This window comes from Emys orbicularis, chromosome 2, assembly GCF_028017835.1.
Source record: "Emys orbicularis isolate rEmyOrb1 chromosome 2, rEmyOrb1.hap1, whole genome shotgun sequence".
Taxonomy (NCBI): domain Eukaryota; kingdom Metazoa; phylum Chordata; order Testudines; family Emydidae; genus Emys; species Emys orbicularis.
Genome location: NC_088684.1, coordinates 190,049,470 through 190,337,827, shown reverse-complemented (window position 1 = coordinate 190,337,827; position 288,358 = coordinate 190,049,470). Strand labels below are relative to the sequence as shown.

The following is a 288,358-nucleotide window of genomic DNA, read 5'->3' as shown; positions in this document are numbered from 1 at the left end:
TTTAGGGGTCTAAATATGAATTTTGGTGTCTAAATTTGGGCACTAAGGGCTAGATTCACAAAAGATCTTAGGTGCCTAGATCCCAGAATCAGGCCCCTCTGGGTTTCACAAAGCCAACAATCAGCTGCCCCCCAGATCCTGTAGGCACAGTACAAGTTCCATAGGCATCTAGGTTTCTGCTTCTGTGCAGGCGTACTGCCGCCCTGCACCAGGCTGCTGTATGCCTGAGCCCCACAACAATGCACGAACTAGGGGAAGACAGCCATTCCTCTGCCTAGCTAACCTGCGGGGCCCAGTCCAGTAAGTATGCTCAGAGCTCGCCTACCACATTGGGTACTTGAAAGTTAGGTGTGGTGATGTGCAGCATCACCATGCCTCAGTTTCTTTGTGAATCTAGCTCTTAACTGGAACAAAAATTGGCTTCAGTGTCTGTGCCTCCATTTCTCCATCTGTAAAATGGGGATATTGATATTTACCTAGCCCACAGGGGCACTGTAAATTTTTATGTCAGCATTAACATAGTTAACATTGGTAAAGCATTTTGAAGCTATGAAATGTTGTATGCCGTAAAGCCACAACAAGCACTCCCCTAGTACCCAAGCACTTCGCAATCATCAACAGATTTTATCCTTGAAACACTCCTCTGAAGTAAGGAAATACTATTATCCCCATTTTACAGATTGGGAACTGAGGCCAGGGTAGATTAAGTGACTTGTAAAATGTCTCACAAGTTGACCGTAGCTGAGCTAGAAATTGAACTCATGCTTCTTGAGTCCCAGTCCAGTGCCCTGTCTATTACTTCTTATACCCAGGACCGGCTCCAGGCACCAGCCGAGCAAGCTCGTGCTTGGGGCGGCAGATTCTATGGGGCAGCATTCCGCCCAATCCTAGGGCGGCACGGCCGCTTTTTTTTATTTTTTGTTTGTTTGCTGATCCGGCCACCCTGTAGCCAGCGGCAGCGCAGAGGAGGGGAGCACCCAGCTGGGAGCGGGCTGCACGCTCCGTCTGCCCCAGCCGGTGCCAGGTCTGTAGCAAGCCCGGCAGGGCAGTCCGCGTCCTTCCCTCCCCGCCGACCGGAGCAGCGCGGAGCCCTCCCGGCAGGCGGCGCAGCGGTTGGGGCCGCATGGTGAGCACCCTGCTGAAGCCCTGGCCGCCCCCCTTCTCTCTCTCCCCCCGATCCCTCCCCCCTGCTAGCCGGGGCACGTCTGCAGCGCAGGGAGTTTTTTTTTTTTTGCTTTCCTGTTCTGGTCGCCCCGATTTTTTTTTTTTTTTTGGCTTGGGGTGGCAAAAAAGCCAGAGCCGGCCCTGCTCATACCAAACCAGACTTCTACTGAAGTTGATCATTCTACTCACATGCTTAATGTTAAGCAGATGCTTAAGTGCTCTGCTGGATGGGGGTGCTAACTACAAACCTGAGAATAGATTGCAGCACTTTGCAACATGTGATTTCCCTCTGAGTGAAGTGCAAACCTTTTGGTTTTGGCTGTTCTATGTCACAGCTGAATAACTATCTTGTTGATAGACTCATATTTTACTCAGAGACATGCCACAAGTAAACAGAATGCTGCAACCCCCCACTGCAAGCTGCTGCAGCAGGTACTGGTCTAGTATACAATATTGCCAGACTGTATGCCATTCTTGACTGCAACCCTACTAAAGAGACTCAGTGAAATGGAAGCAGATACTATGTACCTCTTATTGCGTTTCCTGCTCATACACATGTGGAGGAGCTATTTGGACAGTGCACTTCAAGCCAAGATTGTTTATTTCTCCTACAATGCTTATCTCAGTCAGTTACTATTCTTGTACATGTTGTGTCTGGTAAAGAAAGAGCTAGAAGGCTTGCCCTGGGTAGCTGGGACAATGCACATGGAGGCAGTGCTTAATTTGTAATGAAAGAGGTGCCGGGGCTCAAGCAATTATTAATTTTAAATTTTAAACTTGTTATGACTTTGAATGTGTGGTATTATTGGATGTGACCGTATTATTGTCATTACCAATGTATTATATTATTAAGGAACATTGTTAATAGAAATCAACAAATTATATTTTTGATATGGACGGAACACATGTAACCAAACTTAAAAAAAAAAAAATAATAAGATTTTTCCTTACCCTAATCCTGCAGTGCTTGAGAGAGCTGGTACCAGATATAACCTTGTGCTTTACTTCTCCAGAAAAGTCCATTAAATAGCCATATTTGCCTGGCTATGCTCCTGTTTTCTCTCCTTGCTTCTTGTGTCATCGGCTCCTTTGCATCCTCTGCATCATCCGGGCACCCAGCTCTGAAGGCTGCGCAGAAGTAAGGGTGGCATGCTATGGCGCATTGCCACCCTTACTTCTGTGCTGCTGCTGGTGGCGGTGCTGCCTTCAGACCTGAGCACCTGGAGAGCGGTGGCTGCTGGCTGGGCACCCAGCTCTAAAGGCAGCACCGCCGCCAGCAGCACAGAAGTAAGGATGGCATGGTATGGTAACAAGACCCATGGGATCCCAGTCCTGCTGCAGGGCTCTACTACCCCTACTTCCCCCCCCCCGCATCTTTTCCATACCCCCCCGCCCCGGGTTTTGCATGGTGGGTGGCTGCCTCACTTGCCCCACCCTGGTTATGGCCCTCATGGATACAACCGTGTTGAGAATTTTAAGAAAAACACGTTTCAGAGCAAAAAATAGAGATTTTTTTTTTTAAACTTTCATAACTGATGCAGGAAGCCTTGAGGTGCCGGGGCTATGAACTGCCAAGCCTAGAGGTGCTCAGCCCTGGCAAGCCCTGGCACAAATTAAGCACAGCTGAATAGTAATATTGAGGGTAGCTAGAAGTGAATGAACCCTCAATTACACAAATAGGCTGTTAAAAGCTTTGTCAACATACCAAATCCTAAGAGTTTGGGATTCTATAGAAATATCCTTACTTAATCCCTTCCACTGGCCCTAGGATCCCCCAAACCATCTCTTAGTTGTCTTTTGAGGATCTATTGGCCTGACTCTTTCCTGCCCTTGCCAATACCCTGCTCTCCCACTCCTTCAGTTTCACTGGGCATTTGCTTCCCTCATTCTCTACTTACCCCTCTCCCATTTCGAAGTCCCACAAGAGTTTTGAGGGGAAAGAAATCATCCTGACCCTCTACCAGCTTCTACTGCACCAAGGCAGCCCCTGGCACATTGTTACCGGAGAAGAAACACTAGCTTATCTCACTATAGTATCCCTAGTGCAGAGCTGCACCTAAGTGCTTCCCTGCTTCTGCAGCCCTATACCTCCCCCTCTACCTCTCCACAGGGGCCTGCAACCCATCTGATTGTGGATATGGGTTTGCACATTGCACCTTCTTCAGGGAAGGTACAGAAGGCATGCTTCCCTGCACACTGGGGAACTGCAGGAGGTTTGAACCTTTGTTCTGTGGATTTACAAGTGGATCCCTGTGTCTTCATACATGAAATCCACATTCAGATAGACAGAAAGCCACTCAAGCCTGATCTTCAGCTACTGCAAATCAGCACAGCTCTGTTGACTTTACTGGAGCTATATCGGTGTACACAAGCTGAGGATCTGGGCCCTTATGTTTTGGATTGCTTTTGGAAAGAGTATTATACACCCAGTGCACCAGGAGTTGTACCAGATATAAAGGGAAAACAAGTGTGTAAATAAAAACAAAAAAAGCCCCTCCTCACTTAGCTTTCATTTTATACAGTGCATATACTTATAGCAAATGCTTTTGTGAAACAGAAACTCTCACTAAAGAAACAGCTTTTGAAAGATTACCTTAGGGTTTTTTTTTTTAAACAAAATAGGGTGCATAGCTTAAAAATTCTCCAACCACTTTTACCTCTCTCTCTCTCTTTTTTTTGTTAGAGTGTATGTGCATTTCTTTTCAAAGTGAGCTAATAAACCTAAGAAAACTGATGATACTGGTGCTTGGACAGCCATCAGAGGAAAGGAATAAAGGTATTAGTGCAGGAAGAGAATTGAAACACTTCCAGAACTCCATTAACAGAATGAGAAAGTGGTTTCAGAGAAGATGAGCTTCTATATTAGGAAAGCTTTACTTATTTCCTCTGAGATTCTGCCAGTCTCAAGAGGAGGGAGGGGATGGGGAAGAGGCAGCAAGATGGACATGAATAGGTGGATGATGTAGGGAAGAAAGGTTTGATTCTTCATTATATGGAGAAAACTGTTGAAATTACATAGTCTATTCTTGAGTTAGATGGGGCTTGATCCTGTGCCACTGAGTTTTGCCTTTGACTTCAGGACTGGGACCATGAGTCATCAGTGATGTAGAGGGATTTAAACAAGAAGAGGAAATGGCACATAACACAAACCTAATACACACACAGTAAGACAAAGGTGCAACCACATAAACCGAGCTGTGAAGCAGGAGTGAAAATGCATGAGTCCTGCAACCAGTTTGAGGAAGAACATCAACAGAACAGTAAAAAGTCAGTGGGGCTATGTTCCCTCAGTAACTGTGCCTCTGTAGCAAGAACAGATAGAAATGAACATTAAAGGGACAGCACCAAATTAAAAATATAGATTTCTGTTGGTAAAATATATTGTCACAAACATCTACATTTACTGTGATTGAAAAAGTTTAGGGGAAAATCTCTACTTTTTCCAGTTTACTGTGTGCATTTGACAGCTCTTTTGTGTCTTGCAACTTGTAAGAGAAAAGCATTTTGAAAGATAAGAAAATATGATTGCAAGGCCACAAAAAATATCAAGGAGACTCAGGGGCTGGGTGGTACCTAAAACTACTTTAAATTCATAAAAAAAATTATATTTCAACTTGGTGTCGTTTGAAGATAGATAGATAGATATTCAAGTGTCTTTACACAAAAGCAAGAGGCATGGGGAAGAAACAAGAACAAAGTGAATTAATACTGTAATAAACCAGAGGGACTATGATTTTCTGGATAATCAAAAGAAGGTGATGTAATTAACACCTCTGCAACATGAGAACCAATATTTACAGTCAACCTGATTCTCAACTGCCCTGTACCTTGAGTACCCTGAGTATTAAGGAGGCAGGCACAGAGAGAGGCTATTCTGATTCAGTAGGATTCTACCCCCAGTTTGCACCAGTCTAAATAACTGTGTGAAGTAAAAGGCAGTGAGAATTAGGCCTAAGGTTTATATAGAAAGGAAAGGAGAGAAAAGAGATAACATGTGGAGGGTGGTAGTTCTGTGTATGTATGCATAATGAAATACCTAAGAAGGAAAAACATAATCGAGAGTATATTGCAGGTGGTCGCTGATGCCATCCAATCACTAGGATGGAGAGATTCTCAGCAGGTAGCTCCTTTGTTGATGTAGCTCCTATACACCAGCTAAGTATCTGGTCCTAGATCTCTGGGAGCAGCAACCTCAGACAATCCTGATGAGGATCAATGGAGGAGGTGGATCTGTACCGACAGTGACCTCATCTGAGAGTTTCACATATAATACAATAAAAACAACTCTCTGAAATAAATAAACAAAAATTAAGACACAGGGAGAAGGTAATAAATATGGGTCTAACTGTGTTCATACTGAAAATAAGTCAGGAGAGATGGAATGACATGGGCATTAAGGGCAGCTAGTTCTAGGGCCCAGCTCAGCAAAAGCGTGATGGTGCATCAGCCACATCCCTTAAGGGAAGTTCTGCCCTAAACACAGTACAAGTTTACCAGTTCTGCTTCAGGGCAGATGTCCGAGGAATGCATTTGATATCATCTAGAATAAAGAGTCCAGTAGCTTCTTCATGTACCATCTCAGTTATTCATCTCCTGGGGAGGGGAGGGGGGGTCATAAATATCTGGTATGATGTGGTCCTCGTCTTTTTTTATTCTGAATCCTCACATGATGACTTCTTAGATCTTCTAACTCAAACAGCTTTAATGTTTCCAGCCCTCAGCAAACTCACCTCAGAATCAAAGGTCTCATTCTCCTCCCCCTCCTCCCCGCCCAACCCTCAGCTTGACAGCTTAGCTCCTAAACAACTGGAGAGCTAAGAGTTCCAACTTTCCCAGGACTATTTATAGTTTATTATAAGCTTTCTGTGAAGAAACTATGTAGCACAACATAGAAGTGATACTCCCCTAGGCATGGGGAACAGCTGTTGGACCCTACACTTGACATTTTAGTCATTATCTTTTGTTTATAGTCCAGTTTGGTCCTGAAATTCCATCAGGAAGAGGCTATCAAGGTAGTGTGTCAGCTTTTAGATGCTTCTTCCCAGAGTTTCCCCCTCCTATATGGTTTGGGAAGACCCTTTCTTCAGGGGCCTATTTCATTTGTATCCACCAGGAAAGCCTTCCCCTTCCTTTCTCTGCAATCGTAACCCTGTCTTAAGCTGACTGACCTTTGTTTTCAAGCATCATTCACAAGCATGTTCTTTTGATATTCAATAAAAATCATTTTCTCCTCACCCTTCCTCTAACTAGAAGAGAGTGCAAATCACGGGCCTTTCGGACTGTGCAGCAGGAGAAAGATGCCTCCAAAAGTCTCTAGTTCCAAGAAGAGATAATCACAGATTGTTTCCTTCAACAGAGTTCTACTTACTTCTTTATTTTTCACCTTGACTTGATTCATATCCAGTAGGAATTTATGTGCTGACAGAATGACTCAGCAGAAAAGAAAAACAGCCACAGAGAAGCAGTCTTTTCTTTCCGGGATAACAAGAAAGTAAATTAAGCGAACATAAGAAGAAAAAGAAACAAAAACTCCCCGTATGGGAGGTTTAACACAGTCCTGTGACCACAGGTCTAGAAGCCCAGCATCCTGTAAGCATTCTCTCCCCCAACAGTCAATGTATAGCTCTTTGGAGCACCTGGGAAAGAGGAAGAGGGAAAGTTAACCCATTATTCGCTGGGAACCAGGTGGTGGTGCCCTTTCCCCACCCCAATCACATGATGTTACACAAATGGGTTGTCAAAAGAATCCTTTGCTTTATTTAAAAATGTATTGCTTCCTTGTATCTTTGTGCATTATGGACCCAAACCTGCTCTCATTAAAATGCATGAGACAGCGTATGGCAGCTTGGCCCTTATGTAGTTTACATAAACAAACCTAAAGGCTCCCTTATGTCCAAGCAGTACAGTTTGAGCCAATTGCTGACTTCATTTCATCTAGACTGTCTTCTGCTGGATAGAGAGCAACACGAGAGATTCTCTTCATTAATTTATTTGAGTAGCTTAAAATGATACGGTGCAGAGAGCTCATGGAAAGTGAAAATGTAGTCGTCTTGTTGGTGAACTCTGTCTTACCACATAAGCAAGATTATGATGAACAACAGAAAGTTGAATACTGTCCAATTTATTTCAAAGCCTCCATTTTGCAAGTCTGCATGTGTATTCTGCATTGTCAATTAGGAGAAGTAAAAATTAATTATCCTTTTTATTAGCTGTGCAAAGCTATTAAGACACTACTGACCAGATCCTGGGCCGCAGCAGGCTGATGAGCGTGTGATACAAAGGTGGCTTTAAAGCCCATCCTCCTTCCTACACTAGTCTATTGCTACAAAGCTGCTTTAAACTGTGCTGGCTATCCCCAGCCCCAAAGGGATTGCTTTGCAGAGATTGCCAGGGCACAGGGAAGTGTTATTTACTCCTTCTAAAAACACAAGAACTTGGGGTCACCAAATGAAATTAATAGGCAGCAGGTTTAAAACAAACAAAAGGAAGTATTTCTTCACACAACGCACAGTCAACCTGTGGAACTCTTTGCCAGAGGACGTTGTAAAGGCCAAGACTATAACAGGGTTCAAAAAAGAACTAGATAAATTCATGGAGGATAGGTCCATCAATGGCTATTAGCCAGGATGGGCAGGGATGGTGTCCCTAGCCTCTGTTTGCCAGAAGCTGGGAATGGGCAACAGGGGATGGACCACTTGATTACCTGTTCTGTTCATTCTCTCTAAGCACGTGGCATTGGCCACTGTCAGAAGACAGGATACTGGGCTAGATGGACCTTTGGTCTGACCCAGTATGGCCGTTCTTTCTGCATTATACGGTGTATATATAGAAGCCAGTTCATCCCTGCTGTAACTCCATTGATTTCAGTAGAGTATTTGGCCCATGTAGCTGAATCTGGACATTCTTAACTCCCATTAGGCCACTGCATTGGAGCCTGCACAGTCATTCCCAGCTGTGCACAGGGAATGCAACGTGGGATTAAAGTACTACCAACTCAGAACTGTTCACTCATTTTCCACGGGTGATAGCATCTTACCCCCACTTTGCATACGTCTAAATGACTACACAAGGAGGAGTGCAGTGGACAAGCAGACCCATTGACTTCAAAGGGAGAGGCGCTCCTTATATACCATGGAAAAGTGGGAGTAATTTATTTTCATGTTAGCAGTTAAAGAAAGGTGGCTAGTAAATTCTTTTGATGACTCACACCACTAATCAGAAAATTAAAAGAAAAATAGTCTTTCCAGTGTCATTTCTTCATCTTTTTGTTTGATTTTGAGAGATGAAAATATAAAAAGATGCTGTTTGCAATAACTCACTTCAAATTATGAATTTCCAGTAATTTCTTCTCTTTGAAGATGTTGCATACAACAAACAGGTATACAATCCAATCCTGGAAGCCTTTATGAAACTAAATGCACCAGAGTACTTTCATTGTATTCAATAGGGTTAGTCATGGACTGTTCTTATGTTCACATGCTTAAATGCTTTGAAGGATCAGTATCATAGCCATGGACAGGGGCAGCCCCAGGCACCAGTGCAGCAAGCGCGTGCCTGAGGCGGCAAGCCACGGGGGGCAGCCTGCCGGTTGCCGTGAGGGCGGCAGTCAGGCAGCCTTCGGCGGCATGCCTGCGGGAGGTCCACCGGTCCCGCGCTTTCGGCGGCGGGGACGCTGAAGGCGCGGCACCGGCGGACTTCCCGCAGGCATGCCGCCGAATCTCCGTGACCAGCAGACTGCCCGCAGGTGTGCCGCTGAAAGCTGCCTGACTGCCATGCTTGGGGCGGCAAAAACCGTAGATCCGCCCCTGGCCATGGGGCTTTCATTCACTAGAAGATTGTGTTGTGTTTGAACATAACGATGAAAAGTCCAGTTAGCTGATGCTGACCGTGTTTGGCTGGTGAGTGTAGAACAGGACAAAAAACAAAAAAACAAAAACAAAAACAAAAAAAACCACATTTAGTGTTGTGATAGCTAATTTGGAATAAATCTGGGTCTCACCATTGGGTGGGTAATTGGGAATGGATATTTTGAGGTTAAAAAGGAAACCACATAAAACACACCAATGAGAATCAAATGAACTTAAGTCTGATATCACAAACCCTTTCTTGAAACTAGCCCTGGAAGGTTCTGAAGGAGAGGTGTGATGCATAGGAAGAGGAAAGGCATTCCAGGCATAAAGGCAGCATAAAAAAAGGCAGAAATGCATGAGTTGGAGAGTGGGAGCAACAAGAAGAGTAAGGCAAGGGTAGACAATATGGCATAAAATGGGAAGCAGGGAGAAACAAAGGCAGAGATGTGGGTAGTGACAGAGTTGTGCAGAACCTCAAAGTCAAGACAAGGTATTTGACCTGCGTGGAGTGGGAGCCAGTGACAAGAGTCGAGGGTGGAGTAGTGACATTCTAATTAGAACATATTGAATAGACCAAAAAGAGGTGAGAACCATGGAGCTGAAGAGGGGGAGATAACTTAGTCCAGGGCCGGCTTTGGCTTTTTTGCCGCCCTAGGCCACCGGCCACTCCCCCACCCCATTGCGGCAGGGGAGGGCGCCGAGCCCGGCCGCGGGCCCGCAGTCCCCGACCGGCCGGAGCGCCGGGGGGAGGGTGGCAAGCCCGGCCAGGGCCCTGCTCTCCCCGGCCGCCGGAGCGCCGCGGGGAGGACGGCGAGCCCAGTCGCGGCCCCGCTCTCGGGCTGGAGCGCCCCGCCGCGCCGCCCCCGTCCAGGCGCCGCCCCAAGCACACGCTTGGTGGGTTGGTGCCTGGAGCCAGCCCTGACTTAGTCCAAAAAGGAGAAAAACCATGGCATGAAACTAAATTTTGGAGAGGATGCAGAGCTAGTGGCCAGACTCCTCTACACAAAAGAATGCATCAAATGCAAAGGCCATCAGGTAGCTCTGTTGCGGCTCTGCAGCTTGGAAGGAGTACCCCAATACAAAGAACATTTTCTCAAGCTTGACATAGGATTTGGTCCTGGTGTATTGACCTTCTGGAATCTCTTCGTTTTCTCTTTCGTCAGCCAGGCCTTTACCTCAGGCACTGCAAGAAAGGGATTATTGTGAAAAGTGATCATCATCACTGCCTGACATCACTGTGGATGCCATCTTCTCCAAGGTATCCAAAGATAGCTTCTCAGCATCTTTATTGAAAGGGGCAACTGGGGGATAGAAAAGTGAAGTGTGCACTGAAAAAACAAAATGGGTTTCCTTGCCATTAAAGCAGGGGTGGGCAAACTTTTTGGCCCAAGGGCCACAACTGGAAATAGAAATTGTATGGCGGGCCATGAATGCTCAGAAAATTGGGGTTGGGGTGTGGGAGGGAGTGAGAGCTCTGGTTGGGGGTGCAGGCTCTGGGGTGGGGCTGGGGATGAGGTGTTTGGGGTGCAGAAGGGTCCTCCAAGCTGGGATCAAGGAGTTCAGAGGGCAGGAGGGGGATAAGGGCTGGGGGTTGGGGCACGGGGAGAGACTCAGGGGTGCAGGCTCCGGCTGGCGCTTACCTCAAGTGGCTCCCAGAAGCAGCGTCCATGTCCCCACTCTGGCTCCTACGTGGGAGCCACGGCCAGGCAGCTCTGTGCACTGCCCCGTCTGCAGGTGCTGCCCCGCAGCTCCCAGCCAATGGGAGCTGAGGGGCGGTGCTTAGGATGGAGGTGGTGTACAGAGTGGAGCCCCCTGGCTGCCCCTACACGTAGAAGCCAGAGCGGGGCCATGCCGCTGCTTCCAGAAGCAGTGTGGAGAGGCCCCCGACCCTGCTCCCCAGCTGGAGCGGTGGAGTGGGGCCATGCCGCTGCTTCTGGGAGCCACGTGGAGTGGCCCCCGACCCTGCTCCCTGGTTGGCGTGCCGGAGCAAAGCAAGCCCCAGACCCTGCTCCCCAACGGGAGCTTGAGGGTTGGCTTAAAATGGCTGGTGGGACGGATCTGGCCCGCGGGCTGTAGTTTGCCCACCCCTGCATTAAAGGATATGTTCATCCTCCTCTTCCCTGCAATTCATATGCCCAATCTAGAAACAAACTACTGCTACATGCACCAACAGCAGTAAAGAATCACAGGACTGGAAGGGACCTCGAGAGGTCATCTAGTCCAGTCCCCTCCACTCATGGTAGGAGGACTAAGTATTATTGGCAGAACTAATGTATTAAAGAATATTCACAATAAAAATAAAGAAAGAAAATGAGCTACTTTAAAAAGGTCAAAACAGCCACTTACAAAGATGAATTAGTTGCAGTTGCAGTTGTGAGGAGCTTCCAAGTCCATTCAAAAGGAGAAAGAAATACTCCACTCCCTTGCCTCTTGGGGAGCCGTTACACAGGTACAGGCGATTCATGCCAAGGGAGTTTTGGGGAATCACTTCCCAAGCGATGGTCAGAACTTTTAGCTAATCTAATCCAATTTGCCATGAACCAGATGCACTATATCCACAAAGTGAAGGTCTGTTGACTAGGTATCTTTAGAGAAATATACTAGGAAAACACACAGATTAATGTAATGAGCATGCATGCCCTAATACTGCTCCTTACTAAGAAAAGGGATTTTGCTATTGACTTCCATGTGAGCAAAAGCAGGTCTACAATTAGGGCTGCAGCATTTATACATGCTATAGATATTCTGATCCTAATCAAATACTAACAAAAATGACTTGCAATGTTATTGATCTCTAAATGCTTTCCCAGTTGTTAATACTGAATGAGAGTATTCAGTATGTTGAGTCTAGTTCTTCACTCTCACACACCAGGCTAAGTCAGGAGTCAAGTCAAGTGTAAAACCCATGTTATCTGAGTGGAAAATCAAGCCCGCAATATTTTACTTCTACTTTGCTTTACTCTAAATGAGAAACTAAAGCAAACATTTTAGCTACCCAAGAGAGGAGTTGTGAAATATCTACCATATTTTAATATGTAATCACACACTGTTTTCATAAATAGGATTTGAAATAATTATAAATACGTCATTTTAACTATGACTCATCCTTAGGTTGTCTCCCTAAGTAGACTGCACATTTAATAATTAATGCCTTATACTTTAGCATCACTTATCACATTAGATATTATCCCACGTTCAGTCCATTCACTAGGAGCAAAATATATTGCCACTACACAGCAAAAACCAGACTACAGCCAGAATGGTATCCATATGAGAATATGATCATGAATTCCCTTGTCACACAATCCATGCAATGCCACCCAGTCATTTTTGCATCAAACTCATAACTTCTTTTTGAGCAATAACATATCTTATGGAAAGACGTCCAGTCTCAATGTAAAGACTGCAAGTGGTACAGAATCCACCACTTCCCTAGAGAAGTTGTTCCAATGGTTAGTTACCCACATGGTTACTAATTTGTGCCTATTTCTAGTCTGACTGTGTCCAGCTTCAGCTTCCTGCCAGGGATCGTGTTATACCTTTTCCCCCCCTACTGGATGAAAGAGATGTCTACAGTCAGAAATGTCTTCCCCAGGTATAGGCCATGATCAAATCACCTCTTAACCTTCTCTTGGATAAACTAAATAGATTGAATTCCTTCATTCTTTCACTAGAAGATGTTTTCCAAACTCTGAATCGTTCTTGTTGCTCTTTTATGAACCATTTCCAGTGTCGTTTTTGAAATGTGGACACCAGAATTGGATACAGTATTCTAGTAATAATCTCACTAATACATTTTACAGAGGTAATGCCACCTTCCCACTCTTACTTGGTATTCCCCTGCTTATGCATCCAACAATTGCTTTTGCTCTCTTAGCGCCTAGTGTAATCAGGGCCGGTGCAAGGAAGTTTCGTGCCCTAGGCAAAACTTCCACCTTGTGCCCCGCCCCCCAGCCCTGCGGCAGCTCCCCGCCCCCCCTCCACCCTGAGGCACCCCCCCTGCGGCAGCCCCCTCCCTCTGCCCTGAGGTGCCCCCCCCGCGCAGCAGCTCCTCACCCCAGCTCACCTCTGCTCCGCCTCCTCCCCGAGCACGCCGCCCCCGCTCTAATTCTCCTCCCCTCCCAGGCTTGCGGCGCCAAACAGCTGATTGGCGCCGCAAGCCTGGGAAGCGGGAGAAGTGGAGCAGCAACAGTGTGCTTGGGGAGGGGGTGTAGCAGAGGTGAGCTGGGGTGGGGAGCCCTGCAGCAGCTCCCCCCCCGCCCTGAGGCACCCCCGCGGCAGCTCCCTACCCCCCCGGCCCGGGGAGTCATGCGGCAGCTCCCCACCCCAGCTCACCTCTGCTCCGCCTCCTCCCCGAGCACGCCGCCCCCGCTCTAATTCTCCTCCCCTCCCAGGCTTGCGGCGCTAAACAGCTGATTGGCGCTGCAAGCCTGGGAGGCGGGAGAAGTGGAGCGGTGACCGCGCACTCGGGGAGGGGGCCTAGGAATGCTGTAAAAAAAATTAGGGGCACTGCTTTTTGGCGCCCCCAAATCTTGGCGCCCTAGGCAACCGCCCAGTTTGCCTAAATGGTAGCACCGTCCCTGAGTGTAATGCTGTAACTCACATTAAAGGTTTATCTACTGTACTATTATCCCATAGTCCTTTTCAGTGTCACTGAATTCCAAGATACTCCCATCTTGTAAGTATGATCTACATTCTTTGTTCCCAGAGCTAGGATTGCATTTGCCTGTGTTAAAATGCATGCTACTCAAATGAGCCCACCTTACCAAATGAGGAGGCTGAGATAGCAGCCAGTGGCAGAAGCAGAGATAGTCCTGAATCTTTACACTGCATATCTGAAGCATGGGTAATAAGGCACTCCAGGAATGATAGACACTATATGCAATCTGTTTGCAGTATCCATGGCACACTTCTGGGACAGCAATAGAGGCAGGTGAATTGTGGAAGAAAAGCAAGGCAGAGGTGAGCCAGCAAAGCTAAACTTTGTCAGGACCAAAAGCCATGGTGGCAGGTCTGGACTTTATGGAGCCTTCATCTCTGTGTGCAGTCTAGACTCTCACAGAGGTGAAGATGCTGCCATCACTCAGCACAGCCAGGCTTTCTGCTGGATGACCTAGCTGACAAATTACCACCAGCTGCACAGCACAGTTTGTAGACTCTTTGCTAACAATTTCTGATTTTGTTTCTTTCACACATCAGAAAGGACCTGCTGACTTCTGGATAGCACTAATACAGAAAGGAGTAAGTACAACACATTCGGCACACTTGAGAATCTGCCTGAAGCTAGCATGCCATACAGCACTGGAATCAGAACACAATATTCTCTGTGCAAGTAAATTGCCACTTATTGCCCACCTGAATTTCCAAAATATCCATAGATTTTTAGATGCAAAAGTCAACATGTTTTGTGAACACTTCCACGGTGAACTTGTAATGAATGTATTCACCTTTCTGACTACAGGGAGTAAGAAAACAACATAATGTGGGCCTGAATGGCTACAGTGAGATGTATAGGACACACTTAATAAGTACTGTACAACACGGAATACACATGCTCTTCATAGGTAGCCTCTCCTCTCATTCACAGTCATTTCTTCTACCAGAAGAGAGTGAAAATCCCTGACTGACCAGAGATCATCTATTGAAATGGACCTGGAATACTCATACTGGAAATCTCTACCATGATATTTTAAACATCCATCCATTTGGAAGAATGACCTGAAAATCAAGAACAGTACCTTCAGAGCGTTCAAGTTGGTATTAGCATTACTATTTGCCTCAGCACACACTATGCTGTTCAGTCACAAATACTGGAGACTCCCAGGACAACCAAGTTATGTTTTCAGTACACAATGGTCATCTTTAAAAGCTTTTTATTTGCTTAATTATTATTTATTATTATTATTATAGCGCCTTCAAGCCCCAGTCACAATCCAGGACTCCACTGTGCTAGGCACTGTACAAACACAACAAAAAGACAGTCCCTGCCCCAAAGAGCTTAATACAAGACACAACAGATGGATACACACAGACTGATGAAGGACTACAAAGAGACACTAATGGTTAGCACAATAGCCAGTGATTTCAGCATTACTTCAATATTTACGTTATTGCCTAGAAATTCCCTATATTAAGAATAGGGAAGACAGGACATATTACAAATACTAAAGTGACATTATCTAGTTATCTAAGACAAAATTAGAATGTATTTAGGGGAATCACTCTATGCTATGAATTAAAATCTATTTTTAATTACAGATTTTGAAATTATTGTTAAGAACTAAAACATCAAAGCGAATATAAAAAAAACATTTAAAAATAAATACCCATTAAAGTCACATTTTATATTGAGGATATGTTTATGAATAGTTTATATAGGGTTAATGGATGTTAAAAGCAAGTTACAGACATGAGTAATGTGTGTTATAGGTGGTTATAAGCACTTCAATAGAATATATACCATGGATATAAGCAAGATATTGACTTGGACTCTAACAATTGATTAAACATTAATTAAAAACATGTATATATCATATATTAACCATTCAGAAACTATAAATGCACCCTTAATATTGTTTTGCATGCCTTATAGATGTTCATAATTTAAAAAGGAAGACAAGTATGAATATGAATATCTTTTAGATGAAAAAATGCCTTTTACCTTTGAAATATTTACTTTTACACCTTTGTGCTGACTACAAGTTCTCTATGTACTTGTTCAAGCACCTGAACTCATCCACTGAAATCCAAGGTAGAATTACAAGGATATGTGAATACATTATTTCCTTTCCCCCCTTCGCTGCAGTAACATGTCTAAGCAAGAGTGGCACTATACCTACAAAATAAGAATACCACCAAATGGACACACACCCAGACTGTAGGGATAAGTCTATAGCTCATAAGTTTTCATATTTGATTTAGAGGACTGTCCAGGGCTACTGCACTAGTCTAGTTCCAGTGGTCCTATTCATTTCTATTATTCTCTAGCCCAAACTAAAATTATTATAATTCAGATTTTTATAATTTTCAACACAAATGTAAGCAATAAAACAAAACAAAAAACCTATCACCTTATATCCCCATCCCCCCCACACAATTAATTCTGATGCTTCTCCCACCCAACCCTCCAACTGATTGCAGGGCCCAACAGCTTTTAGGTGATTTGCCTGGCAGGCCATCCTGCTAACCTCCCAGGCCCAGCTCCTTTCTCTTCTCCCATAACCCTTCCAATGACCCCTCTACTAAATCATGGTGGGGGGGGGGCAGATCTTCACCCTCCTAATGAGGAGATGATGGTTATCATAATCAATCATCATCAGAGTTTTTTTTTAAACCACTACCACCCCCCCATACACCCCTGCCTGGGGAGCAAGAAGAGTAGGGAGTTATTGCAGAGCCAGCAGAGAGCAGCTGCTCCCAACAGGCTTTGAGGACAGGGGCTGAATGCTGCAGGCGCACACCAGCCCTGTGCTCGCAGGAGTGAGGATGGGAGGAAGAGCAGAGGGTTGTTCCTGCCAAATGGGTTGAGGGACCAGGTTGTCACTTGGCACACACAGCACCTCTGATTGGCTGCTGTTCCCCAGGAGCGAGGGAGATTGGGGAAAGGCAGTCAATTAGCTGGGGATTTCCCCACAGACTAGGTGGTTTCCCCACAAACCTGCAGGAAGGTCTGAAATCCCTTTGTCTACAGGAAACCCAGTAGGGTTATTTTTGTTTACTTATATTTTATGTATTTATTTTAAAACTAAGGGGCACGCAGAAAGCAAAAGAGAGGGGAAGTATAAAAATCACAAAGATAGAGGGAGTTCAGTTCTGACACTTAAAGTACCAAAACCTCCATTGTCCACCTGTAGACAGGTGCCATCGCAGGGAACCCCCTGTTGACCTGGGAGGCACTGCAGGCACCCGGCCTCAGTTTCCGTTCAAGTCCTAAAAATAATTTACATGGACCTACTGTCTTAAAAACAATATTCCCCCTCTCTTAGGGACTAGTTTGTTATATATCACTCAGCTCCCCAAAAGACTCCTTTCTACTCACCCCTCAGGTTTAGGTTCAAAGTCCTTGTCAGGACTATGGATTCAAGTCCTGGCCTCCCCAGCCCATAGCTCACTTCTCAAATTTAAGATCTCACAGTCCTCTTTCTTGGGGCAGTGTTTCCAGCTGATCTCTCCTTCGAAGCACTTCCCCCGACTGGGCTTGGAATCTTTTTTATTTTTTTGATTCCCCTGCCCACTCATCTATTCCATCTCTTAATCTTCCTCAGGTGGGTCTGATAATGCCAAACAACAGTCTGTGCTGGCTGGGAGAGCGAGAGAGCATTGCCCAGTGTACTCTACAAGGCTCCTGGTCCCAGGCCCTTAAAGGAACAGCAGTCTGGGATGGCCCCATACCTTCCCTCTCCCAGACATTGACTGCTCCCCCAGACCCTATTCCTCTCTCCCATTGAGTGCTTCAGTTATTTTCTGGCCTTCATTTGCTTCCTTGGACACACGGAAGAGGGTAACTGGCCTCTCACAGTACCCACTCTGGTCCCATTGCACCAATAACCAAGAATTTACATTATAAACATGTCTAGATACACTATATTTCAGCAATGATGATTCTGTGTGACAGATTCACTAAATAGGTACAGGAAACTACATTACAGTATTTCTTTCAGCACACTGTATGAATTCAGTCCTCCTGCTTGCTGAACTAATCTCAGTTTTGTGTTGGTGCTATGCATATACATCAAATGTATTGGAAGGGAAACCCAGTAGGGCTGGCTAATCGGCTGTTTGTTAACCCAGCCCTACTCTAATGTGTTAGGGCAGAGGGCATCCACTGGTGGGAGGCATCCACCAAATGCTAGGATGCACTACACTTTGCACAAGAAAGGCAGCACAAAAGAATAGTACCCTTATATAAACGCAGCTTTTTCTAGTCTTTTTTAAATAGGTTTGCATTCCACATTTCAATTTGTCCTTCTATGTATAGAGAGGTCACAGGACTGCAATGCATCTCCTCCACAGACCATGGACTGTCTAGAATAGTTGCTGCAGGCCCTCTATTCAACCTGTGTGAGGGCTTTGGGCCACTTAAGTATATGTCCAGTACCTTCACACCCAAACAGGCCAAAATCCAGCTTTGTTTGATCCTCTTCTAGATTTAGCAGTTGTGCAGGCTACGCTTTTGTCATGGCCAGTGCTTCTACTAGAGCCAAGCTAATGAAATATAAAGAAAAAGTTGGCCATTCCTCTCACCATGCACCATCCTTCCATTTGTTTGTTATTTTTCTGGATGGAATCCACATTCTTGTTCCGGAGACAGTCATTCATGGGTTACCTTGCTGTAACTCAGCTCAGCTAACAGGGGCAACAGAAGCCTGTGACAGCTGCTTGACTAGAGATCATGAAAATCAGAAATGTCCCTGTTTTCAAGGCCTGTCTCAGTTTCTAAACTGTTCAAGATGTACTTTTTTCAAAATTATAAGACAGATATTGCTACCTTTTAATTTACAAATGTCTTTAACTCCACTATTCCTTCCACTGTTTCTCTTTGTCTCTCTCTCTTCCCCTCCCTTCCCTCCCCCCAGTACACAAAATCACTCCATCCTCATTAAATCATGCCTCAAAGATGGCAGAATTTGACTGAGAATTTCTGATAATTTGTTTTTATATCTTTGGCTATTTAGTCTTCAAAACTCCTTCTCAGCTTTTTTGTGTACTTACACTTTTATGTACCATAATCTGTAGCTCTTTCTGTTGCCTTTGACAGAGAGTTGTCCATCAACAGTATTCCTTAATAAGTTTACCTGTATTTTGTGCCCCTCTTGTACCAAATGTTTACAAATCTATATATATTCTGCAATACGTTGAGTATCTAAATATCTGAGAGAACTCAGTGTCTGTAGATCAGACAGAAGAAAGTATGTGTGATTTTGTCTGAGTAAAGAGGGAGTCGTGGAGGCAAGTAGCAGTTCTGAGTGAAAATTTTATTAGAGTTAACTCTTAGGCTAAAATGTTAACATTGTTTAAATACATTTTAAAATAATCCATGACCTTTCAAATGATATTCCAGGCTCCAGTAAAAGAAACTCCAACGCACGTGACAAGCAGTGACATGCCAAAACAGTTGCAAGAGAAAAATGTGTGTCCAGTGTACCATTCGTTTGGTATGTCAGGATGAATGTATTTCCTGCCAGAAATGCCATCCATGCACATTGGTATCCAAAGTGTGGCAAACAAAATTCTCTAATACACATGTGAAAATGAAAGCAAAAGCATGTACAAGAAGAACTCTTCACATGCATACATGCACAGAGAGTGAGAGAGCATATATAATAATTTTTGCTATAGATTGTGAGATTTACAGCTTTGCAACGCCTTCCAAACCCTCTTTGGAAAAAAAATCACAATGTTTTTTCCATCAGACCAGTTCACCTTGGTTTCCAGGCCAAAAAAAAAAAAAAAAAACAAGTAGGGAAAAATGGTTGAACCTCACTGTAAACTTGTAGGCAAGTGATGAGTTTCTCCATGTACATGTATGTTTGTGATGGTTTGTCGGTGTGCCAGAACCTACAGCAGGGCTAGGGACTATTCAGATGAGCCTGAGCCACAAAGTGCAGATCCATTCATATGGTAAGGACGTATGTGTTTCAAACACAGACAGGATGGAGTATGCTTTGTATATGTTAAATATATACGTGTGTGAGTATGTGTAGAAGTTATAATATATAAAATCAGCCATTTCATATTAGTTCATATAAAAGTTAACATATCCTACCCAAGTCCAACACATACCACATGTGATTCTTATGTAGGGTCAGACTTTGCTTCTCTTGCTCATGCTGAGTAGTATCATACTCAGAATTCCCCACTGAAATCGGCGGGCTACACACAAAGTAAGTATTACATCACATAAATAAAGGTGGCAAAAATTGGCTCGTTGCATTCACATAAGGGCTAATTTGTGACTAAGGGCAGGTCCACACTGGGGCGGGGGATCGATCTAGGAAACGCAACTTCAGCTACGAGAATAGCGTAGCTGAAGTCGACGTTTCCTAGATCGAACTAAATTTACTTACTGCGGGTCCACGCGGCGCAGGCAGGCTCCCCCGTCGACAGCGCTTCCTCCTCTCGGCAAGCAGGAGTTCCGCAGTCGACGGGGGAGCGCTTCTGGGATCGATCTATCGCGTCCAGATGAGACGCGATAAATCGATCCCAGAAGATCGATCTCTACCCGCCGAATTGGGCGGGTAGTGTGGACCTACCCTTAGACTACAAACCCCTACAGGGGAGTAGAAATCACCCTTCTACATTCCAGCTGGTGCAGCTAAACCCAAATAGGACTGGCATAATTTGCTGCTGGCCTAGGCCAACAGCAAATTACTTCCTACCCATGAGAAGACAGTAGTAGGTGAGGAACTGGGATTCAGGCATTCTCTGGTTGCTCCTGCACTAATGCAAATTATGTTAGCTTCACTCCTCAGGGCTGGGCCTAAACACACAACCTAACATATAAAACTATGGGGCCTATTTCTATCACCCTGTAATTCAGTAATACCTTCTTGCATGAGTGAGGTACTACTCAATGTAAGGGTGGCAAATCTGGGCCATACATTTATGTTTCATGAGGGATCACCCTGAAGTACAAGGGTGTTTAGATCCAAAGTTTGGGTTAAGGCCCAGCACTAATGGTCATATTGGAAGGGGAGAGGACTATTAAGGAGGCAAGGCAGAATCCTTTGAGAGCCTGAAGCAGATAATTATCAGCAGTGTGTGCTACTGACTCCTTCATATCACTCCCTCTTTTACCTCAGAGCCAATGTAATATTTCTTGCTCATGCAGACCAAGAAAAATTAAATGGGGAAACTTAGTTTGAAAGGGAAGTCATTGTTTACTTCACTTCCGCAGCACTCTCAGTTTTCATACTGAGTGACAGCTTAAGACTGCTTTGGTTTCCGTATGATAATTATTTTTGAAAGATTACCTGCTCTTTTGGTTTGGTTTCAGTAGGAGTGAAGTAGCCATTTTATCTTGTTTATACATACACAAATACATGGGCATTCTCCCATCCACCTGTAGAAAGATGACATTTATCCATTAAAAGAAGTGCTAACATAAAAATCTTCCATAACAGAAAATATAGGCAGATATTGGGAACACAAATTGTAATAAGCTTTTAAGTTAATATTGTACACAGATTAGTGCTCCATAAGAGTATTACGTGTGTGTAATATCTTCGTTTTCAAGTGGATTTTTTATGTATGTTTGGACTAGTCCACCTTTACAAGAATTTTTTTTTTGGCTAAAAGGAAAAAAAAAAGCAGTTAAGAAATATTGCTGAAATCCTTATTTCTGCATTGATTTTGCTGAATGACTTTCTGGGAGTCCTTTAAAGTGGAATATTTTAAGAGATTAATAGGAGGAAGTGCCGTGCTCCTAAATCTGTCTCTCCTTCACCCTCCCCCACTCCTTTTTTTTAAGACACAATTTGATAGGCAATTATTTGTATTAGCTTCCTGTGTAACAGAATTGCATACTAAGCATTACAAACTGACCACCTCATTAATTATGCTAAAAGACACAGCTGGTTCCCACTAGCTGATGAAATAAAGCACAATAGCGTACTAGCCTATGACTCTGCCTGCCAGAGTCAAAGAAAGACAGAAAAAAAGTTTGACCTCTACTCTAGTTCAAAGTTTTTTACACACACACACACACACACACACACACACACACACACACACACACACACACACACACACACACACAATCAGGAGAGTTTTCCCTTGTAAAACTACAACATTAGTATATGATACCATGAGGCAAAAATTATAGCTTGAGCAGTAGTGACAACTTTAGTTAAGGTTGCTAAGGTCCTTTCAAAAGACTTCTTTTCTATTATTGATGGAATTCAGGCAGAGAACCTACTTTTATCTGTGATATGCTCTGCCTTTAAAAAGAACTTCACCACAGCTGACAATAAGTATTTCTTCAATAACTAACAGCTATGCATTCAAACAAAACAAAAAAGGACATCTACAATGGCAAAATCTGGTGATACTCAATAATGTTACAAAGTTTTTAAAATTAGGGATAGATTCTGCCACTCCTACTTACTTTCAGTAGTACCTTACTCCTCAAGTAGTCCCTTTAATTTCAGTGGGACTTCTTATAGAGTAAGATACTTCTCCACATTAGTAAGGACTATAATTAGTTATACATTACAACCCCATTGGAAGGAGGTCATTATTATCCACGTTTTACAGATGAGGAAACTGAGGCTCAGAGGTCTTATGAGTTACCTAAATTCATGGCAAATAGGAAATAGAACTCAGGAGTTCTGCCTTTCAGTCTCTTGCCCTAATTACTGAACACCTCACCTCTGTAGAACTATTCTTCAAAAAGTGTTTTAACCTCCTGTGAAAAGTAGGAATGAGTTTCTCTCTCTTTTTAAACATCAATGAAAGAAGAGACCCTTGTTTCCCTCACTTTTGCATAGAAGCATCCTATCTCTCAGAGGCAAATCATTTGATATTTTAGGGCTTGATTTTTGTCAGCTTCACTCATGCAGCTAGTTCAGCCTTCCATGGGATTTCTCCCAGAGCAAGGTACTACTCAAACTAAGTAAAGATAGCACAATTGGGCTTTTACACATTATTAATGACCTTTTAAAGAATTCTAAAACACAGCAATATCCTGCTATCTAGAACATCCACATGAAGAAAACCATACATCAGAATAGAACATGTGAATATAAATGATACTAGAGTTCTTTAAGTGAAAGAAGAACATTTCTGGACCTGGCTTTTAAATGTCTCTAAGATTAAGAGGACAGTTTTCCTTTTTGGCCTTCTGCCATTCTGTTAGCAATGTCTCAGTGAGCAGTGTTTATATTTCACATTGTTAAGGATAATCCTGAAGACATATACAATATACCATGCCTACAGCTGGATCACTGGGAAAATGGAGGAGGATGAAAGTGTAGAGGAGGCTGAGGTCCAGCACTTTTATTTCAAGCTTTTCTTTCCCCTTCAGCCAAGTTAATCAGCAAAGTCATAAATTAAAGGTTTATTCCTAGACATCACATGACTTACTCAGAAATCATCATATTCACAAGTTTCTTATTTACTGGTTCCACATATATTGGAAAAAAATGCTCAAGGAATTGTTTGCTGTATCAGTACTTAGTCACCATTTGTGGGCTTTCCAGATAAGTATTGTAATATGGTCTGCTTTCTTATCATTTATTATCTGAAGTTAGACACAACTGAACTAGATTATTGCTGCTATATTTTATTTGTTTACATTTTTCAGCAAGGAAGCCACAGAGCAGTTGCATAAAACTCAACTCCCTGTACTTCCTTCTTTCTTCCAAACCATACAAACCCCCACTGGGTCAAAGATTAAATACGTTTATTTTGATATGTTTATTCAAGAATTTGGGCAGTAAATGTGATACTGATCATGTGGAAAAAGACAATTCCTTCCTTTCATTCCCCATTGCAGTATAATACAACACTGGTATGTGCTCTTTATTAATTTCCTAAATGACTTTGGTAAACTGAGACAGTGGTTCATTTTATTAATATAACTTTGTTTATGGGGGAAAAAATGAAGTCCCTAGAGAGGCTGGTATGCTCTGGCAGATAGACACTTCATAGCCTCCCATTCTCTTTTAAGGTTAAGTTCAGCAATACATACACTCACAAACAGGGTCTATATAATTTTACCAGCGTAGCTGTCCTCAAAGTGTGTTGTAAAATAATATTTTTGTACCAAAAATTAGATGAAGTTCTGCCCTTCTTTAGTTTGCGACTCATTCATGGACCCTTTCATGATTTCTGCAAATCCATTCATTATTAGGAAGAATTTCCTAAATAGCATGGGTGAATATTTTTCTGCCTATATGTACTTGCAAATTGTTACTGTGATTATTCACTATTTTTGGAGTGATTGCTCATGTGATATTTCTGATCCCTGATGAGATGATTGAAATAGTGCAACATGAGAACAATGAATAACAGCAAGTAGTATACGTTTATTAAAAATTGTGAAATTTTGGATTTTCACAAGCATTTTTGTAAATACCCAACAGTCATCTGAATACACCAAAATGAAAAACACTGACTCCAGAAATAACAGTGAATTAAAGTCAAGTCACTAATTCACAAATCAAGTCTTCATTATTCAGCCAACTCTTGTTATAGCATCAATTGCCTTTAACCACCTCTCCTGCATTCTGCCCACTGATGCAACTTCTTATAACAGATCAAACCTCTGATCAGCTTTGAACAGCTGCCATAGTTTAAAAATAAAATAAAACAAAACCAAACCACAAATACTGCCCAGAAAATATTTCCTTCTTACCCCTGAATTGTGGAATTCCTGGTTTCCAACCAGTCATACTGGTCTGAGTCCCAGGACAAGCAACATTCAGTCATGGACCAGAGACAATTATGAGCTCCAATATAACACGATCCACCAGGGCCATAAATGAGAACTATATACTTTCAGAAAGCCAGGAATCCCTCTCCTAACAGCCTAGGGAATTTGTTTCTAGTCCTGGTAAATTAGAGATAGCAGACTATGCATGGAAAAGCTACTTCTGGAAAGTCTGTACAGTTGGACTCATGGCACTAAAGCAGCATAACTTCATTACAGGTAGAGTGAACTGAAAAATAATACTAATATTAATAAAAAGCCCTGAAATATTACTAATACTGGTATTTTTCTTCTGTGAAATATTTGCTTTGTAGAGAATACATGATGATGTGGAAAGATAGATAGGTTTTATTGACATTTGCTTGAGATAACCTGCATAACTCACTCATGGTTTTGCTAATGATGATAATGTGGCCATCTCAAAGTCATGCTAGTAAAACTTTTACTCCACAACAGCTTGTGTCATCTATGGGCCAAATCCTCATCCCACTGAAAAGAATCAAATTTTATCTAATGAGTTGAAAGGGACGAGGATATGTCCCTTTGCCCCACAGCTACTGGAAAGCATCGAAAACCCTGAAAATTGTTTTTCAGTGGCTTCTGGGGTTTCAAGCCCAGACCAGATAAGTTTTGATTTGGGGCCCGCTCACTTACTCAACGATGGCCCTAGGTATATACAGGGTTTTCATATATACAATTCTGTATAAAAGCAGACAGGCTTGAATAAAATAAGGATCAGCCTGAATCTTAGCCCAAAACTCAAAGGGAAAAACAACATTTACTCATTTGTTTAAGATAAACACATATTCTCTGCAGTTCTTCAGTTCAGTAAGGGCAGGAAGCAGAAGTACTGAAACACCCTGGGCAAAGGCTATTCTTGTAAATTTCCTACTTTTGCTGAAACTGGGAAGGACTCAAAACCTCACAAGAAAGCCTGGACTCTTGAGACTTCCAGTCTGAGTCTGAGACTTCTGGAGACTTAGCCACAATGAACAAAAACACCAAGGGCCAAATTCAGAGCCAGGCTGGGAAATCTACAAGAACAGCCTTTATCATGGTATTTCTACTGCTTCCTGTCCTGACTGAAATCAGGAAGTGTAGAGAATGTGTTTCTTTAAACAAGGTTTTCTCAACCACATAAAGGTTCTGGTTTTGTGTGCTTTGAGTCTAAAGGTCAAGATCCAGGCAGCAAAGTTAATGGGATTGTGTGGGATGTAAGTTAGTGATGGAATTTGACCCATTGTTCCTCTAATGTCTCTAGTACTGTGATTTAGCCAAGAGGCCTCAGGTCCCTTTCCATTTCTCCTGCAGACTGAAACAAGTTGCTTAAACTCTTTATGCCTCAATTTTTTCACCTCTTAAAATGGAATAATAACCCTTTCCTACTTTACTGGGATTGTTGACAAGTGCCTTGAGATCATCTGGCATAAAGCACCATAAAGGTGATGAGTATTATTCTAATATTCTGTCACTGAAGAACATGGTAATATGTTGTATTTCAGCTGTGCCAAAAGGAAGGACTGTACTGACAAAATCAAATTGCCATGTGATTTTCTTATAATGTTCAATTCTGCATACACTCGATCACTCTATTAACATCAAGTTGAACTGTAATAAGATGTACCAGAACATTAGTATAATAAAACTATTACAGCTCATTTCTATGTCACTGATGTTAATATTTAATGGACAGTGAGACAGGTGCCCCATTTTATGAGGCAATAATATGTTTCCTGACTGGATAAACTATGAATGCTGAAGGGCTGAACAGTTTGTCCCTAGAAGGGAACCAGATTATTGCTGAGGGAAATGGGACATCTATTGTAATGTCCAATGTTGTCCTGATTTAGAAAAAGGCAAAACCTCTTATTTCTCCCATGCTGCCTGCCACTATTGCTGTGTTTAGCTGTTAGCTTCTGTGCTGTGTTGGTTCAGAAACCAACCAGGGAGACTTCAGTTCCTTACCAGTGGAGCAATGCGTGGCTTACAGAACTGGAGGAGAAAGGGAAACGTTTTTTATGGTAGTTCGCATTTCTTAAAATCAGACTTAAACCACAGACTGGGGGAGTGACGATAGAGTGGAGATGGTTTATTTTTGTTAATTAAAAAGAGATAGTTGGACTCTAAAGGGCAGATTCTCAGCTGGTAGCCATGGCCTGACAATAAGGCTATGTCTACACTACACAGCTTTTAGCGACACGGCTGTGTTGCTACAGCCGTGTCGCTAAAAGACGCGCAGTGTAGCTGTGGTTTATTGGCTCTCCTGCTGACAAAAAACTTCCACCCCAATGAGTGGCGTTACCATTGTCAGCAGGAGAGCACTCCTGCCAACAAAGAGTTGTTCACACCGGCACTTATCGTCGGCAAAACTTTTGTTTTTTGGGGTGTGTCTGTTTTTTTAATACCTCTGAAAGACAAAGGTTTTGTCATTCAGTTACCAGAGTAGACATAGCCTCAGTCAATAGAGCCCATACTCCAGTGCTGGGATATGACTCGCAGAGGACAGCCTGACCACATGAAGGAGACTCAAAGGCTGCCACAGCATGAACTGCAAAAACACCAAGATGATCCTGTGATGTAGAACCGAACCTGACCTGACTTCCATTAGCAGGGTCCCTTTTATCCTCTAGCCATGGAATTTACACCTTCAGAATCTCAGCATTCATTAAAAAACAAACAAACAAACAAACAAACAAACAAACAAACAAACAAACAAACAAACAGGAGAGCCCCTACGGTTGCAGAGAATACACTCTGGTCACTTTTTTAAGGTTACCTCTGCAGAGTTGTGGGCATGAGTCTGCAGAGAGCCTGACACAACAGCGCTAACAGCTGTGAATTCCTGCTCCAAGTATCTCAGTCAAGGACCCATGCACCCAATGATTCTGCAGCAGTGGAACCTGACATTTTTACGACATTCTACAGAATTCAACGTTTTGATGCAGCTAGATGCTTCAAATTTAGTTCTTGTGTTGTCACTTGCTCTCCAGCTTTCCCAACAAGGGAGAGCTAATTAGAGTACAGTGCATGCTTCCTGGACTATTCCAGGACTATTCCAGGAAGCCAGGCAAAAGTAGGGGCTTAGGGAAGCCAGAGCTGGAGTCCTGCCTGCAGGCAGGGAGAGAGGTGAAGTATAAGCCAGGTAACTATGATGGAGGGGGATGGGAATGAAGGCTATTTACTTAGATTTCGATTTCTCTGAGGCAAAGGGTTGTCTTTTTGTTCTCTGTTTGTACAGTACCTAGCACAGTGGCATTCCTTGAAGTTACTGCAATACAAATAAGAAAATAATATTTCCTGGGAAAACAATATATTAATGTCACCACAGATTTTAGAGGTTGTTGCCATGGAATTTGTTCCAATTTTGCCATGGGATACACAGGGCCTTCTCCATGATGTAGGTAGCAGCCAAGAAGTGCTCTACACTCTAGGAACACATCAGTAAGTGAAAGGAAAAGGGCAACCACTCCGTCCTGTGGCCAAGCCCTCTCTTGCCCATTACATTCTGACACTGGAGCCTGGGCTCCATAGAATTACTGCCAGGCTGTGAGGACATATTTATGAATGCACCAATGTAAGCAGGTTGAGTTCAGGGTTCTCCAGCCTTTTCAGTGAGAACCCAGATCAGTAGCCAAACCCCAACAGGTTTACCTGGCTCTACTTAAAATGGAGATTATGGAAAGAAAGGGACTAGCTAGGCAACTGTGACTGAGAGAGTCACATTACCGGGGGGTGATGTGGTTCAGCACAGATGGGTCCTTTTATTGAGAAATAATAATACCATAGCAGTTCTGCTGGAATTTTCATTCATAGCATAATTACCTTATTATTTAAAGGGACCTCTGTGGGTGGTCCCAGCAGGAAACAAGGCAACCGGGTCTAAGTGCCTCTGTGGGTGGTCCAAACAGGAGGCGGGATAGCCAGGTCTTCAGATTCAAGCTTCCATCTCTGGGGGAAGAAGGTTTTGTGGGTGAAGAAGCAGAGAGAAACATTGCTGAATGGTGGGGAAACAGGAGACGTGGGGGAGAGGCAGGACAAATAGAAAGTAGATTGAGAAAATGAAAATAAGGATGAAGTCATAACTGTAGATCCTTCCCAAAGTTCAGGGGTGGTCGGACCCAGGATTTCTACATTATGCCTTTCATCCAAACAGTAATGAGTTATGCATAACTGAAATAAAGCATAACTTTTTAACAGTAAGGGTAATTATATTTTGGAGCAACTTAACAAGGGATTTTTTAAAAATCAAGGTTGTTTCTAAAAGATGTGCTCTAGTTCAAACAGGAATCAATTCCGGGAAGTCCTCGACCTGTGTTATACAAGAGGTCAGAGATGATCACAATGGTTGTTATTGGCTTTATAATCTCTGAATCTAGAAGCATCACAATCCCCTGAGGTGCAGTAGCCAGGTACAATTACACCATTTACTAATGAGTAAACTGAGGCACAGAAAGGTTGCACAACAAGTCGTTGGCAGCACCAGAAATAAAACAAAAGGGTGCTCTGGTCTCCTAAAGGGTTACCATGACCTGGGGTGGATCTGAAAGTGAGCTCACAGTCTTTATAAAATATTCCATATGGCCAGTGTGACAAAGCCTCTAACAACCAAATTCATACCACTTGCATTCTTGTGGCACAGGTGGTCCAGGCAAAAAAGTTGGCATATGAAAGGCAAATGTCTGATACCTTAAAACCAGGCTGTCTGGTGGGGCCCTTTAGCCATGGGAGGCAACTTACCTGTGAAAAGAAAAACTCTAAATTAAACGCTCTCGAGATGGGAGAAAATGGTTTAGAGTACTGAGCAGCAGCAGTAATTTTATGGAGCTCTGGAGAGACAAGTGGAAACTGCATATACACTCCTGAGAACCAACTGGATGGCATGGTATCCCATTAAGGGGGGAAATGGCTGCCAGCCCACAGACTTGTCAGACCTTGCCAACTGGGGACCTAGATCATGGTGTAAGGTGACATGCTGGATCTTAGCTCTTTTTCAGCTTGCACTTAAAGGGTGGGAGTAGTTATCGGTTTTAAGGAGTAGCTAGTGCAGCCTACATATTGTCCTGCCAGGGACTCTTGCAAATGGTGGGAGGGCTGTTTAACCCTAGACCACAAGTTCACCTGCCTCAAGCCTTGGCCAATAGGATTCCCGGTAGCCAGCGTCTGGTTGTTTCCTCAGAGTCATGGAGAATAACCTAAAAGATGAATCTCTAGCTGAAAATTCAGACTTGTGAAACAAAGGTCTAACAAAACTTTGCAAGTTGCTACTCTCGATGTGTCATCTTTAAACAGGTAAAAGCATAGAATTGGCCAAGATGATGGTCCAAAGAAACATCAATATACTGTGCATGCAGGAGTCCAGTTATTCAGGAACTGTAACCCAAGAACTGGGTGTGGGCTGTATGTGGCATTATATAGGTTGTAGTGGAAGGAGAAATGGTGTAGGAGTGGTGGTTTGTGAAAACTTTGTAAAACTATTTGGGAAATCATCAGGATGAATGACAGTTTAATAGCGTCCATATACAAATGAAGGCATGTGAGTTATTTGTGGTATTGGTATATGCCTCACAACAAGGCTGCTCTGAGGAAGAGATTAGGCAGAGCCTGCAGAACCTAGTAGATATGGCCGGACTTGATGAATTACTGCTAATTCAGGCTCAAGTGGATCAGGCATTGAGCGGATACTGGGATGGTATCTAATGGGATCTCAGAACTTAAAGGGTGCTGCACTGCTTGACATGTATTTAAGCAATCAGTGGACAATTGCTAACACTTTGTTTAAGAAAAGAGAAAATCATCTTTACATATACTGAAGCAAGCACGCAAATAGATGTCTTGCTAATGCCGGTGAACCAGAGGGAATAGTTAATTATTATAAGGTTATCCCAAGCAAAATGGCCACACCCCAACACAAACCATGGTTTTGACTAGCAAATGGACCCAGCATGAGATTTGCTCCAACAAGACATGCATCAGAATGGGGAGACTGCGCAGCACAACTACAAACTAGTTTAAGGAGCTGGTCGCAAGATTTGAGCCAAGAGAGACGCAAATTGTAACAGCAGAAAAGGAGTGGTGTTTCTTCAAAAATGTATTGACCCAAGAAGCTGAGATGCTATGTGAACATGCTAAGCAGGGTAGAATGGTGTTGTAACACAGAGGTGCAGAAAGCAATGAGAAAGGAGAGAAGACTGAAAGGTGATGGAAAATAACCCTTCAGAAGAAGCAGTTGTTGCCTGTAGAGCTTCCAAGAGAGCAGCAAAGCAAGCAGTCCGAAAAGCAAGAAACCTAGCTTCTGACAAGCTGTGTAAAAGAGTTGAACCAGTGCCCTCACCTTGGCAGAAAGAAAATATATGTGATTGCATGGACAAGAAACAAAAAGAAGATACAGTGAACACACCATTCAGAAAGGATGCAGGAGGCAGACTGCTTGTGAAAGGAGACAGTACATAACTGATAGCAAGAATACTATGAGAGGCTGCTTAATGAGGAGAACCCTTTATATGTTCTTTACACTACTATCATGTGAACCAATAATTATGGATGTTGCTGACCTGTCAGAGGCAGACGTCAAAGCTGCACTGCTAAAGGAGGTACTTGGAAAAGCAATAGGTCCAGACGAAGACATGAAAGAAAGGATCGAAGCCTTGGGAGAGGCCGGTATACATTGGTTCATTCATGTAGTTTGGAAAGAGAAGAAAAGCCCAAGAAAATAGAAAAAGTCTATACTGGTACTGATACACAAAACAAAAAGGTGACAAACAACTGTTCAAAGTACGGAGGAATTAAGCTGCTGTCTCACTGCATGAAACTCTTAGAGAGACTCATAGATAGTTGTATTTGTTGAATAGTGAAATCCATTTTAGAAAAATTGCAGTTTGGTTTTAGAAAAGGAGAAGGGACACCAGATGGTACGTTCATCACTAGATGGTGGAAAAAAAATGTTGGAGGGGAATGTTAAGCATGTTTGGGTTTTCCTTGAATTGGAAAAACATTCAGAGTGCCTAAGCAAGTGCTGGTGTCTCTGCTTCGATTCTGCGGGGTACCAGAGAACCTTGTCCCAGTGGTGATGGTCTTGTTTGAACAGTTCTATGACAAAAGTTTGGGCGGCTATCAGTGTAATGGAGGGTTTTGAGTCGAAGGTTAGGCTCTACCAGGGCACGTTACTATTTATTATTGTGATGGACTTCATTAATAAGCAAATACAAATGGAAGGTAGTACAAAGTTGATCTATGCAGATAACATTACACTAATCGCTAATAGCAAGGCAGATTTGGTCTAGGTAATCAATGCCTGGAACAGAGAACTAACAAAAGTATGGCCTCAACATGAGTAAAGAAAAGACTGAGGAAAATGACTATACAAGGTACAGGGCAATGGAGAATCAATGCCACAGCCTCTTCATGCATAAAAAAAGTTGGGCACGTATTCTCAAGTTACTTAAAATTCCTGTTTGTAAATTGGCAATGAATTTAAGTGTGTCCCTCATGAGCATCAGTTCTATTTAATGGTATTTTATGCCACTTTGAAATGGAAAATGGATTTTAGTTTCTAGGGAAGTTTTTACTGGCTCCAGTTATACTGCTTAGATGATGTGGTTAGATGATGAATAGTAACTATGGGATGTCAGGCAGCAGAACACAGTTATGTCATGCTGAAGATAGGAGTGCCCTAGATCAGTGGTTCTCAAGCAGGGGTCTGTGGCCCCCTGGGGGGCCATGAGCAGGTTTCAGGGGGGCCGCCAAGCAGAGCCAGCATTACACTCACTGGGGCCCAGGGCAGAAAGCCAAAGCCGCACCGCACGGGGCTGAAGCTTGGGGCCCTGAGCCCCGCCACCTGGGGTTGAAGCTGAAGCCTGAGCAGGGGGCTCCTGTGGCATGGGGCCCCAGACAATTGCCCTGCTTGCTGCCCCCTAATGCCGGTCCTGGCTTTTATATGCAGAAAACCAGTTGTTGTGGCACAGATGGGCCGTGGAGTTTTTATAGCATGTTGGGGGAGGGGTCTCAGAAAGAAAAAGGTTGAGAACTCCTGCCCTAGATCAGAATTTTTAGATTTCAGACAGTTTATAAACTGTCTAGTCATTCCTTTGATTTAAATCTTTATCACCACATTTCAAACACATCCTTTTTGTGAGCAGCTGGTCACAGAATATGTCAGCAATTTATAACCCAACCTCCCCCAGCCCCCCCTCTCTCTTTGCTTTATATTGAGGTGTAACTTGCGGTAGCCTGGGTAATTTAATTCTCATCCAACAGTGAAGCTCCAAAAAGGTGAAGTCTGGTTCCAGTCCATTAAGTTTAAATGGGCTACCACCTTATTTACTTACTTACTTTTGGGCTGCTGTACAAAAGCATCTCTTAAATTCCATGTCTTCATTTCATTTTCAGTTCTGTCTCGCTTGTGAAGAGTGCTATTTTCCACCTAAGTGCAGACTGAAAAAAAAAAGAAAGAAAAAAAAAAGAAAAAGGAAACCCCCACAGAATTACAGTACTAAAGAAAGGAGAATGCTCTCAGTGCAAAATCATTTTGTAATTAAATTGTTTCTCTTTGATAAAAGGTGTCTGTGCTGTTCTTGCAGGATACATTAGTTTTATATGCTGGATTATGGAGATGTTTGTGCAGATTTTCTTTATGTTGCAGAATTGATGAAAGAGTATTTAAATACAGCAACTGTTAGCAGACATTCCCCTTTTATTAGGTGCATCTGAAAGCCTTTCAGACCATGGCAGACTGCACTTCCCTACACTATTAGTTATTACCAGCAGTGTAGCCAAATGCTTATCATATATAACTAAAGGACCTGACTCCATAAGGTGCTGAGTGCCCTCAATCCCCAACAGAATCCCATGGAGTGGATTACACTCAGCACCTTTCAGGATCAGGCTCTTAGGTAGGTTGAATATTTAACTATGAACAGCAGTAAATTTTTAATCTGGAATTCAAGTGAGCTTTAAGATAGGAATCAGTTCTTATCACATGCAAAGTTTGCGCCTTGTCCCACTGAAATCAGTCTCCACAGGCCTCTGATTTTCCATAGCCACAAAGGCTAGTGGCAATTCTCAGCTTTGCATCCTTCTCTTCAGCTGTCATGGACACACCAATAAGCATTTTATATCGTCCGACTCTGCCCAGGTACAATAGGACTTTTAGAATGGTATTGGGGTATGGCATAAGGAGCATAAGCACCATGGTACTGTGGGAACTCAATGCTCAGTCAAATGCAGAATCTGAGTTCAGATCCTGAGCTTGGTTTCTAAGCCAACAAGCAGCCCCTGGAAGGGAGGGAAGCTGCTCATGTTGATCTTTAGGGACTCCCCCGGGCTGACATAAAGAGCAACATTAGTAGGTTCCAGAGGATATCACATCCAGCCGTCCTCTTTTGGAGAGAAGGTCACAATGACATGGAGTATTGGATGGGGAAGTGATGATGTGCCCTCCTGATGTGCCCTCATTCAACTAAAGGAGGTTCAAAGCCATCACCCTTCCTACCTGCCCCAGTTCCTGTTTTGCTCCTTTTCTGTGCTGCTCGCCTTAGCTCTGATGTAGCATGGTTCATTCTCTGAAGCATCTGGAGCTGGTGCTTCAGAGATCAGGATGCTAAGGGCTTTTCACACTGCTGCTGCTGCCAGCATGAGAAAAGGGGAGCAGCTTTGCAAGGAAACAATACAGGAACCCAGAGGTGGTGGGAGGAAAGGAGACCCATCATGTAGTGTCTGTGGTGTAGAGGTACATACATTTGTACATATGTGTGTGTTTATTTGGGATTGATTTTGTCAAGCCCACTGTAGCTACACAAAGGGAATGTGAAAGGAGCCTTCTTTCACCCTGAGGCCAGGCACAATCATAGTCCTCGTGTTTTCCCGCTGATGGCAGCAGCAATTGTATTTGGCAGCCTGGTTGGGGATACATGTTGCATCTTACCAAACTTCAGCCTTACAATAAATCCTGGTGAAGATGGACTAGCGGGCAGAGTGCAGGCGAGGTGATCAATGGTGCATGATAAATTCAGTTTGTCACGTGATTCTGCAGTTTAATTTACCAATTTGTATTTCGATACACACACACAAAATGGGCCAGATCCTCAGATGATGTAATTCAGCATAGCTCTATTGAAGCCTCTAGCTGAGGATCTGGCTCCATGTGTTTTGGCGGTAACTCAGTGTTATTTTTTTCAAGTCTGACTCAGTTCTATTGTCTCATCAATGTCACAACAACTCACAAGTTATTAAAAATTCATGGCATTCTCTTCCCTTCTACAGCATTTCTTAATATTCCAAGTGCTTTGAATTCTCCACAGATGGCCTTTAAGACAGTTGCAGCCAAGGGTGTAGCACAGGGTATACAGGCTATGGCTGTGTTTTATTTTTGGAGGCAGGACTATGCCCACATTTTAGCAGCTGTGAATGCTGGCATATGCTGGGGAAGAAAAGGTTTACATTGCATAGATTCCAATAGACTGCTTTAGAACAACTGATTTTGAAGCAGTTGGGCTGATAAACCACCATGATTGATCCCCGATGAAGGGTGCTGTTTGAAGACTATTGTCAAATCTTCTGTTTTAGCTTCAGGAAAACTGATTCTTAAAACCCTCAAACTCTTCTTCTCCTGGTCCTTCTCTGTCATGCTCCCAGTCCCTGACAGGCAAAGGACAATGCCACATTTTACAGATGCATTCTTATTGCTTATTTTTGGCAGGGTTATAGCAGCTTTTTGCTAAAAGTTTGAGAACTTCTGCAGCGCGGATAGTGCTGTCAAGCCCACTTTTAATGCAAGAGCTTGGATAATCAGAGAGGTACAGTGTAACAGGCTAGGGTGCTGATGGAGAGATGATTTATGGTTTGTTTTCATTAAGGTCAATGTCCCTAGTCCACTGCTAAACAATGGATGATTAATTTCTGTCACTTTTTGGAATGTCAATTGGCCTGTAAAACATTTTTGCCAACGTCAGTGACCCAACCAGAGATCTGATGCAGTAATTAGTAATCAAATTAGTAATCAAAACCCTGATCATCTTATTTAATGACTGCAGTCATGACAGCTACAGCAAGAGAGCTCACCCTTTGTAGGCATTAGTTTCTTAATGACGTAATACACCTCATACTTTAAAGTATCCTTGCATTTGTAATAAATTAAACACAATTCAATAAATTAAACATTGTTCAGAGTGACATGCTGCAAGTGTGGAGGGACACTCAGCCCATGTCAGAAACAGAAGTTGTAAATCCCAAGGCTATATGTAAAGCTATGCTTTTGATTACTCTTGCCTGTAGTGCTGTGTGAGAGTTATTGTAAGACCTCCTAATAACCTGTCCTAATCTGACCTGCAAAGCATCATCTCAGGCCAATGTGGTTTGGATTCTTCTCATTATTCAAGCTCTCTCCATTGTACAATTGGCAATAGATTCATGTCCTGAAATCACAGCCCACAACAAATCGAGGTGGGACAGTGCATCTCCAAGAAATGCAAGTAAGTCAATTGCTGCAACACCATTTTTGTAGAACACTGATGTAACTGATAACTGGCAGCATTACAGTGTGCTGCATGTAACTCATTCTGTGACATCAGAGAATTCCTCTTTTGAGACAGAAAAAAGGAATCTACAATTCACTATTTTTTTTTCTAATACAGATCCTGATTCTCTCTTCCACCATGGTCCCTTTATTCCATGCCCAGTGGTGTAAATGGGGCAGAATTGGCCCCCAGCGAATACATCTGTGATCAGTGGGTTCCCTGGCTAGGGTAAAGCTAACAGAACAGCTCCATGCTGGCCCCCACCTGGCCCCTGATATAGAGGGGCATGTCAGGAGTGGTGTGGGTCATGGTCAGAGAGCTCCTGCAATCCAGCTCTTCTCAGTTGGCAAATAGCTTTTTGAGAGGCAGTATAGCCAGAGTGCAAATTAGAGTAGCCTCAACTCCTCCCTAATTTATGCTGAAGGCCCCAGCACAGCCAAGAATTTGAGAGGAGTAAAGGTAACGTAATGCCACTTTCGTCTCTGCACCCACACAGTTCCCTTGATGAGCACAGCAGTGAAGAAACAGGGAAATGGGGCCATAATGTAGTAGCATCTCAGCCTTCTTTACACATACTACTGGCTACAAGGAATGGTGTAGTGCTCGCCAGCCATTTCAGCCTGCTACAGAAATTCCGACTCGAAGGGTCAGACAGGCTCCAGGTGAATCCAGTTATCCTGCCTGACTGTTATGAAGGTGCTTGCCTGAAGAGATTAATCATACTTTGTTGCATGAAGGTTGCAACAATAGTGCTCAACTGGATCTCTGAATGAAGCCACCTTCACCCCCGGTCCCTGTGAAGTATGCCCTGAGCTCCATCAATTGAAGCCTTCTTGTTCATTGCAGCTGCCACTCTTGGACTCACAGAAGATGTCTCTGAGACAGACAGAGAATGGCATATTTGGGAATTTGAAAATGGACCCATAACTAATGGGGCCTTGTTAGCTGGCCCTGCTTTTCAAGTGGGCTATTGCATGTTGCATCAGCTGCAGTGAAACAACATGAGACTTTTCTGGTCAGCCCCAGATATGTTGCATAATACTAGTCAAGCTTGGAAGTGATGACAGTGGACAGTTTCCTGGTACCTATAGATGGAAGAAGGCTTTTTGAGTCACTCCCATTCTAGTGGAGTCTAGGAGCAGCAGCAATGTTTGACAGTTGGGTGGCAGCTAGCTTCACTTGACAATGCATTTATAGTTCATGCTATATTTTCAATGCACTTTTCTCTGCTAATCAGAATTACCACTATTTTGCTCAAATTGAGCCAAAGCCAGTTGTTTTAAAGAGCTATGTCCCTGGGACCTCTGCCTTGCAGCAGGGTGGTGGGGTAGGGGCTTCTGACCAGTGGGGAAGGGCATCTTGGGGCTTCAGCCCTGTGGGGTGTACCTGCAGCCCTGAGCCCTGATAGGTGCCTCCTGTTGGGCTGAAGTCCCAAGCCCCGGCAGGTGTGCCCCGGTCTCGAACTTCTGAAGATTGTCGTATGCGGCTCGGAGGGTCAGTAAGTTTGGCCACCCCGTCATATAGATTTGAAAAGGAAGGGTCAGACTCTACCAGTGAAGGCCTTCAAAGGGGATGAAGAGCACCCTTTGGAAAGACTGCATCCAGTTTAACAGAACTCCATCTACCCTCACCACGTGGGTAAATCAGCTTCCTTGGTTCACAGTGCCAATAGTCTAACAGTATTTGTATGGGCATTTCACCTTTGTGAAAGCCAGAAGATTGTCCTTCAGTGCAACCAGAACATTCTCTGTGCCTGGTCTGGACCCTGGCTGGAAGGGATTCAGGAAGAAGTCAGATGCTGTAGGAGATTCCAGTAACCTTCTACATGGAAGAGACCTTTGAGAAAAGAATGTCATGGGTGAGATCACTGATGTTGAATGGGTGTTTTTTGTTCTGTTTTTGAGCACAGACTAGACCATAGCATGTTTAAAGGCTATTTGTAGCTTGTCCTATTCAAGCCACAAGGGCATAGCTCCTACAGTGTGGGTTTGTTTGCATGTGTGTGTGTGTGTGTGATGTATTATATCACATCTATCTAGATTGTAAACTCTTTGAGGAAGAGCTGTCTTTATCTTTGTGTCTTGGGCAGCACTCAGCACATCGTCAGAAATAAGCATATAAATAAATTATGTATATGTTTATACTTACGGGTGTACAAATGTCTAATTCTAATACTGGACTGAACATTGAATAACTGAAAATGGGTTGATGCCAAAATCCAAGCTAGAAGATAAGTAATGGATAAAACACTAAATAATTCAGCCACATTAATTATATCTTATGATTTTGTGCTAGTAATATAAAATACTTACATTCATCTTTGTTACCCCTCAGAACATAAATTATATTACTTTTCCTATTATAATTTGGTTAATAACTTGCTATAGTCATAACACGTTGTTTAAAGAAGGACAGTAGATGTTTTATCAAAAATAAATGGTACAAGTGCGGCAGGTTTTACGTATACCCTTATTCATAATTAAATGTTATCATTCCCATATTCTATAAATATATTTGGGCAGTTAAATGAATTCCACAGAGAACAACTTTAAAATATATAAAATGACTGTTTGTTTCTAAAAATTAAAGTGAACGGGGGGCCACTTAGGGATCTGGGGCAAAGTCAGTACTTGGTCCTGCTAGTGAAGGCAGGGGGCTGGACTCGATGACCTTTCGGGGTCCCTTGCAGCTCTATGAGATAGGTATAGGTATACATGGGAAAGGTTAAAGTCTGAACACATTTTTTCTCCATACTGTTGAGGATTAAGATAAGTAAACTTGCATTATGATCGTATTGCCCTCTTTTTAAGGCAAGTTTGCTGATACTGACAAAATGTTAATTTTTAAAATACAGATTACAACAACAAACAAGGAGTCAAACAGTTTCCTGACAGTTGATAGACACCTTGGGCCAGATCCTCAGCTAGTGTAAATCAGTGTGAATCAATGGAGCTACACTGGATTTACACAAACTGAGGATCAAGGCCCTTAATCATGCTCTGTTCATCCTGCCTGAATTCTCTCCTGAGCAGAAGCATGGGTGAGGGATTTCTGATGCTGGAGGAGGTATGGAAGGAGAATACCTGCTTTTAGCTATTTATCTTCAAAGAAACATATAAAAAACTATGTGGACAAAGCCAAACATCAGCATATTTGCCAAAACGTGGCTGGATACTGTGGAAGAATACTCACCACCCTTTGTGATTGGCTATGGCATAGCGGGCTTTTGTCTTCTAGCACCGCCTCCCAATGGTTGCTCCAATCCTGCAGTGGGATCTGCCTTTTTTTGTGACCTGGCCGGAGGGCCATGTCATACTTTAGTCCCACCCCTCCTGGGGTAACAGAAAGTCCAATAAATAACAGTCCAATGCCCTTACAAAAGGTCTTCGGCCTTGACTCTGGTCTCTGTTCTCCCAACACTGTTTTTTCAGGGCTCTCAGTCATCTTTGTCCCCTTTGCAGGGGCTGGTAGGGGAACCAAGGCTCTCACAATACTGTGGGTTCCAGTCCAGGGATTCTATAATCAGCAGCCAAGATCTACTCCATCAGACGCCTTTCTGCTGGCTCCCTAGACTTCTTCGTACCATGACCTATCGTTTGGGCTTTCCCACTGCCTAAGTTCACCCTTCTTTCAAGGCCAGGACTTGCAAAGCCCCAGTAAATCTCAAACCAAAAGCATAATTTAACCCTACTTCTGCTCTCTTTGCAGTTGACCTTTCATCAATCTTGTTTCCTCATCTGAAGACCTCCCAGGGTTCTTTCCTTAGAAGTCCAGTTCCCACCTTATTATCAAGGCTCACCAGTGGTGGCTGCTCCATGTCTTTCCTGGGCTCCAGCCAGACTTCTCTACTGAGTAGAGGATCCCAGGACCAACTATCCCCTTGGGCCTCCTCCTTGATCTGCCTGGTCTCTCTATTCTCTAGTTCCAGAGAGTGATTGCAGCATTTCTCCCTGCAGGCCCTTTTTGCTCCAGACTTTTCTTTATAGTCATCACTTAGCTCCTTCCCCAACTGGGCTCATGTACCCTATCACAATACCTATTTTGGCATAGTTCATGAATATTTTAGGTACTTATGTCTATATCTAGAAGACATTTAACCAAATAGAGCAGCATTTTCTGAGTCAAGGATAGCTAAATTTGGCCAAGGGAAAGTTTTGATTATTGGATAGTGCACATGTAACCCACACAGCTCCTGGGTGTGGTGTTCTGTCCCATCTAGTGGCACCAAGACCACTTAAAGAGAGTTAATGAGTCTGCTCTACAGCCTTAGCTATATGGCTTTTAGCTCATGCACTCAGGGCCGGCTCCAGGTTTTCTGCCGCCCCAAGTGGCGGGGGAAAAAAAAAGAAAAAGAAAAAAGAAATGCAAAAAAAAAAAAAAAAGCCGATTGACGGCACTTTGGCGACAGCTCAATCGCTCCGCTCCATTCTTCGGCGGCAGTTCGGTGGCGGGTCCTTCACTCCCTCTCTTCCTCTTTGGCGGAAGCTCAAAGAGGAAGAGAGGGACTGAGGACCCGCCGCTGAATTTCCGCCGAACACCCGGACGTGCCGCCCCTTTGTATTGGCCGCCCCAAGCACCTGCTTCCTTAGCTGGTGCCTGGAGCCGGCCCTGCATGCACTAAGCTCCAGAGGCCCCAGGTTCAATCCTGCCCACCGACGACCGAGGTCTATCGGTGTTACACACATATTTAAAGTCACATTTACTGTATATGCTGATGAATGACTAGATTGTACTACACAGCCTAAACAGTCTATCCCTACATTATTAGAAATCATTGGTGTAATCAAAGGTAAATACAAGTAAGTTTGCCCACTTCTCATTGAAGAATATAGAGGTTAGGTTAGGTTAGTTTACCTACTTTTCTTTTTTACCACTATGTCACCATTAAAATCATAGAATAATTTAATTCATGATTAGGACACATACTCACATTTGAGGTTTTACTTTGCAGGAAAGCCACACAATACCCACTTGAATTAACTCTAAAAGAATTTAAATCTTTTGCAATTAAAGTTCCCTAAAACTGGAAACAAATCCCAATATTAAACATTAGTCCTCCAGTCCAGACAATTAGGGTTGATTTAGATAGGTGTATAAACCAGCATGAGGGGTATGGTAACCAGGAGGAAAGCTAACTATTTCTTCCCTGTTTATTGTGCCTACCTCAAGTGTATTCACACAAACTAAACTAAACTTTCCAATCAAGTACAGAGAATGTCCCCCTATTTGGCTCAGTCAAAAAAAAAAAAAAAAAGTACAATTATAGTCTCAAAGATTTTTAAGTATAAGAGTTAGGAGGCCTCAAACTCCGTCTATATAGAGGTACATTTTGGGGCCTTGCTAATGTAATATCTATCTGGTTGACTAATGGGACATACTGGGTCCAGAGAGAACAGCATACACATGACACATTAAGGGTCCAATGTTGCAAGACACTGAGCATCTCCTGCAAGGTACTGATCCTGTAGGAAGTATCAATGAAGTCAATGGGAATAGAGTGTCCTCAGCTCCTCTCAGGAGGCACTTAGGGCTAGATCCTGCAAATGGATGCATTCAGACCGATCCCTGAAGCCTGGTCTACTTCAGTGCAGGATGTGTCCACATGCAATAAATGTCATTATTGGGGGCTTTAGAGAGTAAATCTACTATTCTCTAGCTTTGAACTGTTGCTTTCCAGAATAAGAACTGACCCCAGAGTGACTATAGCAACCTGTCTGTATCACTGCATTTGGAGAAAACTCAGCCTTCCCGTATTGTATATATAGGGTAGGCATAAAGTACAGGCCTACAGAGATTTAAAACTATTACAAATTTAAGTTTACTGAAAAGATTAAACGCACAGTGACATCATGTCCTCTGCAGAACTTGAAATAATGTAAATAACTCCCAAACATGCAGGCCTTTTACTATGATAGGGCAATAGGAATTTGGGGGGTTAAAAAAACAAAACTTTAGAAAAACAAAACAAAACAGAGGAACAGGTCCATAAAGTTACTATTGTCAGTGGGCCCTCTCGAGAGAGAGAGGTGTGTGTGTGTGTGTGTGTGTGTGTACACACTGTAACAAATCTGTGACCATCTAGGAACTTCATAGTTATCATTCGGCAGAACAGCATGGCCACTCAAATCTTTATGGTGACAGTGAGGACCTAAAGATCGCCTTTAACTATTACCAGCATAGGGTCTATGACACAGAGATGAGCAATTTGATTCTACACAAGTAGAGGGCAGTGGTACACATACACACCAGCCTGTTCATTACAATATCTATCATCCTCATATCTAACTTGCAAAACCTCAGCCTCCCCTTCCCCCCCCCAAAATTTGAGTGTGAAATTTCCCAGTGGGCAAACAATATACAATCTCTATTGTCAGAGAAGTAATGGAACAATTCCTGAAAGTGTGAATTTATGTTATGTTGTGTTTAGCCCATTTTCCATACTGTTTCTCATTCTTGGAACAGCTCCCTTCTTTATGATCCAAACAACCTCCCTGGTTCCATTTAAATTGCTCCTTGAAACCCATTTCTGTGAAGCCTCCAGCAATAAATGACTGGGTATGACAAAAACAGTGTTCGCAAACAACCATTTCAGTTCAGGACAGGCTTTTTGTTCACACAAATGTCTGGTCTTCATACCAGACAGGACATTCAGCCAGGCATTAACGTGCAAACGAGAATTCGTTATTCGCTTTTTATGCATTGCTATTCGTTATTCTTCTCTTTTAAAAGTTTCAGCCATCCAGTCTCTGCAACAAGGGAACAGAAACAAGATCATGTCATTTGGCTGAGCAAATCACATGCCACAAATGAAGAATAGCAAATTGTCAAAGTGAAAAGCTTGCTAACAAGCTAGAGGATGAAATCAGGATCAGTTTCCAGACAAGCTAGGGATACATTTTGGATAATTGATTTGCAATGAATAATTCAACAAGCAACAGAAAGTTTTGTTTAAATTGTGCCTATTTTGAGCCTGAATGGTCTCTGGATGGTGTGTGGTATTATGTGACTTGTCTTCCTATGTTAGATTGTATGGTCCATTTGGCAAGGACTTCCTCTTTGCAGTGTACAGGTTGTCATCAGTGCTATACTAATAAATAATTACTATGTATCAACAATTAAAAAAGGGCAATGGAGAAAAAGGAACTGATCCAGAGAAACCTACAAAATTCAGTTCTGTTGTTGGAGAGGAGAGCTTTCTGTACTCCATCCCCCCACAGCACACACCAGGCTCCACTTTGGTTACCCAAAATCTGCTAAAGAGAGAGGGAGTTGGGAACCTCTATAAAGGAAACAGCCAGTAAAACCACAGCCCCAAGCTTTTATTCTCATCTTGAATGAATTTCTGGAATTCCTTCCACAGAAAAATAGCAGTGGATTTATGGACTTTATTTAGCAGGCCAAATTAAACAGCCTTGGGATGGATGCCCAGTTGTCTGTGTGAGAGCAGAGTCTCATTGTCAAGTACCATAAATTCTATCTGTGATCCTCTGAAGTTGTGTAGATTTGATCCATTACATCATTTACCACCACAATCACATTGTACCTTTGGTCTCAAGGATCTATTTTTCTTCCGCTTTCTTGATATCTTGAGTCACCGAATGAAGGTTGGATCATGCTGACCTAACTATCCTGTCAAGGACTAAGTAGATGTGAGCAGCCATCACATCCTGAGAAGAATCCAGCTGAATAAAGTCATCAGAACTATTTGGCATCATTTGTGTTACAATAATCAAGAAAAGCTGATAAAGATGCATGTGGGGACTCAGAAATGTTATTTAAAAAAAACCAAAACAAAAATCCCTTGCTAAACATTCTAGTCATTTAAATCAAATTTGTACTCAAATATGTACCTGGCCAAATGTTTTAAAATAGACTTCTGCCTTATGCATACAAATTACGTCTGTGCATGAGCTAACAGCTGATAGGGTGTTGCATCCACAAAAGAAAATGTTTGTGCCTGCATATTTCCCATGGAGAACTTGGTTCAAGGTTTCAGCAGCAGGCACCTATTATACTACAGTGGAGGTTGTTCATAACTCTGAAATGTTCATAACTCTGAACAAAACGTTATGGTTGTTCTTCCAAAAGTTTGCAACTGAACATTGACTTAATACAGCTTTGAAACTTTACTATACAGAAGAAAAATCCTGCTTTTAACCATCTTAATTTAAATGAAACAAGCAGGGACAGTTTCCTTACTTTTTAAAAAAAAAATTGACAACTCTCCCTCCTCCTCCCCACCCCCCTGGTAATTTACGTTTAGCACTGTACTGTACCGTAATTACCTTTTTTTTTGGCGGCGGCTGGGGGGGGGGGGGAGAGGCGGTGTCTCTGCTGCTGCCTGATTGCATACTTCTGGTTCCAAATGAGGTGTGTGGTTGACCGGTCCGTTCATAACTCTGAGGTTCTACTGTACTACGAAAGCACTGTGTTGCAACAGTTCTCAGCATGAATCGATGACCACCCGGTCCTTCCCATACTGCTAAATGGGAGGGTGTGGGGTGAGTCTCAACTAGATCAGGGTGCTGGTATGGAAAACAGGGTCATGGTATGGAAATGGCTGAGAACAACTGCTGCATTGCCTCAGTGCAAAATTATGAGGCAAGTAATTTAGACAGGTCTATCAGTGACCTTTGCAGTTCCTTTGCTTAAAATGTATGATGAAAACAAAAGAAGTCTTCACCTTATTTTTCTTTATGGAGAACAGGGTTTCTTCACACTATGAACATACTGTGCAACAGAGCATTGCTTTATTAACAAATCCTGCCAAATGCTAACTGATGAGGCATAACCCTTACCTAACAGATTAATAAACATTTCCTAAGATGACACGCTCGGCATTCTAATGCATTTATTTCTAGGGAAGCAGCTGGTCCAAGCCAGTGTGGACAGTATTAGTGGTCTTATGTTCTTTAAAAGACACATTAAGACTGAATTCAATCTCTCTCTGGGGTAGGGCTGATCAGCCTGTCCAGGACCTTTCAGATGCAGCCATAAATGGAAGTAAGAACATCTTTAGATATTCAATAATTTGGTTGTTCCGCAAGGGAAAGATAAATGGTCTATACACAGAGAGGTGGCCATGTTAAGACTATTAAGAAGGGAGCAGTATGGCTTGACATGTTGTTTCTAGCCTCCTTTGTCCACAGCATCCACTCCCTTGTGCTGTGACACAAATATTGATCCTGCGGTCTGAAGAGGATTCAAATTCTAGGGCCAAATCCAGGAGCACACCCTCCATCCTTACCCAGATGGTATCCCAGGGACAAGTCAAGACTGAGTCCAAAGAAAGTAAAATGAACCTCCCCTGAACCATGTGAATCCAATGTGATTTCAACAGGCATGCTCAGGAGCTGGGTGGTAGAGCAGCTGCACTGCTGTGGGAAAGATTTTCCTTCAGTGCCTGGCACTGGGCTTTCAGTGACGGGGTAACAGGGCTGGGAAGTATAAAGGAGGGGCCTATGAAGAAACATGTATTTGTCTTAACTTGGAAGTCAGGTTCAAGTGCATTGATGAGCTGGCTTCAGTCTTCCTGGGCTGGAAACTGCTGACTGCAACACAGGGCCTGGTGGAAAGGGGAGCTTAAGGAAAGAATGAACATTAGTGAGGAAGTAGAGGGTTGTGGGGGATGGGATGGGATGGGATGGGGTGGGGAGGGTGAGAGAAGACATAATTGTTGCTCAAGTAGAATCTTTTAGAAGAACAACAACATGAAGCCAATAATTAACTTTTTTAGAGCGAGCCCTTCTAACACCGGTGTATGGCTTTTTGCACCCTATGTTTCTCTAGTGGCAAAGGGGGGGGGGAAAGTCAGATAAATACTAACGAGTAGCAATGGGCCCAAGCTATGGAGTTGCAGATTCAAGTCTCCATAGAGCGGTGCTTAGATTAAGTGTTTTGGTGAGGCCCATTATAGGGATACGAAGTTTCAGATCTGAATTTCTATTTGCATATTCCCAAAGGGAAAGATTAGTTGGACACAAAGTTGCAGTCTAGGCCTCTCTCTATTACTGAGTATGGATAAGGCTAAGCCTTAGCATTAGAAAACACAAAATGTCTTTGTAGAGCTCCCTCTGTGCCATAACGTTAGCTTGTGCTCTACTAGGAAGCCTGCCAGAGAGGCAGAGAAGAACATTCTTGAGAGAGAGTATATCTGAAAGCCTTGATTCAATTTATATCCATCTTGACTCTAACACTGTCTCTAAGGATACGTCTACACTGCCATGAAAGTCTGGGCTCAGACTCAAGCTTGAGCCCAAACTCCACTTCTGTTTACTCACAAATTTCTCAGACTTGGGCTCAATCCTAGGACCCTGCAGGTCTGGAGGGTTCAAGCCGAAGTGAAGCCAGGACCCAGGGTTTGAGCCCTATTGCTTTGCAGTGCAGACGCAGAGCCCCCTGACTTGAATCCTGGGATTCTGCCAAAAGTATCCCACCATCCCATTCCCACAATCGCATGGGCCATCTTCCTTTGTCCTCTCTATCCCAAGAATCTCCAGTCGACTCCAGGAAAATGGAAGCAACCCTGCTTGGCATACAGCAGCAGCTCGGTGGTCAGCTGTACACCAGCATTAACCCTTCTATTGTCTTCTGAACACCAAGCATCCCATCAGAGAGCCTTCTGTGTTTGCAAAGGAGACTGACCAGAGCAAGCCTTTTGCGAAGCACACTGCTTCATAGTCATGGGAGCACAGCTTGAATTTGGTGACTCTCTAGGGCGAGGCCAGCAAAACAGTGGACTTCAGTAAAAAGTACCAGGAATGATCACACATAGCGGCAAATAGCGATGAAGTTGGCAGGACTGCAAATTTACCAGGCTGGTGAACAGTGCAGGGAGTGGATTAAGTGGCTCAAGACTGTGTACAGGAAAAGCTGGGACCAGATCCACATCTCAGGCAACTCACAAACATCATGCCTGTTTTATGAGGAGTTTGTCCGGGTGCTGCGTATGGAGCCAACTGTGGTGCATGATGACCATGCTGGCCCCAAAATCCAGCATGGGGAGTGATGGGAGCCAACAGCAGGTGCCAAGCAAGGACAGTGAAGTGACTGTTGCTGCAACTGATCCCAAAGGAGGTTTTGGTGCAGGAGCAGCAGCACCAACCCCACCTGGGCTCACACTTGTAGGATGTCCTCCTGAGGAGCAGCCTACTGCAGAGCCTGAAGCACACACAAAAAGGGACAGAAGCCACCGCGAGCCTGATATGTTTCTGGATCCATTGTAATGGATATTAATACAGGAATGGGGAGAATTTCTGTTCTATGAACCAATGCAAAAGTTATTAGCAGCCCCAGCTAGTAGTGTGTATCCACTAATGGCAGATTGTATGCTAGCCCCTTGGTGTCCCATCCCCCTCCTTCTTTCCACCGCATGGCATTCAAAATGGCAACCAGGAAATGCAAACAGTAAAAACACCTTGATAGTGTATTTTTATTTGAGACAGTGACAATTTTTGCTAGGGCCATTCCTGTTTCTTGAACATAACTCTACATTCCCATGCCTGTAAGTATGCTGCTCCGTAACTACTTAACAGTGTAACAAACTGCCTAGAAACAGGTTTCAGAGGGGTAGCCGTGTTAGTTTGTATCAGCAAAAAGAACAAGGAGTAGTCGTGGCACCTTAGAGACTAACAAATTTAAATGAGCATAAGCTTTCGTGGGCTAACACCCACTTCATCAGATGCATGCACTGGAAAATACAGTAGGAAGATGAATATATATACACAGAGAGAACATGAAAAAATGGGTGTTGCCATACCAACTGTAATGAGAGTAATCAATTAAGGTGAACAATTATCAGCAGGAGGAAAAAAAACTTTAGTGATAATCAGGATGGCAAGAAGGTGTGAGTAACAGTAGGGTGAAAAAATTAGCATGGGGAAATAGGTTTTACTTTGTGTAATGACGATCTACTCCCAGTCTTTATTCAAGCCTAATTTAATGGTGTGGCACCTTAGAGACTAACGAATTTATTTGAGCATAAGCTTTCGTGGGCTAAAACTCCAAGGTTACAGCTTTTCTCTGACCTTGGATGGGTAGATGCTGCCACCCCACAAGTGGAAAAACAAAACAAAAATCTCCCCACAAACAAAAAACACCCCTTTGAGAACCCAGGAAGGCACGCTTGGGAATTCCTTCCTGTGGGGTGCCCACAAGCCCGCTCTGGGGAAGGGCTGAGAAAGAAAATAAAGGAAATCAGCTGTTGCCACCAGCTAATTAAACAACGTATCCAAAAACCTCTTAGGACACAAAAATCCAATCCTGTTCTTAAAAAAGGTAAATATTAAAAAGAAAGAAAATACATCTAAAAACTCAGACTATTGCTAGATTTAAAAAGAACCACTTATAAGGACTAAGCATCAAAATAACTTTCTTGAGGTCCAGCTTAAAGGTTACAAGCAAAACAAGCACCTGGGATTTGTTGTAGGAGCACCAGTGATCTGTATGCTATGTATAACCTGTATGCTCAAAAGGTCTGTTACACTTTCTCCCCCCCCACCACCCATGTCTCCTCTCCCTCTTTGAATACCTATGAAGTGGCTTTCCCCCTCCCCTCCTGGAATGCTTGTGGGATGAATGGGCTGGTTGAACAGCTGGAAAATCAGAAGAGCTCCCAGGTAGACAAGGTGTCTGGCACTCTGATTAGGCAGCGCTCACACACCCAATGCATGGACACTGCCCGAGGTGGAGTGTGACCAACCAGATGCGGCCAAGTCATTTCTGGTCGCAGGCCACGAGGAGCAGGTCCTTAAAAGGGGAACGGGCCATGTGCTCAGCAGTGCACTCACAAGCTTGTACCTCCCATGAAGGCCCTTCGCCCGGACCGCCTGGCCAGTGGTTCGCCACATTGCATTCCATCGTGCCTTGGGAAGACTTACCTTCCACAGCACAGTGATGGACAGTGTGATGGACACTTACCTTCAAGGATCCTAACATCTCCAGTGCCGTGCCTATCCTGGGAGTGTGAGTATGCGAGTGTGAGTGTGACCCCCCCTTTCTTTTGAGCTTAGCTATCAGTATAATAAATGTGCTGCTTTCTGCCAAACTCTGGTGGGTCATTAGTCCTTGCTAAGCTTACTAGCTGGCCCAATTTCGGGTAACAAGGTTAGCACAGAGGAGTCCACGAGCCATAAAGAAATAAAAGAAATAAACCTCACCGCGTCTTCCTAGACATTTCCTGATCTACTTACATATCTGGGGTTTCAAATGAGTAGTTTCCAGGTATGATCTGATGATTTTTCATATCTGGCTCAAAGCTTTTTACAGCATAGGTCCAGCCCTGTCTTTCCTCTCTGGGAGAACACCACAGACTGACAAAGGGGAAATTTCCCCCCCACTTTTTAAAAGTTCTAGCCCTTCCATTAGCTCTTTTGGTCATGTGCCCACTCTCTTCCTTTTACCTATGGACTTTTTAAACCCTTTACAGGTAAAGCAAGTAGAGAACAGCTACTAAAAGGGATTTTGTAGCTAATTAGATGGCTGGCTGTTCATAAAAGGGAGCTACCCCCCCTTTTCATTTAATCACAGGGTCTAACCAGCTTGAACTTAAACTTTCTCATGTGTCAAATAAAGCAACATATATTTATCCAAGCTATAAATCAATTGGTCAGATGGAGTGAACAAAATAGGTACAACACAAATACAATAATCTTAGCACAGAGTTTGTTTTGAGAATATCAGCCTGATTTACTAAAAAAATCATCTCACATCCACCAGGCAATTTAACCATTATATAAATACTAAAATAATGCTCCTAAACACTAGCGTTACAGCAGGGTTTTCAGCCACTGCTGTAGTGTTTTTAAGAGAGATGCCCCTTGGATGACTATCACCAAACACTTTTGAATGACTGAAGATTATATACTGTACATAAGAAATGCCATACAGTATCAAATGAAAGGTCCATTGAAATCTAGTGTCCTGGCTCAAACAGTGACCAATACCAGATGCTTCAGAACAAGGTGCAAGAAATCCCATAGAGGACAATTTGGAATCACCTGCCGATAAAGAAAGTTGCTTCTGTACCCCTGGACCATTAGTTGTTAGTTATGACCCAAAGCATGAAGGCTTATATCCCTTATAAGTTTGTTATCCCATCCACTGTAACTAGGGATGTTCTTATTATTCATGTCTTACTGCTTTTTGGAATCCTGCTAAACGCTTGGCCTCAATAATATATTGGGGCAGTGAATTCCACATCTTAGATATAGGTTATTGTTATGGGGTGTCATTTACTGAGCTCATGGGCAGAGATACTTCTGCAGAACCCTCCCTTTGCTCCCCCTCTTCAGGGCCCCTTAGGAACTCCCCATAGTGTTTGTCAGGATCAACACCAACCATTGCCTGGGGCTGGGTTAGCAGCTGAAGGCAGTGCAGAATAGTCCTCAATGTCACAAACATAAAACCCCATCATAGCTACACAATAGTTCATACTCATCTGCCACTCTTCTACCACACACACTGCTCATTCTGCCCCAGACTCTGCTTCGCAAAGCCACCAATTCTGTCCTTCCCAGCAGAAGCTCAGCACTCTGGCTTCCGTCTCCCTGTCAACAAGCTCCCTGTTCTGAGGGTGAAGGCAGCATCTATACTGCTCTCCTTCGGGAGAGCTTCCCCCCCCCAATTGGTTTCCCCCAATCCCTGCCCCATCCTACCCTACAGGGCTCCTGGTCCCAGGCCTCAAAGAGACAGTATCCTGGTTGTCATAGCCAACTACCAATTCCCCAGGACTGCTTCCTCTCTTCCTCCATGGCCATTTCTGTGGCCTTTCTTTATTCCAACTTCCCTGGAACAGGGTCTTCTGTCCCCCTTTGGTCTTAAAGAGCCAGTATACCCCATTATTTGTAAAGTATTTCCTTTGATTAGTTTTATGTATTTTGTCTTTTTAATTTAATTGGGTGTCTCCTTGTTCTTATATTATGAAAAAGAATAAACAGGCACTCCCAATCTACCTTTTCTAAACTCATTATTTTATCTCTCTGTCATGTCACCACTTATTTTTCTCCTCTCTGAAGAATGGCCTTATATTTGTTTTCTTCTCTCCATATATATATTACACACACACACACACACACACACACACACACACACACACACACACACACATTCTCATTTGAACATTAGTACCAGAGGTACTTTATTCACTAGTCTTTGTCTGTCATTTGTTAGTGACGACATCTATGTTACGAAAATGCCTCTTCCAAGCAAGGAAAATCATTAGGGTGAATGCATGGTTTTGATAAACAACAACAAAAGTTACAAAACAACAACAAAAAGTCCCACTTAAGAGGAGAATATATATGCAGCCAGCTCATGGCTCTCTGCCCCAGCACTGTCTGCCAGAGCTGTCATGATGGGAAAATATATTGTTCCACCATGGATTATCCCTGACAGTACTTAACAAAAATAGTATTTGTCTTCAGATTCCGCTCCTTCCCACATGCTCTACCAGGAGCTCAGTTTCCATCCCAGCTGCTGTTTCCTCCTTTTCCACTTCTCCTAGCCCCACTCAGCCACAGAACGCCTCCTCCCCGCCCTCAAGACCTGACTGCAGTGATGGCTGATGCCCAAAATGACCGCACACAAGCTGCCTCCTTCCGCCCCACTCTCCTACCCTCCTCTTCAGGTTGATCAGATTTTCAAATTGGAAAAATGAGAACACTCTCAGGGTATGGTGTCACTGATGGGGAATTATTTGGGTGGGAGATAGATGGGAGACTTGTGGGGTCAGAAGAAGAAAGCGGCATCCTCTTCCCCTTCCAGAAGGGAATATGGGGACACTTTACAGTAAAGGGCAGGGGGAAGAAAAGGGTATTTATCCCAGTGACCCCTTTACTGTCCTCTGCTAGGCCCAAGCTTTCCCCCTCCAGTGTAGCTCTTCTTATCCTCCCATAGTCCTCTAGGGACTCTTCCCTCCCTTTCCCCCACCCACTCCATTCCATTCTCAAGTCCAACTGACTCCATTCCCCCCGGCCCTCAACTCTGCCAATCCAAACCATCCTCTCCAATATCAGAGCCTCACCAAGCCTCCTTAGCTCTTCCCATACTAACACCCACGTGCACAGAATTGGATTAAAACAGCCATGGCTGGCTCATGTCAGCTGACTCTAGCTCGTGGGGCTTGGGTTGCAGGGCTATAGAATTGCAGTGTAGACATTCAGGCCCAGACTAGAGACTGGGCTTTGAGACACTAAAAAGGGGGAGGGTCCCAGAATCCAGATGAAGCCTGAACATCTACACTGCAATTTTATAGCCCTGGAACCTAGGCCCAAGTCAGCTGAAATGGGCCAGCCACAGGTGTTTCATTGCAGTGTAAACATAGCCTGTGGGTACATGTACACTGTAAATTAAAGTGTGATTGTAGTGCAGGTTGGCATACCAGCTCTAGCTTTATTCTAGCTAGCACAGGTAACAATAGCAGTGAGGACATGATGGCATAGGCCTTTGTGCAGGCTAGCCACTTGAGTACATACCCTCGGACCCTGGCATGCTTGAACCGGGGAGCTAGCTCATGCAGAAGCCTGTGCCACCACCTCTGCACTGCTATTTTTACCCACGCTAGCTAGAGGTCTACCACCGCTAAAATCACATCTTAATTTGCAGTGTCTCAAAACACTCCCCTGACCTACCTGAACCAAGCAAGAAAAACATAATGTGGAGTTTGAGCTTCTCCTAGCAAACTTGAATGAAAACTGGAGACCTGTTCTGGAGAGGACTTTGTGGTAATGGGTACTTATCTTTTTCTTTTAAAAAAGAATAGCAGGAAACCAGGGAGGAGGGGAGTTGGGAAAGTTCTAGGCAGAAGCTTTAAAATAAAGAAGAAAGATGGAACAGCTTTGGCCATAATACTGTATGCCTTAGTCTTATAAAGTTTCTTGTTCAGTGTTAGAAGATAGTGGCTTTCTTTGTGATTGTTACACGAGACTCTTTGGGTAAATTAAGCCTTTCTGGGCAATGTCAAACACATCATGACAAGTAATACAGGAAGGGGTTCAGGCCTGTAGTGTGGTCAGGCCAGCTCAGGGAGGCTCTGTGTGGTGACAGAGGCCGTGTTTATTCTGGAAGCTAGAGAGGAAGAACTACAGGGTCTGTCTCAGCTGAAGTCTCTAGAAACACATGACAGATGTTAGTCATGATGGTTAGTGCACTACAGGAAGGAGTTCAGATAATACCATGATGAGCATGGTATAAGAATTGATATTAGGTACTATAAGGGTTACTGGAGGCCCATCTCTAGTTCTGAGACTATCCAGACAGCCAAAAGAGATGTTCTATAATGAGTGTAAGATCAATCTTTTTCTAGGTAGTAGCAACAAGTTAACAGCAGCAAGAAAAGGAAAGGCACCACATCTGTGAAGCAAAGAAGTTCCTCAAAAACTAAGGCATTCAATGTCTTAATATCCCCAGCCAACCTTCATATCACTTGGAACAATTGGGGGTGGGGGGAAGGGAAGAGAGAGACTTATTTAATTCCTCTGAGGAGGTCACAGAGTTTATCATAGCCAAAGGCTTACAGCCTGGTACTAATTCTACAGAAAACAGCAGGGACTGTTTTAGAAAATGATGTATCCTTTCTCCTTCTCTCAGGACTTTGCTTCTGCCTAATCAGATAAGAATGCTATCTAAATCAGTATATTTAAAGGTGACCTACAAAGGAAAAAATAGATTAGTGCCCAGTTTTGCTTTTTTAAGGTCTATAAATAAAGTGTGAAAGGGGGTCACTACCTCTCCCTGAACTCTACCCCCTTAAAAAAAGTTTTTTGTACTTGTTTTACCTTAGAAATTCAAGTCTTCTCTATTTTGTTTTTTGTGAATGACTCTGACTTAGATTTTCAAGAGTGCTCAGTGCTGGCCTAACTCTGCTCCCACTGAAATCAATGTCAGCATGAGCGCTTTTGAAAAGTCTCACATTGTATGGACTACTGGGGAACCGGGACACTTAATATCACAGAAACTATCAGGCAAGTGAAACCTGATTAAACAGGGAGAGGAACAGTTTCTTATTCAGACTCGTTTTGTTTATATCTATTTGATTCAAATAGTTGGGAAAACAGCTTCTTAAGTCATCATCCTGCTCTAGGGTGACCAGATGAGAGATGTGAAATATCGGGACACAGGGGTGGGGGAGGAGGGGGGAGAGGGGGTGTGCCAGCGGAGCGCAAAAAAAACAAACAAAAAAGACCCCCAAGAGCCAGCGGCGGAGTAAAAAACAAAAATGCAAGCAAAAAGCAAAAAACAAAAAACAAAAACCAAAAAACCCATAGGAAAAATGGGTGGGAACTGAGCACCCACCGGCAGCTCCACGCCCCGCACCAGCTCGCCTTTGCTCCGCCTCCACCTCCCCTGAGCTGGGTGCCGCGTCCTGCTTTTCCCCCCTCCCTCCAGTGCTTGCGCCGCCATACAGCTGATTAGCGCAAGCCTGGGAGGGAGGGAGGGAGGGGGAGGAGGAGGAATGTGGCGTGCTTGGGGAAGAGGCGGGGATTTGGGGAGGGATCCAATGGGGCAGTGAGGGGCGGGGCTGGGGGCGGGGCAAGGGCGGGAATGTGGGGAGGGATCCAATGGGGTGGGGAGGGGGCAGAGTCGGGGCGGGTCCGGGGCGGAGTTGGGGCGGGGGGGAACACGAGCCCCCTCCGCCTGTGTGCCGGAGGGCAAAATATCGGGACAATTCGCGTCCCAACCGAACATCGGTCAGGACGCAGGACAAACAAGTAAATATCGGGACAGTCGCAATAAAATCGGGACGTCTGGTCACCCTACCCTGCTCCTTTGATAAAGGATTGAGAAAACTTCCACTCCACATCTCTGAATTATCCCAGAAATCCTCCACTAAAAGCAGTGATAATAAAACATTCCCAATATTCCTAAACAAACCAAACAAACAAAAACCAGTAGACAGCAACTCCTCCCCACCACACAGTTTTAAAAACAATCAAAAAGGGCACAAAGCTTTTTTTTTTTTTTTTTTTTTTTTTTTTTTTAATTTCAGCTTCGACTCTTGGCTGCAGACATCACAGCTTCTGAGACTGGACTAAATGTAATGCAATTTTTTTTTATCAGATCCAGGCCACCTAGAAACCACTGCTTATTCAGCATGGAGCTGCTCACCAGCAGGATAGGGCAAATCAACAAGAGCATTTCACACCCATGCTCCACACTCTACAATGGCTTCCTAGCCACTTTCAGGCCCATTTCAGAATCCTGGCACTTGGCTTCATAGTTGAAAAGGGGCTAAGGCAGTGCTACTCAGACCTTAGTGGTCCAGGAGCCAAATTAGTGATCACCATTACCCAAGAGCCACAGTCATGTGGATTCATTGTTTCATTTACTAATTATATATTTTACACACACACACAGAGCAAAATGACTGACCAAGTATTTTATCAACTACAATTGGTTAATAACATAATAAAAGCACCCTGATTTGTTAATAATTTTAATTGGTTAATAATTAAATCACAGAGTGTTTTAATATCATGTGCTGTAAAGAGCCGCAGGAGACACATTAAAGAGCCATTTGTGGCTTGTGAGCCTCAGTCGGAGTATCACTGGGCTGAGGCGTAGGGGTCAGTGACACCACCTCTTGATCACCACCCCCACTCCATCAGCTGGTTCTGATGGGGACATTGAGGCTAATGGTTCAAACTTTATGGGGACAGAGTGATCTTAGTGGCAGGTCCTCAGCTGTGGAATTCACTGCAGCTGAGGAGAAAGTTCATCCAGAGTCTTTCTACCTCTACAGCCTTATTATTAATTTTCAGTAGCACCCACTATAGGTGAGGTTCTTCCCAAACACTTAAATAGGGCAGTCTCTGCTCTGAGGAGCTCACAGTCTGATGCAGGGCTAGATTAATCTTTTCTGGGCCCTGATACCTGGACCGTGGCCCTGCCCCCGTGCTGAGGCTTTGCCCACAGCTCGCCCCAGGAGAGCGGGTGGAGAGGAGCGAACAGAGGGGAGGTGCGGGGGAGTGAGTGAGTGGGGGCGAGACCTCAGGAGAAAGAGGCTGAGCAGGGGCGGGGCCTTGGGGCAGAGTGCAGGCAGCTTGGGACCACAGCCTGGGCACTGACGGTGGGCCTGGTGCCCTAGCGCCATTGTAAACCCAGTACTGGTCTAATGCAAACAGGTAGACCAGGGGTCGGCAACCTTTCTGAGGTGGTGTGCCGAGTCTTCATTTATTCACTCTGATTTAAAGATTTGTTTGCCAGTAATACATTTTAACGTTTTTAGACGGTCTCTTTTTATAAGTCTATAATATATAACTAAACTATTGTTGTATGTAAAGTAAATAAGGTTTTTAAAATGTTTAAGAAGCTTCATTTAAAATTACATTAAAATGACTGGTGGCCAGGACCTGGGCAGTGTGAGTGCCACTGAAAATCAGCTCGCATGCCGCCTTTGGCACGCAGGCCATAGGTTGCCTACCCCTGAGGTAGACCATGATCAGGGGACAGGGAAATCACAATAGCAATTTATGTAGAGTTTATTTACAGATAAAGCACGATGCATGGTGCTCTTTTGACAAGCCTTCTTCTAAGATCAGTGAGACAAATTGTAGATCCCACTACAACTGCTCTGCCGTCCAAAGTAACTATACTGGGTGTTTAGTCAGCCAGGAGAAAGCGGGGGGATCCACCAGTGCAGGGGGAATCCCTGAGTTGATTAGTGCTCCCATGCTAATCCTGGGGCTGTGTCCAGATGAAAGGAAATGTGACCTGGACATCACTGTTCCCCATTGGTTGTCAGATGCTAAAGTTACCTCATATGGCCATATGCAGTAGGGAGTAATTACTCCAAAGAGTAGCCCAGTTCCTAGCTGGCCCCAGGATTGTGAGTGTGAATGTGGCTTAAAGCTACCACTGATCAACCCTCTTTCTGAGCTATGCCAAAAACAGCTCATTTGAAGCCCAAGATTGGAGCCTGAGTTACCAAAGAGGCCCCAGACGTGCACTAGGGAATATATTATATGGGTCTGATTTCTCTGAAAGGGAAACCCCCACTTGGATGGTTTTAATTTGAGAGTCATCTTGGCTTATATCAAAACCAGTGATGGGGGGGATTTTTCCAGAAAGGTAAAATTTGGTTGTTGCTTGGAGAGGCTGCCATTAGCTGTGACAGGGGAAAAAAACCCCACCCCTGAGTGTCTCATATCCTGCCCATACCCCAAGCAAGTCAACCTCATCCTTCCAGTATGAAATATTCTGTTGGCTTCCCCCTCCAGGATTCACTCAAGCATCAGGAAACATCTCCAGAAAGCCTGGGCCACACAAGCAGCTGGCCACCCTTAGGAGGAAGAAAGCCAGGACTAGTCATTTTGCAGGAAGGGCTGGGGAACCAGTGCTGCCCTGGCAGCTGACCTGATTGCTTGCCAAGAACAGCACGGGAAAGTGGGAAGGAAGCTCCCAAGGAAAACCTAGCTTTTTAGCAGATTGTTGTCTTAAGAAGGGAGGGGCTAGGCAATAGTGCTGGAAAGCAGGGATGAGGTCAGGCTGGGAGGGTGTCAAGGCTGTATCCCCACTTTGAACTTTAGGGTACAAGTGTGGGGGCCTGCATGAGGACTTCTAAGCTTAATTACCAGCTTAGTTCTGGTCCGCTGCCACCATTCCCTTCCCTGGGAAGCTTTGAGAAACTTTTCACCAATTCCCTGGTGAATACAGATCCAAACTCCTTGGATCTAAAAACAAGGAAAAATCAATCAGGTTCTTAAAAAGAAGGCTTTTAATTAAAGAAAAAGGTAAAAATCATCTCTGTAAAATCAGTATGGAAAATAACTTTACAGGGTAATCAAACTTAAAGAGCTCAGAGGACCCCCCTCTGTCTTAGGTTCAAAGTACAGCAAACAAAGATAAACACTCTAGTAAAAGGTACATTTACAAGTTGAGAAAACAAAGTAAAACTAAGACGCCTTGCCTGGCTTTTTACTTACAAGTTTGAAATATGAGAGACTTGTTTAGAAAGATGGGGAGAACCTGGATTGATGTCTGGTCCCTCTCAGTCCCAAGAGCGAACAACCCCTTAAACAAAGAGCACACCAAAGCCTTTCCCCCCCCCCAAGATTTGAAAGTATCTTGTCCCCTTATTGGTCCTTTGGGTCAGGTGTCAGCCAGGTTACCCGAGCTTCTTAACCCTTTACAGGTAAAAGGATTTTGGAGTCTCTGGCCAGGAGGGATTTTATAGTACTGAACACAGGAGAGCTGTTACCCTTCCCTTTATAGTTATGACAGAGGGTAATTGAGATTCAAGGTCTGGCTGACAGGGAGATATTTACCGATGCTTGAGTGACATTTGCAGGCGAGAGGGGGAGCTGTGGAATGTTCTATGCTGGGAAGGGCAGCATGTGAGAGTGGATGCAGTTGCCAGCATTTTTAAAATGTTTCTAATGACAGCTCTCCATTAGCCTGGGTTCTGGGGACAGCAGGCTCCCAACCGACGAGGGGCTACATCTGCGTTCTGGAGAATGACAGATTATCTTTGGCTATGACTCTTAATTACGCAGGCCTCTAAAGGTTTGGGGTTCAGGTAAGCATCCCAAAGTTAGAGCCTATACAGCCCTTAGGTGAACCTGTGGAGGTCTCTTATTCTTCAGCCCCTAAACAACCCCTCCTTCCTCAACTGACTCCCATTACCGGCAGCTATATTTGTCTGGGAGGAGGCCTGGTGGGCTGCAGCTCACCACATCTTCAGAACAGGACATACAGCATGTCCCTCTCATCCGGCATGTTCAGGGCAGGATAACAAGTCTGCCCCACCCCCATGGGCATCACAACAGGTCTCTTCTCCCTTTTGACCTCTTCAGGGGGCATATCCCTTGCTTCCTCATATCCATGGGAGGGATGTGTGTGTGAGAGATAACTTTCATGGTCTCTTCACGGTGGTTAATTTAGATACCAGACACACCAAAGTTTGTTTATTTAAGTTTTTAGAATAAAACGGTGTGTGTCTATTTCATAAATTAATCACCACATAAACAAAAACCTGCCCATAAATAGAGGAAAAACAATGGGAACATGAAGAGAGAATGCAATATCTTGAATCAATAGAGCTCTGTGCTTAGCTTCTCCCTCTATGGAAATCTTTTTTGTTAGCCTGTGTGTTCACTTTAGTCAAGCCCATGGACTCCAAGCTCTTGTTATTAAAGATTGCATTGTTTCTTTGTTACTTGCAGCAGTAACAATATATCGGAGGTGAGGGGGAAGAAGGGAAACCCTATTTCCATCATGAATAATTTTCTGGAGTCTCTGTGGTGTGTAGCCCTGAGGATTGCTGTGGTCCGGCTACTGCTTGTGGTCTTAGAGGAGAAATCAAAATCTGAAAGGCCCTCAGATCGCCTCCAAGCAGTGGCTCTATGGCTGCTTCACAGTCACCGGGCCCCACTCTTCATCTTACCACATCATGTGGTATTGGAGCTGATCGAGTGATGCTTGGGATGAGGCACATTGTGGGGAGGGGGCCCTTCAGCTGAATGACAGGAGGGGAGATGGTGAAGGGGTAGAGTGACCTGCAGAGACACTGGAGCCAGAGGATAGTTCCAAACTAAGCTGTTATTGAGGGACAATGAGCCTAATGGAGGTGGAGACATCTTTCCAAGGCAACTGGCAAGCAAAGGGCGGGGAGGGGAGGCACAGCCTACTGAGTTTCTCCCAAAGTGCCTCTGCACTCACAGAAGATGCTTTTGTCTCCTCCCCCCATCTCCAGTCTCTTCTTAGTCTCATAGAAGCTCTGTGTGGCTGTCTGTAGCCCTAATCTCCACAGAGGAGCTGGACAGAATCTAATGTGGGCAAATCTGGGAGATATGGAGCCAGTAGGTTAATTTCTATGAGCCCTCTGCTAACTTCAGCAATTCTGCAGGTTCTGACAATGCAGCTCAGCATTCTCTGTGCCCACGTTGGCATCAGACTAACCATCCTCAGAACTGGTGAGGCCATTGCAGAAGCACTATGGAGTAAGGCAGAAATACATCCATTAATCCTATTTAAGAGAGATACAGGATTTGGTCTGGTGTGCTGGCACATTTTTTTCTAGCACAGCCTTATGCCTGAATCACGTAGGCTTATTTATGGATTTATAGGCAAACTGGTCTTTTGGCCAAAATGATAATACCAAGATGACACTAGTGTGTATTGCATTTTGCATGCTAAATTTGTGAACATCCCTTTCAGAAACCACTCTCTGATTAAGGGCCTCATCCTGCTCCAGCTACAGTCAGAGTCTATAATTGAACTAGACAAGGGAAGCATCGGGTCCAAACATGTATACCTAAGGTAACGGTTTCCAAGATTTTCGTGCAATATTACTTAGCACTTTTCAAACGTTACTAATTAACCCTCACAACCTCTTGATGATTAAGTAATTACTATTATCTAAGGCAGCGAGGTTCAGTGAGTTGCCCAAATGTTGTTTGTGTGTATTACAGTAGCATCTAGAAGCCTCAAGCAGCATTAGGGCATCATTGTGCTAAGTGCTGTCCAAAATTCAGTAGTATAGACACAGTCTCTGCCTCAAACAGTTTACATTCCAAATATATGGAAGGGGAAGGGGAAGAGAAAGGGGTACAGTGTATAAGCAGAAGCTCAGGAACGGAGGCACACAGAAATTAAGTAACTTGCCCCACATCACACATTAAGTTTGTGGCAGTGTCAAGAATTTAACCCAGAACTCCTGAGTTCCAGGACAGCTTCTTAATCACAAGCTCAGAGGGAATCCATGTCAGGAATTCCTTTGGGACTTTTTAGGTCCCAATCCCATACTCAGATCACATTCCCGTTTACTGGCCATTACCCTAACCCATGTTGGAACATGGGGTGCTCCTCTTGATTGAAAGGAGAAACTACATTGTGGATTGCAATACAAAACAAACAGCAGACAGTAACTGTGCACTGGCGCTCAGCACACCAGTGCATCTTCTATTAGTCTTACTGTAGCCCTCTTGGAGACCAGTTATGCACCAGGACCTCCTTCTGCTAGGCACTGTACAAACACAGAACAAAAAGACAGTACCTGGCCCAAAGAGCTTACAATTTAAGTATAAGATAAGAGACAATACCTACTGACGGGGAGTACAAGGAAATAATGGGATAATATTGGTCAGTATGACATGCGGTCCACTCACCACAAGTGGAACCTCCTTCTGGTCAGGCTGGGGAATCAGCTTTCACCAGGTAAAAGGCCTTCTTCTGCTTCTCACTGCAGGTGCCATTGCCATTCTCTCTCTCTCTGCAACACCATCTTTGTGACTTGGCCCTGCGGCCAGGCCACTGCATGGGTTTGCCCCTTTGGGGGTATCAAAGTCTTTCCTCTCTCTGTCTTAAGCAGTCTTCCCATTCACTGCCCCGTAGTGCCACTCCCTTAGTAGTTGTCAGGGAAAGCCAGGACTCCAGGGTCAAGGACCCTCTAGTCAGCAGCCAAAGTCTGTTCCCTTCTGGACCTTACAGTCTTTCCCTGAGCCCTTTCCTTACCATCTGGCTTTCCCCACCTCCCTGGGTTTGCTAGCTTCACAACACCCTCCTCCCAGGGAGTAACTATAGGCTACTTGCCTCTGTAGCCTCAAACACACCTCCCTTCTCCCGGGGAATAACTACAGACTACCTCTGCAGAACACAGCTGCTCTCAGCTACTGGGCTTTACACAGGTCCCTTGTGTTCTGTCCAGCTGAGGCTCATTTAATCAGTCCCTGCTCCTTGGTTCCTCCTCCAGGTGCAGTCTGGGGAGTTAATTGGCACAGTTAGCCACCTTAACCCTTCCAGGGTTTGTCTGAGGTGGATGCTCCATCACACAGCATGACAGTCAGTATTCTCTGCACACTAGCAGCCTCACCACTGCCAAATTGAACATAGAAAGGTGAGCCTAGAGTGCCAGTCACATACAGGGAAGTACCAGCACAGGTACACATCCCTGTGGTTTGGAACTACTGCTTTAGGGTATGTCTACACTACGAGAGTAGTTCGATTTTACTTAAATCGAATATGTGGAATCGATATTACAAAGTCGAACGTGTGTGTCCACACTAAGGACAGTAATTCGACTTTGTGAGTCCACACTAATGGGGCAAGCGTCGACATTGGAAGTGGTGCACTGTGGGCAGCTATCCCACAGTTCCCGCAGTCCCCGCTGCCCATTGGAATTCTGGGTCGAGCCCCCAATGCCTTCTGGGGAAAAAATGTGTCGAGGGTGGTTTTGGGTAACTGTCGTCATCCAACCGTCACTCCCGCCCTCCCTCCCTGAAAGCGCCGGCGGGCAATCAGTTCGCGCACTTTTCTGGTCAGTGACAGCGCGGACGCCACAGCACTGCGAGCATGGAGCCCGCTGCGACCATGGCTGCAGTTATGGCCGTTGTCAACACCTCGCACCTTATCATCCACCTTTCCCAGAGGCAGATGCTGAGAAATCGGGCGAGGAGGCTACGGCACCGCGGTGAGGACCTGAAGTCTGAGAGTGGCACAGACCTGTCACAAAGCACGGGACCCCGCGCCGAGGACATCATGGTGACAATGGGTCATGTTGATGCTGTGGAACGGCAATTCTGGGACTGGGAAACAAGCACGGACTGGTGGGACCGCATAGTGCTGCAGGTCTGGGATGAATCACAGTGGCTGCGAAACTTTCGCATGCGGAAGGGGACTTTCCTGGAACTTTGTGAGTTGCTGTCCCCTGCCCTGAAGCGCAAGGACACCCGGATGCGAGCAGCCCTGAGTGTCCAGAAGCGAGTGGCCATAGCCCTCTGGAAGCTTGCAACGCTAGACAGCTACCGGTCAGTCGCGAACCACTTTGGCGTGGGCAAATCTACCGTGGGGGTTGTTGTGATGCAAGTAGCCAACGCAATCGTTGAGGTACTGCTGTCAAAGGTAGTGACCCTGGGAAACATGCAGGTCATCATAGATGGCTTCACCGTGATGGGATTCCCAAACTGCGGTGGGGCTATAAATGGAACTCACATCCCTATCCTGGGACCGGACCACCAGGCCAGCCAGTACATCAACCGAAAGGGCTACTTTTCAATGGTGCTGCAAGCACTGGTGGACCATAAGGGACGTTTTACAAACATCAACGTCGGATGGCCGGGCAAGGTTCATGATGCTCGTGTTTTCAGGAACTCTGGTCTGTTTAGACGGCTGCAGGAAGGTATTTACTTCCCGGACCACAAAATAACTCTTGGGGATGTGGAGATGCCTATAGTGATCCTCGGGGACCCAGCCTACCCGCTAATGCCCTGGCTCATGAAGCCCTATACAGGCGCCCTGGACACTGAAAAAGAACTCTTCAACTACCGGCTGAGCAAGTGCAGAATGGTGGTGGAGTGTGCTTTTGGACGTCTCAAGGGGAGATGGAGAAGCTTACTGACTCGCTCTGATCTCAGCGAAACCAATATCCCCATTGTTATTGCAGCTTGCTGTGTGCTCCACAATCTCTGTGAGAGCAAGGGGGAGACCTTTATGGCGGGGTGGGAGGCTGAGGCAAATAGCCTGGCTGCTGATTACGCCCAGCCAGACAGCCATGCGATTAGAAGAGCACAGCGGGACGCGCTGTGCATCCGGGAGGCTTTGAAAGCTAGGTTCCTGAGTGAGCAGGGTAACCTGTGACTATGAAGTTTGTTTACAGAGAAGCTGAACCTGCCCCCGTTTCTTTACCCAGTGAATGTTCACTATCCTCTCCAGTCACATACCCCGTTCCCCCCGTTCCCCCCCTTCCAACACACGTTTAAAAATAAAATCACTGGAAATTTGTTAATGAACACCGTTTTCTTTATTACTGTTTTCGCGGTAAAGTGTTGAAACTGGGACGCAGACTGTGGTGGGGAGCGGGTGTAGTGTAGTGATGCAAAGGACGCTTCTAAACTCGAGGAATGACAGGCTCCTGCTCCTAGAGCTGTCCGCACTGGTGGACTGGTTGTTTCAACGGAGCCTGCCACCCCTCCTGTTTGGGACTCTGTGTGAGGGGGCTATGTGACTTTGTGGCAGGGGGAGGACGGTTACAGATCCCCTGCTTCGTGGCTCTGTGATCCAGGATAAGGACCGCTGCATAAGATCTCTAACTGCCCTCCCCCGCCACAAAGTCACATAGCCCCCCCCCCCCCCTCCACAGAGAACATGAAAACCACCTCCAAGACTGACAAGGGTAACTAGTGACTGCAATGTGTGTATGCCCTGCTGCTGAACCTGCCCCCGCGTCTGTACCCTGGTAAAGGTGACTGTCCTGTCAAATTACCAACCCCCTTCCCCCCCTTCAAACAGACTCTCCTCTAAAAGAACATGATGGAAACAGTAATTGACAGAAACATATTTTTTATTAGCAACTACACATGAAACTGGGGGATGAAACTGGGACGGGGGCTTGGGTGAGGCGGGAAGGAAAGGACTTATCAAATTTTGGGGAATGACAGCCTTCTGCTACTTGAGCAGTCTGCAGGGGTGGAGTGAGAGTTTTCACGGACTCTGCCGCCCCTCCTTCTTGGGACTTTGGGTGAGGGGGGTATGGGACTTTGTGGCGGGGGAGGGCGGTTACAGATAGACTGCAGCGGGGCTCTGTCCTCCTGCCTCCAGTCCTGCAGAACATCCACAAGGCGCCGCAGCGTGTCTGTTTGCTCCCTCATTAGTCCAAGCAGCATTTGAGTCGCCTGCTGGTCTTCCTGCCGCCACCTCTCCTCCCGTTCAATGTGTGATCGATGGATTTGGGACAAGTTCTCCCTCCACTGGGTCTGCTGGGCTGCCTGGGCTCGGGAGCAGCCCATAAGTTCTGAGAACATGTCGTCCCGTGTCCTCTTCTTTCTACGCCTAATCTGCGCTAGCCTCTGGGAGTGTGATGCCAGGGTAGGTCGGGAGACAGTCGCAGCTGTGGGATGGGAAAAAAGGGAGTGAATTCCTCAGAAAGATAAATTTTGTTGGGAACAAAGAACATAGTCTTTCTCTGTGAACAAGACCATGCACAGCACCTATCACATGCGTACTCAGGACAAGGTCGAATTTTCGGCCTTCGCTTTCAGTGCCTGGGGTCTTGCAGTGCAGATCACACAAGCGGGGCAGGACAGCGGAATTTTGGTAGCAGGCTGACATGGTAAGCCGTAGACTTGTGGCTGCTTAAAACTTTAATAGCAGCACTGGCCTCCTTTCACGTTCAAAGCAATGCTCCTAGCGTTGGCCAGTTCCTGCTGCCAGCAATCCGGCAAGCATGAACTCTGCCCCTGTCCCACCGCCTCGCGGCTGTCCCAGGGAAAGATCCGTGTATGCTGCCCCTCTCCCGCCTCCACTGCGTGGCTATAAACCGCCGGTTACAGTTCTGTAAAGGAACAGGCAAGCAGTCCCAATACTAACATTCCCCTACCTAATTCAAAGCAGGTCACCATGAGCGACATCACTCTGATGAGGATTTCAGAGACCGAGAAAGAAAGGATGCTTCGGGAAAGCCTGCAAAGACCAGGGCCATATGCCGCCATGCTCTGCAAGGCAATGATCCCCGAGTACTTGCTTATCTCCTGGCGCGGAAACGTTTCATACTACGGAGGACACAATAAGGCCGCTCTCCCAAGGAACCTCATGCAAAGGCTTTCCAATTACCTCCAGGAGAGCTCCATGGACATGTCCCATGAGGATTTCAGCTCTATCCCCGGACATATAGACCGGATTTTACTGTAGCTGCACTGGCAAGGACTAAACAGTAGAGTGCCTAGGGCAAACCAATCATGATAAACCGGACATTGTTAGATTTTTTTGCAGTAGTTGCACTGCCAAGGACTGAAACGTTAAGCGCCTAGGGCAAACTAATCATGAAAAACCCATTGTTAATATTGTTAATATTCCTGTTCTGTTCAAAATAAATGTTTACATGTTTAAAACACTTACTGACTGATCCTTCCCCTGATTCTGGGTCCGGGTTAACGCCTGGGGACGGTTGGTAGGGGATCTCTGTAAGGGTGATGAAGAGATCCTGGCTGTCGGGGAAATCAGCGTTGTAAGCGCTGTCGACTGCCTCGTCCTCCTCATCTCCTTCCTCATCTTCCCCGTCCGCTAACATCTCCGAGGAACCGGCCGTCGACAATATCCCATCCTCAGAGTCCACGGTCAGTGGTGGGGTAGTGGTGGCGGCCGCAACTAGGATGGAATGCAGTGCCTCGTAGAAACGGGATGTCTGGGGCTGGGATCCGGAGCGTCCGTTTGCCTCTTTGGTCTTCTGGTAGCCTTGTCTCAGCTCCTTGATTTTCACGCGGCACTGCGTTGCATCCCGGCTGTATCCTCTCTCTGCCATGGCTTTAGAGATCTTCTCGTAGATCTTTGCATTCCGTCTTTTGGAGCGCAGCTCGGAAAGCACGGACTCATCGCCCCACACAGCGATCAGATCCAAGACTTCCCGATCAGTCCATGCTGGGGCCCTCTTTCTATTCTGAGATTGCATGGCCATCTCTGCTGGAGAGCTCTGCATCGTTGCCAGTGCTGCTGAGCTCGCCACGCTGTCCAAACAGGAAATGAGATTCAAACTGGCCAGACAGGAAAAGGAATTCAAATTTTCCCGGGGCTTTTCCTGTGTGGCTGGTCAGAGCATCCGAGCTCGGACTGCTGTCCAGCGCGTCAACAGAGTGGTGCACTGTGGGATAGCTCCCGGAGCTATTACCATCGATTTCCATCCACACCTAGCCTAATTCGATATTGCCATTTCGAATTTAGCGCTACTCCTCTCGTTTTCGAGGAGTACAGAAGTCGAATTTAAGAGACCTCTATGTCGAACTAAATAGCTTCGTGGTGTGGACGGGTGCAGGGTTAATTCGATGTAACGGCGCTAAATTCGACATAAACTCCTAGTGTAGACCAGGCCTTAGCAGGTCCCTGAAAAACCTTGGGAAAGTCTTTAGTCCCTGTGACTGACCTGTCTCCCCTTTGACATGAATCAGTTACATTTGTTCAGCTGATATGAACCTCTTAAATGCTTTTTTCCCTTGCCACATTGCCCACCCATTACCTTATAAAAACGAGATGAAATACCATGCTGGAACATAATGATTAAAATATGAGACTGCACTTTTTATCTTGAAATGAAATATGGAAACAAAGCAGACAGAAGTACAGCCTTTTGTGTTTGGTTGGGTGCATGTATTATTTATGATGTGGAATGAGTGAATGATTGCCTTGAATTTTGATATGTGAGAGAAATGAAATGTTATTAGTACTTTTAATGCACTGCTACAGGAAAAAGGGTTCCTTTAAGCCTCAGAGCTGAGAAGAGCAGGATTATGGCACATTTCACATGTATAAATTATAACTGAATATGTAGAGCTTATTTAGCAACACTGAGCTATCTTCACCTATGTGTAAACTCCATTACATTTAGTAGGTTACACCAGGGATGAATCTGCCCTGTATTTGTCAATTAAAACTGCATACAATGGTAACCTGGTTCTTGGCAGAGTATTGACCTTCACCCCAGTAACTTAGTTTCAAGGGCCACAGAGCTTTGCGGCTGAATAATAGACTTGTGTCTGTAGAAGACTCGAGTCATAAAAATCAGGCTTCTGTTCTGACATTGTGATTTCCCCACAATAGCCATCAGGAGAGAAGATGAATTAATCCCTCTTCTGAGTGCCAAAATGACCTTTGAATTATTAAAGTTAAAGAGACAAAGCTATACATTCTTATACAACTGGAAGAGACTGGGTCAGGAGTCTGGATGCTGTTATCAATAACACTATATTCTTCAGGAGACGATTCATCATCAAAGAATAGCAAAAGATGATCGTGTCAGGAGCATGTGTTTAAAAGCCATTTGGACCCTATTTTCAAAGCTTGTTACCCCTTTTAACTCAAAAACCAAGAGCCTGATTCCATTTTCAGTGTAACTAAAGGTCACCAGACAATATCCTTCCTTTTCTTACCACATATGAGTCCTAACAGCAGTTGTGCGACTATTTTCCAACCACTGCTATGCACAAGACTCCCATTTTCCTGCTGCATCTATCCATTTAGTGAATTCTGTCTATTCTCCTCATTAACTTTATATACAGTACATATAAAAAGAGACCGAACACCCATAAAAATACTCACACACACATACATTCCATAGTGGCATCAGTTTAAATCTAATTAATGTTTGGAAAGCATTTTAAGATGAAAAGCTTTGTATACATACTGAGTATCATGATTATTCACATTCTATTTTTCCTTATCCTATTATAAATGTAAGAGACAATGTCAACAGACCAGAATGTTCTCACAAGGTAATGGCCCCCTGCTGCTACAGAAGTGCTAAGGCAAACTGGAGGCATTTATGGAAAATCACTGTTGAGGCAAAGGAAAGGTGCTCATTTTGAAAGCAGAAGACATTGATTCAGTGACAATGTTTCATCACAGCAGCTTTGTTCTTATTGTAAAAAATAAACGGATGTAGATTTAGTCATTTTATATCTCATAGCTGTAGCTGTATGAAGGGTGGCACTTGCTCACTATAATATGTTAGAGAATCTATTCCAATCTACCTAGTCTCTCTGTTGTTTCTAGGTACTCATAAAACCTCTAGCCAGAGATCAATTTATATGTAACCCTTCTGCCAGGTGAAGCCGGCAGCAACCAGGGCCGGGTTCAGTATCTAGGGGTTCCTTTTCAACAATACAACACAGAACCGGCTCGAGCCCCCACCCAGTAACCTGGGAAAATTACACATCGCCTCTGCGTGCTTCTGATAGGCAACACTTCTCCAATTGCAAGCACAGAGTCTTTTAATAAAAGAAGGGAAGTCACCCAACAATTAGGGAAAATGTCACAAGCAGAATTCATAATCATAAAACTCTGAGCAGGACACCCACCCCAGAGTGTGTGGGGCAGTGCCTTCTGCCTCATGTTCTTGAGTTCTACAACCAACAGTTCCTTTTCTATGCCCCTTCCCCCCCCCCCCCGCTCCCTCACAAGACCCCACTCACAGTGGTTGTCCTTGGTCAGTGAGGACCCAGGGTTCAGAGGTGCATCTGTATGAGTTCACCTCCCACCTGGGGAAAAAGGTACCTTGCTTGCTCTGCCATCTGCACACTTGCTCTGGTTGGCCACCCCGCCAGCCATGGTTTCTCTTTGCTGGCCGCCTGGCCAGCCACAGTTCCTCTCTGCTCGCCACCTCGTCAGCCACTCATTCACCGGTTGACTGTCAGTTACCTTCTACTGCCACCTGCCTCTCTGCTGTGACCTCTGCACATCAGTTTCTTAGTAATTTTCAGCTCTTTGCAGGCTGGGCAGAAACACTGCTCCACCACAAGTGATTTCAGCTCTCATTTGAGCACTTTAACAAAAAGCTCCTAATGAAGCCTATTTAGCTCTATCTTTGAACAGTGAGGAGGAACATGTTAAACCAGACCGGGGACTCTTGGGGAGAGTCCACGCCTCCTGGCTAAAACACCTATCCCCACCCCTCTTACTTTCACAGGGCGCTGGCATTCGAGCCCCTGGCTTTGTGAGGTCCTTTCAGCTGAGGGTGACCCCTTAATCGGGACAAGCTCAGCACAGTTTTGCTCTGCTTTAGTCATACAATGAAGATAATAACATTTCACAACCCCTGCATTCAATATTTAAAAATTTCATTAAAGCTAATGTTAAAATTATATAATACACAGGTTGAGAAAAGAGTGTCTGTACATCTCGGTATAGTGCTTAGATTATCCACAAATACAAAGTTTGATTTTAAAAGTCATATGATACATATAGCACATAATCAGCAATAACCCAAATTTAGGAGAATAAATTTAACAATACAGTTTAGATATTAGCATCCAAGAATTTGGGTACATCACTCATAAAAAGGTATAAAGATATTTGGCTGTGGAAACCAAAATATATCAATGAGTGAAGATTTAATGGAGAATTTAGGGTAGGTTGTCCATTTAGAAAATAAAATCCATCAGGGAAGTATTTCAGTTACTTTCCTTACTGCACTTCTCATCGGCACTCCAGCTCATCCCTCCTGGTATTGCCAATGTCTGGTGATGTGTTCTAGATAGATGTCCCTCAATCACCTGATGACATCCGACACCATAAGTTGCCGCATCAGCCGAGCATAGCACTGACGGATTCCACATTCTCTCAATGCTCGCTTGTTACTGGGGTCCCCTGCGTCCAGAGCTTCAACAATCAGTGTGTGTGTCTGAACCTGGTAACCCCTAGGTCTCAAGGTGTCGGCCAGAGGGGCGTATTTCTCCACCTTTCGAGCTTGGGCATTGCGGAAAACCGGGGCCCTATTCTCGAAGGGCACTGTAACATCCACAACCAAGATCTTCTTCCGATCCTTGTTGGTGATGATAATGTCCGGTCGTAGTTCACTGTCAGTTCCGGGGATGGCGGAGTTCACAGCCTCCTTCCCTACTGGTGGCAGGATGGCTCTGACTAGGCAATCTTGGGTGTCGTTGTGTCACAGCTGCCAGGCTCTGGAATGGGGCTTGCAGCTACACAGGATGTGGGATAGTGTCTCATTGGAATAGCCACACTTCCTACATGGCTTGTTCCGATTCCCATGGCGGATGGCTCCGTTCAGTGTAACGCAGTTGATCCGGGCCTTGTGGATGAACCTCCAGTTGGCAAATTGGGTGAAGCTGCCCCCGGTAGGAAGTGGTTGCTGGTGTCCCACTTGCATATCACCGCAAATGCCTTGCCCTGGTCTGGATTCTGCTTCAGGTTTTCCACATACTGGCAGTGGATAGCATCCTTCAGGGTCCTCTCCACATTGGTTCTAGCTTTCGGAGTGAGGATTGTGTGGTCCATGTACTTCACCTGTGGCACCAGGACTCCCACCAGGACTCGCACCACATCCAGCGGCAGCCAAAACACTTCTCCAGTCGTCGCGTAGCATGTGGACACGAGTCCAGAGTGAAGCAAAGTCTCCCCCCTCTCTTCCAAATTCACCTTCCAGCCAGCTACTCAGGTAGGTGGTGACATCTTGGCTGGAGGGGGTCCTGGTGATTTGCTTCTTGATGACATCCCGCAAAGCACTTTCTGCGATATTCCTCACCAAGGCATCCGGGCACGTCAGACGGCATAAGGCGTGAATGATCACTGCAACATTGCATAGATCATCCATATGAGAGACATTGGTGCTGCCCTGCCTGTGCGAGATGTACACTGGTTCATTGATGGCTCTCTAGGGAAAAAACATCCACGTCTACACTAGCTGCCTGATGGTATTCTCTGCCTTGTTCAGAGGTACCTTTACCACGGCAGATCCCCTCAGGATGAATGAGATACAGGGGATCAGGAAGGTGTTCAAGGCGTTGATCTTCTGCCATGGTGCCAGTAGGGAGGAGTCGATCCTGGCCACATCTCACAGGATCTCCACGATGGATCCTCAGATGTTTGCTGGACATGGAAACCCTTGAGCCTGCTGAGATGTTGGTATGCTTGCCCGTCCTCGAGGAAGATCATAGGTTCACCTTGGATCTGAAAAGGTGTCGCCTGGACCGAGTCCCTTCTACTGCCATCGATATGCAGGGATGTGCACGTCCTAACATTTGAAGCAGAATTCCATCCAGTTGGGAGCCTGACTGATGATGTCGAGTATTTGTTTGAGACACTCGGGGTTGTCTGCAATCAGGACCAGATCATCTGCGTAGGCCAGGATATTTACGCTGTTGCCATACAGGTCGAAGCCACCTAGCCAACTGGAGATGGCTCGAATGAGCAACTCCATGGCTAAATTGTAAACAATGGGGCTGAGGGGTCGCTTCACACCGCTATGCATTGGAATTTCAGGCGTCTCTCCTTCTATGTAGCAGATGGTGGTGGTGCAGCCTTCATAAAGTTCAAGGATCAGTTGGAGAAAGTTTTCAGGCATCCCGAACTCTCACCGTGTGTCAAAAATATGCTGGTGGGGCATCGTTCCAAAAGCATTAACCAGGCCGAGGGACGCTATGACACATTGCCTCTGTGCCCTCCTGGCCATGTGGATGGCAGTCTGAAGAAAAAAGTTGTGTTCATAACAGCCTTTGCATGACATGAAGCCTTTCTGGATGGAGCTGATGGATCCTCCGTTCACAGACCAGTCTGTTATGCTAGCTGTGAGGCAGCTGGCATACAGTTTGTATATGGTGGAGCACAGAGAGATGGGTCTCCAGTTACTGGGGTCATCTCATTCACTTTTCTTGTAGGCGAGCACCATCATAGATTTCTTCCAGGAGCTGGGAATATGGCAGAATTGTTTGCATTTGTTGAAAATGGCAATTAATACCAGATAGTCATGGTCTCATTTTTTCAGGATGTTGTAGTGAATGCCATCTTTTCCCTGGGCTGTGTTTTTGGTCTTGGTAAGGCTGGTCATTACTTCCCATGATGTAAGTCTTGTTCCAGGTCTCCTACACACTCAACGCGGGGTAGAGGATGAAGGCATCCTGGACACTGCATGTTGTTCTGAGCTAAGCGGTCGAGCACATCCTTGAAGTACGAGAATAGTCTCTCTGACGGAATTGCGCAGTAAGATGAGGGCCCATCGAGGATCTCTCTCATAGCCTTAGGGAGGTTTGACCGGTAGAGCTTCTGGATCCTGGATGCTGCTGCTGGGTCATAGTGGTGATTGATGTTCCTTCTCCTGGCTTCCCTCATGTTGTTCTTGTTATGTCTCTATGCAGGAGTTCTGTGAGCAGTCGGTGTGTTCTCCTGAGTTCCCTTCCTCCCAGATACAATTTCTGCAGACAGGTCTTTAGTGAGTCTATCTACAAGGAGGTCAAAATTCTCGAATGAGGCTGTCCTCGCCAACTCCTCTATCCAAGCGGCTTGCCACGGTGTGGCGGCCCTCACTGAAGGCTGCTGCTCTTCAGGGTGCTCAATCTCACCAGGCTCAGGCTGGAAATTTGCTGTGCAATTAGCCTGTTGCCTATTTTCCTCCCCATGTTGAGTATTTTGTTCGGCCGGATCTTGAGGCGTGATCTCCAAAATGAGGGCAGTGTCTTCCCTTACAGATTTTAGGGAACCACTTGTCCTTTTAGGAAGGACAGTTTCGGAGACAACAGTACTGGCCCTTTTAGGGATGCAGTCTTGCTTGGGAGTTTCCAGAGCGATGCTGCTCCTTCTGTGGATGAGTTCTTGTCCCATTGATGCTGTTCATCTGCGACGTCCTGGAAGTGCTGAGGGTCTTCTTAGAGGCTGTTTCCCGATGGGCGTTCCATGGAGCAGCAGTGGTCCTAGCAGCAGTTGAAGATTTCCGTGGAATCTGCAAGGGAGTGATCATCTTCTCGGTCTGTCCTGGAGTCTCTGAAGCAGCATGAAGATCTTGTTTTGAAGGAGCAGCAGTAGAATCCATCTTCAAAATCTTCTACAGGATAGCAGGTCAAGTCTTCTAGAAGGTGTAGTTTCTGCCTCAGTAATTAAACTGATAAGAACAGATTAAAATTTTTTATTAAAGCTAATGTTAAAAAAATATATCATACATAGGTTGAGAAAAGAGTGTCTGTACATCTGGGTATTGTGCTTAGATTATCCACAAATACAAAGTTTGTTTTTAAAGTCATAAGATACATATAGTGCATAATCAGCAATAACCCAAACTTAGGTGAATGAATTTAAGAATACAGTTTAGACATTTAGCATCCAAGCATGTGGGTACATTACTCATGAAAAAAGTTATACAGAGAGTTGGTGACAGAAAGCAAAATATATCAATGAGTGAAGACTGTCCCTCAGTAACTGAGAATTTAGGATAGGTTTTCCATTTAGAGAAAAAACAGTCCATCAGGAAAGTGTTAGAGTTACTTTCCTTACTGTGCTTCTCATCAGCACTCCAGCTCATTCCTCCTGATATTGCCGATATCCAGTGATGTGTTCTATGTAGATGTCCCTCGACCACCTGATGGCGTCCGACATCATGAGTTGCCGCATGAGCTGAGCGTAGCATTGACTGACTACACATTCTCTCAGCACTCGCTCATTACCGGGGTTCCATGTGCCCAGGGCTCCAACGATCAGCATGTGAGTTTGGACCTCATATCCCCTAGCTCTCAGGGTGTTGGCCAAAGGGGTGTGTTTCTCCAGCTTTTGAGATTGGGCATCATGGAAAGCTGGGTTCCTGTTTTTGAAGGGCATTGTGACATCCACCATCAAGATCTTCTTCCGGTCCTTGTTGGTGATGACAATGTCTGGTCGCAGTTAGCTGTCTGTTCTGGGGATGGTGGAGTTCACGGCTACCATCCCCACAGGTGGTGGGATGGCTCTGACCAGGCAATCTTGGATGGCGTTGTGTCGCAGCTGCCAGACTCTGGAATGGGGCTTGTAGCTACACAGAACATGGGGTAGTGTCTCATTGACATAGCCACACTTCCTGCATCGCTTGTCCCGATTCCCGTGGCGGACGGCTCCGTTCAGTGGGACGCAGTTGATCCGGGCCCTGTGGATGAACCTCCAGTCAGCAAATTGGGTGAAGCTGCCCCCAGGGAGGAAGTGTTTGCCCACTTGCATGTCACCTTGAAAGCCTTGATTCCATTTCAGGTTTTCCACGTATTGGCAGTGGGTGGCATCCTTCAGGATCCTCTTCAGTTTGGTTCTGGCTCTCGGAGTGATGATGGTGTGCTCCATGTTCATCTGTGGCACCAGGACTCCCATCTAGCGTTGTGGGCATGAGTCCAGAGGAAAGCAAAGTATCCCCTCTCTCTTCCAAATTTGCCTTCCAGTGAGCTGCTCAGGTATGTGACGACAACTTGGTTGGATGGGGTCCTGGCGATTCGCTTCTTGATGGCATCCTGCAGAGCACTCTCTGCGATGTTTCTTGCCGTGGCATCCAGGCATGTCAGAGGGCATAAGGCGTGAGTGATCATGGCAACGTCGCACAGATCACCCATTCGAGGGACGTTGGTGCCACCCTGCCTGTGTGAGATGTACACCAGTTCATTGCTGGCTCTCTGGGAAGAAACATGCACTTCTTCACCAGCTGCCTGATGGTGTTCTCTGCCTTGTTCAGAGATACCTTTGCCACGGCTGATCCCCTCAGGATGAATGATATATGGAGGATCAGGAAGGTGTTCAAGGTGTTGATCTTCTGCCACAGTGCCAGTAGGGAGGAGTTGATCTTGGCCACAGCTCATAGGATCTCCGCGATGGTATCCTCAGGTGTCAGCTGGATGCGGAAACCCTTGGGCCTGCTGAGATGTTGGTATGCTTGCCCGTCCTCGAGGAAGATCATGGACAACATAGACTGATAGAGTTGAACTCTTCCAGTTTGAGATGTTCTTTGCAGGTGACTCATTGAGACTTACATTTCTTCTGTGTCTCGAAAGGCAGGTCGCAGAGGGCAAACTGGAAGGCGATCCACTTGCTATGGATTCTCTTGAGGTGTCTGCTGAGACCGCCAATATACTGGAATCCTCGGACCAGATAGCAAAAGTATGTCCGTAGGGAGGGAATACTGGAGATAGATGCATTCATTCTCCTTTTCTTCTCCCTCTGTTAGATGGGCTTCAGTCATATCAGCTGATTCGCTAGATGGTTCTCGTTGATCTGGGAGAGTAATATGGAGAGGTTCAGCTGTGCAGGCATCTAGTGAGGTGTTGAGGTCCCCCTGGGTGGTTTCTGAGGAGAGGCTGGTGTTTCCGGTTGGAGTACCCTCCAGCACAGCAGGACAATGACCAGCTTCAGGATCCTGGGCAGTAGAGAAGATGGAAGAAGTTCTCCTTGTAGCATCCTTATCCTGAAGAGTGGGCGAGATGATGTTTCTCCTGGCTGTGATGTCCTGGAAGACCATCCTTGAGGTGCAAGATCTCCCTGAAGCAGTGTCTCCAAGAGTTTTCTTCATAGAGGTGCTGCTTTTCCCATTGATATTGCTCATCTGTGATGTCCTGGAAGCACTAAGGGTCTTCTTAGAGGCTGTTCCCCCATAGGCGTTCCGTGGAGCAGCAGCGGTCTGAGCAGCAGTTGAAGGTTTCTGTGGAATTGGCAAGGGAGCGATCATCTTCTCGGTCTGTCCTGGAATCTCCGAAGGAACATGAAGATTTTCTTTTGAAGCAGTAGCAGTAGAATCCATCTTCAAAGCAGTAGTCTTCTTCAGGAAAGCAAGTTGAGTGTTCTAGAAGGTGTATTTTCTGCCTCAGTAATTAAACTGGTAAGAACAGAGACTACACTTGATCTTAGCCGAGAAGCCTATATGGGACTATTTGAGAAGTAAAATACTATTCAACATGACTTAGACTAGCAGATTCTGGCTCAAAATGAAAAGCGTTGGTTGATTGGTTTTATATATATATATATAAAAGCAGGGTCTGAATGAACTAGCCCCTGACAGCTAGTTCAGGATGGGGAGAGACTTCAGGAGCAAACTGTATTTACATGAACACACCTGCCCTCCGTAGGGTCTAGCAGACAGGAGTCGTGTAGCTCCAAGTGATCAGCTTTGGCTGGTGTTGGGTTACAAAGACAAAGGAACCCTAAGATAAGTCTCTGAAGAAGGGACCTTCTGGGGTAAGAGACAATAGTCCGTAACTGCATAAAAAAAGAGGAGTGGGGACAAGATTTTATCCTTCACCTAGGAGACAAGCTGACAGCATGCTTGTCTCATGAAAAAGGGATCACAGCCTGCCTGTCTGGAAAGTGCTGGTAAGCAATACTTTAGACATGAGAGTATCTTGTTAATTAAGTCTAGGCTCTAGAATGTGTGTTATGATTTTATGATATATGTAGCCATTTGTTTCCAGTACTTTTACAGGCTATTAGTCAAGTCTCTATATTTTGTTAAATAGACTTTTACTTGTTTAAACTATCAACCTATCTAAGTGCTGTGTGTTAAGTGCAGCAGTTATCTGAGGTGTAACTGGTAAACTCTGGTGCAGTGAATCTGTGAATACTGCAAGTGTCCAGTGGACCAGGGGCTGGGCACTCCAGGGTCACACTTGGAGCACTTGGGGGTTGGAGTATGCCTATTGCTAACCCATAGAGAGAAAGCAGGGCCTGCATAGGCCTAGAAGGGAGTGCTTGTGTTGTTTGTGGCTGGTGGAGTTTGGGAGCTGGTCCCTGGCAGACGCAGACAAGACTTCCTCAAACTAAGGGCAGGTGATAGTGAGATGTGTCAGAATCTGGGGTACTCCCAGGAAGCCTCATAGTAGTTATACTGATGCTTATTTATAGTGGTATAACTATTCCTGCCCAAGAAATGGAATAAGCTATTTGAGTATCAGGCACCTTTATACCAGTATAACTGTGTTCCCACTAGGGGATGTATAGGTATAACTATTTTGGTTAAAAAGTCCCACCCTTCACTGAAGTAGTTATCCTGGTATCTATGTGTAGAGACGGCCTGAGTATGGGTTGCAAATTCAGGCCCATTTTTCCGAAATACTGTTTTACAGTATTTTAATGAGAAAGCTGGTTTCTGACTGGCTGGAATTCTTTTCAACATGAATCGGTAAATAAGCGTCCAACATCCAGTAATCTAATTGGCTGGCAGAGGCTCCATTTTATATAAGAAAAATATTCTGAAGAAAAAAAAACAGCTAATGTCTTTTCCACCTACTTTACTGGGGCTTGTTATGTTTTCCTACACATAAAGAGTGATCAGATGTCTTCAGTCTGAATGATTGAGAGAAAGCAATTAAACAAAAAAAAACACAAATGTAAAGTCTCCATGATAGTGCACAGTTTGGGTGCCTCCATTGTAACACATGCTACATCAATGGTCTCAGAAAATGGCAGCGGCCTTTGGAGGCAGCAAAATCCCAAAAGTTTAGAAGTGCAGAATGCAGAAAACAAAATCATTACAGTTACTTAGCTACATACAACATGGGTTTTCTTGCTGGTACTCTTTTTTTGTTTTCTTCCCTCTTGAAATGATTAAAATGGTTAAAGAACAGTGAAACATGCTGATAGATAGTGAAACACGCAAAGCTTAGAAAGCAATTTTGGAGTTCACATGTGCTCAGATTGATTTTGCAGTAACCTGATGGTATCAACCTTTTCATTTTCCCAAGCTGGGAACAAAAACCCCTTTAATATAACTGCTGGCAGATTGTCCTTTTCCAGATGCAGCCTTGTCTAAACAATAGAACAAATGCCACAAACTGGAGCACCATGTTTCCCCCCATTCCCTATACTGCACACACTGCTTCTTCTGTTAGCTAGCTGCATTAACCATAACACTAATGCATTTGTGATCTTCATCCTAAAAGATTCCAATGTGTTGTGCAATTTTTGAGCCCCATGCTTCCCTCCATTCCACACCACAAAGGGGAATGGGGGAGGTGGGAGGGATTCAAGAAGGAATAAGAAGGCCTCAGAACTCATAGAGGAGTTCTATGGGAATACCCGATCCCTCCCCAGGGCCCAAAAACCTTCATTCTGCAGAGTTGGGACTCCCTGGGGCTTGGAAGGGCCAGAGCTTTTGTTCTGCGCAACTATATCTCCTTCAGCCATCAGAGTAAATCCCAGGGAGAATGCACATGGTAGCAAACTCTGGTTAAACCAGCATTAATTCCTCTCCCTGGCTTCTGAGGAACAAAGTGTAGGCACACCAGGAGCTAGCGTGGGAGCCACGGTGCCAGAAGGAGGCCAGGAAGCTTTATGTGGAGGGGCTGACCTGCTAATCTAATCTCTCCCTTGGTTCTTATATGACCCCCTCCCTCTGGTAGCTGAATGCAATCCAAGTATTTAAAAACAGAAACAACAATAACCTTTATCTGAAGCCTGGCTCAGTGTCAGCTGGGATGGAGCATAGTTTCTCCATGAAGGTTACAGCGTTGTAGGATTTCCAACCATTGGTCTGTGCACTTTGGTACCACACCCCCCCAAAGAATCTGCAAGCCGTTTGAAGGGAGCAAGCCAAGAAATCGCAGTGAGGTGATTCTCATGGAATTTCCTGCTTACTTTGCCCCTTCTGCAGTTCCCCCCGCCCGTACAAGAACAAGTAGAGTCACATATAGAGGAATCCTTCCTTCACCACTAAAGCACAGCTACCAGCATGGTAGCACACAGCAGATATTTAAAGGCCTGATCCAATGTCTATTGGAGTCTTTTGAAAGCTCCCATTGGCTTCAAGGGGCATTTTCCCCCCCTTCTCATTAAAGCAATGAGAGCATGCAGGTAACAACTTTATTGTTATTTAACAATTACATAACTCTAACACAACAGAAACCAGCCTGCTACTGTCTGAAGCCCGCAACTCACTGTTTGTCCTTGCGGTCCAGGGCCCTGCTTTCCAAAATGGAGGGCACCCTCTTTGATCTCCACAGCTGTACCCAATATCTTTACAGAACAGCTGCTCCACACAGGCATTGGGTCAAGCCCTAAGTGTGAACAACACCCCTTTGCAATAGTTTGAGACAGGAAATATCCCATTGCAATAAGGTGTATTGAAATGATCCAATTGTATAATACAATTTATTTGCCTCATCTATTTCATTTAAAAATCTGTTCTTCAACCCAAACAGGTCCAGATACCAAGTTTTGAAATATATATATATATATATTTTTTTTAAATCCAGGTTTACTGATTTCCTTAGTTGTCTTGCTGGCAGGTTCTGCTGTTGGAGTTTCAGCTGGATTGCAGCTGTGGAAAAGAATGTGAGACAGCATTGGGAGATTCTCAGCTGAAAAGTTATCTTGCCCTTCTAGGAACTAGGTTTTCTTTGACTTACCTTTGATTATAAAGAATTTGTTGCCTGCCGTACAATGTATGTGCGGAAATTATCTTATGTAGTTTTGTCCCTTGAGATGCTTGTTCCAGGCTTCCCTTTGGTTAAAGAAAACCGAGTTCCCTCCAGGAAAACATACAGCAAAGGATCTGGTTTAAATTACTTTACAAGCCGTATTGAAAGTGGGCCCTGAGTAATGAAACATGAGATCAGCCTCCTGAGGAAAAACAAGAAATCCTCACCCTTTGTTCCCAATTTGGGAACATACAGCACGTTGCTATCTTGGGTTGGAGTATGTGAAATGTATTTAGAGCCAGCACAAATCTTCTTACTACATAGAACGGGGTTCTGCATCTTGCTGGAGACCACACAAACCTAAGAATGGTTCTGATTCAATGCAGAAAAGAAAGAAAGTACAGGCTGTCCCCAAACCATTTCAGAGCTTTTGCATTTGCTGTGTGCTCACCATGTTTTTACTTGTTATAGAATCAGGATTAAAATCCAGTCTCTCCACTGTGATTTTTTAAAAATAGTTTTTAACCTTGTGTTGACAAATCTTTTCCATGAGAACAGCACTTGTATTGGGTCAGTTGACAGTAGCTTTGCTAGTCTGAAATAGACCTCATCACATCCAAAGCAAAGTCTGTAACACAGGATCTCTTTTTATAGAAAGAGCCCCAGTGATGTAGATCATTTAAACATTTGAATATTTAAAAAACATCTGTGTCCTATCAAGAAAATAACTTAGGAAAACCATGGAACTGAATACCTACTTTTTATGAATGCGGCTCCATCTCCTCCTTGCATTTTGTAACAAACCTGTGGACACCTATTTTGGGAACTTTATGGTTAATACTATACTACACATTATGGCCACAGCAACTGCAAGGAAAGAACAAGATTCTTTTTCTCCAAAACTTTAAAAGACAAATTCTTTTGATACTCTCCATTAGCTGCTAGTAGTACAGGTACCAGGCCACACTGAGTACTTCTGATTCCATCCACTAAAGGATAATGGAATACATACATATTAGTCAAGTCAATACATCATAAACTCCTTGCTTCATCATTGTTTAAATCCATATCTCAAACATTCAGATTCTAATCATTCCCATGGGTGCCAATTTAGCTCCCAGCCATCTCATCCTAGCATCAACAAGAAGAGCAAAAGGAGATCTAGATAAATAGATGCAAATATTCACCAAGAAATCTACCCTATGCCGTTTTTTCCTCTGAGAATGTAGATGTCTTTTGAAGCATGACACTTGAAAACAAGCTATCCTGTCATGAAGAAATAATGGGCCAGATTCACCAATATGCTCTGGCTGCTTTTTGCAGGATCAGACCCACACAACTCCAAATCCAAGAGGTTTTTGAGTGGCAGTCTAATCACATCTGATTACAAAAGGCTTTTTAATGGTGTTGGTTTTTTCCTATAATTCCTTAAGTGTTTCAGGCCTTCTTCCTTTAGTAACTAGTTGTAATACTGGGACCGTTGTGATCATCTGAGGCATTCGATCTAACAGCCCTCTGACTGGGGGCAGGGGTAGCATCTGAGCAGCTCAGTGATGGGCCCTGGAATTCACTTCTCATCTTGAGTCGAATGAGCCTGGACTAGATGATTTCCAGGACACAGTGTCAGACTTGCACTTTGGAGGCAAGATGGTCTTGTGATTAAAGCAGCGGACAGGGACTCAGGAGGGGTGGGTTCAGAACTTGGCTCTGCCACAGGATCAATACCTTAGATTGTACACTCTTAGGGCAGGGACTGCCTGTTACGATGTGCTTGTACAGCAGCAAGCTCAACAGATCTTTGTTGGGCCATCAAGGGCATGTCTGCACAGTCTACGGCAGCAAACCTCCCAGCCCAGAGGCACAGACTTGGGTTTGCAAGGCTCATGCTAGCACTCTAAGGCCTGGTCTACACTGGGTGTGTGTGGAAGGGGGGGGGGGGGAATCGATCTAAGATACGCAACTTCAGCTACGAGACTAGCATAGCTGAAATCGACGTATCTTAGATTGACTTAGAATCACTTACTTTGCGTCCTTGCGGCGTGGGATTGACGGCCGCCGTTCCCCCGTTGACTTTGCTTCCGCCTCTCACCGAGCTGGAGTTCAGCAGTCAACAGGAGAGTGATTGGGGATCGATTTATCGCGTCTACACTACACGCGATAAATCGATCCCCGATAGATTGATCGCTACCCGCCGATCCGGCGGGTAGTGTAGACATACCCTAGAAGTAGCTGTGCAGACAGTACTTTGTCGTTGTGGCTCAGGCTCTGAAAACCCCCCCTCCCCTGGCCTCCAAGGCTACAGATCCCACACCTCAACTTTGAAGCACTGTCTACACAGCTATATTTAGAGTGCTAGTGTTAGCCCTGCTAGCCCAAGTCTGTTGGTCCAGGCTGTTGGGAAGAGGCGGGGGGCGGGGGCTCGCTGCTGTGGGCTGCGTAGACATACGCTTAGGTGCTACTGTAACAATAACCTTTTCGCCTAGGCTTTCTCTGAGGAAGAAGAGTGAGTAGGGCTTGGGGAGGCAGAGCTGGATGCCATAATGGAGAAGTATATTTATAATCAGGAAGGTGTTACTCTGTTGAAAGCCTGCTTTAAATTTAGTAGCTGTATTCGCATTTGTAAATTTTGGTGGTTCTGCTGGGAATGTGTCTAGTTTAGATACTTGATGCTGGAAATGCATTTAGCTAAAAATATGAAAGAAATACATAATATCTATTTGGGAGGATTTAAAAACAGAGTTGGAAGCAGCAGTTTGGTACAGTTTGGTTTGAGAATGGCTGGCTAGCTGAACAGCTGCTTTCGCTGGAGTTCTGAAACAGACGCTACACCTGGGGATTGTGTTTTCCTGCTGCACAATCTGTCTGTGTTCGATGTTCTCACGTGAATGATGTACACACTGGGAAGCAGCATGGTTCAGCGGATAGGGGACTAATTATAAATCAAGAGATTTGGCTTCCAATCCTGTCTCTGCCACTGACTTACTGTGATACCTTGGGCAAGTCTCTGTGCTTCTGTTTCTTCCCGTATCTTTAGTCTATTTTGTTGTAAGTGTCTATGTGTTTGTACAGCACCTCGCACAAGAAGGCCCTGATCTCAATTGGGTGCTATAGGCACAACTTACTATAAGACAAATTAATAATAATAATATACATGAAAAGAAACAAGGAAAGAGGGCTCTTGACTTTTTGTCACTCAGCTCTCTCACCGAACTAAGAATTAACCCATTCCAGAAGTCTAACCTCTTCTTGACTGCTTGGATGGCAGGATAATATGAATAAAACATGCTATTTACTACTTTTAAAAGTATTTACATAAAATGTACTGCTATATTTTACTGCATTTTCATGTTATGCAAGCCCACCTTTAGGTGGTAAGATTTACAGCAGGCTAAGATTTATTGACCTAGTTCAGCATGGAAATGGCTGCTAAGATTGACTTGTCAGCAGTTTTTAATTTAATTGCTCTTTGATCCTTCAGCCTTGAAGATATTTGCATTTTCAGCTTAGCATCTCTTGGCAACACTTGTAGAATACAGCAGCAGCAGCTGAGACCCAGAGCCCTACAACCTGTTAATTGCTCCATTTCTAGACGTGTCCTGGTGTTGAATTACAATAAAGTTTCAACCTCTCTCTTCCCCTATAAGTATGCTTTCCAGTGGGAATAATACTGCTATTTGTTTTCCTTCCCTAATATTTTAATCCTAGTTGGATCACAGAAAATATACAGTCTCAAAGGGACATTTTTCAACTGGAAACCAAAAATGGATACATCCTTGTGGCCAAACTGCCTGTTCTTTGCTCAAATAAGTGCACAGGAGAGATCCTCACGGTGGGGGAACAAAACCTACGGCTGCTAAACATGGTTGTGAGGCAATGGCGTGTCTCCTTAATATAAAATAGGTCTCTATTTAAGATGACTCATTTTAATGGTCTTTAGGTAGGGGACAGGGGGGAAATCACGCACCACATCCTTCTCTGTTCACAAAAGCAGCATTAATCAACAGGTGCTTCTCAGGGCAAAAGTGGCTACTTGGATAATAGGCAGGACCATTAAGGGAAAGCAGAGTAAGAAAAGAGAATCAACAGCTCCAGGAATAAGAGAACAGCCCTAGTTCATGAATGAAACCTTGAGTAATTCTATGAAATACCAGAGGTAGGAAGCTTTAACGTATAGATCTGGGGCTTAGAAAGAAATTTCACACAAACACTGACCTGAGCAGCAGCAAAGCAGTGCTCTTACATGGGGTGGGATAACTGTTGCTAAAAGATTAATACAGAAATAAAAACAATACTTTCTACAGCACCTTCCATCTGAACACTGCGGTGGACAGTTTCCCACTTGAATTCTAGTCTGAAGGCTTGGGACAATAAGAGTGGGTCTGGTGCCAGGAGGAAAAATGTGACTGTCCTTTGACAAAATGGACTGAATCCTCTGAACTGGCATGTGCAGGAAACCCAGTACTGGCCAGCATAGAGGCACCAGGTACTGCTGAGGCCAGGGGTATGGAGGACACCACTCCATGAATCAGGCAGATCAAAAGGATGAGGTGCTAACCAGGGAGATGCTTGGCACCTTTCTGGGGTCCCTGGATCTCTCTGAGGAATCCCTGGATCCAGATGTAGCAGCAGAGTTGGTAGCCAAACTGGTTAGGGAGGAGGGTGTCCTCTGCATAGAACTTTGCAGTGTAACATGTACCAATGGAGGCTCATTTTACAGGCTGGTGGGCAGGGAGAAGAGTTTTCCCAGTTTCCTGGTTCATATGAATGTCAGCATCAGCATTTTTAAAAGGGCAGATATAGCCTCACGGGTGGACAGAAACATCCTTCTCTCCCCCTGACCTCTACCATTACCCCTTCCCCCACCTCCTAAGCAAAGTGCAGGCTGCTGAGCCCCACCCCCCCAAGCCGCCTAGTTCACTTCCTCTGTCATACCCCAAGGTCAGAATCACCCTCAGTAACCCCTCCCCCTGCTTTGGCTATATGGGCCGCTGTTCCCAGTCAGAGTGCACATGCCTGCTCTGCGTGTACAATGGCTGTCTGAATCACACCATGTACATGGATTCAAAATGGCTGACCCTTGAGAGGGAAAACAAGTGATACAACAAAGTCTGTGGTGATGCCAAGAACAGAAGCCAAGAGTCTTGATTTCCAATCCTGGACTCTAAGCTCAGGAAAGCACAGACCCAAACCTGCTTTATGGAAGACTCCTTTTTCTTTGAACTGGCACATTATGACCAATGTAAAACAAATCCCATTCATATTTGCACGGTGTCCACTGCAAATTCATATTTCATATTACAGGAAGTGTGGGTGACAATGGTGCATATGATGATGTCCCACAATCTTGTTCTTTTGCTAGGATTTTCTGCCTCACAGCTCCTGGGTCATAAAGCACCTAGCAGTCGTTGGCACCTGAATAGTGTCCGTTTCCCCGCAATCACGTGCAACAGCACCAGCATCTCAGTTTGTCTAAATAGAAACTTTTCAGGACTGTGAGCATAACAGTATCAGTATCAGGAGCATAAAAAGGTCAGAAAAGAGATGTGGCATATGTAAGCTTTTAATTCAACCCATACAAATCAAACAGAGGCCAGGAGGAAAAATAGGAGAAAAAAGAAGCTGGAGTTTCGAGGCAACCTGCTGCCTTCAGATTTGGCTGAAGACTACAGCAATTTCTGGAGTTGGATTTGACTCTGCCGCTACCAGTGTTTGAGTAGTTGTTCTGAAGACATATGCCCTGATTTCTTACTGGTTCCTATTTTGCCAGGTTCAGAAGCTACAGTTAATTTTGCAAAAAGGTTTCCATGATAATCTCCTGTTCTTAGCTGTACATAACAACTTCATGAAAAGTTTTCTTTCGGGGATGAAACATCCTGTGATTTGGCCTCGCCTGAAGGCTTTTCTTGAATTTCTTGAGTGAAAAATAAATTGGTAGATGGATACAGGGAGCAAAACTTCTGCATCATAAACAGCACTTGTTAGTGCTTAAATAAATAGTAAATAACAATATTCAGTTAATAATAAATAATACTTTTTTTCCTCTTTAGGAAGGTACAGTCATGCCAGTGTAAACCAATGCACTTTGCTAAGAAGTGAGACACACAGTAACCTTTTCCAGGCAAATGAAGACAGCAGCAGTGAAGGGTACTCACAATTCTATTAACTGCAATGAAGTGAGAACTTCTGAGCCTAGTTGTGATCATTCACATGCTGACCCTAACCATTCTCTTTTTCTTCAGTTTTCTTTTAAAAAGAAGATATTAAATGCAAACATTGTTAAGGCAACATTAGAGTTATACAGTTTTTTTTAAATCAGGAAATGCAAAAATTAAGGTTGCTATAGCAACATCAATTTAAACACATTGTACATGTATATGTAATGGCCCACACTTAGCAACACACACACACATATATATAACAAAAATATATTAAACAAGAACAATAGGAATCAAAATAAATTGTATATTATGTTGTTAAAAACCTTAAAGTATCAGAGGCAAATCATCCTGGGGCAAACAATCACTTATTGAAAAAATCAATGGAAATTTTTCTGTGAGTAATGTGAGCAAGTTTTGGTCCTTATTATATTAATAAATAACCTATACACATGCAATTTGTTTAAGTTAATGTTGTTGCAGAAACCTATTCTTAAAGTTGCTGCAACAAAGGGGCAGACCCTGAGGTCTTACTCTTTATACAGTCATTCAGACAAACATCCACTGCAGGCAAAATTTTGTCCTGATTATTAATTATTAGTATTATTTTTGCATTAAGCATGCGTTTAACTCTAAAGCAGCTGGTGGAGTGTTTCATTCTGTTCTAGAAAGATTAGCACATGAATTGCCTGTGGTAGGTGCATCTATTTCCTAAGCTTGAAAATTCATCTGTGTCGCAGTGACAAGCTGATGCTGGCCACATTTTTGCCTTTGATCAATGTGGTGTAAAGTGTGCAAATCACATCTGTGGGGTGAAGAAGGTGAATTCTTCCCTGCTTGAAACCCAGGCGATTGATGTACACTTCAAAAGATATTTTTGTCCAGTGCTGTGTAGCCAATATTTGCAGCCTACTACTGAACATGGAAAAAAAGAATCCCAGAAAAAACAAAGCTATATTACCTAAGTCAAATATTTTGTGCATATAACCAGTATTATTTAAAATTAAAAATGGAAAGACACCGTTAAGAACTGTTTTCATGATCAAGTGATATACTCTGAGCTGAGGAAATAGTTATAAAACAATGTAAAAAGTGAATGAAACCAGCACATTCTCTATTGTAGCCTTGGGACCCAATTCTCTCCTACTTTACACCAGGTGTAGTCACTTACACCTATGCAAAGTGTAGACACTACCATATCTGAATTCTCCATTCCCTTATGCTGGTGGTAGTGTTTTCACTCCCTCTTTGAACAGGTATAAATGATGATGATAGGGCGGGGGATGCAGCGAGTAATCAGGCCCCATGGAATTGCCTTGTAAAATTGATATGAGGTGAATAAGTCTGTATACAATTCAACAAGAGGTGGAAGAATCAGTTGATGAAAAACCTTCCTGCCTCCCTGATCATACACATTATAAGTATGCATATTCAAAATAAATTCCTTGCTAGCAATGACTATTTCCCACTTTCTTTTCTTCATCCCTTGCCATGTGCTGCTCCTTCCTCAGGCCAAATTCTGGTTAAGTGCATGCTAGAAAAATCTTGGCCAGCAGATGTATGATGGAGCAGTTGATGGTCCGTATTTTGGCCCTTCCAGGAGAGCACCCACTTTGCTGGCTTTCCACAACAGGAGCCATGTAGGGACACTACAGGGACTAACCGAGAGGTAAGTGGGTATCTTCCACGGGGTTATGCATGTATGCTCCCTTATCTGGCCATGGTCTCTAGGAAACAGTGCCCCACAGAGATGAATCCTACTTTTAGTGGGAAGAGATTGTATAAGGGGGCTACACACTTAGTTAGTATTGGCTTGAATATAGGTGCAAATTTACTCTCCCATTTGTTGGGTTCATTATGGCCTATTTCCAGGCAGCCACCAGAATTTGGCTCCTCATGTAAGTAGAAGCTGTAGTTGTAGTGAAGAGAGGAACAGGAATAGTGTACTCATTTTCCAGCAGTGATGGTGCAAGAAGTTGGACTCCCCATTGGCCTCAAGGCAGCTTTAAGTTGCTCTGTGACCCCTGAAGTGGACTTTCGATCATCTTTTCTGTGTCACAGTGAATTTGACATTTTGTACCACAGATGTTCTTACTCTTATATAATTGCTTTATGCTTTGGATTTTGATAATTGGAGGTTTTTCCAAGGATAACTTGGAAATTTAGCTCTGTGTCATTAGTGCCAGCCTTATGGCTGAGGATGGTTGTATGGCTTGAATCTTAAGGCATATAATATACAGTATATCATTCTCTTGGGATCCAATTTTGCAGCCCTTGTTCCACTGAGTAGCATTTACTCATGCATAGTCTCATTGAATTCAATAGGAGTAGTCACATAAGCACCAAGGGGTACAGAATCGGTGAGCACTAAGGAGTTTCACTCTCATATCAAGAGAACAATATACTCCTATGAGCCCAGTCTTGCAACTCCTTATCTATAGGAGCTGCACTTGTCTTCAGTGGAATTATTCGTATGAGTAAGAATGACTACTTTGAGTAACAATTGTCAGGATTAGTTCCAATGTGTGTAAATCCATTTTTATGGTGGTACCTCTAGTTTTCTGCTGTAGGATAAATTGGTAAGATTCTAGGGCCAAGACGACCACTATGTAACTAGACCAGGGGTCGGCAACCTTTCAGAAGTGGTGTGCTGAATCTTCATTTATTCACTCTAATTTAAGGTTTCGCGTGCCAGTAATGCATGTTAACATTTTTAGAAGGTCTCTTTCTATAAGTCTATAATATATAACTAAATCATTGTTGTATGTAAAGTAAATAAGGGTTTAAAAATGTTTAAGAAGCTTCATTTAAAATTAAATTAAAATGCAGAGCCCCCGGGACCGGTGGCCAGGACCCGGGCAGTGTGAGTGCCACTGAAAATCAGTTCATGTGCCACCTTCGGCACATGTGCCATAGGTTGCTTACCTCTGAACTACGCCAACCAGCTCAAACAAAAGGGTGATCTTAACTTATTATCATGGGTTGTAAAAGAACAAGTGGCTTTGTGACTCTACATAATTCCAAAATGAGGAGATAATCTTTCTCCATAAGTGTTGCACTAATATCAGGATTTATATCAATTTGGTTCCTTGGTTCCATTTGTCAGTTTTTAATAGCATTCCCATCAGATCAGCTGTGAGCCTTTTTCTGGTTTGAAACAGTTTACTTGAAGACTCTGAGAACTGAAACACGACATGCTGCTGTATTACCTTTTCATCCCTCTCGAGTTCCCAGTTTGTTCTGTAACTGTAAAGGGCAAGGCAAAGATTCTTGCAAATCTTGTACAATTTTTTTAATTATGGCACTAACAGATGAATATTTTACAATATATAACATACATTCATATTAAGTACAGATGGCTAAACAGTCCTTCTCTTTTTTAACATTAGCAACACTACACAGCTATGTTTTTAAATTCCAGCTCTGAAACCCTCCCCCCCAAATATATCCATTCTGGGCTGTGTATAGTACTAAAATGATTATAAAAAAAATTAAAATATACAAACTCTCACTTCCTCAGATTCATTACAATATAGTAAATATGAAAAAATGTTGACTGATCTGTCCTTCTGAAGTTATCATTTCAATTTAACGAAATATTTTCAAAATATATGTCAACTACCAAAGTAGTTAATATTTGTAAAATAAGCTACTATAAATAATGGTGAGACAACGCTAGAGCCATGATGAATTAGAAAGAAGGGGCCAGATTATGTGAAATTTACACCAGCTCAGGATCTGACCCATAGACTTGGTCCTGCTCTTACATATGTGAGCGGGCACACCTCCATTTCAGAGGGCAGGAATGAGTCCCAGATCCTGAAAGACTAAGCAGTGTTTTGAAACGTTACATTAGAGACTGTGAAGGCTTTAAGTAAGTAAAGGTCCCTTTTATTTCACATCTCACAACACTTTCACAGTGTCATGAATGGGTTCAGTATATCTCATGTTCACTGTTGATTACCTGCTTAGTGAGAGTTCTAGAGATATAAAACTCACCTAATTATATAACATAACAGCATATGGCAAATTAGGCATTTCAGAATCTGCCATAACTTATTTCTTGTGATTAATATTGATGGATCTTTATTTTATTTGCTTTTTTTCTTATTGGTTCTAGCTATTTTGTCCAAATCAAAGAGTAAGAAACAAGTAAATTGTTTGAAACATTTGCATATTTTAAACAACTTAAGACTGAATGAATGTTATTGTTCACACAGATAGCAAAAATCTTTATTTTCCCCGTATACACAATTAAGTGTTAACGCAGGACTACACAGTGTTTATATTTTTATTAACCTGCCAACAATAGTATATTGGCAATCTTAAATATTTAGAGGCAAAACACATGTCCTTGGCACAGAAACTGTGCAGCAAAGCATCATATTTTTCCCTTAGAACCATTATGCTGGTACACTCAATTGCAACTTATTTTGGCCCGTAGACAGGAGAATAAACTAAACTTCTTGATGTTCTTTGCCACTTCAGTCTTTGAATGATGATTATGTGTGTGTGTGAAGTTAGATTTTCCAATTACCTGTTCTTTAGACATGATTCAAACTAGGAGAGGGACCTATAATAAAAGAAAAGCACATGATCATTCAATATGTTGTTAAATCTCCAACTGCTGACATTACTAGCCAAACATTCTCTTGTGGGGTCATTTTACTGTTATTTTTATATCACCATTTTTTACTAGCAAATAATTTGCACTCAGTGAATTTAGTGTCTTTTCTTTCTTGCAGACTGTCTGTGGACAGACAGATGAAAATTTCTGTTATGTGATTGGTCACATAAATTACCTGGTGGTTTGTTTTTGTGTGCGTGTTCCCCGGTGGGAGGAGGGGGAAACGCATAGGCCTGGATTCAGGAAAGCACTTAAGCACATACTTAACTTCACCCCCATTCATGAAAACACGTAAGAATGTGCTTAATTTAAGCTCAACTTTAAGCACATGCTTAAGTGCACATGCTTACGTGTCCTTCCAAAATAGGGATGCTTTGCTGAGTCAAGGCCAGAATGAGGAGAAGAACTTGAAAAGCCATTGGGCTTTGACTCACTCGGGAGGAGAGAGGATTTTAGGATCACATAAAAGTAAAGTAGATTAGCAAATTTTTGATAATTTTAAACCTTTTCCTTTCTTGGCCATAAAGGCGTTGGCAGAAGCACGGTTCCTTGAAAAATTAGTCTGATTAGTCTGCATGATTTATTAGCTAGGAGAGGAATTGAAATTTATTTTTGTCTTTTCACATTCACACAAAGTAACAGTGTGCAAGTGAATGCTTCTAACTGTGAAGGGAGATGGTCAGATCACTGTCTGGCTCATTTAACCTGTGCGCCAGAGCTTGGCCAAAGGCTTTTGAGGGAAACTTCTGCCCCACTTCTGTGCTAAGCAGCCAGCACACTATTTCAGAATTTCATTTGTCCCATTTGATCAAACTGCACTCTCCAGATATGCAACCCACCTCCTCCACCAGAATGCCAGCTCTCCCCTCCCCCCACTATCCAAAATAAAATGCATGGGTGTAATTCCCAACTAAAATAATGGGATTTGTATAGATGTGAGAACAAAATTTGCCCAGTGGTAGTTGTAACTGTGTAACTGAGAGGAGAATTGGGTCCATCCTATATTTCCATTTTATAGGGCAGACATTGGCTGCAATTGTGCTCGTAGCTAGATGTATAATTGGTCATTCACATATGGAATAACTGATTCCTTGTATAATGATGGTAAATCCATGTGCAAATTACACACATATATACACATGCAGAGGTATACATAATTTTAGAAATCTGACCCATATATTCTCATACTATCTCTGAGATAAAAGGAAATGAAAGTAAACATAAATAAAAGGAAATGAGTATAGCCAAACTGATATAAAAGCCACATGGTACAATATTTTGAATACATTATATCACTATTGAAACTAAAGCCAAATGGATGCAGCTCCATTAGTAGAGTTTTGTCTCTTAATACTACCAGAGAATTTGGGCCTAGATAGGCAGTAAATCTTTTATTCTTCCCTATATCATCCCATTCATCCTCTTGCCTTAGTGCTTCTGTCTAATACTATCCAGTCACCACTGCTTTCAGTGAAAGCCAGGAATTAAATATCTCGTGTGCTCTTGTCCACAGTCTGTTAGTAGCTAAGAACCCAGGCCATTGAAACCCACTGCAGCCAAAGCAAAGGGAGACCAGATAAGGGCTCCTGTTGATGATTAACTGCCCTTAGGCTATGGTAACCCATAAAACCCCCTTACATACTCACATATACTATCTAACATAATGACCATGCACTTCTCACAGGTGGCCCCAGCAACACACCTGCAGCTGGATACATGATAGGCCTTATCTATGGCTTGCCGTCAGACCTTGGAAGTGTGAACACCACACCATGTTCCTGGATAGGCCACTATTTCATTAATACTGAAACTAAAGACCTTCTCTTTAAGTTCATGGTCCCCACCTCTTTCAAGTGATAGGCACGAGCCTCCACTTCTCTCTGGGATGGGACCCTGTGATCCAACCACTCTTAAAATGAGTCTTTGTGTTACACCCTCCTGGCTGCCAACCATGATACAGAGCAGGCCCAACAAACCTGGCCCCTGAAAGTGTTTTTCATTGAGAGTCTCTGGACAGTAACAGTATGCAGTGACACAAATGCCACTTCAAAACAAAATACGATTTATTTGCCAAGAGGTGCAGAGCATTCAGATAAATGGATTAAAAACAACAACATAGTGTCTTGCCTACAATTGGCATTCCCCTCAAGCCCCAAGGTATTTAAGACAGCCTGGGTGCCCCTGTTCTCTTCGGGACCAAGTTCCCCCGACTGTCAGTCAGTCTGTATCAGCCTGCAGCAGCTGATAATTTCCTCTCTCTCTTTCCAAAGGGCAGTTCTTTAAATGATCAGTGTCTTTTGATCTCTAGGAACTCAGCCCTGGCAAAACAGCAGTGTAACCCAGGTTGGAGCCAAGGAGTTGCCTCTTCACAGCTATTAATTTGGCCATTGTTTGAGTGTTCGTTGGGATGTTCCTTATCTAGGCCATTGTGTTGCCTTTCCTGCCTGGTTCCTGAGACAGCTCCATCTGGTCTAACACCACGGCAAGTAACCCATCACAAATGAAAATACAAATGCATGCATGTTATTCATAAAAAGAATAGAGATATTTCCTGGTTCTCCCAACTATGCATTAACCAAATTACTTCACCGTCAGAAGCTCTTGGTTCCAGAAAACTTCAAGAGGACAATGGAAGAGAAATCCACACAACTGAAAGACCACTTGTTGACAATCTGTAACCAACATCTAATAGAAAACATTGACAAAGGAGTTTCAAAATGAGCCCTGCCCTCATGCCTCCCACACATGCCACTGTGGTTCTCTGATGAATGACGCAAAATGAAGCAAGACAGAAGTCTGCAGTGCCTGTGGCACAAAATCCCCTCACATCCGCTGTCCATGAACAACTCAAGGCTCACCAGCAAGGCTCATGCTACAGCCATAAAGGAAGCAAAACATGACTCTCCCTCAAACATATAATCAGCCAAATAATGGCCAGCAGAACTATTCCATGCTATGAACCTGCTAATCAACCCAGAGTGCCTATCTCCATACAATATATAAACACAAAAGCCTAAATCCTATCCACTCTGAATAGTTCTCATTTTGCTTTGAGTGGGCCTCACTGAGACAGGGATACTACCTAGGAAACATCTCCCATCCCATCTGCCTTAATGGAATTTGAACCATTTTCCCAAATAGAAGCCCTGGAGGATTCAAAGAAGTTCCAGCCCACCAACTATACATCTGAATGCCCCAGTCCTCATGCAAGTCTAGTGACGAACACCTAGCCTCACCACGATAACTGGGATTATCAATGTCTCCTTCAAAGTCAGCAAGCCACCAGCTGCCCTGAACAATACAAGAAGAAACCTACACTTCATGCTATCCAACTACTGACCACTTTCCAGCCCTCCCTTTTTCTGGAGGACATTGAAAGGGTGGTGGCATTCCACCTTCAGCAGTACTCATCCTCAGCTTACATCCTGGGTGCCTCACCCTCTAGATCCAGAGGAAGGCACAACAAAAAAACAACAACGATCTGGCTAATGTTGATGCATGACCTTCTGGCACTGGACAGAAAACAAACCTCTCTGCTAATACTGTTAGATCTCTCTCTGACCTCTGACACCATCATTCTTACAGTGCTAACGATATGCATGCCAGAAGCTGTCGGGGCAAATGCAGCAGCATTCAGCTGGACGCACGCATTCCTAGTAGACAAAACTCAGAGAGCTGTGATGCAGAGCCCTGCAAGGCTCAATACTCCTTTCTCCTCCACTTTAATTTGTACAGGGGACTGTCTGGAGAAATTATGAGGTGCCCCAGATTCATCTACCACCAATATGCAGATAACATATATCCCCCTCCACCAATGCAGCCTCTGCCTAGGTGTCCTAATGCCAGAAAGAAATGAGCATCTGGCTCTAGCTTAACCCAGGAAAGACAGGAGTAATATTTGTAGAAACTGGGGGAAACTCTTTGAGGAATTTGTCAGTATTCTAATATTGCCAATGAGGGCATTGGGTGTCAGATTGTCAAATTGATGTGGAGCTCTTGGGCCACACAGGACTTATTATTCAATTGCTCCTTTTCATCTTGGCAAAAGCCATAGGTGAGGTCCTCTTTGGTCTCCTCCATGTTAGCAGGGCCGGCTCTAGGATTTTTGCCACCCCAAGCAAAAAAAAATTTGGCCGTCCCCCCTTTTTTTCGTGCCCTCCTACCCCCAGCCCTGCCCCAACTCCACCCCTTCCGAACCCCTTCCCCAAATCCCCAGCCCCGCCTCCTCCCCCGGGTGTGCCGCATTCCCCCCCCCATTGCTTCCTGCGGGCCCCCCCGCGACCTCCCGCCCCGCGACCTTCCCCCCGGGACCTCAGGCGAGGGAGGGGGGAGAAGCGGAGCAGCGGCGCGTTCAGGGGAGCAGGCAGAGCAGAGGTGAGCTAGGGTGGGGGGCGCAGGAAGTAACGGGGGGTAGAGGAACCACTCCCCGCTCCAGATCACCACCACTCCACCACCGCCGCCTCCCCCGAGCGCCCGCCGCTCGGCTTCTCCTCCCTCCCTCCCTCCCTCCCAGCCTTGCTGCGCGAAACAGCTGTTTTGCACCCGGCAAGCCTGGGAGGGAGGGGGGAGAAGCGGAGTGGCGGCAGCGTGCTCAGGGGAGCAGGCGGAGCGGAGGCAAGCTGGGGCGGTGGGGGCACTTTTTCCCCATGCCCCGGAGTCGGCGCCTATGATGGCTGGTGCCAGAATGCCGCCCCAAGAAATGTGCCGCCCCAAGCACCTGCTTGTTTTGCTGATGCCTGGAGCCGGCCCTGCATGTTAGAACTACGGGAAACTCATCTACCCTCAGAATGCAACCACCAGGACAAAGATGAAATTGCCACAGTACTTAGCTGCATGCCTTCTAAACAACAAAGGCCAACGTAAATGTATCACATCTGCCTTCATGGACTCCGCTGGCTCTTTATTCACTTCAGAACAGGTTTCAATGTCCTGATCCTGATCTATAAAGCTTTAGTGGATGGGGGCCTGTTGGGTTACCATATTTATACATTAAAAATAGAGGACACTCCACAGGGCCCTGGCCTCGCCCCTTTCCCGCCCCAACTCCGCCCCCTCCCCTGAGCGCCCCGCATTCTCCCTCCTCCCTCCCAGCCACGCGAAACAGCTGCCCGAGCGCTACCGGCTTCACGGTTTGCCGGGCAGCCCCCAGACCTCCAGACCCTGCACCCCCGGCTGGGCGCTTCCCCTCCCGGGCTCCGGCTGTGCTGGGGAAGCGCCCGGCCGGGGGTGCAGGGTCTGGAGGTCTGGGGGCTGCCCGGCAAACCGTGAAGCCGGTAGCACTCGGGCAGCTCGGCTCTTCAGCTACACAAAGCTGAGGTGTCTGGGGAGAGCAACAGCAGCCACCGCCGCGGGTAAATCCGCCTGCAGCTCGCAGCCTGCCGGAGCCGCTCTAAGGTAAGCAGGGGACTGGAGGGGGGGGGGGGGGGGGCGGGGGAGTATTTTCCCGGACATGTTCGGCTTTTTGGCAATTCCCCCCGGACGGGGATTTGAGGACCAAAAAGCCGGATATGTCTGGGAAAATCCGGATGTATGGTAACCCTAGGGGCCTGACTGTTTCTGAGACCACCACCACCACCAGCCCTTGCACTCTGCAAGACAGCTAACCTCCACAGGGATAATGTAGCTGGAGGGATCTATGTTTAGACTATCAGACACTTTGGGAAGACCTGGGACTCAGAAACAGGACCATGGCTGTTGAACTCTTTGCTGGAAGAGTTCAGATTGGTGCAATCAGGATTGGGTTCAATGTGTAAAACCCACTGTTGCTAGAAACCATTTCTTCAGGAATAGCATGGATAAATAAACAAACAATAATACATAAAATATATCTGAAGATCTAAATCAACATTTTTCTGTAACCAGGTGGAACGGAGAGAGAAAGCATCATTTGTTCTGAAGTCTTTTGCTTCTTCATAACATTGTTAGATGGTTTACACCGAAGTGATAGGTGCCTTATACATACCCAAGAGAGCATATTATGTGTAATTTTACACATGCAAAATAACTGCACAAATTGGTTTATTTTAGCATGCTGAAGCTGGACCCTTAGAGGTTCCCTGAAACACTGACTTGTTCGTGTAATGAGTAATAACTCTATAAAAGTTGTACTTTAAAAGAAATTAGAACTTTTATAGCTATAGTATCAATTGGTTGATAATATTGCTCAGTTTGTTTTATAAAGGGAAAATGGACATGGCTAAATCATATTTATATGTTTATGGTTTGCATCAGCGGAGTCCCAAGGTGGGAAAACTCCATCTGTGCTTGCAAATACCCAAAAGTCCATGGGCTAAAGTCCATTCTCAGTTACTGAATGAATTCTGGAATAAAGCCACTGAAGCCAATGGGCCTGAATCTGTTCTCACCATCATTTGTGTAAATCAGGAGTAACTCAGTTTGACAACAGAATCTGGCTCAAAGAGTTTAATACAGTGACTCCAAAATACACCAGTATAACTCAGAGCAATATTTGGCCCATTGGGAGTTGCAGCCATACAACTAAAACCAGAATAAACCCCACAGGGCCTGAAACTTATCTCAGATGAACTTTGTACTGGTATAATTCTATTAACTTCAGAGAAGTTATTCCTGATTCATACCAGAGTATGAAAGTCTGGAAATCACCATGTGCGCTGTGTGCACATACTTGCATACTGGGTGGTTAAGTTTCATTTTCTTCACAAGGTTTATGTAGAACCACAATTTAGGAGAGATATGGAATGTATTAGTAAAAATCTGGCATATCATAAAAGGGACACTGTCAAGAATATTAGGCCTCACAATTTGATCCAGAGTCAGCCTTGAGGGTGGCTGACTGGGCGAATGCATTGGGTCCCAAAACCTATGATACGCTATTGGAATTAAAGGTGAATATTTATCCCTAAATTGCTTAGGTGCAAGTTTTTTGGAAAGTGCTAAGAGGAAAGATAGATGGGCCTAATTCTGGCTTATCCTAGGTCCTGTTTGTTCAGAGGTCAACTGGAATTATTATTCGTTTGTCAGAATTTAATGGAAGAGGTCATCCAAATTCTATGATTTTTTAAAATTAATGATCTTAACGTTCCTCTTCAAAAGAAAAATATGTATGCAAATTTTATTCTTACATGAAGAAAACCACACGTGAGGCGATGTGCTCTAATGTCCAGAGACTTGAGATGCAGCACTAATCTTTCCACTGCAGTTAAAGAAAACATGATACGTATCTCTTTAAGTTGACAAAAAGAAAAGAAAAAAACATAGCTAGCACAACTTGCAAACTGCTCCCAGAGCAGCACTGCATCCTCAGCTTGTTTCAGCGAAAAGGCTGATAATATAGATGAGCACGTTTACCTTTCTTAACCTTGCTGCTCCAGCTCCAGAGCGAATAGCCTCCATTAGGGCCTCCCTTGCCTCCCCAGGGTTACTTGTAGCAGTGACAGGAAATTTAGGAGCTGTCATTGACTTGTGGCTGGGAGGAGGTGGTGGCGGCGGCAGGACAGGTGGAGGGGGGATCCAAAGTTGCTCTGCCTGACAGGCTTCTTTATTTCGCAAGGACAGTTCTGCATTTCTAAAGCTCTGCAGCTCTTCAGAGGCCGATGATGAGATCTACCAACAAGACAGTTGAACGTGAATAGTTAATATCTGGGATAACACTAAATTGTAATTATTTGACACTTGATGCACACTTTTATTTCACCACTCCCAACTTCAGTTTGCTCAACTGATATAAAACACGTAGAACTTTTGTTTGCTCATTGGTTTAAACATCTGTTACTACTCTCTCACATCACTCAACTGGGCTGATTACCAGGACCAAGGACTTGGCATTGACTGTGTCTCAGAAACTCAATCGTTACTTACTGTGAACTCTAGCATCCTGTAACTCTTGGAGTGTAAGGTAAAAGGCTGACAGTTGGACTTGGTGTGAGTTTGGGTTACTTTGGAATTCCTTAACCTAAAATTGCTGCATGAATTATATGTGCAGAAGCCTGCTCTAATATAAACAACCTGGTGGGAAGCTTGCTTGTGCTTTTTTCAACAGCCTTTTGTCTTAAACAATATGCCTAATAGCTATTAATAACAATGATAATGTCATAAATGTCAAGAATTTATTTATCCTCAAAGTGTTTGGCAAACATTAACAAATTTATCCTCACAGGACAAATGTGGGGACACAAAGTAAATATTATTATCCCCATTTCACAGATGGGCAAATTGAGGCAGAGAGTGGCATGTGAATTATCTAAGGCCAAAGAGGGAGCCAATAGCAGAACAAGAACTCGGGAGCGCTTGTACTCCATTCCTGTACTCTGTCCACTACAATACATGTGCATTGCATTAATTAGCACAGGCCACATTGTGTGAAAAAGTGATGGATGGTTCCTAAAAAATATTCTTAAAAATAATGCAAAAAGCCACTCTTATTTACTGGAGAAAAGAATTTGAAAGAGTCTCTCTGATGATACAACAACAATTTATTTTCAGAACTTCCTTCACACGGATTCTCAGCTATGCCCAAGCAGTATACCGTGCGGTTCAGTAGCGTGTGCGCGCGCAAACGTGGCCTTTGCCTTCCTCAGTCCTGGAATGGCTGTGTGCCAGGCTGCTCTTTCTCTGCCTCTGGTAACATACTGTGTTGTGGGATGTCAGTATCAGAGGAAGCTGTCTATTCTATCTGCCCCAAGAGTAATGAGGCATTCACAATTGCTTTGAGGATAATGGAGTCACATAGGGAAGAACAGGGACATTATGTGGTTGGTAGACATCCAGTGATCCCCAGCTGTGTGGATAGTTGGCAATGGTTTGAGTCACTGCATCAGGGAGATGGGACACTTCTTGCCCAATACACTTCCTTGGCTGGGCCAGTGAACTGAGTGAAGGTTCATGTTAGAGCAATTCAGACTCTGGCTATTAAAAATAAGAGATGCCTTAATGGTTAGATAAATTCTTCCAACAGAAGGCGTCATCTAACTGTGGGGAAATAAGTCAGATTTGTAGTTAGTTGCATACAATTGCATGTATACATTGCATGCATCTAACTAATGACCATAAACAGAGTGTGCATGTGGAAATCAAGTATTTGCATGCACATATGTCCAGTAGGTAGATTTGTAGGGTATGTTGACACATAAGTTAGGTGGGGTGCAAACTGCATATTCCTACCATGAAAAGCTTATCCATAATGTCTAAGCCTGTACAAATGCCGAAGTGAAGATTGTTGGGTTAAGTATCTGGAGTGTGCAGTCTCATATTAAACTAATTTGGGTTTACCTTGATTTAATGTTAGCCATCACATTAAAAATGTTTTGCCCTCAGCTACCAGTGTACAACTCTAGTGAAGTCAATGAAGTTCTATAGCTGAGTGCAGAATTTGGCCCATCATGTAAACATTACAGTCCTGTGCTTTGTTGTCATAATTTTTCCTAAGGTCTTCTTGTTGCAATACAAATTATTTTGCATCACTCTAGGTCACCGTGCACCCAGCACATTCAGTAGGAACAACCAATGAGAAGAGCACTGATCCTATTTATCTATTTCTTACCTTTTTTAGTCTTGAGGTGCCACTGTGGCCTCTGATTGCTGCCAGCAGGGCTGAATGCTCATTCTCTGGCTCGGCATATGAGGATTTCTTCTGACTTCCATTTATCATGCTGTCTGAACTCTAGAGTATGAACAAAATAGACACCATCAAGTTGTTACTAGATATTTACTTAAAGGTAATTTGAAAATACTTTATTAAAATTGTTCGGAGCACATATCTGTATTTTAAGCTCTGTGGGCAAGGCAGCTTAGCTTCCTTTGGGCCTGATTCTGCAACCCTTATTCATAATGCATACTACTTACTCAAGCAAGTGGTCCCACTGAGTTAAATTTTGCTCAGGAATGCAGAATCAAGCCCTCTGCGTACTGTGCAGAACACCAAACACAGTATCAGCAGTTAACAAATAATAAATCTTGATGATATAAAGTAATTGTATATCTTTCATTGACGTGTAGCTAAATGTTTCCTATATACTGCACATTCCAATGTTTATATAACTTTCAGGAATACAGGTTAGGCTTTTAGGTTACCTCAATTACTTCTCTCTTTATACTGTACAGCTGTATTCCTCTGGTTATTCTAACTAGTGCAAGTGGCTATGCTGTTGCATAACACTATACAGTACGTGCGGAATAACCAGTGGCCTGGTTCTGAATTTTGCTATTATAAATGTTTTAAATATTACGTGTACTACAGCTCATCAACAAGAGTACCAGTTATAAAATAGGCTGCTGTCTACTCCAGTGAATACAGGCTTTCTCCAGTTTCAATGGCCTAAATGAAGTCTCCACTTTACCTTTCGGAGTTTCTCCTTTCCTCCTGCAGTCTGAATGGCTTCCATTAAAGTGCTGTGCAGAGATGTATCTTTCGGAACTGGTTTCTGGATAATGGGTTTAAACTTCTTCTTTGGCCCAAAGATATCGGTCTGTACAGTGACATCAGATTTATTTATACTGTCAGGCTTCTCATCCCTTTGAGAAATGACGTGGTTATTCACAGGCGTAATATTTAGCTCTGACAATGCTTCTGAAGATTTAGTTTGTATATTGTTCGCAGGATGCCATTTAGTGGGCCTTAACGATGAGCTGGAAGAGGATGTAGGTGTTGGGAGATCAGGTGATGTGAACGATGAGAAAGAATTAGTATGGTCTGTCTTCTCATATTTCTGATCAGACAAAGGATGTGTGTTTTTATCAACTATACTATGTTTGCTGTTAAAACTGTGATCGCCTTCTGCAGTCCTGTTATCCGCTGAAGAAGATTTAGTTGGTACACTGATACTCCGTTTATAGAAACCTACAGGGGTTGTCTGATTCAGTAACCTGATGTTCACTGCTTTGTTTTTCACAGCAGAATTATCACCAAGCGCCAACCTGCTATTTGATGCTTTGTGACTGCAAGTAAAAATATTTGAATAAGAGTCTCTCATTTCTGCTGGTTTTATTTCCATAGGGCTGTTTTTGGCCATAATAATGCATCCTTTGGGGAGAGGTTCTGCTCCAGTTTTTATCAATTTTTCTTCATGATTATTCTCCTCTTTATCATGCTTCTCTATCAAATCAGTCTTAAATGTAAGTGGATCTAGGCGTTTTGCAATGGCAGAGGCAACATAATGGCTTGAAGTTCTTTTATAAGGTTTTAGAAATGGGAACTCTGTCTTGTCCTTGGTAATTGTTGGGGACACTGACGTTTTTACCTGAGACTGTGTGGCTGGCACAGGTGGTTTGATTCTTTCGAACTCAAAATGCCTTTCAGCCACATTTGAAGTAACTGGTTGCGATGGTATAGGTTTTGGATCTGTTAGAGAGATAGGTTTGCTTTCAAATTTTGAATTAAAGGGTTGGGAGCTCACAGTGACTATTGACTTTTTAGAATTATGTTCTATAGACTTGTCAGATTGTTTTCCTGAAGAGTTTGACCTCCAGAATTCCTTTACTCTCCCAATAAGAGGTCCCTCAGTTTCATTGGAAGAAATATCTGACGTGTTCTTGTTACCAGCATTTGGAATCATCAAGTTGCCTAGGTCATCTATCTTAATGGCACCAGTGGAGAAAGAATTACCTCTATCGAAGTATTTTATTTCAGGTTTGGGAGGGACAACTTTAAAGGTTGTCAGACCTACTTTAGGTTCATAGCTTGTTACAGAACTAGGGGCACGATGACCCCACAGAGGTGGTGACAGGATATCTTCTTTCTCCTCAGTTGTTTTGGTTGATGGGGGATTGAATTCCAATTCTGTTTTCATTTTGTTCAAGAATCTTTCCTGACTATTTTGTTCATTACATGGATTTGTTTTCTCTCTTGCTATGTGGATGAGAGTCTTAGGCTTGAGGTGAGAAGAAATCAGAATGGGTTTGCATTCCTCAGAACTAACACCATTTTTATAGGTGTTTTCCAGTCCCAGGTTGTTTTCATTTCTCTTTTCAAACGAGGATGTAAGAGATTCAAACATCTCTCGCCTCTGTTCTACGGGCAGGGGTTTAGATACATCGTCAGAGGACTGCTGGTGAATTAAGTCCATGGATATGCTCAGAGATCCACCATCTACATGTTTCTTATCAAAAGACCCTGCACTGTTATTATTTGTAAAGTTCCCTAAATTAATGGAATCAGCTGACATATCTTCATCATCTGCGTTAGGGAGTAATGCATTCTCTTCATCTTCAATTGGACCTATTGCGTTAATATCCAGAATCTCATCTATAATTGTTACTGGAACAACAAAGGCAGCATCTTGAGCAGTGTCTGCATCGCTGAAATGTGGGCTAGACGCCCCATTTGTGTGGTTTGATACAGAGTCGTTATCTGCTTCATAATGTATACCTTCCATTGCTGCAAAAATATAAACAAAAACTTTCACAAATTGGTCAGATTCGTGCAACATCACTGTCAATTACTCAAAGATGGGTTAGACAATCAACAAATCAGGATTTTGATCACACTTACATAACTTACGACATACCGGTTCACAAGTTTCCATACGTGTTCCTTTGTAAGAAAAAAGCAGTATCTGCATACATTTTACTGTCTGGTTGATGATTATCATCAGCCTATTGTGCGTGCACACCTCCTGATGTGGCCAATGGGAATCTCATATGTGTAGTTGAGGGTAGAATTTAGTCTATTGTTTATACCTTAACTTTCACTAACGTCTCAGTGACAAATACTTCACCGCAATATTCCAAAGGAGCACTTCAGAAAAATGGCAAATATCTCTCAATTATGATTTTCAAACCTGGTTAATAAAAACAATCTGTCTGAGGGACCACCTCAAGCAAGCCAACAAAGAAACTGAACTTACATTTCTTTTTCTACCATCCCGCCCTCCCATCATCATCCAGGAATGTAACAATTTCACTGTGAAAGGAGCTATTGGGTTTATTTCTTCTTTCAATTACTTTGGTATAAATCAAGAGTGACTACACTCAACTTAATGGACTTGCAATGGTATAAAACTCCCATAAGTGAGATCATAATCAGGCCCACTGCATTCTAAGATGCTGCAAAATTATGAGGTTTAAAGAAGGGTTCACATAATTTTGCATCAAAAATAATTGTGTGATATTTTGATTTATCACAGGTGGTTAGGAAGCAGGGTATTTCTTTGTGATGACATTTAGTCTCTTTTTATCTATTCTGGTCAGGATTTTAGAATTCTAACTTTAAACTACATGTAGGAATGCAGTTGAAATATCACACAGAAAACATCCCCCCTTCTCCATTTGATCCTGACGAAATATACGCAGTTTGTGTGGTGTAAAATGATAGGATCCTGCTACAAAGTTGCAAACTACATATAGCACATTGATCACAAACATAGTGCCAAATTTTCTACTTCCACTGAAGTCAGTGAAAATATGCCAGCAGAAAATGTGGCCCATAAAGTGCTACCTTTCTGGTAGCAGGCACTCATATACAGTGATGTCCATTTAAATATCTGGATAAATAGATAATAGCAGTCTAAGGATACTGATTTGATCTAGCAGCAAAACAATATGGGTTGGAGTAGCAGAAATGTATAGTGTGGGTCAAGTTTTGCTCACAGATATATGTGTAGCTCCCAGTGACTTCCATGAAAACCTTGCACATGCACAGGGCAGAAACTGACTCCATATATTTTTGCCATGCCTTACAACTTCTGTAGCTGACACAGTTCCCTACCTTCTAAATCTTCATCCATTTCAGCCAAAGTCTGTTGGAGTCGTGCCGCAATGAATACATCCTCATTGTCATTCTTAGCTGCAGTCGTTTCTTCATCTCTGCTACTAATTGAAAGAGAAAAATGGTGGGGTTATTTTTGCATTGTCACTCTGAAATCCATTCTCATTTCAACCCCTTTGGTTTCATTGTAGATGTGCAGCACATACCCCCAAAGAACAAAAGCCATGCAGAGCTACAGGCACACACCATACTGATACAACCATGTCTCTTATTAAAGTACCTTTGCACTGTGGGATCTTTGTGGTTTCTCAGTGTGCTGGTGATCAAAAGATTAGGATTAATAAAGCTTGTCACAAAGAAATGGCTCGGTTTCACTGTGAAGTCTGTACAAAGGAGAGTGCCCAAATGGAAATTGTTTGCATATCTGTGTCATTTTGAAGCAGGCTGCTACATGTATTGTGCACACAATGTACATACATATGAATTGCAATTAAAAATAAATACAATTAAGGTCTGTTAAACATCCATTTTTCATTCTGAGGGGAGGAAAAGGGAGTAACTAATCTCTTTGGAGACAGTTCTAATCATATTTATTATAAGCCTGATTATTCTCTCAAATATAACAGTGTAATCAACAGTAACACCCCTGGTTTCAATGAAGTTATGCAATGGTTTAAAATCAGTGTGAAATCAGAATCAGGTCTCTCATATTTTCTTCAATTGTCTTTAAAAAAAAAAAATACCAGTGATATTTGTGTGACAAGAAGATCTTTTTTCTTAGAGGTGGAATCCTGACCCCATTGAAGTCAGTGGGAATTTTGCCACTGACATCAGTGGACCCAGGATTTCACTCTAGGACAGGGGTGGCCAACCTGTGGCTCTGGAGCCACATGCGGCTCTTCAGAAGTTAATATGCGGCTCCTTGTATAGGCACCAACTCCGGGGCTGGAGCTACAAGCGCCAACTTTCCAATGGGCCAGGGGGTGCTCACTGCTCAACCTCTGGCTCTGCCACAGGCCCTGCCCCCCCTCCCTCTCCCCTGCCATGCCCTCGCTCCTCCCCCTGTCCCCAGAGCCTCCTGCATGCCAGGAAACCGCTGATCAGGAGGTGTGGGGAGGGAGGGGGAGGCGATGATTGGCAGGGCTGCCAGTGGGTGGGAGGCGCGGGGAGTGGCGGGGGATGGGGGGAGGGGGGAGCTGATAGGGGGCTGCTGACATATTACTGTGGCTCTTTGACAATGTACATTGGTAAATTCTGGCTCCTTCTCAGGCTCAGGTTGGCCTCCCCTGCCCTAGGAGTTTGTTTATTCGTTCTCCTTATTCCTCACTTTAAGTCATAACTTGCTAATCTGTGACATCCCAGTTAGGATTTGTCCTTGTGCTTAGGCTACCGACAAAATAATTTCCTGCTCCACCCACTCTCAAATCCTTTCATTAGCTTCCCTTTGCCTGTCAAACTTCTTATCCTCACCCAGGCACTGTACAACTAGCTCCTGTCCACATCTGCTCAGTTTCCATTTGCTCCCCCACCCACTACCTATGCTCCTCCAAAGCCTCTTTCCTGTATGTTCAATTTATACTATTCTCCTCTTCCATCTTTGTGCCATCTTCCATGCCCCAGTCTTTCCCTTTCCTTCTGTCCCTAATGGTGTGATCCTTCTCATTCAAATCCATCCTTGAACATGCTTCCTTCTGGGAGGCCCTCTTATATTAAAAATACAATAAAATGTACTGCTTCAAGTAAAACTGTTCAGCAAATCATAGAAGTCTGAATGTTGTTGTCTGTGTTCGAGTCAGACTGCAGGGGCCCAATGCTGCAGGGGCCCAATCCTGCAGAGTACTGCTGAGTGCCAAGCAACCTCAACTGCAGTTATAATTAATAGGCACTCAGCACTTCCTCAAAACAGGCCTTCTGAGTTTCAGTGGGTTCTAAATTAGCTGTTATCACTCAAGAGAGAGATCTGGGCGTCACCGTGGATAGTTCTCTGAAAAGTTCAGCGCAGTGTGCAGCCGTGGTCAAAAAGGATAACAGAATGTTAGGAACCATTCAGAAGGGATAGAAAATAAGACATAAAATATTATAATGCCACTATGTAAATCCAGGATGCACCCACACCTCTAATACTGTGTCCAGTTGTGGTCACTCCTTCTCAAAAAGAATACAGTGGAAATGGAAAAGGGAGAAGGGCAACAAAGAAGATTAAGGGTATAGAACAGCTTCCATACAACAATAGACTAAAACAATTAGGACTCTTCAGCTTAGAAAAGAGACGACTAAGGGGGGGATGTGATAGAGGTCTATAAAATCATAAATGGTGCGGGAAAAGTGAATAGAGAAGTGTTATTTACCCTTTTACACAATACAAAAGCCCAGAGTCGCCCAATGAAATTAACAGATAGCAGGTTTAATACAAACAAGTGTGAAAAAGTATTTCCTCAACTAACTTGTGGAACTCATTGCCATGTGATGTTGTGAAGGCCAAAAATATAACTGAGTTTTTAAAAAGAACTGGATAAGTTCATGGAGGGTAGGGTCCATCAATGGCTACTAACCCAGATGGTCAGGGATGCAATCTCATGTTTGGGGTGACCCTAAATCTCTGACTACCAGAATTTGGGAGTGGAAGACAGGGTTTGATCACTCCATAATTGCCTTGTTCTGTATATTCTCCATGAAGCTCTGATATGGGCCATTGTTCGAGACAGGATACTGGGCAAGATGGATCATGGTCTGACCCAAAGCTCTTATGTCCTTATGAGAATCTACCTGAAGCCATTTTGTTTTTGTTTATTGAACTTGGGCTGCAAAAAGTCCTTTTACTATTGCCCTTTGAAATAGACCTCTGAATTAATTTTTTGGGTTGTTTCTCCTGTTTCTGTTGTTGACTTAATTAACCTATTACACCACATTTTACTTTCTATGCCATTTTGTTATATGAGGGTACGTCTATACTTACCCGCTGGTTCGGCGGCCAGCAATCGATCTTCTGGGATCGATTTATCGCGTCTTGTCTAGACACGATAAATCGATCCCGGAAGTGCTCGCCGTCGACGCTGGTAATCCTGCTCTGCGAGAGGAGTAGGCGGAGTCGACGGGGGAGCTTGCCTGCCGCGTGTGGACCCGCGGTAAGTACTTTTAAGTTCGAACTAAGGTACTTCGACTTCAGCTACCTTATTCACGTAGCTGAAGTTGCGTATCTTAGTTCGAACTGGGGGCTTAGTGTGGACCAGGCCTAAGTTTCTCCTACTGACTGCAGAATGAACTGAATAAAAATATCACATCCATAGAATCAATGTCTTTTAAAGTTCACCTCTACTTTCTCGCTTCACTGTGTCGGCATTCCTGCAGCTCTGTGCTTAAATGCACAGATAAATTCCTTGAGCCTGACTCTCCTCTCACTTACACCAGCGTAAATCAGAAGTAACTCCCCTGAAGTTATATAAGTAAATTGGTATAAGTGAGATCAGAATCAAGCCCCCAGTCTATGCCAATACATAAATAAATAAGCCCCAGAACATTTTTCAGATGTTTGCCATTGCCAAAGACACCAGCTCAGCAAAGCATTTGACGATGTGCTGAATAATAATCGAGTTAAAACGTAGCACTTTAACACCTGCTTAACTTTAAGCAAGCAGGCATGTAAGTCCATCTGAAAGCAATGTTTAAGTGCCATACTGAATTGGGATCAAATCCAGTAACCAAAATCTATTTGAGAAAGAACTGACAAACCAAAATGTTATATAGGAAACAGACTGCAAACAGTATATATACATTGCTTCAACAACACAATGGGCCAGATCTTAGGAAGTGCTGATCATCCACCGAAGCCAATGGGAGTTGAAGATGCTCAACACCATCTGGGATCAGGCCCTACATGTGTTAATCATCAGTCACATTGCAATGCTTATGTTAACCTGAGTTTTCTTGTCAACAGACCTATGGAAAGGCAAGGGAGCAAGAAAAGACAGGTTCATCCTCATCTGATCTACAGGCTGAAGAAGTGAAGGTTTCAGTGCAGAAGCCAGAGGATGCAAGGCCCCAATCTTACAAAAAACATGAAGTAAATGGAATTAATTATTTGAGAAAAGTTACTGAACTATCTAAGCTCTTTGTTGGACCAGGCCTAAGCAAGGAGCTGTTATCCAGACTCAGTGCAGAGTTCTATTATGTGTAGGTTCTCATACTGTGCTCATCACCGTAGTATCTAAGCAAATTCCAGCAGTGCACTAAACCTCATGATTAATACCTGTCATGTGCTGTTTGCTCTCGCATCCTCTTGACCCCAGAGTCCAAACTATTCCTTCCCGTTTTATGTATAATCCCTCTCTGCTGCCCCAAAAACCTTATTACTCCTGGGGGAATTCTATGCCACTGCCCAATGCAGAATTTTGCAGAAATTAATGTTGTGCAGGCAGAATTTCCTTCCCCCACAGAAATGGGCTGCAGTGCTGCCGGCAGCCATTAGGGGCCGCTGGACCGGGCAGAGCCCAGCTCACACCTAAGAGACTCTGTGGAGGGGAGGGGGAGGGAGCTAAAGGGTTTTTGACAGCTGCAGTTCCCAGCACGCCCTGAGGGAAGGAGAGGGCGGTGCACAGGAAACTCTGTGCAAGCCTGGGACCGAGCATCAGACTTGGCTTGGGGACGGTGCGGATATCTGGGCCGGGGGAGGGGGTTTAGATATATTGGCTGGGGGCAGGGACCATGGCTGGACTCTGCGGGGGAGGGGTTGTGGGTGTCTAGCCCCCTGGCTAGGCTCAGGGGAAGGGGGCAGAGAAACAGGAACTGGGCTGTCATAGGGTTTTTTTTAAAACTCTCTACTCCTGGGGGAATTTTTGTGTGTGTCTGTATTGTTACAGACATACTTGCTTACAGGTATTTTGAAATAAATTACCAAAATAATTGAAACTGGCATGATTATGTAGTGTTATTTTGAAAAATAAAATTTGCAGAATTTTAAAATATTGTAGACAGATATTTTTTGGGGGGGCACAGAATTTTAATTTTTTGTTGCAGAATGCCCCTGGGAGTAACTTATGTTTTATTCTGACAGTGTTCATTCAGTCTCCTAAAACACATAGGAGAGTGGCATTACAGACAAAGTCTAGTGGATTGTGCTCAGGGGCTAGGAACCAGAAAGTCTTGAGTTCCAATTCTAGCTGTAGTATGGACTCACTGTGTCGTCTCAGGGATGTTGTGTAGAATCCAATCCATCTCTCATTGAAATCAGTAAAAGCCTTTCCAAGATGCTGGATTTGGCCCTTACAGCTAAATTATTACTTCCCCTTAATAGGCACAGAAGGGGCAGGGATTTCTTCCCAATTTCTCTGTGCACTTGTGCAGTGACAGAGTATTGTCTGCTTCCTAAACTCTGTGCCTCAATTTCCCTAGCTGTAAAACTGAGATAACAATACCTAACTCATAGGAATGTTACGAAGAAAATTAGTTGCTTGTACAGTGCTTTGGAAATGAAAGTACTGTACTATTATTATTTTTCTCTTAAGCATAAGGCTTTAGGGAAGGTGCAATTTTTTGTGCATTTCTTAATTCTAACAAGATTAATTCTCCTCCCCGCCCCGCAAAACCCTGCAGTGTCCATATACAAATATTAGGGCTCTTCTCAAAATTATCATGGTTTCAAAATACAAGTGTGTGTGTCTTGGGTGAGGGGAAGATCTAGGGGTTTCCAGTAGCTCACGTGACATATAAATAGGCTTAAAACTACTTTTCACACGACAGTATTTAGCAAAAGAAAACAAAAGAGCCTTTAATTTCTTTGTAAACCCTCCCTCCCTACCCTTTAGCTTTTTCTTTTGTTGACAGTTCTGTTTTGGCTAGAATCCAAGACAAACATAAGATTTATTCTGATATTGTGTTTTACATGCTGGATAAACATTAGCAATGGCATTTTCTCACACACTTTTTTTCATTTGGGAAAGAACATGATAAACTTTAGGTTGCTTTTCTCATACAATACGAGGTGCTGAAAATTACAGCACTGCTGAGTTCTTAGCCAAGCTAGAAAGAGCAAACGTGCACAGCTCCAGGACGCTGCTCACTATATTCCTTATGTAGATTAGCAGAGATCCATGCAAGAGCAAAGGATGGAGTGCAGCAACTGCTCACCTACTGACTTTAATGTTTCACTGAGCTGAGGCCACAGCATATAATTATTCCTCCGCAGTCACTCTCTCAGCTGGAGACAAAATGAAAGTTACAGCATTTTGTCAAATTAGCACCACAGAAGAAGGACTTTTATGAGAAAGTTTAATTCAAAGGGGGAAGAGAAAAAGCTCAGATACATCTAGTCATAAATACTGCTTTACTTTTTAAACACTTAAAGGCACTATAATTGCAGTCAAGAGACGCTGCCATTATATTATATTTAGAGCGACTTCTTTGGGTTTTAGCACATGATCAAATTAACCCAATCCTGAATTAAGAGCATTTCCAAAGAGTTATGGAAAGCTTGATATATAGCATCAGATGTGGATAGCTGCAAAACAAGAACAGTGTAGCTGAAAAACACAATGGGTAACACAGGGCTATGTGAACTGCCTTAAGAACAGTCATGCTGATTTTCTACCCACATCCAGTAATATCAAAAGACCCCGGTTAGTAGTTCCCAGATGTCCATTCTTGGCACAAGGCTCATCTATGCTAAATAATCGTGGACCCTATCTTGAAAGGTGCTGAGCACTGATGACTTCCACTGAGGGGGGCTACTTGAATGGGTGTTGAGAGCACTTGGCACCTCACAAGAGGCAGTCAGTAGCTTGGAGGAACCAGCCTGACATTTGGTGTAGCAGGATGATCCTATGATTAAAACAACGGACAGGGACTCAAGAGACCTAGCTTCAATTCCCTTTTCTTCCACAGACTTTCTTGTGTAGTGTTGGACAAAACACTTTCTCTCTCTGTGCCTCAATTGTTCATCTGTAAAATGGGACTAATGATCCTTCCCTATCTCACAGAAGTGACGTGAGAAGAAATGCTTGGAGGACACTCAGGTAGTATTATGGGAATGGGAGCTACATAACAAGATAGATACTGAATGAGTTTAAGCTCCCCTGAGAACATGTTTTTGAAAGAGCATCCTTGTGAATAAGGCTTTCTATTTAAACTAAGTCACAGTGGGGACCCCAGACAACCTCCATGTATTGTATTGCCATTTGGACAGGCTTTTGTAATTAATGTAGCTAAATGCTTTTTAATGGTGGAAGTAGCTGTTTTCCAAATTAGCCAACAGTCCTCCAAAACCTTTGAAAACATTTGTTTTCCTCTTCATCTTGTCAGAGGTGAAGGGGCTTTTTGATTTGCCATTTGAAAGAGAACGCAAAGGCTGAAAAACATCACAGTTAGGCAACCACATTCCCAGAGGGCAGCCTACAGTTTGACACCTCCAATTCTGACCCCTTCCCTCCGCCAAAAAAGTTAGAAAATGATCTCCTTTCTCCCCAAGTCTCCTCCCTCCTTTCTGAGGTGCAAGTGAACTTCAGTGTGAAAACTTTTAATGTTCCAGCTTCATATGACCAAAACCTGCAAACAGTGCCAAATTGTATGCTGTTAATGTATTGGAAAGTACATTCCATTTGGGACCAGTTAGATAATAAAGTCATCATTTGTCTTTAATGCAAGGTTTCTGAAAGTGACCGGCAAATAGAAGAAAAGAAAAAATATTAGGTCTGTATTCTGCCATTGTCTGAATGCCACATATCCCTGCTTTTCGTGTTGTTAAAGGAGAATAAAAGGCAAGCAGCACTCCCTTTTTGGACACAGGAGAGTTTGGTTATCAGGTTTATTGGAGTGTATTATATTTATAGGAGGGTAAAAGTGTGCAGAAAGGTTGAATACATCTATTTCCCATTCTCAAAGAGTAACTGGCTTGTCAAGATTAGGATATATGGGCCCAGTTCTGCCCTCAGATATATAAGCATTACCACCAATTGATTTTAATGGGAACTGCATGAGTATATTTGAGAGAAAAATTGGGTTGCTTCTTTGTAGCAAAAATAATGTGCATTCCTACTATAGGTCTCTCATGTACACTGGTCAAAAAACAACACACTGAAATTAAAAATGTCGCTGCCTAATATATATTACTGCTTTGCATTTCTTAAGGCCTCCCATCTAATATTATCCGAGTGCTTTACATATAAAGATTAATGAATCAACCCACAATATACCACTTTGGAGTGTAGAAATATTACCCCAGTTTTATAGATGGGGAATCTGAGGTACTGTGAGGTTATAGTACTTGTCTACGGTTGAGCACCAAAAATCTGAGCCAGAATCTTGATCTCCTAACTCCCGGCACTGCAGCTTTATCAATACCACACTTCCTTACATGTGAAAGATTCTACAATTTCACAAGCACAAGACACTTTGCTTATGTATACATTTAATTAAAAGGCTAGCTTGGATTGTTACTCTAATGACTGTGAATGTCTATTACTTTAGAATAATAGTTTCATCATCATCTTCCCTCTATGTGCATCAGCCAGCAAAGAAATGCATGAACATGTCCAGATTTTTAAGATGGGGGGGGGGGGGGGGGGAGAGAGGAGGGGAGGAACGAAGGGAGGGGGAAGCCAGAGATAGAGAAGGAAAGGATGGAAATAAACCATATTTGTAGAATCTGAGGGTTGTGAACCTCTCAAACATTTGCCGGGTTCATAAAAGTAATTTCCATTCCCCCAAATTCTCTCATTTTAACCTATTTCTTCCCTATCAGCACAATTCAGATAAAGTAAAATGTCCTTTTTACCTCGCTAAAATAAAACCTCTCCTATGTATTATGGATAGTACAGTCCAACATGACGTTCTCATAAACAAACTAGGGAAATGAGATCTAGATTAAATTAGTACAGTACAAAGTGGGTGCAAAACTGGTTAAAAGACCATTCTCAAAGAGTCGTTATCAATGGATCACTATAAAATGGTGAGAGTGTGCCGGAACGTATCTAGTGAGGTTTCACAGGGGTCAATCCTGGGTCCGGTACTTTTCAATATTTTCATTAATGACTTAGATAGTGGAGTGAAGAGCACGTTTATAAAATTTGAAGATGATGCCAATCTGGGAGGAGTTGCTAGCACTTTGGAGGATAGGATTAGAATTCAAAAAAAACCATGACAAACTGGAGAAAGGGCCTGAATTCAACAAGATGAAATTCAATAAAGACAAGTGCAAAGTACTACATTTAGGAATTAAAAAAAAATCAAACACACAACTACAAAATAGGGAATAACTGTCTAAGCAGTACTACTGCTGAAAAGGATCTGAGAGTTATAGTGGATCACAAATTGAATATGAATCAACAATCTGATGCAGTTACAAAAAAGGCTGATATCATTCTGGGATATATTAGTAGGAGTGTTGTATTGAAGACACATGATGTAATTTTCCTGCTCTACCCAGCACTGTGGGTGGGAGCCTCAGCTGGAGTACTATCTCCAGGTCTGTGCGCCACAATTTAAGAAAGATGTGGACAAATTGGACAGAATCCATAAGAGAGCAATTAAAATGATAAAAGCTTTAGAAAACCTGACCTATGAGAAAAGGTTGAGAAAAGGTTAAAAAAAACTGGGCATGTTTCGTCTTGAGAAAAGAAGACTCAGGGAAGACCTGATAACAGTCTTCAAATATCTGAGGGCTGTTATAAAGACCAATGATCAGTTGGCCTCCATGTCCACCAAAGGTAGGACAACAAGTAATTTGCTTAATGTGAGTAAAAAAGATATTATGAAACACTAAGTATAAAGATACTTAAACTCTGGAATAGGCTTCTCAGGGTGGCTGTGGAATCCACAACATAGATTTTTAAGAAGAGGCTGGAGAAACACCTGTCAGGGGTGGTCTAGGTTTACTTGATCCTGCCCCAGGGCAGTTGGGCAGGACTAGATGACCTCTTCAGGCCCCTTTCCATCATTCTATAAAAACTATCCCCTTTCCCAATGCTAGGCTGTCACAAGTGGCATAGATGTTCTATGTGGGATATTCATTTTTCATTAGAATTTCTATGTTCCTCTCTGCTCTTCCTCCACTAGTTTCTCTATATTTGTTTTTCACTCTGACCACTTTCTGCTTGAATTTCATCATTACATTTCCCCCCTCTTCTCCCCGTTCCCATTTTCCCTAAGGAACACAAAGCTTGTATCATTCAAGTTTAAATGGGCTGAAAATTAGGCACAAGTTCACCCACCCCTGCTCTTTTATCATCATCCCATCAAAAACCAATCAGCTCTGTAACAACAGAACAACACTTTCTCAGATTGGTAACAAAAAGACCCTTCTCCTCCTGCTCACAATAGCCTCAGCTACTCGGATGAGAGTCAGGTGTTACAAACTCCCCAAGAAAGAGAGGAAATAGGCTCCTTAATTAGAATCCAGGTCATTAATTGATCCCAATAGATTTTTTTCATGCCCTCAATCAGCTTCACCTGGAGGAATTTGCCTCCACTCGTTACTGCTGAAACTATAACTCAGGCAAGGGAAAAATCCCCTTCCCATAGCCCATGGACAGTTATTAACTCATGGCTCAGCACTGTGTTGGATTTACACATCTGGTCACAGGCTAAGAATGCTGCATTTTTTGACTTTGTAATCTGCACATTCCTCTACTTTATAATTTACAAATCTCTAGCTGGTTATTATTAATTATTAATTATTATTATTATTATTATAGGTGGGACTGGTAGCACTGCCTGTTATTAAGGTTGCCTGACTTTTCCATTGTAAGACCCTGTTTTCAGTTGCATACATCTCTGTGGAACTTTAACTGTTTGGGCTGCAATTTTCAAGGCTGGGTGTTTACCTCTGGCATTTTTTGGGAATTCAGCTGTTTCTGAGAATGAGGCCAGGGAAAAATATGCTGTTTTGCCATGCTAAAAAATTCTTGAGATCTCTTTGGAGCAAGGACTTGAAATTTGGAAGTGAGTGGCCTTTCTTAAGGGATGTGCCTTTTGCATTCCTGTGAAAATCTGCCCAAGTTAGAAGCCTTTGAAAAATCACAGTTTGCATATGCTCAACAGCAGCTAAAATCTCTGAATTCTGCCCTCACTGAGCATGCTCGAGCCTCTCCGCTCCTAGTGATGACCTAGAGTATGCACCAAAGCCATTCCCACAGTGAGACTGAGTATGCTCCAACCCAGGGTTACATGGGAGAACCCGGACCTTTCCTGTAATGGCTGCTCCCCCTGCCCCTCTGGACAAGGGTGGGGTCAGGCACTGGAAGTCAGACCAGGGAGCGTCTGTCCTGTGCTCTCAGTGACCACACTACTTGCGCCCAGGAACTGTGAGGGAGGAAGTAATCTGATTCAAATGCAGAGGGGATAAATGTGGGACACAGGGGAGAGAACAAGGAGTCTGGTGAGACTGGGGCTGGAGAAGGGAGAGAAACTGGGACAGGGAGTTGGAGTGGGGGATACTGGGACTAATTTGGTGGGAAAGCTGGGACAGGAGCCACAGAGAAAGAGGCTAATTGGTTGGGCAAAAGACTGGGAGCTGTGGGGGAAAGAATGGGACTGGAAACTGGTGAGAGACCAAGAAGGGGGACTGTAAGGCATTTGGCTGATGGAGGGGAAATCGAGTTTGGACACAGCTTGGGGGGAGACTGGGACTAGGAACCAGTGGAGGGAGATGGGAGGGATGAGACAGATCTGACAAGGAGCTAGGGTGCAGAGGGAGAACTGGGACAAAGAGCTAGGGTTGTGGGTGAGGGAGATTAGATGAGGAGCCTGGGGATGAAGACTGTGACTGGGAACTAGTGAGGTGAGGGAGAGAGTTTGGATGAGAAGCCAGGCAAGAGAAATTGGGACTGACTGGGCAAGGAGACTGGGGACAAGGAGCTGGGCGTGAGGGTGGGGAACTGGGACTGGCTGGGTAAGTAGAGTGGGGGGAGACCGAGTTGTGGAATAAATTGAGACTCAGACAGTGAGTCTGGAGAGAGAGATTAGGACTGGCTGGCCAAGGAGACTGGGACTAAGACAAGAAGCCAGGTGTGTGAAAGAGACAAGGCAGACAGCGGTTGGAGAGGGTGGGGCAGAAGGGGTCAGGCTTACAGGAAATGGGCAGAACAGTCTGTCCCCACTAGACACACTGCCTTCCAGAGCCTGGAATGGAAGCCAAGATTCCTGAGTCTCCCCTTTTCTTTGCCGCCAGCAAATATGTGCAAAAGTGAAATCCACTGGGAAAGTGTCTCTCTCATCCCCTTCTAGTGCTTGTCTACATACAGGCAACCTACTAGTGCTATCATTTACTTTGTTAGCTCAAGTGGCAAAGGTCTGTGTGGTGGATCTTAAAATATTTTGGTCAACTGAAACCATTTCCCCCCCCAAGTTTTTTGGTTCAATTTGGGGTGGTTTTCACCTTTGTGTGTGTGTGTGTGTGTATTTGTGTGTCTTAAAAAATTGGTCAGATTTCAAAATAGAATGACATTTCAAAATGAAAAAGCCAAAATGAAATGGTTCAAAACAGTCAAAGAAAAATGTTTGGACTTTTTTGATTTCCCCCCATAGTTCTTTGGCTGAAACTATTATTCAAATTTGACCCAAATCTGCAAATGGTTTTGGAGCCCCCCCAAAAAGCATTTTTCAGCAAAAACGTTATTTGCTAAAAACATTTCACCCAGCGCTAATTCTGAGCACTCAGAATTGCAACTTCAAGGTCAGCAGGAGCTATATTTGAACACATTAAGTGCTATATACTACTAAGTACTCTGAAAAATCAGGTCCTAGGAGTCTGAAATGGGAACCCAAAATTAGTTGACACTTTTGACCTTAATCTCTCTGTGTCTCAATTTCCCATGTATAAAATGGGGGTAATGCCAACCCCACACCTCAGTGGGGGGCTGTGAAAATAAATTAATTAGTATTCAGGAAGTACTTGGATACAAGAGTGATGAGCACCATAGGTAAGCTCATGAGGAAATTAATAATTCTGACTTCAGAGCAGGGTTTGAATAGTGTGCAGTAAATAAGGCACAGGGCCCCAAACTGAGCAAAGAGGATAAAACAAAATATTGAATAGCTGCTCATTAAGTGAGCACTATCCATTCTGTGCACGAAATGGGGGTCCTGCAGAAAAAAATAATATGTGATCATGTGATTAAAGACTATGTCATAATACAAAAGCACAAGGGGGCCAAATGAAGGTTGCACTAGCAGAGCCTAACTTTTGACTGCTTGATTTTACAACCTGAATAATAGTCTTTTAACACAGCATTTTGTGTGTAATTATTTATACAGTTCCACACAGTAGGTGTGCATGATGCTTTGCAGATATATAACACTGACCGATCCTTGCCCCAAGGAGCTGGCGTGCTGACACCAAACAAAGAATGGGAAAAGAAGGGGTATGGGAGGACAGGAGTTACAACTGTGAGAGATCATGAGATGTGTTTATTGCTATGTATGCAACATTTTAACTTCTCTGTGGTTTGCTTATTATTCATATAATACTATATATTAAAATTTTGTGAGCAGGTATGTGATAAGACGCTAACAAAAGAAGTCAGTTGCAAAGAGGGATATTACGGAAGAGAGTTAGGCTGAAAGCGTGTTCAGGGTCAATGCTTAATGATGCTTACAATCATTTTTTCTATTATGGTAGACCCTAAGGCCCCCAACTGAAACCAGGAGTACATTGTGCTAGGCGCTGTGAAAACACTTAGGCATAGATGTACCCTCTACCTCTGCTTGAGATGCCACCTAAAAACAGCAGTGAGGCCAGGGTAGTACGGTGGCAGCTTGGGCTAGCCAACTGTGTACAACTGCCCAGACCCCTGGGTCTAGCCCGAGCCGGCACTCATGCTACACTGGCTGCACTCCTATTTTAAGTATACTAGCTCAAGCAGAGCTAGCACAGGTATGTCTACGTGAGCTGGGAATCACACCTCCCAGCTTCAATGTAGCCATACCCATAGCAAGAAACAAGCTCTGCCCCTAAGAGTTTACAATTAAAACAGACAAATGGTGAAAAGGAAACCAGAGGCACAGAAAGGTGAAGTGACTTGCCCAAAGTCACACAGCAAGTTGATGGCAGAGCCCAGAATAGACTGGATTTCCAGTGCAGTGCTCTTCTTAACCCCAAAACAGACATGAAATTACATTTTTGAAAATTAGTGACCCGGCAAGCTGCTCATTGTGCATGGGCGAAGCCTTATGAAGGCAATAGGACTCCAGCATGGGCACCCGGCAGAGCTGGGTGAAATTTTTTGTCCAAAACTTTTTCCTGCCAAAAATGCAGATTTGGTGACACTAAAACACTTCACAAATTTGTGTCGGTATCAGTGAGCTATTCCTTTTGAAAAAGAACAAAGCTGATAAAAAAAAGAAACATTTTGTTCAGACATTTTTGAAAATAAATGTTTTGGTTCAAAACCACTTTTTGTTTAGAAATGTCCTTTAATTTTATTGAAAACACGTTAAAATGCTTGAAATCAAAACAAAATCTCCCCCCCCCCCCATTCACCAGAAATGTCAAAATACTCCTTTTTTAGGTTGATCCAAAAATGTCTCCCCCTTCTCCCCTGCCAATTTTTTGGAATCGCCAGTGAAACGAAAAATCCATTATTTGCACAGCTCTAGCATTCTGGTCACCTGCTGGAGCAGCTTGCAGGATTTGGGGTCTTACATTGAAATCTCTCTGCCCCGCGTATTATGGGTAGTAAGTACCCTATAAGGCCTTCTACTTGAGAAAACTTTGTTGGAGATACAATTGCTGTAGTCATTGTCAGTTCTGAAAGTGTGAAGATAGTTGTACATGTCATTTCATATCTGAGCACAGATTTATGCTTGCAAACACATACAAGTCTACTGCATACTAAGAGCCAGATTTTGCCTTTGAATGCACACATGGTTTTCACTGACTTACATAGCATTTGATGGGCAGACTCGGATTGTAATTCTCTCATGTGATTTTCAAAGGCTGGCATGCATTTCAGTTGCACTTTCTCAGAGTTTAGTCATACATCCCTTACAATAATAAATAATAAATAAACTTTTAATTTTTAAAGCCACCCATGCCTGAAGGCCCCTGGAAGCCTGAACAAAATGAATTAAAAAATATAATTTGCCAAAAGTAGGCAACATCGCAGAATACCTCCTGGAGCATGAGCTAAGCATTATGTGGGACTCATTAGCTTATGTAAACACTTTGGACTTGATTTTCACTTACTCATAGGCTCTTTACTGCACTGACATTGCAGACGGGCCTTAAAGTGAGTGAATGTAATTTACTCCCACTGCCAGAACAGTGTAAAGTGTCTTCAGTGCAAATGAGACTCAGACCTTTTCTTTCTGTAATAGGTCTGTTTTCCTAGAAATTACTTATTTTGTAAGGTAACTAAAGCCTAGCGTTTAGTCAACTTTATAATGATTAGTAAAAATAATACAAAATGTTTAGAATCTTCTGTAACAGCCTTTACAATCAGTTTTCAAATACTGGGCCAAACTAGTCCCTGGTGTAACTGTACTGGGCTCAATGGAGTTCAGAACCATAGATGACTCTGTCCCATTCTTGCTAACTGGTACACTTTCATATAACACAAAACTAATTGGCTCCTGGATTATTAAAGTGAATCAAGACAACAGCATTTTACATCACATATTACTTGTCCTTTATAGCAGTTACATGCTTTCCAGTTTATTTTATTTTAAAGTTGAGCTAAATCCTAATATCTGGAACTGGTAGAAATTTAGCAAGAATTCATGAATTTCATGCATTGTTTTCTAGTGGAGCTCCAATGCTTAAGGAACAGAAATATAAGAAAATATAACTTACTGTAAACTGTTCATACAAAACTCTACTTTGACTTCACTGGGAGTTCAGCTCCCAGATGGAGGAGAGGGGATTGTGTAGAAGGCTCATTTCTACAGTCCCTGCTCATCTAAGGAACTACATAGAATCCCAAAGTCTTCAGCTGACTTTACTACATAGGCAGTGGATCTGCTATGACATAGGAGCTTTGAAAGTGACATGCTCTAAATTTTCCTGCTAAATTTTTAAAACTGACTCAAATTCAGATAATGAACCTAAGATTTTAATACAAACAGGTATTTAAAAAATAAACAAACATTTATTTTCTTTCCCAAGAAGTGGTTTTTTGAAGACTTAAGGAGTTGACCTCAAGGGGAGTAAAAATGGCACTGTTTTCAATACTAGTTTGTTTGCAAACAGGTTAGGAGCAGAGTTGGAATTCACACACTATAGGAGAGAACATATCAGTTTAAAAGATTTTGCTATCAGCATCTCTGGTACTGCAGCATCAGCTGCTGTTGCTGTAGTACTAAAACCAGTTACAGATTTTAGGCTCCCACAGGGCCCTAACGTTGATCTGAAGTGATTTCATACTCACAGGAAGTGAATTAAAAAAAATAAAAGGTAATACATGCAAAAAACACCCACAATTTGCTAATTCAACATGAGGACTGAGATTTTTACATGGACAAAAGTTAGCAAATTTTAAGTGATATTTCCCACATGATCCATAACTTAGATCTCTAGCTTATGTGTAACATTTCCTAAAATTTTCTATAATCATAACTTTATTGTCATCTTTGTGTGGATCAGAGGCAAAGCTGAATCCAAAACGAGAGATGTTTTTGCCTTGTAGTGAAGCGAAAATTAAGGCAGATGTTGACTTTTAAGCTGTGGTATGTGACGTTTTAATGGCATGCGATAGGTCTTTCACTTTATTGGGAAGCATGAAACATGCCATCAAATGCTGCAAAATACTTTGCACTGATTAGGAATGCTATATTACTGGGCTATGCTGTGGTGTATTTTGTGCTTCAAAGTCACAATTATGATATGAAATTTGGGGATGAGTAAGGAGTGTTTGTGGTAGTGAAGATTGTAGTAACTTTTGGGCAGTGTATACAACAGCCTGGACATGCATATTTGATCTAATCAGTTTGGGCCTTGCTGTTTCAAGTGAAGACTGCTTATTCCTCTCATGAGGCCTGATACAAAGCCTACTGAAATCAGTGGGAGTCTTTCCACTGACTTCAATGGGGTTTGGATCAAACAGTTAGTGCTAATCATACTTCTTATGCTAGTCTATGTCATCCTCCATAAAGAAATTATTAGGGGATCTATAGTGGATTATACAGCAAGGAAACGTCACATGGAAGACAGAGTTAAAAAGACATCCGAAGGAGTCTTGACCCTGTACCTGTTGACATCAATGGGAATAGGATCAGGCCCATGGTCAGATTTAGGGATTAATTATTGACTGCAGGCCAATTTATCCCCTACTTCAAGTTTCCCCCCCAGAAATGTGTGGAAGGAGATAATTAGGCCAATGCTACGTGCTCTTTTGAAGGTACAGTAGATTAGATACTAAACAGAGGGAGCACGGGCTTTGTGTCGAACAAGAAGTAACAGTTTTTTTCCCCTCTTGAATCTTGCAGTATCACATAGAGTGGGTGCCCTTCTGTGTGTCGTCTTGGACCAACCTCTTTGCTGATGGCATAGCTCCCCTTGATTTCCGGTTTGCCTCTGCAGAGCACTAAGAACTGAGTTTTCTTTCCCGTTCCACCATTGACTCACTATGTGACTTTTGGCAAATAAACAGAAAAGTCAGTTTCACTTGTGTTCGCAATCAGTTTCCAGGTTCTCATGTATTAGCTGAGTGCTGCGATATTTGGGCTGAAGAAACTGCAGGAAAATATTTATTTGTCTAATAAACACTATTTCCTTGGTTGGCAGTGTTGCTGTAGATATGCCGATGTGCAATAAAATTACAGGCCTTCCCCCATACATTACCGCTGCTACAGAATTAACCAAACTATGACACAGAATTATTTTAGCCTTCATGGAGAAATCAGCCCTGAAGAGCAGCAGAATTTTGCAAGAAATTACAAATTAAAACAAAAAAGTTACTTCTGCCAGTTGTTACAAGCACATGATCTTAGGGCGTTTTGGCACTAAATATTTTCATTAGGATGAGCCCTTAGGTGTTTATTTGGCATTGGGTTATGAAATAGCAACAAAAAGTAGAAGCTGGCTTTGCTAAATGCTTTCCTATAAGAAAGGCAAATGAGATTTTTTTAGATTGTTTTACAAGTGGGACTTACCTCTGTTGAGCATTTCCAGAATCATTGCTATCGCAGGAGGTATTCCTCACAGAGCACAACTCTGCTGCGTAAGTTCCGTCCCTTTCAGCAGAGTCCTCCTGACCATTCACTGGCTTGTCTTTCAATTTCATATTGTCATTTTGTGAATCCAAAGATACGACATCAGATGGAGAACTCACAACACCTGAGTCTTCAGTGGTGTCTTCTGATGCAAAACAGCTGCTTACTGATGTTGTCTCCTCTACCTCTGATAGTTCCAAAACCATATCATCCACAACATAAATATTATCATGTGCGAGCTGCAGGCTCTCTGAATGAAATACAGTAAAGATAGTTAGCTAAAAATCACTGCTCATGCTTAGATAACTGAAAGAACATAGGGTGAAATCCTGGATACACTGAAGTTAATGGGAGTTTTGCCACTGACTTCAATGGGTCCTGGTTTTCATCCTTGATATAAATACTAGTTTGACTGGAAATGAATGGAAATGCCACCAGAAACAGCAGACCAGAAACAGCAGACATTTGATAAAGATGACCTACAAAAGGAAAAAAAAAAGGGGGGGACTTTGCCTATCTTTGCTTCCTGAAAGGTGGTTCTCCTCCTGCACATTTTTTTCCTTACCATTTTTCCTTTTAAAATGTCAGCAAACTCAAGTCTGTCTCCGTTTACTTTGAAGAACTTCTTGGAGGATTATAGGAGTGGAAGCTTTCTGCTCCTTTAAACAAAGGGGCAGAGCTATGTTAATCTTTAACAAAGAGAACTACATAAGAGCTAGGTATTATTAATTATTATTATTATTAAGAACAGAAAACCCCAACATTTCAGTTTTATAAAGAAGCAACAGGGAACACACACAATATTTTTCCTTTTGCAAGTCAGACTTTAACCTTGTAAAAGATGTAAGTGATGAGACTTTTAACAGACACAGTATAATTGTTAACTCAGTACTTCAATTAATTTCCTATGCTTTTTCCCCCTTCTTTAAGCGAAATATACGATTTTTGATTCCCCCAAAGATATATACAAATTTGGGCAATTTATTCATGTAAGGGGAACTCCCACTGATGTCAACAGTTTTGATGATGGGTTGGAGGCAGATTCGAACAGATTTCTTTCAACAAAAGGAATTAATATTATATTTATAGATTAGATAAAAATGTCTGCTATGACCTGATCCTACAAATATTTATGATTGTGCTGAACTTTAATTATGTGAATACTCCCACTGGTGCCAATGGGTCTACAATGATGGGTAAGATCAAGCACACGCTTAAGTGTTTCCAGGATCAGGGCCAAAGACTTAGAAATAATATATGATCCGCAAATCAGTAAGAGGAATACAGACAAACAACTATTTCATCTGTTTCGTTACATTTTGAGCTGTAGTATATTATTCCTGAGGGTTTTTAAATATCTATTAGTCAACTGAGGACCACTTTGTGTAAGAAAAAAAAAGATGTATCATAGAAATGGAGCTTTAAATAAAATATTTATTTTTAAAAGATTTATCTTAGCAATGAAGCTTCAAATAACATTTAAATCAAATCAAACCAAAATTCTCTTTGGCTGAGTTACACAATGCCATTAAATACTGAAATTGATTTCTGACAGCAGAAACAATAAAATCCATAGGGTTACAAATCATGATTAAAGCTATAAGTGCTGTCAAAACATATTTATGACTGAGGCTGCTGCAAAAACTCTACTGCAAGTTTGAGGGGGATGTTACTCAGTTTTGTTAACCTTATTTTCTATGATGCTAGCTCTTGTTTTTCACATTTAATCAAAGATTTTATTCTATTTAAAAATCCTGTTAAAATATTCTTAAAAAATAAATAAGAGGCAGTACATTGATTATGGTATGGTCATGGTATAGGAAAGTGTTTAGAAGAGCATCAACACATGCACAGATCTGAGAATAACCATAGTACATAATCACCAACACTGAAAAAGGATAACATGACCAGAAAATACACAATAAACAACCACCACCATACTGTTTGTGCTGCTTGGTTTTCAATTACATTAAAAAATACAATTATTAAAGCTATAGTAAGAGAAGAACAGATCAGAGTGGAATACATTATAGTGAAGTAAGAAAGCAATTTAAAGAATGAAGCAAACAGAGTGGCCTTTGGTTTAGAAGCAATGCACAATGCAATATACCTTGATGCATGAAGTTCTGTATGTGACAATAAAATGGCTATATCTATTGCCACAAACATGCCATAAATAAGTCCGATCTGCTGCTGCCAGAGCTGTGCATGCTCAGTTTGCTGCTTTAGCGCAGCTGGCTGGAGTGATCCCATCCCACCCCTGCAATATGTGTCTGCCTGTGGAATTCTCCCCTTCCTCCTCTGTGTCTCCCAGCACCCCCACCTTTCCCCCCACCCAGCAAATGTCTCCTGATGTGGAGAAATGGGTCTGAGACCTCCACTTGCCAATATCATCCAGCAAGTTGCCCAGTTAAGGGAAATGTCTTGAGATCCCCTAAGCTCCCACCCCATACACTGAAAAACAAAATAAATAACCCTCCCCCAAACCCCTAGGCCCAAGTGAGAATTGAAACCAGTGTGTAAGCCTTTGACTCCTGCAGGCACACGACTCAATGTGAGGACTTCCCCATGGTCATTAAACTGCAGTTCTACTCTGAAAAGTGGCAGTGTAAAATGGCACCTTCCTATTCAACAAGGAAGGAGTAAAGGTATGATTGAAGTTGCTTCTAAAAGAAAAAAACCCAGATGCTTGTTCCGTTCTTCCTCTTATCACACCACTCCCAACAAAACAGCAAATATACGGCCACATCCTGACATCCTTACTCAGTGGAAACTGCCACTCAAGTCACAATTATAGACTGAGTAAGGACTTCAAGATTTGGTCCATAGATAATAATTACTACAGATAAATTAATGTTGCTGAAACACTGCTGCACTCTGGAAGGCTGTCTATACTAATAACTATACAACGGGGCCAAACTCTGCTCTCAGTGACATCCAGCTTCTCCACGAACTTCATTTGGGTTGTACCAGTGTAACATAGTGTAGAGTTAGGCCTGCAGTTGATAAATAAGCATTAACATTTCCTACTGTGTGCCATGTCTTTTCTAACTGGAATTAGACGGTGCCCAGCAATGCACAGCACACTTTCTCACCTACCAGGTTACGGACTCTGGAAAGCCCAAATGTGTCTTGTAACACAGATCTGCCCTGCCTAGCAATAAAATGCCCTGCCACTGCACAATTAGGTCAGTCACAAGTTACAGACTTTTTTTTGTTTTGGTTTGGTTTTTTGTTTTGTTTTAAGACTGTTTCCTGTGATCATCTAGAGGCAAAGAGGAGAGTAGCTCATCAGTCAGGAATGTGAGCTCTTGCTTAACACAAAAGGAACCTTGTCACTCTAATCTCAATACCCTGTAAGTAATTAAGATAACACTAAACTCTGAGCTGAGGAGAATCAGATAGTATACCTATAAATGAATGTATTTTGATATTGCATGTATATATATATATATATATATATATATATACACACACATTATACACACATACAATATATAAAATACATACAGTGTCTACATATGGGACAGGCATCACTTTCAGTTCTATCCTGCCTGATTACATTTTCCACAATTTCAAACTGATTATTAAATTTAATATTTTATGAGTGACAGGGGATATATCCTGTTCCTAGTTACATTGATGTAAGCCTGGAGTATCTCCACTGCATTCAAATGAGGTCAGATTGAGGCTCCAAGACTTTAAAACAAGCATATCCTAAGAGTATGAGCCTGCACTCACTGAAGCCAATCACAAAACTCTCTCAATGGATTCAGGTTAAGCTGCTTTATTTTCCAAATTACGTCTTCTGTTTTTATTACATTGCTGGTTTACTGCCATATCCAGCAATGATAGAAACAGCAAATCAAAATGCATTTTAAAAGAGGAAATTGTTGCTTTAACCCCTGTCTAGTGAATAATCAGGGCTCTGTAATAGATTTACAAATGAAACGTTCCTTTAATTCTTCTCAGTACTTGCTCTCTGTGCTAACAGGGCAACCATTATTTTCAGATTTCTTTCAACTGCTTGTTTCACTGCCAAATTTTCTCTTTTCACAGGGTGAAATCGTTTTGCTGTACTGCAAATGGTTCATTACAGTATTTTTGTGAGTAATAATAATAAAAAAATTACCATATGTTAAACAACACTGAATTCTTATAATGGCCCAAATATTACAACATACTTATTTTAGTGACAGTGCTCAAAACCTCTAGTAAGAGATTTACACTATTGAAGAACAGTTGCTCTAATTATTAGCAATAGTCATAAAAAGCTGGACATGGGTCACACAAAAAAGCAATATTTGAAAAAATTTCAGTAGTATATTGTCAAGAAAGAAAATGTACCCTTATAAGAGGCAGGGCAGGTGACACATCAAAAATATAGTCTATAATTCATTTTTATAATGATTACAAGAGATTATGAAAATAGGTAATACAAGGATCACTGTAGCAATTTTCATACAAGATAGACATTTTCTAGAAAAATTATTTTGTTTTTAACAATGGACTAAAAACGTAATGCAAATATAACTGGGAAACCAGTAGCTCTCCCTAAGCAGAATTAGCAAAAAAAAGTATAAGACAAGATGGACCAAATTCTCCCTTGAATTATGCCAGTCCAGGCCCATTTACTTCAGTCAGGTTGCCTAATGTAACTGAGGGGAGAACTCAGCTGATGGGTATCTCTACACTCTACACTTTGGGTACATCCAGACTACCCGCCGAATCGGTGGGTAGTAATTAATCTATCGGGGATCGATATATCGCGTCTCATCTAGACGCGATATATCGATCCCCAAACATGCTCCCGTTGACTCCAGAACTCCACCAGGGCGAGCAGCGGTAGCGGAGTCGACGGGGGAGCCGCAGCCGTCGATCCCGCGCCGTGAGGACCCGAGGTAAGTCGAAATAAGATACGTCGACTTCAGCTACGCTATTCCCGTAGCTGAAGTTGCGTATCTTACATCGACTCCCCCCCCCGCCCCAGTGTAGACCAGCCCTCAGAGTGACAGATGTGATTCCCAGCTTGAGGAGACATACCCACAATAGCTCTGATTGCAGCAGTGTGAACGGCAGAAGGGGCTAGCTGCCCTGAATATGTACCTGTCTGAGATGCTAGGCACACTACTCTTGCTGCCAGAGCTGTGCTCTATTTTTAACATGCTAACTCAGTCAGAGATAGCCTGGGTATGTCTCCTCAAGCTGGGAATCAAGCCCTCAGCTTGAAGTGTAGATATATGTGTGTGTGTGTGTGTGTAATTGAAAGCCTTGCAGAACTCAATCGGTTTGACAGCTCTTCTCAGTAACCACAATATATATTTATGGTCATTCAAATGGGCATCAACAGAAGGAACCCAGATCCAGCTCTGAGGCTTTACCTCTCCTTGTGGTTGCTCTGCAAGGACTGGGGTCCATGGGCCAGGAGCAGGTACAGATGGTTGCTCTTCGCTAGGGTGACCAGACAGCAAGTTTGAAAAATTGGGACAGGAGGTGGGGGGTAATAGGCACCTATATAAGACAAAGCCCCCCAAAATCAGGACTGTCCCTATAAAATCGGGACATCTGGGCACCCTACTCTTCACAGTGCAGTCCCCCTTCCTACTCCAGAGCATCCTAGTGTAGCATAATGCTGGCCTACTCAGGATTAGTGTGCATGGTCATCTCCGCACGCTTTGAGAGCTGGGGCTCAGGGACACCAGCCAGAATCAGAGCCCATGGGAGTGCAGCTTCTGCAGCTGCGATTATGATCTGGAGGCCTCCACATGAAAGGCTTTAACCTCTGCAGAGTGTCATATACTTCTGTACCAGAAATGGACTAGTTACAGAGTTTGCTTACATGCACCAGATGTGTTCATCATAAGATCCTTTGATGCTATGCCAGGTATGGCTGAGGTTCATTTAAATAAAGTATTTTACACATTGCAACCTAGTGGCTGAACAGTACAATACAGTTTAGCATTCCATTACATCTTCCTCTTTAAGTTCTACAATCCTACCATTTACAATATATAAATTGTGCTGGTTTTCTAATTACACAACCCCAACATGTAACAACTTGATCATCTGGATGTCCATTAGTTGCAACAGCTGGCTGTGGTCATCAGTTTGGAATCCTTGAGTCTTCTTGTTTTGCATCTGACATCTGAACAGTTTGCTCTGTTGATTGTTCTTTCTGAGGAACAAACTATAGATGTTGACGGTTTCTGTTGAACGCTCAACCACATATGACCTGGGCACTGGATTCTTTTTCTTTACGACAGCTGGAGTTGTTCATCCTTTTTCTCCACCCAATTTGACATGAACACAGTCACCAGGTTCTAGATCTGTCAGTTCTCTGAGTGATGTCTGTTGTAAAAGTGTTCATAAGCTTTTTTAGTCTTTTTGTCCAATTTGGCTACTCTCTTCATGTCTGGCCAGTTTGGAGATAGATTCTTTTCCAAAGTTGGAACAGTAGTTCTGAATTGTTTTCCCATCAGCAGTTGTGCTGGACTATATGCAGTAGCCGCTACTGGTATTGATCTGTAGCTTAGAAGAGCGAGGAATGGATCGTCATGCTATAGGATTTTCTTGGCTGTCTGTACAGCTCTCTCAGCCTCTCCATTTGCTTGCAGGTAATGTGGGCTGCTAGTAATATGATCAAAATCATACTTTCTTCAGAAGAACTTAAATTCTGCTGCAGTGAATTGGGATCCATTGCCTGTCACTGGTTGTTCTGGAATACCAAAATGAGGAAAAGTGCACTTCAGTTTCTCAATAACACTGAAGCATGTTATGTCTTTCAAGTACATTATTTCTATATATATGGGAAAATAGTTCATGATGACCAGGTAATGATGCCCACTGAATTCGCATAAATCTGCAGCTAGTCACTTCCAACATCTGTCTGGCAGAGGCATCTTTATTAAAGGTTCTTTGTGTTGTGTTGGTCCGTTAGTTCTTCAATGTTCACATGCAGATACTTATTCTTTATGTCCTTGCTGATGCCCAGCCACCACACTGACTGGTTGGGCCATTTACGACATCTAGTTAATCCTTGATATCCTTCATGGATGAGGTTTAAGATTTCTCCTCTCATTTCATTTGGAATTACAAGGTAATTGCCTTTAATCATGACTCCATTTGACTTGCTTAATTGTCCACATACTGCAAAGTAGTCTCTTGTCACTTTCTGAGCCCTGGTCTACACTACGAGTTTAGGTCGAATTTAGTAGTGTTAGATCGATTTAACCCTGCACCCGTCCACATGATGAAGCCGTTTTTGTCGACTTAAAGGGCTCTTAAAATCCATTTCTGTACTCCTCCCCGACGAGAGGATTAGCGCTGAAATCGACCCTGCTGGGTTGAATTTGGGGTAGTGTGGACGCAATTCGACGGTATTGGCCTCCGGGAGCTATCCCAGAGTTCTCCATTGTGACCGCTCTGGACAGCACTCTCAACTCAGATGCACTGACCAGATAGAAAGGAAAAGCCCCGCAAACTTTTGAATTTCATTTCCTGTTTGGCCAGCGTAGCGAGCTGATCAGCACAGGTGACCATGCAGAGCTCATCAGCACAGGTGACCATGGAGTCCCAGAATTGCAAAAGAGCTCCAGCATGGACTGAACGGGAGGTACAGCATCTGATTGCTGTATGGGGAGACGAATCCGTGCTATCTGAACTCCGTTCCAAAAGACGAAATGCCGGAATATTTGAAAAAATCTCCAAGGGCATGAAGGACAGAGGTTATAACGGGGAACCGCAGCAGTCCCGTGTGAAGCCTACCAAAGAGCCAGAGAGGCAAACGGCCGCTCCGGGTCAGAGCCCCAGACATGCTGCTTCTATGATGAGCTGCATGCCATTCTAGGGGGTGCCCCTACAACTACCCCACCCCTGTGCTTCCCTCCTCCCCAACCCCTCCTGGGCTACCTTGGCAGTTATCCCCCCATTTGTGTGACAAATTAATAGAGAATGAATGAATTTGAAACAACAATGACTTTATTGCCTCTGCAAGTGGAGATCAAAGGGGGGAGGGGGAGGGCGGTTGGCTTACAGGGAAGTAGAGTGAACCAAGGGGGCGGGTTTTCATCAAGGACAAACAAACAGAACTTTCACACCGTAGCCTGGCCAGTCATGAAATTGGTTTTCAAAGCTTCTCTGATGTACAGCATGCCCTGCTGTGCTCTTCTAACCGCCCTGGTGTCTGGCTGCGCGTAATCAGCGGCCAGACGATTTGACTCAACCTCCCACCCCGCCATAAACGTCTCCCCCTTACTCTCACATATAATAACGATGGAAATATTGGTTTCGCTGAGGTCTAACCGAGTCAGTAAACTGCTCCAGCGAGCTTTTAAACGTCCAAAGGCACATTCTACCACCATTATGCACTTGCTCAGCCTTTAGTTGAACTGCTCCTTACTACTGTCCAGGCTTCATGAGCCATGGGAGCAATGGGTAGGCTGGGGTAGGTGTAACTGCACGGTGCTGCCGACTGGGGGAGCAGCCTGAGGCAAAAGCCTCCAGCTGGCATGATATTCCAGGAAGGACTGAATCTCCATTAGACAAAACTTAAAGAAGAGAATGACCTGGAGTCATTCACATTTTTGTCCAGGTGCCCCCAACCGACCTCACCAAGGCCGGCCAGGAGCACCCATGTCAGCCCAGGCGCCCCCAACCAACCTAACCGAGGTCGGCCAGGAGCACCCACGGAATGACGAAGACGGCTAGCAGTCGTATTGCACCATCTGCCGTCCGCAAGGCAAAGCAAGGGAAGGGGATGCTGCTGTATAGCACAGCAGTACTGCGTCTGCCAGCAGCACTGCGTCTGCCAGCAGCACCCAGGAGACATACGTTGACAGTGAGCTGAGCGGGCTCCTTGCTTGCCGTGGTATGTTGTCTGCACGGGTAACCCAGGAAAAAAGGCGAGAAACAATTTTTTGCTGTTGCTTTCACAGAGGGAGGGAGGGAGGGAAGGGGGCCTGACGACATGTACCCAGAACCACCTGCGACAATGTTTTTGCCCCATCAGGCATTGGGAGCTCAACCCAGAATTCCAATGGGCGGCGGAGACTGCAGGAACTGTGGGATAGCTACCACAGTGCAGTACTCCGAAAGTTGACGCTAGCCTCGGTACTGTGGACGCACACCGCCGACTTAATGCGCTTAGTGGGGACACACACAATTGACTGTATCAAATCGATTTCTAAAAAATCGACTTCTATTAAATCGAACGAATTTTGTAGTGTAGACATACCCTTTAGATACTTGGGCCAGCCACCCCAATGTAACTTAGAACTTCCTGAAGTTGAGTGTCTGTGAGGTTGCTTTTTGAAGGTGGTGTGGTGTCTTTTCTGACAATGCTCTGCATGCATTCATACCATCCATGAACACCTTTATGTCATCTTAGAGTTCACAGGTAACTGAGTGTGATGTTGGGCTTCTTGTGAGTGTCTGCTTCGATCAGATTTTTCCCAGGAACATATTTAACAATTGGGTTAAATGGCATTAACTGTAGCAATAGATGTTGGCATCTCAGTGGTGCTTGATCCAGGAGTTTTCCATTGATGAGGGCTACAAGCAGTTTATGGTCTGTTATCAGTGAAAAGTTCTCACAGATATCTGTAAAAGTTCTCACAGGTCCATACTCTTACCAGGCACACCTATTCAATCTGTGCATACTGTTTTTCTGCTACCATGAGTGTGCAAGAACAAAATGCAACTGGCTTCCACTCAGAGCCATGTTGTTGCAACAACACACCACTTACGCCATAGCTGCTTGCATCCGCACTGACCCTTGTGGATTTGTTCACATTATAGTACTTGAGAACTGCCGCTGTTGAGATCATTTCTTTTATCTTTTTGAAGGCAATTTCTTGATTTGGCCCTCATAGTCGAGAAATGTTGGAATTTAACAGTTCATTCAGTGGTTTTGTCACTGTAGAATTATCTTGTAGGTATTGACCAAGGTAATTTACCATCCTCAGTATATGTCTCTATTCTGGTACACTAGTTGGTGCATTCAATTCTCAAGTTTATTTTCTCAGGGTTACGTTCCCATCTTTGTTTATTGTTTTTCCCAAAAACTCAATTTGGGGTAAGTGGAAAATGCATTTGTCCTTGATTAGCTTCAGTCCAGAAGGTCTGATTAGGTTTAGGACTTCATTGAGGGTCTTGTTGTTTTCTTCTATCTAAGATCACACATGAAAACTACCACAGTATGCCAACATTTTTATGGCTGACTTAGAACAACGCTTCCTCAGCTCTCATCCCTTAATGCCCCTACTCTACTTGCGCTACATTGATGACATCATCATCATCTGGACCCCTGGAAAATAAGCCCTTGAGGAATTCCACCAGGATTTCAACAATTTCCATCCCACCATCAACCTCAGCCTGGACCAGTCCACACAAGAGATCCATTTCCTGGACACTACAGTGCTAATAAGCGATGGTCACATAAACACCACCCTATACCGGAAACCTACTGACCGCTATACTTACCTACATGCCTCCAGCTTCATCCAGACCACATCACATGATCCATTGTCTACAGCCAACCTCTAAGATACAACCGCATTTGCTCCAGTCCCTCAGACAGAGACAAACACCTACAAGATCTCTATCAAGCATTCTTAAAACTACAATACACACCTGCTGAAGTGAAGAAACAAATTGACAGAGCCAGAAGAGTACCCAGAAGTCACCTACTACAGGACGGGCCCAACAAAGAAAGTAACAGAATGCCACTAACCGTCACATTCAGCCCTCAACTAAAACCTCTCCAGCGCATCATCAAGGATCTACAACCTATCCTGAAGGATGATCCCTCACTCTCACAGACTTTGGGAGACAGGTCAGTTCTCGCTTACAGACAGCCCCCAAACCTGAAGCAAATACTTACCAGCAACCACACACCACACAACAAAAACACTAATCCAGGAACCTATCCTTGCAACAAAGTCCATTGCCAACTTTGTCCACATATCTATTCAAGGGACACCATCATAGGACCTAATCACATCAGCCACACTATCAGAGGCTCGTTCACCTGGACATCTACCAATGTGATATATGCCATCATGTGCCAGCAATGCCCCTCTGCCATGTACATTGACCAAACTGGACAGTCTCTAAGCAAAAGAATAAATAGACACAAATCAGACATCAAGAATTATAACATTCAAAAACCAGTCGGAGAACACTTCTACCTCCCTGGACACTCAATTACAGACCTAAAAGTCACAATTCTTCAACAAAAAAACTTCAAAAACAGACTTAAACGACAAACTGAAGAACTGGAATTAATTTGCAAACTGGACACCATTAAATTAGGCTTGAACAAAGACTGGGAGTGGATGGGTCATTACACAAACTAAAAACTATTTCCCCATGCTAATTTCCCCCCTACTGTTACTCACACCTTCTTGTCAACTGTTTGAAATGAGCCATCCTGATTATCACTACCCAAGTTTTTTTTCCTCCTGCTGATAATAGCCCACCTTAATTGATTTGTCTGGTTAGAGTTGGTATGGCAACCCCCATCTTTTCATATTCTGTGTATATATATATCTTCCTACTGTATTTTGCACTCCATGCATCATGGGTTTTTGCCCATGAAAGCTTATGCCCAAATAAATTTGTTAGTCTCTAAGGTGCCACAAGTATTCCTCGTTCTTTTTGCTGATACAGACTAACACGCTACCACTCTGAAACTCCATTTGTGTTTGTTAACAGTTCTGCTATCTTTCTTTGGAATATTTCAGGTGTATTGGTAATCCCAAAAAGTAATCTTTGAAAGAGATGTGATAAATTAGGATGTGATAAATTTAGTCAGTTTAGCACTGTTTTTGGCTAAAGGAATTTGCCAGAATCCACTCAAGGCATCCAGTTTGGATAATACAGTAGTGCCTTTCACTCTGGGGAGAAACTATTTTTCTCTCTCAACTGCTTCATTAAGTCTTTTAAGATCCACAAAGATTCATATTTTTCCATTTTTCTTTATAACTGCTACCACTGGGGCACACCATGCTGGTGGCTCAGAGATTTTCTCATTTATGCCAATCTGCTCCATTCTTTTTAACTCAGTTTCCATTTTATGAGGTATTGGCATAGTAATCCTGCAAGGTGTGTGTACCTGTAAGATTCAGCATTGTCTCTTAAGATTATTTGTTCTGGATTGCCTTTCAAAAATCCAATATTACCAAATATTCACCACTGAGTTCTTCTACCTTTCTCATTAGGCCCATCATGGCTGCCTCACTGAGGCTGAGAAGGCTGTTGGTCTGTGGCCATTTGATCACATACACTCTGAATGCATAGCTTTTTTCTTGGTAAGCTGATTCTGTGGTGAACTGGCCCATGCAGTTCAGAATACCTCCAGGGCTAGTCAGAGCTATGTCAAGTGACTTCAGCTCTGGGAGGGATTGAAGGTGATTGTAATTCCCTTCTGAGATGACTGTGACATCAGCTCCTGAGTCATTTTTAAAGTAAATAGTCTTGTCATGAATATGCAGTTTCACTCTCCAGCCAGGCTCTATCTCATCACAAGAAACAGATCCCAGAAACTATGGCTCTTGAAGGTCTATAGTATGAGTGGAATCCCTGACTGCTTTGGTGCGGCAAACAGCTGAAAATTGTCCATATTTCATGCATTTATTATACTCTATGCCTCTGGTTGGACATGTATTATCTCTTGGGATATGACTTTTTCCACACATTGTGCATGTAGGCTGGAATTTGTCCCTGTTAGCCTGTAATTTCTTTCTGCTTGCCTCAGGGATTTTATGATAATGACTTTTAACACTCAAGTGTCTCTTTATAGTTTCTAAGCTATTTTCAGGTTTTTCAAGTTTGTCAAGGTTTTGCTGCCTCATGAACTCAGACTCCTTTGCTCTCTGTATAGCTGTGGCTAGGGTTAAATCTCTCTTCAGTTGTAGCTGCTGTGAAAGGTTTTTATCTGTTAATCCAATATCAAGCCTCCGTCTTATATTTTCATATTTTGCAGTCCCAAAATCATAGTTTTCAGCCAACATATGCAGAACTCTTATAAAACATTCAGCATTTTCTCCTGGTTCTGGAATTCTCTGATGGAAACATACTCTTTCATAAACCATAATTCTTTGAGGTATACAGTATGCATCAAACATAGCCAGAATCCTTTCATAGTCATCTTTGTGACTGTCTTCAGTAAAGTCAAAGGATTTAAAGATATTGCTCTTCTTGTTTTCCCAAAGCATATGTTAAAGAAGATACCTGTATATCACAGTTTTCTTTGTGGAATTTGTTTGCAGTTTGAAATCTTGCAAAATACTACTTCCAGTCGTCCATTGTGAAGGTTTGTCAAAGGTGAAGTTCTCTGGGGCATTCAAGAGTTTCATGTTGATGAGACCCTCCAACCTTTGTTGCTTTGTTCCTTCCGTCTGCAACCTTTGTTGGTGTTTTCCTTCTGTTTCTCTTATTAGTTTACTCCTGACATCATGTCATGTACTTCTGTGCCAGATATGGACTGGCTACAAAGCTTACTTATCATACCAAATGTGTTCATCATAAAATCCTTTAATGCTCTGCCTGGTATGACTGAGGTTAGTTTAAATAAAGTAGTTTTCACACTGTGCCACCTAGTGGCTGAACAGGATAATACAGTTTAGCCTTCCATTACAGCTCTGTCCAATGAAAAAAGTGGGTTTATAGTGCTGAAGCCTCAGTTGGTTTCGTGGGATGAGGAATGGGGGGCTATCTTTGCCGCAGATGTGGCACGTGCAGGGAAAGTCCACAGGGCTTAATCCTGGGTTGCAGCTACAGTTCTGGTGTAATGGAATCAGTTACACCATTCCGATTGAATGGTGGTGTGTGTCAGATAGCCACAAATGCAGATACACAGGTAATGGGAGAAAGACCCTCCAACCATAACCCAATTCCCATCCCTCTCTTCATTCTCTTGTGTCTACAGCAGCCCAGGAGATATAGTAGTCCCTGAACAGATCTGGTCACTGCTATTCAGGGAATCTGGAGAGCAGCACAAGATGAAGAAAGTCAGTTGGCTTTGTGCAAAATAGACATAAGCAGTTCCTAACTAATGTGCAGAATAAATTGGCAGAGAAAAATGGCACTTAGGGAAAAAAAAATCTCACTTCCATGGCACAAGCTACAGTGAAATTCCTCCAAACAGGGCCAGCTCTGGCTTTTTGGCCGCCCCAAGCAAAAAAAAAAAAAAAAAAACGGGGCGGCCAGAACGGCAAAGAAAAAAAGCATATGCTGGGGGACCGGCTGGGGGGGGAAGGAGGAAGGAGCGGACGGGAGAGAGAGAGAGAGAGAGAGAAGGGGGCGGCCAGGGCTACCGCAGGGGCGCTGCCACGCGGCCCCTCCCGCTGCGCCGCCTCCTGCCGCCTGCCGCGAGGGCTCTGCTCCAGTCGGCGGGGAAGGAAGGAAGAGGACTGCCCTGCAGGGCGCTCCGGTCCTCTGCGCCACCACCCCCTACAGGGTGGCCGGAGCGGAACAAACAAACAAACAAAAAAAAAGGCGGCTGTGCCGCCCTAGGATTGGGCAGAATGCCGCCTCGAACAATCTGCTGCCCCAAGCACCAGCTTGCTCAGCTGGTGCCTGGAGCCAGCCCTGCCTCCAAATCTATGGTACAAGACTCAGCATTTGCCTACAAAATGATCCTTCCCGACTCCAAACATTACTGGCTGAATATTGGAGGAGCTCACCTTAATAAACAATAATCTGCTTCAGCTAGTGTAGCCACTTTCCCCCCTTTCCTACATCTCCTGTCTGCACAAATCCTCAATGGATTTTGGACACTACACACATTCACATTTCCTATGCAAATAGGTTCTATGAGGACAATCTCTCCATATTGCACAAAAGTGAACCTACCACAAATCCACCATCTCTGTGCCAGGAAAGCATGAAAAGGGACAAGTCTCACCTGGGACATCAGCAGAAAGGCAGACATGGAGTATAAATATATTTGAAAATGTAGAAAAACATCCAAAAATATTTAATAAATTTCAGTTGGTATTCTATTGTTTAACAGTGCAATTAAAACTGCGATGAATTGTGATTAATTTTTTTTGAGTTAATCGTGTGAATTAACTGCGATTAATAAACAGTCCTAGTGGAAATTATTATTATATGGCTAAATTTCCACTATAAAATGGTACTCTAAAATTTATTTACCAGGCCTTTGAGCAGTCTTAGAGGAAACAATAAAGTCCCAATTGAAAGTAGTAGTTATTCCTTCCCATTTCTTATACTTATTTTCACCACAAGCCATCAAACAGAAAAAAGGCAGATTTAAGAGGGAATGGAGAATTAATCTACATGAGCAAAATCACCCCTTTCCCTTGCCTTGATCCCCTCTGACCTCAACTACTGTAGCCTCTTTCTCTCTGATCTCCCATCTTTCCACAGTTCAGCTGATCTAAAGTGCCATTTTTTCCTTTTCACTCACTACCCATACCTGTGACCCTGAGTCCCTTTGCTGGTTTCCTGACTTTTATTGTATCAAGACAGAGTTCCTTGACTTCACCCTCAGTGCAGAGTAGCTCTGACTTGAGGGCTCTCTCTGTACTCAGAGATTCACCCCCCCTGCTCTGTGGACAGTAACAGGTAGGGGGTGCCCTGGGGCTGAGCAGTACATGAAGTAGCTACTCACACTGGGTACCCCACCTGCCTTACCTGGCCCTATGTAGGATGGGGTTTAAGTTATAATATTCAACAGATTATGAAAAGGAAGGAGACAACACAGATCAGGATAACATGGGAATACAGTCAAGAATATTTAGCAGATTTCTTCAGACTTCCACTTCATAAATCATCCCAAGTAGTTCTAGTAATATGCAGTGATTGATAAAGGGGATTCCGGCAAGTCTCAGTGAGACAGAAGGAAAACTAGATCTAAAAACAGAAACTGCCCTATATAATAAGGGTTGGTTGAGAAATATGCTGCTAGCCACATTTTGCTGGCAATTGTTAGTCTTGAGTGGTAGTTTTTGGCAAACTGCATCCTTTACAGAGGTGGTCTGCTGCAATCCAAGCATGCTTCCGGATCTGAACAAATCGACCGTGAAGCTGATTTTCAGTAGCCACCTTGGAGAACAAAGACTTAAGCATGTATAAAATTGCATGAAAAACACATGCAGTATCGTGGTTAAAAGTAAAAACGATTAATGCACCTCTGCTACAAACCGACATTTTATTAGGTGATTTTAAAAACCACAGAAAAGAGCCCATTTTCTAAACCTTTTTCTTTTAAACTTCACCATGAGTTCCCCTGTGCATTCTGGTTTATTCAATTCATCCTTTTTCTTACTGATTTCCATTGCTAAGAATTCCATAAAATCCCTATGACAGATTCATATTTCTAGGATAATCCAGAGAAAGAACATAAAACACATTTGTGCTGTACTTATGCCTTCCTTCCCAATGGACTAGCTGCCAGCAGTCAGCAAGAGGAGACAAATATTTTGTACAGTTAAAAAAAACTGGGGCAAATTCTCTTCCCATGGGCCTGATTCTCCTCACTATTACAATGGTGTAACTCCATTCACTTAAAAACACAGTTATTACTGATTTGCACTGATCTAACTGTAAGAAACAGACTCACTTATGCTTAACTCTTATTGAAGTCAGTGGGAATTGCACTCAACTGTCTGAGGACAGGTTTTGGACATCAGTTTTGTATTTATGCGGTCAAATCCTGTTCACCTTACCCATATAAATAGTACCCTTGCAGCAAATGGGACTGCTGCATGAATAAGGCAACTAGTATTTAGCCCCCTGTCAGCAATGTGAATGATTTTATGGGTAATTATAATCACAGGGAGTCCAGAAGTTGCCATCAGCCCATGGTAAGCCATCACTAATATTTTTCACCTATGCTAATGGTTGAAAGTAAAACCCAGACTGGAGCTGTGCCTAATGGGAAGGAATTTTATCATTCTGTCCATTTTTGTGTGTCAAACTTTCTATTTATCTCATACAGACATAGCCCATTATAATTGTGACATCATTCTCTAGCAGCTCCACAGTCAGCTCATTCATTGTTTCCCCTTACTTCATTTCTATACACATATAGAATAGTATCTATAACCATCCAAAGTCAACAGTTAGAACATCTAGAAAATTAAACGTTTCACATAGAACCCCCATGTCTAATTGGTTAGGTGACCCAAAATAACTTCACTTTATTGGCCAGAAACACGTACCTCAGCTAAAACCACCAATAACAAATACGCTCATAGAAGATTTTCAACAGCTAACTTCCAAATATAGCTCTATTTTATGCATTCTTTCAGACATCTCCATGGCCTAAAGACTCTGAGCTCTACTCTGGTCTCTTTTGATTTATGTGAACTGACCTTCTTTTCGATAAAACAAGCCGGCTTGTTTTCCTGTTCAAAGAACAATGCACCACCGACTTTCAGGTGTAGTTTGGCTAGTGGTTTATTTTCGGCTATTATATTTATAAGGATATTTTAAATATGGGGAAGGCAATTCTTTTTGTTGAGCATGTGTGTGATCCTTGTAGATCTTAATGCACAGTATACACTGTAAGGGTCTGATCTTGCAGTACTCCTATACTTAGACAGTTGGCTCTTTGGGGCAAGGTCTGTCTTTGTGTTGTGTTTGTACAGCACCTAGCACAGTGGAGTCTGGTCCATGACTGGGGCTCCTAGGTTCTATTGTAAGTCAAATAAATAATAATCACATATGTGATACACAGTGTGGCACCCGATTTAGTGTTCATGAATGCTTTGCTGGATCAAGGCTATATCTGGAGTTTGAGGTTTTCGTGTACATGTTTCCCCATAAAAGACAGGATGGCTCAAGGAAATGGTTTAGTGACATGAAGCCTTGCAACTGAGCTAGTGGTCTTAGACCAGGTTAGGGATGGCTGAGAAAAATCATTTCCCCTATCCCACCCCATGGGGAATTTCAAAAAGATTTTGGTGAAAAATGTTTGACAAAGGGGGGCAAGAACAGAGGAACAGAAGAGGGAGAGAAAGGGAGAAAATACCAAACCCCCCCAACCCATTTGGTTGTGTGTTTTTTTTAAACAAAAAGATTTCATTTTCAGTGTTTTCCCCCCATACCTTTCTCTCCCAACACCCCCATTTCTCCCTTTCCCCTTCTCTTTTCAAATGCCATTTTTTGGTTCTGTTTTACTTACAAACCATTTTTTTCCTGATGAAAAGCTATTTTCTTTCCATTTGGTTGGAAAATTCTCTACGAGCTCTAGGGAGAACATAGAGATCCACTGATCCTGATAAAACTCACCTTCATGACTGGAAATCTTGCTTACAGTTTCAGCAAAGAGGCCATGCACTGAATAAGAGTGACCTTCAGAAGAAGATTTAGTCATGCTGGTGGGATGGTGATTAGTTATCAGTGTCTGTGCTGTACTTAGAGTGAGGGCTTTAGTGTCCAGTGCAATCAATATGGTAACTTTTCTACAGGTACTAAATTCACTCAGAAGGAAAACACATCATAGGCATGTGTACTGTATGCATGCTATCTTATTGTATGTATGCTATTGACATCATATTGTCAAAGCTGTGTATTACAAACAGATTTTTATTTCATGCACAATCAAAGTGAAGAGAAGTTACTTTATTTCTTTTTCTGGAGAGTATTTTGAGAGTGTGAGAAAGTGAATGTGATTGGTGATTTCATTTGAGGAATATCTGAATCACATTTTTTAGCTTTGGTGTACATAGCACAGGAAAGTTGCCAGGTACAGAAGAAGCTGGGCATGTCCACAAGGGAGTGGAGCAAACAAGCAAATTACAGCGTATGCATTCTTTTTAACCAAATGTTTTCACTGGGAAAACTTGGGTACTTAAATGAAAGCTACCCCCAAGCTTCTTTTATGCACATGGCCAATGCCTAATCAGCAGATTGCTCTAGTTCTTCACAGACTCTCATCTTGAATAGTTTTCAATGGATTAAGTTTTTCTCTGAAAACACACTTGCAGCTTTTCTCTTTTGAGAGGTAAGTGGGACAGGTTTTACCAGTACCCTGTTAAAAGGGAACTGTATGGCTCCAGATGGTTGATTTAACATGGCTGTAGGACTGTTAGTGAACCAAAACCAAAGGGGTTTAAATATAAGCCTAACATACCTCGCTCAAAATAATCAATATGTTCTTGCATTTTGTCCCAAAGCTTCCAGTTCCTACCTTCAATAAGGCCTTGAAGTGACACAGGCTGGCCTTTTCAGAGGCTTCAGTAAACCATGTTGGTGCAGAGAGCATCTCTGTTCCTGGGGCAATTCTACTAGCTTTTATATTCAGTAAAACTCCCAGAATTCTCTCTCTCAAAGGGGCCATACTCTTTATTTCATCCAGCATACACAAACTAAACTCAAATAAAGAAAATATTGTTTTTGGATTTAAAGTTATGTCAATAGATGACTACCTGTTACATTTGCTACAATCAGGTCCTGATTGTGACACACATATCTCATAAGTAGAGTTAGTTTAATATTTTTTCCAATCAACAAATTTTTTTTGGGTTAAAAAAGCCTTTATAAGACAAAAATATTTTTTTCTCAAAATTTTCCATTTTTCTATAATCCCAAAATGATTTTTTCCCTTTTTCTCCCTTTTGTTTATTTATCCGTTTTTGGTGGCAAAATAGAAGAAGGGGGAAAAGGAATAAAAGGAAGGAAAGAAGGAAAAAATCTCAAAACCTAAACATTTTCAAAACCAAACTTTTTCAATCACATATTTCAAATAAAAATGATTGTTTTTAGAAACCTGTGGAATTATTTTTTTCAAAATTTTCAATTTCTTAGTTTTCACACACACCATTTTTCTACCAGTTCTATTCATAATGAGCTATTCTGGCAACCATGAAAGGGAAAATGACTGTGCCAGCCACAGCTCTCCTGCTCCTCATGATCATCTCTTTGTGTTGTGTCCATCCAACCCTCATTTTAGGTCTTGCCCTCCACTATGTCCCACCTTTAGCTTATGGTACAATAGGTTGGGAAGTATGTCCTTAATACAAGCCAAGAACCAATTACTGCATTCCCCAAAGGAGCTGACACAGCAGTCTCTGCCTCTGACCTCAGTCCCTTGCTCCCCAATACTCTAAACCCAGAAGTGAATGTACATGGGCAGAATTCTCTAGTTTTTAGAACGAAAAATAAGAAAGAACACAGAAAGAGAGCACTTTAGCCAGTATTTACAGACAGAGAAGCTGTCTGTCCTATCACATAGGATAAGAAGTGAGCATCTGAGGAGGGGCAAGCACTAAGCTATGGGCATAATGAGCTACCTGAGGCAGAGAATCAGAGAACTCCCAACCACTCACTACTGGGAGCCTTCACTCCCAAGATCCCTTTTAAATCTTTGAGGATTTGGTTCGGCCCATTATAGATATAGGAGGCCCTGAAATTCAGATCCAGCTTGAGATTCCAAAAGAATACACACATACACAAGTAACATGGGAGAGGTGCTCAGTGCAGCTCTGCTAGTGACAGAGTACAAGAGTGTTTATATTTGGGTGTGTAGGAGAGCCTCCAAATTCAGATGGCAATTGGGCATGTTTTCAGTGCTTTCCAACCAGTAAGGGTTTGCTAAGGAGGCAGGTAAGGGTACATTTTCCTTATTTTGAGAAGGGAGGGGCAAGCCTTAAAAATAGAGAGTTCAGTTCATAGGATAAGCACTCATACAACTTTAGCCGCATTGTCCTTGTGTGTGTGGGACTGGGCTGAAAATCTCACAAGAACAGAGTTCCATGAAAGAGTCCTGGTACTTCCTGCTTCCAGTTAGGCTGGAAAGTGTGAAATGTACGTTTGTTCCACACTTCATAAATTAATCACACAGCCAGAGTCAAAGAGTTAAAATCAGTTTTGGCAAAAGCATGCAAAATTTCACAGAGTACAACGGAATTGTGCCCTCTTATGCCAGGGCTGATTTTGACCCAGATCCTCCAGAGTTATATCTATTATCTTTAATGCCATAGTAGTGGAACAGATGTACAAATAATGGACTATACAGGGGCCATTAGGAAGGGTGGCTTTTTTCCTAAGTGTTTCATTCTCTGCAGAATTTTCTTAAACTGTGGGAAAGTGAAAGGATTTGTGATCAAATTTTAGGAACTGCTGACTGGATGAGTGTATTTAGAACAGGATAGGTTGCTATGTCATCTTTTACATTCAAGGTGCATCAGAGTGCTATAGGGGATTCATTAGTGTTTGTGCATACTTCAAAGATGTAAAGTTCTGTATGGACTTAAGTATTGTTATGGGCCTGATGCTAAGCACTTTCAACACCCACTGACATTGTAGGATCATTCCCCTTATTATATCAGCAGAGTATACTGAAAGCAAGTGGTAAAGCAATCTCTCCTGGGTTGTGGATATAAAGACAGAGGACAATATCTTCCAAACAGTGAGTGGGGGATGTGTACACTAACCCCAGTTTTTAGAGAGGTTACTGGAATAGGAAGGGTATTGTGCATATTTTCTTGTATAGTGTTTCTCCAATACCAAATTATGTCACGAGTTGTAATTTTCAATGGTGGATTTATGTAGCCAGACAGGTGTTCTTGCTCTGCTATATGAGACATTTGCATAGGAAGTGGGTAAACTGTGGCAGTAGGTTTGGCTCTCTGTCCTGGAGTGGGGAGTTCACAGCTTTGTGATAAGCTTAGAAAACAGTAGTAACAACATGGAATAAGTTATGTTCTATCTTTTAAAATAACATGTATTTTAGTATGGAAAGTTAAATGGTACCTATTGCATGTACTAAATATACGTTGAGAGTCATGGCAGTGATCTGAAGCCAAGTTAGAAAGGGAGCACTACTGTCTTATATACACACACACAGGGACTGATTCCCATTTACACTAAGGCCCTTTTATACTGCTTTGGCAGTGTAAAGGGTCCTTAATGAGCTCTTCAATCTAGCAGAGAAAGGCATACCACGATTCAATGGCTGGAAGCTGAAGCTCGACAAATTCAGACTGGAAATAAGGTGTACATTTTTGACAGTGAGGGTAAATTAACCACTGGAACAATTTACCAAAGGTCATGGTGGATTCTCCATCACTGGTAATTTTTAAATCAAGACTGCCAGTTTTTCTAAAATAAATGCTCTAGGAATTATTGTGGGGAAGTTCTATGGCCTGTGTTAATACAGGAGGTCAGACTAAATGATTACAATGGTTCCTTCTGACCTTGGAATCTATGAAGAGCAGGTGTCAATGTAATTAATGGGCACATCAGAATCAGGCCCACAGATTTAATTTTACATTCTCACCGCGCTCCCCATATATGGGGAGGTGATAGGCATATGATAAAGGGCACGGGCATATGTTACATAAATAAATATATCATAGGCCTGTGCAATTTATCACAAACTAGGACTGGATCACACACCCAGTAGTCCAGCTCCTCTGGTACTTATTCTAACTTTCCAAACCCATGACCAGCTTCAAACAGTTGCCAAAATAAATAAAATCAAGTATCAATCTACCAGAGAGGTTTCCTCCTTCTTCTTGCAAATACGAAATTGGAATTTTCTCCCCAAATTATACCTGCTTGAGGCCCAGACTCAGTTCTGGACTGGAGATAGCTTTTCTACACATAATAATATAATGAATGTAAGTATTGGTATCTTGTAGCCCTACCACTGAAAAGGGATAATCTCTAGCTTCTCAAAGGGAAACACAGCTATCATTTCAATCTTTAGAAAGGTCTAAGAGAATGGACCTTAAAACTATGACATTATTATGTATAAAATATATTTTAGTGGTTTATAAAACCTGTTACTTTTTTCTCTTCCTTTGATCCTTGAGCAAATGGACTGAGGGTTCACAGATTCATAAAATATAAAGCCAGATGGGATCACTGTGATGATCCTATCTGACCTCTTGCGTAACACAGGCTATAGAACTTCCCTGAATTAATTCCTCTTTGAACTAGAATCTATCTTTTAGGAAAAAAACAACCAATTTAATTTAAAAACTAAAAATTGATGATGGAGAATCCACCACAACCCTTGGTAACTGTTCCAGTGGTTAATTACTCTCTCTAGTAACAAAGACACCAGCTTTTACAAGTGGAGGGATACTAAAATAATCTCTAAAGACATTTGAAAAGTTCTGCAAAACTCATGCTGATAAAAATCTTTCCACCACAGCACATCATCATGTATCACAACTCTCTTGAACACTAGGCTGAAAACCTGTCCTGTTCCTGTGCAGTTGTGCTTGCGGATCACAGGGAAGCCCTTGCACCCTCTCCGATACTTAGAGTACAGGGCAATGCAGAATTTGGTTAGCTATCCTATGTATAGTAACACAGATAGGTAACACACATATACACACATTACAACACAAAAAAATACTATGAGAGACTTGGTAGCAATCTGGGTTTGGTGCCCTGACATAATCATTACAGTAACATCACGTACAAAATATATTTCTCATAGTTTCTCTATAAGAATTTAGACAATATCTAGAAAGAGTCTATTTCCTTTACCTTTGAAAAAGAATCCCTCCCCCCCAAGTAAACTATTTCTGATTGTTATGGAATTTTGAAAACATGGAAATTGTGGTATAACTCAATATTCATTTTTTTAAATTAACTTTTTATTATCTTCTTCACTAGGTACCTATTGCATCCAAGGGACAACATGGGCTCCCTCTGGTGGTTACAGTAACACCGGACAATTCCTATGGTGGTTCACCAAAGCCTAATCTGGAGTAGAAATGAATGCCTACAACTCTACTGAACGCAATACAAGTTGAATGGCACTTAGCATATCTCAAAACTGGATCCATCATGATTTAAGCATCTCCCTATGGTCATTTTGGCACTGACTTTTCATATGTACTGGAATTAAAATAATTGAGTTGTATTTTGATTTATAAACTATCCACATATTTCTCCCCTCCCTCTGTCAAATGAGTCATTACATTTTCAAACAGTTCTTTTTACCATCCCAAATTATTTAGCGCTGAAGGAAAATATCTGGCCAACCCTATTTGGTGGAGAAACAAAATGCTGAGTAAATTAAATCCACACCATTTCCCATTCATTCTTCAGCTTAGTATGAGCTGACAAACACACTTTGTTGGAATTCAATAGTCCTTATAGTCAATTTGGTATTAGCTTGCCCATGTAATTCTCATTATGTTTCTACTGCCCTCATGGAATAATATGGGCAGCAAAACCAACCAATGTACACTTCCATCAATGCTAACCTAAGACACTACCCTAGTGAATAAAGGGCCTGCTCCTGCTCCCAGTGAAGTCAACTGGCAAGCTCCCATTAACATCAATGGTTCAAGATAAAGGCCAAAGTAGCTGTCATATGTTTCAAAGACACTGGGCTAAATTCTTGTTTTTAGCCAAAACTTTTTTAGTTTACTGTTGAAAACTTTTTGTTTTTTGGAAGTTTGGCTGGAAACAGAAAAGCTTTTAGTCAAAAAACCAAAAGTCTTCCATCGGAGATTTTTGTTTTTCAGGGTTCCAATTTTCCAACCCAAAAAACCCCTGATTTTTTTTTGAAGAATGCAGACACTTTCCAGGAAATTTTTTCTTTAGTTGAAAACCTAATTTTCCATTGAACAAAAATGTTGATGCAAAGTTTTTGACCAACCCTACTTAAAACATACCAGGCACACCTCACGACTGCATTACTCTGGTTTTATACCAGTGGAACTCCAGGGATTTTAATGTAAAACTGCAGTAACAGAGACTGATTAGCCCAACATTTTGTGAACATTTACAAAGTTTTAAAGAAAGGAGAATTACAATGAAACCTGCACAAAAGCCTCTTTTCTTAAGAGACTTCCCCAAAGTACCTTACAATATATTGAGTAAAATTTTGCTCTGTTTTTTTTTTTTAGAAGACTCTGCAGTATGTGTTGATTCCTTGAGTGGGTTCTTAAAACAGGTATAACTGCACACATAATATTCACCTTATCCTTAAGACCTGTCAAAACTCTTTCTCATCATATTCCACTCTCTTTGTAGGAATACTCTGCTTTCTTTCTCCTCTTTTTGCATACATGGAAAGGATCCAAAAGGCATATGATTTTGCTCAGGGTAGACTAAGAATTTTGTGTGATGTAAGTAAGAGTCACATTCTGCATCACACTCATTTAAATAACAAACATCTTAAATACCTGTTACCTATGAAGGCAGAATAGGGTTTTGGGTGTGTGCGCTGTTTCAGCTCATAAAACCCATGGTTGTGATCCAGAATGAGTAAAAAAATGTGCTGGGGAGCCGTCTGCATGAACAAGTGTCCTCAGTGCAAAGAGTTTTAGGTGGGTGTGATCCTACCAACAGTTTATATTTTAACTATAATCATCTGCATATTCTTTTTGTAAATGAAAAATGAAGACCTGCAGAATTAGATTTATCTCGAGCAAACAATGTTTTGAATCTTGTTACAGAAATATGACAAATACTTTAGTTTCCGTAGTGTGTTTGTAGAATCAAGAAGAAATTAATCAAAGTAAGCATTAGTATGAAAAGTAAAAGTAAAGGCTATGAGTTAATGTACTTGGTACTTATCCTCAGTTTTCTGTTTAGGCCCATTATAGGTCCGACAGACCTTTAAGGTTTCTATTTTTAACTCAGTAACTTGATCAGTGGCCAAGATATGAAAGGAATCTTGGACTTTAGGCCATGCTCATTTTCAGGTCTATTCAGATGGCACAAAATAGCTGCAATAAGGGAAAACATAAAATGCTTGGGAAAATGCAGAATGCGAGGCCTAGCCTTATAGAAAAATGAGCAATTATACTAGAATCTTTTCAATAAATTTGTAAAACAGGGTTGCATGTAAGGAAAAAAAAAAGTGAAACGCTGAATCAAATTAAATACTGACCCAAAGCAACAAGAATAATTTGTAAAGAAACAGACATATGAATGGGGAATCTTTTTGATGGTGATACGTATCTGTATAACACAGGGTTCAGTTCTGGAGAATACACTTAATGAATGAGTGTGAAACAAAGCCAAACATATCAATATTAATTAAATGAAGGTGTGCAAGTTCAAAAAGAAAGGAAGCCAAGGTTTCAGTCAGATAAAAGGAGCTCTTCTAGCAGGGAAGGAAGAAAGGCAACGGAAGAGTCAGGGTAGCAGAGGCAACGGGAGGCGTCAGAGGTATGAAGGTCATAGGATGAGGCAAGTTCTGTCAGACGTGCTTGGTGTGTGAAGGGAATGATGCACAACAATAAACTGTTGGGAAAAAAGTAAATGATAAAACATATAAACATAAGTGAAGGCAAAAATGAAAGAATGGCTAGCATGCAAACTAACCTTCAGGGTTAGATTTTTAAAAGAGCCAAATCCCACTGAAATTCAATGGCATTTGGGTACGTAACTCCCATAGGCTCCTTTGAAAATCATAGCCTGGATTCGTGGGGCCAAATTCATCACTGAAAAAGCAGGCTCAATTCCTCTGTAGTCAATGTAACAACATGCATAGATGCTCAAGGTGCACGTGACCTCTATTTTCCTGGAGTGAACTTTAATGCCCATGGAAGGTGCTAGGTTGACAGTTTGGGAGCTCAAAATTCTTTATTTAGTCACAGGACAGGCATGGCAGGAGGAGTGGCCAGTCAAGCTTCCCTACACTACCCTTTCAATGCACCTTAACTACATTCTAGGGACCACCTCTAAGCAGTGAGAGGGTAGCTCACTCTCTATGCTCACATAAATCTTAGCATCTATGCTGAGAAAAAAAACTGGGACATTGATTATTTGCAACTGTTGTGATGTATGTGTGATGTCAACACCTCCGTGACTAGCAAAACAGCCCACAGAGTAGCTCAAACATGTACTCGAATCTTTACATCTATGAAAAGATGGCTTCCCCACTATGGATGTCTCCTGTTATTTTTATTTTAAATGAACAAACTTCAGTCTTTAGAAACTGTCCTTAAAGGCTGACAATACCAGATACCTCCACTTTAAGTTACTGAATGGAGGTGCCGAAGATGTTTGTAGAACTGTTCACTCTCACATCTGTTGTCATTTATGGTTATATGAGCTATGCCACACAAGGTTTTCATTAAAAAAACAACACACGGGGTGGGAGGAAGGAGGCACCTTATCAACTCCCTGTTCTCCTCAAACAGAATTGAATTACCAGTCAGCTAGAAATATACATCTCAGTATGTTATCCATCTAATAAAACTGGAAAATAGGCTTGCAAAAAAAACCCAAAATGTTATGGTAATGGAGGATATTTGACTATTGTACGGTACTTTATTTTTGCATACAATGCAAGTTTTGAGTCAAATTAGGATTTCAGTTTATGGGCTAGGTGCCTATAGTTACATTTTAGAAATTTAATACTGAACCCGGCCCTTGTTGCTGCTGGCTCCACCTGGCAGAAGGGTTACTACTACATCAATTAATCATCCTTACTCAGTAAAAACTCTTATTGACTTCACTGGTACTCCAGCCTGCGTAAGAGGGAAGAATGGATTTCAGGATCTGACCCAATAAGAAGGTGAAACATTTATCCATTTTAAACTAACTTTTTAGTTCTCTATTGTATTTTTATTTTGTGGTCCATAACATGACAAAATAAAAAGGTACCATATAAAGGACACAGGAGTAAGGCTGCTATTCAAATGGCCTGTTTCAAACCATTTTAAGAAAACATACTGTAGTATCAGCTCTAAGTACAGCATCCTCTACATGGCGTAATAGATAGCTTGTTAACAGCTCATTCATTAAGAACATACAAATTATGGGGCAAAATCAAACTCCATGCAACAGATGTAACAGAGTCTCCATTTGTGAACTACAGTCAAAACTCAACCAAACTCAGAATAACAGGTCACAAAACAACCTGATTAATAAGTTAAGGGAGGAAAAAGGATCCCACAAATATATCATTTTAGACATGCATACAAAACATATAATCTGTGTCTAGTGGTGCAAATATTAACAAGAAAGCTCAGTTAATGACAATAAGATTAAAAAGCAAAAATCATGTAGAACAATTGTACTGTTGTTTGCAGAAAACACTCTTACCATTAAGGCAGAAAAGCTCAAATATCTCACGAAAGGCCCTATTCATGAATGACTTACGCTTCACATAAGTTTAGGAAACTGTGAAGAGCGATTTCCCCCAACCCCCATCTAACGCCTATGAAATGGCTATTCTTCAATATAGGCTTCTTGGAGCACAATGGGACAACTGTCTGGTTGGCGGGGGGAATGAAGAAAGGGATGTAGTGCCTGATAAAGAGGTGGCAGAGAATAAGGGATAGCAATGTAACTTGCCACAAATGATCACAGAGTTTGAGCTCTGAAACAGCAATCATGAGAAGACAGATTGAGGTGGTAATTTGTCTGGTCAACATTAGAACGATATGATCTTCACCAGCGTGAATTCTTTTGTCATTTAAAAACAAACATACTTTCCATTAATATCAGGCATCAATAACTTATTCTTCCTCCCACATTGTTTATGAGAAAACACTTTTATTGTCTAAATCTAAATCTACGCTCTTTGAATCGTCTGCGTAGGTCCTATCTGCAGTGTACAAAGCATTGTCAGGCAACAGGACGTCATTGCAAACTCATGTGTGGTTCTAACCCACCCAACCCCCCAATCTTCTCATTTCCTGTTTTTAAGGCCAACTTTCTCAAGCTTCGGTGCCTAATTTTAGGCACTTAAATAAAAGTGGCCTGACCTTCAAAGGCTCTGAGCACCCATAACTTTCACTGAAGTTACACTTAGATGCCTACACTTGAAAATTTGGACCTAGTACTCTGGTACATATAGCAGTTTTTAGTGACCTTTTAAATGAGTATTTCCATTTTTGGAAAACGCTGATATTCTTCATCTTTGCAACATGTGCAAAGCCCCCCTGGGCTGCAGTGTCTATTAACATGCCAGGGCAGCCACAGCAAAGGATGGCAAGAGAGCATGGGTGAAATCCTGGCTCCATTGAAGTCAATGGCAAAATTCCTATTCACCCCATTGCTTATGAGTTCAGAAGTGGCAGTATCAGAAGACAAAGCAGGAGCACAGAGTAGAAATGTACTTCCTCCCACTCAATGCTCTGAAACGCTCCCTGCTCCACCAATAGAGAGGATAGTTTATTTGTTGAGATTTGCAGAGTTATTGGATATCACCATCAGAAAAAGGGGATTTCCTCGTAAAATAGCTGAGATCTGTGTTGTTGTGCATGGCCTACGAGGCATCACCATTTACTTCTATTCAGGTTCTTATTCTGCATCTTTCACTGTGGCATCTGAGCAACTTTCAGATGTGCACTAAAGGGATGTAGTGCCTGATAAAGTGCCTATAGCAGTTTTTAGTGAACACTAAGCAACGTGGTGCTTTCTTTCTCCTTTTCTCTCCCCAGTGATAAAGTTGTGCGGGAACTGCAGAAATTGATCAAGAGCATATAAAGTATGTATATGTATATTTCTAGGGGAGTACAGAGTATAAATATGAAGGTGCAATAGGTGCAGATTTGCCCAGGTCCAATATTGAATAAGAGTCCTTAAAAGATGTACTAAGCTCTGCTTCCTTGATTTGGATGAGCTGAGGATACTAAAAGCTCATGTAATGTTTCCATGTAAAAGCTTAAATCAAAGGCATTTAGCTGGGATATCACATTTGTTTAAGAACAAATGATCCGGTGGATAAAAATCAGAGGAGAATTGATTAAAATGCATTTGATTGCCAGAGTGGAGCAGAGGAGCATTGCAAAATATCGTAATGATAGGAAGTCAGTTGAAGCACAAATATTGATTAAAACAAGTCCAGAACAGATCTTTAAGAAGAGAACCACTGTGTACAAGCCGATGGTATCGAACCAAAAATCAAATTACAACAAGAATTTTGTTCCTACATTGGTAGGAATAAAATAGGTTAATCCACATTAACAGTTGTGTTTTCTAGTAGCAGAACTCCTTGACATAAAGACTTTTTCCTCCTCCCCTCCTTTATAAAACTTGACATTCTACATCTCTTTACCTAAGATTTAAACAATAATGCATTGGGTTTAGCTAGTGGGCAACAACCCCCACCCAACATTTATACATTAGGTGGAGATAGGGTTGCCAGCCCTCCAGGATTGGCCCTCCAGGAATTAAAGATTAATCTTTAATTAAAGATTATGTCATGTGATTAAATCTCCAGGAATACGTCCAACCAAAATTGGCAACCCTAGGTGGAGAGCTACTTAGAGTATAATCTTTGCAATGAAAGCTTCCCAGAGAAGGATCTCAGTGGGATTAGCAGAGATACACTACCCTTCATGTGGTTACCAAATAGGCTCTGATGCTGCAAGTTATTGCACCTGAGAGGACCTTGCCCCTGTGTAGAACCCTGCTGACTTTCGTGTGTGTGTGTGTGTGTGTGTGTGTGTGTGTGTGTGTGTGTGTGAAGGGGGGCTTACCCATGTGGAGTCATTTGCAGGATCTGAGTCTTAGATCATGTACCAAGATTTGAAAACAGTCAAGTCTATATGATAACTCTGAAAATACAACCATGTTTCACACAAATAAGGAAGAATGCCACAACTATCACATTGCATTGTCTGATAAGATTTCCCAAGGGAGAGAGTGCACCCAGGGCTAGCCAGGTGGGCATGGAAAATATACATATTAAGATGAGTAGGCCTTTAACTGTACATGGTGAGTGTGATTGATTTTCTTGAAAGGGGATTTCAGCTTGCAAAAGCTTGGGAAATACTAGTCTGATAGATTACAGTGGTTGCTCAATAGTTTATTGCACCTATATGTCTTTGGATGGAGGGGGAGAATGCTTATGCAGAAACAAATCGAATACTAAACCACACATTTCTACTTTGAAATGCATGAAACTGCATGTTTTGATAGTCATATTTACACATCTCCATATAAGAGCTAAGCAGCTGTAGCAATATTATCTATAAGCAAATGTTTCATTCACCTCATATTAATTAATCATATGGATATAATGCATTGAGCATTTCTAAAGAAGAGGCTGGAAAAGAAAAACATGTATGTCTGGAGAACAGAGAGGAAAATCTGGAAAAGCTATCCTTGACAGTAACCGCTAAAAGAAACGAAAAGCAAATACATTGATGTTTAAACATACGTTTAGGTACCAGGTTTGTTGGTGCTGTAACATCTGGTGCTTCACTGTAATAGTCAGTTGGATCCATAATGTCTGTATCAGGAGGAGGGTAAGGTGGGGGTGGGGGAATCACTAACTGGGGTGGACCACGTGTGTTGCCTCTAGGAGGCTTTTGTGGCACCTGTCGTCCATTACCTACAGGAGGATCAATTAGCTAGTTACTTTATTGTCAAGTCAATTATTTGTATGTTTCTTTTAAAACACACAGAAGTGTGTGTATTCACCTGCTCCCCCCCAACCATCCACTCTGTCTGGGTCTGATTCTGCTCTCACTCACACCAATGTAAACCAGGAGAAAGTTGACAGATATATGCTGGTGTTAAATTTAGCTACACGAGATAAGAATCAGGCCCAATATATACATGTATGTCACAATCTATACACATCAATCAGCATAAATCTCAATTGCTGTTTTGGCAGATAGTAAAACACACTAATTTAAAAACACTATACAGAAAATATCTTCCTGAAGGTGGGGTTTTTTTAAATTTGTTTCTCCCTTAGACACATAGACTTTAAAGTCAGAAGGGACCATCATGATCATCTAGTCTGACCTCCTGCACACTGCAGACCCACAGAACCTCACCCACCCACTCCTGTAATAGACCCCTAACCTCTGGCTGAGTTACTGAACTCCTCAAATCATGATTTAAAGACTTCAAGTTACAGAGAATCCACCATTTACACTAGTTTAAACCTGCAAGTGACCCATGCCCCATGCTGCAGAGGAAGGCGAAAACCCCCAGGGTCTCTTGGTCCCTTGGTCTGACACAGCCCACATCTGTTGACCTATAGGATACTATGCAAAACCATTTCCCTCACTCTTTGAGGAGGTAGGGGAATGGTGAAAGTTGGTATTTCAGAATGGATGTGCTATTTGGGCTTTCATTTTCTTTTTATACTTTTTTCTTTTTGGCTGTGACAGTGGGCAGAGGCTGCTGGTTTTGTTGCTGTTTGTATGATGGCGTTTCCAACCTGTGTCGGAAATGCTTAGAGCCTCAGAACAGTACTTAATTTAGTATCATGCATACTAAATGGGATAAATGGGTGTCCTTTACATTATTAAACATATTAATAAATATCAGCAGTGTCACACCCTGATTGCAGTTGATGGTAGGTAAACCTTGGAGATGTTTGGTCTTGATAGAAGCCAGATCTCTCTCTTCTTTTGGAGTAAGACAAAGAGACATGTGATAATCCATAGGTCTGGAGAACATGTTCTCCATTTGTGATAGTGCTGGAGTCATACTCGGCTACCACTGACATTCTCTTGAAATCCAGCAGGCCCCTGTGCCTTCTGACCGTATCTCAAACTTTCTTCTGTGTTTATGGGAAGGCTCCAGCTTAACCAAACCTTAAGTGGAATTATTGAACCACTAGGAATAGCTCTGAGCTATCAATCAGCCAACTGCACCCAACCCTCCCCAAAGGATTTAATTTTGGCACTGTGGGATGGATAAATCTTTAGACTTCTTCTTACAAGGCCTTCAAAGCATGGTCTTGCATGCATTAGTGCAGCAATGTAGTGGGAGCAAGAAGGTTGGAAAAGATTTAACTGAATAGGGTTTTCATAGGCTACATCCAGCTGATAAAGGTTCAAGGAACAATTTAATGCCCATAAGTATGCTGAACCCCAGTGACGTTTTTGACTGCTTTAAGAGAATTAGGCACAGCACTTTGGGGTCAGTAAAAGTGACTTGGTGTTAAATATTTGATCTGACCCGTTTGCCAGTTTAAGAGTGTTTTTTCCATGATTTTTACATTCCGATTAGTATGGTCAGGGTGGGAGGAGGTATTTTAATCTGCCCCATCACGCTGCTGTCTATTTCCTGTAGCAATTTTTCTCTATACAGTCTTGCTTTGTTAGCTCCTTCCTTTTTGCTTCCTGACACATCTGTGCTGTCTCATGGTTTCATAGTTAGCGCCCCAAAGAGAAGCTGTTTTACCAAGCTTCCCTCATTATAACATTGTGTGTCTATAATTATATTAATCTAAGACTGCAGCAGAAAATGAAAAATATATAGGGGATTATTATGCGACATATCCTTAAATCAGCAAAGCTCCAGTAAAGTCAATTGAGCTGTGCCGATTTACAACAACTAAGGGTCTGGCCAAAAGACACCCATCTATATAGCTGTGGATAGAAATGAGCGGGTCTGTTCTGTTTTATTTCATTTGTGACCTTTCAAGCAGTGACATAAAATAAAGTTAACATTAACATCAAGTTAAAACACCAAATGTTATCAGTAATGACTTGTGGTTTTCAAGGGGAGGCATTGGGAACGACAGATTGTGACATCCGCAATAGTTAACAGGCAGCCAATTTTCTGAAAATGATTGTGTTATATTGCACAGCGATAGCATTCTCCTTTGAGAGTTTAAATAAGAGATGTCAATGGAGTCAAATATGTTACAGGATAATGGACTCCTGCTGCTACATAAATGCTGACGCATTAAATGTGAGGCATTTACTGAAAATAAATGTTGAAACAAAGCTAAGAGGTTTCTTTCTAAAGTGTGAAGCATTTGTAATGTTAGCAATTATACATGACAGGGTGTTCATTTATGGTATCATATATGCAGTCTTCAGTGCTATGTGAAAATGCTGAGGTCGAAGGTGCAACCTGGAGTGTACCAAGTCTACTGTAGCACATTTTAAATGATTCCCTTAATGTACTGGATAATGAGTTCCAATGCGAGGGGTTATTAACTCATATCTTTCAGAAATCAGTTTCTTATCTAAGGGAATAATCTTGCAGTCCTCACACAGACAAAACTCCCAGTGACCTGAAATATCTGGAGGGCTTTTTCTCAGTCTCGCTTTCTATCTGTGTGTGAGTAAATGAGTTATATTGCATAAAACTGAAAACTATAATTTTCTTTATTTTCTTGAGGTATGTATGAAATTTATTGCAGAACCTATCCGTTCTTTTCTTGCACTGATTAGCTAAAGACTCTATTAATGCAGATTCATCTCAAACAGGACCGAAGACAAGAACAAAACTTTATGGAACATACTCCACTGACGTAAAACCATCATGGGACAAGGGAAAAAGTGTATTCAACAGCAGCAAGGGCGATGGCTTTGAAAACAGTGGGAGAGACCTTCAGCTGGTGCAAATTGTCATAGGTGCATTGAAGAGAATGGAGCTATAACAACTGAAGTGTAAGAACATAAGAACAGCCATACTGGGTCAGACCAAAGGTCCATCTAGCTCAGTATCCTGTCTTCCGACAGTGGCCAGTGCCAGGTGCCCCAGAGGGAATGAACAGAACAGGTAATCACCAAGTGATACATTACCTGTCGCCCATTCCCAGCTTCTGGCAAAAAAAATTTTTTTGGTGGTATGTCAATTTACATCAGCTGAGAATCTCCCTCTCTCCATAGAAGTCGCTCCTTGGGTCCAAACTCCATTCAACTGGGGCAGGGGAATGGGCAGGGAGGTCATCTTCAGAAGGGCATAGTGTTGGCCTAACTCTGTTTCCATTTAACTCAATGATGAAACTGACTTCAATGGGAGGAGAGTTGAGCAAAAGCGGAGTGGGATTTTCCAAAGCACCTTTAAGTGCCATGCAAAAACATTCTACTCACTCAAGCAATATTATTCACCTTTCAAAACTCTGTGAACCTCAAACACTTAATTACCAGACTTTCATTCTTTAGGATAAATATTTTTCAAGATTACATAGTTTCCAATGCAAGGGGCCATTTTAGGGAATCTTCAAACAGCAAGCAGTGCCACATAAAGCACATGCATTGGATTCGAGGAAGAAGAGACGAGAAGCGCTTACCCACTGTGCTCTTCCTCTTGTCTTCCTTTTCTTCTGTTCTGTTTGGCATGACAGGAACAGGAGGAGTCGGTGGTGGAGGGGCACGTCTCTTTTTTTTCTGTAAATCATTCTGTGATGCCCCTTGTGGAATCTAGCAAAACACAAATGGAAAAATCCACATGGTGAAGGATGTAATTTTAGGTTTCCTGCATTATCAGTAACAGAAATGTACAGCAGGTCACAGAATTTGTTTCTTACATAAATGTACTTCAGCTCAGAATATCGCCATGATGCTTTGTAATGAAAGTCAGTCCTAAACTAAAAGGGACATTATAAGGTAAGATTGGAAGAGAAGGGATGATACAGCGACTCAGTAGGAGAAGGAGTTCCAGTCTGCAAAAGTGAAAGGCGGGTGTACAAGTATGTGTATTTGTTGATCTTGGGAATTAGTGGGCCAAATATTCTGAGATGCATGCTCCTGAAAGGTGTGTGAATAAAATACCCAATCCAAAGCTCACTGACATCTTTCTATTGGTGTCTATAGCCTTTGGATTATGGCTAACTACTCAACGTTGTTCATGTAGGGCCTGATTAGCTCTCATTTCCCTGATTTTCTTCTCACACTAGTGTAAATCGGGAGCAATCCCAGTGAAACAAATGGAATTACACTGGTATAAGTAGGAAAGGAATCAGACCCACAAGTCCTGCGTTATGTGGCCAAGTGCCTATGTTGGACTGTTGTACTTTTCAAGCGAGCTTTTGAAGATTTGGCTGTATGAGGTGCTGAGGCTTCAAATAAAGGCAAAATGCTGAAGTTCATCAGTCATGACTTAAAAGCTTACTAGATCCTTTTACAAAAAAACAATTAACACAAGTGACTAGAGTGTTGTTGGATGGCACAATGTTTTCTGCAGTTTATTGGAATACGGTTGTGTGTGTGCATGGCTCTATGTTATTGATGACCCTGAAAAAAATTTACTGGAAACAGGTTAGGCTGTTATATGTCCTCCATTTTGAAGCTTTAAGTGAACAGAGTGTTTGTGAGGTACTAATAGCACGAGTCTGAGACAAACTTAATATAGACAGCAGCTGTGGAAGCCTCCCATACATGCAGCTCTGCCTATGCACCTCCATCATCACTTGCAATACAGGTGGTATTCCTGTCCTGAAACTCTACTGAGCAGAAACTACCAAACATGCGGAGGCGGGGGTGGGGGGTCGGGAAGGTTATATTTTTTCCAGAAGCATTAATGAACACATATATTTATTGTGGAGGATGACAATACAGCAAACAATATCTTCACAATGCTAAAGGCTACTATCAAAGTTTCAGCTGAGCAATCGCATGTGAAAGCATCTTTCATAAGCATTCAGTGCATCCTGACAATATCTGGGATACATGACTGAGTCCCTAACAAGGTCTACGAAAGAGTAGTACCCGATTTAAACCAATCTTGTTCCACAGTGCCAGCAAAATACTTCCATGTCAGTTCAATCATTACTGTACTTTATGGTAAAGATCACGTGGTAAAAATATGAAATCTCCACACAGGTGCAACCAGACAAATAAATGCTAGCGAAAACATCTCCTAACAACACAAGCTTTGGTGTCTGGAAAGACCAGCCCCAGGAATAGTGCATGGAAAATTAGTAGAAGGAAAAAGTTTCTCTACATTAGTACTTTGTCTGGGGATCATTTTCCTGATCCCTCCAGCAACTTTATTGCAGTGGAACACTATGCTCTATTAATTTTAAAGTTCAAGAAATTTTACATTTCCCCCCTTGTCTACCATATTTAAATCTGGTTTCTAGATGCTAAGAAAAGTTTATATAAGCCAGTGAAGACTGGTAACAAATTGCATAGTTTAGAAGGTTCTGCATAATAGCAAATGCTGTTACGCAATGGGAATCAGAGTGGGTTTTTTTAAACTATATTTAAAAATCTGTGAGCCAAACTCTGCAGACCTTAGGGCCCAATTCAGCAAAGCGTCCGAGCTCATGTTTAAAGTTAAGCATGTAGTTAAGTACTTTGTTGAACTGGGACCTTAGTTCCTACTCTTTTTTTGAGGGGTGGGGAGGGAGAAGGAGAGGGAGGGGAAGACAACACATTAAAGTAAAAAGGAGCTTTTCCTGGAACACTCTTTGTGACTAGGGCTGTGGTGGAGGAGGTGCTGACAAAGCAAGTTCTACATCTGGGTGTAATGAAAGACATGCCAGGAGATGTTAAAAGGGCCATAGGGCAATGATGAATAGGGCCCAGTTTTCCTAACTGCTGGTGCCTCAACTCAGCCTAAAATGTGAAAATGGTGCTGGGCTCCAGCTTCTTGGAACATCAGCAAAAATGAAGATTCTTCAGTTAGAATTGAACTAGCAATTTTGATGATGATGTATGAATCAGAGCTTAGACACATCTATTGAATGAGGAGTGAGAGAAGGTGTCATTTTTATTTCCCCAGTGTTCTGAACACAACCCCAGTTTTTGGATGATTGCCATAAGCTCTGCTGAGAAATAAACTGCTGGGGTTTTTGTTCACAATTTGATAGTATAGATAATTACATCAAGGAAATATTTGGAAGCCATGCATTTATTAAATACTACATTTTTATGAGAAAATTAGTAATAAATTGCCTACTAGGCAGCAGTTAAGTGATGAGCCACACAAATAAATCCAAAACAAATAGATACCAGACATACAGATATATTAGATACAAACTACATTGTTATATAAATTAGATATATTAGATATAAACTAGATTGACTGATTGATTTACAAAAATTTTAAACTTGGAACTAATAAGAAGTTTGCATTTTGCCTGTCAACTCACTGATCACTTTGCACATGTGTTTTATCCCCATGTCCCACCTTCAATTTCTTTTAGTCTTTTTATATTGTGAACTATTTCAGAGAAGCACCATTTTTTCCTGATAGTTTGTACAGTTCCACCTGGAATGCTACCACTGCATAAAGAAATCACCACCACCAAAGATCCTGAGCCAGAGAACTCCTGTCCTTGGTCCCAACCTAACTGAACCTGGGCAGTGAGAGACCACCCTACTCCAACGTTACTGCCAGCCAGTGACTGGTTATCACAGAAGTAGTGAAGTCCTAGCTTATAAAGGGCTCTGTCTACCAATACTACATTATTAATAAAACAGAGGCAAATATTTCTCTCTACCTGGGAGGTAAATGAATAATACTTTTAAAAGAATCAAGTATTGGAAATAAGCAAAAGGTATACATATTTTAGAGAAAACTCTGTGCTCTATCAACTCAGCATTTGAATGTAAAACTGTTGCTGAAGCTTGAAACTGGTTCCAAATACAGGTTACTTGCCACCAAGGTAATTTGTTGAATGAATACGTAGGTGCAGTAGGCTAGTTTTCTTCTGTATTCATAAGAAATTAATTTACAGTTGATGAAGCTATTTTGAACTCTACACAATTCTACACAAAATAAAAAACAGAGTTAATAACTATTGCACTGTGTGGGTGTGAGGGCACATGACTGTGAGCAGTGGTCCTTTATTTGGAGAGTATTATACCCTGTATGCACAGTGCGCCTGACTTGCATTCAGTTGACAAATAGCTATTTCATGACAAATAGAAACAGACAGGATCTAGAAGAGTTGTAATGAGTGGCTGTGAGGCATCACAGTAAATGTACCCTAGATTGGAAAATATAGGTTGGAATTTTGGTGGAATAAGAAGGCCCTAAACTAACTGGTGTTACTGCTAAAGTGGCTACTGTATCTTTTTCAACATCTGCTATTCTGCAGCCCTCAAATTCAGAGCGTCCAGCATGGCACCTCCCAATACAAGGCAATTTCCATCATCAAAACAGAAAAGTGACAATGCATCAAGATAAAACAAAAAATAAAATAAGTTAAAAATAAATTCTTGCACTTACAGTGGCAAATTTACCATCTCTTTGCACTAATGTCAACTGAGTTACAGTTGAGGTACATTTACCACATTAGCACTATTCATCCAACGATCTCAAAGTGCTAAGTAGGTGGTTGACATTTTTACAAAGCAAACGTTCAGACTTCAAGTTACAGCTGTATCATCATAGGAAAGAACATAACCATAATAGAGAGTGGTAAATTTGAAACATATATTGCCTGGGACTTATATTTACCAGTAACTCCATTATATTACATACAGTAAATATATGTGCATATATACACTTCTATGTAAAGTTTAAGCTACGGTGAAGTTAGCTATAATTAGAGGCCAAGATTTTCAAAAGTGACTAGTTATTTTGAGGACTCAATTTTTGGGTGCCTAATGCTGGACACTTGAAAGTGGTCTGATTTATAGAGACACTCAGCACTTAGAGGTGTCAAGTTGGGCATCCAAAAACAGAGGCAGCAAAATTCACTTGTCACTTTTGAAAATCGATGGAGTTATTCCAGATTTACACAGGGGTCACTGAGGTTAGAACCTGTCTCTAAAGAGCTCATTTCTTATCTTCTTTGTCATGAACTGACTGCAATTGATAGAAATTCAATAAAAGGCCAATCTCAAAGAAAGTCCCTATAAGCCAATATATCTGATGGTTTTGAAGAGGCTAACGTACAGCAGACAGTCCAATCTTTAATTGAATGTGGGAAACTCTGTGTCCACTCTAGTATGCTCAACATGCTTTTGTTTTGCTGAAGGAGGAGCTAGACGGAGGACCACTAATGTTACATTTTCTTGTCCATGTCTGTTGTGTTTGTAGAGGAATTAAGCAGCAATCAGGCATTTCGAAGGAAATAAGTTACTTTATTCATTATGGCATTTTAGATCACTGCTAAGAGAAAATAAATGATCTCTGTAACTCCAACTTTCAGGATAATATCTTACAAAAAAGGGTCAAAATTAAAGGTGGGGCTGAGACCTGAAATTCAAATCTGAATCTGAAATGTCCCCAAATTCAGTAAGGTTTGGATCTGAGGACTCGGCTTGGCCATTATGAAGATAACCAGGAAGGCAGGATATGGATTTAAACTTTCTCAACATCTGAGGGTGGTTGGATGCAGGGTTTCTGTTTGGGATCATTTTTAATCATCACCTATTCCACAGGATGGTCTACCGGCATGTAACAGCTTCCATGTTCACTCTGCGTTCCCGCAGGCAAAGCAGCCATTTCCACTGCTTTGGAGAAAACTGGGCAGACTGGTGGAAGAGAGATAAAAGACTAGAAGTCTTGAGAACCAAAGGGGAGAGTAGCATAACAGAATTTTCCTCTGTAAATGATAAAGATCCTTTGGCACTTGGTGAATAAGAACTCGCATGTGAAAGGCATTAGCTTGGTGCGTCAAATTCCTCAAAGATGTATTACTTCCTACTCTACCAAGAGGAAAGAATCCTCTGCAGATAACAGCTTATTTTCAGCTTGCATACTTATTTACCAGCGATACTTGCTTTCAGGACTGAGCTTAGATAGATGTGTAGAGACACAAACAACCTGAATATTACAGAAAAAGGAAAAAAAATATCAAATGCACCAACCACTTCAATAATGAAGGCTTAGTCAACTACACAAAAATATTGCTTCTCTTATCCTGTTGGCTAAGTGCGATGTACTCACAAACACATCATAAAGAAGATGAAAAGCTTGTTTAAAACTAGCAATGCTTTACGTATGTAAAGAGTGTCTAGTTCAAGACTGGGTCATAAAAATTGTTGGAAGTGGTTCTTTAATGTCAACCTTGGTAAATCTATCTAGGAGGCTAAACATAAATGGCAAAAAACACAAAGAACATTGTGTTTCTTTTTCGCAATCGTATATACCAAAACAATAGAACTTGAAAATAATTTGTTATGGCTGGCTGCTTCTTTTATAAAGAAATCAAGCCTTAACAATATTATCTGAAGTAATTTCCCATCCAAACTTTGTTATAAGAGCCCCTTACTGAGTGCAATAGATTATTTTGCTGTTCTCAGCACTTGTGTTTCGCTTTTGTGGCGTTTTTAAGAAAGCTTGATGAGATGATTAGGTGAGTTTCTGGTTATGCAACAAATAAATAAAGAGCAATGTTAACTTCAGGACATGTTTTTAAAATGTTCTTTGAGTACGGGCTACTACCATAAAACTGAACTAAAATAGTCCTTTGTGACCTAAATCTGACAAATACTGTTCACCCCTTCTGCCTCCTTTATTGGTGAGGCCACACAAGATGCAAAAGGCGATTTTCTATTAAATTCATGTCACTGGCTTATGTATTACTTTGGAAAATATTTACAGTATTACAGACAAAGCATTTGAGGAACATGGTGAGTGCATTTTACTTTTGTGAGAGTTCAAAACTTGAATTACATTTTTGGCCTAGAGATGAGATTTCAGTAGATACTAAGAACTAAAAGTGTATTACAAACAATGTCAAGAAAAAATGATGTGTCAAAGTGGTTGGGAAACGGAGTCCTATCTGGCTAAAACCTGAGAGTTTCATTCAATAGCATTCTAGTGGGCACATTATGGACATTAGCAATTGACAGGAACAGATTATGTAAATATGGTACAGAGGGACATATCCAGATAGAATACGACCCGAAAGGGATAATGAACTTTTTCACACAAAATAAACAACAAAAAGTTCAAACGTCAGAAGATTATCAAGTAAGCTTTCAACTCCAGCATTAGCTCTGACTCTTAAATTTTGCCCATTCTCTGCCTACAGGCCAGGCACTCCCGATGTGCTTGTCAATTTTTCACTGTCACTCTTTCCAATATATCCCCAATATTCCTGCCAACACTCACTATGCTGGTCTGCCGAATGCCAGCCACTCCTTATTCACAGGCCAAAGACCTGATTCTCTCCACACCTATCCTCAGTGAAGCCTTGAGCATGGAAAAAGGTGTCAGTAAGATGGGTGCCCAGAACATTGAGTATTGATCAGAACAGAGCACAACCTGACTTTTCCAGGGAACTTCTGAGGTGCTTTCAAGTAAACCCAAAAAATTCACGAGCAGGATTGTAACTCAGGATGAGACATGGGTTTCCCATCCAGCCTATTCACCAGATTTGGCTCCCTCAGTCTTCTACCTGCTCCCTAAGTTGAAGGAAGACCGTTGTGGGAAGAGTTTCAGTGATGATGAGATGATTGCAGCAGTCCATGGGTTTCTAGACATACAGGACAAGGGTGTCTACAAGATAGACATAGTCAAGCTGCAGCGGTACTGGACCAAGTGCACTGATATCAACGGGGACTTATTGAAAAATAAACAAATAACTGAATGCAAATTATGCTTTTTCCTTTGTCAGGCTAGAAACTTTCTGAACGCCACTTGTAGTCCGAACACACACATACAAGTTATCATCTTTAGGTCAATGTGTGACCAAGACCTTGCAGGGCAAGCGCTCGCTGGTGAGATGTTCTTGCCTTCCAGCTCTCACTCCCTCTCGTTTCCTCCTTTTCTGTAATGTTTCCTCCTTTATTCTTTGTTATTTTATTGACTGCTCTCATCTTTGTTGTTTTTTTAGTTTTTAATTGTTTGTGTAGTGTACTACCCACCGTACTGGAGACGGTCCAGTGGGTGTTTGATAGATAACTATTTTTTGTATTTTACAGATTCATGTACTTGGACAAAAAGAAGAATGCACATTTACTAAATCATGTACTGACTATGGGCTGCATTCTGCCACCCTTACTTATGCTGAGCCGTAACTGACAGAGTTGACATCTTCTCTGATTTCAGCCAGCCAGACTTTGATACTCTTACTTGCATGTATTTCTATCAGCCTACTTGGGACAGTGGGAGTGGCTTTTTAAGTGGAGTCAGGGGCCAGCCTACCTGTGACAGACTCCTTTAAGGGAGAATGAGCCAACTCAGCCCTACCTGGAGGCAACTCAATCCTTACGTAATTGATTGGCAGTTGTTTAGCTAATGACTTTGATAAAAGATTACTAGGACTCAGCCAGGCTCAGGGAGAGAGGTAGTGTCTGAAGAGAGCAGCTCCCAAGAGAGCTCATTAGAGCAAGGAGCCGGGATGCTGTGCTCCCAGAGAGAACAGCTCCCTAGAGAGGACAGCAACAAAAGAAAAGTGGCTACAGGTGAGGGCTGCCGTAGATTAAGGTAGAAACTGAACTGGAACAGACAACTGTAGGCCCCAAGGAGGAAGGCTGTGCACCCTTGAGCCCTGCCAAGAGGGGCCACGACTAAGAAACTCAGGCCCCCAGGAGGAGGGGCCTGCAACTTCAGAACTCAGGGAGAGAGATTTTTTATATCTAATTTATTTACATTTAATAAAGTAAAACCCAAACAGGGGAATTTTGTTTTACACCCTTTTGGAATTCTTAAGAGACCCTGAGGCAGGGGAAACTGATGAACACAGTGCCTGTAGTGCCCCTGAAGCCAGCAGGGGGCACTACAGGGAGTAAGGTCCTACAGAGTGTAAGGAGGAGTGGCAGATCCTGGCCTGGTGAAAGCCTTCATAGTTAATATTCTAACTGGGCAAACAATTGTACCATCAGGGAATACATATCAGACCACCCTGTCTTTCTTCTCCTTCACAAGGAACACAAGCAGATCTTGAAATAGGAAGAATGAATTTACAGGGAGCCCTGCTCATAAAAGATATGATTTATCTGCCTTGTTAATTAGGTTCAAACTCTTGGTATAACAACAACAACTTTACTGATGCTTCTGTAGCATTGTGTGAATTTTATATGGTAGAATGGTGGGATTTTTTTTTTCTTTGTAAGGTTTTCACTGTGATTTTGTATATCACTTACTGCAGATGAGAAGAAAATGTTTTGAACCAAGTAGGAGCCATTTTAAAGAAATCAACAGCACAGAGATAAATTTTTAAGCTGCAGAAAGGAGATATAAATCTGTCTGTTCAGCTTGGTGATATAAAAGCTGCTCCATGCATTTTCACAGAACAGCAGACCCTTCACCCTGCCTAAATCTAACAGCCATGGGAAGTCCCAGTTTGACATTAATATGTCCTTCACACTATTTACTCACATGTCTAATACATTCAGGACAGGTCAGGCATTATTAGACTTTCCTTTGGCATACATTGACCGAGAAACCAGATTTTGGGAGCCTCTCAAAGAAACAGCACTAAGGAATTTTATGAGGGCTGATCACACTAAGTTAAACTGTGTAGTGTTTCTGGCCAATGCTGAATTCCTCCCTTCCCACTCCATAGAATAATGTGACTAGAAATTGAATTTATGTGACTGAATTCCATATGTACTGTAAGCATAAAGTCAGTATGGTCTGATGTTTCTTTGAGTAGCTCCCAAAATATGGTCATTGTGTTACAGGAGATCATTTCAGTGGTGGGGCATTTTAGTAGCGTTCTCTGATCCCTAATGTAACACAACAAAAATCATTACCTTGTGGCTCTATTGAGATATTCAGAAACATGGTACATGGAAACAGTTTTAGGCTGACTTTTGAACAGGATATTCTATAAAGTAGTTGTAATTTACTATGGACAATTATCCATAGATTTAATGCGGATTCTACTCTGATCGATGCCAGTACAGTCCCTTTGAATGGGCACTGTTAATTCTGCTGGCCCTACACTACTTAACATTTTTATGAATGATCTGGAAGAAAACACCAAATTATCACTGATACAGTTTGCAGATGAACCAAGAACTGTGGGAGTGGTAAATAACGAAAAGGACAGGTCACTGATATAGAGCAATCTGGATCTCTGGGTAAACTGGGCCCAAGCAAATGAGATGAGTTAATGGAAATGTATACATCTCAGAACAAAAAATGCAGACCTTATTTACAGGATGGGGGACTCGCATGTGGATGGCAGCTCGAACCAACATGTAAGAAAATCAAGCTTGCCTGCAAAGACTTCTCCAGCCATCCAAAGAAGACAGATACTTGAAAGAACATTCTAAGAACATCCTCTAAGTCTGGATAGGCTTCTGAAGTCAATGGGCAAGGATCCACTGGTGATGGTTCATATCAGCTCTAATGACATTGTGCCATGGGATATCTTGCAGACAGTAGATGACTTCAGGGAATTCGAAAGTGTGCTGAGATCCTTCCTGTTCCAGGAGCGAAGGAAGAAAAAAGGCAGAATATTCTGGAAGTGAACCACTGGCTAGGTAAGTGGTGTGGGGTGGATGGCTTTGTTTTTTTGGAACATCGGTCCACCTTCTATGAGGATAGGGGCATGTATAGTTTAGACAGCCTCCACCTCAGTAGAAGGGGGACCAGTATCCTCAGGGACAGGCTGGCTAAAGTAGTCAGGAGAGAGTTAAACTAATAGCACAATGGGAGGATAAAAAGAGGGAAGACTGAGCACTCAGCACAAAATCAAGACATTTTGAGAACAAAATCAAGGAAGCATAGGACACGAAGAGAAGAAATTATTTAATTGCCTATACACTAATGCTAGAAGCCTAGGTAACAAACAAGAAAAAATTGAATTGCTCATTTATGAGCATAAATTCAATCTAGTTGGTATTATTGAAACCTGGTGGGATGATTTGCACAACTGGATTGTTAAAATATCAATGGTTATAACCTATTTAAGAAGGACTGAGTAGGCAAAAGTGGAAGGGAAGTAGAACTCTATGTCAAAAATGGCATTATCTGGTTCTGAGTCACTGATAACTTGGAAGAAAATGGTCTTGAATGCTTATGGATCAATGTCCTAACAGATGAAGCACAAGATGGGATATTATCTGGTGTCTGCTACAGACCACAAAATCAGTGGAGAACAGAACAACTGCCTCCTTATTCACCTATCTACAATGTGTGTGTGTGTGGGGGGGGGAAACCTGTGTAATCATGAGGGACTTCAATGAGAGTGACATATGCTGGAAGTCTCATGCTGCCAGTACTAAAACATCCTTGGAATTTCTAAACATCATAGATGACGATTTCCTAACTCAGAAAGCATTGCACCTGACATGAGGGAATTCTGTATTAGACCTTGTCCTAACAGATAAAGGAGGAACTGATCACATAACTAAAAATTAATGGTAGCTTAGGTACATGTAATCATGACAGGATCGCATTTATAATGTGCAAGCAGAATAAAGTCCAAACCACACACACACACACCATCTGGTTTGGACTTTATTCTGCTTGCACATTATAAATGTGATCCTTTCATGATTACTTGTACCTAAGCTACCATTAATTTTTAGTTATATATATATATATATATATACACACACACACACACACACACACACGGTGCTTCAACAATAGAGCCAATTTCACAAAACTGACAATAATTATGAGCCAAATCTGCGTAGTGGAAGAATATAATCAGAAAAATGTGAATGATAATTGGGAATCATTTAAGAACACCTACTAGATGCCCAAAATGCCACAATCCCACAACTGAAGGAGAACGCTATGCTAGTTAATAAACTGATTTGATTTATAGGGGAAGTGAAGGCAACTATAAAAAATAAAAACATAAGATATAATAAATGGAAGAAAAGGGATGTTGATAGTAATGAATATAAATCAGAAGTTAGGAATTGTAGAAAAGTGATACAGGAAGCAGAGGTACACAAGGAGTTTTTAAAAACATATTTGGAATAAAACAATCCCGTCAATAGTATTGGTACATTACTAGATGGAAACGATAGAATAATCAATAATAATGTAAAATAGGCAGAAGTGTTCAGTAACTATTTCCATTCTGTATTTGTGGAAAAAAATATATAGTCTCATCATATGGTGACAACAGTTTTTTCATTCAACTAGTAACTTTGGAGGATGTTAAATAGAAGCTACTAAAATCAGAAATTTTTAAACAGCAGGTCCAGATAACTTGCATCCAAGAGTTTTAAAAGAGCTGGCAGAGGAGCTGGACCTTAATACTGATTTTCAATAACTCTTGGAGCACTGGGGAGGTTCTAGAAGATTGGTAGAAAGCTCATGTTGTGCCAATTTTTTAAAAGGGTAAATGGGATGACCCATGTAATTATATGCCTGTCAGCCTGACATCAATCCTGGGCAAGATAATGGAGCAGTTAATATGGGACTCAGTTAATAAAAAATTAAAGAATGGTAATGTATTGGGATTCTCTCCAAGACCTTTTTCTTACTTGGCTTCCCAAAAACTCACTTGATCAGACTCAAGCATAGGCGGTGGGAACCACACATCTACATTTACACAGCAAACTTTTTTATAGACATATTTAAACATTACATTGCATTTACTATACATTGCATTACACGTTTGGGGATTGGCTTGGTTACTTTATAGGAACCAACACCTGTACAGCATGCTTTGCCCATGCACGGTCCACACACAAGTTACTTTTTAACCTCATCGTATGTTTCAGGCTTATTTTGTCCATTGTAAATAGTTCCTGGGGTGTTCCCTGTTATCTTAACTAGTACAAACATTCTGTCTCTTAGCTTACTGACACATTTACCTATCTTAGTTAGCACAGACTTTCTGTTTCAAGCCTGCTGATTAATTTACCTTCCCAGTCCTGAATCCCCAAAATGGAGCCTGCCTCATCATGCCCAATTACTCATGTCAAGCCAGTCATACATAATGTAATTAATGCAAATCAACATGGGTTATGGAAAATAGATCCTGTCAAACTAAAATGATTTTTTAAAATGAGATTACAAGTTTAGAAGATAAAGGTAATAGTGTTGATGTAACATGCATAGACTTCAATAAGGCATTTGACTTGGTACTGCACATTTTGATTAAAAAACTAGAACAATGTATTTTTTTTTTATTAATGGAGATATCCCATCTCCTAGAACTGGAAGGGACCTTGAAAGGTCATCAAGTCCAGCCCCCTGCATTCACTAGCAGGACCAAGTACTGATTTTGCCCCAGATCCCCAAGTAGCCCCCTCAAGGATTGAACTCACAACCCTGGGTTTAGCAGGCCAATGCTCAAACCACTGAGCTATCCCTAAAACTAACAGAGCACACATTAAATAGAATAAAAACTGACTAAATGGTAGGTCACAAAATTTAAGGGTAAACGGAGCATCGTAATCAATTGGGTGTGTTTCCAGTGGGGTCCCACAGGGATCAGTTCTTGGTCCTATGCTATTTAACATTTTCATCAATGACCTGGAAGAAAACAAAATTATCACTGATAAAATTTACAGATGACACAAAATTTGGGGTAGTGGTAAATAATGAAGAGGGCAGTTCACTGATTCAGAGTGATCTGGATTGCTCGGTAAACTGGGTGCAAGCAAACAATATGCTTTATGTTTTAATACAGCTAAATGTATATATTTAGGAATAAAGACTATAGGCCATAATTACAAAACAAAGGACTCTATCCTGGGAAGCAGTGACTCTGAAGAGATTTGGAAGTTGTAGTGGATAATCAGCTGAACATGAGCTCCCAGTGAGATGCTGGGGCCAAAAGAGTTAATGCAATTCTGGGATGCAAAGAATCATAGAACTGGAGAAGTCATCTAGTCCAGTCCCCTGCACTCAAGGCAGGACTAAGTATTATAGACCATCCCTGACAGGTGTTTGTCCAACCTGCTCTTAAAAATCCCCAATGCTGGAGATTCCACTACCTCCCTAGGCAATTTATTCCAGTGCTTAACCACTCTGACAGTTAGGAAGTTCTTCCTAATGTCCAGCCTAAACTGCCCTTGCTGCAATTTAAGCCCATTGCTTCTTGTCCTATTCTCAGAGATTAAGAACAATTTTTCTCCCTCCTCCTTGTAACAACCTTTTATGTACTTGAAAACTGTTATGTCCCCTCTCAGTCTTCTCGTCTCCAGACTAAACAAACCCAATTTTTTCAATCTTCCCTCATAGGTCATGTTTTCTAGACCTTTAATCATTTTTGTTGCTCTTTTCTGGACTTTCTCCAATTTGTCCACATCTTTCCTGAAATGTGGCACCCAGAACTGGACACAATACTCCAGTTGAGGCCTAATCAGCACGGAGTAGAGTGGAAGAATTACTTCTTGTGTCTTGCTTACAATAATAATACAACTCCTGCTAATACATCCCAGAATGGTGTTTGCTTTTTTTGCAACAGCGTTACACTGTTGACTCATATTTAGCTTGTGATCCACTACGACCCCCAGATCCCTTTCCGCAGTACTACTTCCTAGGCAGTCATTTCCCACTGTGTGTGTGCAACTGATTGTTCCTTCCTAAGTGGAGTACTTTGCATTTGTTCTTATTGAATTTCATCCTATTTTCTTCAGACCATTTCTCCAGTTTGTCCAGATCATTTTGAATTTTAATCCTATCTTCCAAAGCACTTGTAACCCCTCCCAGCTTGGTATCGTCCGCAAACTTTAAGTGTGTACTCTCTATGTCATTATCTAAATCATTGATGAAGATATTGAACAGAACCAGACCCAGAACCGATCCCTGCAGGACCCCACTCGTTATGCCCTTCCAGCATGACTGTGAACCACTCATAACTACCGTATATACTCGTTCATAAGCCGAATATTTTTGGTAAAAAAGTGACGCATCAAAGAGCGGGGGTTAGCTTATAAACGGGTCTACACCAAAATTTGATGATTTAAAATTCTATGGAATCATTGAATTGAGTATCTAATGCATTGGCTGGGAACAGCGAACCGCGGTCACAGGGAGCTGAGGGGCTCCATGCTTGCAGACACTCCAGGTAAACAAAACGTTCCGCCAGCAGCTTACCCTGACAGGCCGGGAGCCAAAGTTTGCCGACCCATTTATTGATGCCAATACTGCAGCCTTTTAAAGTTGCAAAGGCTTTGTTTAGTGGACTAGATTGGCTTGAAATGGACCTCATAAGTCTTGAGCCAATATGAAAATATAACGTGCAGAATCGATGGAATCTCTAATAAAATTGAAATAGCCTGTTATCCCTACATGCCAATCTACAGGGCTGCTTTGAAATAAAAAAAGAACAATAATAATTTGACAGTGATAAAGCAGGTGACATTCCTATATAAAGTCCTACAAAATCTATAACTATAATAATAATAATCTATTTTCATACTAGTATTTAAAATGAACAACGGTGAAATCAAAAGAAAAAGGTCTTCTTATCATGCAGCGTTCAAACTTAAAGTTGTTGAATATGCAGAAGCAAACAATAATTGCGCCGCTGCTCGTGAATTCTGTATCAATGAGAAGCAAGTAAGAGAATGGCAAAAAAATAAAACAACACTAAGAGACATGCCAAGAAGCAAGAAAAAATGTCCAACGAGGTGTGCTTCATTTCCTGAGCTAGAGAGAGATCTCAATAATTGGGTTGTTGAATGTCGCCAAAATGGGTACATTGTCACTAGAACTGGAATTCGTCTGCGTGCTCTTCAAATGTCGAAAGATGACAAATACAAGTCAGTAAAGCCGTCAGTGTTTGTCGCATCAGTGGGTTGGTGTACTCGCTTCATGAACCGTCATGGTCTCTGTCTTCGTCAGCGAACAAAGATAGCGGAAAAGCTGCCTAGAGATCTGGAAGAAAAAATCGAATCTTTCCAAAGATTTATTATAAAATATCGAAAGGAATATGCATTTGAACTGTCACAAATAGGAAATATGGATGAAACACCAATGACATTCAATCTCCCGAGCAACAGAACGGTAACCGGTCTTGGTGAAAAAACAGTTTTAATTAAAACCACTGGCCATGAAAAAATCCATTTTACGGTGGTTTTATCATGTTTGGCAAATGGATCAAAGCTCCCTCCTGTTGTTATTTTTAAAAGAAAAACCTTGCCTAAAAACTGGAAAAAGTGTGGAATAAGAGACCAGGAGCACTTTTCAAGAAACCTGCTATGCTCGTTTGGGACATGTTCAGGGCACACAAGACGGATGAGGTGAAAAATGTGGCCAAAAGTATGAAAACTACTTTGGCTGTAATACCTGGAGGCTTAACTTCAGTTCTACAACCGCTTGATGTCTGCCTGAACAAACCCTTTAAAGACAGGCTACGCAAAATGTGGTCTGAATGGATGTGCTCAGGCATGGCGAAGTTGACAAAAGGTTGGAATCTTATGAAGCCCAAAATCAATCTGGTCACCCAGTGGATCAAGAACGCGTGGGTGTCCATTCCCTCGGAAATGGTAGAAAAATCATTTAGGAAATGCTGTATCAGCAATGCACTCGATGGGTCAGAAGATGATGCCATATTTGATGATGACAAGGAATCTGACTCTGAAGACGACGCTGCCGACATCTACGATGACAATGCAGGTGCAGCTGTGACTGAAGTCGAGTTTAATGAATTGTCTGGTGAATCAGAGACTGATTCAGACTTTGAAGGATGTTAAGACTTTTTAAAGTCTCATATTGTTCTAAGTTACTTGTTTTAAATATCCATTTACTGATTTTAAATATTGACTGTAATTTTGAAGGTGAATACATATTTGTTCAGTTATTATTATAACAGGTTTTTCGTTAGATTACATTAAAATAATTCTAGCAAAACTTTTGTGTGTTTCTTGTGATGCCAGCTTTTAAAATATAGCAGGGGTCGGCAAACTTTGGCTCCCGGCCCGTCAGAGTAAGCCGCTGGCGGCTCAGGACATTTTGTTTGCCATTCCCAGCTAATGGGAGCTGCAGGAAGTGGCGCCACTTCCCGCAGCTCCCATTGGCTGGGAATGGCAAACCGCGGACACTGGGAGCTGAGGGGCTCCATACCTGCAGACACTCCAAGTAAACAAAACGTTCCGACCTGCCAGCGGCTTACCCTGACGGGCCGGGAGCCAAAGTTTGCCAACCCCTGAAATATAGGGTCGGCGTATGAAGGGGTCATACAGTTTTTGCTATTTTTACCTAACCATCTTGGGGGGTCGGCTTATGAACCAACAGGCTAATGAACGAGTATATACAGTACTCTCTGGGAATGATTTTCCAACCAGTTATGCACCCACCTTATAGTAGCTTCATCTAGGCTCTATTTCCCTAGTTTGTTTATGAGAAGGTCATGAGAGACAGTATCAAAAGCCTTACTAAAGTCAAGATATACCACATCTTCCGCTTCCCCCCATCCAGAAGGCTTGTTACCCTGTCAAAGAAAGCTATCGGGTTGGTTTGACATGATTTGTTCTTGACAAATCCATGCTGACTGTTATTTATCACCTCATTATCTTCTAGGTGTTTGCAAATTGATTGCTTAATTATTTGCTCCATTATCGTTCCGGGTACAGAAGTTAAGCTGACTGGTCTGTAATTCCCCGGGTTGTCCTTATTTCCCTTTTTATAGATGGGCACTATATTTGCCCTTTTCTAGTCTTCTGGAATGTCTGCCGTCTTCCATGACTTTTCAAAGATAATTGCTAATGGCTCAGATATCTCCTCAGTCAGCTCCTTGAGTATTCTAGGATGCATTTCATCAGGCCCTGGTGATTTGAAGACATTTAACTTGTCTAAGTAATTTTTGACTTGTTCTTTCCCTATTTTAGACTCTGATCCTACCTCATTTTCATGGGCATTCACTATTTTAGATGTCCCATCACCACCAACCTTCTTGTCATTAAGCACCTCTGCCATTTCCACATTTTTTGTCATTGTCATTGTCTTCCCCCCCTCAGTGAGGCCTACTCTGTCCTTGGTCTTAAACAAGTGAATCTCGAGTAGGACTACAGACATTATTTTACCTCTGTCTTTGCACTGCTGTCAATACTGCTGGAATACTGTGTCCATTTCTGGTGCCCATGATTCAAGAAGGATGTTGATAAATTGGAGATGATTCAGAGAGGAGCCATGAGAATGATTAATGGATTAGAAAACTGCCCATATAGTGATAGAGCTCCATATATTTAGCTTAAGACACAGAAGGTTAAGGGGTGACTTGATTACAGTCTAAGTATCCACATGGGGAACAAATATTTAATAATGGCCTCTTCAATCTAGCAGAGAAAGGTATAACACAATCCAGTGGCTGGAAGTTGAAGCTGGATAAATTCAGACCGGAAATAAAGCATAATCTTTTACTGAGAGTGTCATTAACCATTGGAACAATTCACCAAGTGTCATGGTTGATTCTCCATCACAGATAATTTTTAAAATCAAGATTGGATGCTATTCTAAAAGATCGGCTTTAGGAATTATTTGGGGGCTATTCCATGGCCTGTGTTATACAGCAAGTCAGACGAGATGATCGCAATAGTCCCTTTTGGCCATGGAATCTATGAATCTATTATTTCCCAATTCTTCACTTTGGGATTTTGTAACCCAAATAGCATTCTTTTAACATACTTGTTTTGCATGTTATATAAGTAAAGGCTATCAAAAGACAATACTGCAGGCTTACTTTAGGCCACAACACACACTAAACTAATTGGACTATGCTTGATGAGGCTAAGGTATTGTAAGTAGAGCTGGGCAGAAAATGCAGTTTTGGTTGATCTGAAACTTCACAAATTCATGTCAAGTTTACTGAAGTCACAAAATGGCTGGAGAAGGTCCAAGTGGTCATGGTGGTGCCACCCTTCTTACAACTTTAGCCCAATCTTTAAGGCACTTGCCTGAGATCTAAGAGATCTAGATTCAATTCCCCTTCCCCTCCATCACGAAGAGGAGGACTCAAACCTGGTGGGCGTTAGCCTGGTGTGCTAAAAGTTAGAAGAAAGGTGGCACCTCCTCCTCCTCCCCTGTCGGTTTTGTGAATCTAGTCCTCTTTTGCTTTTGTTTAATGCCGGAATCAAAACAAACAATTCAAGTTGGGCCAAATGAAACATTTGTTCCAAAATGAGTTCTGACTTTTTTGATTTGCCACAAATGCCTAAAAACTTCATTTTTGGTTTGACCTTTTTTTCAAAATTGCCAAGGAAACAAAATATCCATTATTTGTGCAGGTCTAATTAGAAATTCTGTGCTAAATTTTAAACCTAAGTATAATAGACTATGAAAAATATTTTAAAGTAATAAAATTTCTAATCAACTTAGGCCGGGACTTTAAAAGAAGCCTTACAGAGTTAAGAGGAGGATATCCTATTGATTAGGGGGCTACTCAGGCACTTGGAAGATATTGGTTCAATTCCTTGCTATGGCACAGACTTCCTGGGTGAGGTTGGGCATAGTAATTAGATTCTATGTTCCTCAGTTCCCCATATCTAAAATGGGGATAATTCTTCTCCCCCAGACAGAAGTGTCATGAGTATAAATCCATTAAACATTGTTAGCTGTTCAGATGCTATGGAAATGGGGCCACACTGTAAGCAGTTAGGCTCAAATCTTATTAAAATTTAATGGGATTAAAACACCTACTCCCATTAGGCTCTTTTTAAAATCTCACCCTTATTTAATATTATTTTAAATACAATTCACAAAATATTTTAGAATTTGGCTGTTTTATTGAAAATCTAAACCACACTCTCTCTCTCCTCTCATATTGAAATACATCCTGCAAGTTATCTGAAATACCAGATATAAAGTGAAGCCAATACAGATGATGTTACACCAATCTCTCAATTAGCTACAGTAACAGAAGTGGAGTTTAGTATTATACAGACTGACTAAAAGGATAAAAAATCGTTACGCTACCTTGATAATTTGATAAAAATTGTGACGACAGAAGTCAAAGATGGCCTTAGTTACTGAAATTAATAGAGACTATAAACCAATAATTGTTTATCGCAACGACATAAGAAAGCCAACTGAGGGTGAAGGGGCAAGCTCATTTTTCCATCTGTTTTTAATGAACTCACCCAATGTCACGGTCAGAGGCAGTTAAAATTAATATGTCTAATCATCTTCAAACATTAACTTGTTCAGCTGAATGTGTCAGACAGGAAGCTATCCATAAACAAATCTGTGATGTTAAATTACTAAAATAGCTGCAGTTTCCTCCCTCTGAAAAATCTCATTATTAGCTTTGGTATTATTTCCACTCAAGGAAGTCACTCTACAACACCAAATATTTTCACATGCACTGAAATGTGTAGACTACACAAGTCCACGGATGTTTGTTTTGGCAAGAGAACTGAATTTCCTCCATTTCTCTGAATACAATGTAATCCTCTTCTTTGCTGTCTTCATTTAGAAAGAGGAAGAAACCCCAAACGCTCACAGATCATCTCTTTAAAAAAACAAACAAAAAAACCCCAGTTTGATTTGCTACTAAGGTGCACTCTTCTTCCTATAATATCTTAGATTGGGTGTGGGGAAGGGGATTGATTATTACAAAAAAAACCCCAAAACAATGTATAACATTTTTCAGTTGTGCATTTTACATTTGCAGTCATTTGATTAGTTTGTGTGGACAATAATTTGGAAAACAAACAAAAATTTTTTTTAAACTAAACAACTTTGATTCTGTGATCAGACAAGTACATAATGTGGAGGACTGTGACTTATTTTTTCTTCTAATAAATTGTGAATGAATTTAGTAGGGGCTAATTGTATTGGCTTGATCTAGGCATATAGTGCTATCAGGCAGATGTGTAAGGCAAGAGTGGAAACTATGGCATAAGGGTTATATTGCCTTTTTAGTGTTAGATTTTGGATTATGACTTTTTTTTTAAAAAAAGAACAGGAGATTGTTGGGGGAAAGAAGTTAATTTGGCATATTCCGTTCTCCCTGGGAAGGACTATCCCCACCCTTCCACAGAAGAACCCAAAGAAGGGGAAAGCCACCTGGAAAATCCAGGAGATTCATCTCATATAGTTTTCTCTCTTGTTCGTCCTCTGAGGGAGAATGTTTTCAATCTTGTGCTGGAGAAAAGGAGTATGGCCTGTAAATCCTAAATTCTAGGGGGGAAACCAGACAGCAATCCTGTGAAGCTTGGGGCAGTCGTGCAGGGAGCAGCCCCTTCCTGGTGCTCCTCAGTTCCTGCCCTTGGCAGAACAGGTCACTCTGGTGCTACGCTATCCATGCCTCCTTCAACCCCTCCTCTCCCACTGGGAAGAAAGACAAAATGAGTTACTATTGCTTGGAACAACACTAAAAAGACCCAGATGGGATTTCTTCTCAGAAGTCTGCCAGGTTTGGAGGACAGCAGGCCTGGCCCCACACCAGCTCCATCACACCCTGCCCCTGAAACTTCCCTTCCCAGTCCGGGGAGCCACAGCCGCACAGAATGTTTATGAAGGAGCTGGCTTGGAACCGAGAGCGAGCCTGCAATGAAGCTAAATCACCTCCTTCCATTATTCCCTGGCTATTTCCATAACATAGCTTCCTTCCCCTAGTACAAAATGAAGGACAGCAACAAGTCCCTACTTACAAGGTCTTTGGAAAATAAGAAAGGGTTAACAGACCACAATGAGATCCAATCAGAAAGTTGTGACTTATTACAAAATATGGTCCTATAAGTCTCTAGTGTACAGTGCATACCAGTAGTGTAAGGATAGCCTTTTCTAAAATGACACTTTCCCACACAGCTTTGCTAGTGTATCCTACTATTGCTATTCCGATCCTGGGCATGTCTTAGACTTCCAACAGTATACTCTTATGCATAATTCTACAGTGTTTCTTTGTCAAGCTGCAATGTGTTTGAATGGTATGCATGAATTGCAACTAGGATGAGACCAGCTTATTTTCTCCTGTGACCTAAATGAAGCAATCTTTACAGAGGTGAAAGTCTAATGCTATAACCACCCAAAGAGCCCAAAGTGTGGATTTTATTTTAAAGAAAAGAATGTGGATTAATTTAAATGAGAAACAATTCAGAGTTCTAACCAGCTTGAGAGCTCTGACTATTGGACTGCATTCATTTTGGTATATTTTTCTTGCTTACTTACCAGTATTTAAATTACAAGCATGCCCCTATCTAGTTTAGTCTTCCAGAAAGTCACTCTTTGGTATAGTTCTTTCCTTTTAAAAATCAAAATATTTACATCAGTGGAGTTAAGGATGAAAATTAGAGAGAAAATGGGGTTTCTTATAGAAATAAGCTTATATTCTATAAAACAGAGCAAGGACATAATCATTTCCCCCCATTTACTGGTTGCCACTTCTTAAGAGCTTTCGCTGCTTAACATTATTTTATAGTTGTTCTATCTAATGCCCACAAATACTTTGCCCTCAGAGATTAATAATTATTTGACACATTTTCATTCTAATGAGAGTTTAAGCTGAACATGACATCAGCATATGCCATTTGTCTGTGTGACTGGCGAGCCAGATGAAATTTACTTTATTTACTAAATGCTGCAACCTTGCCAAATTGCAGGCTTGCACAGAACAGTATGTTCGGGTGCTGACTGTCTTGCCAGCTTTCAAGGAAGTACTTGACGGAGACCACATGTGGAGGTCAAGTGATTCTATCATGATATCACCAGATGGTAAATTATGGTATTATTCCCAAGACAGGTAGCATAGTTTGTTTTGAAACAGTTGGTAGTTGCTCCGTGAACTCTCAGCCAGAAGCAATTTCACAATTGCAAAAGACTAGGAATGCTGTCGATGTTGGGGGGAATGCTTTCCCAAAGAGACTTCGTACAAATAATTTGAATTCTAAGCTTCCAATCTGTATGTTTTCTAGTAAATAAATAAAAGTGCTATTTTATTAACTCCTATTTCAAATCAGAGTCCTTCCTTTCAAAGCTCACTCTGAACAAATCCTGTATTCACACATGGTTTTTGATGACATGGGGTTAATTCTGCACTAGAGGCGTGCAGATAATAAAATAACAGTAACTACATCTTATATAGCGCTTTTCATCGGTGCATCTCAAAGTGCTTAACAAAAGAGGTCACTATTATTATCCCTATTTTACATAATGTGAAAACTGAGGCACAGGGAAGTGAAATGACTTGCCCAAGGTCACCCAGTAGGCAAGCGGAACCAGATATTCTGAGGCCCAATCCAGTGCTCTATTAATTAGGCCAGAGTCTTTGTATGTAAGTTAAAACTGCATGTGTTTCTGTGATATATTGAAAGCCCCCAACTTCCACGGACTTCGCCAGGAGTTGAGAGCTCCCATCACATTCCAGGACTGAGTGGATTGGTGTGCTAGAACTATGTGATTGACCGGGTAGGAGCGGTACATAACCCAGCTTGCAGAAGCCAATAGAAAAGCTGCCGCCTGAGGGATCTTGCAGGGCCTTCAATGCTCATCAACTTAATGTGAGATGAGGGCAGGGCACACAGCACTTTGCACAATCTAGCCCTAATTTATACCTGCTGTGCAACCTAAGCCACCACTGAATTCAGCTGACGTTGCCCATGTTTTTCTCAAATGGGTAGGTTAATGTTTTTTTTCTGGGCATATTTGGCAAATTGCACTAAACTCAAAATTTCAAAAATAAACATTTGTATAGTAAAATGCTGTAAAAAACACAGGGAGGAAGGACTCTCTTCCTTTCAGTTTTTATCATAAATGTCCAATTACTTTTTAAAAATCTAAAGCTAAGAAGTGGAACACAGTTTAAATCACCAATCATTGTGAAGGGAGTGTTCAAAAGGTAAGTACCTGTGTTCATTTCCCAATACACTGAATGGGAGTTTGGGTTGAGACAGGGTTGCAAGACTGATCCACACAGGGCCATTGCATGTCTATGCAGCGATGCAGCTTGGGCCATAATCTAGCCCTAAATCTTCACTTGAACTCTCACAATAACATCCTCATTCACCCTTGCCAAATTTCAGAAGCAAATCAATGACCCTTAATTGCCTTGGGACTGAGGAAGTTGGGATTTTTTAATTGGCTCATCATATTGGGACATTTTAACCTATTTAAAACTATGGGACAAATGAGACCAAAAAAGGGGACACAAAAGTTACTAGGGAAGGAAGCTGCCTGAATAAAATGGAAAATATTATTAGAACACTTTCTGCAATTTTGCTTTTATAAATTGGACACTCGCTGCTAGCAAATTACTCTGCAACAACACAAAGTTGAACAGCAGGAGATGAGGAAAGGATGGGTGGAAATTTGGATTCACACTGTGGAAACTCTTTAGATTTACAGAGAAGAGAATTATGTCATGTGTACTATTCAAGTGGAATATGTACTTAACTGACACTCTTAGAAGATGTTAAGAAAATATATTCACAAGCACTAGAGAGATTTAATATAAATCATTATGCTAGTAGCCTTTGATAACTTTTATTTTAAAGAGCTTATATATTTTAGCTTATGATTGAATATGCATGTAAAGGCCCAGAATTCATTATAGTTAGGGATCATTTTTTTCTTTTTTTAAAAATTGGGCCAAATCATTCCCTCTGCTAACAGTCCTGTCAACCCTCTGTACGTTTCCCAATCTAAATGTGACCACTCTCAGAAGTGCATTACATGTCTTTAGATGCCATGGCATTTTTCTCCCTTTTATTTGAATTTGGTGCTTGCATCATTAGCAGAATCACTGTGTAGTTGTCTAGTTAAAGTATGCTTTATGAGTGTGTAGCAAATGTTAAGTGCTATCAGTTAAATGATTTCATATTTACCACACGAACATTAACTTCTCAGACATGAATAGAACAAGCTTGTATCTTTGAGTACGTCTCGTTCGGCTATCTCTTTAAGGAGAGAGGAACAAATAAGTTTCAAATTAGAAATTAATTATTCTGTGTTCTAATTCCATAGCCATTACCTTAAGAGAATGCCCAAAAGACGTCATTGTAAGGACCTCATTCCTCCTTTACTTCATGCTATTGTTTTCTACAAATGAGTTCTAGTACATTTTGATAATGAATTGTGTAATGGGGTCATTACAGTCCGGTACAAATCCAGCAGAAATATTAGGTAGATAAAACTTTCAGATTTATGATTGGTAACTGTTGCAAAATTTAGTTGATTTATTTCTTCCCACAATTTATTGGCTGACGAGGAAAACAAGTTTAAGACTGGCTTTTATAGCATAAGATTACTAGTAGCAACATTTGAAAAACCCTAGATAGTTACAATTTTGAGTTTATATTACAATTTTCAGCTTCAGAATCATTTCTCACCTGGTCATTTAGATTTTCTAGAATAAACCACTGTCCAACACTCTCACAGAACTGGTTTAATTCAGTCTAAACTCATCTCTAGTATAACTCCATTGAAGCCAGTGGAGTTTCACCAGGGATGAATTTGCCCCAGTGTATTCTGACAGGTTAGAAACATCATTCTTATTTGCTAAGCACCAGCAATTAGATCTGCACTGTACAAGTTCATCATGTCCTGAATAATGCAGTTCTAGTGCCAGGCAATTTACAGCTGCGCACCTATCAAGCAAGTTGCTTTAAATTGTTTGGTGTAAAAATTCACATTGGGGATACAGTTATTCCTTAAAGGACCATTTACACTTAACACAGAGCTTCACCTCACAGAGTGCAAGTGTGGAGTTTTATGCTTTGAGCAGAAGACAAAAACCAAAAAAATCCCTGATGAGCAGGACTAGGAATGCAAAGGTTCCTGATATTGCATTAATGAAAGTCTTGCTTGCACTGCCAATCTGCTCCTGCCTAGTGAAACAAAGAACTAATGGGTCACTCCAGTGAAGTCAGTGGGAATGGTGCCACTGAGTAGTGCCAGTGGGTATGGGTTCAGATCCTATGAGAGGAATGTGTGGATAAGTGCCTCTGTAGCATTCTCCAAGAGCATTAGACCCTATTTTTATCCTAACTTGCAGTCAGACAGGAGAATGGGGGGCTTGAAACTTACTACCACTGCGTGCTTCACTTTACTTGCTCCTAACAGCCTCAACTCAGACTTGTAGAGGAGTGCAACAGCCTTCCCCCATCGCCAACCTTGCTGCATGCCCCACAAGGACTTGTGACAAGAGACCAAACTCCCTCCCTGAGAAAACAAGCAGAAAAAGTAGTGCAAATGTCTAAGTAGGAATGATAGATTGAATGCGGGGAATCTCCGTTATGGGCCTATTCTGGAATATCCTGTGGGCCTGAGTGCAAGTGGCTACTCTGAGTCCCTGCTGGTGCCGCAGCATTCACATTGCTAATCTTAGTGCCAGCTCAAGCCAAGCTAGCATGAAATGTCTGTCTACCTGGGCTGGGAGGCACACTCTCCCAGTTGCAGTGTAGACATACCCATGAGGCTAGTGCCCAGGAGCCTAGTGGCAGAAGGTAGATTGAGAACAGAGTGGTGTATCCTGTAACAGGGTGGCTCAGCGGCTGCGTTCTTCCTGCCCTCCTAGGAGCTCTAAAAGGTGCTGTGTCTTTGGCCCCCAGGGATGGACCTTATAAGCATTCAACCCCTAAAAACATATCCATATTACCCCAAACCATTTTAAAGCAGGGTTACAACTACAACTACTGGGGAGATTGCCAAGAAAATTCAAGGTGATACAGGTAATAGTGTTGGTGATTAGATGGCACTCAAAGAATAAGTATTGGAATAAATTCCTCAGCAAAGTTACAGTGTTGCCAAAAGTGTCATGTTTTGGTTGAAACCCAGTCCTCAGCCTGTCAATAAGAGTACAGTAGCACTTTTATTTATTTATTTTTCTAAGAGTAAGATTTTTTCTGTTTGATGTTAATGACTTAATTTCAATGACTAATGAACATTTTGGAGAAAGGGTGTCTTCGTTAAAGTTTCAACAGCCCTGTACTTTTAATTAAAATATTGATTCTCTGAGAGCTCCAACAAGTCCTACAGTAAAATCAGGGAACACCGGAGGTTGACATTCCTGATATTCCTAAAGTAAAAACAAAGGCAAAAGAACTTTTAAAAAGAAAACAAACCCACTTCTTTATACACCATAGAGAAGAAGAAGAAAAAAGAAAGGACAGGAACCAGATTTTTAACTTTCTTTGAAAAGGAGCCATGTGCTCTTTTCTCTTTGGGAACCAATTTTGTTTTCCTGTCCCTAGGGAATGTATAAAAGCTGGAAACTAATCTAGAAGATGCAGGGAAAGACACATTCTGAAAAACAGCTTTTTCCTATTGCAGAACCTGATTCACTGCATCCTGCCTCAGAAAATGAAATGTCTTCTGGATGCTCCACAGAAAAAACATTCACAACCCGCTGAAAGAAGAAAGGAAATGTGTCATGAGACAAAGGTTGAGAAGACCTGACCCACAAAACCTCAAAGTCAAAAGAAACCTCCCTTCCTCAAGGGAGATAAAAACATACGCCCGCATTTTGATAACTTGTGATGATGTTTTTGACTTAGGTGTAACCTACAAAAGGAAGATATTGATTGGAATCCACCCATCCCTTTTGTTGAATTAAGGGCTCCTTGGTAACATGGGATACAACTGGAATCTGTTTCCAACACTGAACTATTCATGACCTTGATCCAAAGCAGAAAATTACACAGAAGTACAGAATAAGGTAGAAAATGAAGGGAAAAAACACTCACGACATAAACCCTACACTCCCATAGCATAGCAAAACAAAGACTAAACAAATATCATCACTGTTGTCATTTGAGGAGATTTAAAATTGACCACCAGCTTGATCCTAAAGAGACTGGAAATTCCTTCATGCTAAATATGGTTCTAAAGATTGTCCAAGGGAAACTTACGACACGGTGTGCTGGATACAGCAGAAAACAGACTGCGTTTTACTCTACACTCTTGCATTGTCTACATTAGTGAACAGAACAGATGTTAATTGAACAGGTGGGATAGCACTGGTGCATAGCAAATGCCAACTGTGCCACGTGTCTACACTAGCCATTCCCATTCAGTTGCAATTTTGCCCCATGTCCACACTTGTCCTGTTCTACGACACTGCAGCTGCACCTCCCTCTGGGTATTTTCCATACATCTTTCTGAAGCAATGGCTTCTGGGAGCCCAAGAAAATTGTGGGGAAAGAGGTCAAATCCTGCAACCCAGTTCCCATCTCCAAAGAGAAGCTAGGATCAATGCTCTGCTGTTGCTCAGCAAGCAAGGCTTTTGCTGAACCTTTTGAAAAACAGTTGTGAGGCCTCAGCGGGGGCTGGAGCAAGATAGCAGCTGGTGCTCTACGAATGCCTGTGGGGAATAGCAGAAGGTGCTCTAATGGTATGTCTACACTTAGAGCTGGGGGTGAAATTCCCAGCTCAATGACACATACTCATGCTAGCGCTCATCGAGCAAGCCCACTAAAAATAGAGTGTAGCTGTGGCTAGCCACCAAGTATATATCCATCTGAGACGCTAGGCACCTACTCAGGCAGCTAGCCTCTCTCGCCACTCACGCTGCCGGAGCTACACTCTATTTTTACCACTCTAGCTGGATCAGAGCTAGTGCGGATAAGTCTCCTTGAGCTGGGAATCACAACCCCTCTCCAAGCGTAGATGTACCCTGAGAGTATTTGTGAGGAATGGAGAACAAGACCAGTAGTAGCTGGAGATTGTGGAAATGGTTTTCTCCCTATGAGTAGCTGGCTCTGTGAAGTACAACGGGATGGTGTTCATCAGCTGGAACACTGCTCCCGGGTTCAGGCTGTGACCACAGACTAGTGGACACAAGTCATTCTGAAGACCGGGCATGGTCAGCAGTGGCTGCATAATTTCAGACTGAGGAACAGACTTGTCTGTACCTCCGTGGTCAGCTAGCCATGACCTCATAGTGCCAGTCCAGGAGGATGAGAACTCAAAGTGGAAGAGTGGCAATTGATCTGTGGAAGCCAGCTATGAGACAGGTCACCTCTGTAGTGACTGGTGCACTGTGGGGGCACTAATGGGAAGACTGTTTGCACTGGTGAGGCTATTACACCTGTGAGTCCCATCTACACTAACACTGTCCCAGTAGAGACTGACATAGAGAAGAATGATAGGATAGTTAAATAAAGCTGGCCTAATTTTTAGAGGTGTTGCGCAAGAGGCTTCAATGGGAGCAAAGGAACATTTGTAAATGAAGCCTTTCAATAGTTGCCTAATTATGGACTGCAGAGCCTAACTTTAGGCACCCATTTTTGAAAATCTTGGCCCATGTTTTTAATTATGTAACTAGTAATTCATAAGGCAGAGATAATGGGCAAATTTTTCAAGTGGCTCCTAAATTAGTGCATGCAAAAGCAACATTTGTGCATACAAGCCAACGTGCACAAATGCCCATTTGTATGGGAAATTCGGGGAATGCAAATTTAGAGTCCATTTCTGAAAATCTGGTTCAATGTATAAAACACTAATGCTTCCAATGGTTCTTTCTTACACATGCTAGTTCTCATTGCTAGCATACCTTATTCACGTTTCTCCCATCCCATTTCTTTTCCTGTTATTATTTTAATAACATTAAAATATTTAAAACAAAACACTTAAATCTTAATTTGTTCTGTGGTTGACAAAATTGACTTTTTTGTGTGAATAGCATGCAGCTGACTTGCTAAGCATGCACCCAATGGTAGGATAATTGTCCCATATTCACTTGAGAGGGCAGTAACTTCCAAGTCCTAATTGTAGCCATTTAAGTGCACTATTAAACAACAAGTCAGAATACAAACAAACAAACAAATAAACACACAAACAAACAAACAAAACCCAACACCCATTGGCCCAGAGCATCCCCTACCACAGTAATATTTGTTTAAGGTGTCCTAATGGGGGAGGAAACATTTCCTTTTGCCCCTTCCCCCAAATTGTTCTGGTCCCACAACCATTGGCACTTTCAGAATTCAGAGGATCCTATGGCACCATAAAAGACAAGGCTCATCCACCCATGACCGCAGAGGCTCTGTGCACCGACTCCAACTCTAGTGTCCCAGCTCTGCCCCCAGCAGCTTGGCTCCAGTGGAGCTGTGCTACCAGTGCCTCCTCTGGCCACAGCTGCAGTTGGGATCCCCTGCGATGTGGAGAGCTATGGTAGAGGAAATAAAGCCTGGAGCTATGTTTCCTTAGTAATCTGTATGGAGCTGCTGAGGGGGTTGATGTGACCTTCCAACTCAGGGCCTTCCTCTGCCCCTGCCGCTGTGCAGGTCCCGGATGCCAATCCAGCAGCTGTACTTCTTCAGGGTCATAGAATGGGATGAATTTGGCCTACGGTCTCCAGTACAGGAAGGGGATACCTAGAAGGAGTACCAATAGGGAACAGCCCCCACAAGTGTGGGGCTTGGGAGATTCCTTGGGCCAGCAGTAGTGGTATTTCATTTTGTGCCACAGCTGTCCTAGATTTGTGTGCAGAATAGTCACTGGTGTCCTCAGAAAACCTTGGCCCTTTCCCTAGATTGTACATATAAAAATAAAGAACATGGGCTTATCCCTCGGGTCTCATCTATCTCCAATCAGACCAGGGCCCCAAGTCGGAAGAGGCAAAGGGGACTTTATGTCCCCTGATCCAAGGCTGGCCATTTTCAATGTACATTAAAACATCCTCAGAGTAGCTCTAACTTGGACCCATCTTCACTGGCCCCCAAAGTACCATTCTGGCAGCAGGCAATCACTTCTGCTTTTAGTCATGCCCACAAGGCTGTGCACCAGAGGGTGGCCAAAGATCTGGCCCCATGCACTGGTATTTATTTGTACTGATTTTTTAAAAACAGAAAATGGATGCTTCTGTTGTGGATAAACTGGCTTTTTACAAGTTAGGGCATCCCTGTAAATGGAGTGATAAGGCCACCGAGCACTGACTGTTTAACCAGGCAGCTCACTATCTCAGCAGCATTGATATCACACACTAGTGATGACAGTGGAACTTCTGCTAGTAGAAAATGGGCTGGAAATACCATATACTTAAAAAGCTATCTGTCTCCACCAGCTTTAAAAAAACCCTCACAGAAGTCAGTGTTAGGAACTTGCCAATTGGCTTAGATAACTAAATAGTGTTCCCTCAGTATTTCCAGTATTCTTTGCACTTCTACTTCCCACTATTTATTGAAAGGTGTATGGCAAATATTGAGGTACACTAATCTAGGTCTCTAGGAGAAAACCGGCACCTTTTTTTTTTTTTTTTTTTTTTTTAAAAAGGGCAGCCACTTTACTTCCTCGTGAAAAGATTTTTACAAAGGTCTGATTTACATTTGTTTACACAACACTAATCTCAGGACTAACCTTTCCTTTAGGGCATAAAAACAGGGGAAAATAAAACTTTCCACCAATACTGTGAATAAGTTGGTTCTCTATGACCTGGATCCTTCAAACACTTACAAATATACAACTTTACTCCCACTGTAGTCAACAGGAATACTCATGTGAGTAACGTTAAGCATGCACCTAAGTGTCTGAGGGATTGGGGCCTAATATTCTACCCCTAAGGATCTGATCCTGCTGCCATATAATTCAGAGGCAAAACTCCCATTGACTTCAGTATTGCCTGATTAAGCCCTAAGTGAGATGCAGGCGAGGAACTGAAGTAGTAAGGCAAAACCCACATCAGTTAATCTACATCAATTCACCTCTAACAGCAGCAATCTCAAAACATTCCTGGGAACATAGGTAAAAATGGCAAAATCTGTTTAAAGCAAGGGAACACTGTGGAATATGGAGTCAACAGTGCTATTCCAATATACACCAACTCAGGAGCTGACCCTAATTTAGAATAAAATTAAAGATGCTCTGAAATGAACACTGGAATGCCAATTGCTCTGTTATGTTGCCTCATCTGTGTGTCTCCTTAAGGGAGCCATAACTGGCTAATAACAAACCTCAGATACCAACCCACAACAGATTTAAAAAAAAAAAGGGAAAATAAAATAAGATTTTTTTAAACATCCACAGCAAGAGAACCAGCATGTGGCTCCTATAGCACATTCCACAGAAATTGTATTTGTGGCTTTTGGGGTTGACATTAGGTCTATCGTGTAGATGAGGGTGGCTGAAGAGTCCCTTTTTGTTTTTGATGTTGTTTCCTGAAACCTTAAGATGTCATGTTGAATAAACTATCTACATACTGGAAAAAGGCTCTTAGCCAAAGCCCTCAGTGCCTTGTTTACAGTCTTTTCCTGCTCCCACCTCTGTATTTTTCCCACCCCCTACACACAGAATGCTCCTCTTACCTTAGTTTGCCAGTTCATTATTCTCCCTGCCTTCAAGTCCCTCCTAAAGACTCATTTCTCCTGCGATGCCCACATGACACAAACTGCACCAAATATTTTTTTAAAAAATAGATCTTGTGATTAAGACACTAGACAGGGATGCAGGAGCTCTGGGTTCAATTCCCAGCTCTGCCAGACTTCCTTGACAAGTCACTCAGGGTACGTCTAACACAGCAGCTGGGAGGTGTAATCCCCAGCATGGGCAGATGTACACATGCTCGTTCTGCTTGAGCTAGCACCTAAAACAACAATGCGGTCGGGCCAGAGGCTGAGGCTAACCACCCCAAGTACTTACCCCTGGGGTCGGGTGGGACTGTACTTGGGCAGCTACTTTGAGTGCATTAGTTCAAGCAAAGCTAGTGCATGTACGTCTACCCTCGCTGGGAATTACATCTCCCAGATGTTGTGTAGACATACCCTCACGTCTCTCTGTGTCTTAGTTCCCCATCTATACAGTGGGATAATAGTACTACCTTTCTCCTATCCTTTGTTTGTCTTGTCTATTTAGACTGTACAGTCTTTGGGGCAGGGACTGTATTTGCAGAGTGCTTAGCATAAGGGAACCCCAGTCATAGTTGGCTCCTCTGGATTTCCCTGTGTGTCCAGTTTTCCCCACTTCTCTTCTACTGTAAGCTCTCCGGGGCATGGAGATTTTTCATTTTTCATTTAGCTCAGCACTTAGAACATTTTTGGCTCTGAGTCAATAACAAATAAAATAATATTCCCTAATTGGTAGAGCTGGTCACAACAAAAAGGCTTGAATATTTGTCACTGAAATTTCAAAAATTCCACCATTGAACGTTTCCACCATCACTATTAATGGGATCACTAAGGTCTCTGGAGGGTGTACAGGAATTGCTGGAAAAAGGGGTTCACCTTTTGCTGAGCCCTCACAGAATGCCTTTTGCATGAATTGGCAAACTAATCTGAATGGTTTGTGAACTCAATATCAGATCTGAAGATGGGGAAGATTCCCCTGCTTCTGAGGCAGCCTATTCCACCCTCTATATTCCCTGCTGGGACAGGTATTTTATCCCTGGCTCACGATGATACTTATGAAGAATATTTTTTGTGGACTTTGCATTATAATAAATTGCATCAAAAGGCAGATGCTTTAAAAAAAATGTCTTGAGGGAAGAGACAACTGGCTTCCCTTCTTGGGCTTTATCCTCCCTCCCTGCTGTAAATTACTGAGTGGAAACTCTGCACAGTCTGGAACACTGTTTAATTGTGCTCTGAATATAAATGAATACTTTCTAGTAGGGGTTTTTTAATGGGACTAGGAGAAAATACTACCCGTGAGCAAGTCTTGGGAGGCAAATGTTTAGCAGGTCATTCCAGCGGTCTTTCCCTCATAGAGGTCAACTATCATTGTATGCCCCTCTGAGACAGCAGTCGAGATATGATTAGATTACATAGCAAGCAGTTATCTGACTATCTGGAAAAAATGATTGAAGAAAATCTAACGAATTAATGAGGTATATTCCAATCTCATTGCATATGGCTGTTACAGATTGCAATCACTGGGCACAGACATGAGAAATGTATCACTTACGATTTATCTACATTGCTATAAAAATCGAATGTCCTAGAGCTTAATAGTGGGTAAAAATAGTAGGAAAGAGGGTCAGGGTAAGTTTATTTGCTACGCCTCCAGTACTCACTTTTCTATACCGCTTTTAGGGAAACGGATTCAGTTTAAAGGTAAAAATCCTTTTCAAGTTCAGAACACTACCATTCTCATTTTCTAATAATCTGCTAGCCTCACTGAAAATAAACATGTTCTCCTTTTGCAGGATCTTCCTGTTAGTAACAGTTGCACATAAATAAAGTTTTCTAAACAAACATCTTATCTTTTTATGGAAGGAAGTCCATTAATAAGGAATTGACGTTCTTCCCTAAAAAAAATACATTTGTTAATTCTTTCCCATAAACTATAGAAATAAACTAACACCCTGAGATTTTTTATTCTATTTTCACAGCAAACTGGATGGTCTGCACGTAGATAAGGTTAGTACTGTTTGCGTTTCTGTATAAACAATGCTCTTGTTGCTACCTTACCATGCAACATCAAATAACTAATCTTTTTTCTCAGGTTTCAACTGCTTCGTGGAATTGTTGGTTCATTTCTGCTGGATTTCTTACATTTATGTTGGATCATCTTCTACAGTATAGGTTGTGAACAGCTTGCCAAACAAGGCACTTCAGAAGCACATTACCCATGTTTGCTGTCTTGAACTGCACAATTGTTTTCATAGAGATGTCCTTTCCCCATCAAAAATAGGACAAAGGAGCACTCAGATGAACTCAAACAATTGATCTGATAATCTACAGTACTTCAACTTTATTGACTTTGTAAACTAGGCAAGACATTTCTAGTGTCCCAAATTAACACTATTATATGGAAAATATATGATCCCTATTCAATCACACATCTGTTTTCCTTCTACAAAATGTTGTTCTTTTAAAGAAAAAAAAATGATAACAAATGATGTATTTTATGTCACTTTCAACATACAGAAATATTTGTTCCCAGACAATCCAGAAAGCAGTACTTTTAGTGATGTGAAAACAATACTGAAATTGGGAATGTTAGCATGCTAAAAAAGTTTCTGTGCTCCAAAATTAAAAATGTAAATGCCATGTTAAATGAAGATAAGCTCGAAACAGTGTAGCCTTTATATTGTGATTATACTTGTGTAAACGTCTTATAAAATGCCATAACATTTGTTCAGAAATATCCATGTTTCATAAACACAGTGAATGTTTATTTTAGGAGCATCAATTTATTTATTAACATGGAAGCCAAAAGGAATTAAAAATACACACAGTGCACCAAACATTGCAACACAAGGTATGTTGCTGATGCAAAACGCATGGGAAGGGATGTTAGTAAAAAGCACCTATCCAAGTTCTAGAAGAAATCTTAATGTTATGTCATACGTATCACATTTTTATCAGAAAAGCTACAATAATGGGAAATTTGGGACTCTCAGTCATAGGTATGAATCATGGAATGTCTGGGGTGTGAGTGTGAGAGTGAAAGAGAGAGAGAGAGAGGGAGAATGGAAGGGGAAGAGAATCAAAGGAAAGTGATGTCTGTGTGTGCATGGGCTAATCTACCCGAACTAACTTGAATCCACCTCGCCTGGGTAACAACAGCAGTGAAGACAGTGCAGTGAGAGCTTTGCAGCATGATAGGGAGCCAAGTATGTACCCACAGTCAGTGCTGGACTTGTACTACTTGCACTGAAGCCCACGCTGCACTGATTTCACTGCTGTTATTACTGGTGCTAGCTAGATTTAAGCTAGCCTGTGCACAGCTTCTGCTGAGTAGACATGACCTTGGTATATCAACACTGTCTATACAGCCTTCTATCTGATAAGGCATTTAAAGTACAATACTGTTATTTTCTGATCACCTGACCAGGAAGAAGTTACTTTAATGGAAGGCAGAAAAAAGTAAGCCACTGTAAAAGACATTTAACAAGATACACAGTCACTGGGTAAACTCCTGCAATAACTACTCACATCAGCTCATTCTTATCATTAAAATTAAACTAAGAAATAAAAACAACTAACAATAACATCAGCATAATAATTCAACTGTTCAGTCCCATTGTTTTTATGTTGAAAAATTTCCTCCTCCTTTAGGTATTTATTGTCTATTCAGGGGTCAGTTGTGGCTTTGCCACAAGCCTCACAAATGGGGCAACAGGCACCTGTGCTGTCCTGGAAGCAAACTGGGAAACAGACTATTATTCAGACAATCTGCCTCCCATTTTGTTGGGGACATAACCTGGAACAGCATACGACTTCTAGCACACCGGTGCTGGCCTGTGCACTGGAGGCAGAACCAAGGCTCTGGATAACATCAGTTCTGGATAATTGTATTACAGGAGAGCAGCCCTTCGCTTTTTAGGATTCAGCCCAACAAAAAATAGCTCAATTAGAAGGGTGCTGACAGAGTTAGGAATGGAGCTTTAGGAAGGGGGGGCAGTTCTAGCAATTGAGGTGAGTGAATACATTCAAAGCTCCAACAGCATTCAACAAGAGTCCTCACTGGAGCTATTGAAGAGTTTCACTGTCTGCAGGATTTACTGGCTGACCAAAGCATCCAATCAACGGGATTTATTTGTAACTCCATTATGGGTCGGTTCTAGTCAGTGCATTTAGCAACTTTGCATTTCCTTATGTCATTCTTACCTGCATTGTTGTCTTTGCTACTCCGCTTGTCTCCATACTTTGCAAATCGGGTGTTGCCACTGGCGGAGGAGGTGCTCTGCGTTTTTTAATTTCTGGGTTGGCGGTCATTCCTGAAATGTTGCCAAGAGATAGTGATGGACCCAGCGTAATGGAACGTGAATTCACTGAAGGTGAATTTGGAGCTGTTGCAAAGCCCTGTAAGTAGATGTACAACTTGGTCACAATCACTTTTTAAACAGTGGGGAAGAAGCAGAAAAAAACAATTACACCCAATTGCCCTTAAACTGAGACAATGTTCTGAGTGATTGTGTATGATCCTCTGTCAAACTTGCCGCATTGCAAACTGTACAATATATGGATATTTTCCCAAGATCAACTGACATGTAGTAACCCCATTCAGAAGGGGGTGAAAGTTGCAACAGATGAAACTTATATTAATATTTAAAAAGAAACAGTCAACCCTGGTACAACTTATTAGAACCGTTGTTGGGAACTTTATCAAAGCAGGAGGCTCCCACTTAATTAAAGAGACTTTCTTTTTATACTTAGAAAGTAAACTCTGTATCTTTGTGATCAGCCAAATATATTTTAAGCCACATTTAAAATATAAATAAGGATTCTTTAGGATTCCTGAGAACATATTTTATTCTAAATCAGAATTAAATATTTAACTGACCATACATCATGCTGCAAACTATATCTTGGGCCAAATTTTGCTGTCAGTGTAAATCCAGAAGGCCTGATTCTCTATTTATCTATGCAGCTTTTACACAAGTGTAACTCCCTTTGACTTGTATGGAGTTATTTCTGATTTACATAGGTGTAGGCAAGAACCAAATCAGATCCAGAATAAGCGCCACTGACTAAATTTACACAGGTTTAGATCAGAGCAGCACTTGGGCCTGTTTCTAAATGCATAGCATGAAAATGTTTACATGCAAGATGGCTTCTCTTAGGGATGGATCCAAAACTCAGTGAAGTCAATGGAAAAATTCCCACTGGGTTGTGGATCAGGACTCTATTTCTATATATGGGAATGGGGGCTGTACACACACACACACACACACACACACACACACACACAACTGGTTATTAAAACTAAAATTCTTGAAAATGTTCATGAGTTTTGATGCATGAAATTTCATTTCATCCACTTTTCTAACTAGCTGTAATGCTGCTTGGAAAACATATTTTCCAAAACTTAACAATCATTTTTTCTGTTTTCATCTACATGAAGTTTTGATGGTAAATAGTGAGGAAAAATGCACAAAATTAAAAAAAAATATTTTTGACCATCTCTTTTCCACCATGAACTATGTGCAGCGTGTTAACATGTCAATCCCTTATGATCTCAGATCTCAATCCCAGAGTATCGAAATATCACCTAAAACTCCAGAACGAGGATTATAGTCAGCAACTCCATTCCTCAGCACAATGGAAATTTCTACCATAAGTATAAGATCATTTGTGCAGGAGACAGGGCTTTCTTGGGGGCTGATCTGAGGTGATGGAACAAACACCAAGAGAGACGAAGGACCATCACAAACCTCACCACTCTCTGCTCCAAGTTCAAGGTGCACTTCTTCAATCTTTCCCTCTCAAACTCAAACACATACATAGCATCACAGACATATTACGTTTTCTGAACAAGCAAACTACCAAAGCACTGCACTGAACACACAATTTCCTCCCTGGGGTAAAGATAAGAGAGAAAATGAACAGCACATGACAGATATTAGTCACATTCTTTAACACAGTACTGGAAGGCTGCTTAGATACTACATTGATGAGGGTGGTAAAGAACCTCGATAGAATAAAATAGAATCCATTTCCTACTTGACATAGGTTCACATCACAAAGACTATCACAAGCTGACAGTCTAAGCAACAAGGTCAAGGATGCAGAGATAATGAACTGTCTTCTCACACAAGAGATGGCCCCCCCAGCTCAGGACTGATGCACATTAGCAACCTGGGGAAGCTTGCAATGCTGCTGCCCATGCTGTATCTATTCTGTGGATAGAGAACTACTCTTCTAAGGGGGTCATTCTGGCACCTTTCACCAGCACTACACTTACACTATTTTTAATTGCTTGGCTTGACAGCACATCGTCTTCCACAACAGTTGGGATGTCACAGAGAAGAGAGCACAAAAAAGGAAGAATAAATATACACAGCAGGTTCTGAGCAGAAATCACATCAAACAAAATACTGGCATGTAGTGGCAGCTGATTCGGAAAAGGTTTCATCTCAGTTTCTTGGTTCCCTAATTAGACCATCCATACTTCCAGCCAAGAGTCTGTGTGTAAACATCACAGGTCAGATTCATCACTGGTGAAAATAAGTGAAACTTGGTTGCCATGGCACTATCCTTCTGTGTGGAGAGCAGAATTCCTCTTCAAGATATGGAAACTGCAACAGCCCAATGCTAGTTTGTGTAGTTTTAAGGAGACCACCAGTGAAATGAAGAGCTGGATTGGATAGGGAAAAAAAATACAAGAAGAAACATGGTGCACATGTTTTTTTGACTGCTCAATAAAGTTCTGTGTTCTACAGGCACCATAATAAAGTATGAAAGAGAACTCAGATGCTACTTGTACAGGATTAATTGATTTGAGTCTGATCCTGCATCTACTATTCACATGGACCTAGCATGGACTTAAGTAGGAATTCTGGATAGACTGGCTGCAGGCCACTTTATTACTATGTAGATTGCTTGCTATACAGTCAACTTTCAGGCTGGACAAATATAGCTGGCACAGGACGTCCCAGGTACTAGTATACCAGATAAGTGTTCTCTCGTGGACTATAACCGGCATTTAGAGGGAGGTTAGATCATCATCTAATATATCTTTTTCATCTCTGATTTCTCTGAATGAGAAATAGGGTTTATGGTTTAGGGTTTAATAGGGTTTCTCAACCTTTGTACCTATTCAGCAAAAACACAGCCTATAGTATGGGCTTCTAATAAATATGGTTTTGCTGCAACTTCTAGGCCATGTCCACACTGGCAATTGAATGACAAAACTTTTGTCTTTCAGAGGTGTTAACCTCCCCTCGAAAGACAAAAGTTTTACTGTGACAAGTGCCAGCGTGAACAGCACGTTGTCCGCAGGAGCGCTCTCCTATCGACAACTCAAATGCCGCTCCTTGGGGGTGGATGTTTTTTGTCAGCAGGAGAGCCAACAAACAGCGGCTACACTGCACAACTTTTAGCGGCATGGCTGTAGTGACACATCTCTGTCGCTAAAAGCTGTGTAGTGTAGACATAGCCTTAGAAGTGAACATACTCTGTCCTTGGCTGTATCTGCTAGGCAGCAGCAGATAGCCTGATCTCATCTGTAACCTGCAGGGTCTCTGTGTCCTTGGATACTGTGTCTGTTGTGTCTGGCTCTATATAATAGAGTATATGCTACCCTACGGACAGTAGAATATAAAGAAGTTTCCTTTTTTGCACTCTTAGAGGAAGACTGAAGAAAACCAGTTTTAGCATTAATTTATGTTTTCTAAGTTTTTGCTGAATGTGTCAAAAGGTTGGGGAATCTTGTTAATAGGTTCACAGAAGTTAGAGATTAACATGATAATTCAGATCTTCAAGTCTATCTCCCCTGCAAGTACAGAATATTATCAGCAACAGAGGACTTATCCAGTATTAAACTGGCATTGCATTTGATCCAAGGTCATACTCTTAGTAAAGGGCCACCAGAATCTTTTTGTTGAACAGAGCACTCTGGGAAGAAAATACATGAAAATATATTTTTTTAGGCTGGATTTTGTTTTAAACAAGTTAATATTTCTGAAGAGAAGTCAGGGGGGAAACACCGCAACATTAACATGTACCAACACACAATTAAGCTAAAACAAAACAGTAAGAAAAAAATAAGTAAGGAACTAGCCCAATTCATTTCTATGTGTTTCTGAGAGCCAAGTCTAAGAATAAATCCAATTGATGCTTGAGTGGGATTTTCAAAAGCATTCACTGCTGGCCTAACTCTGCTCGGATTGAAGTCAAACTTCCATTGTCTTCAAGGGGAGCAGAGTCTGGCAAACACTGGGGACTTTTGAAAATCCCACCCTTTGTCAAAAGAACTTTACACAAGTCTGGATAGAAAGATAATCTAGGGGCTGATCTTGTAGACCTCTACTCACTCAAGTACTCCTCACACAGGCAAGTCATCATTTCCATTGGCTTCTGTAGAACATATACCTTTGTATGAGGAGGACTAATCACATGAGTAGGGCTGTGCCAGGACCAGACCCTTACTCTGGATCTGATCTATTTCCCATTAAAGTAATCAGGAGTCTTTCTATTGATCTCAATGGGAATAGGATCAGGCCCTGTGTTAGAGTACTTTAGAAACAATAGATTGGGGACTTGATTTTCAGACAGTTTAGGTATGCAGTTACTGAGAATGTGTACGCATACACACACACACACACACACACACACACACACACACACACTTGTAAAATTAACTATGTGCAAATACAATTATTTTATTTGCACACACATTTTGCCCAAATTATCTCTCACTTACTATTATTTTATGCTATTGTCACTACATTGACTTCACATGAATTATTCTTGATTTTCACCAGTGTAAGTGAAAGCAGAATCAATCTTCATAATTGCAACTGTCTGCCTTGGTTCTCAGAAAAAATCAGGCTGTTTATCCTCTATTTTTATTCCATTTAATAATACATTATTGATTTTGTGAACATGCTGTGAAAAGACAATCAAATTTAGTTCCTACAACCTTTGCATTTCCCTGCATTATAAAAGCCAGTACAGCTTCAGATATCAATGATGTACATTAATAAAGACATTTTAAAATATCTTCCAACTTTTACAGTCACAGACTGTGCAAGTGTGGGACTGTTATAGAGCTTTTGCTCATTATTCAAAACAACAGTATATATTAAAGGGAACGAAATCTTATATTTGTATTAGCCCACATTTTACTTTTTTCTGAATACAGCCAGGGAACACTTACTGTTGGCACAAGCAGATACAAATGCCCTGATAGAGTTGTGCCAGCTTATGTCAGCAGTGAATTTAGGCCCCAATTCAGCAAAGTCCTTAAGCATATGCTGAACTTTAAGAATGTATTTACATCCATTCCCATTCAGCCAGGGCCACCCAGAGGATTCAGGGGGCCTGGGGCAAAGCAATTTCGGGGGCCCCTTCTATAAAAAAAAGTTGCAATACTATAGTAACATGTATTTGGAAATGTAAAAAATAACCAGTGAAATACATTCAAAAATTAATTTTTAATAATTTGAAAATAGACTAAATACATTATTTAAAAACAATAAATACTTTAATGGTATGTATACATTTGCAATTACATAATGGGCTGTTGCTGGGTGATGGTTGGTGCCAATGGGCTGTCGCTGCTTGGGGGTGGCGCTACTGTTGCCCAGGGCTGGGTGGGGAGCTGGGCTCTGGGTCGGGGGATGCCCGGCTCAGAGGGGCTGGGCTCGGAGCTGGGGGGGGATGGGGTCAGGGGGTGTCCGTCTCAGAGGGGCTTACCATGCCGCTTACCCCCGCCTCCCCCCTCTCCCAGAACCTCAGCGAGCTGCGTCCAGGAGCTCCTGCTGCTCGGCCCGCCGGAGCTCGCAGCCCCGCCCCCTTACCACACGGCTCCGAGCGGGAGGAGCTCAGGCCCTGCCCGGGCCACGCTGCTGCAGCGCTGTCCAGGGTCGCTCCTGGACGCGGCGTGCTGAGGCGCCGGGGATGGGGGAAGGCGGAGGTGGGGGGAGCCTCCGACATTCTCGTGGGGGCCCCTGCGGGGCCCGGGGCAAATTGCCCCACTTCCCCCCCCCCTGCCCACCCCCGGGTGGCCCTGTATTCAGCAAAACACTTAAGCACATGCTAAAAGTTAAACCACTGTCAGCTGCAATACTTACTATTCTTTTAAGTGTGTGCTGCCATAGGAACTTGTGATAAACACACACACTCTTCTGTGGACATTTAATTCAGTTTATTAACAACTGGAGAAGGTGTAGGCCAGTGTCTGTCACAAAGCTTTCCCTCAGTTTTTCTATCACTCTCTGATGTACCTCACAGGTTTCTCCAGTCCTAGGCAGGTGATTTTTTGGCTCACCAACCAAACTCTCTAATTGTGGTCCACCTCCTCTATTTTTTTGAAGAAAGGTCTGACCTTTGAAGGGTACGGTTTAGGCTTAGGGTCCATCCCTCTCCTCAGCATATCTTATGGGCTAGCTAGCTCAGGCAGCTCCCTTCTCAGCCTGCTGGCTTCTGTGAATCCCATTCTTTGGTTGCGGACTCTCCCCATGCATTGTACAGGGAGCCTAGGCACTTAACTCGGGGCAGTTTATTGCACTAGGCAGCAGGGCACCTAAATGTTACGCGTTGCAATGCTGAGTTTAAGTCCCCTTTGTGAATCTAGCCCTACGTGCCTTTGGTTGACATCAGTGGGAGTTAGGTGCTTAGAAGTTCCTGAATATCTCACTAGGGACCTAAACACTTTAATAAATCTGGCCCTAAGTCACTTTTGAAAATAGGAATTGGGTTCCTAAGTCATTTAGGTGCTTTAAAAAATATTACCCTAATATATTAATACGATTAAAATTATATTAGATATAGTTAGGCTATAAAGCTGAAAGTCAATGAGGTTTATTCCCCCAAACAGCTTCCCTCACCACCCTCCTTTATTAGAGTTTCCTTGGCTTTCTCATGACACAAAGTGACATTTAAAGGTCAGCAGGAGACTGAAGGCTGCTTGCCTGCAATAGCAATTTGGCTTCCTGTTCTCTGTCCACACTGGTCAATAAATTTTTTCAAAATGTCAAGTTTTTTTTTCTTTTCTTGTGGGGGCGTTACAGCCAGGCCTTTCTTCTGCAGCTCTGTGCCAAACCCCACAAATTCCAGCTACCTATTTTGTTATGCAATTTCCTCCTGAATAGTTTGTATATCAAAAACCAATTAATTGGGTTCTTTTAAGAGTTGGAACTACTAGATGTAACAGTAGCAGGAACAGCTTTAAAAAAAAACAACAAGCAGAGAAATAAAGGAAAAATAAAAACAAAACAAAAAATATCTCTGTATGGGAGATGCACTTTTGTGTGAGCGTACTGAGAATGAATGTGAACTGAAAGACCTGGAAGGGACAGACAAATCCATCAGCCCAGTGACAACGGGAGTATTTATCGTAGTGGGAAATGTAAACCCTATTAACACAAACTCACATTGATTGGCTGAATGCCACTACAGCTGATTACTAGTAACCATTTAGAATGCCAGGTAGGTTAAGTCAGAGGCTATGGTAAAAATTAAAGTTGGTTGATGCTAGGGTGACCAGATGTCCCAATTTTATAGGGACAGTCCCGATTGTTGGGTCTTTTTCTTATATAGGCTCCCATTACCCCCCACTCCCTGTCCCAATTTTTCACATTTGCTGTCTGGTCACCCTAGTGATGCTCTCCTGGAAATGATTATAAAACTCCATACATTAGCATTAAATGTGACAACAAAGAAACTGAATCAATTCAAACACATGCTTCATAACCAAAGCGTAGTAGTGTGGTCTCCAGACCACCTGGAGGGACACACATACAAAAAACGTACTCACTGAGACCACTGACTTTTTTTTAAAGTGGGTCATCTTAAATATAGTTTGCTTTTTCTAATCACTGAAATTTCCTAATGACTTTTAACTGTGAGGTGCACATCCTACTTGCAATCAGAGGCTTAAGAGAACAACTGCATTTCTTTAACTTTTTTTCTTGATTTCCATATTATCTTACTCCATTCAACTTTGGAAAGAAAGAGTCTACCCTCCTAGTACAAAATTAACAGTACAAAGGCAACTATATAGTTTCCATAATAGTGCCAGCTATAGGCTGTAACACTGTTCATTTTATACAAACAATATCTTATTGAATACACTTTCACATCCGTGTTTTCAAGGCTTTATTTCAAGGTTGTGAATTAATCCTTTGGGGACTATAAGCCAAATTCCCAGCTTCCTATGCTGTCATTTAGGTGCTAAGCTGGCAATACAATAGCTATGTTCTAAGAATTTATTTGGTGAATACCAGAACTTGTACAACTTGAATTAGAAATGCTAGAACTGGATGCAGAGAACACACAGGGATAAGGAGGGCAGGCTCTCTTGCTAAGCTCTGCTAATTCTCCTTCACATTGACCTAGTACATTCCTCCTCTTTTAGTTCTGGTTTGCAGAGGAGCAGAAATCAAGCATCCTACATTTTGGTGGTTTTCTGTGATGTGCACAAAGAGTGCTATGGACCAGGCTGACATCACATTTAACTGGTGACCTGGTTGAACAGTATTTCCCAGTGTAACAGAATGGATGGACTCCTCTGCTGACCTATCATATCAACAGGTATTAAGACCATCTATCAAGCTGCTGAAGTCCTATAGGCTCTATGTGGCAGGTGCCGCTCATTAACCCGTTCTGGATATATGCAAGGTAGGAACACCCCTCGTGAAGAGGGGATTCTAGAACACAGGAGGTCCTGGAAGCAAAACCTAGGGACAGTCAATCTCAGAGAGACAGCTTAGGTTGAGGTTTATATAGTACTATTGTGTTTGAGTCCCCAGGAAGGGAGTAAGTCTGGATTTAAACACAGGGGCTGTGTGATCTGTTAAGAGTGGGATCCTAGCCTATTCACAGAAAAATACAAAATGATGTAAATTTTTACATTTAAAAATTGTGTGTGTGTGTGTGTGTGTGTGTGTGTGTGTGAGTGAGTGAGTGAGTGAGTGAGTGAGTGAGTGAGTGAGTGAGAGAGAGAGAAGTGAGTGAGTGAGTGAGTGAGAAGCATTCGTAAGTCAATCCTTTTATTTGAAAATCTATTTGGTATTTTAATATATTTCTATATTCCCCCCCTACTCCCTTTTGGGTCCAGGACCGTACAGAAGAGACACCTTTCTCCCCCTTCCCCATACACTCTGGGAGCAATAGGATCCAGGTGCTGCCTCCCCTTCTCCTGCCATAGTACCTTGAGTAAAAACTAGAGAGCAGCCACCCAGACTCCAGCCCCACAGGAGCAGAAGCAGCCAAAGCAGGGACCTCTGGACATTCCAGTCAAAACTGTAGAAAGTTCTCTGACTTTCTCTGTCTGGCTGACCGGCTGTTTGCCCCAAACCTCCCCCGTCACAGTCTCTGTATCTCATATCCTTTCCACACCTGCCCCTCCACGCTGTCTTCCTTAGCCCTCTTCCCTTTTCTTGCCATTTAGCAGATCCCCTCCTAAGTAAACCCACCCACAAACAAAAACAAACAAAAAAACCTAACGAACCAAAATCGTGACACGAGCATTCCGTTTGATGCCATGACACTGTCCGCTCTGCTTGTGTGTTATAATCCTTACCCCACCCTATGTCTGTCTTGTTTATTTAGACTATAATGTGTCATTGTTCACTTGTACTGCCCCACTGGTCTGTATCCACTTGCCTTATGTTTAGACTGTAATATTTTTGGGGCAGTGACTGTCTTTTTGTTCTGTGTTTGTACAACGCTTAGCACAATGAGGTCCTGGTCCATGACTGGAACTCCTAGGCATGACAATAATACAATATCGAACACCACAAATGAGTCTATAGATTATTCATGAAGTATCTAAAGGTTGCTAAGTATCCAAGTATGTTAACGTTGCTTAATATTTAAGCTTCATTAGCGGGTCAAAAACAAAGTATTTCATGGAGAATACATGTTTTGACTTACAGATACAACATTTGTGAATTCATGAAAACTAAAAAAAAAAATCAAATACTGTCACATCAACCCTAAGCCCCAACATCTAGTCATTATTCACATTTTTTTCCTTCCAATATTCAACCAACACAGTCTATTATAAATTTGATCCTAAATCTCAAAAGATGAATTAATTGTTGTGGCAGCTATAAATTATATCAGAATACAGATTTATCAATTTATGGAACTGTATATGACACTCAGATACACATTCTTAATTATATGCATCCCCAGATAATTTATATATTTTCCAGAATTTCCTATAGGTAAGACCCTGCAATTCTTCATGAGACAAAAACTAATTGAAACACAGGTTGAAAATAGAAATATATAAATGCAAAGCACCAGCTGCTTAGCCCTAAATTTTAAAACTGTATATCTCTGCCTCCAAGCCCTTGGCATGTTACAATTCAATACATTTGCTCCAAGTAATCAGTCCTGTTTTAAAGTCTCACTCCTCAGATTGTTCCGAAGTCAAACAGATCAGGGCATTTTATAAAACTTTTTTTCTGTCACTACTACCTGACAACATGCCAGTGCCAACAGTAATGAGATTTCATTTGCAAAAATCTCATCTCTAAAGCAAGGAAATCTCACTGGCAGAAGAGGAAAGCAATCAGGATATCAAGGAAAACTGGGAGCAAAATCTTCTTTACTTACAGCAATGCAACGGAATAGAAGCTAAGCTTGATTTACATTTCTCTGTGTTCATATAATCTCCTGCTATTTAAGTGGCAATGTGTCCCTAACACATTTTATAGTTTAGGCAAAATATTCTATAGGAACAATTAGAACCCAGCTTTTCTTGACAGGAGGCACATATAAATCACTTGGATTCTCCGATCCCAAACTGGACATTTCAGGTCATATGTGATAGCCAAGAAATTTAGACCCTATTGAATCTTGTGAATCAGAGCTGGGTAGCTTGGTGAGATGGAAGGAAATAAATCTCCTTTAATTCAAAGGTCTTCGCATTGACAGAAAAGAAAAAAAAAGCCTTCTCAATTTAATGTAGTGAATATATAATCGCTGTTAATCCCTCTTGTGCATAATCTGCTCAGTTCCTGTCATTGTCACATAAAGGGTGAACAAAGGGTTTCTCTAAAATTGAAGGTGACTAGCCACAAAGACTAGGAACTAAAGTTGATGATGGTTCTTTACAAAACAATGATTCCCAAATCATGCGGGTAGGTTTTCCAAGAAACAAACAGCAATGTGCTGTTAACTCTTTCGATGTCAAGCCAATTAAATTTGCAGCTAGTACTCCGCACGTAACACTCTGTATCTGTCTTCTTCAAGTTTCTCATTTCCCAGTAATAATAGTTTATTAACAGTTCAAAATCTGTGAGAAGTACAATTTTTAAAAGACAAACATAACTACACACAGGAACCTGCTATAGAATGTCTCTAGATGGGAATGTATGTGTATATATGTGTTATAAAAGCAATTGTGAATTGTGTTTGTGAATATATGAAAACACCATGTTTTCTAAAATGCCATACAGCTCCAAACAACATAACATGCCACATTAAAATTGACGCGATGTACTAAATCATAGAAATATCAATGGGCATGATGCTAGCACTTGCAGAGTTCCAACGACTCCCACTAAGGCTAAGCACTTTGTACTATCAGCCTGTACAACATCACATAAATACTGATATGCTTTTTTGGATTATGAAACTCTCTAACTGTAAATATTCTCAAATTTATTTGGACTATTCTTAATTCAACATGGACAAGACAATCACAAATGCAGCATAGAAAGCTATCCTGCATTGAATATTTTCTATTCCAGTCAATAGTTTAATGTAAATTTTATTGTCTGGTGTTCTGGCAGGTTGTAAATGAAGTCTGAGTGCAAATTCCAAAATCAAACTAATTAGTGGGTGACAGTTTGGAATGCTGACAAGCGGTTAGAATTCGGTTTGTTTGCATTTCATACAAGTGTGAAATGATTGATAGTATACTGCAGAAGTGTGCAAAGACATTTCAGTGTCTCATCTGCTGGAATGTAGTTTTTAATAGCTTGAGCTTTCAGGAAATACTAGAATCAATCTGTGTATATTGCACACTACTCTACGGTGGTGATCTAGCTACACTTTCCACCTAGACCGCTAAAAGCTTACTTTTAAGAAATATCTTTTTTGCATAACATTGTCAAAATGCTTCTGTCTATGGAAACAGAAAACTGTTGGGAGGTTTTATATTGTTTTGATGAATTTGAAACACGTATGTTAGATCAATAAAGGAAGTGGGGGGAGGGGAGGAAAGGGGTACAATCACCACTCTGATATATTAAAGAAAAAAAAATAAAGGAAAAAAATCCCAAACAACCCAGTGAACCACTTAAAGATTGATTTATACTCTGTGCAATGCCATATTTCTGCTCTATTTTAAATTATTTGTAGACATTCATCTAACATCATGTATGTGCACTACAGTGTATAGTAGTGGGACTGTGCCAAAGTGATAAAAGGTCCCTGCCCTGGAAAAGAAAAAAAACCACCCCAAAACAGAGCAGATCATATATAAAGAAGAGACTTGGCTGTTGAAGCTTGAATTCTTCACATAAGTGGTGGGGGGCGGGAAGCAATTTTACAAGTTTGGAATGGAAGAGGTTGAGGGAACCTGATGTATATTAAAAGGGAGGTTTTTCCAGTCATATGGGGCTTTATGGCAAAAAGTTCAGAATGGGGAGTGGTCAAAGGAGATAATTAAGGTGGTGCCGATAGAAGCTGGGGCAGTACAAGAAAGCAGAAGGGGATGTTGGATGAAGAGAGGGAAGAAATAAAAACAGGAGTGATGGAGAATTAGGAGGATTAAGTGTTCACTTGATATGGAAGAAGAGTGAGAGCCGCTGCAGAGATTCAAAGAGAGAAGAGGTTCTGCTGGAGGAAGAGTGATGAGAATGGGGTGAGATACATGGGATAAGGCTGCAGTCTGAAATGAGAAATAAAAGCACAGGCTAGTATCTTGGAAAGGAAGAGATGGAGTTTGGAAATTGTGAGGAGACAGAAATGGCCATATTTGGGTAGGGTCTGAATGATAGGGGAAAGGCCAAGATGGCTCCAAGGTTGCTATTCTGAGTGGCAGGAAGGATGGCACTTTCAATGGTGACAGAGATGAGAGATGTTGAACTTAAGGTGGTGACAAGTCATCTGACAAATTGTAAGTGAGCGAGGCAAAGATTCTGGATCGAACAGAATTGGTTAAAAAGCTAAAAAGATTGGGGAGGGGTTGGTATTTGTGATTCATTGATGTAGAAATAACAGCTGAGTATGCAGTAATGAATGAGTTCATCCAAAGACACAGAAGAGTTCAGAGGAAGAAGAGGAGAAGGCCAGTGATGGAGTTGTAAGTGATACCAATCAAGAGAGGTCTAGGAGATATTGGCAGAGCCCAGTTGAGAGGGGGAGCCAATCATGGAGAGGTTGAAGGAGTAGTCAGAGAGCCAAAAGGAAAACTAAGAGAAGCTCCAAAATCCAAGAAAAAGCTGATGTGGAAGAGAAGACAGTGAAATATTAACAGAGTTGAAGGCTGCAGAAAGGTCAAGAGAATGAAGATAGAGAAGAGGCCATTTAGAGATGGCCAAGAGAAAGTCATTAGTAAATCTGGTGAGAGCAATCATAGCAGACTGAAGACAGCAAAAGCCAGATTATGTGAGACTGCAGAGAATATGGGCCTGATTCTTCTTTCACTTACAGCAGTATAAATCAAGAATAACTCCACTGAATAGAGTTACACTGGAGTAAAACTAATGTGAGATCAGAATTGGGCTCTGTAAATGCACCTGCAGCAGTGAACATGACTTGGTGAGAATGAAAGGAAAGAGACACTCAGTAATTTCTTCTATTATTAAGCACTTATCAATCATATTACCTCCTGGAAGCGGATCAGTTCTTTAACACACTGAATTTATCATGGCATTGAGAGTTATTTTCTCAAGCCTTGCTAACTCATTTAAATCAATAAATCAGTTTGATAGGTCCACAGAAGATGTGCATTTCCATTTTTGCCAGACATCTGGTTTTGCAATTAGAAGTGCTTTTAAAAACAAATTGGCCAGAACTCCCAGCAAGTGTACATAATTCTAGTTTACAGGAACATAGGAATTGCCATACTGGATCAGATCTGAGGTGTCCTCAGTCAAGTTATGCCAGTTTACACCAGTTCACACTCTATCTCAATGTTGTTAACTTTAAAATAAACCTACTATAATACCCACAAAGCATAAGTTCAATAGGAATGAGTACCAAGAAATACTATTATTAAAAATGTTAGCATTAACTATTTTTTCTTTTAAAGAACAATACATTCATGTTTTTTGGAGGCAGATGGAAGGGACTTCCACTTCAACCTAATTAAAAAAGTAGACTTTTCAATTTTGCTACATGATTTTCCTTTACGAATGCCTGGGGAAGATTTTCAAAAGCACAAAGGACAGTCAGGAAACCAGCTCCCATCAACCTTTGATAAGTGGGATCCTAACTGTCCTTTGTGCTTCTGAAAGTTTCCAGCATATTCTCTTAGCAAAAAACTACAGATGGAGACCAATGGAGAAGACCACTGGAGAACATCTTACCTGGAATCCAGGGCCAGATCTTCAGCTGATATAAATCAGTATAGCTCTTCTGGGCGCTACTCCAATTTACAAAAGCTGAGGAAATGGCTCCCAGTTTCTAGTCTCATTCCCAAACAAAAACTCTGTTAATTTAGAGCTAAAGTTGTGCAACAGCATTTTGCTTTTAAGTCTGTGGTAACCGTGGGAGGTAAATAAAACCATGAGATTGTCAGGGCAAAATTTTAAAAAAGGGACCATTTTAAAATATTGCCTTTGCAATTAGCTAATATTTTGCTAAAAATACTATGAAAAATTCACATGCCCTCTGAACAGTTATAATGTGAAACTTGGAGACTAACTTCAGTTGTTGAACTGTGCAATAGAAGGATTTTTATTCTGCTTGAAGTGCAGATCTGAAAAACAAACTTTAATTATGGAGTCACTAATGACACCTCTATAAGAAGAGGATTCTAATGTGGTGATTCAGATGAAAATAGCCTGAAACTTTATGGCTTCAATTAGTGCTTTTAAACTTTTAAAAAGTAATTAATAAATATTGTACATTGAGTTTTAACCACCTAAGGCACTTAACCCAGCCCAAAGAACTGTATCTGCACCTTTCCAAGCTGAGCAAGCTTCAGAAGGCTGTGGATAATGGCACTCAGCAGATCATTCTGTTCAGGTGAAAGGTCAGCCTGCTTTTGAAGAAAAACACCACCACACAGGGGCCAGATCCTCAGCTGGTGAAGTTACTGGAGCGATTGCCATTTATAGCAACTAAGAATTGGCTCCAATCCAACAATAGGCAGGAGATATGAAAGAGCTGGGTGGTAGGAGATCTCTTAGGAACAGCAGATGCAAAGGCAGCAGCATAATACCCCAGTCTGTATGACACTGCCATTTCTGTACAACAATTATTTCATATCCCAAAGGGCTTCAAAACGATGTACGTACGACATCAGTGACATGCAGCCAATCAGCCCACAGCATGTTGGACAACATTTTGACCAGCCACACCACAACACATGCAGTCTTTCAGAAAGTTCAACAGGACCTTTAACATTTTACAAAAAGACAAGACCTCAGTTTTTAAGGTCTTATTTCAAAGATACCTACATAACAAATCACAGGGTTCAGTTCATTTACCTCAAAAGGATGAAGGTCTAGACTAGACATCCTCAAGATTTGAATTTAGGATTCCAGGAAGTATAAAGATTTTATCCCTGATGCTTCAGCTACCAAGCTGTCACAGATTGAAGTATCGCTGTCACAGATTGAAGTATCACTAGAGGAGGTTTTAGAATTAACTGATAAACTCAACATTAACAAGTCACCGGGACCAGATGGCATTCACCCAAGAGTTCTGAAAGAACTCAAATGTGAAGTTGCGGAACTATTAACTAAGGTTTGTAACCTGTCCTTTAAATCGGCTTCGGTACCCAATGACTGGAAGTTAGCTAATGTAACGCCAATATTTTAAAAGGGCTCTAGGGGTGATCCCGGCAATTACAGACCGGTAAGTCTAACGTCGGTACCGGGCAAATTAGTTGAAACAATAGTAAAGAACAAAATTGTCAGACACATAGAAAAACATAAACTCTTGAGCAATAGTCAACATGGTTTCTGTAAAGGGAAATCGTGTCTTACTAATCTATTAGAATTCTTTGAAGGGGTCAACAAACATGTGGACAAGGGGGATCCGGTGGACATAGTGTACTTAGATTTCCAGAAAGCCTTTGACAAGGTCCCTCACCAAAGGCTCTTACATAAATTAAGCTGTCATGGGATAAAAGGGAAGGTCCTTTCATGGATTGAGAACTGGTTAAAGGACAGGGAACAAAGGGTAGGAATTAATGGTAAATTCTCAGAATGGAGAGGGGTAACTAGTGGTGTTCCCCAAGGGTCAGTCCTAGGACCTATCCTATTCAATTTATTCATAAATGATCTGGAGAAAGGGGTAAACAGTGAGGTGGCAAAGTTTGCAGATGATACTAAACTACTCAAGATAGTTAAGACCAAAGCAGATTGTGAAGAACTTCAAAAAGATCTCACAAAACTAAGTGATTGGGCAACAAAATGGCAAATGAAATTTAATGTGGATAAATGTAAAGTAATGCACATTGGAAAAAATAACCCCAACTATACATACAACATGATGGGGGCTAATTTAGCTACAACGAGTCAGGAAAAAGATCTTGGCGTCATCGTGGATAGTTCTCTAAAGATGTCCACGCAGTGTGCAGAGGCGGTCAAAAAAGCAAACAGGATGTTAGGAATCATTAAAAAGGGGATAGAGAATAAGACTGAGAATATATTATTGCCCTTATATAAATCCATGGTTCGCCCACATCTCGAATACTGTGTACAGATGTGGTCTCCTCACCTCAAAAAAGATATTCTAGCACTAGAAAAGGTTCAGAAAAGAGCAACTAAAATGATTAAGGGTTTAGAGAGGGTCCCATATGAGGAAAGATTAAAGAGGCTAGGACTCTTCAGTTTGGAAAAGAGAAGACTAAGGGGGGACATGATAGAGGTATATAAAATCATGAGTGATGTTGAGAAAGTGGATAAGGAAAAGTTATTTACTTATTCCCATAATACAAGAACTAGGGGTCACCAAAAGAAATTAATAGGCAGCAGGTTTAAAACAAATAAAAGGAAGTTCTTCTTCACGCAGCGCACAGTCAACTTGTGGAACTCCTTACCTGAGGAGGTTGTGAAGGCTAGGACTATAACAATGTTTAAAAGGGGACTGGATAAATTCATGGTGGCTAAGTCCATAAATGGCTATTAGCCAGGATGGGTAAGAATGGTGTCCCTAGCCTCTGTTCGTCAGAGGATGGAGATGGATGGCAGGAGAGAGGTCACTTGATCATTGCCTGTTAGGTTCACTCCCTCTGGGGCACCTGGCATTGGCCACTGTCGGTAGACAGATACTGGGCTAGATGGACCTTTGGTCTGACCCAGTACGGCCTTTCTTATGTTCTTATGTTCTTATGTTCTTAAGCTATCTTAACACTATTAGCTAGCAGCTGTGGAGTAGTCTTTCCAGGGAAGTAGAGGCACCCACATTGATTAACATAAGAACATAAAAACAGCCATACCAGGTGAGACCAAAGGTCCATCTAGCCTAGTATCCTGTCTTCCGACAGTGGCCAATGCCAGGTGCTTCAGAGGAATGAACAGAACAGGCAGTCATCAAGTGATCCATCCCGTCGCCCATTCCCAGCTTTTGGCAAACAGAGGCGAGGGACACCATCGCTGCCCATCCTGGCAAATAGCCATTGATAGACCTATCCTCCAAGAATTTATCTAATTCTTTTTTGAACCATGTTATAAGTCTTGGCCTTCATAACATCCCGTGGCAAAGAGTTCCACAGGTTGACTGTGCGTTGTATGAAGAAATGCTTCCTTTTGTATGTTTTAAACCTGCTGCCTATTAATTTAATTTGGTGACCCCTAGTTCTTGTGTTATGAGAAGGAGTAAATAACACTTTCTTATCTACTTTCTCCACACCAGTCATGATTTTATAGACCTCTATCGTAGACCCCCTTAGTCATCTCTTTTCCAAGATGAACAGTCCCAGTCTTATTAATCTCTCCTCATATGAAAGCTGTTCCATATCCCTAATGATTTTTGTTGCCCTTTTCTGTACCTTTTCCAATTCCAATATATCTTTTTTATATTTGAAACTTTTAAACCAGATTACAGGCTCTCTGGCAAAGGGATTTTCTCTGAATTATTTACTTGTGTCGTGGCTGGTACAATGGGGCCCTGAACCCTGACTGAGCTCTTTAGGTGCTTCTACAACAGATATACATAAGAAGAACATACACAGTTCTAGCAATGCAATGTTCTGTAAGGAATACTACTTCACTGTTAGATGGACACAATACATGATCTAATAGGTTTTCCCATCTCTCATTTTAAAATACTATGATTCCTGGGGTCAGAGACCATGGCAGGTACTTCTCCTTTGGATGGAATTTTAAATTTGGATAGCAAATGTGTGTACTTAAACATTGAAGAAACTGTGATAATGTTAATTTCAGTGTATGACAATCTCACAAGAGCAAAGAAATTCAGAGTAGAGACTTCCAGTCTGCCCTTATGTCATCCCATTTGGCAGACAAAATAATCAATATTCTGAAACTTGCTGGTAAAGACTAGCTGAGCTGCAATAACTGAGCACATCAGGGTGAGTTAAGGGTAAAGAAGCAGATTTCCCTCCAAACGTTCTTCCTCTGTTAGGATTCAACCCGATCCTCATTGTTATTTTAAAACAGCTTTCAATATTGTTTTTTTTTTTTGTTTAAACAGTGGTATCACTCGTTGTTTATTACTTGTATTCTGGTAGCATCTAGAGGCCTCGGTCCGGGATCAATTTCCCATTGTTCTAGCCATTGTACAAACAAAAGGACGCTCCCTGCCCCAATATAGGACATTGCTGGGTGACAAAGTACAGCTTTTCTGGAGCTCCACCTGCTTCAGTCCTCTCTCATCTCACATACACCACTGCACACCAGTCTCTCTTTCTGTATTTACTAATAGGCAGTATCTTACTGAAACCACAAAGGGCATTCCAGGTCTAAAGGTTATTATGGTCACTTTAGGACTCACAGTCCTAACCTGTGAATGCTCCACACTCATGACTCTTTTGGGCCTTGATCCTCTGCTGCCTTGCACCTCGTCAGGTCAGTTACACCTGTGTAAGGTAGGCATGCAATGCTTTCAAGTCACAGTTCTCCACTCCCCGTCACAGATGGTAGCATTTTGCACCCACTTTTTGCACTTGCAGTCAGAATGCTGTGCTACCTGTATTTTCAGTATTAGTCCTGGGTTTAACTGACACAAACCATGGAAGTCCATGGATCCTTGTCTATATTTGGGGACCCACTGGTGCTAGCACCACTGCATCTGAAGCAGTGACAGCACTGGTGGGAATTTTCTCCTGCAGTTCCCATGTCTACGCACAGCCCTAGATAATAAAAGAAAAACTTACTCTTGCAGCAAGTTATTTTCAATCAAAGCCTCTCCTTGTTTTGCCATTGTACATAACTCATCTCCCTCTGCAAGTCTCCACTTGTTTACTGTTCTTCCAATGGGAAAATCTTTGCATGTGCTTTTTAAATGATGAGAATTAATCAACCTGAGCTGTTCATCTGCGTCAATAGCACACCAACTGCCACGGCGTTCACTGCACTGAACAGGAGGGAGCACTGGTGGTTTTCTAGAAATTCCTAGTGTAGACAATTCCTGGAAGCTCATAAAGGGCCTTAAAATCCAAAGCCCCTGAAGTTAATGGGAGCCTTTCCATCGACTTCAATGAGCTTTGTGTCAGGCCTCCAATGGCCACTGTAAATTGACTGTGCCAGTGGTCCCACTGTAAGCCACTGTATATTGCCAAACCCAATACAAAATCCTAAAAGCCCAATAACTGGAAGACAAAAAGCTCTTATTATTTTAATATACGTAATCACTTCAGGTTTTGCTATTTAATTCCTACAAAGGAAACACCTGGGGAAAGTGAAACATCTTTTAAAAATGGTCAACCACATTGGGCTTGTTAGGCAACAGAGTTGTGTTGGGGGTAGTTCGGAACCACACCAACGGGGGAGCTCCAGGGTCTGCAGGAAGAGTGAGTGTGTTATGCTGGTGAATTCTCTGTCCACAGCCAGCTCCGCAGAGAAAGAAGTGTGTGTGTAACCATTCCTTTTGCAATGGCCTGCCCTAGAGGTGGGTGCAGGAGGGATGAGTCTCTGACCGGACGACTGGATCTTGGAGTGGCAGGGAGGAAAGGAGAAGCTCCTGAGCCAGTCCCCTCTTATGTACCCTTGCAAAGACCAATTATGCGAAGTATGTGCGAGGGTGGGAGAGTGTGTGTGTTGTGCTGGGAGATTTTGTGCTGATTTTACAGGTGGTGAATGAGGGGTGTGTGTTGTGGTGTGAGGGGCTGTCTGTCTTTGGGGTTATTGTGCTTGCTGGTTGTGTTGTTGTGTTGGGAGATTACTGATAAGTTGTGTCAGTGGTGTTGTGCTATAAGATTTTGTGTTTATTTGTGTGGGTGATGGATGAAGGATGTGTGCTGCTGTGAAAGCCTAAGTGTGTTTGGGATACTTTGTGTCAAATGGATGTGGCGGTTGGGCCAAGCAATCCACCATCCATGCAGTCAGCATACAACCAACAAAACCGTTTTATGCAAAGTAGCTGTATAGTAAGGGTGGTGATTGGTTGAGTTACCTCTGATATCACAATGGTGCAGGACTCTTGGTATGGCAGAGATACCTGCCTTCCTGCAGCTGTACACTGCACAGGTGTATTTTGTAAAGTCAAATGGCTGAGAACATAAATATTGGATGGTAACAGACAGTGAATCCCAGTGATGATTGAACCTGATATTCTAAACAAAATGAGCTCTCAACCACACTTGCAGCTGTTTCCATCACTTCACACTGACTCAACTGACATTCTAGGCTTCAGAGTGACACACAGGTGACAATCCTGGAATCGTATTATATCAGTAACACTGTTATTTCTATTTTCATAGTTGAGTTCACAAAAAAGGTTAAGCCTCTTCCTTTAACAAGAGAATGGGCATAGTCCTCTTTCCCTTTTTTAAGTGTGATCAACCGCCTTCATTTTAATTCAACTTTGTTAAAGGAGGCCCAATTTGAGACTCTCACTGTGTCTTCATGACTGGTGAGGAAACATCTATGGTAGATAAAAAAAAAAAAGTGGACTCAGTTGCAAGCGCACTTTTACACCCCCCCCCCCAGGGGAGTGATGAAGTATAAAGCACCCCCATCATTTCCCTGCATAAGCCACAGTATGATCATGTATTGGGGGGGGGGGGAGAGTAAGGCTTCCCTATGGCTGAATGCATAATATGAGGTAAAAAATCCTTCCCAGAAGAGGAAAGTGTGAAATTTTACTCACTGGAATGGCAATGAGGTAACAATCCCCATATAAGCTACAGAGAGAGATCTAGAATTAGGTTAGGCAGGTACATCTACAAAAAGGCAGAATTTGGCCATAGGGACACATTTTTTGTAAATGGATCAAGTGATTTTGAATATTAACACACGCAAATATCTTGATCTGGATTTGACAGCTTGTACACTGATTTGCAGCTCAATGCAGTTTGTAAAATGTGATCAAATTGCGAGGAAAAACATGACCGGATACACACATGCATAATCTGGTTCTGCAGTTGTTAGAAGAAAGCAGAGGATTATCTTAAACACTGACAAAGCTGAAAACACTGAAAACTGGTGTAATCAAAACCTTTGAATCTTAACCAGTGTGGTGCTCCAGTATGTTGCTATCTGTTCATTTAATATTCAACCTGATAAAATTAGAAATCAAACATGTCAAAACCGTTAACAATCACAAGCACAATTTTTAAGAAGTGCCGGGTTTTGTCATTAGTCTAATCTGGTTGCCCATAATGACTTTTACTAATTTTTTTCCATTTGGGAACTTCTGAAAGGAGAGGTAATTTTAATTAAATACTAGTTTAAAAAGCAAGTTAATTACTTGTGCTGACTTATGTAATCGCCAGTAGTTTTAGGTTCAGTGAATATAGTCTTTCTGATCTATACCCCTTGTACCAGAACAAGGTACTTACCTAGCATTAGTTAAATTTAGATGGCACTACTATCCACTATTATTCCCCGCCCACTACTGCTTTGCTAATCTCCCATGCCAGCTGCTCAAATGTTTACATTTGAAGGGCTTTCTCTGTTTGTACAGAAACAGTCTCTGCACAGTATCTCTCATCTGTACATTTACCAGACTGAAGGCAAGAAAAGCTTGCTGCTTGATTAATAGTTTGAAATGTTTCTTACTTTCCCTCCCTCTTCCCCTTATGTCAAATACATTGCCATTAGATTTTTACAAGGCAAGCCCTCTGTTGTAATTTGTGGCCTTGATTCTGATTTCATTTATTCAATTATAAATGAAAAGTGACTCCATTGAAGTCAGTGTAGTTACACCAAGTTCACACAAGTGTAAGGGAGATCAGAATCAAACCCTGTATCTGAAAGTATGTGGTGCTGCACAAAAACTAAGGAACAATTGTTATAATTGGAGAAAAATCGTTACATTTTCATTGTTTTAAAAACATCTTGCACAAAACTCTCCACACAAAATGTCACAGGGTGTAAGACAGGGAGAGCTGGCAAGTGGGTAGAGCAGGAGACTGGGAGTCAGGAACCTGAGTTCTATTTCTGGCTCATTATGATACTGAGTCAGCAAGGCACTTAAGCGGGTGCTTAACTTTAAGCATATGATTGTAAGCTCTTTGGGGCAGGGATCGTCTTTCTGTTCTGTGTACAGCACCTAGCACAATGGGGTTCTGGCTCATGACTAGGGCTCCTAGGCATTAACACAATAAATAAATAAATAAATAATATTATATGTCAATGGGCCTACTCAGATGCTTAAAGTTAAGATGCTGTTTAAGTGCTTTCCTGGGCCAGTGCCTATGTCACTTGCCTTGACCACACCACTTTTCTTATCTCCCCTCCAGCTTCCCCATTTATAAAATGGAAATGATGCTTCCTTCTCTCACATGACTATTGTGCAATCTGATGTTTGTGAAGTGCTTTGAGATCCTTTGCTGAAAGGTTCTATACAAGTACGAATTATTGTTACATGTGAGAAAACACATTTCAAGAACAGAAGTGAGCCTGGGTGGATCAGAATATGCTATCAAATGTGTATAGATTCACCTCCAGGCAATGTACTGTTTCCTATTTCTCCTCCCTCCTTTCACAAAATGTTGTATAGAATGTCTTCATTTAAATTAAGAATGCTAGGAATAGGAACAAAGTCCTGAATCATTTAGAAAGCTTTAGTCATTGACTCTGCTCTGTGAGGGCAAGGCCAGTGTTAGGTTTGCAGGTACAAGAAAAACAAAATCTAGTTTGGTGATGGTCAAGAAACTAAGAAAATATTGTCAAATGGCTACTTAGGCTGGGAGCTACCTTATGCTAGAAAGTCCAATCTCACACCGAGGTACAAGGGAGGTATTCACATAATTCTCATTAACGTCACACTGCCCTTGATCCATGTGAACAACTCCCACTGATGTCAAAGGCAGGATTGAAGACAGTATATGGCCCAGTCAGAGTTACGTAACTCCCCTGTGCATCAAAGAGAGAACACAGCTCTAAGGCTCAATTGGACAAACATTTCTTCCTCCGGCAAAGTGAAATACATTGTGTTCTGTCAGCAAATCCTCTCTCCTCTGCCATGTGTTTGCTGAAACACATAATTTCACAAATTACCAAGTAGCTCAATGCTACCAATGAACAGTGTGAAATGTATGCCCAAATCATGAGATCATCTTATGTAAAATATATAAGTTATTGCTCTCTAATATTTTTAATGAAATTGAGTCTGCGCTATCCATGCAAGTATTTGGAAAACAACCAAATGGCATTTTTGCTCAAGCTTCATTATGCTATAGCAATTTGGATGGAAAAGAATTCATATAATCAGCAAAGGCAAAAAACTGTATTTTATCTAAATTCTGTATACTCATAATTATATTCAGGGTGCTGGAACAACTTGTATACTGGGGGTGCTGAGAGTCATTGAACCAAACTGTAACCCTGCATATGATGGAAACCACTTCAAGACAGGAGGTGCGGCAGCACCCCCAGCACCCCTAGTTCTAGCACCTATGATTATTTTACACTAATATAATAAACATGTGGCTATGACTCAGAGTCTTCTGCTCCAAAGATACAGGCCCTTATCACTTGAAGAAAAGGAGACTCTCCACTGCATGTTAGCAATATATGGCCTATGACACACAATTAAACAGTTCTCACTACATACAGTAAAGGGCAGTAACACACATACACTCAAGTTTGTTTATTACCAGTAGTAATATTTGGGAACTTTAAGCCTTAAAAGGAAAAGTTTAGATAGCCAAATATCTTACATACACAGAAATATGAGAAATCTTTTTTAATGAAACTATACATATATATTAAATGGTAGAAAATCAATCACAAACCCTGACCCTAAGGTATACTTGTCTTTAAAGGTGTTATTTCCAACTCCCCTATACTTTTACCAATTGCACTGAGCACTGTGTCCTGAATTAATGATAAGCAAATGTGAATTACAAGCCTATTATGCCATTAAGGGGTTTCTGGCAACGTCATATACCAAAGAAGCAGCGCTTGAATAGATTGAGATGGCACCAGAAACTATCAAATGGAATTAATCGCTTTGTCTTTCCGTTTTTTTTTTTTTTTTTTAAATAAAATATATAATAGCCAGACACATACAAATTAAGCCAAAAAGCATGGGCCTGATTTGCTGCTGCTTTACTTCAGCTTTGCACTGACTCAATGTCACTGATTTCAGTGAAAAGGTGGAACAATATAATAGTGAATCAGAAACTTAGTCTTTTCCATTCCCCTTCCCTCCTTTCTCCTCTTCTTCACCTGAAAATGCCACTGCAGGGTCTTTTCTTTAAAATGACTTTAATTAAAAATCACTGCAGGAGCAGCTTTTGCTGAAATGCTTTTGGAACAGCAACAACTAAATGGAAAGACATTAAACCTCCTAGTGTCCAGAGGCAATCTGGCATTCCATCCATAAATTACAAGTCAGGGAACAATGAACAGGTGGACTCTGAGAGTCTACTGTGTAGGAAAGCAATGCACAGCATTGCTAACTCTCATGATTTTATTCCGAGCATTGCAGTATTTGATGTTTTACTTAAAGAGCCAGCTCCTGGAGGCAAATTATTATAAAGGAATCTGACCTGTCATTTAAAAAAAAAGCTTCAAGCCGCCATGATTGCAGAGAAAAGCTTGAAAATGTGACCTGAATGTACCATAAATGCTCAAAAATCAGAAGATAAAACAAAAAGAACCTCTACATTATTGTTTTTAAATCTCATGTTTTTTTAGCCATTCTTCTGATTTCCGGGGCAGGGCAGACAAATTATTTTTGAAGGCTTGGGGTTGGCAACACTGTGTTATAGACAGGGCTGATCGTACCGCCTGCTACTAAGTTTGCTGTACACTTCCCAAAATAAAACCCTGTTTTCAGTCACTTATAAACTGTGTGAAACAAATCGTTTGGGTTGAAGTTTGCCATGCTGGGTGTCTGTCAGGCTGAATTATTTTGGAAAATTTCAGTCAAAACAATTCAGCTGATTCTGAGAATGAGGCCAGGGAAAAATATGTTGTTTTGCCCATGTTAAAAGAATTCTTTGAAAAGCTCTAGCACCCCCATGTTTTGGAGCAAGGACTTAAAGTAGCAGAGGGGTGGCCTTTTGTCAGCGATGTGCCTTTTGCTGTCCCCGTGAAAATCCACCTAAATTTGGCCAAATTACAAACCTTTGAAAAACCACAGTTTGCACATGCTCAGCAGAGACGTTTAGATTTCAGCAGCTAAGTTCCCAGATGATTCCATGAGTACTGGGCGTGCTCCAGTCTGGGGCTGGGCAGCACCTTCCCTGTAACTGCAGCTGTTGTGGGCTGTGTATTGTGTGGGTGTCTGGGCACTTGAAATGACAGAAGGGAGACTGCCTCTTCTGTACTCTCAAGGACCCTCCTGTTGGGCCCAGAAAGCCTGGAGGAGAAAGCTGCACGATTCAGCTGTAGAGGGCACAACAGCAGGACTTGCAGGGGGCTGGGACACAAAACTGAGTGTGTGGGGGGGAAAAGACTGGGAGATGACAGCACAATTGGCTATCTGCCCTGGGTAAGATCCCATCTGAAATCTGAGTTAGGTAATTGGCAGCTAGCCCATTCTGCTGCTCACACCACCACAGCCACATTTCTATTTTTGGCACACTACCTCAATCCGAGCTAGAGCTGATATGTCTAACCAAGATGGAAATTATACCTCCAGCTCCAGTGTAAACATACTCTTAGTCCTGAAAAACCCAGAAACTAGGCTACATGTGCTTGAGCTCCACCTACTGGCACCTTATCTGTTAATTAGCTAACTATATACAGACACTCATAACATTAGCAAAAAGAACAGGAGTACTTGTGGCACCTTAGAGACTAACAAATTTATTAAGCCTAACTTGATGGGCTTGAATAGAGACTGGGAATGGCTGAGCCATTACACACATTGAATCTGTTTCCCCATGTTAAGTATTTTCACACCTCTTGTCAAACTGTCTGTAATGGGCTATCTTGATTATCATTACAAAAGTTTTTTCTCTTAATTAATTAGCCTCTTAGAGTTGGTAGGACAACTCCCACCTTTTCATGTTCTCTGTATGTGTATATATATCTCCTTACTATATGTTCCATTCTATGCATCCGATGAAGTGGGCAGTAGTAGTAGTTAGTGTCTAAGGCCGTGGCTACATTCGAAACTTCAAAGCGCTGCCGCGGGAGCGCTCCCACAGCAGCGCTTTGAAGTGCGAGTGTGGTCGCGCGCCAGCGCTGGGAGAGAGCTCTCCCAGCGCTGCAGGTACTCCACCTCCACGAGGGGATTAGCTTATAGCACTGGGCAGCGCTGGGGCACTGTTTACACTGGCGCTTTACAGTGCTGTAACTTGCTGCGCTCAGGGGGGTGTTTTTTCACACCCCTGAGCAAGAAAGTTGCAGTGCTGTAAAGCGCCAGTGTAGCCATAGCCCAAGGTGCCTCAAGTACTCCTGTTCTTTTTGCGGATACAGACTAACACGGCTGCTACTCTGAAACCTGTCATAACATTAGGTAAATGGGGACAACTCCCATCTCCTGCAGCTTTTGGAGAACATTTTCTGCCTCTTCTGCTGCCTGTTAGACAAACTCCGTTAAAGAAAAATTGTGTGTGTGGGGAGGGGGAGAATTTAAAGTGAATGGGAGGGTCAGAAATTGCAAAAATAAAAACCAAAAGTGTAAACAGAAACAAACAATTATTTACAACATGGTCACCATTATTACTGCGAGAGCTTTGCTACTGGCTGAAACAGTCACATGTCCTAGTGAAGGACAACAGAACCCTTAGCGCAGGTTACAGAAGCTGCAGCATATTAAGAGCAAAACATATTTTTAAAAGGTTGGCAGATGTTCTGGAATTTCTTGTTTATAGGAAAAACTTTCCGTCCCTTGAGTTTAAAAGGTGACCACTAATTGTTACCAATGTCCACAAACTGTGGCATTAGCTATTAAATACCAGTATTGGTTACTTTTTCAAACACCAGTGCAATAGTTTTCCACTACAAATCAACCCTACTTCATATTTTAGAGTTGTCCTGTGCTGTAATGTATGAATATTGATATAAACTCATACAAATACACAATAATAGACTGGCACATATAAAATATGGTAATGCACATTAATAACACTATGGGTTTGATTTTCAGATGGACTCAAGCTGACCTCACTTTTTGCGCCTGTGAGTTCATATTAGCGGATGCCGTTTGTCATTTTAGACACAGAACTATCAGACTGTGCATCATAATGATACTGCGAGGTGTGACAGTGAGCGGATCAAGAGTGACTACACGGCTCTGGGAGTACGGGTGAAGGAGTTTGGAGCGCAGCTGGTATTCTCTTCCATCCTTCCTGTCAATGGTAGGGGCCCGGGTAGAGACAGGTGCATCGTGGAGGTGAATGCCTGGCTGCGAAGGTGGTGTCGCCAGGAGGGCTTTGGCTTCCTCGACCACGGGATACTATTACAGGAAGGACTGCTAGGCAGAGATGGCGTTCACCTTTCGAGGAGGGGAAAGACCCTATTTGGACACAGACTGGCTAACCTAGTGAGGAGGGCTTTAAACTAGGTTCGACAGTGACAGGTGAGCAAAGCCCACAGGTAAGTGGAGAGCATGGAGACCTGGGAGATGGGTCAGAAATAGGAGGAAGCGTGGGCTATAATGGGAGACAGAAAGGAGGGTCAGGGCAAAACTGGGAGGCAAGATCAAATCAGGATCTTAGATGCCTATATACAAATGCGAGAAGTATGGGTAATAAGCAAGAAGAACTGGAAGTGCTATTAAATAAGTACAACTATGACATTGTTGGCATCACCGAAACTTGGTGGGATAATACACATGATTGGAATGTTGGTGTGGATGGGTACAGCTTGCTCAGGAAGGATAGACAGGGGGGAAAGGGAGGAGGTGTTGCCTTGTATATTAAAAATGTACACACTTGGACTGAGGTAGAGATGGACAGAGGAGACGGAAGTGTTGAGAGTCTCTGGGTTAGGCTAAAAGGGGTAAAAAGCAAGGGTGATGTCATGCTAGGGGTCTACTACAGGCCACCTAACCAGGTGGAAGAGGTGGATGAGGCTTTTTTTAAACAACTAACAAAATCATCCAAAGCCCAAGATCTGGTGGTGATGGGGGACTTCAACTACCCAGATATATGTTGGGAAAATAACACAGCGGGGCATAGACTATCCAATAAGTTCTTGGACTGCATTGCAGACAACTTTTTATTTCAGAAGGTTGAAAAATCTACTGGGGGGAAGCTGTTCTAGATTTGATTTTAACAAATAGGGAGAAACTCGTTGAAAATTTGAAAGTGGAAGGTAGCTTGGGTGAAAGTGATCATGAAATCAGAGTTCACAATTCTAAGGAAGGGTAGAAGGGAGTACAGCAAAATAGAAACAATGGATTTCAAGAAGGCAGATTTTGGTAAGCTCAGAGAGCTGATAGGTAAGGTCCCATGGGAATCAAGACTGAGGGGAAAAACGACTGAGGAGAGTTGGCAGTTTTTCAAAGGGACACTATTAAGGGCCCAAAAGCAAGCTATTCCGCTAGGTAGGAAAGATAGAAAATGTGGCAAAAGACCACTTTGGCTCAACCACGAGATCTTGCATGATCTAAAAAATAAAAAGGAGACATATAAAAATGGAAACTAGGACAAATTACAAAGGATGAATATAGGCAAACAGCACAGGAATGCAGGGGCAAGTTTAGAAAGGCAAAGGCACAAAATGAGCTCAAACTAGCTACGGGAATGAAGGGAAACAAGAAGACTTTTTATCAATACATCAGAAGCAAGAGGAAGACCAAAGACAGGGTAGGCCCACTGCTCAGTGAGGAGGGAGAAACAGTAACAGGAAACTTGGAAATGGCAGAGATGCTTAATGACTTCTTTGTTTCGGTCTTCACCGAGAAGTCTGAAGGAACGCCTAACATAGTGAATGCTAATGGGAAGGGGGTAGGTTTAGAAGAGAAAATAAAAAAAGAACAAGTTCAAAATCACTTAGAAAAGTTAGATGCCTGCAAGTCACCAGGGCCTGATGAAATGCATCCTAGAATACTCAAGGAGCTAATAGAGGAGGTATCTGAGCCTCTAGCTATTATCTTTGGAAAATCATGGGAGACAGGAGAGATTCCAGAAGACTGGAAAAGGGCAAACATAGTGCCCATCTACAAAAAGAGAAATAAAAACAACCCAGGAAACTGCAGACCAGTTAGTTTAACTTCCGTGCCAGGGAAGATAATGGAGCAAGTAATTAAGGAAATCATCTGCAAACACTTGGAAGGTGGTAAGGTGATAGGGAATAGCCAGCATGGATTTGTAAAGAACAAATCATGTCAAACTAATCTGATAGCTTTCTTTGATAGGATAACGAGTCTTGTGGATAAGGGAGAAGTGGTGCATGTGGTATACCTAGACTTTAGTAAGGCATTTGATACGGTCTTGTATGATATTCTTATCGATAAACTAGGCAAATACAACTTAGATGGGGCTACTATAAGGTGGGTGCATAACTGGCTGGATAACCGTACTCAGAGTGTAGTTATTAATGGTTCCCAATCCTGCTGGAAAGGAATAACAAGTGGGGTTCCGCAGGGGTCTGTTTTGGGACCGCCTCTGTTCAATATCTTCATCAACGACTTAGATATTGGCATAGAAAGTACGCTTATTAAGTTTGCAGATGATACCAAACTGGGAGGGATTGCAACTGCTTTGGAGGATAGGGTCAAAATTCAAAATGATCTGGACAAATTGGAGAAATGGTCTGAAGTAAACAGGATGAAGTTTAATAAAGACAAATGCAAAGTGCTCCACTTAGGAAGGAACAATCAGTTTCACACATACAGAATGGGAAGAGACTGTCTAGGAAGGAGTATGGCAGAAAGGGATCTAGGGGTTATAGTGGACCACAAGCTAAATATGAGTCAACAGTGTGATGCTGTTGCAAAAAAAGCAAACGTGATTCTGGGATGCATTAACAGGTGTGTTGTGAGCAAGACACGAGAAGTCATTCTTCCGCTCTACTCTGCGCTGGTTAGGCCTCAGCTGGAGTACTGTGTCCAGTTCTGGGCACCGCATTTCAAGAAAGATGTGGAGAAATTGGAGAGGGTCCAGAGAAGAGAAACAAGAATGATTAAAGGTCTAGAGAACATGACCTATGAAGGAAGGCTGAAAGAATTGGGTTTGTTTAGTTTGGAAAAGAGAAGACTGAGAGGGGACATGATAGCAGTTTTCAGGTATCTAAAAGGGTGTCATAAGGAGGTGGGAGAAAGCTTGTTCATCTTAGCCTCTAAGGATAGAACAAGAAGCAATGGGCTTAAACTGCAGCAAGGGAGGTTTAGGTTGAACATTAGGAAAAAGTTCCTAACTGTCAGGGTGGTTAAACATTGGAATAAACTGCCTAGGGAGGTTGTGGAATCTCCATCTCTGGAGATATTTAAGAGTAGGTTAGATAAATGTCTATCAGGGATGGTCTAAACAGTATTTGGTCCTGCCATGAGGGCAGGGGACTGGACTCGATGACCTCTCGAGGTCCCTTTCACACCTAGAGTCTATGAATAACAAGATTAGTTGGCTCAAATTATTCACAATGGCTAACTTCAGGCATACAAAGGAAGGCCAGATTTTAAAAAGCTTGCTCTGTATGTGCTGAAGTAAATCTCTGAACATTATTCCTCTGAAATCATCTTCCTAAACCACAGAAACCTTGTGTGATAAGATTTTGTGCTGAAGTTTCAAAACCTCTGACAAAATGCCTGGCTGTGCTTTTATTAAGTATTTTTTTCCAAACTGATTTATAACATAAACAAATTCCACATTAGAGATATATGTGATTCAGCACTTGGGATACGTTGCTGCCTTGTGATTTATGAAACTATTAGGACCCTCCAAAATAAACATAACTAATTTTAGCTCTTGCTGGTAGGAGTATCAGGTTTCATTTAGATCAGCTGTTCTTTGGAGGATAGTGACACCATGTGGCAAAAATTACTCTATACATGTACTCCCATTTCTTGCAGGCTGTTCTAAATTCCAACCGAAAGACAATAATCCTTCTGAATAGAGCAGTGGCTCTCAACCTTTCCAGACTACTGTACCCCTTTCAGGAGTCTGATTTGTCTTGCGTACCCCCAAGTTTCACCTCACTTAAAAACTACTTGCTTAGAAAATCAGACATAAAAACACAGAAGTGTCACAGTACACTATTACTGAAAAATTGCTTACTTTCTCATTTTTACCATATAATCATAAAATAAATCAAATGGAATATAAATATTGTACTTACATTTCAATATATAGTATACAGAGCAGTATAAACAAATCATTGTCTGTATGAAATTTTAGTTTCAACAGACTTTGCTAGTGCTTTTTATGTGGCCTGTTGTAAAACTAGACAAATATCTAGATGAGCTGATGTACCCCCTGGAAAATCCCCCAGGGATATGCATACCCCTGGTTGAGAACCACTGGAATAGAAAGAGAAGTATAACAAACTGTTCCAAATGTGCTGTGACTTCTGACTACCATGTTTGTTTGCATGTAAATACATACTCTCTCTCTCTCTATACACACACACACACACACACACACACTTTTCAGTAATTTGTTCACTTTACAAAACATCATATTAGGTCTATGCATGTCTGTTTTTTAGTTCTGCACAGAGCTGACAGATCCAGCTCACAAAGAGGAAAATTAAGGAAGATATTTTTGTTTCATTTAGAATATTTACTTCATTATAAAAGTAAAAGATTGTATAGGAATAAAGCCTTATGTGTCTGATGGGTGCTGTAGACCACTAAGCAGAATTCTCTTTTCTTAGTTTGTATACATTCTGTATCTCTGTGGGATTACACCAGGGGTCGGCAACGTTCGGCACGCGGCTCGCCAGGGTAAGCACCCTGGCGGGCCGGGCCACTTTTATTTACCTGCTGACGCGGCAGGTTCGGTCGATCGCGGCCCCCACTGGCCGCGGTTCGCCGTCCCGGGCCAAAGGGGGCGGCAAGAAGCGGCGCGGGCGAGTGATCGGCCGAACCTGCCGCGTCAGCAGGTAAATAAAACGTTGCCGACCCCTGGATTACACTTTCCTCCTACCTTTATCTCCCCTTATTTTTACTGATGCCAGCAACACATGTCCTTTCTCGTTTATTTTGTCTGATTCCCCCCATTGGTTTAAAAGAGAATTTTCCCTTATCCTGTCAATGACTACCTACTTGGTGGTGGTATTAATGGCTCCAAACAAATTTGTATAAACATGGCACTGAATACTGTTTGACTGCTAAAATGAATATACAACCATAGGCATTGACTCCAGGGGTGCTCCGGGGCTGAAGCACCCAAAGGGAAAAATTGCTCTGCACCCCCCAGCAGCTCCTCGCCCCAGCTCACCTCTGCCTCTGCTCTGCCTCCTCCCCTGAGCGCGCCGCGTGCCCGCTTTTTCCGCCAGCTCCCAGCGCTTGCGCTGCGAAACAGGAGTTGGGGCGGGAACTTTGGGGAAGGGGTTGGAATGGGGGCAGGGGTGGGGAAAGGGTGGAGTTGGTTCAATTCCCCATCTGTAAAATGGAGATAATTGTACTTCCCTACTTCACAGGAGTATTCTGAGGATCAGCACATTAAAGAGTGTGAGGTGCTCAGATACTATGGTAATGGGGGCCATATGAGTATTGTAGATAGAGCTCTGCTGTTCAAAGGGCATTGACCAGGAGCTTCCAAAACCCTCTTTTCCACTCACTCCCCCCTCAAAGGCATGACATTGCAATGACCTTTTCTCTGGCAGCCAATGCTGAACAAAGCTCCCTCATGGGCCCACCATTGCTTTTCCTTGTGCCACCCAGAAGGGAATCTCTGAAGAGTCATGGAAGATATTCTCTCCTTGCAGATCCAGAGCATATACCAGCTTGCCTTTGCTCTGGCACCTGCTCACCCTGGTGGCTCAGCACCAAATTTGAAACCCATGCTCTGGGGCAATGCAAAATGCCTTGAGGATGATTCAGAATTGCAAAAAGCAACAGAGGGTCCTGTGGCACCTCTAAGACTAACAGATGTATTGGAGCGAAGTGGGTGAATGCCCACTTCGTCGGATGCATGTGGGCATTCACCCACGAAAGCTTATGCTCCAATACATCTGTTAGTCTTAAAGGTGCCACAGGACTCTCTGTTGCTTTTTACAGATCCAGACTAACACGGCTACCCCTCTGATACTTGACAGAATTGCAAATAACTCTGAAGGGAGTCTTAAAGGGAATTACAGTAGAGGAAACACCTGACAGAGGACATTTTGAGAAAATTAATATCTTCCATTTATAACACTTCTCAGCCTATAGGATCCCAAAATATCTTTCTAATTTAGGGCTGACCCTGATGTTCTCACTCATATCAACTAGTACTTTACTTCAATGGGACCATTAGTGGAGTAAGCTGCTATTCAATATGATAAGGGTTTTAGCGTCTGGCCCATAAGGAGCTATATATATGATCATTTCACTGACTACTGAAATGCATCCACCTCTGTGGTGTGGCAGAGCAGCTGTTCTACAAGGCAAGACTACATGAGAAACTGGGACTTGAAATGAAGAGCAACATTGTATCTAATTAAAAATGCAAAAATTTAGATAGGTAGGTAGGTAGGTAAATAGGTAGATTGTAATTGGCTGAGCTGGAATTTGGCTAGGACACCAGAATTAATATCCTTATTCTTAAACAAAAAGAGTGTAATGGAATCTTTAATGCAAGTGATCATGAGCTTGGTTTTGTGTCACATCTGACTGATGATGCTTACTCAGTGCCACAGTGGGGTGGACACTGACTCACAGGGAAAAGTGTCATGTATGGAGTCATTAACTCCACCTTCTTAAGCACCTAGCAGTTCCTCTGCAACGTACTGATCTGGAGTGGCCCTTCTTACATCTGCAGGTCACAAATAATACCAACTATGCTCAACTATTATTCTTTACAAATAGTAATTAAAATAATTAGTAAGCATAAAATAAAAGGCAAGATATGCTTAAGAGGACTTTCACAATGTTTAGAAACCAAATCTTACTTCTTCCTAAATGTGTGTATTATCAGAGCCCACGGCCTCTTAGTTCTGCCAGCCTTTATCTTTCATAAATCATTCATTTGAAAGGAGAGTAATTTAAAAAGAGTAAAGAAACCATTTTGTGGTCATATATACTTTAGCAAAGCTATATATATCTACTCTCAACTATCCCAAGACTAGATTTAGTTTTCTATCAGATGTCTGGTGTTACATACTATGCAATGATTGAGTTAGAAAGAAATGTATTATTGGAACCTAGAGTTTAAAAGCTACAATAAAACAGTTTTTATTATTATTAATATTAATACATATTAATTAAGCCCCATTCCCATCAAGTATATATACCTGAAAAATGATGAGTGACTAGCAAGAACACAAAATAGAAAAAAATATAAACAAAAATGCAATGTGGTCCAATACACATCAGCTCTAGGGTCTAAACATGTTGATAGCTAATTCTGTCTCCTTTACATAAAAAAAATAAATACCTACAGTTCTCTGATGTTGGATGTTCATAGATATTATGGCCAGAGGGATCATTTTAATCTCTAGTTTGACCTGCTTCATAACACAGGCTGTACAGTTTCATCAAATAGTTCCTGTGTCAAGCCCTGGCTGAGCTACAGCATACCTTTTAGAAAAGCATCCAATCTCTATTTAAAGATATCAAATTATGGAGAATCCACCACAACCCCTAAATAACTTGTTCCAATGATTAATTACCTTTAGTGTAAAACATTTGCACTCTATTTCTAGTGAGAATTGTTCTCGCTTCAGCCTCCAGCAATCAGATTTTGTTATGACTTTGTGCTAGATTAAAAAGCCCCTTACTATTAGAAATATTCTCTCCATGTAAGGCCATGTAGACCATGGTAAAGTCATTTTGTAACCTCTTTGTCAAGTTGAGTCGTTTGAGTTTCTTTAGGCTATAATGCCAGGTCTTCAGCAGGTAAAAAGATGTGTTCTTTACTTGTGTTAGCTTTCAAGTGGTGACACCCTAAAGAAGACGAGACAGTTTGTAGTTTTCATACATGAACAATTTGAGTTAAAGGGTATACCACAATCTGCTAACTCATGTTAAAACTACAAACTGCCTTGTCTCCACTAGGATTTTACCTTGTTTTAGTTATCACCTTTTTTATCTAGTGAAGGCACACCGTAAAAGGCATGTTTCCAGACCACAAGTTATTGCAGCTCTTTTCTGAAGCTTTTCCCCACTGGTTTCTGATACATGTGTTAGGATGGAGATGCAATACTGCTGAGCAGACTACTTACACTTCTCATTATATGAATTTTCTGAGGAACAACTCGCATACTTATATTTTAAGCATGTGCATAAATTTTATCAGGATGAGAATCATAGCAAGTAACATAGAAAGCTAGCTGCAAACGCGTGAAGCAGTGAACAATGCCCACATTGTACTTGAAGATTAATTGCTCTTTGGAGGAAAAAAATAAAGGATTAATCACTTGACCTAAAAATGTTCCAGTTATTGAACATTGGCACATTACCTCTGATTTTAAGATTTGTTTGTACCTAAAGTTATATTGTTGTGATTTTAAAAGAAATAGTTAGTGTTTGGGGTAATTTTAAAAACTGTTCTTTTCTTCCAGTGTCATAAAGTGTGATTCGATCAGTCACACCCCATACAAAAAGAAATGTAAGGATGTAGGCCAAGGGATAGCACAAAGTGTAAATGAAGGAACTATGGCTATGTCTTTATTGCAAAAAAGTGTGGTTTATAGTCAGATAGTTGTCTCAATGTAAAATCCTTGTGTAGACAAGGCACAGATAGGAGTTATCCAGATGTTGCTAGTTGAAGTCAACTCTATACCCCTTATCAGGGGTGTACTTTGACTAGTTACATCCATATAAAAACCATCTTTGCCTCCACTAGGTCTTTACATACCCTTTTTGAAGTGAAAATATGGCCTATACCCCACCTATCCTGTAACACCATCATTACCTTTTCTGTACCTGCCCCTGTGATTGAGAAAATTCTCTCTGGACTTATTGAACTACAGTTTTCAAATCTATCATCCACCCACTCCTGCCATATGTGCTCCATCCATTGCTCCTGTCTTGGCCTCTTTTTCACGACTGTCCCCATTTCGGAATTGCTCTATCATTTGTTCTGCCTCAATGATCTGACATTTTCTTCCCACCCCTTCCTCTTAGCCAATGAGCTGCACAGTTTCAGCCTGAGCATCACCTCCCCAGACACTCCTTCCTGTCTCACTAAGGGGCTGTGAGAGCTCAGGCTCATGTTTCAGTCATCTGAGATGTCACCAATATGGTCTTCTAAAGATTTTGAAAAGTCCTCCAACAAAAAGGTAATTATTGTGATTAATAATTAGTTCATAGATTAGAAGGCCAAAAGACACAACAGTGAGCATCTAGTCTGATATCTGGTATAATCAGTTAGCGTCTAGGTTCTCCAACTATCTTGCCACAGTCATCTATCAGAAAGAGGACCTGATATTTCTAATGTTAAAATCAAAAGCAAAAAATCATTTATAAAAAGTATTTGGAGCCACACTGATGCACCAAAAAGGAGTGCACCAGGCCACAAATGAAACTTATTATTTGTGCACAGTTCAGCATTAAAGTCCTTGGGTGAAATCCTGGCTACACTGAAGTCATTGAGAGTTTTATTTGAAGACACCGTGTTGCATTTTAGGTGGTCAGAAAAGCCTGAACTGTGTGTTAAGACATCCAAGTATTGGGGCAACCACACTAAAAAGCACACTACTGCTACTTTTTTTAGTCAAGCAGCTGGAATAGCGTCTGCTGATCTGAACAGTCTAAGGAGGCAGAAGCAGCAAGAGCATCTATAAGCCATGTTAGTACTTACATCCAAGCTCCTTTCACTAGCAGTTGCAGAACTAAAACCATCCTCATCCCCATAGTTACCGTCCAGCCTCAAACGATCTTCTGTCTGCAATACAAACAAGCAGCCTATACCAACATGGGAAAACAAACAAAACAAGGCGTAATTGTGCCAAATCAAAGCACCAAATCTGGACAAGACCAGGACATTCAACTAGCACAGCTGCATTGGACTTCTTTTTTTAAAAGAAATATTGACTAGTTTGCAAGATCTCCCTAGTATAGCCAAGACCAGAGAAACATATGAACAGAGAAACCTAGGAACAGCAGAAAAAACAAACAAATGCAGGAATTATTCAGCACGATGAAAGAAAAGATGAGCTAGTAGAAAATGGATACTGAAGAACAAGGATCACATTGCCACTGATTCTCCTGGGTGCACAGGGGTAGGGGAGCATGCAAGGGACAAGCACAACATCTGTCTCTGTGAGTAGGTACTACTCATCTTTGCTGATTCCAATGAGCAGACTGGCCAAGAGAGGGGTGGGGAGAAACTGAGCTGTGGCCCTGCAACCCCTTCACAATAGCATGCAGAGTAGAGCAATAAGCAGCCCTATGGTCCCTGTAGGGCCGGTGCAGCTGCGTTTGGCTCCCTTATGCAGGGCTTTGTGCAAAGCATACAATCTAGCCCTAAGTGTAAAGTGTGTGCAAATCAGAATGAATCTAAATACATGGGAAGCAGAAAATCAAGCAGCGAATCAAGTCTTGAATGGAATCTTGAGAATGGAAGGCAAGAGAATTGGGACTTGAGAAAGACCACTGTAAAGGATAGAAATTGCTTATCTTCAGTGTTAGCAACAGGAAAGAACTGTTAATTGCATTTTTCAAATATATTTTTCATGCTTTATTTATAAAGTGTCTGGTTTCTCAGACTGTGTGTAGCCAGTGACCCAGGTAGTGAAGACAAGAATCAGGACCGGGATTCCTTTAAGCTCCTTTGAAAATCACAGCCAAGAATGTGTTTTTCTTTTGTCCCTAGTTTATGAACACTAGAGAGAGAAAGGAGTTTGGAATCCTGCATAGCTCATGAATAACCTCATCCCCCATCCCCAGTGGATGTCATAAAACCAAGATTGTAATCATAGAAATGTTGCAAGTCAAACCTGAGGAGAACCAAGTGGAATACCAAGAGCACACGATTCACAGAAGAGATTTTTTTTTTTAAAGTAAAAATTATATGCATAGTAATATATTATAAACAAGCCATCCAGAGGAAGGATGGTCCTGCAGTTAAGGCATTGGACCGCCCCTGGGTTCAGTTCCCTGGTTTGTTATATACTTTCTGCTGGGCAAGTCTTCTTGGTGCTTTAGTTCTTTACCTGTAAAGTAGGGATAATTTTCTCATAGAGGATAGCAACACTTGCTTCACCTGCTTCCCATCCCTTAAAACTACCAATTTGCAGGTGTAACCAATAAGGATTTTCAGATGGATCCAGAAGGTCAACTCGGGACAGATTTTCAAAAGTGCTCAGCATCCAGCAGTTCCCATTGTTCTCAATGGAGCTACCGGGTGCTAAACTCTTACAAATATCTAACCCCAACTGTGGTTGCTGAAAACTTCTGACAGCCTAATTGAGCATTTTAGAAAATCTGACCCTAGGACACTGGCCGGGTTTAAGCTAAATACCAGTGAAGTACAAGCACATATTTCTTAGTAGTAGTTAATCAAATATATTTATGAACTTCTGAGTTTACTGCTCCTGCCTTAGGACCAATTGAGACTTTGGACTATAGAAACATGAAACAAAGTATTCCTTTTCTACCCTGGTATTATACAGGGGTGAACTTTGTAGTACTTTATTATCCCATTCAATTGGGAGTGAACACTGTATCCAAGGTTGCCAAAAGTTTCAGTTATAACCTGGTGTTTTCACACGTTCCCAACCTTCTGAAAAATTCACCTGCAAGTTTCCTGCATAGTCTCTGTGACCAAGTGTTTTTAGAAAAGTTTCTTCATCAGTGTTTGAGTTCTGCAAGGAAGAAAAAAAAATATTCCCCACACTTTTCCCTTTCAGAACTTTACTGCTACATTTTCCTCCTCAGTTACGTTAAAAACGCTTGAAATTTGACAGTTGTCATAAAATGTTGGCCCCCGTGAAGTTAATGGCAAAACTGTCAGTGGGGTCAGGATTTCACCCTTGATGTGTAAAAAGACCCCAGTTGAAAAACAGTGTTGCCAACTCTCACAGTGTTATTGTGAGTCTCACCAATATTTGACATTTTTCTTAAAAGCTCCAGGATTCATGTGATTAGGTGAGAAACTCAGCTTTAATTTAAGAAAAAAGGTTCCAGCTCTCATAGTTGTAGAGAAAAGCTTAAAAAATTGACCCAAGTGCACCCTAAAGGCAAAGAAAATGAGCCCCCTAATTTATTATTTTTTTAAATATCTCATGATTTGTAAGCCAGTCTCATGATTTTGGAATGCTTGGGCTTGGCAATACTGCAGCTGGGCAGAAATTAATAAAGTTAAAAAATATATAAAATTGGCTGCTGTGTATGCACAGTATAAACTTTCCAGTATAAGTTTGCACTTATAAAAAATGTGCTGTACATATGCAAGTTCTTTCCTAAACACACTCTGATCAGTGTTGGTTATTAATGACTTACGCTCTTATGCTACATCACCACCCTTACCCCTGTCACAATGGAATGGTCTGTTAATAAGAACGCTACATGCTTATCTAGGGTCAGATTTTCAAAAGAGCCCATTAACATTGGATGCCTCCCTTTTTGGTTGCCCAGTGTGGGACCTCTGGATTCTGGTTTTTCAGAGGCTGAACAGACACAGCTCCTATTAACTTAACATGGAATTATGATATCTATCCACTACATGTAAGTGGATACATATAGGTGGACTGTTATGCCCACAAAGAGTCTCCCTGACTTTTATGAGATGCTGCAGGAGCATAAGAGTTTGCCCATGCATCTCTTTGAAGGAGTGGGGTCTTAGGTGCGCTATCCTTGTAGATTAGGAGCTAGATTTTCAATTACATAGGTACTCACATATTGATGTATGCATACAACGCCTGATTCGCACACACCCAGCCCACATATGAACTTACAAACTGGGGTGTGTATGGCTGCAGAGTCTACATGTGCCCAAGCTGGGCACAAGTCAAGTCCTCTTCTAAAGCTCCTCCTAAATCTATTGGTATATAGCAGGGGTAGCCAAACTTACTGGCCCTCCGAGCTGCATATGACAATCTTCAGAAGTTTGAGACCAAGGAACACCTGACGGGAGCCGTGGCTCGGGGCTTCAGCCCCACTCCTGCTGAAGACCCGAGCCCTGGCAGATGCACCCCGCAGGGTTGAAGCCCCAAAGACCCTCCTCCCCGCTGGATAGAAGCCCCTACTCCACCACCTCACTGCAAGGCAGAAGAGGTCCTGAGCTCCACCCCCACAAGTCTAGTAGGTGGAGAATGGGGCGGGGGGACAGGGGGCCTTGGAACCGCACTTTAATGGTAAAAGAGCCGTATATGGCTCGCGAGCCACAGTTTGGCCACACCTGCTATACAGTACCCTTCATGCTAGAGTGGATTAAGGCAGTATCCTGGGATTCATGCTTGGTCTGAGGGAGCCAATAAGAAAACAGGAGGCTATTGAGATGGAGGGGTCTTGGGAGAAAGAATTTATTATGTGGAAGGAACATCTAAGAGTCCTTGAGGAAGTTGTGGGGGATTTAACTAGACTCCAAATTCTTGGTGCATCCTATCTCCAGTTAGGGCCTTGTTCTTCCACCCAAGGAACTGAAATCCCACTGACTTCAATAGAAGCAGGACTGGGCCCTTCATTGTAAAAGGCAACTAGAAAAGAAAGCAAATAATGGGTTTGTGCCTTTTTTTTTTTTTTTTTTTTAAACACTTCCTTATCATGTATGAAGGAAGATTGAGAGTTTGTTGCTTTTCCTCCCTTTCTTTTTTATGTTGCGCTCACAGAAATTTTGATCTTGTCCATTCTGGTTTTCCTGGAGGCATGGATAGATGTCTGCAGAACTGGCAGGTTCGTGACATCACAGATTCAAAGGAAGAAAAGTCTGAAGGCTTGTCTACACTTAAAATGCCACAGGGGCACAGCTGAGCTGCACCACTGCAGCGCTTCAGCACAGACACTTCCTACACCGATGGGAGGGGTTTTCCTGTCAGCATAGGTAATCCAACTCTCTGGGAGACAGTCTACATCTGTTTACACAGGGACTTAGGTCATTTTAACAACACCTCTCAGGAGTGTGGATTTTTCACACCCCGACTGACACAGTTAAACCGACCTAATTTTCTAGTGAAGACCAGGCTTGAGTTACTGAGAGTGGAAGTGACTTATTTGAAACTGCTTGTCATTGTTAATGCCTATTGAACTCAAAAGCTTAACATTTAGAAGTGAATGTGTTTTGTTAAATGTTCAACACACCCAACTACTTCAATTAAGGGCTGAAAGACCTCTACAAAAACTGGTAAAACAGGATTTGAGACTGCTGATCTTTCTACAGTAAAAAAGCCTAGCAGGCAGGAAAACTGCCTTTTAAAATTGAGAAACACATCTTTCAGGCTTCAGCAAAACCAAAATAAACCCATTTTTTAATTCTTGTCCCGCTCACCTTTAACTCTGTTCCCAGAAGGAAAACTTCTCCAGCCTGTCAGTGCATCACAGTTTGATATTAATATAATGCATGTGGGAATTGCATTGGATTTTTGGATATTGAGATTTTACACCTGAGACTATTTTTGTAATCTAAAACATGGTGTTCCACTTATCAGACCCTCTTAAGAATGGCCATTAAATATTGCTCACTCCTGCCTCCTCAACTCACTTGTTGATCAAAATGATTGTGCTTGAATGTAATTTATACATTTGTGGATAAACAAATCCTTGAAAGAAGAAATATAAAAGGCACCCTAAATAAAGGTAGAAAGAAAATAATTCTCTTTAGCACAATATAAAATAGGTAATGGTTTGCAGAACCCTTACCTTGCTGCTTCTTTTATTAACTTTGAAAAATCCCAGAAATCCTCTCTTTTCTTTTTCTGTTGCGTCGTTGCTTATTGAAGAATTTTGACTTGTTTCTGAAACAATTATATTGGGTTATTTTTTACACTCCCAAAAGCACAGTTATAAACCCAGAAGTTTTAAAAACCCTTTACTCCCTGAAATACAAGTTGTGTGTGAATAGGGGTGATCATGAGGCAAAATAATATAATTAAGTAACAGATTCTGGATCCTCACTTGGATCAGATCCTCTCTCATTTAGGGCCTGGTCCAAAGCTCTGAAGCCAATGGGAGTCTTTCCACTGACTTCAACAGGTTTTGGATGAGACCCATTGTAATCCTGAGTCTCAGGACTATGCATTACACACAGGAGTAAGGGGTTGTAAGATCAGTCCTGAAGTTGTCATTAAGACACTATCACAGTAATTTAGGGCTTGTGTCCTTGTAAAACACTATAGTGGCACAGATGTGCTGTCGCAGCTGCACCGCTGTAGCACTTCAGTGTAGACATTACCTACGCCGACAAGAGGGGTTTTCCCATTGATTAGGTAATCCATCTCCCTGAGAGGCAGTAGCTAGGTCAACAGAAGACTTAGCTGAGCTCAAAAAACACTGCTCAGGGGTGTGGATTTTTCACACCATGGACCAACATAGTTAACTCAACCTAATATTCCTAGTGTAGACCAGGCCTTAGTCTTTGAAAATGCTTTAAAAGTACATATTAGGAGTCAACCCTCCCCACCCCACTCCCAACGATGCTCCTTTAAAAAAGTGAATATAGATTTTTAACAACCCACGGGCATGGTTCAAACCCATCAGAAGCCAATGGAAAGACTCCCGTTGACATCAGAGGGTTATGGATCAAGACATGTAATAGGAAAAGTAAACCTTCCTGTGGAAGCAGAAGCTCTTTAGAGACTGATCTTGCAACCTTTACTCATATTAGTAGTGCCATTTAATAACCTCTTTCTTGGTATTTCTATGGATATTTTAGGGGAAAGGTGACGTAGGTGTGGCTCATGAGCCAAACCGCAGCCCAGAGAGTCCATGTCTTCCAGGCTGCTGTGTCTTAGATACAGAAATCAGCCTTGAGCTGACTAGGGGATTGCATATCCCAAAATTCACTGCTCTATACTCATCTGTTTCACTGGCAGCTGGTGGTATAATGAACAATATGATGCGACCCTGCATTACGTGGCCAGCAGCCAATAGGAAAGGCCATTCTGACATCAAGAAGCTGAATTCAATACAACAGTTGAACAACGCTGACCACCCAGCTCTGATTAATGATAGTTCCCCACCCCTCAGCCATTTGCTCTGCCACTTTAAAGGCCTGATCCAATGCTCATTGAAACCAAAGCAGTCGTTCTGCCATTGACTTTAGTGGGCAATTGATCAGATCCTAAATGCGGCCCTCTAGCTCCTGGCAAGTTGTAATAGTCTTGATGTCTGCAGAAGTTTTAACAAACTGAGAAAATTCACAAGTTAAAAAATACTTGCTTGTTTTGTAACATGAAAAATAAGCAAAATGACCTTAAATTATTTTTTAACCATAACATGATACATTTCACAAAGGAGACTCTTGTAAAACTTTTTGCATGTCATACAAAGCATCACATTTTCATTAGAAAGTGTTAAGTGCATACAGCAGACCAAAACACAGTAGAAGAGTAAATATGATTAACAGATTAAAAACAGAACCACACACCATCCTTATTGAAGAAGAAAATGCCCCTCCAGCTCAACAAAAATACCAGCAATAAACTATATCTTCCTATATGGACTACTAAGCATTGCCTGCATTCATTGGTCTGAAATTGCTATCCCCATGCTTAGGGCTAGACTGTGATTCATTGTGAATAAGAGCTTCACAAGCCATCCCTTAATATTTAAAAGTAAAGACTGAAGGCCAAGTGGAGTTAATGGGAGCTATATGCAAATGTATGGGAGCAATTGGTCCCAAAAGTTGAAAGGGAAATACATGTTTATTAAGGAACATCTGCACTAAACACACACTATGGTCCCAGTCCTGCAATCAGATGCGCACGGGCAGATCTCTGCATCCAAGAGAAGTCCCCTTGACTTCAATGGAACTCCCATGTGGGTGCACCCGGGTCCTCCCACATGGATCAGCTTTCCAAAGTATGTCATTTCCATGGTGAATTTACAGACTGTCAACAGCTTTATTATAAATCCCTTAACAATTTTACACAGAGATGGGATTTCAGACATTGTGTAAATTATTTCACATCAACAAAGAATTCAGGGCAAAATTTTCCTCTTAAGTCCATATGGCAGATCATGACTGATACTACGCTCTCTGAATAGGAGGACAATGCAAGTTAAGACAGAGAATGCTGAAGTCAAGGGATGAAATCATGGCCCCATTGAAGCCAACAGTTTTGCTACTGATTTCAATGGGGCCAGGATTTCACACAAGGTCCTCAATATGAATCAGAACACCGTGCTTATAATTTTTTTTATGAAATTTGAAAATAACCCCCACTTTTTGTTTCGAAATCATGTACAGTAAACACAAAAGAACACCGAGGACTACTTTTCTAAGTTGGGAAATTTTAGATGCACTTGCAAAATGAGTGCCTGCACCTGTTGTGTCAATATTCACATGTGTGTAAATCAAACAGCCATATGCACATGTAACTGGGTAAATGTCCAAGTATGTACATGTTTGCACACATATTTTGCAGGCACAGTTTAGAAACCAATGGCTGCAAGTGTTTTGGTTTCAAATCTTTTCCCCAGGTTGTTGTAAAAAAAAGTTGGCATTGGTTTTTAAAGCAAAAATGTATAATGGAAAAGCTCACAATCACAATGATGTCTACGGGTATGTCTACACAAGCTTCAATCATACCCAGTGATTGCAATGTAGACATCTTGTGACACTGCACCCCATATTCTTCACAGTGATATTATGATATGATTATGACATAATTATAATGTATTTTATGCAAGATAAGTCATGTGAGATGTGACTGAAAAGGTTATGCTTTGCTGAATATGATTATCCTGTTTGTATGCATGTATCATTTTTGTATCTGAAGTTATGAATATTGACGATGTATCTATATTTCAAATGTAGTTGCATCTGGGTAATGCCCACTAGACAAGATGTTTGTAGTCTAGATAGCTGTGTGGAAAGGGCCTATTCAAGATAATGGGCCATTAGGAAAAACCAATAGGCCTTAGGAGAAGCTTATCTCCCACCTGGGGAGCATTCCTGAGAATGCTACAGACAGCCTCTGAGTAATGGCTGCTATGACTCTACAAAGACGTGATGTGACCACATGTCTCTAGACTCCATCTTGGGATATCAGTGTTTTTCCACAGACCAGTCTGGGAACCAAGCTTTGAAACAAAGGGTTCCCGCCATATGCAAAAGCTATATAAGGTGGGGAGTGACATCATCTGGTGTGCTTCACTCCCTACCCAAGGAGACTCCTGGAAACACCTGAGGAACAAAGACTGAACTGGGGAAAGTGCTGGACCCAGACTAAAGGGATTTTTAGCCTGTGAATGGAACACCTAGGGATTCCAAACTGTAAGCAAGTGCAGCTTGCCCCTTAAGAATCTGCAGCCTACTTGTATCATCTCTTAGGGTGAGAATCTGCTATTCATAACCAATCTAATTAGTATATTAAGTTTAGTTCGCATCTTTTGTTTATTTGCTAGGTAATCTGCTTTGATCTGCTTGCTATCCCTTATAATCACTTAAAATCTATCTTTTGTAGTTAATAAACTTGTTTTTGCTTTATCTAAACCAGTGTGTGGGAATCATAACTTGGAGCAAAAGGCTGTTGCATATTCCTCTCCACATTGAGGGAAGAGGCAAATTTTGAGCTTACGCTGTACAGTTCCCTGTGCAACGCAAGATGGAATAATTTTGGGTTTATACTCCAGAGGGGGTACCTGCCTGAGGAGCTGGGAGTAGCTTTCCCATGCAGGGGCTGGTCAGAGAGCTTGCTTCTAACTGCAGCTGGATGTGTCCCTACCTATATGTATGCTGGTGAAAGGGCAGGCTGGAAGACTTTGTAGCTTGTCACAGCAATATGGTGTGAGAGAGAGCCCACGCAGGACCCCTTGATGGGTCAGGGGCCTCAGTGGTACTCCAGTTCCAAGTGGCACGCTGGGGGGAACCCATCACACATCCCCTAATACAGTGGTCTCAATTAAAATGTCATTGTTTATCCACAATTATCACACACATGAGTATCTCAGCATGTTTTTTCCAGTTCAAAACTAAGGTACAGGTAAACCCCAATTAGTTAAATGCCTCCGGGGCAATCAAAACATTCTCATTTTGCTCATATGTGAATTTTGAAATCATGAGACATATCAGAATTAAGATGATCTGAATTCAGATATCACATTTTAGATTACAGGCATCTACCAGGATTCCATGAAGCAGTATGTGATAAGGTTTTAAAATATTAACATTTTAATGGAAACCATTCTATGATCAATATATTTTCCCTCCTGCCACTTTGGCCAGAAATGCAGGCAAGTGAAGCAGTCCATCTGTACTGAAAATAATCACTGTCTATGATATAAAACAAATAATGCAAACAACTCTGTTCCCTGTAGTATTTTATGCCATGACCTTGCAATTTTGTTATGCTACCAAAGCCATGCTAAAGACAACCTGAAGGGGAAACTGATTTCCCCCAAGCATTGTTGTACAGTACCTCTATAGCTTAGAGAAGGTTCAGACTGAGTTTTTGATGGAAGAACTGGAAAAGGCAGGCAATGAAAAGACAAGAGAAACCATATTAACTTTCTGACACATCACCTGGTAAACCACAGATACTATCTATTACCCTTAATATTTGGTCTTCAGAAACACCATAAAGAAAGGTGGGTTTTTTTCCTGAAACTGGACATGCAAGGCTGCTGTTAGAAGCAACAGTGCACTTATCTGAGTAGAGAGGTTGGTTGTTCTAATTCTTAATCTTTATTGAAACTGCTTCAACTTCTAAGAGAAACTATGTAACCAGGTGGAAGCAGAGTTTCTCTTTTAACAAAAGACTTAATTGAACTTTAGAATGAAGTGTTGGTGCCTCAAGTGAGAAGTCATTCAACTAGAATTTGCTCTTACACACAGTCTGTGTTTTGAGCACATCCAATACCATATTTAGGATTACGGGGGGCTCCTGCTAATGAGATAAGATGCTGGAACAATCCATTTTGTCGACCTGATAATTGAGATGGGGCCCTATTCTGCAGCCCAGATGAATTGGTTACTGCCACTGAATTTAATGAGAATTTTCCTTCTGTAATGACTGCAGGGTAGGGGAAAACTTGATACCAGCAAAACCTTGGGGGAAATATTGTGTTTGCAGGATCACCCTGGGGAAACTCCACTAAAATTATTTATTTTTATTACTCAAGACTGACACACAGACAGGTAGATATGAGAAAAGAATGAATCCTGCAGAAATACGTTTGGGCTCAGATGTAATATCATTCTAATGTAATAGTTAATTGAGAAACAAAATTTAATTTCTTGTATCAATCACCTATGCAATGGGTAATATTTGTAATATTACAGTCTGCTCCTATCCTGTCCTATCAAATCCTGCAAATGGGTCTAGCATGGACTTCAGTGGGGCTCTTCACGGGTACAAAACGTGACCCTGATTAGGGCCAATATTGTACCCAATGCACTTTGCCACTTTTCTGGTCCAAATATTAAATTAAAAGAAAAATGTTTTAAGAAGGCCCAGACTCATTATTCTAGCGAGAGGTCTCTAAAATATGCCATGTTATAAGGACGAACACTCTGTATGCTCAACATGCTGCTCCAAAGTGGTTCACTGTAAATATGTCTAAATAGAAGAGAAGTAGCATTTGAGTTGTGGCACTTTAATTTGTGGATGTCTTTTTAGAGCCTCTCGCCATTTCAAAGGTAAGGAGATACTTAGTTTACTTAAAAGACTAAACTCATTGAAATGTAGATCATTTCAGGGTAAAACTGCTATTTAACGGACGGATTTGAAAGAAGAGACCAAACGCCAACATAAATAAATGACTATATAAATAAAAAATAAGCCTGCCTAGCACCACATGCGGTGGCAACATTATCTAAACAATAAACAATGACATCAACTCTGTTGGAAGAGCTACTCAGTGAGAGAAAACTGAAAGAAACAATTTTTAACGAAGATCATTTTTTGTTAGTAAAAAAAATAGCACTTGGCAGTGTCAGCCTAGGATGTTTAAAGCACATTTAATATCTATACTCTCTGATCAAAGTGCTGTCTGAACAAACTGAAGTCCAGGTAGGTGGCATTAGAACATTGTTTAGAGGAGGAGAGAAAACACAAGAGAACATGATTTTAAATAAAAATACCTCATTGGTTCCTCTTCATTAACAGTAAATAGCTTTGTTCATAGGAGAAATTGCTTTGGAATTTAGCAGCAATTATTTCTCATAAGCCCTGGTCTATTTCTGTTCCTCTCATTTCTATCAGCTGCTATTATGATGGCATGTTAGCTCTCCCTCGTTCTCTGTGTCACAGCACAGGTGGATGAGCAGCTCTGTCTGGATACAACACCAGTGCCCTGTGTGCCCCTGTTGACAGCAGCCCTCAGGGGCAACAAGGCTCCTCCTTTTGTGTTTAGACTGAGCCAATCACGTCTTTCACAGCTGTTAGCCTCTACTGGCATGATGCCTGGGAACAAGTCACGCTATTTACATTCTGGGGACTCCTGGATGGCAGCTGAATGCACTGTTATCCTTGCCGCTGCTACTGGCCTTGATTATAAAACATGAGTAGCTCTGTAAAGCTGACATGAATGTCACCCTTCTATTTAAGTCTGGTTTTAAAGCAACGAAGATGTAAATACTGTTCATGTGGCATGTGTAACTGTTGGTATATCACTGAAGCCATAGCAGATGTGGTTCATCTAGACTCACCTCTTTTCCTGTCCCAGGCATACAATTCCTTTATCCCTAACTCGTCCAACGACTTCGTAAGTTCCAGCTCTTCCCCGGTGATATTGTCCCTCAGGAGGACGACATGCTCTGGACTGACCTCGCACTTTTCACAAATGGCTGGGATTATGCTATGCAGAGGCACCTCGGGACTAACTCGAACCACAGCCTTGTGTGTCTTCAGGTAATTCACTACCAACCTCATGGATTTCTGAGAAAGCAAAGGAAACAGACAGATACGGTCAGGCTTTATGTGGGTTTCTCCACACCGACCCCTACGTGCTTTACAGTGACACAGAGCAGGTACTGAAGACTTGTTTTGCCTTGATCCTTCCGGTGCAAACTTAGTGACTCAAATGGGAAAACTTGCTATTGGACAAGATCTTAAAAAAATCTCCAAGCAGTGATTCACGAGGACAGGTTAATAAGAGCAAACTCAGAGGCAGTCGTGCATTAGGAATCCTACTGTAAATAAGCACCACCATATTTGAATGGCATTCAAAGCATAGACAGTAAACACCTGGTGGAAGAGTGAAAAGTAAAGTTAATCAAATGGGAAGGGGGAAAAGATCTGTTCCAAAACCAGATACTGGCAAATAAAGATTTTAATTCAAGGAGCAGAGGGGGAAGAAATTTTTGCCCATATTCTGGGTCACACGAAGGCCCCTTTGTACTGATACACCTGCCTAAAAGGGTCATAAATCCAAGAGAGCTTGCCAAGTAAGGATTCTCCAGTTGGAGAACAGCAGCTCTTATACCACGCCCCTGCTCACAGTGCCTATACAGGACACGTGGCCAAGGCAAAGGAGCTGTAGCCAGAGCGCTGCTTATTTAAAACAATGTCATTTTTCAGTGTCCATAAGTAGCTCCCTCAGTGATATTTTAATGTGATCAGATGCTCTGATTCCCATTAATGTTTATATTTCAGAGAAAAAATAAGTCTTTGGAAGACAGCTCCAAATCTCTCCCAGATGGTGAAACTTTCCATTTGGTTTAAGGTTTGTTGTCTTCCCCCTGTTTAGTTTAAGGTTTGTTGTCTTCTTGATAAAGAACCTTTACTTATAGAATATACTGTATGTGCAAAGTCACTACATAAAGGAAATAGGTGAAACATCTTAAAATTCACTTTAGGGATTATTTTCAGTTTAAAAACTTTATTTCATAAATGTCCTTTCAGATTCGGAGTCATAAGGATTTAATCTGCCCTAAATACTATATTTAACCTTATTACTACAACAGAATGCTAGTATCCAGAGTGAGTAATAGTAACTTTACCAGTTTAACAGATGAGTGCATCAGTCTGTACACAAGCCTCCCCCATCCTGATTTAAAGATAAAAAAACAAAAGCGGGTGGAACAGGTAGTATCAGCATCACTGCTTGAAGTCATACTAGCATAATGATGGTCCCATAGCATTGTTCTAGCAGAAGGCAGTACTGACCTCTGGGATCCTAGGTGGAGGTCGTTTTGTCTTCCCTTCAGGAACTTTCTCCTTCAGAAGTACTGTCTGTACATCCAGCGCCCCAACCAAAGTATTAGGCTTATAACTCAAAGGTTCCATCCCACAAGCCTTCAACTCAAGAGTATGGTGAGCTGGATTCAAGTGGTACCTGCTGCACAAATCCACCAACAGATCCATCACGGCTTTACTGCAAAGAAAAAAGACTCTCTGTAATCACAGGAAAAACTACAAAGTTGCGGGCATTTTACTGCAGGGTGATAGGGCCTGAAGCAGCAGCCCAGCTGTGTACATGTCCCAAGTTCAGCATTTCAATTCTTCCTCCTCAAGATGGTTAAAAACAGACTAAAAATGTTACGAATTACATATTTTCCCCACTGCAGTGTGTGTGTTTGTGAGCCTTTGATTAACTACACATTGTTAGACAGACACCAGAACTCTTACAGCATAATCCAATAGTACTCATAGCATAAACCAAGGGTAGGCAGAGTGCACCTTGTCTGCTAAATGCCCCCATAAAGTTCTACAATCCAGTGGCCCTCATCCTTTCTATGGGCTTGAAGAGCACAGAGATTACATGTCCCAGTATGCAATGTTCCACGTTGACGGGAACAACCTGGTCAGTCAGATAAAAAAGAAGCGCTTCAGTCTGGGATCTCCATGGGTGATGTTTTTCAGTGAGAGAGAAAGAAACAAGAAAAACTACATAGATGCTGCACCATCTGGAGGAACAGGCATATTTCCACTATGCACCTTTAACTACACCATTAATTCACAAGCACTACAAGGAGCGGGCACTTAATGGAGTCACTGGGGAATTTGCAAGAACTGCTTTGGCAGCTCCAAAAAGCCAGGCATGGAGCTGTTTAGGAATCCTCTCTCCAGTGAGACAAAGGAGTTAGGGATTGAGCCCAACTTCCCTACCAGGATGCACCGGATATAGGGAGCAGCAACCTTGAAGCAGGAGCCAAGAATCAGCCTGAGAGGTTGCTCTTCTATCATCTGTTACAGATGTTTGGGTTGTGAAGGCTCCAAGTACATTCTCAGATGCAAAACGGACAAGCCTGGGAAATCTGAAAAATCAGATCATAGCTGAAAGAGGAACACTACTGGGGAGAATAAGAAGACGGAAGATCTAACCATGATGGTTTTATGATGAGGGGAAACATTTCAGGAAAACCAGGCACTTTAGGTAGCTGTGCTCCCTTGTGCAGTACATCATTATGGAAGTACATTTGGAAGTTCCATTGTCTAATATGCGTGCACTATTTCACATTTTCAAGCATTTAGAATTCTATTTTGAAACCATTTCTCCATCCAAATGTAGCAACACACAAATCCATTGACATATGCACGCACATGTGCAGAACTACAGCACATTCCCACATACACACGTGTGCAGCAGTGAACATCCATAGTTAAGGTTGAGGTGGTCTATCTGTCCATCGTGATATAGATATCTGTTTGCCTCTTTGTGTAAAGACAGTGGTAAGTAGCTCTCTTTTCAAATAGAATTTGCATATGCTGTTTTCTCTGTCTTATTGCTGCTGTTTCAGAGAACAGAACAATCTGGAAGAACTTAAATTCATAACACCTAACACTCGACTAGACATTTTTATTTAAATAAGATTACGTGTTTCTGCAACATGTAGCATAGCAGTAATTCACACAAGTTTGGCTAACAAACAAAATGCCATCTTAAAAATGCAAGCTATTTCATTCAAAAAAATTAGCATAGAGACTGAAAAAAAATACTGACCTTCATGCACTTAATTATTGCAGTTCCAGAACACAACTGTAATACTCATGCTGTGGTATCTCATTAAAAGTATGCATTGTGTTCATCAGCACTTTTCTAGCAGCAATCACATTTCCAACAAAGTAGTAGACTTCATACAGATGATATGAAAAAGGCAAATTATGGTCAATCATTTGAGATGAATTCAACTCCAGCAGAGAGAAAAGAAAGCTGATTTCAAATTCTCCAGCTAACTGCTGAGTACAGAGGAGATGGGAACTACATACAGTATTTCAAATGAGATCTGCAACGCCCAATCCTGTTTCATCCTGCTTATAAATCCTCAAAACTGCCATGGAAAACATCCCCAAGCTTCAACTGTACTATTTAGGAGCCCACAGATTAAAAGATAAAAACTGTTAGAACAACTTCAAAGAGCAATTTTATCAAAACGGAAACTTGAAACATTTCCCCAAAATGTCAGCAGAATAAAAACAGAACTAAAAGGAGTCTGTGGACTAAATGCAGAATTAATAGATTCCCTTATAGACTAAAGTTTCCAGAGAGATAAGAAGTCAAACTAAATGAAGTGGAAGCCCTTTGTACTAAAATTATTTTTTTCTATAGAACTTCACCATAAGCAGAGTTTCACTATCACTGGAAATGCACTTTGTACATTACAATGTACTTCAATATACAAGGAGTGTAGTGATCTCTGCATTTCTTTAAATAGTATCCACAATGCATACCTCACTCACCATCCACAGAGATGGTTGGCACTATACTGTCTGTATGGATGTGAAAGTTCAAAACATGATTTTCTGATTGTTACTGGTAACTTGTGGACTGGTTCCTACCTCACTTCATTGTTCGCCTTCAGGCAGTTATCTTGATTTTGGAGAGGTCTCTCTTTGGCTCATGTTGAAAATCAACTCTTCTAGCTCTTGCTTCTTCCTGCTGGAGTTGTACATGCTGTGGAAGCCATGAAGTGCACTCTGTTCGCAGAATACTATGTCAGGGTTGCTCTCAGCCATTTAGACTTGCCACTCTCTTCTGGAGCTCTCTCATTAGGGATGCAAGATGGGATGTGTGTATCTTGCTTTTGGCTGGACAGTAAAGGGTTCAAGCTCCTCCTTTGGGTTTAAAGGAAGAGTCTCTCTCTCTCTCTCACAGACTGTCATAAGTGCCAGGCTTGTGGGGAGGAGCTGACAGCTGTGGCCCGTTAGGTAGTTTGGAGGGTGAAGCTGAAAGCTGGGGCTCATTAAGAGGAAACCAAGAGAGGTTATGGGGTTTGGTCAGGACAGAGGACTCTTGAAAAGCAGAAGTTCAACTTCCTTTCATGGTGAATAGAATGGATTATGTGCACTAGAGCCAGTGGTTTCTTATTTGTTCCCTATTATAACCTAGACTTGGACCAATCTGCTGGACTTTGTTGAAAAGGGAACTTTAAGGATATCTTTAGGCCACGCTGCTGAGAAAGGAACGGCTTGCACTGAATTTCCGTGATACAAAATTGAATTGGAATGTGCTCTTTTTGCCTGTCCCATGGGGACCCCTGAAGAAACATTTCCTTACCACGAAGAGAAAGGGATTCCCTTTATTTGCTCCCCACTGCTTTAAAGTGTTGGTGAATCCTTTCCAAGTAGTAGCATCCATGTGACAGGGTTCTTCCCTGTTTCCTCTTTATTTATTCCCACCTGCCCAGTGCCTTAAGACTCAGAAGTAGGCTGACCCTTCTTCCCCATCATCTGGACCTTGCTGCTTTCTTGGGAGCTTGTTACTATCACTTCTAGAATGGCCAAAAGGGGCTTCCTCCATCTCTGCCTCTTCACCTTGTCCCCTGGATGCCTGGTGCTCCATTCTGACCATGATTGGGTGAAGCAGGTCATTGCTTTTAAACTCCAGTCTCAGGACTACTCCAGCTCCAGAGCTAAGACCTCCTTTCTTTGCCCCCTCCTGCACAGGTTAATCTCTTTTACACTGACTGTCCAGCTAGGATGTACATTCTTTACTCATTCAAGCCAGAACTTGGAGGTATTAGAGGGAAGAGTCAGAAAACTAACCAAGTATATTTCCAACACTCTTTAGAGATCTGTAAACTCTATAGCACAAAAAGGACCCAGGAACTGCAGGAAGAAACCATGTTAAGGTTCAAACATGATTGCCCAGGCAGATATTTTTAGCAAGGGACTGTAATTTGGCTCCATATCACTCTTGTATTATTAAACAGTATGATATTCAAAACCAAAGCTGGAAAGTAAAGAAGAGAGACTGCTGTATCAGCAATATTTATCAGCTGACATCCCACTTAGGTACAGTGTGTGGCTCACTTGTCTCACAGGGTACCCCTGTAAAACTCAAGGAAGAGATTTACAGTTGTGTATTACTTTGAAGATAAAGTAAACAACAGAGTTATTCTGGGAGTGGCCTCAACTTAGTCTCAACTAGAAGCATCAAGAATAGTCAGTTTAAATATACACTAGTACATTTTAGGGGGTGGGGGAGAGATACTCTACTGACAATAAAAACAGGTCCCTGCCCTGTGAAACTTACAAACTAAACAGGTGAATGAGGTAATATCTTTTACTGCCCCAACTTCTGTTGGTAAGAGAGACCAGCTTTCAAGCTTACACTGTGCTCTTCTTCAGGTTTGGGAAATGTCCTCAGAGTGTCACAGCTAAATACAAGGTGGAATAGATTGTTTAGCTGTGTCAGGAGTTAACACATATTTGAAGGGACCATTTAAGGTGAAGTGGCCCATTAACACCCATCCAGTCATGGGGGGGGGGGGGGGGAAGGAAGGCGGTGGTTGGGGAGGGAACAGCTGTGGGGGGTTGTTAATAGGTTATAGATTGTTGTAATAAGTCACAAATCCAGTGTCTCTATTCAGTCCATGATTTTTAGTCTCTAGTATGGTTATGAATTTAAGCTGCCAGGATCATCTTTTGAAAGTGTTCTTCAGGTTTTGTTTGAGGATGAGGACTGATAGGTCAGATATAGAGTGAAAAGTGTTCACCCATAGGTGATAGGGCGCTTTTGTCTTTTATCATTTTCCTGTGTCAGTTCATTCGAGAGCGTAGTGATTGTCTGGTTTTACCTATATAGTTGTTGTTGGGGCATTTAATGCACTGGATGAGGCACACTACATGTTGTGATAGGCATATGTAAAAACCATGCATCTTGAGAGGTGTGACTGCTACAATGATCAACACCCCTCAACACATGGGAGTACATTTCCCAGACCTGAAGAAGAGCTCTGCGTAAGCTTGTCTCTCTCACCAACTGAAGTTGATATTACCTTGTCTCTCTAATATCCTGGGACTGCACGGCTACAACACCGCATAAACTAAACAGGGAACATTCAGCCAAAAGTGGAGTGGGGAGGAGGGGTGACAGATGCCAAAAATTGTCCTTTTGCTTTATATTTCCTTATACTTGTCTATTTTGCCCATTTGCCTATTTGACTTTTGACTGCCTATTGTGGCTTAGGACCTGCCTGGCTGCTCTAATTTTGACTCGCATCCTATTTGCTATTTTGTACTTCAATTCTTGTTATTCAGTTTTAATCCTTCTGTGGTTTTAAGTTTCCTAATTATTTGTTTTTAAACCTCTTCTACATTTAGCCTGGTAGCCCTTTATTATTTGTAACTATTTCCTTCTATTAACCTGGACCTGGTACCACCAACATGTACACAAACACACCCCCAGTCCCTCTCTCTTTAGAACTGCTCCTCTTTAGAAACCATTCTGTGAGATGACTTGTAAGCTGTAGCTGTTATAATTTAGGTCTTGATCCTGCACTGAGAACTGGGAGAGCAGACCCCCCATATGCCTGTGCAGAGCCCCGCTGAAATCAGTAAGACTCCATATAGGCCCAGGACACTGTCCCACAAGGCTCTCAGTGTGGGATTTGGGCTTTAACTTGTACATTTTTTAGGTCAGGGATCTGTCTTTTATGCATTATCTGTGAAGTGCTAGCTTACTGTAAATCACCATAATAGATATGACTGTGGAAGCTTAGCCATCATCCGAGCTAGCTCCCTAGATGATCAAAAAGACATTCTCTGCTTCCCCTGTCCCATTAATCACCTCTCACCCTCCCTCGTCCAAATCTGGAGGTTGGTTTCCAAAGTCAAGGATAGTTCAAAATTCCCTGGCTATTCTTCTGCAACACATGGCAATATTATATGCAATGTCCAGCATAACCACTCCTAATGCTGCAGATATCAAACCCCAACAGTGACAAAAAGAGGGCCAGAACATTAGCTAAAGGGTATAGAAATTGTCTCTAGAGTATCTGGTATATTTCATGAATATAGCAATGCTGCCAACAAGGTTAGAGAAGGCAGAGAACAAACTGGGAAGAAGAAAAAAGCAACTGTACACTGTACTGTTAAACCAAGGGTACTGGATGATAGAAAATCACAGCCCTCAGAAACTTCTCCACGGGGGGCAATTACTGGGCCTTTTCATGGCGGTATCATCAGGTATTATAATCAAAGAATCACAGGAGTGGAAGGGACCTCCAGAGGTCTTCTATTCCATTCCCCTGCACTCACGGCAGGACTAAGTATTATCTAGACCATTCCTGACAGGTGTTTGTCTAACCTGCTCTTAAAAATCTCCAATGATGGAGATTCCATAACCTCCATAGCCAATTCATTCCAGTGCTTAAACCACCTGATAGTTAGGATGTTTTTCCTAATGTCCAACCTAAATCTCCCTTGCTGCAATTTAAGCACATTGCTTCTAGTCCTATCCTCAGAGGTTAAGAAGAACAATTTTTCTCCCTCCTCCTTGTAACCACCTTTTCTGTACTTGAAAATTGTTATCATGTCCCCTCTCAGTCTTCTCTTCTCCAGACTAAACAAACCCAATTTTTTCAATCTTGCCTCATAGGTCATGTTTTCTAGACTTTTAATCATTTTTGTTGCTCAATTTTTTTTTTGTCCTCAATGACGAGGACTATCCAGGCATAAGGGCCTCCTCTTTGCCATGCACAGTCACACACACACAGTCCCTCTGCAGGAAATTAAACCTGATGCAATTTAAATTGCAAATAATCTCTGTCAATAAACACAAGCTATTAAGAGGCCGGGGATTAAAACATTAGGAAGTACAAAAGGGCAGGACAATAGAGGTGTTTGTCTCACATGAAGAAAGCTTTGGCGATTTTGCATTAGAGCAAGTTTCATGCAAATCTGAAATTCTTGGAGATATTTTCCACAAATGATTCTTTAATGATAGGACTCAGTGCTCCACCGTCCTAGAACTTGTGCAACAGATCAGCAGGAGAGCTTCCAGTCAAACCTTCCATAGTTCCAATGGGGATATATTGTAGAACTGCAATGAAAGTGTAACCGGATTTCATAGTGTATGAATCAAGCCAGTGATAATTCCTGGGGGGGTTATTCTCAGAAGTTCACACACAAAAATGCTAGCTGGAGCACTCGACACATACTGCAGGCACATAACATCGCAATTCAGCAGCACACACAGAGGTGGGCAGAGGAGTGTCAGAACTCCCTGAAATATCCCCAGCCCCTCTATCTCTCCTGCTGATGCACCAGGCTGAAGTTGCTCAGTTGGACGTAGTGGGCTTGATTCTCCACCACCTTGCACCTTATCTAATCATTTATACCTATGCACAGTGGGTGTAAAAGGATCAAATCAGAATGGTGGCATTTTACACCCACTGTGAGGTACAAAGCTGTGAAGAGCCAGGCTCAATGGATCTCTCACAAATGCACATTCTACACTAGCAACTTGAATGGCGTCACTTCTCATTTACACTTCCCTGCAAGTGAAAGGGGAATCAGCCCCAGTCCCTCCTGTAGTTCACTAATCAAGATGGCTTCAGCTGAGCTGCTACGTTGTACTGGTGCATCAGTTGGCCAGTCACAGAAAAGACAGAGACTATGGACAGGAGGCAGGGTAAGACACCGTACAATGGGACTGGAAAGGGGGCAGAGAGCAACGGATAATGGGCGGAGGCTGGAAGGGGGGGGGGGGGGAGAGAGAGAGAGAGAGAGAGAGGAGAAGGAAAGGAGAAAGGGAGAAAATGGAGGGAAAGAAGGAGAAATGAATGAACGACTTTGTGTTACATAATTATAATGCCTGGAAAGTATTGCAGAAGCCACAGACATCTGCAGAAGGGCCTCAGCAGTGGAGCACGGAGAAAAGGCTGCTTGCCTTCGTCCCACCTGTCTTCTTCGAAGGGAGGGAGGCTCTACATCTTCCTCCCACCCCATGAAAGGAGTGTTTTTCAGCGAGTCTCTCAGCCTTCTACACCCTGTGCAGCATTCATCTGCAGGTGGCTTGCCAGACCTTTCCAGTGGTGCTAAGTGAGTGTTAGGCCTGCTGTTGGCTAAGTTGTAATTAATGCACTCTAGGCTTGTCCAGTTGGCAACATCCCAGGGTACACAGTGCAGCTGGGATGTTCTACAGCATCCCAGACACATTGTGCTCTCTGGGGCATACTAGAGAAGCCCCAGAAAGGAACTGCAGCAGTGTAAGATCCCAGCAGCAAAAGACCAGGGTGTTGGGAGGGGGAGTCAACCAAACAGGTCCTAAATCTTACAAATGGTTCAGATTTTGTTCAGTTCCAGAAATGGGCAAAGTTGAAACCAGTTTTCAATTCACTCATAGGAAATACTGGGAAGAGGAGTGAACAACAAGGTGGACTTTCTTCAGATCAATCCAGTTAAAAGTTAAGCTATGGGGATAGTGATTCCTTCCTTTGCTTTCACTGACTCAAAGTGTCTGCTTCAAGCAACTGGTCACACAAAAAGAATATTAGATCTGCAGTTGCTTTATGAGTGCTCACATTTATTTGCTTTCTTAAAGTCTTGTCATCCTTCCTCTTTCAGACCTGCCAGAAGTTTGTGCTGATCTGGTGCAATAAAATCACACATTTAGGTTATCGTTTCAGGACATGATGCGGTGGTTACACAAGAGTACAAGCACTGATTAGTTGTTTAAAAAAAGATATTCCATGACTATTTTGGTACAGGAAGTCTGATTTCCCAAGAGGCAAACACACGTTATTCTGGAGTTCACAGGGATTAATTATTCTAAAAGGACAAAACGCTTTGTACAATACTATTCTATCAAAACACCATTCATCAAGGGCTCCATTCTGCCCTCAAATCTGCAGAGTGGCTTTTCCAAATTCTGAAACAACTTGTGTGTTTGAGGAGCTGCCAGTAGCCACAACAATAAAGGGACACTGTCAACTTTAATTGTTTTTATACTTAAAAAAAAAAAAATCCAATTTCTGATAAAAAGTGTTCTTAATAAAAAGAATAAAAGTCAGACTACACTACTTAAACATCATTCAAACACATTTTATAAGGACTTCCCTGCTTTCTTGCTGATGTCTAAAAGGGTCTTTCCTGCAAGAGAGAAATTGACTATACATAAATACAGTCAAATACACAAAGTGAACAAAAATAGAGAATGTTTTTTCCTCTCTAGCTACTTTCAGTTATAATAATCTAAGGTATTACTTGTAACTATAGGAGGTCCAATATTTTGAGACAAACGTGATTCTCAAGTGGACAGTTTCCTTTTAAATTGCTCTTCCTCAATTACTCAGCCATCTTTCATGATGCTGATGTCCAGAGCCACACAACTTACTTTGCTGGGGGCAGATCTTAAAAGAGGAAGTGGTTTTACAGCCCTAAAAAGATAGGTTTATCACAATATATAAAGGCAAATTCTGCTTGCAGATTCACTGATATAAAATTCTGAATGACTTCCACTGATGTCAGTGAAGTCACTGGTGCTTTACACTGGTGTAACTGAGAGCAGAATGCCACCCACCCGACTCAACTGGTGGAAAACTTGATAGGACTGGTGATGATTGAGATAGCCCCTGAAGAAAAAACAGGGAAGGGAAGAGACACAAGTGCTTGCGGGAACATGGGGATGGCCTCTCTTCTTTCGACAGACATGACTGATACCTGCTGATAGTGAGAGGGGCACAATTTAAAGGTTTTCCCCCCTCCCAACAGCTTGATTCATGCCTCCATCCCACTCTCAATGGCCCCTCCTTGCAGCCCCCAGGTGTTAGCTCCGCTGGGAAAGGCAGCAGTGAAAGCAGTGGCTCTCCCTGAAGCTCCCACCTGTTTGCTGCTGCCTTTCCCCAAGGCCGCAGCTTACAGCTTGTCAGCCCCAGGAGCTGTCACACAGGGAAGCGGCCTGGCAAGCAAACCCTGGCAGAAGTCTGGGAGGAGGCACATGACTCCACATGTCCCCCCAACACACATCATCTCTGCTCTATCCCTGCACTGGTCAGGCAGAGCAGGAGGGAAACTGAAGTTTGATGACGTTATGGCCTGCTGCTTAAAATCTATCCCTGTTTCTATCCTCATTGGCTGATGTGTACTGATCAACATGCAAAGTCTTTTATGATACCATCTGAAATAGGCGTATCTGGAGTAGGCATATATGAACTGAGCTGGCTTGATTAAAATAAGAACTGGCTCAGATGTTTGTCTCAAACTATAACTGAATCCCAAATTAAACATTTTCATACAACTTCTTCCTCCACTACATTTTTACTTTGAAAAGCCTTTTCACTTTCTTGTTTCAAGTAGGCCTGGAAATGGAAGTGCAAAAACTGAAATTGTTATTGCGAGTCTCCCAACCCAATTTTGTAGACTCGAGAAGTTAAGATAGTTCATATAAAATTCAGAAAGAAGCTGAACTTTTAGGCATTTCTCTCAACTACTTTCAACCTCCAAATCTTTGAAAGTTTGACCAATCCTAACCTAGAGCCAATTTCCTCAGCTGTGTGCTGATACTTCCCTATATTCATAGTCACCAATAGGAGTTCTCCACACAGATTGATGGCAATGCATTACATGGTTCATTGAGCATAATTTATTTCACACCCTTGCTGGGATACACTTCAGCTTCCATAAATAGTTAGCCTATGGGGAACAGTCTGTCTATAGATGATGGTACATTTTCAGCTAACTTTCAAAGGCTAAATCCAGCACCTAGCAACTTTTGGTGTATTTCCAACATCCCCTGACCACCTTGGGCCCACAAACCAAATGACTGGATTCCACTGATCAATATATACAATATTAGCACTAGCCATGGTAGGGATAACAAACATCCATGAAAATCAAAGGCAGGCTATGGTATAAATTCCAATGTCCTGTTCAAGTGCAAATAGCTACTAAATGTATTTTCCTTCACTTCCCCTCCCCGCCCCCACAAAAAAAGATCACAATAGGGCCCTTTGTAATTTTAGTGCTTTTGCAAATTTATTTTTGGAAGGTAAATAATTTCCTTGATCACTAGGCCTGTGATGGCTAGTATCCTTTGCATGGCACTCAGAGCTTGTTCAGGTTTGCTGATGAAATATCTGCACTTTTTGGCCAATGCCAACCAATACTTCTTCATTTCCTGAATCTGTTCTGTTTTCTAGGCCCCTTCTTTCATTTTGTAATTAGGTCCAAATAGCTCTTCTCTGCTCTTTCATCATACCTGTAACCTGATGTCAGAGATAACCATTACTTTCCTTTCACCTTTCAGTTCCTTGAGTCTACTGAGGCTTTGGGCCGGATCCTGTAAACTGATACGTGCTGTGTGTTCTGCATTTTGTAGCTGACTGGGGGTTGGAAACTGGTACATCAGGCACGGCTTGCTCACAGAGTGTGCATCTCCCAAGGGCACCAAAGTCCCCACCCCCCCATCCCTCTGCCAGAGAAGTGAGCATGCATCTAGACTTTTGTTGCTGATTACAGGATGCTGTGTCAGCTCGGGGCTCCTACCTGTACACAGGGGTTTTGCCCAGTGCTTAGCAGTAAGTACTAGAATATAAATACATGCAAGATCAGACCCTCAATTATGTGTTTCTGCTCTAACTTTGTTACTGTTTAGAAGTTTAGTTACCCAAATATAGGTGCTGCTGTGTCAAGCACTAGGAATCCTGCTGTTTTGAGCCTTTCCTGTGTGAAGTTTCAGAGAGTAAATTACTGGGTCTTGATGCCAAGGCATTGCCTGCTAGGAATTCAATGTTCCTTGTTTGGGTGATCACATTAGGTCCAGTACTGGTGCCAGCTTTCCTTCTATAGTTTAACATATTAGTATTAATTGTTGATCTACTGCGGGTTAGGGTTTATAGTGTAGGGTATTATACAACATATTTACATGAGTATTTATTCCTGTGTTGTTCTACAGCATCCCAGACACTCTGAAGAGGCTTGTGAAGTGCTTTTAAAGTATTGTTAATGGGCCAGATCCCTCCTTCCCTTCATAACAAATCCCATTAGTGGGGGTCCAGAGGAAGAAACTACCTCAGCAGTCTCCTCAGAAATATTTCTCCCCAATCTTCATTCATTGGTGACAGGATTCTTATTCCCCTGCCTCTGTTCTCTGGCCATTCACACACACCAGGAGGCTGTGTTCCCCGCAGAAACCCAGCAGATCTCTGGGATATGCATGGACTCATTTCTTGGGGTTTAGTGAAGATAGAGGCCATATACATCCACACCAGCTCTGCTTCCCAATGGCACATGCTCCTCTGTACCCTAGCCGACTGGTTCCAATACAGCCACACTGTCAGGGCTCTCACAGACAGTGTTTCTCACCAGGATCCCTGTAAAGAGGAATCCTTTAGCAGGGGGCTACAGAAATGTGCTACAGCCTAAGACTCTATTATTTGTCTCCCATAGCTCCATAGAACTGTGGGAGGACTGCCCATGTCCTCTTTCCACAGATCCCCTGAGGGGTTCTGGGGAAAGAGGGGGAAAATAGCTGCAGAGTTCCTCTTCCATTTGGGATGGATGAGATCAGCATAGCTCTAGGGGGCATAATCGGGCCCACTGATATTATAATTTTCTCTTTAACCTACAGTCCTACAGGAAAGGGTGAAAAAGAGACAAACTCCATCAATCCTGAGAGGGGTGAGTTTACCCACCAGCATCCTATTAAAAATGCAAGATGTGGGGGAAGGGAGGTTCCAGGATGACAGAGCTGATTGGTGCCTTACCTCCCATGTACATTGTTCTTCTGTTCCACACCACTTGGTAAAACGACTGTGAAGTCCACTGTCCTGTTTATCAGATTTTCTTTCATGGTCACCAGGCTCTGATCAGGGATTACTCCCAGCTCTGAGAGTGACTTCTGTTCACTCTGAATTTGACTTGCAGCAAGAGGTTGACTTGGTGGAGGGGGAGCTCGAGCCTTCATTTTTCTCCTTAAGAAATAAAAAGAAGTAGAGAGTTAGTGATTTCAAATAGAATCCCTTGATGGGAAGGGCAAGCATGTGTTAAAAGGGAAATGCTTCCTTTCCCCCTGATCTTAGGCCATTTATAACACCTCCTACACAGGGGTGAAAGTAACTTAAAGGACTTACCAGTACGCCAGAGTCCTGAGCAGGGGTGTGGCCTCAACCAGAAGAGGCATGGCATCAACCGGAAGAGGCGGGGCCTTTCAAGATTAAAAGGCTCTGGGGCTCTGGCTGTGGCTAGGAGCCCCAGGGCCTTTAAATCACCCCGGAGCTACCAGCTGTAGAGTCAGCTGGGAGCCCTGGAGTTCAGGGACGAATTAAAGGGCCCGGGGCTCCGGCCGTCGTGGAGCTCCGGGCCCTTTAAATCACCGCAGGAGCCCTCCAGCGGTGATTTAAACAGCCCGGGGCTCCGCCGCTGAGGGGAGCCACGGGCCCTTTAAAGCGCCGCCGGACAGGGCCCCAGGCAAAAAAGCCTCCGGCCGCCCCCCCCCAGCGGGGGGGAGGGCGGCCGGAGCCCGGCTCCGCTCTCCCCGGCGGCCAGAGCGCCGGGGGGAGGGCGGCGAGCCCCGGCGCTCGGGGCTCCGCTCTCCCCGGCGGCCGGAGCCGGAGCGCTGCGCCGCCCCCCTCCAGGTGCCGCCCCAAGCACAAGCTTGGTGGGCTGGTGCCTGGAGCCGGCCCTGCCGCCGGAGCCCTGCCATAGCTGAGGCTCCGGCAGTTGGGCTTGGGTGGGGATTTAAAGGGCCCGGTGCTCCTGCCACTGCGCGGAGCACTGGCTCTTTAAAGCGCCACCGGAGCCCTGCCGCCGCTGCGGTAGCGGCAGCAGGGCTCCGGCGGCACTTTAAAGGGCCCGGGGCTCCCCGCGGCGGCCGGAGTCTCTGGCCCTTTAAATCACCACCCAAGCCCGGCTGCCAGAGCTCCGGAGGTGATTTAAAGGGCCTGGGGCTCCCCACAGCGGGCGGAGCCCCGGGCCCTTTAAATCACCGCTGGGGAAGCCAGACCGTACCGGCTTACTTTCACCTCTGCTCCTACAGTGGAAGTTATTTGTCTTTATCATGGAACTTTTTATATATACAGTTCTATTTTATTTTTACATCCCTTTCTCTAAAATAACATGATAATCTTGGGATGATGCGCACAACAGATTTCCATCACCTGTTTCTGACCGCCCCCAAAATGCCCCACACTGTTTGATCAGCACACATCTCCATGGCACAAATGTTATTCCTATGTATTCAGTGTATCACAAAGGATAGGTTTTTCAAAAGCATTCAGTACAAGCCTAACTCTGCTCTCACTGAAGTCATTGGTAAACATCCCATTGGCTTCTGTTACAGTTCAGGGGTGAGCAGCACCTTTGATCTCTCTTCCCTAGTCTCTCCCTGGCCACTCTTTCCAAGTGATAGGCCTCTGTCTGCACTTATCCCAGAGTGGAACTTGATGGCTCACCCTACTATAGACTTGATGGATCATCAGGCTACAACTCCCCATTGACCTTAGCCAGCCCTGCTGGGGTTGGGCCCAGCTACAGAATTCTCTCTGGGAGTTTGTCATCAAAATGACTTGCAGTGACACAGGAGAGCTTCTTCAAGAACAAGTACCGTTTATCGATTCACAGAAGTTTAACAAGTAGAGAGAAACAGGATTAAAACAATAAAAACCTTGATGGGTTTTCAAGCAGACCTTGAAATCTTAAACAAAGGGTCTTTCGAATGGATAGAAGTTCCTTTGTCTGACTTGGAACCCTGCGGCTGGTGCAAACTGGTTTATGCATTTCTCCAGAAGGAGTTGGCTATGGTCTCCCAATAGTGGATACACAGTATTGTCCACTTGAGTACTAGGCAATTAAGTTTGTCTACATTTATTAACTTTTTTTCTGGAACCCAAAAATTAAATCGAATTAATTTTAACTCTTAACAAGCAAACTAATCCATCAAACCCACATATATTGCATATATAATGCAGATCATTCCCACGTTCTTCACAGCTTCTTCACAGCTGGGAGCAGAGTTAGGCCTATATTTTCTCCCCTCCACACCTTGTGCACTTTAGCAGGGCAGAGCACAACAATGCCCCAAGATATGGGAAGTGTTAGTTCTAGAGAAGCTTACTTACTAAGGCCTCAAACCTGTGAGGTGCTGAGCACTCTGAACGCCTATGGAAGTCAGTGAGAGCTGAGGGTGCTCAGGCCCCATCAGGATCAAGCCCTCAAAGAATCGGAAACGAGGAGATACTCCTTATCAATGTCTCTGTTTCAATTTCTCTAAACACTCCATTGTCCATTCATCATTTGTGTAGTAAATTGAGCGGAACAAGGACATTTCTAGTACAATTCATGCAATATAACACATAAGACAACGATACCTATAACCTAGCCTTTAACAATGCCATGTAACAATGAATGATAAACAGCTGATCTCTCTCCCTAAATGAACAACATTACTTTGCCTCTCTTGTCATTCATAGATTTTTAAAGGCCAAAAGGGATCATCAGGGTCATCTAGTCTGACTTCCAGCAGGCTGAAGAATTTGATCTATTAATTACATATACATATATATATATATACACACACACACACACACACACACACACACACACACACACACACACACACACACATCATATATTCTCTCCTCTCTGAACTGATATCTATTCATTCTTCACAGCTATTTTCCTTCTCTGCCTCTCTGTATATCTACGAAATTTAATAAAATAGAGCATTAAATGGAGTTAATTGTTTCCACTTGGGTGATAAAGGTGTGCCTACAAAATACAGATATGGTAAACAGGTAACATGAAACACATCAACCCGGAATCCTAATACAAAGGCATAAGTATGTGAGGTAAGTATGGAGGAAAAACCTCACTCATGAAAGTTATTTTGGGTCATTTAAATAATCCATGAACAGTAACATTACATGTTCTATTATTTTGTGTATGCAAGATGTGGATCTAAAGCCCAGTGAAGCCAATAGGAAGACTCCTATTGACTTTGGCAGGCTTGGGATCAGGCCCTAATTCAACAGAAATACCAGTGACTGTTATAACAGCTGCTGAGCTATCTCATTAGTTTTGGGGTTTAGTGCCTGGTCCTACTTGCATGGACTTCAATGAGAGCATCATTTGGCTCTAAATGATCTTTGGGTAAACTAATGGTCAAATTCCACAATGACACCTCATGGAAACACATTCCTAACTGGTTTCAGAGTGGTAGCCATGTTAGTCTGTATCAGCAAAAACAACGAGGAGTTCTTGTGGCACCTTAGAGACTAACAGATTTATTTGGGCATAAGCTTTCGTGGGCTAAAACCCACTTCATCAGATGCATGGAGTCATGCTTGAGGACAGTGTCTTGTTACACAGGATAGTAGTGTATCTCTAAGCATGAGAAAGGGTGATTAGGAACTGTGAGACATGAGGCAGCCTCTCCTCCGCTGAGTAAGAAGTCATTGCACTGAATATTGGCATACCTTGGAAAAATAAGAGATGGTTCATACAGTATCATGTGAATGGTGGCTCTTTACACCAGGACAGTATAGTTCTGTGGATACACCCTGACACCAACCTATCATTCTCCAGAAACATGTTACATGGTTTTTGAGATACAGATGGAGAAGCTGCATCAACTTGCATCAAACAACAAACATCCTTAATAACAGAGGAAGTTCCACATAAAGTCAACTTTTACTTTCTCATTTGTTTGTAGGTAGCCAGGCAGACACATGATAAGTACCATATAAGTCTTAATGCAATATGAGTAGCTGACCTCATACTGTGCATATATTTAAGACAATCGGTTCTGATGACTCGTATCCTAATGACCCAGTCTCATTAGACTCATGCCCTGCTTACGTCAGATTTTAAGATAATATAGATGGGAAAGCAGTGCAATGTTGATCACACTAATTTACAAAAAAAAAAAAAAAAAAACCTGATCTAGATACATGGATTTTTTTTTCTTTTTTTGGGGTGGGTGGCTGGGTTCCGATTTGGGCTAGCTCTCCTGCTACATAATATAGATGGAGCAGAAACCCAGAAAAGGCCCAGAACACACCAAAAAAGGCATATCATAGAGGTGTGAATTAGCTAGAAAAGGGGGCAGGGAAAGACAGAGAGACATCAAACTCTGGGAAGCTGAGTAAGCCCTTGACCTTTAGCATCATGGCAAACCCCAAAGGGATGTAGCCTCCTTGCAGAAGGATTGCCAGAAAAGGACCATGTGCCTAAGCCAGAAGATCAACCAAGGACACAACTGGATTCAGGATGAAAGATTTAAATTAAACCAGGTGCATGACACAGGAGCCCCTATATCAGCTGTACACCATCTTGGCTCACCCTTACGCTGGAGTAATCCTTCCTTGGCCAAACATACAGCCTTTGAAGCGGAAGTATGTTGGTGGTACAGTGAAAAACAGCTGCCTCACACCTAATGGTCTGGTCCCCAAAGCTAGCAAAAAATCTGACTGACACCATCTGCATCTAGACAGACAATTCCCATGACAAGCTTCAGTCTGAGAAATCCAATATAATGCCTGAAAATTGCTGCTGAAAATGCCCATAGGATGAGATGGTCACCAGAATGCTATGATACTACCCATGATATAGCTATAGGACAGCGCTTCTTTTACTCCATGCCTATGCAGGCAATAAATATTGCCACCTATAGATGCCCATAGACAGCTACTATTTACGAGGAAGAAAGAGTAGTACAATGGCATCAGTGCAGATCACGTAGAACTAACCTGTTTAAATATAAATCAGCTTATTAAATTGAGAATAAATAAATCAGATGATTGCTAATGATTCAGTTCCTGCCCCGGATCCATATTCAGACGTTTTAATCCGGCCCTCGAGTTCCCGCCGGGGAGCAAGGTCCGGGGCTAGCCCTGCTCCAGCGCTCCAGCTAGGGAGCGGAGTTGGGGACTTGCTCCACTCTGTACATGCCGTGGCATGGCTCTCGGAAGCAGCAGCATGTCCTCCCTCCGGCTCCTACGTGTAGGGGCAGCCAGGGGGCTCCACACGCTGCCCCTGCCCCAAGCGGCACCCCTGCAGCTCCCATTGGCCTGGAACTGCGGCCAATGGGAGCTGCTGGGGAAGTGCCTGAGGATGGGGCAGTGCACAGAGTTGCCTCTCTGCGTAGGAGTTGGAGGGGGGACATGCTGCTGCTTCCAGGAGCTGCTTGAGGTAAGCGCTGCTTGGAGCCTGCACTCCTGACCCCCTCCTGCACCCCTGACCCTCTGCCCCAGCCCTGATCCCCCTCCCACCCTCTAAACCCCTTGGTCCCAGCCTGGAGCACCCTTCTGCACCCCCAATCCTTCATCTCTAGCCCCACCCCAGAGCCCACCCACCCCGAACCCCAACCCCTTGCCCCAGCCCGGAGCCCCCTCCTGCTCCCTGAACTCCTCATTTTTGGCCCTACCCCAGAGCCTGCACCCCCTCCTGCACCCCAACCCCAATTTTGTGAGCATTCATCACCTGCTATACAATTTCCATACCCAGATGTGGCACTCGGGCCAAAAAGTTTGCCTGCCCCTGTTCTAGTAAGACAATTGCACAAACATTTATAGCTACACACTGGCTCAAACACAATGATTCACATAGACGTGGCTGCTAAAAAAAAAATCAAACAAGTCCTTATTTCTTCAACTGTTCTACTGTGTTAGGTCAGTCTCTCATTCTGTATTATTGACGCAGCAAGGAAACTGGAGTGGGGAGGGAGGAAAGAGCAAGGTGAGTTTTCTGGACTCCAGGGATGTTGGGACTTTTATTGTCACTTACCTGCAGTTGCAACTCTCTGAGGAACCAATGGGAGGGGAGAGAAGACAGTGAATAGAAAGGAAGCGGAAGACTGAGAAAGCTGTGACACTGAAAATGTCAGAAATTTAAGAAGCGATTTGGAACAGAAAGCTAAGTGAAGATGGTAATGGAACTGAGAGAGAGTAAGAAAGTTAAAGGAATATTTAGTTCTGAACAACATGAAGCTGCATGTTATTTTCTAACACACAGTAAGACAGGAACAGACACACTGGAGCTGATGACCTACTGCCGGGCCCCTCATGTAATTTATACCTATATTTGGATGGATTTGATTTTTATTGGTAAATGTCTGCAAGTGTTGATTTCACCGTACACATACAAACTGCTGAAAAAATATTTCCATTGATAACAGTAACAATTTACAGATATGCAAAATAAGACTTTATGGGCAAAATGCCATGACTTAGACTTTTGAAGTAGTAGATATTTGCTATGTATATTTTGACATGTGATTTTGAAATTTATATTTTAAGAGCTGATAAAGCTAACTTTTTTGAACCTCAAAGTCTACTGTCGATAAATAATTGTGACTGTTCCCACTGTCTGACCCTCCCCTGAGAATTTCCTGCAACTGTGAAAATTTAAATCTAAGAAAAAAATCCCACTTAAAACCAGATATTATCTGTCAAAATTATAGAAAACTAAAAATCAAATTCTACCAAGCCTACTTATACCTGTGCAAATTGGAATGCAAGGAGAGTGCAAAATGTTATAATTTTGATTTGATCATATTTTTAACCCACTTTGCAGACCTTTTGCACTGTTGTTAATGACTACACAAAGAACGCGGCAGTGGAAAATCAGGTCTAAAGCCTGGAGAGGAGCTGGGGGGGGGAGGCTGCATACTCACCAGTGACCATTACTGAATGTGTATAAAACACGCAGCATACACTTCCCCAAAGCAGTCCTGCCATCACTTGACTTACTGATGCACACAAGGTCATGGTCGTGACCCAAGCATGCCCAGATATGACCCCTCTGTGGTGATAACCTCTGCTGGCAGTCCTACAGACTTCCATCCTCTCCAAAATCAGAACTTTGCTAGGAATTCTTTTGATGCAAGAGTATATGAGCCAGACCGGGATCCAGTTCACTCTCTCATACCTATGATGTTTTATCAGGATAAACTGGAGTATACAGTCATAAAAATCTTAGTTTTGTTGCTAACCTAATGCTCAGAGAGAGCAGATCTGTAGATTAAGGTGGTGTATTTTTTACATAGTCACATTTCACACCATAACCACATTTTAATGAACTTAACATTTAAAAATAATAATAACGTACCTTTCTTTGGCCACTGGCAATTCTCCAGACTAATTTTAACTCCACATCAAAAGAGTGTTTTCACAAGAAACACCAGAACAGTCGTGAGATTCTTGATAATCCCTGCTACCAGGCTGCTCATAAAATTACAGTCAAGAACACTTCTAGCCTGGATGATTCAACCCGTTTGTAAGCTTATATAAGAATGGTTCATTCTATGCCCCAATACAAGATAAAATAAAAATAAGCTGTTGCTATTGTTACATACAATGCTCCATTTCTCCGTAGACATATAGCACTGTTTACGAAGGGCTGAAATTCCTTTTAATGATATATTCTAAACGGAAGAAAATGGATATGGCAGGGAGATAATGTGGTGATATAAACAAATCCTCTGGCAGCATTATCTTAAATCTCAGATTTGCCTCCCTGAGATTAGATTTCTCAAGGGGGAAAACAAAAACAGCTCCTACATAGTACAGCAAGTGGTAGCAGCACTGCAGAAATGAGGAATAGTCCCTTGTGTTTCTCCACACCACCAAGACATAGCAGTGCAATGAGAACAAGCCAAAAGCCCTTTGGACCTACACCTCTCTTGGTTATTTATTAATAAAAATGCAATATGACGCAGCCTTGGCATTCCAACTCCCATGACAAAAAACAAAAACTAAAATAGTCTGCATACCTGACATACCACTGGTGCTACAACTTAGACAGACCCTGTGTGGTGACACTGTACTGCACAGGTTGCTTTCCTCAGTGCGTGGACTAGATATCCTGGTAACTGCAATGACCCTGTGCATTTCAGCAACCTGAACAGAGAATCCCAGAGTTCTGTCTTTTCTCTAGCGCAAAGGTCACGTTAACAAGCATGAGGGTAAACGGGCTCACTTTTGCAAAGTGTTGAGAGCCGTCTATCAGGCTCTTCACAGGCTGAGGACCCACCAACATCCACAGAAGTTAAGAGCACTCATCACCATGCAGGAAGAGCTGAGCAGCTCACTATCCTGATCTCATTAAGAGCAGAATCTGTGCCTGTCCCCTTCCCGCATACAGTATATAAGCGTGCTCCAAATATTCATTTGGAAAATCCCAGTCTTTTAAGCGTTATGAGCAAAATGCACTTTTGGCACAGAAAGCTAGCTCAGTATCTCTGCCCACTTAAGTTGATGGTGGGACTGTCAAGGATGTGTATGTGGTGACCAGGGCATTTGCTGACTATTTTGGAAAGGATGTGTGGTTAATTTTAGTGATTTTTATTCATTGTTTAGGATAATCAGAGAGTATTGTCATTGAAACTTAGTCTGACGTACATAGAATGCTTCATAATCCATCAGTGTCCTCAGCATAGATAGTTTATGGTCTTACCTAATAGCACATATGTACTACTCTTACATTAAAATAATTTAAACATTTGAAATACTTATCACAGACCACATTAATAGATTCCAAAGCCAGAAGTGACCACTGTGATCAACTACTCTCGCCTCCTCTACAACACAGGCCACAGAACTTCCCCAAGATAATCGCTAGAGTATATCTTTAAGAAAAGCATTCCATCTTGATTTAAAAATCATCAATAATAGAGAATCCACCATGACCCTTGATAAATTGTTCCAATGGCTAATTACACCTCAATTAACAGAATGGTTCCCATTGAGGGAGGGCCCAGGGAAGAGAAAGTATAGTAACTAAAACAAACTTCAAATTCTTCATTTCCACACTTTTAAACAATAATAAATAATAATAATAATAAAAACCCAGCACCATAACTATGAATTACATGGCTTTCTGGGTTTTGCTTTGGCTATAAAATTACATTTTTTGAAGCTTTCTTTCTTTAAGTTATTGATATGCATTTTCACGCTTAGCTTTTAAATGCTGCCGTGTTTTTTACGGCGAGCCCCCAAAGGTATGGCGATAATGATTTCCTGAAGGGCATGAACAAGTCCTCCTGTGCAGGTGGGAAAAAATAATTTGGTTCTGGCATAGCAATGATAATTATCAGCTTACTTTTTGATCTTCTATTTGATTCTACTGATGGAAAAACCGTGCAGCTTTGTGTGTTTTAAATATTAGTTTTAATGCAAGAAAGATTTAAATTGGAAATATTTACGGATAAGCACATTGCAGTGGGGGGAGGGAGGAAGGGAATATCACTAGATTTCCTTTTGTAAAATTTCAAAATATACAGTGCCTGTCAAGGGTGAAAACTTAAAACAAGGGTCAGCTTGGTATATATGAAAAATCTACTCAGGATTTGAGCTGAGATGTAGCATATCTAGTAGAATGTCTGGAACTCCATAGTTCTAATCCTAACTCTTCCATAGATTCACTGTAAGCAAATCATTTAACCTCCCTGTGCATCAATTTTCCAATCTCAAAACGGGAAAAACATTTATTGCACAGGTGCCATTAGAATTAATTAATGGATCTGATTCTGCCATAGGAAAGATACTCCAAATACTCCTAAGATATGGCAGGTTCAGGCCCAATGTTTATAAAGCACTACCTAATTACTAAATATTATTTTTCATTTGTCCAGGACTCAGACTCCTGCACCAACACTGCATCTACATTCTTGAGTGAATAGGAAGCAGTCATCTGACAGGTATGCCAAATGATTTGCCAGTCCTCAAGTGAAAGTCTGTATACCTTATTTCTATCTGTAAGTAAGTATGTGTTAGTTTCTTTGTGGCAGACTCCATCTTTCTACATTCACAGGACCTATTATCTGCTTTGTCTTTGTCAGGTGCCTTTTTCCTCCCCAAAAATCTATTGCCCAACTTCCCCTGAACAATATTTGTCTAGTTAAGGAAATTTATTTCCTGCATGAGATAACACATAGTGCTTTGTTCATAATACAATGTGGTATTTTGAATGGAACTAGATGGCAATACAAAATGGAGAGCTCATCTCTAAAAGCCTTTTCACGCTTCAATGGCCAAGGTATTTTCTTTCCATTACCATTTCCTTTATCTTTTCAAAAAGCTATCTTATCTTTGCAAGGTGCCTTTTTTGTTCTATTGCTATCTTTATTCTGACGCTTTCACGCAAAAGACAAAGCTAGAAGGTTGATCACAAAGCACAGGCTTCAGACCCAACAAAAGCTTATGAGGGAGATTTTCAAAAGACACAAATGGGATTCCCATTGAAAGCCAATGAGACTTGGGCACCTATCTGCCCTTTTTGTTTTTGAAAAGCTTCCACAAAATCCAGAGTAAAGAGTAAAGTTTGCAGATTCACAGATTTTAAGTCCCGACTAGTCTGGCTTCCTGTATAACACAGACCAGAGAATTTCATCCAGTTTCTCCTGTATTGAGCCCTCACTTGAAATGACAGTGAAGCTGAAGCTCTATGCATTTGCGAGCCTTGTACTGTCAGTGGATCCTAATACCGACTATGAAAGTAAGTTACGCCATATAAGCGTCTTTTATACCAGTAGGACCACATCTACACTGGGGAGTTGTACGGCTTTAACTATGTCAGTTTCTAAACTAATATAGTTAAAGTGACACAAAACAGTGTGTAGACAAGCCCTAAAAGACATCAAGGATAACTTTTTTTTAAGAATACTTGGTGAGCCAAATCATGACTGAGCAAGCACCCACTGAAGTTAGTGAGAGTTCCGCCTGAACAAGCTCTGCAGGTATACACCCAACAGCTCTATGGCAGGACTGCAAGCTCCCACTCACACAACCAGTATGTGGTGAAGATCGCACTTTGTGCTGGTGTTATGTGGAATTAGATTGGTTTTGCCTTAGTACAGAGGTGCACAGCAGGTGAGCAGTGAATACTATTTAATTATTTACAGCATATGCTTGAGTGCATGTTAAGAAAAAAACACACAGATGTTTTGGGGCTAGGAAGTGTGGGTAAATTACTCATTTTTAACATGATGCCCCAATATGATTTTACTTGCCTTCCAGACACTACATGTGGTATTTAGAGTTATAACATATCAAAGTTCCCAACACCAATATTTTATTTTGAAGCTATACCTTTTTTCTGCTTGTCAGTTTTTTCTCTTGTATTATTTTGTTACTAAAGGGCACATTCAAATACAGACACTCTTGTCCCTAAAAGCAGTCATATTGTACACAGTGAAAAGTTATTTTCCTCTCACTGGTTTGGTTTGTTTTTAATTTAGTGCTGATGAAAGCTGATGAATTAATAGCCCTGCAGACCAATCTCTTCTGTTTTGCCAGACAACAGGTAGAGCACAAGCAATGCCAAGGCAAGCTTTCACATTACCATCTGGCTATCATGCTTCAACCCTCACCGGCGGCAACCAACTTTAGGGGTAAGATTCTATCCTGAAGATTCAATAGACAGAGGCTGAAACTGCTAATAAGGGTGCCTATTAGCAGCAGTTACAAGGGTGAGTTTTGTGATGTAGATGCCCAGACAGTAAGAATATATACTGTAATTAGACACCAGTGGCTGGCCCATGCCAGCTGACCTGGACTCCCCGGGCTCCAAGGAAGAGAATATTTAATTGCAGTGCAGACATTCTGGCCTGAGCTCTGGGACCCTTCTGCCTCGCAGGGTCCTAGCACCTGAGCTCCAGCACAAGCCCAAATGCCTACTACGCAATTAAACAGACTCTTAGCCCAAGCCCGAGTCAGCTGGCATGACCCAGCCACAGGTTTTTAATTGCAGTTTAGACATACCTTAAAAGCTGAATTGAGGCTACCAACTTATTTCACATACACTAACATCAAGTAATTGTCATCTGATACCTATTAAAGTGAACTGCATTGAGCCACTGAACTAGCAGTGAAAGGCATAGTATCCCATTACCGGTCTCCCTGACACATCCAATCCCATCCCCAAACTCCACCGTTGGTTTTGACTTTTGACTCTTCAATCATCCAGTCTGGCTTTCCGCTCACACCCCCATACATTAATCCAGCCGTGATCAAGCACTGAGCCATTGGTATCGTTTGATTTCAGGCAAACAAAATAAACTATAAACAAAGCACAATGCTGAGGAAATGTCATTGTTTGTATACATATTATTATATATGTTATCATAGTGCCTATCAGCCCCAGTCATGGACCAGGAACCCTTTATGCTAGGCGCTGTGCAAATACACCCCAAAAAGACTGTCCCTGCCCCAAAGAGTTTACAGTCTAACGGAAGAGACAACAGATGGATATAGATAGACTGATGGTGGAATACAAGTGAAAGATTCAATCCTGCAGTACATCTGAAGCATTACCTGATGCCCCCCGGTTAGGGTCAAACTGTGGCTGTCTCTGCATGGATGTGCTCAAGTAGTTAATGTTACATGTGCACAAGGGTGCTGAATAGGGAAAAGAAGCCCACCCCCATCCATACCAAACCCACGTGAAAGACATCCACAACATTGCCACTTGCATTGCATTAGATCACTGTTAGCAATGGCCGAAAGGGTGCCCCACCCTATGCAATTTTACCATGCATTTGGGAAGGATCAGTTCAGCTGACATAATGCTGGCCATGACTTTGCAGTCAGTGTGGACCTGGACAAGTCACAAGATTGAACCCTAAAAACCTAAATGTTAAATCACAATTAGCTGACATGGTAACGGACATGATTTTTCTACACTTACCGCAAAGTTGTGGTAGTCTCATGTCAGCTAATTTGATTCTACACAACTATGTCCATCTGCAGCAAATTTCTGTAGTGCAGACAAACCCAAAGTGGTATCTCTAAGCAGATTGCAGTCATGGCTGGAGTTGTGACACCCTGACCATTAACTAGTGCTGGACACAGGAGAAGAAGTCCACAGTGCAATGTTTTATCTCAGGTGCACAGTTGTCAACTTTTACATGGTAAATAAGCACTGCGACTTTCACAATAAGCCAAAAATCAAGCTAATCTCATTTCAAAACAAGACCAAAACAAGCCAGTCCCTAAGAACCCTAACACTCTATGTGATTAGATCTCCCCGGCGTGCAGTCTGGGGCTGTGGTGGGCCCGTTGTGCACCCCTGACTCTCTCCACCCCTTGCCCCTGCTTGTCCCCCCTTGTCGGGAGCCGATCAAAAAATGAAGCAACAAGCTACAACAAGCCACAAGCCAATCTATAATCCAAAAACTAGTCAACAAGCAACTCACAAGCCAATTAAGCCAAAAACAAGCCCAATTTCTGCGTCGTTGTTTTTTTTTTGCGGGTTTTGCTCATGTGCACTCTCCCTAGCACCACCAAAGTCCATATGCCCTCACCACTACCACATGCACATTGCACTCTCACCCCAGCTTATCAACCAGCACACCTCAGTAACACAATTTAGTCCTTAGTTGTGAAAAAAAAAGCTCAGCTCAGTAAAATATGAGAGAGAGATTCTAAAACTGTACATTTGGAAACACAGGTTAGTTATTAATATCATCAACTGCAAACTTTGACAGGATTATCACAGAATGAGAACAGTTGGCACTTCTAGTTTTATTACTTGTAAATAACTGAAGCAATGAAATAATTAGTTTCTACAGGCGTCAATGGCTGAGGACTCGGATAGGTAAGACTGATACGTTCCCGGAAAGTTTCACACTATTTTTTTTTTAACCAGCGTAAGCAATAATTATCATACAAGTTTTCACAGGGTTTTTCCTTTTACAGCTGCTCTTCTCAAGCAGTATGTAAATATAAGGAATACAGTGTAGTTAGGCAAAGTGCTGATTAATGAACTGTGTTATGGCAACTGATATTTATAGCTAAGAGGTAACTTCAATGTGTATTTGCAATTCATATGTTACTGATCGTATTTTGGATTGTGCTCTATTTCTGTACGCCACCTAGTCCCTGATCCAACAAATTAAGAGTAATCTCACTAAGTAGACTTCATTAAGGTTACTTCTGTGCTTAAAGTTTAACATGTGCTTAAGTGCTTTGCTGGATGGGGCTCTAGAGCAGTGTTTCTCAACCTTTTGATACCAGGGACCAGAACACTGGCTTAAAAAAATCTAAGGGCCAGATGTGAACCCTTTACTCACTGTGGTGAGCAGTTAGTCACATGACTATGCTACTGCAGTCACAGTGCTCGAATGAGTAACTGCTTGGGAAGGTGATCAAAGGGCTCACAATCTGGCCCTCTAAAAATAAATAATACTTGAGTAGCTCAAATTGTCTTTTTACATTCTTGTAACATCTGCATATCTGTGCGCAATATGCAGCGCCAGAAACATAAGGTGGAACTGGCTCAGAAAAACTGATGCCTCAATTTATTTTTAAAATGTCAAAAAATAGTGACTTTATTTAATTAAAATGGTCTCTTTAGAGAAGAAGCTTGTTTGTCGTCTTCTTTAGCTACATCTGTTCACAAGAAAAACAGGTTAAACTGGGCATCATGAAGGGGAAAAAAACAACAATCACAGGACTTTTACTCCAGCTACTGAATTCTGCTCTGATCTTTCATGATGGCATCATTAGTGGGTTTCATATCTCAGTTTTGCAAGTTACTGAGCACTGCAGTAAGGTGCTGGGTGTCCTCAACTCCTCATGACGTCAGTGGAAGATGAGGATGCTTATCACACTGCAGGATCATGCTCTTACTGCTGCTGGATATGGCTAGTGTCACACTGCAAGCTCTGATGTGCAGATGTAAGAGAACTATGCTTAGAAAGATTCATTGCTAAACCAGGGTGGCAGCAGCAAATATTAACATAAGTTAGCCAGAGCCGACAGGTCTTCTGCACTGATTTGAATAATACTTTATTTAATAAGAACGTTGTCAGTACAGTTTAGCTACACTTATTGCACCTGCCTTGAAATAGGTGCTGTAAGCACTTTGCCAAATGCATTCAGTGGGAATTGAGGGTGCTTGGCTCCTTTCAGGATGAGATCCATACTCTGTGATTCTACCCAGCTGACTGTCACACGGAACAATCTGTCCCTCTGGAAATGGTGTCAAAGTCACACTTGCTCCAAGAGTCCCAGACACCCTAAAGCAGCAAGGAAGCAAGTTCTTCCCAGATGACTGAAGAATTTTAAAAGGTGTGGCGAAAAGCAATCAGGCTTCCTTGAAGAGGTCAGCTGTGGAAAGGAAAGAAGCAATGCAGCTGGAAGATGTACTCCTGCTGTAATCTAAGGGTAACACCCTGGCTGCATTTCCCTCCTTGGCTAAGAGGACTTTTTCCCAACATAATGGTTATTGGGTGGCTCCAGGAGCAACCTGCAGCAGGTAAGTGTAACTATATAACTGCAGCCCAAAGACCAGGAGGCATTTCTTTTATTCAGCCAGAGCTGGATTGTCTTGGAGGCTACATGGCCCTGGATGAAAGAGCTGGATGAAAAGTCCTGAGAATCACAGAGCAGCAAAGTATGGCAGATGAATACTCATTTCAGTGATCTATCTTCCACCAGGTGATTTTGCAGTTTACTGGTATTGAGCTTTGTTAATGAGAGAAGGCTTCCACCTATCTTTCTCCAGAGTAGGCTTACATGGAGGCAGCATCAGTGACCTTCCAGTGTCTGCACAAACCCACAGATACCCCGAGATTGGAGAAGGGCCTGAATCAAAACTCCATCTCCAAACAAACCTACATTTGTTTGGATCCTAACTGTGTAGCTGGCCCATGTGTCTAAAATATTCTGAAGCAAACCATTGGCCATAAAACAACCCTCCAGTTTGAGTCATTTGAATGTCAGTCTGAACTTTGTAGCTCACAGGCTTCTTCATAGTGAACTGGTTTGGACTCTTAAAGAGCAGATATATCACTGTGATTTTGCAGTATGTTCTATGTTCCCCTGCAACAAATGAAATCAGAGGTGCCAGGACATAAAGATGCCTCTCTTTACTATTTAATCATCCTTTTCATCAGCATTTATAATTAATTTGTAATTCATAATCAAACAGACATTAAAAATCACACAGACCACTTATTTAAAAATGTTAATGAAGTGGTAATGAAATGGGCAACCTTAATACAATAGTGGTGTTGTGTCAGGATCCCGAAATGATTGAATGCCAGAGCCACTAGTAGGAAATTTCCTACTTCATCTGAATTTCTATATATTTTCTTCGTGCTGATTTGCTTAATAAAGTTTGTATAAAAAAAGGCAGAGAGAGATCTATATTTAGCTTTCACTTGGTTATTCTTTACAACTATAAATGGCACAGTAATTAATTGTTTCTTAATTAGATATAGACAGTTGAAATAAGCATTTTTACAGATAATAAACCACTAAAGTTCAGTGCAAACTAATAAATTCATGATCAGAGTGAAAAAAATCAGGCCAGTAAATTACAATTTGATGAAAAAACAACGAAAATGCTATATTGATATATAATCTCCTCCCTTACACAAACTTACTGTGGCCACAAAACAGCTGATTAAACTGACAATGATCATAAAAGCCCTTCCCATCACCACGTCCAATAAGAACAGAAGTGTTCACGCTTTAAAAAAAAAAAAAAAAAAAGTCAGTGAAAATCTTTTATTTAGTTCGTTTCAGTTTCTAGAATGTACTTATTGTGCTCCTAGGCCCATGTATTAATTATTGTGTTTTCAATTGTACAAAACAAAAAGGGACACACTGGCAACTTGAGGATTTAACAGCCTCCTGAAAAGCAAACTAAGTGATGCTACATGGAACACCTGACTAAACATACAGCGCCACCCAAAATGTCAACAAACCCAGATACTATCAGACCTACAGGGGGAAGCAAGCTTCTGAGCCAAGAGTCATTCACTGACAATATCCTACCTCCTGGGGCTGTTAGCTTGAACAAGTCATTTGATCTGAACCACTGGAAAATTATGTGAGGAAAGAGGCAGTCTCTAAGCTGGCCAGGACCTGAACCCTTATAGGGTTTTATTTATTAAAAACCAACACCTTGAACTCAGAGGTGAAAGTGGGCCGGTACGGTGTACCGGTAAGAAGTGGCCGCCGGTACCAGCCCGTACACAGCCGATGTCGCTGCCCCTTTTGCCCTGCCCCCCCCCGGGCCGCCAATGGGGTGGGGGGAAAGGGGCAGCTTCCCCGGGGCCCAGCGATTTAAAAGGGCCCAGGGCTCCCGCCTGCTGCTACTGCGGCAGTGGCTAGAGCCCTTTAAATTGCAGCCAGAGCCCCGGGCGGCACAGGCCGGGCTGTGTGGAAGGACCGGGTGGGGGAGGCTGACCCCCCAGCCCCGCCCCCTTTGCCCAAGGCCCAGCCTCCAGACCAGTAAATCTTTTATCTTACTTTCATCCCTGTTTGAACTACTATTAGCAGCAGACTGCAAACTGCTGCTGAGGTGTAACGTGTTACAAGCGAGACACAACCCTGAGAACGGCAGCTCCATATTACATGGAAGCATTGAGAGTGATATTCGGTTGCTGTCCCATCCAGAGCAGTGACAAAGATATGGAGATCTGTGGTCATGCCTGCATCTGAGAGAAGAGGTTGTCAAGAAGAGATGAAAGAAAAACACAGTTGACCAGAACCTCCCTGTGGCTGCATGGCTGTGCATGCTGCTAGCAGGTGAAATGCAAAGCAGTGTGCCTGCTGTGTCAGGTAGCTGCCCTCTGGGGACACTAGATGGAGGGTGGCAAAGGAAAGCAGTACAGGTCTCTTCCTTCCCCTGGCTGATAAACACAAGGGATGGAATCTTGGCCCCACTGAATTCAGTAGGAGTCTTACCATTTTCTTTGATGGAGCCAGGATTTCACCCAAGTGCAGAACTGAGTTCACAACATTTTGATGACACTGAAACCCAAACTACCTTAGTTATCTCCTCCAGCAGGCTCTAGTACAGGTTAATCAAGAGTGATGACAAAACAGAATCCTGTGGCATGGCACTTGAGAGAGCTGTTGGGACAGATGAGCAGTCACACAACATGGCCTCCCACATCCTATCAGTTCACCGTCTGACACCCTCAAAACACAATTCCATCTTCTCTTATCAGGATCCACAATTTTATCAACATCCAATGGCTATCAAATGCAGCCAGCAGATCTAAAAAAACCTAGCAAAGATATTTGGTCTTCCATCCGTTGGGAAAAGATACCACCAATCCTGCCATATACAAATCTAAAACCACACTGAAAGGGCCCAAGAGAGCAGAAGGAAACCAGATAAAGCCAGAGCTGCCGTGCCACACCCTTCACAATAAGGTTCCCTGACACAGGAAGGTAAGAGACATGGTGATAATTAGTGAGATTATCAGCATCCAGAGATGACTCCTTGAGCAGGGGCCTAAAAGTTGCTCATTTGAGCAGTGCTGGCACCTGGCCTTCCCATATGGAGATGATGACACTATCCACCAATAACAGTTCTAACAGCCTTCCTGAATTCAACAGGAGGATTTTACTAGCCAGGTAGTATGCAGAACAAAATTCTTCAAAAACATTCTCTCTCTTGCAGCTTGCTGAACCCAAACACACACAGCCCTGGGCTAGTTAGGGCATGAGAACCACAAAGTGAAACTGACTAAACCAAAAAGTGAAACTGCCCAAGCAGTTTGTTTCTATTGCCCAAGCTCAGGGCTGAACAAAGAGCAAATAAAGAGAGGGACTTTGACTTCACACCTGCACAAGGAACTAAAACCCTCTTCCCTTCCCTCCTACACAGATTATCCAGGTCTTGGATTCAGCCATGAGGGATTAAGCAGGGTTAATTATCTAGTTCATCCCATACTGGAAGAATGAGTAGAGCTTTGGTTCCACCCCCCATTCACTGGCCAGAGTAGCTGAACTAGTGCAAACTAAGGTGGGGCAGAGGGTAGTAATTAATGCTTGTATAGGCTAGCAGGAATTTACCTCTCCTTAAAAGGAAGCAGGAGGAAGGGGAGGAATTATGTCTGAGAGGTGCTCTGAGTCAGGAGATCTCCCAGGGCTGCTTCTGGGGAGGTGCAACTCATACCAGACCCTTTTGCTCAGAGCTGTGCCTGAAGTCTAATTGTAGCCCTTAAGGACTATGATTCCATTCAAGTTACTACTGTGGCAACTTCTTACTCATATTTAACAGATAAGAAAGAATACAGCTAAATAGGCATTGCTCATGCAAATGTGGGAGAGGGCCCAGCTTTTTGTGGCATGTGAGAGGCCTCTGAGAATTGGGCCCCTTTTGGGGGAGGGGAGCAGACAGGGAAAGAAAAAGTAAGAATTTCATTTCACAACTACCCCTAAATAAAAATGAACTAAACGTTTAATCTTGCCCTGAAATCCTGGCATGCCAATAGTATTGGCAAATGAAAACCAAACTAAACATATATGAATGGTGTCCCATACCAAATCTAATCACTTATTTTTAAATTTGGAAGGGCTTGAACAATTGAAAATATCTGGGCTGGGCTTAGAAAGAAATTCCACACATCCTTTTCATGCATCACAATGGCATAGCTAACTATAATACATGGCACTGAAAAGAAAGGAAAAAAATGTTAAACAAAGAAATACAAAAGAAAAACTGTAAAAATTTGCCTAACTATTATGATGTAAATGAACAAATATGCATTTAGCATAGCTTGTTTTTAGTTTCTGCTGCAGGTAGGGTCAAGATACCATTATAAAAGGGAATAACTCTGTACATAATAGAAATATTTATGTAATAAATAACTCTGGTGTGCTGGCTAGATAAGGGAAACGTAAGTCTGACCCTGAACTCATTTCTCTCCTGTGTGAATTAGCAGTCGCTACATTGAAGTCAATAGACTTACACTCACACAAGTCTATTTTAGGCCTATGTAAAATGGGTGTAAGTAAGGAGAAACAGGCCATGGATTTTAGTCATACATGTGAATGACGACAAACTTCTACATCTCTATAAAATATCTTTATTTCTGATGCTACAAAAGGGTGTGCTGTCAGAAGTTATTTTGTTTGTGAATATTTGATTTTGGTTTCATTTTGTGTTGTGATATAATAAATAGATTATATACCCCAACTAAAGTTTAATTGATACACAGTTTCTACTTTGGCCAATCTGAAAAACGCATTGCCATATACCCACAATTTTCCTACTGAAAGATTTCCAGAATAAATATAAAATATGACTTTCTTTGCAGTATATTAACAGCATCTGGGGGGACTGCGTGGATCAAGAGAGTTAACAAGATAAAGGCTTTCATCTTTATATTGCCATTTCAAATTCAGTCCAGATCAGTCATGACCAAAAACTGTTACCATCTGATGGCTGTAATGGTCCCATGTGAAATGAGTCAGTGGGCTCAAGTCCAATTTCCAATGGACAAGCACCCACATCACAAAAACAACCGCTCTTGCCACTAATTGAAACCATTCTCTGCGGTGGCTAAGGAATGACTGGGCAGAGACTGAACTACCCTCTCACAGAGGTCTCTCCAGGCATTGAATTGTGCTGGGGAGGAGCGATGGTCCAGTGGTTAGGGTGCTAACCTGGGCTACAAGAGATTGAGTTCAATTCTCTGCTCATCCGGACTTCCTGTGTGACCTGTACAAGTCACTTAGGCCAAATCCTCAAAGGTATTTGAGGATCTGGGCCTTAATCAACCTGTGCCTCACTTCTCCACCTGCAAAATGGGGATAAAAAAAACTTCCCTACCTCACAGGAGTGTTGTGAGCCTAAATACATTGAAGATTGTGAGGTGCTCAGATACTAAGGTGGTGAAGGCCATATTAGATAGAGAGGAATAGGTAGGGCACATTGTGGGAAAGTTAGCATCTGCAGTAGCAGTGCAATCTCTGTTGTTTATTTTTAACTGTGTTACCAAGGTGCCTCGAAGCTTCAACCAAGATCAGGGCACCATCGTGCTAGCACTGTACATACACATAGTTAATGGAGACAGTCCCTGTTTTTAAGATAAGAGTGACAAAAGGTAGGAGAGGAAATAGAAGCACAGACATACCTCTGTCCAAGGTTACATAGCCAACAATGGCCATAACTAGGAATATAAACCAGGTTTCCTGATTCCCTGTCCTGTGACCTATCCACTAGATCATAGTCTCATGTACTATCATTCAGCACTTTTTACTAACATTAACCTTAGTGGCACTGTCCATACGAAATCTAGTTAAATTTTAAATCCTCCATTTGTCCATTAATTTCTCTGCCAAACTGTGTTGTCCCTATTTTAAAAAATGTATTCCTTCCCTTGTTTTTACCTAAAAAGTCCAACACAAATAACAAGTGAAACAGGGAAGATGACTATACAAAATGCCATCAAATTCACAAAGTGAGAACATTAGAAAGAATAGAGCTCCCCCCCCCCCCCCCATCACCACCCCAGCTCAGTTATAGCAATCTGAAGTGCTATCGTAACAATAGCTGGGACAATATTTTTAGACAAAATTATGGCTTAAGTTGAAAGCATCCTTTACAAACAAACAATAAATCATCTACAGTGGACAGAATAAAAGAAATATAAAAACATCCCAACCCAACCCCCACCCCCCCAACCACACACCAAATCTAACCAAGTCTATCTATCACTAAGCTTGTGTCACAAGCCAGCTCACAAAGAGCATAACTTCATCACACACTAAAACAAGGCAGCTGCAGCTTCCAACTACAAAAAACACAATATAGGGATGCAGTACCTAACGGCAATGTTAACCCACCCACATTCCTATATATAATTTTCCTTAATTTACCAAATAAAGTTGAAAGCCTCCAAAACAAAAACTGTGTTAAAATATCAGCTCCTCACAAGGATAAACCATCAGCAATAATACTACAAAGAGACAGATTCTGATCCTCTTACTAAAAAAAATGTAAAAAAAAAAAAAATTCTAAAAAATTTTTCTTCACCAAAAAAAATGGGGTTAATTGTGAAACAAGGTACACCTCTACCTCGATATAATGCTGTCCTCGGGAGCCAAAAAATCTTACCGCATTATAGGTGAAACCGCGTTATATCGAACTTGCTTTGATCCACCAGAGTGCGCAGCCCCGCCCCCCTGGAGCACTGCTTTACCACGTTATATCCGAATTCGTGTTATATCGGGTCGCATTATATCGGGGTAGAGGTGTACTTCTCAACATGAGTAAAGGTATCAGAATCTGTCCCAATGCCAGAGTTCTTGTGCTCACGGACATAGACACACGCACAAGGCACTATCCCTCCTTTCTTTCTAACAGTTTTGATCTTGTGAGCCAGAAGAGGGTTGTGATGGATCAGAATCCAGGTTGAGTCAGAGAGTGAGTTTCTTGTCCATTTCAGATCTCTATACACTTGTAAGCATGGGCACACTTGAGATAATCTAATTCTATTTGTCTTTTTAAATGACTAATATTTATTAACCCCAGTGGCTTTTGAATATTTTTTAGGACTTTAAAAATATTAGATTTCACCTGTTGTTTTGGTTGAAAAAATAAAAGACTATTCATTCATTCACTTATATCACACGGAGAGAAAACTTTGTTAGCACTAATAAGTATTTTTTATGAAAGCACAATCCAAAAAGATTGGCATCCATGGTCTTTTAAATGAATTTATATCAACACACTCTTTAGTAAAGCAAAACCATGAACTTTAATATATTATTAACCACCAGGGGGAGCTTCTACAGCCTCTAGAACAGTGGTTCTCAACCTTTCCAGACTCCTGTACCCCTTTCAGGAGTCTGATTTGTCTTGCGTACCCCAAGTTTCACGTTACTTAAAAACTACAAAATCAGATATAAAATACAAAAGTGTCACAGCACACTATTGCTGAGAGATTGCTTACTTTCTCATTGTTACCACATAATTATAAAGCAAATTGATTGGAATATAAATATTGTGCTTACATTTCAGTATGACACTTGAGCCTGTTTTTCACTTCTGAGCCTTATCTGAAGCCTGAGCCCCAGGCAGCAGAGGTGAAGCATATAACTGAGCTTCTCAGGACCCCCTATGGCATGGAACCCCAGGCATTTGCCCTGCTTGCCACACCCTAATGCCAGCCCTGCACTTGCGCCCCCCCCCCAAACCTGTCCCTTGGGGGCTGCAACCCCCAGGTTGAGAAACACTGATCTAGATGAGTTGAATACCCCCTGGAAGACCTAGGTGTACACAGGTTCCCCTGGTTAAGAACCACTGCTCTAGAAAAGAACAGAAACGTAACAAAAAACAAATTTAGCTTAAGGGCTAAAGTCAAAACTTTGTATATTCCCTATTTCATCCTAAGCTTTGTGAGCATTCAAAACTTGATTATATTTTGTTTCCCCTACCAAAGAGAGCTAGTGAAATATTTTAGTTAGACACAGCATGATTAAGGCTGATAAAAATTAAGTGATTAAAACTTAAAGGAGTCTCCTCTCACCTTGATATAGCGGTGTAACTTGCATAGATGCTAAGGGAAGTTACTTGCTTAGATAACTAAAGTGCCCTTACTCTCCCTTTGATCCATCTCATACAGAGAAAAAAGCAGGCATACTTAATTTTTGTAATCAAAACACACCGCCCTACAGGATTTAAACTCAGAGGGCCACATCCTCAGCAGGAAGAAAATGTGATTTCAACGGAGCTACCTCAATTTACCCCATTGGAGGATTGGTCCCACATGCTTCTCACCAACACAGATAGACAATCCATCCAGTAGGCTACAAGCCAGAGTTTAGAGTCAAAAATTTCCAAGTATTAAATTGCCCCAGGAGTGAGATCCTCTATTGTTCCATGAATTCAAGAAAAACACAATGAGAACCATGCATAAACATTAAGAAGAGTATGTATAAGCTATAGTTTTTTTTAAAGCAATTTCCTAGTTGATACCACATACATAAAAATCACAAAAATAAGATTTAGTTTTTACAATGAGAGAAATGTAAAGAAACTGGATTTTGATACTTCTAAAGTTATGCAGCACCTTTCTCAATAACAAGGACATTTAGTTTTATTATATTATTATTTAAGAGTGCTGGACACAACTGCAATGGTTTTCGTTCTTGTGACAATGCTCTGGTTCCAGATCAGGGTCCTGGCTACCATGCAGATAGAAGTAACAGCAATGCTTTTGTTCTCACTTAGCTAGACTCAGTATCCTGACTTCCTATGACAAATAATATGCACTACTATTTACCTAATAGGCTATATTTTCTCCATATATAATGTAAATACAAGTGTCTCAGGTATACAAGGGCCTATCTTTACCAATTTAAAAACAAACCAGTCTAACATAATATTGACTGGCTATCAGCTGGCTAAACATTGCTGTCTGGAGTCTAATGTAGTAGTGTTTCCAGAGTCTCACACTACTTGCTCTACTAGCATTAGACACTCAAACTACTACAAGTATCCAATGTCAAAGCACTTGGAATCTTCCACAATAGTAATGCACTGGGGCTGAGACAAGGAGGAATAGAAAGAGTGGGGGTGAGAGGTGAGTTACAAGGTAGAGTTGGAATAGGGAAAGGGGCAGAAGAGTGAAGAGAAGGTAAGAGACAACAGGGAAGCAGAGGAAAAACAAACAGAAGAGAGAAGAAAAAGAAGCGGCAGAGATGTGTGACCTGCCATAAACCAAATCTCTTGTCAGTTACAGAAAAGAAATTTTGCATACAGAACAGACCTGTCAAGTACAGGGAAGCAGCAGGATTGATGGAGGGAAAATTCTGACCCAAGCTGTAGAAATATAGTCAGAGACATGAATTTTACTTTTAAAATGTTGACCCTCACCCCTATTTTTTTTTTTTTTATTGTGGGGGGAACATTGTCTCACATCAGCACATTTCTGAAATGAACTATGGAAATAAAGAGAGGCAGGGTCCAAATACATAATAATACTTTGAGGAGTCACTTGTTAATAATGACAGCGAAGACTCCAGGAGAAGCGAGTAAATCAGCATTGCTTCCATTTTACACATAGGGAAACTGAGCCTCAGGGAGGAGGCAGTTATATGGCAAGGCCACACTGTAAATCTGTCACAGAGCTGGGATGAGAACGCTGAAGTTCTTCTTCGCTCCCAACCTTTTCCACAAGCCATTAGATTTTGCTGCTTCCCTCTTGTAGCAGAATCAGCAGTGGGAACTTTCTGAACATTATCCAGCATAAGCAGTGTGTCACATTCACTGGTGCTATACAGCTTGTCTCTCATATCTTAAAATGGTGCTTAATTGATTTTGAATCTTTTTTTTTTTTTTAAACGGAAGTGACACTCTATCCAGACGTAACTGAATGACTGCTAAAATGCCGTATTTTAAAGCTGAAAAGAATCCGCAGAGACCTGCAAGAGACTCCTTTTTTTTAGTAATCTGCTAAAAGCTAACCTTCAGTATCACAAGTAAGTCATTGTGTGCAAGAAAAGACCACTGTCTGTACTACTGCTGCACACACAATAACTATTCTGCAGTATCCAATACTGGAGCAGAAACTCCTCACTACCAATGTAATGTGATTATGCATTATGGGGAATGCCCATTTAGTGCTACAGACAGTAAGAAAAATGACTAGTGAAAAAAACAACACCCCACCATATTTACTTTCTGACTATTCAGTAGTGTTCACATTTAAAAAGAAAAAGAAAGAAAGAAAGAAAGAAAGAAAGAAAGAAAGAAAGAAAGAAAGAAAGAAAGAAAGAAAGAAAGCTACTGGTATACTGTGTAAATTTATTCTATATATAGATACAGTGGGAGATTAATTTATAGGTCACCATGCAAATTTAATATATTTCAAAGATTGTTAATGATCACACAACAGGGGATCTGCATAAATCCCTATGTCATGAAACAGAAGGCACATCTGCAGTGGAGTATACATATTTTCAGGCAGAACTAGACATAGAATGTCTGAGTTACTGCACCAATCTTTCTATCAAGTTATTGGTCTTGGACAAGAGATGCTGCGAATAGATCTTCTTGAAGAGCTATCCCAAGGCTTCACCTTAATGATAGGTGGTCAGATGCCCTCAATGAAGGCTGGGGTAAGCATTCCAGCAAGTTTCCTGAAGTGTCCCTCTTACTACCATCATTGCTTTTGTTGCTGTGGATTAAGTCTGAGTTAACTGTTCTATTTATTCTAGGCACTGGCATATCTTGGAGATGCCAGAGGCTGCATTGGTGAAGAAGATGGTTGACATTGAAGTCCCATGGTGTTTCCTGATCTCTCCACTTGGAGTCATGTGTGTGTTAAAGAAGAGTGACAATATTGAACTCTGAAGGCCTTCACATAGTAAGGCGGACACATGCTCATCGTGATTGCCTGTGTATGAGGTCAGACTGAACCCAGAATAGTGCTGTTCCACCCATTCCCCCAGCAGAAGCTTTGAGCTAAAATATCAAAGGGGCTGAAAGATGGAGCAGTAGAAGCATGGAGATTTGACCTTGGACCATGGCAAGAAATAGGTTTTGAACAGATTGCTGCAGTGGTGTGTACCAGTTCATTTGGTACATTTTAATGTGGGATGTGTTTAGTTCAAGTCTTTGCTAAAATGTTATCTGTGGCTGCAGTAACATTAGAAGTTCCTTATCCAGGTACTACAGTATTTGCTTTAAGAGGAAATAAAAATGCAGTCTGCAACAATAACAGCCAGACCAAGTGGTTCATTTTCAGGTGCCCAGACAGTGAACGTAGGGGGTGGGGAATGCGCAGAGACTATTCCCACCTTGCATATCCCATGCAACTGCACAGTAACTTGCACCAATACAATAATTTACAGAATCACAGCGAAACAAATTGACCTCCAAAATGCATCCCCATTAAAATGTTTCTGATTTCAGGTCATTGTGCATATACCCCAAAAGAGCCAATGACCCTCTACTACAGGCATGATAACCTCAAGATTGTCAGGATGATCTCTTCCCAGCTGGGAGTTCCTCACTCCTTTCCATCAACAGACTGGCCAGAGACCAAATCCAGAGCTGGCAACCACTTCAGAATGTGTTTATCGAGCGTTAACCTCCATTTAGCCATGATCTTCACCATAATGCGCATCTCTTTTATCTTTTGCTGCCAAAATATAACATCAGGAGGGATGGAAGACAGTTCATTTCTCAGCAGCTACCACAAATACCCTAAATATATATATTTTCCTTTCTGAATCTTTAAGAGGGAGATGTCTGACCTAGAATATAATGAAAGGGCATTTGATTCAAATTTTGTATCCAATGTTTTTTCTTACTTGGTTTGTTTATCTTCTTCCAAAAGAAAGTCAACATCGGCCAATCTGATTGGGCAACCTTACTATACTGCAGAGTCATCAGTAAAGACTGGACAACAAATTGTCCCTTCTGGTTTTGTGGCAAAGGTTGAAAAGCATCTGGTGGTAACTTTCTATATGGATTTTCCTCTTGTCAGTAGAAACCATGACAGATATCAGACTCTCCAGAGTCCATAGCTTCAGTCACCCTGTTAATATGCTTACCCCCATGTTTTTTAAATCAAATGCAGACCCTTCTGGATCTTCAAGGCATAGTTTACATAATGGGTCAAGTTTTCCAAAAGGGCACCCTCCATTTGCAGACATAAATGGGGCTTGCATTTTTGCATCTGCAACAGAACTGTGCGCACAAATCAGCATGCTTCTACTTCTACCCTTCTGCTTGCCATGCAAATTATATAGTCAAGGGTGCGAGTGTGCAGACTTCAGACCACAACTGAAATCCATGTACAAAAGTATAAGCGCAAGTTGTGTCCACAAGAGAACAGGCCAGGCCTCAGCCCTTCTGAAAATTTACACCATAGTGTCATACATTTATCATCAATAGGCTCTCATAAAAACTTAAGGGAAAACATTCCCCCTCCCAGATGACTTAAGTAGGGTGAGAACCCCTTTCACCTTAAAAACCTCACATACCCAAGCCTGAAACCTCTCTTCCTCTTCCTACACCAAGCTTGGAGCCCAGCAGGATCTGGAACCTCTAATCAACTCCCCGCCCCAAGGCTCCAAATCCTTCCTTGCTCCAAGATAATTCCCCTAAGGCTTATAACTCATCCCCGTCCCCCGAACTCTAGGTTCAGAAATCCCTCCTCCAGGCCAGAACCCTTCTCCTGCCCACTTCAGTAAGTCCACAGCTCCCACCTTTGTCCCCCAGATTCTTGACATTAACTCCAGCTCAGAAACCCTGAAAGCCCATCCGCCCAACTCAACCTGCCAGCTCAGAAATCCTCTACCTGTTGCTGGGCTTGTAGAAGCAGGAACAGAGGCAGCCGGGATAGACTATGGCTCCAGGCAGCAATCCCCTTCCTTTTGGGAAGCTAAATTGAATTAGTCCAATTGTATTGCAGGCAGGGGGCTGGAGAAGTTCTGCCCTCACCAGGAACTTCCTAGGGGCACTAGGTGGTACTGCACATTGCAACTCAGCAGCCACATCATACACACTACACAGTGTCTAGTATAAGCTGATGGCTGGGGCTTAGCCACCCCACAAGACTCTAGTGACCAGCTGCCTCTGATGCAATACCCTTCACTGCATCACAGAACAGAAAAATGGAGAAAGCCTAGTAGATCCCATCCCCAGGCCGGTACAGAAATGTTCCTCCCAATGCTTTAGTACTTTTAAATATCACAAGCACAGGAACTTACCCCACTTCTCTTAGGACTGTCAGTAAGTCAGTGGGATTTGAGGGTATTTAGCAGCACACAGAAACCACTCAGCATCCCTCAATCCTTCAGCCTCTCTGCTCAGACTGGTACCAAGGGCGTCAGTTATGGGACTTTTTGCAACGTGGAGATCTGTCCACTGTGAAATGACCCGAGTCCACCAAATATATTTTATAGGCTATCAACCATCATACATGAACACAGTAAGATAACTACTGATCTAAGCTGGAGATACATCTGTAATTTTTGACGTGAAAGTCTTCATATTTCCCTACAGATTCCCTGAACGATTCCATCCCGCTGAAATACTCTCAGCACAGCATATGGATGTGTTGAAAGCTTATTAGTCAAGTTGCCTGGAGCCTCATTTTGCCACCCTTTCTTGTGTTGAGTAGCAGGTAGTTATGTGAGCAGTCCCACTGAAGCTGATGTGGCTGCTCAGATACATACTGCTCCATGTGAGTTATGGAGGCAGTACAAAGCCCTTAAATAGGATCTGTTGTGTGTTTTGAGCATCTGCTCTAACTGTGTCCAAGTATTAAGAGTAGGGCTCAGTGTCTTGAGCATCAAGGTTCTTTGGCCAAGGTTCAGGTCAAATATTGCAGACCCTACACCTCCTTGGCCAAAGGAATTGGATGATATTTATTCTCTTCTTCAAACCAGGGTGGCAGAGCTAAAAACAGAAACATGTTTTATTATGAATGTATAGGTTTTGTGTTGTTACAATCAAGCTGTTTTTTACAGTCCAAGTCTATTCATTCATGTTTGTCAACATAGTAGCAGTTTCAGTACATTGATATTAAAACAAAAAAAGAAAAGTGGCTAAACAAGCTAAGATTTTATACAGAACTCCTGAAGTTATTTAAAACAACAGTCATTGTGAAGCACCTCAAGGGTTAAATCAGTTTTCCTAACTGGAAACTCTACTAGAATAAACCAGCTGTGTTAAATGCTCAGACCCTCTATTCCTGAGCAACCAGATTTAAATCCAGGTTACCACCACTCAAACAGGGGCTTTTAGGGAAAACGGGGGAGGGGAAGTCAGTTATGCAAAGGAGGCATTTAAAAAACAAAAACAAAAAAAACCCCATCTCTCTCTGCGGCCAGTGGAGCACAGAAATCTATGCTGATCATAATATAGGAATGCACCAATGCCTTATCCTCACAACCTAATGGAAAACAGTATCCTGGAAACATTCCTTTTCTACCTTTTTCTTCAGACATCCTCTACACACCAAGTGAAACACTTGGCCCAATTTTGCTTAACCTTACTTTTAGCTGCTCCTCCTTGGATAGCCATGTGGCCTTGACTAAGTCAGTTCACCTCAGTTTTCCCACCCGTAAACTAAGATAGCAATACTCACCCTGCTTTGCAAAATGCTTTGAGATCTATAGACAGTTAAAAAAACCCAACATATTTGTCACATGCTTGCCTGAGCCAGTGGGTGTCTTACAAAGCCAGCCATTTTACAGCAGTAAATTGATATTCAACTCAGAGCTACCTGGAGTTTAGCTTCCATAAAACAAAACAGTCCTTTTCAAGTGCAACCAAAAAGATGCAGACAGGGATAGGCCCCAGGACCAGGTAAGGTTTGCTGGATTATCACACGGGAGCTCTTTCCTCCCATCTCAGCTTCACCCAGACCTACATCCTGGAAGAAGCAGCCAGCATTTTTAATCTTGCCTTCTGGGTCCTGATTGGCTTCTGTCTGCTCCCAGCCCCTCTAGCCCCTGGAGAACCACTTCTTATGGGTTTCACCAGCATCTGATCCTGGGTGGCCTCTCTGAGCAGCACTTACAGATCTAAAAATTCACTGTTCTTTTTATCCAAAGGTCACCTTATTTGGGAGAGGTGCATCAAGGTGGTAGGGGTTCCAGTATGGGGGTAATAAATGCCTGGTACACCCTGTCATAATATTATTAAATGGCAATATATATTCATGTCACTCTTCTATATCATACTATATTTTAGGTTATATATGGTACACACAAGCATGTGCCATATGTCTAGAGAAACTGGCCTAAACCGCTCCGAATAGCAGCAGCTTAACTGAATGGCTGAAGCATAACCTAATGCCCCCTTATTTCATGCTGGTGAGGCAATGAAAGAAAACCTATTTCCTTAGCATGACTGGAGCTCTGCTTTGTTTTTCTTGATCCTAAATTTATATTCATAGTTGATCTTCAATGAATCTTTGGTTGCTAAACAACAGCTCCTCTGTCTGCAGTCAGTGAGGATGTGGAAGAGAAACTGCCAGAAGGAATCGTCTAACGGAGCTAAGGCTGAATTTACACAGTCTGCAGCATTCTCTGTTCAAATTGCCTTTTTTCTGGGCAGGTTTAATAGAATCCTGAAATCAGAGCAATGTATACGATCCAAGGTAACCCGACAAGTGTGTGATTTCTTTTGAAGTGTGTTCACACCCTCCTCTCTCTGAAGTTGATTTATGTATTGCAACACCTGTGTTGTCTTAGAAGCACTTTGACCAAGAATAACTCAACACACAGTAGCAGACTCTTTTTTACACCTGACTCTGGGGCACAGAGCGGCACGTCACGTAGCTGACTTGTTTTGAGTCAGCATGAAAGGCCCCGTTTTAAAGAGATAGAGTCAAAACAGAAACTTTAGGAGGGCGTGACACAGTAATAGCCCAGCTCAGCAAAAATTCTGGAAGGAGGCAGAGTAGTCTAAAAGACAGGGGAAAAGCCTGACACATAAGGTGGGTCCTGAGGTTTCAAATCACCCTGTTACCTTTACTTTCCACATCCTCAGTCATTTAAACGTAACATGGAGGAGAAAGGGGAGCTCTGTGAAAAAAGAAATGCAGCATCAGGCTGGATCCAGGCTCAAAAGTGTGTTGCAAACGACAACCCATTTTGGAGAGAGGAGTAAATTGCTGCCGGCCCTGGCAGCAAGGGAACAGCCTCAGGTAGCAGGCTGATGGCTGCAGGAACTTCCACAAATATTTTCTCGCCATGCCTCTTGATTGTTCAAGTGCTTCAGGCTCCCCATTTCAAGAATGACAGCAAGTGGCTCCTGTCAACCCATAACCAGTTTAAAGCCTCCCTTATGTTCTATCTGTTCTGGGGGTTTATTTTAATCCAGAGCGCTCTGCATTCATACAGATTTCATAAACGTTACGGTTTTGTCTTTTTAAAGCACT

At 42.1% G+C, this 288,358-nt stretch overlaps 1 protein-coding gene and 1 pseudogene across 1 annotated transcript; both read right to left on the bottom strand.

Annotated features, from left to right (window-relative positions):
- Positions 1 to 75,864: 75,864 nt before the first annotated feature.
- LOC135875294 (U2 spliceosomal RNA) lies at positions 75,865 to 76,027 on the bottom strand (annotated as a pseudogene).
- Positions 76,028 to 97,573: 21,546 nt separating this feature from the next.
- COBL (cordon-bleu WH2 repeat protein) lies at positions 97,574 to 263,471 on the bottom strand. Its single transcript, XM_065398389.1, has 16 exons — positions 263,454 to 263,471; positions 260,276 to 260,358; positions 256,473 to 256,679; positions 243,709 to 243,916; positions 242,250 to 242,478; positions 240,019 to 240,063; positions 235,298 to 235,392; positions 230,301 to 230,384; positions 192,911 to 193,105; positions 157,006 to 157,135; positions 153,175 to 153,348; positions 122,049 to 122,358; positions 103,974 to 104,077; positions 100,609 to 102,644; positions 99,813 to 99,932; positions 97,574 to 97,876 (listed from the first exon to the last, which is right to left on the bottom strand). The coding sequence occupies exons 1-16, from the start codon at positions 263,469 to 263,471 to the stop codon at positions 97,574 to 97,576; spliced, it is 4,341 nt and encodes a 1,446-aa protein (XP_065254461.1).
- Between the last annotated feature and the right edge of the window lie 24,887 nt (positions 263,472 to 288,358).

Coding starts and splice junctions, on each gene's coding strand:
- COBL (XM_065398389.1), bottom strand. Junction 243,917..256,472: donor AAGAACAATGTACATGGGAG/GTAAGGCACCAA, acceptor TTTTCTTTGCAG/TAAAGCCGTGATGGATCTGT. Junction 97,877..99,812: donor GCACCTCAAGACTAAAAAAG/GTAAGAAATAGA, acceptor TCTTGTTGGTAG/ATCTCATCATCGGCCTCTGA.